Source organism: Topomyia yanbarensis, chromosome 3, assembly GCF_030247195.1.
Source record: "Topomyia yanbarensis strain Yona2022 chromosome 3, ASM3024719v1, whole genome shotgun sequence".
Classification (NCBI taxonomy): domain Eukaryota; kingdom Metazoa; phylum Arthropoda; class Insecta; order Diptera; family Culicidae; genus Topomyia; species Topomyia yanbarensis.
In genome coordinates, this window is record NC_080672.1 from 325039828 (window position 1) to 325328185 (window position 288358).

At 38.0% G+C, this 288358-nt stretch overlaps 7 protein-coding genes across 36 annotated transcripts in view; 4 read left to right on the forward strand and 3 right to left on the reverse strand.

Moving 5' to 3' along the window:
• Positions 1–2850: 2850 nt before the first annotated feature.
• LOC131693578 (collectin-10) lies at positions 2851–228457 on the forward strand. Of its 13 annotated transcripts, XM_058981504.1 has the most exons (7): positions 2867–2980; positions 23827–24442; positions 76584–77033; positions 100811–100825; positions 215955–216055; positions 216189–216297; positions 223521–228457. In XM_058981504.1, exons 2-7 carry the CDS (start codon positions 24361–24363, stop codon positions 223760–223762), a joined length of 999 nt encoding a protein of 332 aa, XP_058837487.1. In that variant the 5' UTR covers positions 2867–2980; positions 23827–24360; the 3' UTR covers positions 223763–228457. The 13 variants fall into 13 exon arrangements, 1 of the variants encoding a protein (XP_058837487.1); XR_009306279.1 differs by lacking the exons at positions 215955–216055; positions 216189–216297; positions 223521–228457 and adding exons at positions 141673–143384; positions 143444–143633 and having other exon boundaries at positions 2851–2980; positions 24192–24442; XR_009306276.1 differs by lacking the exons at positions 215955–216055; positions 216189–216297; positions 223521–228457 and adding exons at positions 141673–143384; positions 143444–143633 and having other exon boundaries at positions 2861–2980; positions 24189–24442.
• On the forward strand, positions 181709–186846 carry LOC131693577 (uncharacterized). Of its 5 annotated transcripts, none has more exons than XR_009306272.1 (3): positions 181709–186574; positions 186648–186729; positions 186783–186846. XR_009306272.1 is itself a non-coding variant. In XM_058981502.1 (3 exons), the coding sequence occupies exon 3, from the start codon at positions 182196–182198 to the stop codon at positions 186420–186422; it is 4227 nt and encodes a 1408-aa protein (XP_058837485.1). In that variant the 5' UTR covers positions 181709–181882; positions 181956–182037; positions 182091–182195; the 3' UTR covers positions 186423–186838. The 5 variants fall into 5 exon arrangements, 2 of the variants coding, with proteins under 2 accessions (XP_058837485.1, XP_058837484.1); XM_058981502.1 differs by having other exon boundaries at positions 181709–181882; positions 181956–182037; positions 182091–186838; XR_009306270.1 differs by having other exon boundaries at positions 181709–186729.
• Positions 228458–228482: 25 nt separating the features above from the next.
• On the reverse strand, positions 228483–239378 carry LOC131693579 (chymotrypsinogen A-like). The gene is made up of 3 exons (XM_058981505.1): positions 238686–239378; positions 228836–229228; positions 228483–228772 (listed from the first exon to the last, which is right to left on the reverse strand). Exons 1-3 carry the CDS (start codon positions 239365–239367, stop codon positions 228519–228521), a joined length of 1329 nt encoding a protein of 442 aa, XP_058837488.1. The 5' UTR covers positions 239368–239378; the 3' UTR covers positions 228483–228518.
• Positions 239379–252598: 13220 nt separating this feature from the next.
• LOC131691959 (clotting factor G beta subunit-like) lies at positions 252599–254522 on the forward strand. Its single transcript, XM_058978750.1, has 2 exons — positions 252599–253479; positions 254017–254522. Exons 1-2 carry the CDS (start codon positions 252636–252638, stop codon positions 254457–254459), a joined length of 1287 nt encoding a protein of 428 aa, XP_058834733.1. The 5' UTR covers positions 252599–252635; the 3' UTR covers positions 254460–254522.
• On the reverse strand, positions 254474–255163 carry LOC131691960 (C-type lectin 37Db-like). Its single transcript, XM_058978751.1, has 3 exons — positions 255057–255163; positions 254917–254999; positions 254474–254849 (listed from the first exon to the last, which is right to left on the reverse strand). Exons 1-3 carry the CDS (start codon positions 255154–255156, stop codon positions 254496–254498), a joined length of 537 nt encoding a protein of 178 aa, XP_058834734.1. The 5' UTR covers positions 255157–255163; the 3' UTR covers positions 254474–254495.
• A 17006-nt stretch (positions 255164–272169) lies between these two features.
• LOC131691167 (clotting factor G beta subunit-like) lies at positions 272170–273949 on the reverse strand. Its single transcript, XM_058977370.1, has 2 exons — positions 273101–273949; positions 272170–272699 (listed from the first exon to the last, which is right to left on the reverse strand). The coding sequence occupies exons 1-2, from the start codon at positions 273942–273944 to the stop codon at positions 272260–272262; spliced, it is 1284 nt and encodes a 427-aa protein (XP_058833353.1). The 5' UTR covers positions 273945–273949; the 3' UTR covers positions 272170–272259.
• Positions 273950–281328: 7379 nt separating this feature from the next.
• Positions 281329–288358, forward strand: part of LOC131693637 (uncharacterized) — a 168966-nt gene continuing 161936 nt past the window's right edge. For 2 of the 14 annotated variants that reach the window (XM_058981620.1, XM_058981606.1), the window contains exon 1: positions 281333–281472. The gene's annotated coding sequence lies outside the window, so the exon portion shown is untranslated. Of the gene's footprint in view, positions 281551–281621; positions 281962–282006; positions 282190–282222; positions 282399–288358 lie in introns of those variants that run through there. The other 12 variants (XM_058981609.1, XM_058981612.1, XM_058981610.1 and 9 more) reach the window with 9 other exon arrangements.

Genomic DNA, 288358 nt, shown 5'->3' on the forward strand with positions numbered 1-288358 from the left:
GCATCGAAGTGTGCGCTAAAACAATTGGGAGTTGAGCTTCAACAGCCACGGCAACTACGCCTGCGAAAAGTTGGCGAAGACAACGAACGTGATAGCGAGGATCATACCAAACATCAGCGGTCCGAGAAGCAGAATGAGACGTCTGCTAGCTAGTGTTTCGTCATCGATACTGCGATATGGGGTTACTTACTGCCTTGGGTGCGGCGCTGAAAACCAAGCGGAATCGCGTAAAACTGAACAACACATTTCAGCTAATGGCTGTACGAGCCGAATGCAGAACAATATTGTCGGAGGTAGTCCCCATCTGCACCAGAAATGTGAGGATGATGGTGTGAATTGATTCGAAGGAACCACCACGCACAATAATGGGACAATACGGCCAAAAGAAGGTGAATCTGCCGGCACATCCCCAACTTGTCGACGTGGGTCAATAGAAAGCACGGAAAAGTTAACTTTCATCTGACATAGGCTGCTTCAGAAAATATCTTTAGTCCGTTTGGGCACGCAACGTCATCGTTGTGCACGAACTGTAAGAACATCGAGGAGACACGGGAGTATGTGGTCCTCGAATACCCGAGGCTCGATGTGACACGCAGGGAGATGCTTGAAATGGATGGACCAAACATTAATCCGGATGTCGTCCATAAGGTGATAAGCGATGTCAATAAGTGCAACGTGGTCAACAGACGGGTGACGCAGATGATTACCGCCTCACAGCGGAAATGCCTTAGTGAACAGCTAGCAATTCAATACTTTACGGTGACGTCACAAATGAAATGAGTCTTAATTTTTGACAGTTCGCTTGTACTGTTTACATGGACTTAGAAAAATTCTTTACGATTTGCTTCGAGCGAATCTAGTCGTCCACAAATTTTTCTATGTCCATGTAAACAGTACAAACGAACTGTCAAGAAAAGTGAGGTTAACTGTTTCAGTAAAGAACCTAAATATTATAAAATATTTTGCTGAAACTTTTCAACAAAACTGGAATTTTTAAGAGTTCAGCTATGTAATTTTTGTTTCGCTGATTTTTAGTAAAGCCTATTATTTTGCCGAAAATCAATAAATCTATAGAATTTGATTGCTGAAGCGATCAGCGAAAGAATGGCAATTTTGCTGAGTTGCAGCAAATCAAACTGACTGTTCAGCAAATTTTGACAGTTTTGAATTGCTGTAATTTCAGCGAAATATTTTTTGCTGGAAGTATTTCTGACATTTCAGCAAGGAAAAATTCAGTAAAATTTTACTGATATTCGGCTATCAAAATTTAGTGTGTACAGCTAGTTTTCAGACTGTCATACAGCACTGGCCTACTTTGTGTGGATGATCGAAAAATGGTGCTATGCCGAGGAGTGATGGTTTACATCTGTTGAAGGGATAAACAATCTTTCTCCGAAGCAGAGATGCCAGATTTGCAGACAAGGCTGCAAATTCGCAGACTTTTAATTTAAGCTGCAGATTTTTTCGATGACGCAGATATTTGCAGATTTTCTAGTTTGGTTGCAGATATTTGCAGATTTTTTATTAGATATAATTAGATTTCGTGATGAATTAGATAAAATTAGATTTCGTGATGAATTGAATGTATAACTGGTTGCCAAGACGGGGCCATTTACAGTTGAGGGGCAATAATGCCTAAACAGGGTAATATTTTTCAACACAAAATAATAATACTAAACATTTGCATAACAAAACATGTTAATTTTTCTTTCATGCAAACCTGGGTAACCTGCCTTTTCCTCAGTCTAAACGAGCTATTTCAAACGCCGCTTCCCATCGATTCCGCAAAATCAATTACAGTAAATACATCCCATCCCACCAGATTACCAAATGCAGTGCAGAAGAAACTCCTATTCGCCACAATGAATGGATGCTGCAATGCGAACACCGACAAGTGATGCACTTGGCGAAAAAACTAAGCCACTGCAGTCAGTGGCGGCGTCGTGCGTGCCCGATGATGTGCTGTCTCGAAGATCACCCAGGCATCATCATCATCACCAACAGCATCATCACCAACAGCATCACGATCAGCAGCAGGCCTTTGTTGTTGTTGCGGTTATAACATTAGCATTGCTTCGTTCACTTCGGAACGGAGTTGATACCGGTTTTTGGTTTTACCCAAGTCAGGCGGCATCTTACGCACACGGCACTAGCTGTAGCAGCCGATATGCATCGCATCACTTCTAGCAAAAGTCAGATCACCTATGGTTTCGCACAGGTTTTGGCTAAAATGTATACAAGTGTCTCGATTCGGTAGGGTTTGGGTGAAGATTTATAGATTCGTTAGAAGAAGATTTGAAAATATGCAGTTAGGCAGGGCTGCCAGATTTTTAACCATCATTTATCTATTATTTTTCAATGATTTTTTGATAGGCTAAAAGAATGCCGGAATACCAGAAAGAAGAGTGATACACTGATACACTGTGTGAAGTTTTTATCTTCCAGTTTCATTCCATCCGAACAAACAACCTCCCAAATCCTAAGTGTTCCATTTTTGACATGTGCCGTCAATCTCTTCGCATACACTTCGAAGTCTACCATTTGGAATATTGGACCAATTCCCACGCTCAGTTGGCAACACTGCTTTGAACATGTGTGAACTTATTTCGCATATACGTCTCAGCTGCGCCAGTGCTCAATTTTAAGCTTGTGGCTTGCGCTTACAACTGACGGAAAACAACATCTCCTCATCGAGACGCACAGAGGCTTTCAATCTGAAAACTCTCATGGTATTGCTCAGCGCCGCGCGTGATCCACTCCGGTCGGGTTTGAGATGCAAAAAAATGGAAACCAGAGCTCAGCCTCCGTCTTTTATTCGAAATCGAAAGTGAATTGATTTCTGCTACTCCAGTCTTATTCCGACCTTCTTTAGCATAGCATCTCGCGATTCGACCGTGCCGGACCGGACCGACAGTGACTGTTGAAGTTGGAGTGACAAAAACCGTTCCCCTCGCGTGACCCCAACGGTTTCCAATTGTAGGTTCGTTTCTGTCGTATAGCCTAGTGCGGTGTGTAGTGTCGCTACAAAAGGGGGTTCGCGTCGTACCGCGGCGGTGCTGTCGTTTGGTGTCGCCTTCGATTCGACTCTCGATCGGTCCGCACCAACGACGTACATACATATATTGTGCAACGTGACGACGCACAGTGGCTGGAGGCTGGCCAAAACCTCAAAAATTTATTTTTGAAATATTAATATTTTATATTTTTCTTAAATTTCTCATGTATTGAATGATGTATATTCAAAATTTTATGATCATTGGATAAGAACACGATTTTTAACATGAGTTTAAACGTAGCAAAGTCCGGACTTTTTAATGATATTCATTTCCGAAACCACCATTGCTCTGTTCACTTCAAATGTATGTTGCTCTTTTGATTTTGGTCCGATTTTAGCACAACTAGTTTCATTGTGTAGAGGAACGAAAGAACTTGGTTAGTGAATAAAAAACATTTGGTAAATTTGCTTGGAACTATGAATTTTTTGTTTAAATATGTCTGAGGTGGTCAGATCAAAAATACTTTTTTCACTAATGTATTCTGTACAAATTTCGGAATCATTTCGGAACGGTCACATAGTATACATTCTGTGGGAAATAATCTCTATTTTTCGAATATCATGGTCTCGTTCTGCGCCTAGGTGCGCAAAAAGTTTTAAGGAGATTTTGAAGCTTTGTTGCTGATATGGAGGCGCATGGTGTTTTGTTTAAAATAGTTAGACAATCTACAGTAAACCAATATGTTATACAATGGATTTAAAGTAGTATTTTTCTTTTTTTATGATATTGCTGACATTGGTGAACAGTAACGGAAAATCTATCATGAAAACGGGATCATAGTTATAAGAAAGGTTCAATGACACTGTATGGAAAAATGCATTTAATATTTTACGACTTTTAACATCAAAAATGAGCTCAGCACCTCAAAATTAGCTTAAATTGTGATTTTCAGCCAAATTAAGTAACATTTGAGGTTTTGTCCGACTTTTGTTTGAAGACCCGCCACTGTGCGACGTCGGTCGGCTGCAGATCGACAGCCCTCTGCATATTACGCTCTCTCGTTCACGCTGAAGCGCACGGACGGTCGCTGGATGTTGGATTTAGTTCGTACATTCCACTGACTATTGGCCGGTTGGTCACTGTTTATGGCCACTAGTGCTGGGCTCTTAGTGTTCGAATGCCGGGGCAACAGTGATGGTAGGAAGTGTTTTGGATATGCTTTTGGGTTCCAGAGTGACAGGCAGATGATATCTTAAAGTTTTATTTGATAGCTTGCGAGCATTACTCAAATTTAACGAAAAATGTTTTAAATAATCTTTAATTTAAGTCCAATACATACATATAAACAATATAGATTTTTTGTTATAAATCTCAATTGCAAGAAACTTACAATAAGCTTATAATAACTATAGCTTGCAATAAGCTTATAATAACTATAACTATAATATTTTATACAAGCGAACGATTTATAACACGGAGTAACAAAAACAAAAGGTGAATGAACTTTTCATGTTATCTAGTATGGAATGATCTAGCTAAACACAACACGAAACGATTTTTTAACAGTTTATTATGTTGCGAAAACCCGTTTTTCTCAGCTCCTTGGTGAATTTTGCGCCGATAAAACGGAGACAATGACAAAATCGGGATATATATTTTCCTTTCTTTTTAATAAACCGCTAATAACTAAAATAATAAAGCTCTTAAAATGTTCTTCTTTAGACCCTAGATATAGCATCATAACCGTTTTTTATTATATAGTTAAAATTTCCCTTAAGGGGTCTGACAGAGCAAAATCTCGAAAAAAATTCAATTTTTTGTTTTTTGCATATTTCGGATCTCTAAGATAAGGAAAATATGCGCAAGGGAGATTTACTTGAATTTGGTCATTAAATGAGAAAAAAAATCTTTTTTTATTACATACAACGATAAAAATTTCGTGATTACAACAATGTTTTTTCCAACTCAGGAAACGTGAAAATAAAATAATATAAAGAAATATGTTGACAGTCTTGATTTGACACTATCAGAAGCATTTGACATATCGAATTTCACGAAAAATGATGCCCTGTCAGAAAAAATGAATACATGTTTTCCCGGTTTTCCCGCAGGGTTATTTTGATTTGACATAAACACCATGCAATGCATATAGTTTTTTTTTTTCATTTTAGGTGTTGTCTTGATAGGCCAGACGTGAACAACCGCAGTTTTCCTATGTATGGTTGTCTATGTTTACCTAAGATTTATTTAAAAAAAAGTTTTTACGTATCACAATGAATTTTTTTTTAAATAATGTTATATTACGTATATTGGATCTAAAATGTATCGAATGGAACGTAAAACTATGTATAGCTTAACGACCCAACTCAATTTGGGTCGTCTGCTAGAGCCCATCAAACTACCAACTATCAATTTTCATATGAGGCTGACAAAACGGGTCAAAAGCTAATAAAATCGGGGCTGATGAAATCGGGTCTTAACTGTATCATCAAAATCTTAATTTATTGTGAAATATCCATTTTCAAGGACCTTCGACATAAAGCAAAAAATAAATGAAATATCCATTTTCAAGGACCTTCGAGCAAGATTGCCTATGTTATTATTTTGCAGCCGATTTTCGATTTTTTAACAGTTTTGTAAAGAACAAAAATAGACCTTACATAGTAGTATGTTATATTATGCTGCTTTATAAGAAATATTGGGCGATTTTAAGACAACATTAAAATTTTCATTTTTTGCGAAGTTTGGTTTGACATTTTGCCAGAGACACTTCCCTGTTCTAATAATAAATCGAAAGAATATTGAATTCTATGCCCAACGACATTTTAATCATAAAAATCGGTTGAAAGTGGCAAAATTTATTCAATTTTTCCTAAATTAGGCATTGTCTCGCATCCTAAGTAACAATTTAAGTTTTATAGCACGCTACAAGTGCAATCTAAGTATTATGAGTGGCTACAAAACTATCATAAAACCTAAATTGTTACCAGGGATGACTTTTAAGGTTTTATTACATAAATTGTTTATTTAATGTTTTGTTTAGTGTCTAATTTACATGATATATGGTAAGTTATCAGCATTTTAGCTGTTTTTCTTTCTTTCTCTTTGTTATTATAATAGTTGCTGTTTGGTTGTTTTTGTGGCTTGTTCCTAGTTTTATTCTTAACCCTTTCATGCCCAACTTTTTTTTTAGTGCATGTAGGGTTTCAAAACTATTTTTTCTTGAAAACGGTGGGGTCAAGAAACACGAAAAGCCTATTTTCATTAAGATAGGTGCTTCCATGGCAGTGCTAGAAGCTGGTCAATTTTTACCTTCTAATGCTCCATACAATTCTCCTAGAATAATTACAATAGTCCAATTACGTGGAAAACGTAGCCAACTACAATCTAAATTGGTAAGTTTTATAATTTTTCAATAATATTGCACCATAACGAAGATATACGAAAAAATCATTTCCCGTCGTCAACGCAAACTGTTCCTGGCAGCACTGCTCCTTCGGAATCCAGTCAGACTAATTGCAATAACTTCAGTACTAGAGCTGATCCTTGTAACTGTTAATACTCAAATTAAAGGCAATAATCACATTAATGAGCCTTACTTGTTTTTGTGCGCAAATATCGCCTCAATCAAAAGTTATAGCTGTTAAAAAACGTTGTTGTCCACAAACAACATGGGCATGAATGGGTTAAAGCATGGTAGTAATTTAATTATTTTACAAAGTCCTACCTATCTTACCTTAAAACTTACTTCAAACAAACATATTCAAATTTTGAATTATTGCTATCGCTAACATGAGAACCTCTCTCCAAATCTTGCACAAAATTGTGGGAATTAGTCTTCTGGGGGCCGTTCATAATCCACGTAGACTCATGGGGGGACGGGCGAGGCTAGAAAAAGTCTACGTTTGTTTTTGAAAAGGGAATAATCGTATAATTATCAAAAGAGATATTTAATATTAAAGCCGGGCGAAAGATTTTTATCATTTTCCATATCTTGAAATATTACCAAAAAATGCAATCTATTCTTAACGCCAAAACGGCTTATTTTAGGTCATTAGTATCTTTGGAGCATTTGATGGGTGCTCTTTCTTTTTATATCGTATTTTTGTAGATATTTTTTATAATTTTCTGTTAAGCGATAGCATTGAGATGATGTCTTCTTCAGTAATTTTTTTACTCTTACTTTGGCGAACAACTTTACTGAAGATACTAAATACCTATCCTGAATACTTTAAAAGTTATAGCATGTTGTTAGTGGATTACCCTTTGTCACATTTTTCACATATGTGGTAATGATTCGTTTAAATAAGTTCCTCGATGCCAAAGTGGTTAACGCACCCAACTAGAGACTGGGAGATCGCAAGTTCTATTCCTGCTTGAGGACATATTTTTTCTCAGTGTTTTCAATAAAAAGGTGAATCTTTGCCGTTTCTTCATTTTTACCGTTCTGGTCATTCTTTCTCAGTCTGTTTTCCAGTGGACATGTTCCTAAAAATCCTCGAAAAAGAAAAAAAACAAGACTTATGTCAGAATAAGGAATATATATATTTCGTCTCGATGTACAGGTGCGCCTCGAACATCGCACCCAAGCGAACGATTAACAAACTCTAGTTTAAACATCCGTGTACGTACACCGGGTGCTCACACGAGAACAATTCGCACAAGGCAAATAGAGTCAACACTAGTGATGTTAAGAGTGAGAAAGGAAAAACTGGTGACACGAACCTATGTGTACGCACATCGTGAACATACATGGGGTTTGCTTGTGAAGGAACATGTGCAACTGTTTCCACAAGAGGATATGAAGAAGAAAAGTATAAACAAATGACGTAGTGGGCGTTTCTGTTGTCATAAGTTTTGCTTCGGTTCGGTTATAATTATGTTTTATCAGTAGTTTCGAGATAAAAAGTGTCCCTAAGTGTTCGAATCGAAAGAACCGAGTTGCAGCTCAGCATTTTCACTCTTTTCATCTTGCTCCAAAGAATCAGGATGCTCGTTGTGGGATGTTTATGTTTACTTCAAGGGCCCCGCAAGCCATGTTTAATTTTACAAGTGTAAAACTAATACACTCAAAAGTATCAAATCAGTGGCGGATCCAAGAGGAGGGTCCTGGGAGTCCGGACCCTCTCCGAAATGTTTTACTTGTTGAGAAATTTCAAATTAATTTCAAGTTTATATTACTTTCAAACTCAAAATCATCCCAAACCAAATTTCACTAACAAAACTTATATTCATTAAACAAGCTAATCACGTATTGCGAATTGTACAATGTTCATTTTTAAACCGAAATTTCTTACCCCCCCCCCCCAAATTTTTTTTCTGGATCCGCTCCTGCTTCAAATGTTCCTACCTTTCTCATCATTTTGATACGAAATAGCGTGTTCGAGTTCGTACACGAAGTGTGGTTTTAATATTAGTTCAGAACCTGAGCGAACATTGTGTACGATGGAGGGAGGGTCACCACTCCGATAAGTATTTCATTTGTTGGAAACGCAAGTGGTTATTGAAAGTTTTACTATTCATAAAAACTGCTTTTGATGGTTACATTGGTAATGAAAAGGATACCTTCGGGTTCATTACAGTAATATGTATGGCAAACATGTAGTCAGATCAAACGTGTACTGAATTATCCAACGCCTCTCTACTAATTGTGACTGCCATTGAAAAATCAATTGAATTGTACTCAAAAATGGACAACGATAAGTTAGAAGAAACATAGTACTTGGATCCTCCATCGAGAATGAGGTCTTTGGGAGTCTTCTTTTCCCGGATCTAATTCGTGGATATTTTTGGGTTTTGATCCGTTATTCTTCATAATAGTTCATACCAATACAATGAATATGTATTTTCAATAATATCATCACAAAAATGGTGTCCTTACCTTTCACATGACATATTTGAGCATGTTTCATTCAATAGAGTAGAACGCGGAATGCCCCTTTTCTACATTATCATCTTCAACTATCCATATTACCTAGTTTAGTTCAATATTTTTCTAGAAAGCTATGAATTTCCTTAATTATAGTTTACATAAAAGCTCTAAATTGAACATAATTAAATCGGAGTTGATGTAGTTTTCGATTTTTGTCGCCTACCTACTCAATGTTCAACGTTTCGAAGAGATACTCCTTTCATCTTGAGGGGGTGAACATTTCAAAATAGTTATAGTTTTCTCGTAATACAAATATTTTGCAAATTTGCTCAGGACTACAAATATTTTATTTACCAAGTAGAATGTAATGTTAAACTTGTTTTCACGAGTGGCTTTCTTCTACACTAAAATGCAAAAAAAACTATTTACAGGGTAACGGCAGTCGAAACATAGTTTTGTCTTCTCAAACCTCTACAATTACATCACACACATGAATGGACATTAATTAAAATTTTAGATTAGCAGAAGATCTTAACACAAACCTAGAAATGGATAGAGAAATATATGTGAGTCGTGACAGTTACCATGAACACGAAGGAAGAAAGACAAAGAGAGAGAGAAAGAAAGTGAAAGAGAGTGAACGTGGGGGGGGGGGACGTGTGAGAAATGGTAGATGATGGTTAGTGGCGTGAGCTTATATTTACAGGTATATTATGCGATATATTTATTTCTTTACACCCTTATTATAAGTACTAGTAATTACGCAACTAGTAATTTTTGCGCATGACCTGTATAACCTAAATCTTGGAAAAGAAGTCAAATTTTCGCTATAGTCGCTCTAGGTTATGCTACGAGTATAATTGCATGAGAAATCTTTTATCTCACTACTAGGATTACTTGATGATCTGTGAATTAATATACCCTGCAACATCCATCTCACAGTTGAACGCACCGCCTAATCCAAGGGATAAATACATGACCTCTAGAAAAAATTCACTATGATGTCAACTCACACATTATTTTATCTTTGAATTTAACTTACATATTAATTTTCGAGAAATAGTTTAGGAAAATGAGGAAATTCACAAAATGTTTCCAAATCACGTAGATGTTTTTTTCATGCACCGATATTCAAAATCGGTTTAGTAAAGCAATACTCAGTACGTAGCGATCTCATTTTTAGTTAGTGAAAATTGGTAAGCGAGGAATAAAAATACAAAATGTTTTTCGTTTAAAACACGTTCTGTTTGACAAGATCATCCATATCTCAGAAAGTAAACAACATATCGAAATACAAAAATAATAGTGTCAAACTGTCACGTTAGGCCTTTCATTTGAAACTAGTTTCATTGAAATCGGTTCAGCCATTAATGAGATAATTACATCCCGAGCAGCACCGCTTGTTGATTAGTAGTTTCTACAACAAAACTTGTTGAAAAGAAGCGTACATAAACCATTATTCAACTAATTTAACAACTGAAAAAGCGCACTAGCAAAAGTATATGGTTATGCAACAAACCGCGGCCATTACATGTTGCAAGTGTTGCTTGGGATGACATTATTCTACATACATACGTACTCACATACACACACACATACAGACATTGTCCCAATTTGTCGAGCTGAGTCGATTGGAATATGAGACTCGGCTCTCTGGGCCTCGGAAAAAGATTTCAAAATTTGAGCGAATCCTATACATTTTTTTTGTAAGAAATGTAAAACCGTATTTAAAAACTTTCAAATAGGATTTTTTTGAATTGGCCTAAGATAAAGCTGTCGAATTACACAAAAAGTGTTTTGTTTGGCAAGCGATCTGTAGATATGTCAAAATAAACCAGTTTTTTTTATTAATTATGGAGCCGTCTACCGACAAATCTACATTGACGAATACCTCCAAAAAAAAATTTCTTGAGGTCTCATGAAGGTGTGACACCAGCTTTTTACTACTTTGCTTTCCTGAATAGTGGTAAACATTTGAACTCTCCCGAACTTCACTCTGTCAGAAAATGTAAGGCCATTGGAAGCTAAAACTAAAAATCGTAAAATCGCACTCCTGGTCCTTTCGTCAAAATCATCCAGTGCAGTAGTCTGGGTCACTTTTTCGAGTTTGAACCGCTCATATGGTAGTCGGTCTTTGCTTGTATTGCTCTTCTCCCATCCATTCTTCTTCTTGGGCCCCCGCTGCTCTGAAAATCTAGCGAAATCATTTTTTTTTTTTTTTTTATTTATTTATTTATTTCGTCAATCGATGTAGACTACAGATTTCCTTAATTACTAATGTGTATATTTCGTGAATTTAGTATAAATGAAGCAATTTCGGCTTTTACTGAATCATCCTCTTACGCGTTAGAATTTCTTTTGTGTATAAAATATTGCTTTAGTTTCAGTTTAGACATTGTAAAATCAATTGAGTCGCAATAGTGATTATAAATAGACATCATTCGATTTATGGGGCTATATTTTGCATAGTTTGTGCGAAAAGGAGTTATTGAAAATATACTTCGATTTCGTAGCTGTCGTGAAGGTGCATAAAAGTTCAATTTGGATAAAATTTCAGCTGAATCGATACGATGCGAAACGATATTATTAATGAATGAGAGCATTGCAAACTCGCGACGCTCCTTTAATGTTTGAATATTGATAAGCAAGCAGCGTGCTTCATAAGATGGCAGAGGGAATGCTGTCCATCCTAATTTACGAAGGGCAAATAATAAAAACTGTTTTTGTACCGATTCTATTCGTTCTTCATGTCTGCTTGAAAAAGGGCACCAAATAATACTGCAATATTCCAATATCGACCTAACATATGCAATATATAATATTTTTATTGTATAAGGATCTTCAAAATGATAGCTAAAGCGTTTTATAAAACTGAGCATGTTGTTAGCTTTGTGTATAATTGTGTTATAATGATCAATAAAATTTAACTTTGAATCTAATATAACACCTAAATCCCTAATTCTTTCACATTTTACTACAGTCTGATTTCCTAAGGTAATCTCAACATTCGGTGTTTGTCGTTTTCTACTAAAGGTTATTGAATTACACTTTTTCACGTTCAGTTGTAAGAGGCTTTTTTGACACCATATGTGGAAAATTTGTATTTCGTTTTGAAATGTATTAATATCCTCGGCATTTCTTATCTCCAAATAAAGTTTCATATCGTCCGCAAAAATTAGTATTTTCAGTTTTTTGAGAATGAAGGAGATATCGTTCACGTATAAAATAAACAATAGAGGGCCTAAATGAGAGCCTTGTGGAACTCCTGAGGTGACTTTAATTGGATTAGATTGCTTTCCTTTAAATTTAATTATTTGCTGACGTTCGGAGAGATATGATTCTAACCATGTAAGTAGCCCAGGCTCAATGCCGATCTTTGTCAATTTATAAAGTAACATTGGGATGTCAATGCGATCAAATGCTTTACTAAAGTCTGTATAAAGTGCCTCCACGTAGTTTCCATTATCCATTGCAATCAGTGTATAATTAATAAATTCTAGTAAGTTTGTTGAGGTCGAACGACCTTTGAAGAAGCCATGCTGGAGGTTGGAAATTCTGTTTTTTATTTGAAGAAATATTTTTTCGTTAATGATTGATTCGAAAAGTTTCGGAATACAGGAGATTATGGCTATACCACGATAATTACGTACGTCAGATTTTTTGCCAGATTTATATATAGGCACTAAAAAAGATTTTTTCCATATTTTAGGGAACTGTCCAGATTGCAAAGACATATTAAACAGCCAGAACAATGGGGCAGTTAACTCGGTTGCTAGGTTTTTCATAAATAATGGTGGGATTCCATCAGGGCCAGAACCTTTTGATACATCTAAATGTTTTAGAGAATTGAAAATGTCTTCCACTATGACATGATTGACACTAATATCCAAAGGAAAATCGGGAAGAAAAGCGAAGTAATCGCGATCACGGTCTTGTTCAGAAAAAGTCGTATATATTTCTTGGAAGAATGTTGCAAATAGGTTGCAGATTTCTTCCGAGTTATCACGTACGTTGTCATCCAAGTGCATTGTTGATGGGAAATTGTCTGATTTTAATTTAGTTTTGACGTAATTGAAAAAATTCTTTGGACAAGATTTGATCTGCTGTTCCGTTTTTGAATTATAATCCGCAAGTGCAGAATCTATGGCCATATTTAGTTTATCGCAAATGTCGAAATATTTTTCCAAGTCCTCATTATTTTGGTTTTTCTTATATAGCTTATGGGCTTTTTGCTTCCTATTTTTCAAACTCTTAATTTGTCTATTATACCAAACGGGATGCTTCGAGTTGCCGTGTCGTCTTTTTTTCTTAATAGGCACCTCTTCATAAATTATTTTGAAAATAATTTTGTAAAATACGTCCACTGCGGTTACAATATTTTCTTCATTTCTAAGGCTATTTTGCCAGTCGACACTACTTAGCTTCCGCCTGATATTGTCATAATTGGCTTTATGGTATTCAAAGACTTCTTCAAAGTCACAATCGCTGGGTTTTTGAATTTCATGGATGAATAAGGAAAATTCAATAGCAGTATGAAATGCTTCATTTTTCCACAAAGGAGTTAGAGATTCAGATACACAGAAGTCTTCCTGAATGTTTGTCAATAAAAGATCGAGATAGCAATTCTGTCGATTTTTTACGTGATTTATTTGATTTAGTCCTATGCTAGCAGTTTTGTCGAAAATATACTGCAATGTTTCGTTTTCTCCCACGACTGGGATTAAAATATGTTCGTTTTCAGAGTCCGGAATAAAATCTGCGTTGCGTTGGTTAAAGTCTCCGTAAATGTGAACTTTAACCTCGGCTGGGAGTTCAGATAAAATTTGTTCAGCAATTTGGAAAAAAGCTTCGTACGATGTTATATTAGCATGCTCTGGTGGGAAATATACAGAGGCAAAAACATGCATTTCGCCGGCAATGTTTGATTTAACCCACACATGTTCAAATTCCTTAAACTTCAATGTGACTAGAATTTCTGAATTAAATTGAGCCGAAATACCCACAAGGACTCCCCCGCCAGACTTCTTTTGAGATTCGTGAAGATTTCGATCGTCTCTGAATACGTTAAAACCACTGCCGAAAATTTCTTCACTTTTTACGCTATCGTCCCAGCTAGTTTCAGTTCCTAATATAACCAAAAATGACGAACCTAATATACGTTTATGAATTTCTGCCATTTTGGCTGGACTTTTCATCCTATTAAAATTTTGACAATACATTAATAATTCTGTCGCAGTCTTTTTTGTATTGGAAAGTCTACCATCATTATCTAATTCTTGGAAAACACTGTGCTCAACAGCAAACTCGTCTTTTTCTTCTTCTAAGGAAAGTGTCGAAACTACCGAAAACACGAATGTTGAAAGCGGCATGCCTCACACGGTGATGATGATGGCGAACATTCCGTATTTACTGCATTTAATTGTTGCGATGATCTTGATGTATCACGTGCTGGGTAGGGATTCAAAATCTCGCCTCGTGTAAATTGAATCGATGGAATATAATTTGTAGGTAGGCCGGAAAAACGATCCTTGGCTGCTGCAAGAAGCACTCTATCCGGTGGTAGAAAATTCGTGTTGCAGCTATGATTGGGATGACGGTTTTGGTTATGACTGGAGCTACTGGCACGATTAAAAAAGTTGCGATTGAGAAAATTGGCCGGCGGGCCATAATAACGATCGTTTATTGTTGCAGGGGGTCTCCGATCAGGTGGAAAAATATTGTTGTTGTTTTTTTTTTTTTTATTCATTTCGTTTATTTGATAGGCACAAATGCGTTAGCTTGGCGGTGCCAAATGCTTTTGTTTTTACATTTTGATATCTTAAAACTAGGAGGTTACAATGTTGAAATATTTTTTTTTACAAAGGAAAAGAAAGTTTACAGCTATCTTAAGACTAGAAATAAGATTCAATATACAAAAGACGGCCAAAAGATTTTTTTATGAAAAAATTTAAAACAAGGGATTCACTTTGATATACAAGAGGGGGAGTGATAGTATTTTACGAAATATTTTACGGTTATCTTAAAACTAACAATATAGTTTAGTACACAAAAGGGGGAACAAATATTTATGAGAAATTTCACAGAAATCTTAAAACTAGGGATTCAATTCTATTTACAAGATGGAGGACAAGAGTTTCAATAAAGAGTAAAAATTATAGCTATCTTAAAACTAGGAATACAGAATACTAATTTGAATTTTTTAACTAAAACTTATGCTTGGTCAAGATATTCAGAGGGTGGCTTATTTCCGCATCAGTGTAGCAGCAGTTGTATCAAGGACAGGGGAGAGACAGGGAAAGAAGAGCAAAACTTGCAACTTTCGCTCGAACGGCGGGGGGGGGGGGGGGGGAGGGGGATCAGCGAATCAAATTTGCGCCTCAGTATAGTAAGTCGTCGAGTACCGGATTGGCGGATGGTATTCTTCGGACCCGCGGGGAATCCTTCAAAAGTCATCGGACCTCGAGTCGCTCTCGCTTCAGTTTCCTTCTATGCAGGCGTAGTGGTAAGGGCGATGGCGGTTACATAGTGGCACTCTGGAGCTGATCGGTTCCACAAGGCAGGAGGAAACTCTAAAAACGAGAAATAAAAGAGAGGGGCTAAATTGGGATATTTATCGTTTTTATGAAGGTATAAATAAGGGACATATAGGGGAAATCACGAGTTGCCAGCATATCTCGGACTGGTACATTGGGTGGTCTACCTCGGGCCCGAAGGGATTCCTTTAACTGAGACCTGGCGTCACGATACCCGGCGCACACCCAGACAACGTGTTCGATGTCGTGATAGCCCTCGTCACAAGCGCACAGACTACTCTCCGCAAGCCCAATACGCCGCAAATGCGCATCCATGGTGTAGTGATTGGACATAAGTCGGGACATTACACGAATAAAATCCCGACCCACATCCATCCCCCCGAACCAAGGCTTCGTTGATACCTTTGGGATAATCGAATGTAGCCATCGTCCAAGTTCCCCATTGCTCCACGAGGTTTGCCAACTGTTGAGCGTCCTCTGACGACAAATACTAAAAAATTCGTTGAAGCAGATTGGTCTTTCGTATGTGTCACCATTTAATGCGCCCACCTTTGCTAATGAGTCGGCCTTTTCATTGCCCGGGATAGAACAATGAGAGGGGACCCAAACAAAGGTAATCTGATAAGATTTTTCAGATAACGTATACAAGGACTCCTGTATCTTCCCCAGAAAATACGGTAATTGCTTTTTAGGCTTCACCGCACGAAGAGCATCGATAGAGCTGAGGCTGTCCGAAACGATGAAGTAGTGATCTGTGGGCAGAGTGTCGATGATCCCAAGGGTGTACTGAATTGCAGCTAACTCTGCGACGTAAACTGAAGCGGGATCATTGAGCTTGAATGAAGCGGTGATAGTATTGTTGAAGATACCGAAGCCAGTGGACCCATCGATATTTGATCCGTCAGTGTAAAACATTTTGTCGCAGTCGACTTCTCGGAATTTGTTATAAAATATATTGGGGATCACCTGCGGGCGTATATGGTTCGGGATTCCACGAATCTCTTCCTTCATGGATGTGTCGAAGAATACAGTAGAATCAGAAGTATCTAGGAAACGGACACGGTTGGGATTGTACGAAGAAGGATTGATGCTCTGTGCCATGTAGTCGAAGTACAAGGACATAAAACGGGTTTGAGAATTAAGCTCGACGAGCCTCTCGAAGTTTTCAATTACCAACGGGTTCAGAATGTCGCATCGGATGAGCAATCGATATGAGAGTTCCCAAAATCGATTTTTTAGCGGAAGAACGCCCGCCAGCACTTCGAGACTCATCGTATGGGTCGAGTGCATGCAACCCAAGGCAATGCGCAAGCAACGATACTGGATTCTCTCCAGTTTGATGAAGTGTATGTTCGCAGCGGAGCGGAAACAGAAACATCCGTACTCCATCACCGACAATATCGTTGTTTGGTACAACCTGATCAGGTCTCCTGGGTGAGCACCCCACCATGTTCCAGTTATTGTTCGGAGAAAATTGATCCTTTGTTGGCATTTCTGTTTCAGATACCTAATGTGACATCCCCAGGTACCTTTAGAGTCGAACCAGACCCCGAGATATTTAAATGTGAAAACCTGGTTGATCGTTGCACCCATTAATAAAAGCTGGAGTTGCGCCGGCTCACGCTTCCTAGAAAAAACAACCAACTCAGTTTTCTCCGTGGAGAACTCAATACCCAGCTGAAGAGCCCAAGCAGACAAATTGTCCAAGGTATTTTGTAATGGTCCTTGCAAGTCGGCAGCTTTGGGCCCTGTAACAGAGACCACCCCGTCGTCTGCAAGTTGCCTTAGCGTGCATGAATTGGCAAGACAATCGTCAATGTCATTCACGTAAAAATTGTAGAGCAGGGGACTTAGACATGAGCCCTGGGGAAGACCCATGTAGCTAAATCGCGATGTTGTTAAATCGCCATGCGAAAAGTGCATGTGCTTTTCAGACAACAGGTTTAGCAAAAAGTTATTTAAAATTGGTGAAAGACCATGCTGGTGCAGCTTCTCTGACAGAATGTTGATAGAAACTGAGTCAAAAGCCCCCTTAATATCCAAGAAGACTGATGCCATCTGCTCTCTGTTAGCATAGGCCATTTGGATTTCTGTAGAAAGCAACGCAAGGCAATCGTTCGTCCCTTTGCCTTTGCGGAAGCCAAATTGTGTATCTGACAGTAAGCCATTTGCTTCAACCCAATTGTCGAGGCGAAACATGATCATTTTCTCGAACAACTTCCGAATACAGGACAGCATTGCAATCGGCCGATACGAGTTGTGGTCGGAGGCTGGTTTTCCTGGTTTTTGGATGGCGATGACCTTCACTTGTCTCCATTCATAAGGGACAATGTTACCCTCAATAAACTTGTTAAATAAATTCAACAGGCGCCTTTTTGCAGTGTCAGGCAGATTCTTCAGCAAGTTGAATTTGATTCTGTCTAACCCTGGGGCGTTATTGTTGCACGATAAGAGAGCAAGTGAGAACTCCACCATCGAAAACGGTGTTTCATTCGCGGTATCGTGAGAAGACGCGGCGCGGTACGTTTTCTGTACCGGGACAGAGTCCGGACAGATCTTCTTGGCGAAAGCGAATATCCAACGGTTTGAATATTCCACGTTCTCGTTGGTACTATTATGATTACGCATACGTCGAGCCGTACCCCAAAGAGTGCTCATCGCTGTTTCTCTCGTTAACCCGTCGACGAACCGGCGCCAATAACTGCGTTTTTTGGCTTTCATTAGACTCTTCATTCGCCTTTCTAACGACGCGTACTCTTGATAGCTAGCGGGTAACCCGTCTTCCCGGAAGGCCTTATATGCAGTGGACTTTTCCGCGTACAGCTCTGAGCACTCTTTATCCCACCACAGGGTGGGAGACCGTCCATGGGTATTCGCGCTGGGTACTGGTTTAGTCTGAGCTTGATTCGCACTGTCGAGAATCAAGCCAGCCAAAAACCTGTACTCTTCCTCCGGAGGAAGTTCTTGAGTGGATTCGATTTTAACGGATATCGCGGTCGCGTAACTCTTCCAATCAATGTTCCGTGTGAGGTCATACGAGACATTGATTGTTTCCGATGGTCTTGAACCGTTAGCAATTGAAATCACGATAGGCAAATGATCGCTACCGTGGGGATCAGGGATCACCTTCCACATGCAATCTAACTGTAGCGATGTCGAGCAAAGCGATAAATCCAACGCGCTTGCGCGTGCTGGTGGTGTAGGAATCCGCGTCATTTCTCCCGTGTTTAAGATGGTCATGTTGAAATTATCGCAAAGATCTTGGATTAATGTTGATCTATTATCATCATGAAGACAGCCCCATACCGTACCGTGCGAGTTAAAGTCTCCCAGAACTAGCCGCGGTGCCGGTAAGGATTCCGTGATATTACAAAGCGTTCGGTGCCCTACCGAGGCTCTAGGAGGAATGTAGATGGAAGCAATGCAAAGGTCTTTACCTTTGATTAAAACTTGACAAGCGACAATTTCAATGCCTGGTGTCGAAGGGAGGTTAATTCGGTTGAAAGAATAGCACTTTTTGATCCCCAAAAGTACTCCTCCATAGGGGTTTTCTCGATCCAGACGAATTAGATTAAAGTCGTGGAAGTTGAGATTTATATCGGAAGTTAACCAAGTTTCACATAATGCGAAAGCATCACATTTTAAACTATTTAGTAAAAATTTAAAGGAATCGATTTTCGGGAGGATACTTCTGCTGTTCCACTGTAGAACAGTGATCGAATCGGTGACCTCGTTCGATGACTTAGCCATCGAAGGATATGATCGCTGCAAGGAGGGGCCATTTAGTAGTCAATTGCTTCAAAAATGTTTGCACTATAGGGAGAAAACGTATCAGAAGGCTTTTAAGAGGATCAGTAACATTGAAAGCTGTGAAAATTAAGTCCACTATGTCAGAAAATTTCATTAGTCCGCTACTGGACTGAGTATCTGTTTGAAAAAAGGGGACACTTGGGGTTTTTGGTGTCCCTGGGAGTGGTGGGTACTCCTTGTTAGAATTAATATTTCCAAGTCCTGGAGCAAATTGCTTCGGCTTTTGTGCATCACTTCCGTTGGATTTATTGGTTGTAGATGGCGCACTCTGAGTGGACGACACCTTGGCACCCTTACGGGGCAATGTAGGGGAGGCTGGATTTCTCCTCTTCCTGGATTCCCCTGGGTTAACCAAAGATGTTCCCTCTCGTGGGTCGTCAGATTCTTGCTCAACGTTAGCCAAACCAGCATAGGGATTTTCGGACAGGACAGATGGCGAAGCATTCTTTAGCATTTCTGCATAAGAACGCCTTGAGCGTTCCTTAAGGGAGCGCTTAATTTTATCCCCGCGCTGCTTGTACGCAGGGCATGATTTAAGAGCATGTGAAGGGCCCCCGCAGCAAATACACTTTTCAGTTTCTTTGTCGCAAGAGTCATCCTCATGCTCTCCTTCGCATTTGCCGCATCGTTTCTTATTTCCACAATATGTGGCTGTGTGGCCCAACTGCTTGCAATTGCTGCAGCTCATGACCCGCGGTACAAACAGGCGAACTGGTAGGCGAACCCTGTCAAGGAGGATGTAGTTGGGAAGAGAGGACCCGGCGAATGTCACCCGAAGCGAGCCTGATAGAGAGTAGGTAGTCTTACCTCCCTCGGTGTTTGCGGTATACAATTGTTTGCATTCTAAGATCTTAATCTGTTCAAGAGAGGGGTCCTTAAAGCAGCCAACCCCGTGCTCCAACAGTTCTTCGCATTTCAGGCCCGGTTCGGACACTACCCCATCGATTTCACAGGCCACACAAGGCACGTACGCTTTAAATTCCCGCGTAAAGCGCTCACAGCAAGCAATCGCGTTTGCCTGGCCGAGATCATTCACTAGAACACGTATCTTGTTTGCCCGAACACGTGTTATCTGAGTTACGGCCGGGTAATTAGCAGTCAGATCTCGAGAAAGTTTCAAAATATTAACCGGTTTCTCTCCGGTCCGAAAATATACCACCCATGGCCCAGAGGAACCTTCTGGGTACTGCTTTATACGGGGAGCAATGCGAGTATTAGGGGGATCAGGGACTTCCATGATTACATCAGATGGTATTTCGCCCTCGGCCATTTAAGCACGAGGGCAGAGCGTTATATAAACGGGAATGTGTCTTATTATTTGATTACAAGGTAGAGTAAAAGTAGGGAAAAGGAAAGAAAGCAAACGAGGGAAAAAAAATAAAGCAAAACTTATCTGCAAACAACGTCGATTGTTCCGCACCAGCGAAAACAATGTGCTGGATTTACTTTCGGCACCAGCAGAACGGCAGCTAACGAACAAACAAAGGATGACCTTGACTCACTAAAATTTACAAACCGAACACCACTGTGAAATATAACGATCCGTTCCGTTCAAAGGTTGGGAGACGTATGGTTGTTGTTGTTGTTGTTTTTAATATTAGTATTCCGGTTTCTAAATATTTGTTTCTTTTTACGCCTTCTAGCCTTATCCGCCTGTTTTTGTTGATTCAATCGATTTATTTCTCGCGCATCGTACTCACTCCAGTCAGCTTTCCATACTTTTTTTGTGCCCAAGAAACGCCATCCTGAGTTAATAGCGTTATTTAATTCAATTTCCAAACTGGGGCGTGAGTCATTCGGCGATAGCAATTGCGCGGTCTTATTATTCGCATATACATATGCTGACATCGCTTTAACCTCGTTGAGAATTTCTGGCAGCAACGTTGATTCATGTGACGACCGTAGTTGCCTGGTGCTTTTGTTTTCATTGAGGGCAACTGAGACCGACTTCAACTCGTCGAGAATCTCGTATCCTAGGGTGGAATTTGGAGGATTACTGTTGGCTGTGTCTAATGACAGCTGACTAAGCTGACTTATTTCCGCGTTCATGTCACGCAAATCAGCGGATAATTCCGAAGTAACTGTTTTTAACGATTCGTATATACTATCTGATGTTGACTTAATTGCTGTGTCAAGCAGAGAGGTAACGTGGTTTTTTATTGCAATAACACTGCCGGCTAGACTACTATTTTTGTTGATTGCAATCAATTCCTGTTTAACAGTAGTGAGAAGTATTTCTAGGCCTTCGAGTGCCTCATGTACTAGGTCCGGCTTGTTTTGCTGAAATGTTAGTTGATGAATCACTTCAGTATTCTCCCGTATTTGTTTTTCCAGAAGTTTTTGCTGCTCGGCGAGTCCGTTGAAAGCAATTTTCCCATGTAGTAGTTCCTGACACGAGTCGCAGCATGGCAGTATGTACGAGTTGACATCAACCAATCTCCTGTCCTTTCTCCTTAGTGATCCCCGCTGCACGGTCACGCCAATGCAAGCTGCATGATACTTCCTTGGGCATCCAACACACGTCCACAGAATCGAATCCGCAGAGGCGTCCAAGGCACAAATTTCGCAGTTCATTTTATTATCGTTCGCACTTTTTTTAAAATCGGTCACTTAAAACAAAACAAACTTTAGCACGCGGCGCGCGGTCAAATTGAAACAAAACAAACTTTAGCACGAGGCGCTTGGTGAAATTAAAATTAAACAAACTTTAGCGCGCGATACCGGGAGCGAATGCAAAACACGTCCACACTTATTGACGACTAAATAACGATACTTATTTTAGGGCACTAGTGGCTACTCGTTCAGTGGGCGATAAGCGCGACTTCCGGAGGGTTAACCCAATCATAGAAACGCACCTGATAGGGAGAGTGGAGATGCCAACTTGTCATTAACATTTCGTAGTGAATTTTCATATTCATTTGGGATATCTTTTATACTTTTTGTACGCTTGCTGCACTGTACTGCAAACTTTGGAAATAATCATTGAAGTGCTAATAAGAAGTAATACCGCAATGGCCGGCTATTCGGAGTTCAAATTGCTCGTTTCGAATTATCGGAAATTGATCGCGAGCGACTTTCGTACATATTGATAAGATCATATCATTACCTCTATTATATTCCACGCGGCTTTATCCTGTTATGAATAGCCCCGCGGAATAATAGTTCTTAAAATGCCTATTAGGCATTCATATTTCTACAGGAGGTCGCTCTCCTGAAAACTTTGATCTAAAATGAACAAAACGCGTGAATACTTAGCTAAATCACAATATCTACCAAGATATATCCTGATTCATTGCTCTACCTCTACACCAATCCTATCCTGCGACACTTGTCGATGATGCAGAGAATTCCTCGGTCATAATGTTCACAAATGTTGACCTAACATTCCTTCCCATCCCAAAATTGACCTGCATGGGCGTGGCCATCTACGTTATTGATTATACTGTAATCTAACTCTTTAGGTTGCACGTTGAGTATGATGTACTACTGCCAAGTATCATACAATTGGTTATTAATTTTATAGCTGGTTTAATATCACTTAATTTTTCATTTTAATCATTGAATTCATTTTATTATTTAATTTTTTCTTCTTTTTATTCATTTTGTTTTGTTTATTTTATTCATTTTATCAATTTTGTTCCCTTTATTCATTTATGTTTTATTATTTTATTTATTTTATTTATTTCCTTTATTTTTCTTATTTTATTAGTTTTACTCATTTTATTCATTTTTTTCCTTTTTTTAAATTTCATTCACTTTATTCATATTATTTATTTTTATCATTTTATTCACTTATTTTATTTTGTTTATTCTATTTATTTTATCAATTCAATTAATTTTTTTATCCATTTTATCGATTCCGTTCAGTCATTCATTTTATTGATTTCTTCCAATTTGTTAGTTTTAATCAATACAATCAATAAAAAATTCATATTTTTTTTGTTCTCTGACTTTTCATCTAATGAACTGAACTAATTTGATTTATTTATTTTATTAACTTGATTTATATTAATCATTCTACTCATTTATGAATTTGATAATTTTTATTCATTTTTTATCAATAATTTTTTAAATTTAATTTGTTTTATCGATTTTCTTCAATTTATTCAAGGTATTATTCGTGAAGAACTCGAAACTGTGTTCATCCCACCAATAGTTAGGAGCACACCTCGCGTGAGTTCTGCAAATTAATGAATAATCCGACAGTGATAAATGCATGAAATGTCTCATCTCACTGCTAGATGGATTGAGTCGGTTTTTTCAATAATTTTTTTCTTCTAATTATCACACAGCGAAATTATAGTAAGCAAGCAATACTTTGTAACGAATTAATTATTGAACTGTAAAAAGTACTATAAGAAAACTATTCTGCTATATCCAGACACATCCAATCGTCACTGTCGCCGGTGGCCAGCCGCAAGCCCGACCTGCAGATGGCTTTGCGAAAACAGCACGAGATATGTAGAAGAAAAAAACAAGAGCTTAAAATGTTAATTATCATAGTAGTCGTAGCGGTCGCATATTGGACACACCAGAGCCCCAAGATCTCTTTCTCTCGCTCCATGTAGCTATAGCTCTGTCTCTTTACCGATCAAGTATTTTCTTCTAAACTCAGCAGTCTAGGCGGCAAAACGAGAAGAAATCTACTCGGGAGCGTGCGCGCAATTTCGCATCGGCCATTCAATTTGACTATTGAGCTTGCGCACTGAAGAGCGTATCGGTAATATCCGTAACCTCGAGACAATCCTTGCAAAATCCGCAACGCGCGGAAAAAGTTACACGGAACAGGTGCGGAATCGTGGCTACATCTCTGGAATCGTTTTCGCGTTAATATGACGAAATAATTTGTGACTCAAGCCTAAATGTGTTAATTTGATTACGACCGTTACTGTTCAACCCCCGGAAATGTGTGATGAACGTGTACCGATAATATAACAGCCGTTGTGATCTGGTGGCTGATAAGATTTTTTTTTTCAGTAGAAAGCGAAAGGTTCGAATTGGTCGCAAATTAGGTGTGAAGAGTTGTGCTATTTTCAGCAGATTAAAGTGAAGTGACCAGTGTGATTTTAGTCAAATTACGGAAAAGGCACTTTTCAAAAATCAACATTGCCTCACGTAGACACACACACATTAATAACCGACACGCAAAATGGTCCGTCTACTAGTGCTACTGTTGTGCATTTCCCTGTCAACTACCCAGAAGCCTGCCAACTTTAACTTGAAAGAGAAAGGTGAGTACTACTATTATTCGTTACAGAATAAGCCAAAACCCGACCAGCTCACAAACAGCTGTGGTCACAGATTACATAACCTATGCAGGCCCTGTCTCACAAATACTACAGCCACCTAGACTATTGAGAATCAGTGTGATAATGTCCTAGTGATCGTCACCTGCTGACTAACACTACGGGATTTGCCCACGATAATGTTGAACTGGTTGTCCTTCAAAGTCAGTGGGAAAGCAATTTGTACTAGCGTGGCATTTAAGCCGGCGCGGCGGCCCCCTGAGCTTCGAAGTAACCGTCAGGACCTCCTACTATATAGCGAAACCCTTGCATATTGTTGCACATTCGCGACGTCGCGCCGACGACTTGTGGATGGTGGCAAAACTGTGACTATAAAATCTTCGAATTCCAGGTCAAGCTGATTATGTGTTTACATAATCTACGCTCAATCGCGTTCCGCTCGTCTCGACAGTGGTCAAGCAAGTTTTTGGAACCGTCAATATGCTCAGCAAAGACGAGGGTCAAAACGATGTGTGACGTTTCTGGCGACGTCACTTATTTGAAAGATGCATCCGGTGCCCTACAAGGTCGCTCGAAAGCTTTTAGTGAAATGAAAGCTATTCGAGGATGTCTGCATCTGTTATTTAGTTTATCCGGTCTTTGGATGAAAAATTTTGATGATGACAGTTCGATTTTGTTGTGCAATATAGTTATTAACTTTAGTGTACGGTTTTGATGACAATCACAGTTGGCCGGCCAGTTCCGGAAACATCAGCGAGGGACAAAAGCGTAGAATTATCTTTTTTGTTTTGTTTTGAATATAGAGGTTTTAATCTTAGGGTCTTTCGCCTTTTATCGGGTTAGAAATATTTCTTTTGAAAAATCTCTAGCCCTATGTGTGGGGTTGGGAATCGAACCCAGGTACGCCATGCCCGCCCGTTTATTATTGTTATTGAGATAAAAACGATTCGATTTTTTTTAGCATGAAAAACCCAATACCTAGAACTAATTAAGTTATGAATTGCGTTTCGACTTACTCTTACAGTATCTGGCAGTGACTTAAGGAACAATATTCAATAACGTGACAAAACGTGACACAACTCCGATTTGTTGATAAAATCTAGTGAAGCTAGACTATCGAGACAATGAAATGTGTCGGTGTCGACAGGATTTTTCTAGAAAATTAGTCGTGACATTAATATTGGATTACCACGTTTTAAAATATCAGTCAGATGATTTTCACGCGGAGTATTATGATAATTCTTGTAATCATATTACAGTGAAGACCTGATTTCATCAGCTTTCGATTTTATCAGCCCCCGATTTTATCTACCCCTGATTTAATAGCTTTTTGATCCCATTTTGTCAGCTTAATATGAAAATTGATAGTTGGTAGTTTGATGGGCTCTAGCAGGCGAACCAAGTTGAATTCGAGTAAATCCTTTCTTGAGCATATTTTTTTATCTTAGAGATCTGAAAAATGCAAAAATGTAAATTAATTTGTTTTTTTTTAATTTTGCACTGTCAGAACCCGTTAAGGAAAATTTAAACTAAACAATAAGAAAGAATTATGAGACTATCTAGGCACTAAAGAAGAATATTTAAGAGCTTCGGATTATTTAAATGAAGAAAAATATATGCCCCTATTATTTCAATGCCCCCGGTTTGATAGCCTAAAACTCACCTAATTGATAAAAACGGGTCTTCACTGTATTTATATTAATTTAAGTTGTTTACGAATTCACGAAATATAACCGTTTAATTTTACATAAAAAATGTACTTTACATACGCATTCAACGTCATGCAAAATTAAAATCAATCGTCAGGGTCATGAGACGTAAATTTACACGATTTTTTTCCAGGTGTATACATATGAGTGACGAAGAAGCAAGGAGACATTTCATAGACATAGGCAATTCCGGCGAGCGACTAAAATTTTGCGACTGGTTGCACGTTGTGGTCAAAGTTTTGTTTTAACTTTTTAAAGACATTCAATTAGCTAGAGATTACTGAGTGGGGAAAGTTATGAAAATTTAGAACCATAGTACCACAGATAATAGACATTTAGGCTAGAACAAAAAATTTTCAAAAACCTGTGTAAACTTTCAAATTGATAAACGTTGGAAATCCGTGTTTCACTATTGCCATCTGCACAACTGTTTACTATACGTGTTTGACAGCTGCACTCTAACTGCATTGTATCGATCACTGCGCCATCTACAAACGTTGGCCAAACGTGTTTCAGACGTCTAATTTATTCGGAATCTCAGTAGCGGGTATTTACACACCATTCAAATCGAGCCTAAACGTCTGTTATCTGTGATAGTACTAAGTAGTAAGTGAAAGCAAGGATGTGAAGTATACAGATCGGAAAACTAGAAGTAGCGGAGTCATTAGAAACAGGCTCAAAATCTTACGGACTAATATTTTATCTTCTGCTGGCAGGAATCAAGCTTAGGCAGCATTACTACGAATCGCTCAAGTCTACCAACATGTCTCACGGCAAAGACAGACTTATCCCTCTTTATCGGATGGGTAATTAGACTTCCCCTGGCTAATGGGCCTAGATTATAGCGCCTTTATTCGCTCTCTGAAATAACGAAAAAGAACAGTTTCAAGAAAATGAAACCACGAGACCTCGGGGGTCATCGATGATAGACAATGTGTGCCACCACGGATTAAATCCAACTTTGAACCAAATTAGAGTTCATGTTTTCAGTAAGATTTATATCACACATCTAAGGTCTAACGTTGTATAAAGCGTAACTGAAAATTTTTGCCAAACATTAATGGCCTCCAGTAACGTAGACAAGATTTTTCTTTAGTATTTCATATAGGCCAGAAAATCCAGTGAATCTAAATGCTTCAGGAAATGAATGTTTTTACTACCTCCCACGGCACGAAAGCAGAAATTCAGTAAATCAATACTTGGTTCCATCCTCCTGATACCACATGACATCTAAGGTAACTGTGTCCGGAGAAAGACAACTGTTAACAGGGGTGGGTGTAGCGTAGTTGGTAAATCGATTGCCTTGTACGCAGCGCACCTGGGTTCGAGTCCCGACCCCGCACATAGGGTTAGAAATTTTTCATAAGAAATTTTTCTAACCCGAAGAGGCGAATGACCTTAAGGTTAAAACCTCTATAATCAAAATAAAAAAAACAACTGTTAACAACATACTAGTGAAGTTTTCAATGATATTAATATTAAAAATTACTTGGAAAACAATCTCAAATTAAGAAAGATAGAAAATTTAATCAGAACGAGCTCATCGATAACATTAATAAATTTTCGGCTTTTTGCTGTACTTCTTTCCATTACGGTGAAACCTATCCGTTCAGGTAGCGGAACGTCTGACCTATTTTACTCCTCGTTTTTTCAGTTCTTCCCTAAAGTTATTTCCATTTTTTCTAGAAGTCACTTGAATATTCCCAATATTTACATTTGTAACGAGTACGTTAATTGTAAATAATTAAATGTATATAGATTTGTAAATATTAGTACCTAAATTGTTATTTTTCTAAACTCCTTATTATGCTTGGTATCCGTATCATTAATTTAACCCATGGAGAAATGTTCGAAAAATCGAGTTACTACGGTAGCGCGAGAGAGACTTCATCAAGAGACTTGCTATAATACGAACTTGATGAGTTCCCGCAGTTCTTCGCAATTGCCCATTACTAATTTGCTGGCCTAGCGATGCCGCCGGTGAGGGGAGGGATTGGGCTGCCGAAAGAGGCCATCGACCCTTGATCAATTTCACGAATATTTGCACTGTTGGGAGAGCGTTTTGTTTCACTCTAATGTTTGGACAGGCAGCAGCCGTGCATGATAGACGCCGTCCACAGAAATGAGATGCGGTCATGAAACTGGGGAAGTTCGGGATGATCAATATGATATTAGAAATGTCTCTATTGTCCACTTCGTGGAAATTGCGACAGATCCGCTGATGAAGATCTCCAAATCGCGGTTATTCTGAGGATTCCCAGAGCCCAATAAACCACTTTGATCGTTTCAGTGGAAGAGGCAAGAGTGGTTCAATTTTGTTCGCGCCGTGATGTGTTTAGTGTGGTAAATTGACTCGACTTTAATTGTTTCACCAAATTGCTAATAAGTTTCCCTCCCCAATAGAAAAGCATTGCAAAGTATAGCAATAAGTAGCTTGGCGATTCTAGTGTGTGCGCTGTTAGAAAAGTATAAGGTAAACCCGTAATTTATGGTTACCACCAAAATGTGCGCGTGCTGATTTGTCCTCGTGCGACGGCAATTTATTTCACAGGTTCGTGGCAGCCGTCGAAAGTCCGACACATCGCACCTCTTCGTTAGTGACCGCTCTTGACCCCACGATTCGGCTCAAAGTTGGTCCCGGCGGTACACGTGGCCGGAAGAAGGCAGCGTCCGACAAATCGCGCCTTGGCAGGACCACTCGAAGACAGCAGATTCAACATCAACAGCAATCTACACCTTCCGGTGACGACCGAAAGTTTCGACGGAAGTACCCCGTCTGCGTAAGTTCCACGAATCGGCGGTGGAGACCATCGTCGTCAGTCCAGTCCGATCAAGGGTGATCGCACGTGGTGTCAGCAGTAGCAACAGCAGCAGAAGGAATAGCCGTCTCCCGCCATCATGTCCACGTAAATCCTAGGTCGTGAGTAGAGTGAAATATATGTTGTGATTGTCCATGCGCATGGGGTCACATTAGACGGCCTTACCCTACCGTCAGATTTTGCCAGCCGTGGCTCGAAGTAACATTGCAAACTAAATAGCACCGCACGGTATCAAACAATACACACGCCGAGAGCACGCAAAATGTGCTCTGTATATCGCCACACTAGAGGATAGGGATAGAGAGGAAAATGCGTTTAGCTAGGCTTGAATAAAGAACACCGAAGAATGGGAATAAATCGCAAATTGTAAATAGGAATAAATGTTTTGATGAAGTGAAAAGTTCTGTTCTGTGTTAAATGAGGTTTCCCGTACGGTAGATGTAGTAATTGTGATTTGGTGAAGTCTTTGGGGTCTAGTTTATTTCGGTCGGTATTCTTTTCTCGTCTTTTTTTTTGTCTTTTGCTGGGGAGGTTGGCCCCGATACCAACCGGAACCACTCTCGAATCGAACGCTGGTTCGTCAATTGGTCGGATTGGACTCTGCCAGTGATGAAAAACCCCCGCGAACAGAATCTTTGCTTCGGAACTAGTTTGTATTGATCATTTCTGATATTTCTCGGGTTTATTATACGCGCGGCTCGGACGGTTGTGATCAGCTAGCTTGCTTCCTTCCTACATTGAGGAAAACCAGAACCTTCTCCTGAAGGGTCTCACAAGGCCGGGCAGCTCTAAACCAGGTGGGTGGTCTCTCAACTGAGAGTGGCGCATAAACCAACCACTTACTTACCTCGGAAGCTCGTTAGGCTGGCCAGTTACACATTTTCACTACTGACGCCAGCAAAAACATCACACCTGACCCGCATGGTTGCTTCGATCCGAATCAATAACGAGGCCGCTTTTACGGTTGCTGCTCTTAGCATATTATGGTAAACGAAATCAGATTCTTTCGGTATGCACTGAAACAATACTGGAATATTCTGTGATGACGCCATAATAATCGACAGAAAAAGTATACACAGACTCTCATTTGCACTTACACCATTTTCATATGTTGGTCCAGATTTTCGCGATTGTTACTTTGTTGCGGATATGATAAATGGGCTTTAAGGGAAATGTCGTGTATTCAGTTGTCATGCAGTCCATTTTCTTCACCTTAATAACTTTCGACAGAAGTTTGTTTCGTTTGGAATTCTCGTTCCAGGGTTACAGATTTTTGAGTCTTATATAAAACATTACCATGAAAACGTAATGGTTCAAACTGTCAGAATAAGTATTGCAATAGTTGATAATGCATGAAAAATCTTGAAATGGCAAATCATCCCTTTTGAAAAAAAAAAACATGTATTTGGTCACGATGATCATGTAAAAGGCACTTTGGGGATCTCATTATAACCCATTGCCATTTGTTGCTATACGGTAACTTTTATGACAAAATATAATCAGATCAACAATCTTTGCAATGCATACACCCAAAACGAGTCTTCGAGAGCGTAAATGCATCTGTTTTTACACTCTCGAACTGTGAGCGAAAAGCTTCTAAATAATTCGTTAGTGTTCAACCAAAGACATGCTTGTGCGATACATGATCAAACCCCATATTTACATGTTGTTGACTACCAATGCATTTTGTCCCACAATGACATGAGAAGTTTATATATCTTATTCGAACGGCTACTAATAATGTATGGGGCCGTTCAAATACCACGTGGACAAAATAAAACCTTTGTTTCTGACCCCTTCTCCCCCTCTCCTTTCGTGGACAAGCGTGGATAATTCCTAAACCCCCACCCTACGAGTTCCACGTGGACTTTCAAATAGTTTCATAAAAATCGGATTTAGAAAATTTTCCAATGTGGAAGACTACTATGAAGCACAAGGACTTTCTGAAAATCGTTCAAATCTAAACCACAGAATGTCAAGATATGCTAGATATTATTTATTTTATACACATCTTTAATCGTTTGTAAAATATTCATGAAAATATCTCATTTCTCAACGACTTATGATCTTTTATATTTATGGTTTAAAGATTTATCATTTAAAGTAAATTTGAATTCTTGAATTTGTTCGTAATTTCAACCTCAAGCTATGAAATCCTAAATAATTAGACCAAGTTACAGATGATTGCATCAAGTGATTCAGATAAAAAAAAATCTCTTATTCTTTTTCGTGCGAGTTCTTATGATTTTTTTGATGATAATTGTCATAGATGTTTTCAATTTTCACACATGATGCACACGCACATACTATGCTGTTATAAGCACTTGGACTATTCCAAATTATTGATAAAAATTTAAGATAACCGCTCACACCAATGATAATACAAGTTTGTTTCATTTTTTTATAAAAGACAAAAATATAATGAAAAGTCCACGTGGACATTACCCATACCCCCATCCTCCTCTCCATGGACAAGCGTGGAGTTTCTCGTGACCCCTACCCTCCCCTAAGTTGTCCACGTCGTATATAGATGGTTCCTGGCTTTATGGCCTAGGGTGTAAATAGGCGTTTTAACGAGTAGATGGTTGTCGGTTTTAGTCCTGATGCAACCCGTTAGTATTTTTTCTAGTAATCCTTATCCCAACACATACATACAAACGGAATATTAATAACAAATGGGGTTGCGCGTATAGAAACGAATATCTAACCGTCTAACGTGGAGCACCGTTCAGCTAGCTGAAGTTTGACATGCAGTAGACTACAGAATTTACGTTAATGCGACTGAGGCTAAATACGGATTTCCTAGAACCTGAAAAAAGTAGAGAACATCGAGCAGGCCCCGTACTATGGCTGTGTGCAATTGAGGAACTGACGTAATCAAGGACACGTTCAATGTATAGTTTCCAAGTTTTGTATTATAAGGTATACAGTTAACTCTCTCTATGTCGATATTGAAGGGACCATCGACATAAGGAGAGATCGACATATAGAACACAATGATTTTCTTTGAGACAACTTTTTCTTCAGGACATCACAATGCATACCGGGAAATGAAGATTGATGCTCGTATTGGGGGGAGTAGGGTAGTAGACGACGAGGTAAAGTGCACACGCACTGCAAAACATCAAGTTTGCTGTTTGAGAAGGCATCTCTTATTTGCAGTTTATCATTCTGCCCCCTATGTAGGGGAACATGGAGAGACTTGACCAGGTTTTCAGCTAAACCTGCATAAATCTCTAAAAGTTTTCAATCCTTCCAAAGTCATTAAGATATAATGTAAAAAGGTATCATTCGTGTTCATAATTTTTTGCGGAATTTTTAATTTACTTTTTCAAAAGTTATAAAAGTTTGTCTGAGATCGTTTTTTTTATCAAGTCTTCCCACTGCGGAGAGGCTTGACCAAGGTCTGGGGAGACTTGACCAAGAGAATTTTGAAAAATCAGAACAAAAAATTATGACAATACTGTAATCCTTTTGTCCAAATTGTCGAAGTCATTAGGTAGCAGTAAAAATATAAAAGGGTTGCATTTCATAAATTTCGACTGTGTTTAATGGATTAACTGTACTGCTTACATTTCATATTAACACGTCACGAAATCAGCCATATTACTACTAACTTTGTTTACTAGTACAACAAGATATAGACTGATGTTTGATGTGGGATTTTTTGTGACGTGATTAACACTAACAGTAGGTATGACAGCACAGTAAATATCAGAAAAATATCTTTCTTTGGCTTATTCCCACTTGGTCATGTTTCCCCATAAAATCTGGGTCAAGTCTCCTCAACATTAGTTATTGCGTTCAATCTCGTGCAAATTTTAGTAATAACTATTTCAATGTTCCGATTTATGTAAAATCATTTCACTAGTTCATAAAGTATAAAAGAATGTATGAGTACTTTAGAAGTAACTATTAGGCGAGTAGATATGTCCATACAAAGTTTGATAAAAAATTACATCATTTAACGCAAATTTATTATATACGGAATCTTTTCTATAAAGAAAGATTTTTTCATTCCAAACTTTTAAAATTACCTTAACGGACAGAAACTAGTATAAAAATATTCTTGAAATTTTTTTAATAACCTAATAGAACACCTCATAGCCAATAATAGAATTCTGCACTTGGTCAAGTCTCCCCATGTTCCCCTAATTGAAATTGTTTTGACCACGAAAGTATGTTTTCCGTGCTACAGATGGCTGCATTTTAAATATTTTTGTAGCACGTAAAATTCAAAATTTTGAACCCAAAAATGCATAATTTCTAGAAAATCTCAATATATGCAGATTAAGATGAATTAGTTTTACAGTCTCGTAGGAAAACATTGAATATCCACTTTATCCCAAATCATGTCTTTACTGCCCCTACATGCAGAATATTGATATAGGACTTAGCGCCCTGATCGCCAATTTTCATTTCATTATATACACTCAGGTTTTTTTTTACGCGGGGGATACGAGCCGCGTAAATGAAAACCGCGTAAATGAAAACCGCGTAAATTTCAAAATCCGCGTAAATGAAAACCGCGTAAATTTCAAAATCCGCGTAAATGAAAACCGCGTAAATTTCAAAATCCGCGTAAATGAAAACCGCGTAAATTTCAAAATCCGCGTAAATGAAAACCGCGTAAATTTCAAAATCCGCGTAAATGAAGACCACTTAAATTTAAGAATCCGCGATAAAGGGAACCTCATTGATGGATACCGCGTAAATTCCAAAATCCGCGTAAATGAAAACCGCGTAAATTTCAAAAACCGCGTAAATGAAAACCGCGTAAATTTCAAAATCCGCGTAAATGAAAACCGCGTAAATTTCAAAATCCGCGTAAATGAAAACCGCGTAAATTTCAAAATCCGCGTAAAAAAAAACCGCGTAAAAAAATACCGCGCAAAAAAAAACCGCGTAAAAAAAAACTTGAGTGTATATGCTTTGTGATGTCCTGAGAGAAAAAAAACCACATCGACATAGAGAGAGAATAATACAGGCAAATATAAAGCTAGGTACATCGAGATAGGGAGATATCGAGATAGCGAAAATATCCACATAGAGGAGTTTTTATACGTGCGATCGGAAGGGACCCACGAAATAATCGAGATAGAGAAAAATATCGACATAGAGAATATCGACATAGAGAGAGTTAACTGTAATAATCCCTTTCCCCCAATCTTTCTTTGTGACTACAACTACGATACGTCGCATTTAAGATTATGGCGCCACTGATATATACGCAAGTTTACGGGGGATAGACCACTAGTGAAAAATTGTTCCTGAGCTTGAGGGATAACCCTTTCGCAAATGTGTGGTTGGAACCGTGTATGAACGGTGGAACTAGTGTTATACTAAAATTGGCGGATCGATATTTTTTTAAAGTATTTACTCATAGTGTTATGTCTGTTAGTCTTTGGTGATACGTCCATATCGAATGGATACATCAAACGGAATGCATTCATACTTTTAATTACTCTGTTCCTACGAATTATTCGATGACGTGAAACTTCTCGGGAAATGAAAAGAATGGCCTAAATTAAAGTGAGCTGCACACCCCCTCGGGTATGCAACGCAAAGATCCGTTGGAACGAACGAGCCGACGCACAGAGGAGTAAGTGGGGTCGAATCCAGGCCAAAATTATTTACTGCTGTTATTGCTGTTAGTATGCCTTAAGATGAACTAAAAATAGACAATAACTAGTTTTTGGAAAAATTTGGCATCTATCCACCTACCAGGGTAGAGGTCGATTTCCTATATGCTTTAGAATACTAGTAATTTCGACGTGATCTGTGTGAATACATTTGATTTTTCAGTTGCATAGACAGATGCTCAGTGGAAAAGAGAAAAGGGAAGGGCCGCGTGTGGACATATTCAGCATTTCGATGTGCCTCAATTTGGCAAAAATCGGAATATTTTCAAATCGCTTGGAATTCGTGGGTCGGACAAGGACGGATGAGTTTGAATATTTTTTTGGATAGCTGAAATCTGGTCTTATAATACACTCAGGTTTTTTTTTACGCGGGGGATACGAGCCGCGTAAATGAAAACCGCGTAAATTTCAAAATCCGCGTAAATGAAAACCGCGTAAATGAAAACCGCGTAAATTTCAAAATCCGCGTAAATGAAAACCGCGTAAATTTCAAAATCCGCGTAAATGAAAACCGCGTAAATTTCAAAATCCGCGTAAATGAAGACCACTTAAATTTAAGAATCCGCGATAAAGGGGACCTCATTGATGTATACCGCGTAAATTCCAAAATCCGCGTAAATGAAAACCGCGTAAATTTCAAAAACCGCGTAAATGAAAACCGCGTAAATTTCAAAATCCGCGTAAATGAAAACCGCGTAAATTTCAAAATCCGCGTAAATGAAAACCGCGTAAATTTCAAAATCAGCGTAAATGAAAACCGCGTAAAAAAATACCGCGTAAAAAAAAACTTGAGTGTACTGCTTCAGCAATAACTAAATAAAGAATCGAAAAACTTTTTTTTATATTGGGCAGTAATTTGTTCTAGTTACTCTTCTGTGCGACGTGTGCTCTTCGTTGGTTACACGTACCTACAACACCAGAACCAAAACAACACATTGCCGTAAGATGAGCAGATCACTGGAGGCAATTATTTTGAAACGTCACTACAACACAAACAACAGTTGTACCGTCAGAAGTAACGGTATGCTTTTGTACGACGGGCGGCGACCGTTGTAATTGGATCCATTGAAATCCAATCTTGAGTGGAAGCTAGTGCTTATATTATGATTGTTAACCGCAAACAGTTTCAAAGGGAAAAAAATCAACACAATCGATTGTGTTTGTTGTACGATCCAAACGCCAATCCTTTCTCGTTTCGGTGGCTAATTAGCACGAAAGCTTATTTTCCGCCGAATTAGCCAATCAAGATAAAATTAAATATTTTCTTAGTTGACATATTCGGGCTACTAAAAAACAGTAAAAACAATCGCGGGATTAGTGATCCATGAGACACGAACCGCCGCCGCCTGTTAGTTTGTGGTTACGCAACACGACGCCATACAATTGCGGGGAAACTAATTCGAAAATAAAGCTTTTGCGGTAACTACATGGTTGTTTGTTTGGTCATAGACAATCCATCTACCTACGTCTCTACATGAGAGGACCGTGAAAACCAAAGTGGAAACTGGTTTTCGCGGGCTCTATTTTTAGACTATAACGAAAAGTGGCATGGAAGGCATCACGATTAAAATGTTGAGTTTTAGTATGAACCAAGTGATTAATTTAACTAGTAACAAAATGTTTGAAAACCGAGAAATGCGTTGAAAATCGGAGATTCAAACCATCAGCAATGCACGATAAATTATACAACATGAGTACTGCTAGCCGATTCCTATGATAACGAGAGACAATTCGACATAGATCTTTCATTAGGGCTTAAATCGCAAATGTAAATAAACTGCGTTTTCGCTATTATGACATTATGCGACAAAAATACTACAAGATTGAGGTGAAAATTAGTTAAAATGGTTTTTAGTTCGATTTATAATTAAGGAAAACAAAACGGCGAAACATGCATTTTCTTCGAGATTTCGACTTAGGCCCTTCTTCTCATATGGAATATAAAGGCTAAACTTACATTTTTAGACAGAACCGAGCGTACATAATAACCGTATACAAAATTATTCTTTAAACGGCAGTTCTATTTAATAAATGATAAGCAATATCTACTATGATCATGTCTACTCGATAGTTGTTGCACATAAACATTCGAATATTTCGATATTTTCATGTAATTCGAAGAAAAGATACACGCGCCCTTTCATTTACATTGGGTTTCTATGCGCCCATTTGCTGAGCCCTATTAAAAAGTATACTGTCAAGCTCGCTCATTTACCCAGCCCTACACAGCAAGACAGAGTCAGTTTAGCCCATTTACCGCGCCCTTCTGAAAATTATGTACACGGTTTAGCCCTTTCGCAAATGGTGGAGAATTGAAGCCTCTCGGTGTCGAGAGATGTACTGCATCACCACAAAGTTTCCGTTGCCCAAGTATTGCACTAAGTTGAAGCTCTGGTTGAAATGTCACATTAGAGTCTCGGCGTTTCTATATGAGCTGGAAACTCCATGTTTAATGTCGAATTTCTAAGACCAAGAGAAGTTTGTTTCTGCTTTGTGTCAGTTCTGCCTTATCTCCCTACAGTTTTTAGGATCAACAATAGATCTCCCTACATGAGGGTCGGACTTTTTCTGAATCAATGGAGCTCTATTTCGTATTTCCGCAAATGAGTACTCAGAGCGTCTTCCAGTACAATTGCCATTCAGAATCGTTGCTCACTGGAGTAAGCGGTGCATGAAGCAGCCAACGCCGTGCTAGACCTACGAAAGACAAATCGATGACCACACCGTCGATCTCAACTTTATGAGCGGCCATGTAGACGCAGTAGTCTACAGCAACTTCTACTAGTAACTTCTACCGACTTTTACACACCGAACAATCAGCTAACAAAGTTTTTAGATCTCAGTGTAAGTGACGTTTGTTTTGCTGTATGTTGGTTATAATTCTGTTCTAAATTGTTTGTAATTTGATCGATTTTCATTTTTAAAAGATTTTTCGGTATCAACTCAAGCCTTGAACTTGAAAATTTAAAGCAAAATTGCTGAAAATTTTTCCAACAAAATAGCAAAGAAATTCCTATAATACATATAATGCCTTTAGAAATGCAATCGCACTAATTTTGCGAAAGTCTAGCAATAATTAAGAAGTTAGCAGCACCAACTAGCAGGTTACAGGAGGATGCCTGTGAAGGGACACAAGTCGGTTTAAAAAAAAATATTAAAACATTCATTACATTGATATGATAATTTTGACGAAAAAATGGAATCGTTCAAGGACACGACACTTAAATTACGAACAATTCAAAAAAAATTGAGATCAGTTGAAAACTTTTTCGGCAATCGTAGTCACCGCAAAGACGTTTTTGGACAAATCATGATTTCTAGATAATCGCGTTTAAAGTATCAAATGTAGGAGGGCTAGTAAGACAGTGGAGGTTCGGACTCCTTCGATTTCTCAAAAAATTGTAACACTTTGTGACTGTCAAAATGATGGTAAAACCATGATTAAAGCAACAAATAAAAATGTTAAACAAAATAAAAGGTCAGTGTTTTGGAAAGCTTGAGGCTCCTATTTAATAGAATGATTTTTGTTTGGGTGAGAACACAGATATTTTCAAGACGCTCACCACTTTTGTGTGAAATGACGGACCCCCTATTCCAACAATCACCGTTCAGTGGCTTGCGGTAGCTCACCCGATTGCACACGCCACAGGGAAGAAAATACATGTTGCACCAGTCGACATCTGTGACTAACCAGACTCATTTTTTGTAACGCGAATTAAAAAAACAGGCTGTCAAGTCAGAACTGCCCCGCAGGGAGATCCAAATTACCCCTACATTGTAAAAGGATGGAAAAACGTAGAGTTTTGCAAATCGTCGCCCAACGCTGCCATGAAGTAGTGCAAATGAACTTTTATGGCACCAAAATGTAGCTGAGGTGTTAAACTAACTATTAGGATCTTTGGCCGGAATTTTTGTTTCCATCTATCCACCTAAAAGGACGATTTGCTTAGGTGGGTCTGAATAGTCCCGAGTTTCCCTATAACCAGGCTCTCACAAGAGAGCAGGATGCAAAACGCTATAACATTGTTTCTACTGCTTGGATCTTTATAATAATTTGGGAAAACATTCTTAAGAACGCACACTTTAAAATAAAAGAACATTTATTTTTTTTTCGACTGACTAAAATATATATATATATATATATATATATATATATATATATATATATATATATATATATATATATATATATATATATATATATATATATATATATATATATATATATATATATATATATATATATATATATATATATATATATATATATATATATATATATATATATATATATATATATATATATATATATATATATATATATACACATATATATGTATATATATATATATATATATATATATATATATATATATATATATATATATATATATATATATATATATATATATATATATATATATATATATATATATAACCTCCCAACCCATTCCCGCCTATGATGTCTGTAGAGCACCATAAGCTATAAGGATTCGTTCACAAAAACAATAAAGCTTGAATAATATATCTTAATCAATTTTTTTGTGTTTCATGACCGAGACAGTTATAAGGAAAATTAGTTTTGGAATATACGGTAAACACTAGACTGGTTCAATTTTTGACTTTAAGCTCCACCAGGTTCTACTGATTCCTTTTATGGCCCTTAGTAATTGTGCAAATTTTGGTGCCGATCGGTTGTGTCTACGGACCCTCCAAAAATTTCAAAGCTTATATGTACATTAGTATGGAAAATCGGTTAAAATTGAAAATAAATTCTTAAAAAATCACCTCATCAATCAATTCATGAGAAAACTATATATTTCTAAAGGTATTCTACTGAACACATTCGTGGAACATCGTAAGTTTGTGAAAATTCGCTGAGAAAAGTTATTAACTAAAGAAGTAGCATGACTTCAAAACAAGTAGATTTTATTATTAATCATAGCAACCCTGTTTGAACAACTCCATCGTTATACAAGTGTAAACTAGACTTGCCACCCACCGCTCGCGTATGGCAGATGTAGCTATTCAAACAGGGTTGCTATGATTAATAATAAAATCCACTTGTTTTGAAGCCATGCTGCTTTTTTAGTTAAAAACTTTACTCAGCGAATTTTTTAAGAATTTATTTTTAATTTTAACCGATTTTCCATACTAATTTCCATATAAACTTTGAAATTTTTAGAGGCTTCGTAGACACAACAGATCGGCACCAAAATTTGCATAATTACTAAGGGCCATAAAAGGAATCAGTAGAGCCTGGTGGACCTAAAAGTCAAAAATTGAACCAGTCTAGTATACACGGTAGAAAAAAGTTGATCAAAAAACGATTATACTAACGCTTTGAGCCGTGTCAAACGAACGATCTGAGAAAGATTAGGATATCTTAACTGTTAACTGTTAAATATTTATTTCTGTGATATACTAATCAAAAAAAAATCTCTTCTGTAGACTCAAATCGTTTGCAGGAACATTGTTCATGTTCACGAGCCAAAAATATGGTGGCTTGCCAATATTATAGGTATTGCGCCATTCATAGATTCAAAGATGTTTTCGTCGCTGGGAGTAATATATTATTTTGAGTCCGTAGCTGCAAATTCCTTGTCAGCTCACCAGTTTCTGGACGAAATTATCGGCGAAAATAATTTTGAATTTACGGTAGGCATCATCCTATCTTTTTTTAACTACTGATCCAAGCGCCTGAGTCTCCTTTAATCGACCTCTAAACCTTTTTTTAATTTAACTGCCAAAGTTCAGAACGAGGTTTGCTTGGAACCATCCGTACCACACTCTTGCGATCACGGAACCACTTGAGAATTTCTTCCGCGGCAGAAACGGCAGTTTTCAACTTTTTCGTGATATTTAGAATTAACCACGTGTTATATTACTGGCTAGTTGGGCCACGTGTGCCTTTTTAATAGTTTTCAGTCAATGAAAGGCAACAGTTACGGATAGTTCATACGTAATGTTTATGGTGGCGGTATATCCGAGTGAAGTATCGGTTTCCAGAAGCATAAAAGGCATAGTCAATTGAAAATCGGTTGGCATTTAGTGCACCTTGCTGCCTTTCTCTCAAATAAAAGTTTCATAACTGCAGACCAAACTCAACACATTGAGATAGTGTTTTTACATTAAACCTATACAATCGAAAATAATTTTATTACTACAGGAACTAGACAATCACCGATGGATATTAATTCATTCATGGTTGAAATTAATTACTTTCACAGACCCGAACATCCCAACTTGTTGCAATTATTGTGCCAGTAGAATGCACTGAATGGAACCCTTCAAGCGCATTTAACTAATGTGCTAAGTAGCAAATATCTACTTCTACTTCCGCATCTGCTACTCGTGTAAACACCACGGGCGGGAAATTCAATTCGAAATGTAGCCCGAAGGAGAAGGTGAAAGTTAGTAAGCTTTCGCAGCACAATAAATAAATGTCAGACCTCAGCTGCGCGGCCTTGTAAGACCAATCCGGACACTGCTAAATGGCCCTGCAGGCGATCGTGGAGGAATGCTTCACTTTCATAGCGCATATCGATTGCAATCCAGGGCCGGGATCGTTGCATTTCCTTTCGCACCTCACCCACGTAGACAGGTTCCCCATAGCTAGGTCGGAACGGTGCAATTACCCGAAGCCGAACTATTTCGCATATCGGTGCGATGAGGGTGCTGATGCTGTAGGGGAAAGTGCACCGTTATAAACACAGTTGGAAAAAATATTTTTTTTACATATTTTTATACTTGCACAATATAATAAATAAGTAACACAAATGCCTGATGAATGTTTTGGATTAATGTATATTATTTTAGATATTTTTCTAAAAGATTCCGAATGTTTATGAGACATACATACCTCTATTAAAAATATGAAGAATGTTTGCAAACCAACACTATTTTTTTCCTTGAAAGCATGATGTTCTGAAAAGAAACAATATCAATATGTTTCACAACTAAATTTTGACTTCATCATTTCAAGCCTATTTTCACAATAATCGAAAGCCTATTTTTGTTCAGTGTTCTCAGTACAAGTAACAATACTGATAAAATAGGACCTCAAAGCAGAATCTGTAGTTCAAGAAGTCCAGCTTTACCTTCATCCCCCTAACATTTTTGACACTCGGTGAAAGTTGATTTTAGCATCATGGATCCGATTTGTCGCTGGATGTCACTGGTTATTTCACCAGCCCCATGATTTGCGAGAAGAAAAAAAAATCTCCGCGATGATCGTCGTCACATGAGCTCGCCAAAATCAACATTCTTTATTGTAGACGACCTTCGGCGATCCTGTTTCGGGGTTGGTGAATTTTATTTTTAGTACAATGCAGTTCGTCTAGATCTTCTGTCTTTGAGAGTGCTTTCAAACGTGTATCAGACGTGTTGTTTATTTTCCGGTGCGACTGTTTTGGGACGATTATTAATCACTTGCTGCGCTCGCTCGAGGACACTTTTTGTTTGTTGCTATTTCCGACGGTAGCGGCTTGCATCTGCAATATTTCAACATTGCCCATCCTTTAAAATAATGATATACGAAATCGCCGTCCGTCGTCGCATAGCAACTAAGGCATTAGTTGTATATCTTGACCTGATTAGTGGTTTTGCAAAACTATGTTTTTGACAGTATAAATAGTGAGTAATAGTCAATATTATATGTAAGTTTATTATACTTGTGTTAATATTTAAAAGAATGCTTGTTAAAGCACCAGATATATAGATATGTCGGCCATTTTTGACATTTCTATGCTGTCAATTTGGCCAAACTCAGTGCCGTACTTGGTGATGATATCCAAATTACCTTTGAATGACTCGTTAATTTTTACTCAACTTTAACGTTAGAGATGGTAGTCTGTTCTCTGTGACGATTATATATTTCGTTTGGTTTCATTCTTACGGTGACTTTCGGAGCGATAAGTCGATCTTTCCAGTGCAGTGTTAAACTAAAAACTACAAGGGGCAGCCCTATGGGGTTGCACGAACTGTAGACGTAGGACTATACTAGTTAATGTAAAATATTTATTTTCTTAGTACTTAGTGTGTGAGAAAAACACCCGGACCGGTGAAGAAAAATCAAATTTTAGACAATATAATCACATCTCATGTATAGAACAAGCTTTCTAGTTGCTCTCAAACAGATCCTAACACCCATGGATAACCCCAAGTTTGTAGATGTGTTTCGATGCCACAGGATTGTAAAATGGTTAATATTACGTCATGAAAATTCAATTCTTCCGTGACAATTTTTTTTGCCTGCAAAATGCCCTGTGTATATGCAAATCTCATGATTTGTTGGGATATTAGCATTGATCGGAAAATGCTTTCCAACGCTGCGCATTGCATACATACAGGACATTTTGCAGGTCACCAGAATCTGTTCATTTTACCCACTCGCTGTAAACATGTCTCATTTTTGGACATGTTTAGAAATCATGGATCATGTTTGAAAAAATGTGTTTATGGCGAAGTATTTTTACCAGATATGTAAAAAACATGTCTAACAAGAAACATAAGGTGATTGTAATATCTCAGTCACTTATTAGTTAGAAAATAATGACTTTGCTGTTCATTTTACCGCCAGTTCCCCTACCTACCAACACATTCGCCCCAAACATTGAACCCAAGCGTACAATGCAAAATGAGTCAACGCTGATGATGATGGGTAGAGCGAAAGAGACAACTAGTACCACCACGACACTATTAGCGCGTTTTACCAAAATTTCACGCGGCCTTTCCCGATCGAAAGTAACGGCCGCGCTTAGCCCATCTGTCATAATATCGTGATTTTGCATAGCGAAGGGCTGAATGATTTTGTTCCAAAAAACAGCCCTGCGTTATGCAACACTTTGTGCAGGTTGATTATACCAGTTGCAAGTGGGGCCAAATTCACCAAGTTCCGTAAAATTCCTTTTAAATTACAGAATTGATAAAATTGCTTAGATGAGCTAAACTAATTAATCAAATCCTGTTTTAAAAACTGTCCTTGCGTTTAAACCAAAATGGGAAGCTTATTACTACCACTACATTACTGAATTTCAAGCGCAAATAGCAAATACATGTGCTAGTTAAACCAAAAATTTACTGGCAACATTACAGCGGCATTTAGGAAGCAGTTGGAGCGGTCGCCTGTTGGACGACACAGGGTAGCGTCCCTCCACAGCCAGTGTAACGGACTTCTAGCTCAGCTACACTGGCTGTAAAAAACACAGCGCAGTGATCTGCTTCGCCAGCCGTTCAACAGGGAACTGAGCGTGTCTGGCCAAGTCCGTTCTTTAAATAGTCGATGATGACGTCATCCATAGAAGCGTTGCGCGCTAGGTACGCCAATCTGTCGTACAGGGCTTGGGAAGCGCTATCTTCTGTGTGTTGATGCGCGATATTTTGACAAGGTTGTATATTATTTAATTTTTTAATGCTATGATATCAAAAATCCTTCGGTTTATCTATTGGAATCTATTCTTAGAAGTATTTCGGGGCGATTTGTGCAAAAAAATTGAAAATTTATCGTGAGATGGCTGAAATATATGCGTTTAAAATTGGACTACTTTTCGTTACATACCATTTTTGTAGAATTTGCAGAGTGCACCCCCATATCGAAAACAAAGACGTAGTCCTACGTCAAAAGTGTTAATCCGCTTTCAAGGTTATCTTGCGCGTTCTTCGCCTTTTAGAGGTTTGACATTTCTTTTCCTCTTTTGCGTGTTAACCGTTATTCGACCGACGGAACAGTAGCAGTGTTTCGTTTTTTTATGACTTGTCTGGATACCTTTATCCAAGATAAGTATCGATATTATGTTACATTTCCCATTCTTATCTTTCTATTCTTTTCCACCAGGCCTTTCGTGAACTTCTTCCGGGCCAAAAATTGCATGAATCTATTGCAGATTTCGTGAGTTCTGGCAGAGCGATATTCGGTCATGACAGAGATATCGAAAATTCACCCTGATAAACTTCGGGTGGTGGTAAATAGTTTGAATGATATTGCTGGCAATATGTAGGTCTCTTTCGAAGAAGTACATAGTATATGTACCAGCAGACCAGGGGTTGTCACAAATTCGAGCTTGGATTGCGCAGATCCGCTGACATACGGGGTTGGCTGTTTCAAAGAACCCATGCAGATACTGAAATGCAACATAAGTCGCAGCTGACGGAAAGAGGACATATCGTCGCTGTTGTGCTATCTTATGACAAGCGCCATTTAGCACATTTCGAGAAAAGCGATTTTTAAAGTTTGAGATTGAATATCTTGGAACTTATAAATGGTAAAAACAATTCAAAGAAGACAATTAATGCTTCAATCTATTCTGTATTAAACTCTCAAATATCATGAAGTTCGGTTGACTATGTTGCGAGTTTTCACTATAAATGTAAACAAAAGTCGCACTCACACGTGTCGTAGGTGTGTATTGATGGCAAAATTTGTATGGCGTGTCATAATTGTGCATGGAAAATTTTCCATAGAAAAAAAGCATCAATTATTAACTTTTATTAATATCTTCGGCTTTATTCGGCCTAGAAACAATCGATGAGATGCATTTTGAAGGAAATTGAGCAAGCAATGTAGAAAAAATAGTAATTTTTTATTACAGTGTTGCCAAACATGAAATATTGCCAATTTAAAAGTAAAACTGCATATTTCTCTCAATACATGTATTTTTATTTTAAAAATTAATATGCCATTGTGTTCCTCAGACATTTTTACATATAAATCATCTAAAACTTCTGCATTACTTAAGCGAATCCCAAGATACAGTGATTTAAAGCAAAAAACTGACAATTTCTCATCACTTTTTTCGCTATAAGTCAGTAACCAAGCAAAATTTCAAAATTCTGAAAACGCCATTTTGTAGAGAATTTTCAGATTAGTAATGTTGCATATCTAACTCAGTTTACCCCAAAATGGCGTTTGTCATAAGATAGCACAACAGCGACGATATACGAATTCAGATTCCAATCGGGTGACCTTCGCCGGGTTTGCTCTAAATATCTCCTCTTTGACAAAGTTCGTCTACCTGTTCGCCTTTTTGTGCCGCGGTTCATGAACTGCACCAATTGCAAACAATTGGGATATACAGCCACCCATTATAGCGATAAGGCTCCGTTGTGTCCTTCAAAAATAACAGCTGCAGGAAGCACTGGTATAAATCCGAAGCAACTTTCTACTGGTCTCAGAAACCTGAACTCAAGAAAGCAGTTTCCAGAACTTCCTGGGACATCAAAAATTCCAAGTGTTTCAATTCCTCATCCAGAGAAAGAAACCAGTGCTGGTTTAATAAATTTCACTGATATTGTAGACCGTATTTTACAGATTTAAATATTTTTGACGCTCTTAAAAGCATCTTGACAAGCTTTCTCCCCACAGTAAAAACATTCTCGGTGCAGCTGACTGCAAAATTACCACTCTGTTCAGCTAGTGTATCCTCCGATGGTTAACCCATCGAACGAGGTCACGGATTTGATCACTGTTCTACAGTGGAATTGTAGAAGGATTATCTCGAAAAAGGATTCTTTCAAAATTTTAATAAACTAATAACTTAAATGCGATACATTTGTATCATGCACGGCAGACGGTCTCTCAATCCGTGGTAGGACAAAGAACACTCAGACGTATACGCAGAACACGTCGCCACGTACAAGACCTTCCGGGACGACGGGTTACCTGCTACCTATCGACAGAAAGCGACGTTAGAAATGCAAATGAAGAGTTTAATGAAATCCAAGAAACGTAGTTACTGGTACTGGTTCGTTGACGAATTAACGAGAAAAACATCTATGGACACTCTTTCGGGCACGACCCGACGAATGCGAAACCGAAACGACTGTGGTCCACTAGGAGATAAAAGTCTATTATCTCTCTCCGGACAAAAACCGTTTGGCATTCGGCGGGTTGAAATATCTCAGCCAAGAATTGATCCGCTGGGTTTCTACTTCCGTGCCGTAAGAGGACTCCTCAAGTCAAGGTGTATCTCCGTGCAAAGGATTGAATGGCTGGCAGGACTGAAACAGTAGATGTTTATTTCTTCACAAATCATGGAATTCAAATGATGGTCATGTCCCTAATACCCATTTCAGGGTTTGCTGTAGGCGTTTGAGGTATCTTCTAATGGGTCTGTACAATAAGTGCTGATGATGACTTGTATAGTGCTGTGATCGAGTACGGTTAGAGTAGCACAAATTAATCTTCAACATAAGCGTACAGTCACTATGAATCTATACTGCCTTGTGCAGGAAGAAAATGCATCCATGGCTTTGGTTCAAGAACCATGGAGGAAACTTCTATGTTGGAAAGCTGCTCAACTCCGCCTTCGTAGCTATCAACAAAAATCCACTTGAAATGCCTCGTGCATGTATACTTGTGAATAGTACTATGGACGCATGTCCGACCTCACAACTCGCGATATTTGTGCTGTCACGGTCAATATGACTGTTGATAACAGGAACAGGAAAAACGTCTATTGTTCGGCATATTTGTCGCATTATTGTCCTTCACCGTCTGATGATTTCTAAAGGGTTGTAGCATACTATCGCAAAAATGGGTTTCGTCTTATTTTTTCGGCAGTCACGCAAATGGTTTCGTCATATTTTATCGGCAGTGATGCGAGTTTATGGAATACTTAAATAGTATCTGCATATAATTAATGTAGGAAATCGCCCAACATTTGCACGAGCTGGCAGAGAAGAGGTGTTAGATGGAACACTCTGCTCTGACGGTATTACGCAATGAGTTGGCAAACTGGCTCGTACCTACCGATCCCGAACCGTCATTATCTGATCATAAGTACATTGTCTTCGACCTTTTAACACTCCCACAACCATGCCTCAAAAGAAGTCGGTACGGTATTTTCAAATCGCTATATCTCAGCAGTCGCTTGACCAATTTGGACAATTTTGGTATCAATGGATTTTTTGGACTCTTTAGATTACTTTGAATTAAATTTAAATTTGACCACAATTGATCTTTTTACGACAAAAAAATCGGAGCAAGTACTACAAAAAATTGGAAATTTCCAATATTTGTGAAGAACATAAAATATAGCGCGATGACCTACGCATATTATTATGTTAAATTCTTTGGATTGATGTAGGCAATCAATTTCAAGCAGATTGTTCATAATTTTTTATGAAAGGAACTACAATATCTTCACAAAATTGCATACAATACAGAAAATGACAATTTTCGGAAATAATTCAAATTTCATAGCGATGACATGCATATATTATATTGTCAAAATGTTCGTATATATGCGAGTGACAATTTTCAAGAGCATTGCTCATAGTTTTTAATTCAATGAACTTCAAAATCTTCACAAAATCACGTATTTTACACAACATTTCTTTATTTTCCATTGTGACTTGAAATTTTGACAATAAATATCGCATTTTATAATGCTAAAATATTCTCATGTATTCAGTAGACAAGTTTCGAGAACATTGTTTATAGTTTTTAATTCAATGAACTACAATATCTTCACAAAATCACGTATTTTACAGAACATTTCTTTATTTTCCATTGTAGCTTGAAATTTTCACAATGAATATCGCATTTTATGATGCTAAAATATTCTCATTTATGAAATAGACAAGTTTTCAAAACATTGTTTTTAGTTTTAAATTCAATGAACTACAATATCTTCACAAAATCACGTATTTTACGGAACAATTCTTTATTTTCCATTGTAACCTGAAATTTTCACAATAATTATCTCATTTTATGATGCTAAAATAATCTTATTTACGAAACAGATAAGTTTCCAAAACATTGTTCTTAGTTTTAAAACCAATGAACTACAATATCTTCACAAAATCACGTATTTTACGGAACATTTCTTTATTTTCCATTGCAACTTGTAATTTTTATAATAATTATCTCATTTTATGATGCTAAAATATTCGCATTTACGAAATAGACGAGTTACGAGAAGATTGTTCATAGGTTTTAATTCAATGAACTACAATATCTTCACAAAATCACGTATTTTACAGAACATTTCTTTATTTTCCATTGTAACTTGAAACTTTCACAATGAATATCGCATTTTATAATGCTAAAATATTCTCATGTATTCAGTAGATATGTTTCGAGAACATTGTTTATAGTTTTTAATTCAATGAACCACACAACCTTCACAAAATCACGTATTTTACAGAACATTTACTTATTTTCCATTGTAACTTGAAATTTTTACAATTTTATGATGCTAAAATATTCGCATTTATGAAGTAGATAAGTTTCTAGAACATTGATAATAGTTTTTATTTCAATGAACTACATTATCTTCAGAAAATCGAGTATTTCACAGAACATTTCTTTATTTTTCATTGCAACTTGAAATTTACGCCATATATATATGATATCAAAATGTTCGAATTTATGTGATGGACAAGTTCCTGGAATATTATTCAGTTCTTTATTCAATTAACTACAATATCTTCACAGATTTGCGTATTATACAGAATTTTCCTTTATTTTTCATTATAACTTTAAATTTTCACAGAGAATATTGCAAACTCTAATACAAAATGTTCACATTCACGTGTCCTAGAGAACATTTCTTTATTTTCTATTGTAACTTAAAATTTTTATAATGAATATCGCATTTTTATGCTAAAATATTCTTATTTACGAAACAGACAAGTGTTTTTAGTTTTGAGTTCAATGAACTACACAATCCTCACAAAATCACGTATTTTACAGAACTTTTTTTTTCTCCATTGTAACTTGAAATTTATTTAATGAATATCGCAATATTTTTATATCTAAATGTTCGAATTTATGTGTTACTCAAGTTTGTGGAACATTGTCCCTATATTTGAATTCAATGAAATATACAATCTGCACAACATCACGTATTTTACAGAACATTTTTTTCATGGGTAGCTTGAAATTTTTACAATGAATAATGCTACCGCACCAAAATGTTTGTATATATATGGTAGCCAAGTTTGTAGAACATTGTTGATTGAATGTAATTTAATTTGAACTACAATGTTTTCAAAATAATGAAGTGTTCTGTAAAATACGTGATTTTGTGAAGATATTGTAGTTCATTGAATTAAAACCTATGAACAATCTTCTCGTAACTTGTCTATTTCGTAAATGCGAATATTTTAGCATCATAAAAAGAGATAATTATTGTGAAAATTTAAAGTTGCAATGGAAAATAAAGAAATGTTCCGTAAAATATATGAATTTGTGAAGATATTGTAGTTCATTGAATTTAAAACTAAAAACAATGTTTTGGAAACTTGTCTGTTTCGTAAATAAGAATATTTTAGCATCATAAAATGCGACATTCATTGTGAAATTTTCAAGCTACAATGGAAAATAAAGAAATGTTCTATGGAATACGTGATTTTGTGAAGATATTGTAGTTCAGTGATTTTAAAACTATAATTAATGTTCTGAAAACACGTCTAACAAATAAATGCGAACATTTTGATATAATGAAATGCGATATTCATTGTAAAAATTTCAAGTTACAATGAAAAATAAAGAAATATTCCGTAAAATACGTGATTTTGTGAAGATATTGTAGTTCATTGAATTAAAAACTATAAACAATGTTCTCGAAACATGTCTACTGAATACATGAGAATATTTTAGCATTATAAAATGCGCTATTCATTGTGAAAATTTCAAGTTACAATGAAAAATAAAGAAATGTTCTGTAAAATATGTGTTTTTGTGAAGATATTGTAGTTCATTGAATTAAAAACTATAAACAATGTTCACGAAACTTATCTACTGAATACATGAGAATATTTTAGCATTATAAAATGCGATATTCATTGTGAAAACTTCTTACTTCTTGGTCAGACGGACTTCGACAATGCCCCTAGTCCCTGGTCAAGCCACGGGGACCGTCTGGGGTGGGCTCTCAACGGCCTCTTTTGCACAGGCAAGCTCGAGCGTGAGAGACGGGACTCTCAAGGTCGGCTATAGGGACGCCAATCAGAACCACAAAAACGCGACTCGAATCAATTCAACTTAAATTTTATTACCTACAATGTGTGTGTGTGTATTTGCGGCCGGCCGACGATGACTGGATCTGCTGCTGGTGACGATTTCCCCACCTTCGGGGGTTTGGTGAATGAAGATCACGTCGGTATCGTCGGTGTTCGACCTGTTGGCTGGATGGGTGGTCGACTATTTGAGCATACGGGGCGCTTCGGCGAATGAACACGCGCTCGATGCTGCTGGATACTCGACGGATGAACTCGGTAGCGACCGTATGAAGCGTTCCTTGAGCTGGTCGTTTGGATGGGTGGGTTTGGTTTTCCACGTGCGGCGATTACCTTTCCCACAAGGGTAGCGGTTGTCTGGACCCGCGTGGTCGTTATGAAAGGTTCTGATCTCGTATTGTTTCCTGGGCTTTTAAGGCACGGGATTTCCACTCGTGCGGCACTTCTCGAAGGTTCCGTAAAAGAAACCGAATGGGTCCTGGTTAGAGGGAAATTGGCGGATAGTGTAAAGTTAGGCTACTACTTTAATGAGATTATGCTACTGGGTACATGAGTGTAGTCTGTTTTTGACATACCTGATTCTTGTATAATTTTAAATGCTTTCACGAATATTGCCTTACTGTTTTACTCACTAACTTTTTCAGTTAAACTTTCTATCTGATCACTGGGCTGTTCGGTCGTAAAGTGAACCTAATGAAATTCTTAATCCAGTAGCCACCTATCCTTAACCAATTCCCTCTCTTTTCTTTTCTTTTTCCACAACTTCTCGCATTTTCCTCCTTTTCCGGCAGATCAGTCAGTGAATGTATGTGTTTTGTACTGTTTAACAAATTTTGTTCTAGGATTTTTAAATTGACCGTTAGTCGCATATATTATAGTGGAGTATTTTATCTTTTTCTTATAATTTACAAAAATTAACATTAACCTAACTACAAAAGTAATAATTTTCGAAATACATTTATTTAATTATTTATTCTCAACATCATATGTGTATATATGTAACTAATTATAACCGGTTACTAGTGTTTTTATGGCAGATAAGCATTCATCGATCTGCGCTCATTTGTAGTGAACAGCAGTATGACCTGTGCCTCTCTCACGCTCTTACTACTCACTTCCCATAGCTGCATAGGGTAAAGTACCCAAACGGTAACAAACTTCAAGTTACAATAGAAAATAAAGAAATGTTCTGTAAAATATGTGATTTTGTGAAGATATTGTAGTTCATTGAATTAAAACCTATGCAAAATGTTCTCGAAATTTTTCTGCTTAATACATGAGACTATTTTGGCATTATAAAATGCACTATTCATTGTGAAAATTTAAAGTAACAATGGAAAATAAACAAGTGTTCTGTAAAATAGGTGATTTTGTGAAGATATTGTAGGTCATTGAATTAAAAACTATAAACAATGTTCTCGAAACTCGTCTGCTGAATACATGAGAATATTTTAGCAATATAAAATGTGATATTTATTTGAAAATTTCAAGTTGCAATGAAAAATAAAGAAATGTTCTGTAAAATATGTGATTTTGTGAAGATATTGTAGTTCATTGAATTAAAAACTATAAACAATGTTCTCGAAACTTGTCTATTTCGTAAATGCGAATATTTAAGCGTTATAATATGCGATATTCATTGTAAAAATTTCATGTTACAAAGGAAAATATAAAAGGTCCCTTTAAATACGTGATTTTCTGAAGATTTTGTAGTTCATTGAATTAAAAACTATAAACAACGTTCTAGAAACTTGTCTATTTCGTAAACGCGAATATTTAAGCATCATAAAATGAGATAATTATTGTGAAAATTTCAAGTTACAATAGAAAATAAAGAAATGTTCTGTAAAATAGGTAATTTTGTGAAGATATTGTTGTTCATTGAATTTAAAACTATAAACAATGTTCCAAAAACTTGTCTATTTCTTAAATGAAAATATTTTAACATCATAAAATGCGATATTTATTGTGAAAATTTCAAGTTACAATGGAAAATAAAGAAATGTTCTATGGAATACGTGATTTTGTGAAGATATTGTAGTTCAGTGAATTAAAAACTATAAACAATGTTCTGAAAACACGTCTAACACATAAATGCGAACATTTTGATATAATGAATTGCGATATTCATTGTGAAAATTTAAAGTTACAATGGAAAATAAAGAAATGTTCTGTAAAATACGTGATTTTGTGAAGATTTTGTAGTTCATTGAATTAAAAACTATAAACAATGCTCTTGAAAATTGTCACTCGCATATATACGAACATTTTGACAATATAATATATGCGTGTCATCGCTATGAAATTTGAATTATTGCCGAAAATTGTCATTTTCTGTATTGTATGCAATTTTGTGAAGAGATTGTAGTTCCTTTCATAAGAAATTATGAACAATCTACTAGAAATTGGTTGCCTACATCAATCCAAAGAATTTAACATAATAATATGAGTAGGCCATCGCGCTAGATTTTATGTTCTTCACAAATATTGGAAATTTTGTAGTACTTGCTACGACTTTTTTTGTCGTAAAAAGATCAATTGTGGTCAAATTTAAATTTAAAGTCCAAAAAATCCATTGATACCAAAATTGTCCAAATTGGTCAAGCGACTGCTGAGATACAGCGATTTGAAAATACCGTACCGACTTTTTTTGAGGCATGGTGGTTGTTCGTGTAAATAAAACTGGCACGGTTGGAGGAGTGTTAAACGTCTCACTAAATATAGTCACATTGTAATCCAAAATCTACGAACGAGAATCGCTGCAAAGAGGGATCGGTGACTAGGTTTCATGGGTATCTTCCAACAATTGAATCACCAAAAGATTTAAATAAGGCCGTGAATAAAACAAATAGAATCAGCATGCTAATGGGCTTGTCCGCTTCGAGTTATGCGTGCATCTAGAGAAACCCCTTGGTAGAATATCGATCTTCTTCGACTGAAAAATGTACATAGAAGAGCATGGAATATCAGATACATGGACGAATCCAAGGCATTTAAGTTGGCTCGCAAAGCATACAGAAATGCCCTTCGATCCTCTGAGCGAAGTGGTTGGAAAAGCCTCTGCACGAATGTCTCAAGTCTCAACAAGACAAGTAGATTAAATAACTTACTTTTGAAATCGAAAGTCTTTCATGTCAGTTCGATTAGACCTGCTAATAGCGATTACTCGTCTGACGAAAATGTAGTACATCATATTTCATTAGCGTGGCAGAAAATAAATGTAAAATTCATTCCCAATGGTGGCTGCGTTACTTATGAGGAGGCAAAGAGTTTTAGACCAATCAGTCTGACCTCCTTCCTTCTCAAATCAGTGGAACGTTTAATCGACCACTGCATTCGGGATGTTAGTTTGGGCGAGCACCCGCTGCATGCAATGCAACATGCAAATCAGCGGGGGAAGTCTACTACTACCCTGTTACACAATGTTGTCTACAACATTGAAAAACCCTTTTCTCGATAATGAAGGTGCATTCGACAACGTGTCTTGCGAATCCATTTTGGAAGCAGCACGACGTCATGGAGTACCTTCATGAACTGGATTCGCGCAATCCTTAGCAACCGACACCTGTGCTCGTCGTTAAGACAAGTAGAGATAAGGAAACTGAGTGTGTGCGGATGTCCTCAATGTGGTGTGCTGTCACCACTTTCATGGAACATTATCGCCGATAGGTAGTAGAATAAACTTAATGAGCTTGGGTTTCCATATATGGTTTCGCCAATGATTATCACATAATGATCACTGGTTTTTGCATTAACTTACTTTTTCATTTGATGCAACAAGCATGACGTATTGTTGAGCAATGGTGTCTTCATGTTGAACTATCAGTTAACCCAAATAAAACATAAATGGTGCTTTTCACGCAACGAAGGACTATAACCGGAGCTCGTTCATTGCAATTCTTTAACTCTGGAATTATTGTCGCAGATTAAGTTAAGTACGTTGGGGTATTTCTTAGCTCAAAACTTAATTGACAAACAGGTCACATCGATTTCAGAACCAAGAAAGCTTACATGGCCTTCGGCCAATTTAGACTGACTTTCGGTAAATCTTGGGGACTCAAACCCAAGTACATTCAGTGGATCTATACAATAATTGTTAGACCAATACTGGCATACGGGTGTCTTGTTTGGTAGTAGATGGAAGAGGTTAGGACAATCCAATAAAAGTTAAACCATCTTCAGAGGATGGTCTTGATGGCGATGACTGGTGCATTCTCGACAACACCTACTGCTACTCTAGAGGCACTCTAAAACATAAAAGCACTATATGTATTTCTGAAACAAGAAGCACTTCCTTGTGCATACCGTCATAAGGTTACGAAGCTCTGGAACGGTAAACCAATAGATCGTGCAACTAGCCCTACAAGATTACGTTTCCAAATAGTTACTTGGGATGAGTATACACTTGCTCCCAGTGAACTTACACTCACGTGTGCTGAATGGCTGTCTGACTGGATGGAGCTACAACTTGAAGACTACGGTGCCGGTTCTCTGTTGGAGGGCTGAACCGGTGCTGGAGTCTATTCTTGTGAACTGAGATTAAACCAATCTATTCGCTTGGTAGAAACTGTACCGCATTTCAAGCAGAAATCTTCACAGATATTATGTAACTTATAATCGGAACTTCAACAAGGAATTTGCGGTAAAGGAATACATCTTTGCGCAGACAGTCAGGCTGCCCTGCAAGCACTTAGTTCGGTAGATTCGAGATTAGCAATCGCATGTCGAAGTCAAATCGAAATACAAAGCATGCTAAATGCTATCTACTTTCTATGAGTACCCGGTTCTTCCGGTATTACTGGAAATGAATGGACGGACGAATTGAGTAGAACATGCGCTGCGACTGTCTTCGTTGATCCAGAACCTACTCTACCGCTATCCATTAGTTGGATAGTGCATAAGATTCGCTGTTGAGCTGCATCCGAGCATGCCAACTATTGGCGTAGCCTCCAAACATGCGTTCAAACAAAAACATATCTGTTGGGTGGAAGTCAGAACATTTCCGAGAATTTGTTGCATTTTTCCAAGCACAATTGCAGAATTCTAGTTACGGCACTGACTAGACATTGCAAACTCAATTATCACATCGCTTTTCTTCAGCGTGATGAGTATTATTCCTGTGATCGTTGTGAATCCGATTACAGAACCTCATATCATTTGATATGTAACTACACTACAATAATGCAATTGCGTATCCGGAGTTTTCGTTCTCCATAAATAGATGATCTTATGTACAGGGGTTAAAACGATATGTTATTGTTCCTAATTGAATGCAGTAAAGAGTTATAGGTTTTTTCAGTATAGTTCATTTCCTTCGGGAGTGAAGAATCCAACGCAGTCCTATTAATGTTAAATAGATGTTGCATTTTGAAACGATACACTAAACACTGTTGCTATGGTAAAGTGACTTCTCAAACATACACCACCTCGAGTACATGTGAGGAAATATTGCATGATCGTCTCAGCAACTGTTTTATCACCATAAGTCAGGAATGTACGACTGGACGATCGACACTTCTACTTCCCACCCAGCTCACCCAGACTTGTTCAAGCTAAGTAGCACCACAGTCCAGACAGACCGATATCATTTTTCACGTAAATTAGCTGTCCACCGCAGCAATGGCAATCGCTCAGAGACTGTACCGGTTTTTAGATGTCCTGCAATCGGCCGAATCCAGCCAACCACACGGATGATGTTTCTGCTGGCTACTGTGAGTGAGTATGTAGTGGAAACGCGAGAATTTGTTTTTGAACTTTGGCAACCGGCGATCGTGATTAATGAATCGTCGGGAGCTTTGTAAAGGTCACTATGTATAACTTAACCCGTTTGGTGTGTTGTTTCCCGTACGACTAGTAACATTTCAATTAACTCGCAATTCGTATATACTGAATGTACGGAGGATGATGCAACACTAATTTATCGATTCGAATTTTGATGATATCCAGTTTCAGAATGTTGCCTTCACTTTACTTTGGAATACACATGGCTTCCTATCATAATTTTTACTTTGTTGCTTTGCAACATAGGTAGAGAAGACATAATGAATGAAGAGGGGCTAGTATATAGATATAGAAGTGATGTCAACTTAGGAAATACAAAAAAGAACAAACATTCCGGAGAAGCCTTCATATAATTTTATTAAATTTCCAAGAATACACTTTATGATAAAAGAAACTCAAACTATGCCAAAAAGAATTCGACAATTTCTTTTCCTATCGTTTTTTACAAACAATAAACAAAGCTTGGTAGATGGACAGCGGTTATTGTTGCTAGCAAAATATTTACTGCAATTTAAAACCGTACATATCGTTACAATGTTGCACTGGAGTAGGCACTTTTCTATCGAGATCCGTAACAGACCCTTTGATTTTCAGTAGACAACTTCCAAAATCGATCATATACTGCTGTTGCAATCGAAAAGCTTAAGCTTATGTGGAATGTATGGCACGGGGTCCCAAAAGAAGAATTATACCTGAAGCTGCTGTTCAGTGTCCATACCAGTCTTGCATAGTTTAATTTTAATTAATGTGATCTTGCTTTGCTATATTTAGCTTCAAAACGCGTGTTTAATTGTGGCAGGTGAGTAGAAGAACTTGTTTTCTATTTGTCCCTTTTTTGAAACACTGACTCAGCTGGTGGTTTGGTTGAGAGACAAGCTGGTCGTTGACTGAGATACAATGTTTGTTTGAATAAAATATCAACACTTCATAGCACTGTACAAACTTATAAAAGAACCTCAAACAGGAAACAAGAATGCTTGCCATGAACAACTAAACTATTGTTAACGTTCTTTAGGTGTTTACTTTTTGTAACGAAAAAGGTGTTAGCAGGTCATATTGGCTTGGATTTCGAACTCAGTTTTATGACACATTTTCTGCCAAATCTTCATGAACTTGTACCCAAATTGTTCATTAGAGTTTCAATTTTCAGTTTCTGGTAAATATTACCGTTTTTGACCTGGTTGGCCAGTGGAAATCGGTGCCGAATGGGGTCATGTTTGGCATATGTAGATGTGTGCAAAACCGTCATCATTAACCAAATGTTTATTGACAGAATACTAACAATAACCACAAACAAAACAAAAATGAGAATGTATATATCAAATTTGTACATAATACGACCGATCTTGGATGTTCCGGGATTACTATTCTGATGCCGATTCCGGCGCTATAATAGTATTTCTCTTATCCTTGTCCTAGAGCTCTAAGATATTTTCGAAACCATGTAAATGTATATCATTCGCATAAATTCGTACTTGTAACTTGACCTTTCGGACGATCCGGTGTAGAATTGGCCAGTTCACAAATAAGGTTTTTGTTCCATCCCAAATACGATTTCTTGTCATAATAATTCTGAAAAAACTCAAGAAATCCACAGACTTTCAGAACCAGTTCCGGATCTTTCGCAAAGTCACTACGTTACCAATAGGGAACCTATCTTAGTCACAAGTACGAATTTAAGCGAATGATATTCCTAAAAACATTTTCGGAAAGAACTCAAAGCTCTAGGACAAGGTTCACGAGTTGGCCAGTTCCACGGATGTTCCAGATCTTCCGGAAGCTCATTATGCAGCCAAAAACATGTGTAGGTCATAAGTACGAACTCATTCAAATGAGAATCCAAGAAACACGAAGAACACTTAGTTGCAAAACCAATTTTATTGATTGATCAGTTCAGTGAATGTTCTGGATTTTCCAGATGATCATTAGTGATCAATATGGTCAATTTTTCACTCGGAACTAAGAAATTATGCCAATGCAACATGAACAAATGCTTTCGATAAAACTTAAGAATTCAGGAACTAGAATCATGAATTAACCAGTTTTACGAATGTTTCGGATTTTCCGGGTGCGGGATGATTTCCACGTAGAATTCAGGGTCAGTAGAGGAATATGAGGAGACTTGACCAGGTTTTCAGCTAAAATTGCATAAATCTCTAAAAATGCCTTCAATCCTTCAAAAGTCATTGAGATATAATGTGCAAAATTATTGTGCGTTTTCATAATTTCTGCAGAATTTTTAATTTAATTTTTTAAAAGTTACAAAAGTTTTTCTGTGATTGTTTTTTTAGTCAAGTCTCCCCGCAGTGGCGTGGGGTGACTTGACTAAGAGAATTTTGAAAAATCATAACAAAAAATAATGACATAAAACATGCTGTAATTTTTTTTTTTCATATAGCCGGGATGCTTAGGTAGCAGTAAAAAATATAAAAGGGTTGCATTTGATAAATTTCGATTTTTTTAATGCATTTCTTTTTAAGGGTTAACTGTACTGCTTGCATTGCATGTTCACACGTCACGAAATCAGTCCTACTATTGCTAACTTTGTTTACTAATACTAAAATACAAAGACTTTGTACTTTGTTTGAGGTGAGATTTTTTTATGGCGAGATTAACATTAACAGTAGATACCAATCCATAATAAGCATCAGGAATTTTGTATCTTTCTTCAGCTAATTGCCACTTAGTCAAGTCTCCCTATAATATCTTGGTTAAGTCTCCCCAACATTAGTTATTGAGTTCAATTTCATGCAAATTCTAGTAATAACTATTCCAATGTTCCGATTTATGTAAAATCATTTAACTGCTTCACAAGGATTAAGATGGAATATTGGTACATTAATAGTAATTAGTAGTCGAGTAGATATGTCCATACAAAGTTTGATAAATCATCATTTAATGCAAATTTATTAATCACGTAATATTTTCTGTAAGGAAAGGATTTTTCATTCCAAGCATTTAAAATTACCTTGGGATCGAAACAAACATAAAAACATTTTTGAAAAAAATTTAAGAATCGAATAGAAGACGTCATAGCCAAAAATAGAATTTTGCGCTTGATCAAGTCTCTCCATGTTCCCCTATTTGAATCAGAGTATCGATATCGTTTCAGGTGGAATTTTATATAAGCTTTAAAGAATATTACAAAACATTGGATTTGGTATTGGGTTTTATTGTCCACATTGTCGCTTGTTAAGTATTATGAGAAATACTGTTGTAGCGCCGGAATGGGCATCGGAATCGTATTGCGGAACATCCAAGATCGGCCGTATCATGTACAAAATATGTACATTTCATTTTTGTTTTGTTTGTATAAATCAACCTGTGAATTATGATGACGGCTCTGCATACATTTATGTACGCTGAATTTAACCCAATCCGGCACCCCCGGAGGGATGCTGAACGATCTGCAGGTGCTACAACAGCAGGAATTCATCTTTCGACCCCAGGTGGGATTTAGAATTTAATTGAGCAGTCCGCTATATATCAACACTCCCCGAGGGGATATTGAGATGACAGAATGACAACATCCCGAAAAGAGATTGTCTTACAAATACGGCTTAAACTATAGCTCTTTACCACACTGAGTTAGAAACAATAGCATATCCTTCAGTTCAGCTCTCTGTCATTTATGTATGGACAACCAAAAATCCGGATACGTAATTGCAATACTACATAGCAAATGATATGATGATCCGTAAACGGATTCACAAAGATCACATGAATAATACTCAGCGCGCTGAATAGCAGCCATGTGATAATTGAGTTTGAAATATCCAGTCAGTGCTCTGACTAGAATACTGCTCTAGAGCAGCAGTAGGTATTGTCGAGAATGCACCAGTCATCAAGAGCAGCTTCTGAAGATGGTTTAACTTTGATTGGATTGTCATGACTTCTCCCTTCTGCCACCAAACAAGGCACCCGTATGCCAGTATTGGTCTAACAATTGTTGTTTAGATCCACTAAAATCGATGTGAGCTGTCCAATTAAGTGTTGAGTCAAGAATTACCCCAATTTACTTAACTTGATCTACGACAATAAATTAGAGGCAAAAACTGCAATGGACGAGCTCCGGCTGAAATCCTTCGTTGCGTGAAAAGCATCATTAATGTTTTATTTGGATTAACTGATAGTCCAACATGAAGACACCATTGCTTAACAACACATAAGGCTTGTTACATCAAATTAAAAAGCGTGTTAATGCAAATACCGGTGATCATTATATGATAATCATCGGCGAAACCATACGTCGGAAACCCAAGCTCATTAAGTTTCCTCAACATGCCATCGGCGACAAGGTGCCATAAAAGTGGTGACAGCACACCACCTAGAAGACATCCGCAGACACTCAGTTTCCTTATCTCTACATGACTTAACGATGAACACAGATGTCGACTGCTAAGCATTGCGTGTATCCAGTTCGTGATATATGAAGGTACTCCATGACTTCGTGCTGCTTCCAAAATGGATTCGAAAGACACGTTGTCAAAAGCACCTTCAATATCGAGAAAAACTCCTAAATTTGATTGCTTCTGTGAAAAAGCTTTTTCAATGTTGTAGACAACATTGTGTAACAGGGTGGTAGTAGACTTCTCTCGCTGATATGCATATTGCATTGCATGCAGCGGGTGCTCGCCCAAGCTAACATCCCGAACGTAGTGGTCGATTAAACGTTCCACTGATTTGAGAATGAAGGAGGCCAGACTGATTGGTCTAAAACTCTTTCCCTCCTCATAAGTAACGCAGCCACTTTTGGGAATCAATTTGACAGTTATTTCCCGCCACGCAAATGGAATGTATCCTGTTGCAAGACTATCTAGTAATCCTTTTTGTAGTAGAACTGGAATGATTCCATTCTTTCCCGGAGATTTACACGGAGCAAAACTTTCAATCGTCCATTTGATCGATTCGGTTGTCACAATTCTCCGAGCAAGTGCCCAAGAATCAGAACTACCTAAAAAGAACTCAGAGGCAGTCGTTAGTGATGGCTCAGTACAGCCTGGAAAGTATGCGTCAAAAAGACAGTTGAGTACTACATCTTCGTCAGACGAGTATTCACCATTAGCAGTTCTAATCGAACTGAGATGAAAGTCTTTCGATTTCGAAAGTAACTTATTTAATCTACTAGTCTCGTTGAAACTTGAGACATTCGTGCAGAAGCTTTTCCAACCACTTCGCTCAGACGATCGAAGGGCATTTCTGTATACTTTGCGAGCCAACTTAAATGCCTTCGACCCGTCCCTGCGTCTGCGATTCCAAGCTCTTCTACATAACATTTAGAGTCGAACAAGGTCGGTATTCCACCAATGTGTTCCTCTAGAAGCACGCATATCTCGAAGTGGACAAGCCTCTTGGTATGCTGCTACTATGAGTGAGCTTGTTTTATCCACGACCTCATCCAAGCCACTTGGAGATTCAATCGTCGGATACCCATGAAACCTAGTTGCCAAGCCCTCTTCGTAGAGGTCCCAGTTCGCAGATTTGGGATTACGATATGTAACGATATGTAGTGAGACGTTTAAATGATCAAAGACGATGTACTTATGATCAGATAAACGATGGTTCGAGCTCGTTTTGTACGAGCCAGTTTGCCAACTCATGCTTAATACCGTCAGAGCAGAGAGTTACATCTAACACCTCTTCTCTACCAGCTCGTACAAATGTTGGGCGGTTTCTTGCATTAATTATGTGTAGATTTGTATAACTTAAGTATTTCATTAATTCGGTGCCTCTGATTATGTGAGCGGAAACCCATCTCTGCCACAGTATGATACAACCCTTTTGAAATCATCAGAAGGTGATGGTTCATTATGCGGCAAGTATGCCGAACAAGAGACGTGTTTTTTGTTTATATTGTCAATAGTCATATTTACCGCGACAGCACGAATATCGCGAGTTGTGAGGTCAGATATAAGACATGCGTCAATAGCACTATTCGCAAGTATACCTGCATGAGACATTTCTCGTGGATTTGTCATGTCATTTTTGTTGAAAGCTACGAAGACGGGGTTAAGTAGCTTTCCAACATAGAAGTATGGTTCAAAGCTATGGCAGCTCTAATACAATACGAATTAGTGCTTCTTAAGCCATGGGAAACGCGTGAGTCCGTTGTCTCTATTAGTCTCTGGTTGACTCATAGTGCCACATCCACAGATATATTGTATTGTATTGTCTTCGATTTAAAAATTTACATCGCACAGACTTAGACTAAACACTAACTTCATCCTATTTTTAATTTAAACGATTCTCTACTAATATTAAAATCAAACAAATGATAGACACTATTGAACAGTTGACAGCAAACATCCAAAGGATTATTCTGGCCGTGCTGCGTGCGATGTGTTGAGCGTCGGAAAAAATCAATTCTCCGGAAAGATCTTCCCGGAACGTTGAGGTCGAGTTTTGCTAGAAGCGCAGGGGAGTCTATGTTGTCCGTCAGAAGGTCGAAAATGAAAAGTCGGTGCAGAAAGATCCGTCTGTTTCGCAGTGTAGGGAGATTGATGAGGATACAGCGATCTTCATATGGAGGAAGCCGGAAACGGTTTTGCCAGGGTAACCGACGAAGTGCAAACCTGATAAAGTTCTACTGTACCCGTTCTATACGATCAATGTGTATGGTGTGATACGGAGCCCAAATAGTAACGCCATATTCTAGAATACTGCGTACCAGTGTAATGTATAGTGTTTTTAGACAATACACATCATTGAAATCACGAGTGTTGCGTTTGATGAGTCCAAGTACAGCGTAGGCTTTAGCTGTAACGGAAGAGTAATGTGCGGTAAAGCGTAGCTTACAGTCGAGAATGACACCAAGGTCCTTGACGGATACAACTCGTTCTACGGGAGCAGAGCACATTGAGTATTCGAACTTAATTGGAGTATGTACTCGTGTAAAAGTGATTGTACTGCATTTTTCAATATTCACATTCTGTTTCTGTTGCTCCAGTCAATGATCCTATCGACGTCCATTTGCAATGCACAACAGTCTACCATAGTTGTTATGACACGGTAAATTTTCAGATCATCAGCATACCTGACTTTAGAAGACGATAATTCACTGCAGAGGTCGTTCACAAAGAGTACAAATAGAAGAAGTCCGAGATGACTCCCTTGAGAAATGCCCGATGAAATGTGGAAAGGATCCGAGAGTGTAGTTCCAAGTCGCACCGAAGCGCCACGGTTCGCAAGATACGAGGAGATCCAATTAGTCAGCCAGTCCGGCAGTCCAGTCCGTCTTAGCTTTTCCACAGCAAGCTGATGAGGAACACTGTCGAAAGCTTTCGATAAGTCGATGTACACCGCATCGATCTGCTGTCGTTTTTCCAATTTACCAATTAGCGACGACACGTAGCTCATCAGATTTGTAGTTGTCGAGCGCTTTTTTACAAAACCACGTTGGTCCAAAGTGATGATGTGTTTTAACGCGGGGTAGATAACATCTAACAACTCCTTAACCCTCCGGCTATCGCACGAAAGCTTGGAAATCTCATTGGAAGGCCTATAGTTGTGGTAGTGAAAGTTAATTATAGCGAAAATATACTGCCCATGATCGCATATTTGTCCCATTTTTTGTGGGATTTTCACCGTTTATTACCCTTGCGGTAATGTGCAAACATAGATGACTTCAGCGAAAATAACGGATTTGCGAAAATATAGCGGGAGGTGCTAGAATCCGTCATATTTTGCTACTATACCCCACTGTATATTCTTGGTAAAACGCTAATTCCGTTATAATTACATTGAAATCCGCTAAAATTCACCATATTTCGACTAAAAAATTCAAAAATTTTAGGGGTAACATACTAAAATATGCCTCCCTCTGTTTTTGCTGTAATGACGCAGTTTTGGAGTAAAGCAAAAACTTTATTAGTGTTCAGATTTGTTCTGAAGTTTTGTCAAACGTTTTTTTTTTTGCATTACATTATAAGTACTGCATATTGACAATATTATTGATCGTGTAAGGGTCGCTTTTAGATTTCAATTATCAGCCCTAAGTGCAGTTACGACAATCCACCTTTTGTCACGCGGTTTTCATCGTTATCGCACAATTCCGGGTACCTATGCTTGTTTTTATTCAAACCGGGCTTCCAAAAATGCATCGTAGTAACCGATGCTCTTCAACTAATCAACGCGATCTAGCCGACGAAATGTCTGAGAAAAAAATATCTTCCGAGCAAACCCAGTACTGGGACAGAATCGATTTCGACGAAAAACCGAACCACTTGGAGCTCATTGAAAAACGGCTGAACGAATCCCAGCACACAGACATTCAAATCCGTATCGGTGAGACTTTATTCGACTGTCACGCGTTGCTGCTGCAGTGTTTTTCGGAAGTTTTCGATGATCTGGGTAACGTACCGGACGTGGAGCTGCCGGAGGAGAAGGTAACTCCGGAAGCGTTTCAGCTGATCTACGAATGGCTGTTGTCACAGAAAGCGGCTGTGCGGCGGGAACATTTCGTTGAGGTGTTTGTAGCGGCGGAGTACCTACGTATTCCTGCCCTGATCAACCAGTGCTGGACGTGTGTGGACGATACGGAAGCATTGATGGAAGATCGTGCTTTTCGGTTGTACGCTGAAGCAATTCCTTTCCAGCACACCGTTCTACAGAACATGATGCTGAGAAGAATTTGCAAATTTTTCCTTACTCTTGTCACTTCCGAAGAGTTTCTTCGATTGCCGATAGAAGACTTAACAATCCTGTTGAAATCAAACTACATCGGAGTGTTCTCCGAGGCGGATGTTCTGTATGCCGCGGCCGTTTGGCTTCTGGGTGAATGGGAAAGCCGCAGCGAATATGTCGGCGATGTAATGAAACTGGTTCGTTTCCCATTAATGAGTCAATCTCTGCTATCCAGCTTGATCAAATGCGAAGAAGACGAACGTATTCACGGTATCTTGCAGCATGATGCTACGAAAAATCTTGCCATTCAAGCGTTGACAGATTTGTGGTAATATTTTTATTTCACCAGTCAAAACGTACAATATTCAACGTGTTGCTTCAATTTCTAGTCGACTATCATCGGAACCAAGGTCTGGTTCCTCAAGCTTCCGTTTGCATGCAGTGAGCAAATCTTTTCAACGGATCTGGCTGAAGGATCCAACTGTATTGGTGCAGGGAGATGGACCAATTGGAAATAGGTTCCAGCGACAAGAGTGTACTTTCGGTGAATTTATGAAACGATCGGATCATTTGGTTTCCAACCCTGACTGCTGGCTCAGTTGGCAGATATTGGAGCTCGATGATGACGCCAAGGTGCCCTCATTGAACGCAGCTATTCATGAAGAAATTTCAGATACGGAATAGTGTCCATTTTGGTTGAAAATTAAGGATCGTTGGTAGTGGCGTGGAATTTATGGCATATACTTATATCGGTAGCTAGTGTTTCATGCAGTTTCCCATCAATTACTGAGGTTGTATTATTCCTGCGCGAAAGAATAGTTCATTTATTTCTCGCTCAAGTTCACGAAACTAAATATAATAATTCTAGTATAGAGAGAACTCCAACAAAATAAAATCTGTGGTAAATGAAAAGTATTTTTCCGATAGCAGATTCTTGTTAATTATTTGAAGAAAAATATTCTATTGCACAGCACTCATTGGAACTTCAACTCTAAAAATTACGTTCAACTAGATCAGTTTGAAATCCTAGCAAGATAAATCTTGTTTTCCTCAACCCATTTATGAATTTCACAACGTTTGGTATAACAAGATATCACAAATCCAAACGTCGATTAATAGATCATTCAGACACTTTTTTGCTATCTATCTCTAGACTTAGAAACAAAACACTTTGCGAAATGATCAAGTTTTGGCAACCCATTTGTTTTTTGCCTAGCCAATGTTTAGCTTCGTTTCAGGTTTCATGAGCAATCAATTCCACCGATGAGTAGCAATCTGTTGTGAGCACTCTAAAAATAGTTTTTCTACTTCTGTCCAATTGATTTAGGCTACTAAGCACTTTGGTAGGTATGTATCTTGAAATTTATGCAAGTGCATCTTGACTGCTATTGTAGTGTATGTTGCTTTCTTGTGAACCATATACATTTTTCATGTAAATTGATGGAACCGTGCATTTATTCGATGTTGACTCACTGACCCACTATAGTTGACCTATTCAATCATTAATCTGATATGTGATGATTGTTGTTTTGTTTATAACCGAAGTTTCAATATGTTGCATAACTGGAAGACTCGCCACGGAGAGTGTCATTTATATTTAAATGTTTTACAAACCACATTGATGTAAGGCACTTGCGGAAAGAGCACACAACAGTTCAAATTCCAATTCCATCGGATCAAAATATTCAAAATTATCGGCAATACATAGTCCATTAAAATGAAATTCAAATTATCATTTCTATAGCATGCGTTTTACCTATTAATTGGTCATTTGTGTAAACGATATCATATATTTGCTACCATCGGCAAAAAAGCTGGGTATAGTCAGTAGTGATTTTTATCCGCACTAATTTGCCTAGGAATTGGTCCTCGGCACGAGCTCATTCAAGGGTGCTCAGAAGTCAACGATCAAAACAAAATACGTAACGCTAACGGAATTTGAATTGGTTACACGCGAAGGAACCCAAACAGGACCGGACCGATAAGGCGAGACAGTTAGCCAAAAGTATAGTTGGCCAAGGAGAAATGATTTGCTACGAAAGGCAAAGGCGATGTTAGGGTAACCGAGATATTTTGGCTACTCAAAACATTTTGGTTCGATTGGACAGTTTTTCGGGTCCGTCATGTACTGATGAGACGAAGTCGAAACGCAAATCCTTGGCTTAGTAAAGTTTTGTGTTGATTACCGAACGCGGTCGAACACTTTGTACGGTGTTTTTCCACGCTCGCCGATGCATCGCATCGCTTTTATTATGACAGAATTACGCGTTCCACTCACATTCTTTATAGTGACAGTTCGGACGCATTCGCAGAGCCTACCGCATCACTTTCCGCATAAGCATGTCATGTTTAAACTTTAGCCTAATATTCGCTATATTTGAGCATATCCTTCTTTTACGTTTCACCAAATATTATAAATAACAATATAGTCCACTCTTGCAAATCTCATACGAATCATAGAAGACACAAAACGCACGCAATCTCGCGACGAAAAAGCATTCTAATCCACCATTTTTAGCTCACTTGCATTTAGCGTGTACTGTGAAATAACCTGTCAAAACGAAATCGATATGCAGGAATGCCAGGTGGACAGATTCTGTGCTACACAGATTTTTAATGTGCTGCACTGATTTTTAAAATTGCACGGAATCCACAGTTCTCGACAAACATATGATTACGACGTAAAAGCCAACTGTCAAAATTCTCTTTGAAGGGAAATTCCGCACAAATCGTTAGTGCTTGGACACAGCTGATAGTATTTATTAGCGCATTTCCCCAAAATTCCACGCGGCCTTTCCCGATTGAAAGGAACGGCCGCGGTCCATGAAATGCTGCGCTTAGCCCATCTGTCGTAATATCGTGATTTTGCATAGCGAAGGGCTGAATGATAACAAATGTTGTTCCAGAAAAAAAAGCCCTGCGTTATGTAACACTTTGTGCAGGTTGATTATACCAGTTGCAAGTGGTGCCAAATTCACCACGTTCAGTATAATTCAAAAATTCTTTTTACGTTACAGAATTGATAAAATTGGTTAAATAATTTAAACTAATTAATCAAATCCTGTTTTAAAAACTGTCCTTGCGTTTAAACCAAAATGGGAGGCTTATTACTACCACTACATTACTTAATTTCAAGGGCAAATAGCAAATACATGTGCTAGTTAAACCAAAAATTTACTGGCAACCTTACAGCGGCATTTAGGAAGCAGTTGGTGCGGCCACAGTGGTCCCAAATTGAAAAAAGACGGCCATAACTATTTTCTGGCTCCCAGTTACGTTTTTGTGCTTCGGTGTTTTCAAAAAAGTTTCATAAAATTTGTTTGCGCATATTTTGAGATAGGCACCTTAATTATCATTAAGGTGGTATAACAAGTTTTGAGTATCTTTTTTTTTTATTAAATAATCAAAAAAAACATTTCTTCTTTTAACTTATATAATAATTCATTTGGAGTAACTTTGCTGAAGAAATTATTTATCGATATATTTTTCAAGGCAAGGTGTAATTAAAATTGTACTCTAAAATCAAGTTTTTTTAAGTTTCCTTCACAGGATCAGATTTAATCACTTAGGTATGTTCTAGAAAGTTTTAGATATCATCAAAACACATAACTTTTGTGAACACACCAATGCTCTTCGGCGTAAAACTTAGAATATAAAAGCATATTTCAGTTAAAAAATAGGGTTTTTCTGCATCATTTTGTGTTTGAACCGGCAACTTCCGGCAGCCGATTTTTGGATATGTTTTACAATATAGTACAACCTTGCATTTGAAAAAAAAAACTGGAGTCCTATCTTGAAAGATTTGCTTATGAGCTCAATCAACATACGCACGAAAAACGCATTGTCTTCTATCTCGCCATCTTGGATTAATCCCTGAAACAGAGAAAACGCGTACACTAAGTCGATAGCATGCAAATCAATGCATACCCCCAGCAGCATGTCGACAGTTAGCTTAAATTTCAATGGTTTTTTCTTTTGATTATGTGTTCCTTTTAAAAATTGGAAAAAAATACACGAATGTTTGAAAGTTTCATAAGGAACATTATATTATTAGTATCGCAAATTATTCTACACAGCAGAAATAATAAGTCAATTACTCTCATAATCGTCACTGCACTCCACTTCATCTATCGATAAGTTTGGTTCATTACTGATCTCCAGCGCAGTTTCTTTCAATAACTCCTTTGCTTCAGCAGGTAACGCTTTAATTTTTTTTAAGACGCTTTACGCATGCTAGAAATAAGGGGGTCGGACGAAACTAGCAATCTAAAAAAACGGCATCCATTGTTTTGGACCTGCTACATTTTTGGCTAAAATCTCGACAGAACTTCTTGATATATTTGTTGCAAGCTTCCTGGGCCTCTTCAGACATTTCTCCTATCGGCAACAAGGAAGACTCTATGATTTGGGCTCCATGTATCAAGATTTTGTGTACACTGGTGAGCATGTAGTACCATGGATAAAGTTCGACAAATCTTGCAGTTTCCAGAGCATACGCCTCAAACTTCACAATATGTACATATATCCAAACCACATGCAATTACCCGCAGAATCACATGAAACCTGTCGATCAAATTCTGGTCTATTCCCGTGATGGCTGCAGAAACTTGCGCGTTTTCGAAAAATCGGCGCGCTGTGTTACCGTCATTTGTACTTCCATACCCCTGCTTTGGTATATCTACTAGAAGTCCTGATTCCTGCTTAAAATGAAATTGAATTTCCTTTTTGCGTTTCTCCATTCTAGCTTTTTCGTCCTTGCAGCGACATTGCCATTTCTTGACTTCTAGTCTATAAGAAAAATGCAATAAGCACCCAAAGAACCGAATCCAGGCATGTAACGACGAAATTCCAAATTCTAAGTTTTCGGAGACTACTGGCTTTTTCAACATTTGATCAATTCGATTGAACTGACTAGAAGTTGAACCGCAGAGAAAACAACGTTGAGAAGAATTTGTGTTAGTCAATGAATTACAAACCTTGCCGTCTATTGTTAATGAAATTTTAAATGAAACGTTAATTCGTTTGCCATTTACAATCGTTTGAAAAGCATCAATTTTTTCTCTTGATCTTTTATATAATCGACTTCTGTTCTTGTTGCTTCAGCTGTTTCGTGTAAAAATTGTAATCTTATCGGCCTGCAGAATCGAGGAGATGCAGGGCTAGTATTTTCCCACAGTACTGTGTTCTTGCTAACAGATTTATCTGCGAAAATGAGCTGCAAAGGCACCAAGCTAGTGACAAACATATTGGCATCAGTTTTAGATCCGTCATCGTCAAATTTTTTTTGTTTAAATGTACTTTGTCCAGAAGTACCATCACAACCCCATTTGCAGAGTAATTCAAGATTATTTACGCTATCTGATTGGAGACATTCGATAACATTTACTCGCACTAATAACAAGCGCTCAACTGTATGATCTAATAATGGTTGTAATTTAACTTCGGCACTCGACTCATTGACAATAATTCCCGAAGGTGAAGGATAACATTTTTTTTAACTTCTAGGACTTGTTTATAAGGTGGATACAAAACACAATTTTTTCCAAGACTGACAGATCGTATGCTATTGTACTGGTTTTTGGAAAAATTATTGTCAATCATGAGGGCAACCGCTTCGCTACCAGAAAGAGTTGATTCAGGCTTCTGTTTGAGGTATTCTTTGTACTTAAGGGCTTTTGATGGGCTCCCGGTCGGCTCCTAGACTCATCTGCGCGGCATAACATTCCACTATCATTCCACTTCTATTTAAGATCAGAAATTAAAATTCGTAGATTTTTTTTACACTCTGCGAATAATGTGTATGGAATGCCGCCGAGCTGTTCGGAAAGCGAACGCTCGGTAACCACGAAACAGCTATCAGTACCTTTACCGATACATTTTTTAATGAGCTGGAAAAATTCTTTCCGAGTGAAAAGATCTCGTTGTCTGGTACCATGCTTAGTATCTGAAAATAAAGTTACCGGTATCTATCTTGTCGAGAAAAACTGATGTATATTAAACAAAGCAAAAAATTCAAAACATAATTCTTATAATAACAATCACTGTACCATGAGCATTTTGTGTAATGTGTTTACACATTACAAACAAAAATATCTCTCATTTTCCAATTGGCGGCAATTGGTGGCTAATTTTCAGATATGTTTTACATATTATAATTTTGTATCAGAAACCGAAAACCGGGCTAATGCATCAATTCATGTCTATACCCATTCAACACAAACTTTTTTTTTTTTTTTTTTTTTTTTTTTATTTCAATTATAGAGGTTTTAACCTTAAGGTCATTCGCCTCTTCGGGTTAGAAAAATCTCTTAGGAAAAATTTCTAACCCTATGTGCGGGGTCGGGACCCGAACCCAGGTGCGCTGCGTACAAGGCAATCGATTTACCAATACGCTACGCCCACTCCCGAACACAAACTTAATATGATTCGACAATTTAAAAAAAACTGTTGATTGTCAATCAATATAATATGATATACGTTTCGTATTTCATTCATACAATATATGAAATTCGCTGGAATAATCCATATTCTTTCCGGTAGAAAAAAAAACAAAATCCTTTCGCTAAACTTTTTCTATTTTTCGCAACGCGCTCACGTTTCGACCTGTTCGACGTTTGTGACTCTGGCAGGGTTGCGGGATGGCATGCACATATGTCATATTTATATTATACTGAAAAATAAAAATATGCAGAGTTAGCGTTCCTTTTATTCCCGTCTCTTTTATTCTGCTGTGATTTTTATGCATTTTCTAGATTATACTTTTAGTATGCATTCAATAAGAGGATTGACCGAATATGCACAATGCTTAAAATTTACAGCATAAGAAACAAATAGCAAATAGAAAAGTATGCTATCGTTGAATGAAAAAGTTCTGCGTGTAAGTTAGCATGCTGGTGCCAGTTTCCTACATGCTAGCAGCACCGTGTAAACCCTTTCCAAATACTAAAAAAATATTGAGTAGCCGAATTTTTTGTTGACAATAAGTGGTGGCTGATAAATCCAAGATGGCGAGATAGAAGACAATGCGTTTTTCGTGTGAATGTTGATTGAGCTCAGAAGCAAATCTTTCAAGATAGGACTCCAGTTTTTTTTTCAAATGCAAGGTTGTACTATATTGTAAAACATATCCAAAAATTGGCTGCCGGAAGTTGCCGGTTCAAACATAAAATGATGCAGAAAAACCCTATTTTTAACTGAAATATGTTTTTATATCCTAAATTTTACACCAAAGAGCATTGGTGTGTTCACAATGTTGTTGAGCTGGTGTTTGTTACTGCCCAGTCTGCAGTCGTTGGTTTACCAACCGGTTGTGGTTTAGCATACGACGACTGTATACCGACTTTGGTCGTCGCAGGGGGAATTTCCTTAGCAGTCTCTGCGCAAGGTTTTCCGTGGTGTAGTGGCCCTGGGTACGTGACTTGTGTTCGTTGAGAATGTACAATACTTTTAGGGCATCTGCCTGAGATAGACAAGTAGGAGGGAATAGGTTTTGTCGGCCGCATTCTCACTGCACGAACGCCGTTGCCAAGTCCTGGGAAGAAATTCCTCCAAGAATCTTCTTTAACACTATTCACCTCTCCGTATTTTGACATGAGTTTTTCGATAGCGGCGGAACTAGTACGTGGTGCCAGGTCATGTAGCTTTATTTAAATACTGTCATTATCAATATACGTTGGGATGTTGTATAAAGTATCATTACATTCGACGGCGTATTTCAAGTTGTTCTGCGAAGCGAATGATTCTGCTTGGCTAATGTTATTGAACGTAATCAGTACCGCATGACGTAAATGATGGAATTGCACGCCGATAATTTATGCTATGTTGAGCTTCATCTTCACCTTCAACAATTGCTCCGCTTCACGAATCGATGGTCTTGCCGGACATTTCGAGAAGTCAAGAGCAACACAGTTTATCTGCAACGGGACATACTCTTCCTTTGCATTATCACTCATTGTTTGTTCACGTTTCACACACTAGGTAGAAGGAATCAATTTTTGCTTTTGCAAATAGACAAAGCGGCAGCGCGCGGGTAAATTTGATCACTTGGCCTGCTATTGCAGCGGAGCGATTTATAGCTTCTGAACTGAGCAAGATGAGAAACCGAACTGAACTGTAATAATGTAATGTAATGTAATAATATTGAATTTGTGTTACGAGAATAAACTAAAAACCTTGTTTAGAGATTACTTACGTTAGAGTAGCTACAGATTGAATCCTAGCAATATGTTGGATCAATATTTTAAAATTTATCGCAGTTTTTAAATTCGTTTTACAGCTCATTTCCGCACATTGGATGAAAAGGGACCATCCATAAATGACGTAGCATTTTTTGAGTGATTTTAACAACCCCTTCCCCCTTCGTAGCATTTCATCACAAATCTCTAAATACCCCTGGTAATTACGTAGCTTTACGGTAACTCTCCCCCCTTTGTCCCCGTATTTTTTTTAAATAAAAAACGATGTTAATAACTAACCCTTTAAAAATGCTACGTAGCGTGGCATGACCCCCTACCCCCTGTCGTCACACACCAGCACAAAATACAAAACTCCCTCCTCCCCCATATAATGCTACGTCATTTATGGATGGTCCCAAATAATGAAACTTGATATTGTTAAATCAAATGTAAGGTGAACATAGTATTAAGCACAGATTTTTACATATGCTGCGCACAGATTTCCAAAAATGTTTCTGGAGATTTCTTTCTGTTTCTGGATTTCAATGCACTAATTTGTTTTTTTCCGCATTTTCTGTTTAAGGTCGCGATTCTGCTCTTCGACTAGGATTAACCTCACTTCCATTTCATATGCAACGCGTCTTCGAAACAGATGCTATTCTCATCTTCCATAAGATGAATATCATTGGTTACACATTTGGATGCAGAAAATGTTTCTGGAACACCGGGAAATTCAATATGAATTAACGCTTACCCTTGTCTCTGAATTCCGGAAATGCAGGGAGCAAATAATGCTATTGTTGCTTAGAGAAAGTTTGGTTCTCTATGATCAATGGTTTTCTACTTTAAATTACCTATTTACAGCATCTATCTGGAAGAATGACAAAGATGACGGGGCCTTTCTGGAGCTGGAACAACCAGATACCGCACATTTCGGTTTACCCATCACTTTTCTTAAACTTTGTGCAAAAAATGAATTCAACCAACTTTCAATATTTTGCATTAATGACCGCTCCAGTAACCATAGCTACCAGTCAAGACCATAACATGAAGGTGCTCGCGATCAGATGTTCTTTCCTGATTATTACCCTTACGGGTGACCAGTGAAAATCCGTCGTCATTGTTTTTATCTTCTTCGCCGACATTGCTTACTGTGGTTTTTGGGGTGCTGGATGCTGCTTTTGGAGTTGTCAATATGGACTGAACAGCTGCCAAAAAATTTGCAATCGTTTGAAGTTCAGCTATTGGTATTGAAAACTCTTTTGGGTTGGTTTTCCGTGGATTCGTTGGCAATCAGTATAGATGCATTCTCCTCTGTATCGTCCGCGCAAGGTTGTCCGTGGAGTGCTGTCTGATTACAATACTTGCACGTAGGAGTTTGCCCCTCATGGGTGCATAACGTAGTTTGATTAATAGTAGCTTCGTGAGTTTTAAGTTTTATAGTCAAGTGGGAGGGGATATGTTTTTCGATCCGCATCCTCACCAAAAGAACACCGTTGAGTGTACCCGGGAAGAAATTTCTCCACGTATCAGGTGTAACGGATTCTACTTTTTCGTATTGCGACATGTATTTTGCAACTAGATCAGTAGGGGTACGTGGTGATAGGCAGTGGTGGATCCAGGGGGAGTCTTGGGGGTCAGGACCCCCTCCGAAATTTTTGAACTTGTTAAGAAGTTTCAAATTTCAGACGTTCAGTTTTGGCTAACGTTTTGAATGATATCAGTACTACATTGCGAAGATGATGATACTGAAGATACGTAAATTCCTTGAGCCTAAGCTGCATTTTCACCTCCAGCAGATATTCCACTTCACTAAAACTCAATCGTATTGAACAGCATTTAAAGTCAACGACCGCTGACCATCATTGGTTACACATTCGGATGCATTATGCCTTTTGAGGATCTGGCTACAAAATTCCGTGAATGACAATCTCACGGACCATCCACATCAAACTGAGCAGCGGCCGTCGTTGAAGAATTGTGTTAAACGTATAATGAAATTAGCACTCCTTTATTGCTTCTCGCGCCGCACAGTGGCACTTCTCCATACAAAGTTGCGACAAAATTATAAAAATGTATTTATGTGGCTAAAAATTTGGGTTTTAACCATTTTTGGTTCGCTGAATCCATTTCTGCTGTCAGTTTTAAAATTCCATGCTTTTTTCGACTATTTTCATGTAAACCCATTTGAAGGCGTTGGTCAATTAAGGGTTAATTCGTTAATTATAGTAGCCAATCACACTAATTTTTCAGCAATACTATCTTGTTTAAGCAACAAATTTTCAAGAAGATTTGTGAACTACAGGCCGTCTCCATATGGGTATTTTCAAAAACATACACACTCAATTCAGTTCGGTAATTTCCGCACAGCTGAATATTCAGTAAAATTTTTCAACTGATAGCTTAGCAAAGTGGTTTCAATTTATTGATCTTCTGCGTTATATTTTCCGAGTTTCAGCAAAAAAAAACGTCGCTTCTACTGATATCTCGGTAAAAGCTGAGTGCTCAACTTTATAAAACTCGGTGATAATCACGAAAAAAGCTGAGATTCGGTTGACGAAAATTAAGCGCGTAGATATAAAAACTTCGGCGCAAAAATGCACAATGTGAGGCTTATATATCTTGAAACTACACTATATTTTAAGTCAGATTCATGATAAGTGACCATCTCAAAAATTATAAGACGTATAATAATAAATTACTGTTATGACATTCTATTCATCAAATGCTAAACGTAAATGATTTCTGCACAAAAAGTTCATATTTATGGCTTAGCACATTCGTTCTTCTTTCTGAAGAATGCAAAACTGCTCCAATCGGCCGTGCAGTTCTTGAAAGATCGCCATATGAAGTTGGAAAGTCCGAACAATTCTTATGAATTGAACCGAACTCGACATCATTTGCTTCAACGACATGTTAAAAATTCATTTTTCATCCGATTATCGTAAACTTGTGTGATAATTTTATTCAAACTGTGAGAAAAATAAAATAAATATTTCCAAAAGAATTACAAGGCAACAATTTTTGGGGTTTTGTCACTCGTCGTGCCACTGTGCGCAGATTCTCCACACAGCCAATCCACCCAAGCGTCTGTTCCGATCGAGACAATTGCTTAAAATGTTACGAAATCATCACACCATCACCACAAGTTTATTTCATGCACCACACCCCCAAGCGCTTCAACGATCAGCACTTCACACTCCTAGGGGTCACATCGGTTCGCAAAGGTCACCAACACTGATCGCACTTATTGCCTATTAGCGCATTTCATAACCGCCCTAACCCCCATCAGCTTCAAGTGACTGTGAAATACAAACCTGCTACATGATTTTTCTTCTCTTTCTTCCTCTCTATCTCCCGCTTCTCCCCCCGTTTCCTGTCATTGATCGAATGAACACGCAACGGATCTCCGGTAGTAGACGTGGACCCACAAGTGCTCGAGATTCACCGCCAGAATCTGATCACGCAGAAAATCCTGCAGCGCTACCTCGAGCGACGACTGCACCCGGAGCGAAAACCCCAGATCCGAGTACCGTCGGTGGACGAGATTCTGGCGCGATCGCTGGCGTCCAGTTCGGTCCGGGGCACGCGACAGCAGAACCAAAACGCGACCAGCTTGTACAAGAGCACCTCCGGCAGTCGGTACAATTTATTCGGCGAGTACAGCAGTAAACTGTACGACGAGGAGCAGGGGGATAGAAACCAGGGACAGAATGACGAGGACTACGAGGGCGAGCGTGAACTGGACCCGTACGACGATCTGGGGAGCTCGCTGGATAATGATCACATCGACGTTGAATCGTTGCAGTCGGGCGAATCGGAACATGTAGATTCGTTCTATCGAGACAAGTCCTACCGGCAGAGAGGTAACTATACGGCGTGTGCGCTTTAATTGGATCTTTGCATGTTTGTTGCGGTTTCTGTGTTTACTATTTCCAGTCACTTGGAGATCGGTTTATTTGGTACTAACCCGGGGGTGGCAGGCATTGGTCGAGGAATTTTAATACGTAAAGTAGAGGTGGGGAATTTATTATTATTATTATTATTAGTGAAACCACATTTTCAGATGCCTGTTCCGTGATGATGGTTGTTATGCTGTATGGTTTTTTCTTCTCCGCAATTCGCGCCCTTGGGATGAAGTCGTAGACATATTGAGTAGATATATTCATAACATATTTTTTTAGATTGGGTCTGTATCAATGCACTGCATTCGCAGAGCAAATGCTCTAATATTTTACTTTAAAATTCGCAGACGCGACATTTATCGTTCGTAAGTTTACCAATCTTCATGAGATGAAATTTACTCGAACATTGACTGAAATGTTAGCTCTGTCATAAACTTTTTTTCATATAGTTTATATAGACACTCGATGAGATTCGACAGAATTACTCTAGGTCAATAAAATCCGTTCCAATGATTTTATAAGTAGTTCCAAAGTTTGGCATCGACTGCAGTCTGGAATTTATGGAAAAAAATTTCGACACCCCAATATATCCTGTTAAATCTCCGAATAATAATTATTTCTGACGACATATTTTCAATACGCCTTTCATCAGCCTCTAATTAAATGACCTGATGATGCGAAAGAAGATGAAATATTACATCTAATGCAATCGATGTTGTACTTCGCAAGGATCCGATTATCGCTCCACATGCAAAATTTTGAAGATTACCTACACAGAAAAAAATATTTTGTAATTTTAAGTTTATTATCATGCACATATTTGGAGCATGAATATAAATGTAAAATTATGTTCCACCACAAATATACACGAATTGTCGTACTTTCTTCAATTAATTTCCTTATAATTTTACACGTGGATTGAAAATTACAGTTTCTTTAAACGGAAAACCAATGCACATCAATGTATTTTACTTGAATGCTGCTGTAAAATGAATGACATGTAATATTACACGAATGAAAGTGTAAAATTGTATACTGTTTGATGCTCCAATGGATTTCACCGTAATTTTCAGTCAAATTTTTGATTCAATCGTTGTATGTTTACATTCGTATTGATTTACATGTCGTTTAAATTTCATTATTTTTTGGTGTGTAGCTGGTTGGTTGTCTTTTCTGTTTTAGGGCACCTAACAAGCAAGGCATAGGTAATTCTAGGCTTGACAATTTTAGGGTACAATCAATGAACCATGCTTGATTAGAAATATCTAGCGACTGTGAAAACCAATTTAAATAGTATAATTACTTCTGTTATCGGGATACAGGTTGTATATTCCAAAAAATTACAATTTTAAAGTTTCAGCGTGCTTTTGGTGAGCTGGTTTGTGGTGGCCGTGGTACTAGCACAATCTCTCAAAAAACGCTTTGTCGAAAAAAAAAATTCGATTTAAATTCTTGTCATCCAAATATTCACTATATGGGGTGATGAGCCTATTTTCACCATACTAAGCAAGGTGCCGCATTAATTCGGTAATTTCTTGCCTTACAATTAATGGAATGCGTAAAAATTGACATCAACCGCTTTGCTTCGTTGTTAAGAACCAATATAATAACACAAATGCGTTGAAAACAGTAAAATTCTCGTGTTTGAGCACAATGAAAACTCGAATCGAGTGCCCCTATTGTTGCGCTACCATTTGACTCAATGCGTTGAACAAAGATGGCAGACACTGCTCTAACCAACGGCTTCAAATGGGTAGGGTGATAATAGAAACATGGCGCAAATAGGCTCATCACCCTGTCTAATCATTGTTGCACTCCTTTTACTTATTCCTAAAGTAAGGATACGCTGGGATTATTAAAAAAAACGAGACCGCGGATCACTTGACGTCGTTTTAATCCCTTTATCTACTGAACCACATCCATCGACGTTTTTATGACCTTTAAAGCATTGCATCCACTTCTAGACAAAGGCTATCGACTTTTTTATGTACTTTACAGTGTCTGTAAATGCCATTTTTGGCCCCTTCGCGTGTGTGTACAAAAGCATTGTCTAGAGGCGATTAATGTACGAGGCACTCGTTGCGGTTTTAGTGCTTGCACATCAATTACGATATTTTTTCAGTGATGTACCAAACACAAATGTTTCCTTCATCTAAAAATATTAGGTTATTATAATTTACCAAACACAAAAAAAACTGTGGGTTGAATAATATCCGGGACATAAGTGTGGTATTGATGAAGGACTCTTCGTTGGCGTATCATATTACTAAAATTCTGCTTATATCTCTTTCCAACGGATACATTTACACATAAAGTTTGATTCAACGCACGGAAAAACTTCAGTTCATAAATTCATGAACAAAAGGTCAAGATTTCGTGAACTAAACAATTTATGAAAACCGTGACCAAGTTCCTGAAATTATGAATGATAAACCTCGTATTCATGAAACTATTTGTGTTTTCTAAAAACCAGTTCGTCCGAATATATACATGGCGGTACATTAGAATGTTTGGTTGGGTTACCGTTGTTGTTCCCTGGACATGTTTAGTTTTTATTGTGATTCTTGTTCATGATTTAGGAATACACAGTCGACGGTCAAACGTTGTTCATAATTTCAATAGCTTATTCGCGATTCTTGTGAATTCTCCAGACATTAGCGGGATTAAAGTTCATGATTTCAAGATCTTAGTCGCGATGTTCGTAATTTCCATTCACGTTATCGTTATATTTAGTCATGAGTAGAGTGATCCATGATCATGGTTTCAGGATCTTTGTCACGATTTTAAATATTTTTGTCATGATTTCTGTGATTTGTGTTCATGATTTCAAGATCTTAGTCGCGATTTTTGTAGCTTTTGTTCATATTATCGTGATATTTTAGTCATGAATAGAGCAATTCATGTTCATGTTTTCAGGATCCTAGTCACAATTTTAGATATTTTCGTCATTAGTTGTGTGATTTTGTGTTCATGATTACAGGATCTTAGTCACGATTTTCGTAATTTCTCTTCATGTTATCATGATATTTTATTTTAGAGCTTACTTTCAAAGAGTGAAGTAACTAATGTTCATGATATCAGCAGTTTTATCATGGTACTCGTAAACTCTTTGCCTTATCGTGATCTATTATTTTTTAGTTACTAACGGTTAAAACTCGTAATAACGTGACAATATGAACTGGATATTCGGATATTTAACTCATTCGCAATATCTGGTTTTGTGAACTATATCACGCACACTATTTGGGGCTCTCAGCGCAGTTTCGTTTTACGTGATTGTTCCAGAATTCATGGCACTTTATTCACGATTTTGGGAACAATTTTTTTCCGTTCGGACTCAAAATTTGCGCTTATATGCAATTTATAGGTTCTACAATTTATGTCGATTCGCATTAAATGTACTTTTTGAACTATTTAAACAAGTTCAACATCGCAAACAAGGTATCGATAGCAAGCGTGGAACGTTTACTTTGCAATTTGGGAAACAAAATTTCAATTCGTTTAGTAGGAAGAAAGTTATTAATGCTCAATGTGTACGTAACGGTTTGGAAAATATTGAAATAACACCCAGTATAGTGAAGAAAGACGTAAGTCCTACTTCAAAAATCTGTGGTCTTGTCTTTCTCTGGAAGGGAATTAAAGCTATTGGTCCCAGTCCATGTTTTGATGGACCGATATCGTGAGTTCAGATGGAAGCATCACCTGTCTGGCGTCGGTGATTGGCATGTGCGGACAGATACCGTAGGAAAAAAAAATGAATAAATACCGTATTTGTACAACAAATCTCTTTTGAGTATGAGCTAAAGGAAGGGTTTAACGAGATTCAATTAGCTACAGATTAATAAGCACGGACTGTTATGAAAATTTTGAGCCATAGTACTCAAGAGAAAATAAGGATGTGAAATATACAGATAGGAAAACGAGAAGTGGCAGGGTCATTGGAAACAGGCTTAAAACCTTATCTTTTGTCTTCTGTTGGTAGTGGTCGAGCTCGGGCAGAGTTACTACTAGTCGCTCTTAGCTACTAACATGGCAAAGACAGACTTGTCCTTCTTTACCATGAGAACCGATAAAAGAGAGGTCACGTAAGAACACCATTCGAAACCCACAGCATCAATGAATAGTGCTATAGTTTATCTCTGTTTGCCTTTCAAATACCTTTTTTTACCTTAGTGACAAAAGAGAGCAAAATGCGTTGTTTGATTATGCCATCGCGATTCCTCTGCCTCATCAATTTAATATTTCGTTTTAAACAAGCTACGGTCACAATGGCTATATGCACATTACTCTCTAGAAGTTGAAAAATTCGTCTTCACCCGTTTTTAATGAACGATATTTTCAATTTAAGCAACTTAATTGATTATTTAAAGTTATTATTAAACTTCATACCGATTACAATTTTGCTAGCTAATTCCCACCCAGTTTGAAAAGCTTCAAAACATGGAGGTAGAATTTAGCATTACAGTCATGAATTGAAACATTGATTGCTGCAAAAAAATCAATTTTTCTTCCGTAATGCTACCATGCTCGATTGAAGCAAAAGAAGCGTTGTGTGAAAACGCAAGTTGGAGCATAAGATAACGCAACATTGTATGGTGCTGGTGTGATGGAGATAGAAGAATATAGAGGTAAGGCTACATGACCTGTCACAACGTACTCGCCGTAATCCATTTGCAAAATACACATGCCAATTCGGAGAAGATAAACCCAATACACCTGATGCTTGGATAAACGGCTGTTCTTAACGCTGTCCTTGTGGTGAAGATGCGGGTTTAAAGACCTCAACTCACTCTTGACTATACTTATCAATTATACCAGAGCTAAAATCAAACAATGCACCCATTAACGGGCAGATCCCAATGTACAAGAACTGTAATCAGACATTACACAATGGAAAGCATTGTGTGGAAGATAATGTAGAGAACCATCACAACCGAGTCCACTCATCTACGGCAAACCAAACAGCATCCTGCATCTCAAAATCAATTGCTAGCGCCATTGCACAGCCGTGGTCCGATTCCACAATTGAGGAAGACAAAAATGTTTGTACCTTATATTTTAGAGCTACGATGTATTCAGAACAAATAATCATTATCGAAAAGACCACATCCAGATGTAGGTGGTATTAGGGTGGCTCTTATTGTTAGGGTGTTTTAAAAATTATTTTCTGAATGTGAGGAGATAGAATATTGCAGTCTTCAGCAACATTGTAGAGGAACTTATACCATCTAACTCTGCCGAAGTCGTCACAGATCTTTCTCCAAAGATTATTATTTTATAGCTATTTTAATTGAGCTACTTTGGGTGTTCCTAATAAAAACTGTTTTTTGCTGCATTTTTTTTTTATTTTTTACTCATCGTAAATGGTGTCTTCAGACAACTTTTAAAGCTCATCGAGACAATGGAAGATCCAATGTTTTAGTAGTATGTGGCAAACCAAATCCAGATGGGACTGCGAATTTTTTCTGACGATAATATCACAGACTAAAAGAGGAGTCAGTTAGGTCGCCTGTAGTAACTTTTTAAAAATAAACTGGCTAAAAACTTAAAATGCCAATATTATCACAGACTAACAGACACAACACTCGGAAACATTTCTTCGCCCGCTATAACGGTCACTATTAATATATTTTTAGTTGGGACTGTGGCTGCATTTGAGATTATGGCGCCACTGATCTATGCGCAAGTATACGGGGAATAGACCACTAGTGATAAATTTTTCCCGAGCTTGAGGGATAACCCTTTTGCAAATGAGTGGTTGGGTCCATATATAGTAGGTGGAGCTAGTGTTCTAGTAAAATTGGTAGATCGATATTTTTTTAAGGAATTTCCCATAGTCTGTTGATCTGTGATATTAAGGTAAAAAACAAATTTTCGCAGTGCTGGTTTAGATTTGGTTTTGCAATGCCACACACTACCAAAAAAATAGATCTTCCATCGAAATTGTGATATCCCCTATTTTGCGTGTAATATTGACTCTAAATGAGGCATTTGTCAGTAGTAAAATCACAATTTTCAAACTCGATTTAAATTTTTCTCAGAAATATCCTCATTGCATTTTTTTTTTCTAAACATGCTTGAACGTATTCTCTTTGAAATGCAAGAAAAAGAAACTATTTTTGTTTGCCCTAAACGATGATAGCATTGACGTGAGCGACAAGTGACAAGTAAACGACCCTCAAGATGCAGTAGACGAGCAGACAAATGTTTCCCCGCCACGAAAGAAGGCCTCCACGCGTAATAGCGAGTTGCGTGCATGAGATCCGAAATACGCTAAATATCATTTATTTATGTTTACCTGTATTAAATATATAAAGGACTCACGACTCCGTTATGTTACCGCGAATAACAAAAACAGAGTTTGAAGAAACTGATTTCGTAACATATGTGCCTGTGGGAAACTAACTCATTCATTACTCGTTCAAAATTTAGGTAATTCCTTCGATTTAAAACCGATTAGTAGGTTCCAACAGCAACCGCTGCCAGTTCATCATTTTGACGGTAGTTTCGCCTCAAGCAAATGCCCCATTAGTTATGAATTTGCCGCAAATAATCAACAAAATTAATATAGTAGAATTTTTCACCAATTAAATACATAGCATAACCAATATATGTAGGTTTTTGATAATCAGAGATTAGACAGATATCGATTAACAGCTACATGTTTTAATAGAAAAATCAAACATAAATCAGTTTTCAATGCCAACTACTACTTGATTTATGGTAATCAACTCATCCGCTCAAAACATTAATCCCATATTCCCTTGAGGTCCGATTCCGGTCCTACTAACAAAAATCAAGCTAACTTCTTATTAAATAGCTCTATCAAGCCTGTATATGAAAGAGCTATTTCCTGTCACAACCTCCAATATAACCGCAACTAATTTCTAACCGATACCAATCATCCACTCGGCACTACGCTTGTTCACATTGACTTTGACCTCAAAAACATAACACCATGGGAGTAAAGCTGTGTTGTATTTATGGGAAAGTGACGGTTCGTGCTTTTGGTCGAAGTGGCTTGCGCAGTACCACCGGGCAGCCAGTGCAGTGGTACAAACAGACAGATAGACCGCCAGAGCCCATATGCAAATGTAGCCCGCTGTGTGGTCAACATTTCAGTAGACCGTATGGAAAGAATTCATTCTGTTCATCAAGCGACACTCGATTTGATTGAAATTATTTACATACATCGCGCAGCATACAGTCGTGTTACTGGCTGCGGTCTGCTGATCAGCCGTTTGCGATGTGCTCTAGGGTGACAGCGAACTTGAATTGTTGTTAATTTGCTTGAAATTGCTTAGTTTTGGTTGGTTCATAATTCAGTGAGGTAATCTTTTTGCTCCATTATCTCGGTACACAAGCTAACACGCATGATGTTTTTGGTAATATTCAATCTTTTTGGCGAGAGATTAAGATCGAGTTGAGCCACCCTAATCTCTAAGCAGCCAGTCGTGTATGCATACAATAATAAGAATATCCCGTAGCAAATCTATCTCATAAGGTGCCTACCACAAAACACAATTGGTAGTTGTTTAGATGGACTGTTAAAATGTAGTGATCGTTTGATCACCAATCCTGACACATCAACTGCTAGCTTGATTTTTTTACCATTTTCTAACTCAAGGTTGCACCTAGGCTTAATCGTAAGGCAAGTTCGAGCAAATTGCAAATTTAATATATATGACAGGTCGGGTGATGCTATGAGTTTCCATTTTCGAATCTGTTAACAGCATATAGTAGTAACTAATATAGAAATACATATATTTAAATTGGGCAACTATGATTAACCTGTGGTAACAAGAATAGCAATTTAGTGGGATCCGATTCCCATTCACAATTTAATAGCATCGATTTTTTGGCTAAGAGAAACGAACGATAGGAATATTGAAAGCCGGATAAGTATTCTAGAGCGAATCAGTTACAAACTTAGAACGAAAAACTAGAGCTAGACAGTCTCACATTGGCATGATCGAAAGAAAATGTTAAGAATCTTTTGCCTTCTACTGATAGAAATCCGTAGTGTTCCACACACGTATATGGCACCCCTATCCCATTTATATTGAACTGACGTAAGTCAACATCTCAGAGGGCACATAAATTATGGGCCCCACTGACAGTTCAAATTGTTCTGCTCGTTTTGCTCGAAGCTCGATTTTCACTAGTCAAACACCGTACGGCCTGATTCAATTTTTGAACATATGTTAAAAAGCGAAAATATTGGAAAGCTAATTGAAGAAATGTGTTGTTTTGGACATGTAATAAAAACTTTACACTACGGTGCACCAATAAATTAAACGAACTCGACTATCACAAAATTGTGTCGAATTAAATTGATTGTGTTTATTGTGGATCGACCCTAACGCGACGTTTTAGATGTTGGCTTGAAAATCATGGCGGCGTAGCAGATACCTGGTTCCACATGACTCTACTAGCATGGTCAGTGAGAGAGCATAACTAATCATCATGTTTTGCCACCTGCACCGGCACATATCCGACTTTCAATTTTCATATCTTTCGTTTCTCTTAGTCCTAATTTTTTCGAAAATAGCCAACAAAATCGTTACAGTAGACTTTGCGGCAATTAACACATAGTACCAATCACAATTTTAGTGACGGCCACAATCGTTACTCACCTACATTTCTATCGCCTGATGTCATAAGCAACGACCTGACGGAAAGAAACACAACCTCATGCTAGCTCCGGAAATAAATAAATCAAATTCCAAAGAGCATAGGACGGTCGGCAATGTTACTCAGATTACATTGCACTACGGAAAGCTTCCACATGTAAAACCACTTTACCGGGTTGTGTGGTATAGTGTCGGATGCGGTTACAGAAACTGCCTAACCGCGATTTCGGCTGTTCATCATGTCATGAGGTATTGGTTTTTTTTTCACTACACCACTTGGCTTACAAGGGTTGTTGGTGCATGGTGCATGTTGTGTGGGCGATCCGGGCAAAAGTGGTTAACCACAAAGCACGTGTGGGCTCAGTACCGACTTCGGGTTCCACACTTTTATTAGTTTAGTTTACAATCTCACGCAAAGCACAATAAAAGTGAAAGTAATCATCTTGTAAATAATAACATATTTAAGCTCGGCGGACATGAATTGGCAATGGTCGCTGGGGATCTGTTGGGTAATAATCATAATTGGACGCAGTGCCGTGTTGGATAGGTCTACTTACACGGATAACGTAGGTGTACTTGTTTGCTGAGGGCTTAGCTTAGCAAAGCTTCGGTGGTTGGCACTAGTTAGGATAAATAAAAATTGCGTCAAAAATGATCGTCAATTTATACCTGGGAATTTTATGGCAATCATTTGGAATATTTAGTAAAACATACAAATTATATTTACTGAATACTAGGTTAATTATTGTATATATTGGTATCTATCTATAACCTAGATGCCAATACTGCCTAGTTTAATCGGGTAATCATAGTTCGATTTTTTATAGTGTATGTACTATTGCCTTGATCAAAACATCATCATCCTAAGCGACACCATTAGGATACACATTAGACATTGGCAACAATTTTGGAACACTGCTAATTCAACTGGTAGCTGGATCCACAAATCTTATGCAATCTATAAGTTTGTTCGAATAGCTTTAGTTCACTCACAGGAGTATACCAAAGGAAAACTAAAATAAAAACGCATACTTCAAAACATATGGTCGCGCAGCTTATTTTATTACGAACAGCTTTGTTGAAAGATTCGTATTGATTGGTTCACCGAGAATCAGGAATGAGAATATATTGGCTCAAATGGCACATTCTCCGTATGTGAACTTGTGCTTTGCCATGTCTTCTCATTATTTCCTGTGCGGAAGGAAAGGAAGGAAGGAAGTAGAATTGGAATAGTGGAAAAAATAATAGCACAAAAACAAAAAGCAAGTAAATAAACTCACAAATAGTTCATATCGCCTGCGAGTATGCCTAAAGCTATTTACCACAATGGATAAGAAACTTTAGTATGTCTCTGAGTTTCATTCGTCCAACAAGGTGCCCTTTATATAAGGAAAGCCGAAAACTTGAAATCGCAATCTCGCTACTGCTGAGAAGTTGCATATCAGGTGATATGAGGTTCCGTTGTCAGATTCACAAAGATCATATGAAAGTGACCCAGCGCGCTGAAAAGTTGCTATATAATAATTAAGTATGCAGCGGCCGGTTAAAGTCTTGTTCTGCATGCCGCATTGGAGTTTCGAAAAAAGCAACAGTTTTCTAAATCACTGGACACGGTTGTTCTAGAAACGCATTTGTTTGGCGACACCTTTTGTAGATTTCCGGTGCTCGAACGAAGCACAGCACAGTACAGAACCTAGCGAGTGAGATTGTTCCAAGCTCATTTCACGACAGTAGACACCAGCACGTCCCTCCATCAGAGAACCGTCAATGTAACAGGCCACTTTGGTTTGTTGTTGTCTCTCAATATTGCCAGACAACGAATCCTATCGAGAGGGAACCTTCACATGGAATGTCCTGTAAGGAAGACTAGATGAGCGCTATTCTTCGCAGATGGTTTAGCTTCAATTGAACCGTCATCACATCTCCCCTGTGTCACCACACAAGGCATGCATATGACAGTATTGGACGTACAATTGTTGTGTAAATCCAATAGATGTAAGATTTGAGACCCTAATCTTTTTTTCTAATTTTATTTAACCTGCTAACCAGACTAGAGAAATTAGTGCGTAGGTTTTGCCAGCCAGCCCGCTCTGCAGATCTAAGACATTTCTTATATGCACTATAAGCTGATCTGATCTTTCTTCATTCTTTCAAGCTCCCTCTCAACTAAGGGGATCTCCTAGTCGATTTAACAGTACGAAGTGAACAAGCTTCTTCGAAGGATGCTGCTGTACATGAGTTTGTCATATCCACGACGTCATTCAAGTCGTCTAATTGACGAATTGTTGGATAATATCCGTGAAATTTAGTCGCCAAGTTTTCTAAAAAGAGGTGCCAGTTTGTGGATTTAGGATTACGATATGTTACCACATTGAAGGTGACATCAAGATGATCGAAAAATATATATTTATGATCGGATAGAGACGGTTCAGTTGCATTTGGAACCTGCCAATTTCCCAAATCATGAGAAACTATTTCAGAGGAAAGCGATATGTCTAACACCTGCTTTCTCCCAGACCTCACAAAAGTTGGCCGGTTTCCCACATTCAGAATATGAAGATTTGTGCACCGTGTCATAACGTCTGAGGTCATAACGTCCGAAGCATGGTGCGAAATAACGTTCGGAACATTATGGCGCACCAGCCTGTGTCATAACATCCGAAACCAGATGTATGTCATAATGACGTACCCCTTGTTTCGACATCGTGGACACTGTGACGCACTTATAGTTTTGGATATCGTGACGCGTAATCACTACGTCATGTGTCCCAATTCTGTATGACCTGGGACGTTATGACGCAGTTCCTGTGCGTCAAAATATCCGATACAGTGAGTGCGTCATATTATCGCAGACTTTTTGACGCAATATCCCTGCGTCACAACATTTCAATATCAGTGTGCGTCATAAGATCCCGGACAAAATGACGCAGCACTACCTTCTGACCTTGTAACACAAGAATGCTTTGGAATGTTATGACGCATTCTTTTTTTGGATCTTATGACACACTCTTGTACGTTATAATATACCGGACGTTATGACCCTCATTATTTTGGGACGATATAACCTGGGATGCTATGACGCAGTGCCTGTGCGTCATAACTTCCGATACTATCCAAAAACTACAGTTCGTCATAATATCCGAGACATTATGACGCACAACGTGACTCATAACATCCGAAAACGGATGTGCGATGTACCAGAACATTCGTTCGGTGACTCTCGGACCGATAGGTCGATCTTTTCAGTCCGTGCAGCGAAACGATAAAAATAAAGAGTTCTAATTCGCTGCCAAGGTTATCTTGCGCATTCGTCTCGTCGAGGTTTCAGTATTTTCCCCCTTCTTTTGTGTTTCTGCGCGTTTACCGTTATCTGGCCAGTGAGCAGTGAAGCAGTGTTTTTTCTAGTAAGTCGTTTAGATACAGACATATAGAAGTGAAGTACCGCAATAATATTCTGCTTCCTATTCTTGCTTATAATACCAGCTTGTACTGGGAAATACGCCCGTGCAAAAATGACTTCCCCTGATAATGATTCGCCTCAACCGAGATAAATGTAGAAATAAATTCGCCTCCCCGATTGAAAATGTACCCACCCTCCGCAGCCGGGCCATTTAGGATCGTCGACGGAGCGATATCAAGTCGTGACAGGAATATCGAAAATTCGCCCTGATAAGCTACGAGTGGTGGTAAATAGTGTGATGCAGACAAATGACACTGCTGGCTAGGGGCCTTTTACGAAGGAGTACAGAGTATATGTACCATCAAATAGGGTTGAATGTAACGGAGTCGTTTTCTATTCGAGATTGAATTACGCGGATCTGCTGACACATGGAGTTGGCTGTTTTAAAGTCACTATGCTCCAGCCAATGAAAATACTGGAGTGTAAACGATTGCATTCAGCATCAGTCGCAGCTGACGAGACGAGGACATACGTCAACTCAGACTCTTACCGGGTGACCTTCGCCGGTTCTGCCCAAAATAACTATTTTCTCTTTAACAAAGCCCGTCTACCTGTTCACCTTTTATACCAAGGGACATGAACTACACAAATTATAAACAACTGGGACACACAGCCTCCCATTGTAACAATTAGGTTCGTTATGGGAAATGCAATGGGAATCATGTGGATGTGAAAATCACCTGCTGTCTAGGTTGATTTGGGCCGCGGAAAACCCCCTCCCGCACCCCGTCAGGGTGTGGCAGCGGGCCCACAGTTGAGTTGTTTCGGCAGTGGTGTCCCGGAAGATGGTGCCTTGTAGGAGGTTGGTTTGTAGATAGATGGTAGGATGTGCCGCGAGAAGCCTCCCAACATTTCCGGGGAGTGTGGCGGAGGGTTTCCGTTATCCATGTTATTATTTAAATGCGGTCGTATAGGCCGGCGTCCTTTGGGAACCGGGTCGTTGTAAAGAGTGTCCCGTGTCGGACCCGTCAGGCCATACTGACGCCGTAGGTCCTCCAGTTCTCGGCAGTTGCACAGCAGGTGTTCGACAGTGCGCCGGGTGTTGCAGGAGGCACTCAGGGAAGGTCTCGCTGGACACGGTGTGTGGGTGGGTTACTCGTGTGTGCACCACGCGGAGTCGGGAGAGTATTTTTAGTTCCCTCTGGCTGTCTCGGTCGGTCCAGGTATCGGCTGAGCCTTTGATTTTTTGGGTGTGATTTCGAGATCTCCGCCAATGGTTGATGAAACCGTTCTGTAAGCTGGTGTTGAATTCCCTGATGATTTCAATGGTCGGAGTCTCATTAGGGAGCCGGGTCCGGGCCCGTCTGCCGATGAGGGCAATCGGTCGGCATCTGTATTACCCTTGATGCCGCTGTGACCCGGAACCCAGCAGATGGTAACCAATGGATCTCGAAGTGTCTCGATGGCCTGAACGAAGGGATGTTTGGTGGTCCCTCTAGCGACGTCGCTCAGGACCGAGAGCGAGTCTGTAAAGATGACCGTCGGTGTATCGGTGGGTCTTTTGATCATACCCACACAAATGGCGGCCGCTTCCGCCGAGAAAACTGAGCAGGAGGGAGGTAGACCGCTAATCCCCGCTTCTACACCGTCGTTCGCTTTGGAACCGTCGGTAAAGATTTGAGTGTGATGTGAGTATCTTCATTTAACTAGCTGTCTATATTTAACCAATATGCTGCTGGGGTGGTCGCAAACTTTTATAGTGCGAGCAAGGCTGTCGTCGGTGTTGGGTCCGGGGTCGTACCAGGCTCGCGGTCTCACCCGGTGTAGATGAGCAATGAGTGGGAGGTCTTTGCTGGTGAACTCCTGTTGCAGGTTGGAGGCGGTGGTGAGGAGGGGGCATTCGTCGCCCGAAGTTTTCTCCAGGAAGCATAGTGCTCTTCTTAAGGCCACCCTGACTGTTTCCCAGCGGCAGGGTAGTACTCCTGCCTCTACACAGGCAGCTTCGGCCGGGGTACTCGGTAGTAAACCGGAGGCTAGCCGCACCGCTCCGTGCTATAGGGGCCCGAGGATGTCGCAGAGTCGGTCTAGGTTCCGGCAAGTCATCTCGATCCCGTAGAAGATTCTACTGTGGATCGTCCGACGTTCAGCGCTGCTCGGCGGTTGTTTTTGGGGTGGTGGGCGCAAATGGTCCGGACTAACCGCTTTCTGCTCTGGCAGTCTTATTTCAGTCGCCGGAAGTGTGGTATCATTGTAAGTTTCCGGTCGAGGAATACCCTCGAGGACGACCGGTTCCTTTCGGAACGGAATTACTGTACCGTTGAGGCGGATTGGACGAGCATTGGCTGGGTGATATGTGCTGCAGCAGTGTGCAATGGCGCACTTGGTGGTGGCGATGTTGAATCCAGTGGCGAGTGCCCATCGACCGACTGCGTTGACGACGGCTTGCAGAGATATTCTTGTGCACGGGATCGTCTTCCCGAGGGCCACCAATATGATGTGGTCAGCGTACACGAAGACATAGACGCCCCCGAGTAGCGCGGTGAAAAGCGAATTCATCCTCACTAAGAAGAGGGTCACGGCCAGTATCGATCCTTACGGCACTCCGTTGGCCTCGCGGAAGTCGTCGGAGAGTATGCCGCCGATGCCTACCCGAAAGCGGCGGTTGGTTAGGAAGTTTTGGATGAAGACGCCTAGGTTCCCCTGTATGCCCCATCGTTGGAGTTGTTGAAGGATGTCTTCGCGCCAGACTGTGTTGTAAGCTTTAGCTACGTCGAGTATGGCAATATCGGCGTGGATGGCTTTAGACCTAGCTCTGTCTAATATCTCGCCGAGGGAGCCCAGGTGGACTCCAGTACCGAAACCCTTCCGGAAAGCGAATTGGCGTAGTTTCTCGACTTCCAGCCACGTGGTCAGTCGCCGGTTTACCATCCTCTCCAGTGTCTTAGCGGTGCATGACAGCAGGCTGATTGGCCTGAAGTCGCTTGGGGCATGGGTACCCTGGCATTTTTTAGGAATGGGGACTACGTGACCCGCGTTCCCAGATAGTGTTAAAAGAGTCTAGGAGGGCTCTTTTGCCTCCGAGCGGAAGATGCCTAAGCATCGGGTAACCTATTCTGTCAGGGCCGTCGGACTTTCCTCGTGCGTTAGTGAGAGCGACGGCAAGTTCAGCTCCGGTAAAGGGTCTGTTGTAGGTGGCTGCGGAGTCTGGCGTGAAGGTCGTAGGGGATGGATGCTTCGAGTCTGCTTTTTTGCTGAGCGAATGCGGCTGGCAGGGCTTTGTCGGCGGATAACGTTTTGAAGTGGCAGCCTATCTTGTTCGCGATTTCCTCGGGATCAGTAATGGTGGTGTTGTTGACCGCTGAAGAGTAGCCATTTTGTCGACGTTTGCCACTGAGCGCATTGACCCGTCTCCACAGCTTCGTGGTTAAGGAGTCCGTGTGGATACCGTCCACGAAGTTCCTCCAGCTGATTTCTTTGGCCGCTTGGATTGTTTTCCTCGCAGCGCTTCGGAGCGTTCTAAAGTTGTCCGCTCTTTGGTCCTGAAAGGGGTGATTGGATTTCCGGCGAGCTTTGACGGCAGCGGCCACTTCCGGAAGTACGATTTACAGAAGCGTTCTAGTACACGCAGATGAACGTCCCTCTTTGGCAGCTCATGTAAAATGACTACATGTGAAATATGTAGCTCTTTTATCAACTTTGCGATGTAGATGGAAGCCCCACATTTTGAATAATTAAAAAAAATTCATCATCCTTTTTGGTACGGCTTTCGCTTAGTGACAAGGTTACCACATTCACTGATTTTCTTGAAGGTTTTGCAAAACCCTTCGGGTTTGTAGATTGTAGAATATTTGCTTATATTATGATTGTTAAAAGGAATTTTCTAATTTCATTCTTTTTCCATAATGTATTCTTCCTAATAAGGGCGGAAAATCGGTTTGTAGATAACTATGTTTGGAGGATAACGAGGATATAAAAATTCAACGTCAAACTTCTAATCCATGGAAATTGGATGTCGCTGAGAGCCTAGAAATATTTAAACAACCTCCTTCGTCTTTACTCAATCGAGATCAAGGTAACGGATATACATGGCTTTTCCAAACATTAGCCGTACGCAAATGATCCACTTCACACACCTAAGTTACCTAATTTCTACCTGCCTTTTTGGTACATAAAGCGGTACAGAGGTTATTTTCTTCATTCTGATACAATATATTGAAGAAGGCTGCAAGCAGAGTTAAAAATATTCAAATTCATTGAATGAAAATTGATCATATTCAGCCGCATTCATTTTCAATATTCAGTGATGCAGCTGAAAACGTCAAACGAACAAACCGCCCATTCATCCATGCAGATTTTCATTCGGCTCCGATTATTACACGATGCGACCGTGCAGCAACGAATCAAACGCATCAAAGTAGGCCCTGGCACAATGTAAGCGATGATGATTGTTGTTTCATATGCATTATCGGTATTTGAAAACATTTTCCTAGATAATTAGTGCAATGAATATATTGTACGGTATTCAACTGAATGAATAAGATGGATAGTTGAATGAATATTTTTTCTATTCACCGCGAGTCGCAACAGGTTCATTTTCAGCCGTCAAAAAAGAGCTTCGATTATTTTTAACTCTGGCTGCAAGTCGTAGCCGAAATACGTATCTGTAACAGAAAAGTGCAATTTTGCATTTTGTTCATCATAGTGGAATTAAAACGGAAGACAACGGTAAAAGCTATTATAGAGGTTTTAACCTTAAAGTCATTCGCCACTTCGGGTAGAAATAATCTCTTATGAAATTTTTTTAACCCAATGTGCGGGGTCGGGACTCGAACCCAGGTGCGCTGCGTACAAGACAATCGATTTACCAACTACACTACGCCCACCCCTAGGGCATTGCAAAAAATTTTTTTTTTGAATTCTCAAAGGCCCCCCCTCTTATATTGTGACAAATGTCAAAGTAAGCTCAGATGCCAAATTTCATATCATTTGGACAATTTTAGACCCCCGCCCACTTCGCTTGAATTTTTTTTGAAATTGGTACTATGGGAAAATATGGAGGAAAAATACATTAAATGGTATAACTTTTGAAGTAGCAATCAGAAAATTACAATTTATACCTCTTTTGAAAAGAAATAATCTTAGTATTTGGATGGAGATATTTTTGTTTCTAGGAAAATACGGGAAAGTGGGGTACTGGGTCATTTTGGCTCCAAAATCCCATATTTTTAATGATTTTTCTGCTCCGTGATGCAAATCATACATATTTTGTAGTTTTTCTAATGTGAAAAAATCTCAGAAATCGAACAGAACCCTTTTGACCTTAGTCCGAATACGAAAAGTTGGGGTTATAGGGCTTTTTGTCATTCATATTAAATTTTATCATTTTCTCATGCATATAACTCTATTATTATTTAACCAATTTTCATAAAATTTAACTTGTTGAACGTGTAAAATTCTGAGGAATATAACAAAAATAAAAACGTTAAAGGTAAAGTTCAGAAACATCAAACTTTTTGATATTTACTCTACAAATCTCATTTTTTTTTTTTCATTATTTGTCCTAATACCTCAACTTCCCCTATTTTTCCAGGAATGAAACTTTTCTCATGTGATCCCTTAGCATATTTTATACTAAAAGTAGTAAATTAAATAAGAATTTTGTTGTTAAATGGAGTTAATATGTGCGATTTTATGATAAAAATGTGAAATCGACACTATATGTCAGATAATTTGATGTTCCTGAATTTTACCGGTAACGAATCTATTTTTGTTATAATCCTAAGGATTTTTCACGTCCAACAAGGTATAGTTTATGAAAATTGAATGAAGAATAATAGAGATATATTCACGAGAAAATGATGAAGTTTAATATAAATGACAAAAGGCCATTTAACCCCAACTTCTCGTATTCGGACAAAGGTCAAAAAGGCTCCGATCGATTTTTGAGATTTTTTCACATTAGAAAAACTACAAAATATGTATGATTTGCATCACGGAGCAGAAAAATCTTTAAAAATAGGGGATTTTGGGGCCAAAATGACCCAGTACCCCACTTTCCCGTATTTTCCTAGAAACAAAAATATATCCATTCAAATACTAAGATTATTTTATTTTAAAAGAGGTATAAATTGTAATTTTCTGATTGCTACTTCAAAAGTTATAGCATTTAATGTATTTTTCCGCCATATTTTCCCATAGTAACAATTTCAAAAAATTTCAAGCGAAGAGGGCGGGGGTCTAAAATTGTCCAAATGATGTTAAATTTGGCATCTGAGCTTACTTTGACATTTGTCACAATATAAGAATTCAAAAAAAAATTTTTTTTGCAATGCCCTACCCTACCTACTATTAAGTATGTTATTAGGTACAACGGAAGTATTTTTAAATACTTTCATTAATTACTCTAATTACAGTTAAAATGCGTTAGAATCAAATGAGTACTTTGTGACACAAGGTGATCCGTTTAATTAACTTTTTGGTGCAGATGGCAGACCAAATCGACAAATTAAACTATTTTCATCTTGGTTCATCTTTTTAGTGTGGCTTTTGCTTAGTGGCAGGGTTGCCACATTCACTTATTTTATTAAAGGGTTTGTCAAAATCATCGGCTGGGTAGATTGTCATTTTGAAGAAAATTTGTTTATATTATGATTCACTGGTAAAGGTACAGAATTAATAAGTGTAAACTTAATACAAGATAACAAAAGAAATTTTTTTATTGAATTCTTTTTCCGTTATTTATTCGTGTGATACAGGACGAGAATCCTTTGTAACGATTTGAGTCTTGCCTGCATGACTCATGCGCACGGTATAAACATGAAATCCGCCATCTCGCTGCTGTTCCGCCATCGTCGTTTGGAACTGCGAACAAAATCCTTCCAGCACACACAGACAAACGTTTCGCTTCCGTAGCTCGTGTCAAACTAAAGATGTAACATCTATCCTACACAGCGTTGCCAATGTTCCAGATTTTTCTCTACTAAACAGACATTTGTTCACCAGACATTTTGCCAGATTTTTCCAGATATTATGAATTCTACGGTACACTCCTGTAGGGTTACTATTATGCCAGATTTATCTGGAACAGTAGTTTTTTTCAAGCTCTCAGAAAAAAGTCAATTCTCTTATTCCATCAGATTTACAAATTGGAGAATTTGTTACACACACAAATCTGGGTCATCTTCGATTAATACGCATTCTATGAAGACCAACAGGTAAGCCAAATTTCAATAACCTTAAGGTCGCTGTCAAGTGACAGATTTTGCCATACATTTTTAGTTGAACTGCCAAGCGATGAAATGTGTAGGACGCTTATGAATGTCACAATGAGGACCGTGTAAGGGAAAGTCTTGCGTAAATGTGTGAAAATTGCATATGTTTTCGCTATTTTTTGCAGATTTGCGGATTTTTCAATAGTGTGCTAATAAAATAAGATAAATTTAATAACAATTTTTTACTGGAAATTTTCTGAATTGATTGGTATTCGAATCAGGAAAATTCATCAACAATTAACAAAACGTAAGCGAAAATTTCTGTCTGTTTTCTTATATTTTCCCAATGTTTACACAATAATACGGATTGTTCAATAAAGTACAGTTACAGTACCAATTTATAGTTGCAATCAATTTTTAAGTTGGACTTTTTTTTAATTCGTTTATTTGACACGGCTCAATGCGTTAGCTTAGAGGAGCCATGGGTCTTTTATATATTTACAAGATGTAAAAAATAAAAATTACAATACATTTTATTTTGAGCCTGTAAGATCCCGTGCGAGCAACTTGCTATTGCGAGCGGAGATCTTTTTTCGCGTGGGGAAGATGTTCCTTCTCTCACCAATTTCGGAGTTATCCATGTCTCTCTCGTTGTCGTTTACGCCCGTATCAGCATCTTGATTACCGCCGTGATACTCGCGATCAGATGCTCTTCCTGGCTTTTTGCCCTTGCGGGTCACGAGTGTGAACACTCCATCCTTGGTGGTAGTTTCTTCACTGGTGGTATTAGTTGTTAAGTTTGAAATACTTGACGCAGCTTTTACAGTTGTCATTATTGCCTGAACAGCAGCCACAAATTTGGCAACCGTTTGCGGTTCAGGTAAAGATATTGGAGCTTGGGTGTTGGCATTTCTTTCTGCAGGTGAGCTTTCCTCAGCGGTTTCTGGGCAGGGTTGTCCGTAGTGTGCCGTTTGTTCACAGAACTGGCACGTATTCGTTTGTCCTTGATATGTATAAAGAGTTAGCTGTGTGCACCCCCTTCTGTTTTGTACTGCAGGGTAAGGTAGGAGGGACTGGGTTGGTCTACCCGCATTCTCACCACAAAGACACCATTTGAAATACCTGGGAAGTAGTTTCTCCACGTGTTCTCTGTAATAGATTCAACTACTCCGAAATTCGATATGAATTTTTCAATTGCCACTTTGCAAGTAAGTGGAGATAAATCGTGTAATTTAACTTCAATATTTCCATTATCCATGTATATAGAGATCTTGATTTTAACGTTGTCACAAATAATCACGTGTTTCAACTTGTTCTGCGAAATAAATCTTTTCGCCTAGGCGAATTTGTTAAAGGTTATGGAGGTGACTTCCGAAAACCGAAGCTGCATTTTCACCTTCAGCAGATGTTCCACATCACGTATACTTCAAGAGTACTTATTCAAAAGGTCCTAAGTGCCATTGAGCTCAAACTGAGAAAAACGAGGCTGAAGTTTCATGGACCTAAAAAAATCCATATTAGAGAACAAATATCTGTTTTGATGGAACAATTATGCCAATTAGACCATTCTAAGGTAAATAATACTAAAACATGAAATGTTTAGTGCTAATGTAGTTTTTAAGCGCTTTAGAATGATGCGTCCTTTTGAAAATTATAGGACCTCTCACATAGGTCTTTTTTCGGGCCTAAGAATCATACGACGCTGCACATAAGGCTTTTTCAGCAAAGGTAGCTCTTACGACGAATTGAATTTCTTCAAAGTTTTCGACAAAATGAGCACCGGAATACGAATGTTCTTCATTACTATGGTAAATAGTTGCACTGGATTTAACAGAAGTCTTGCAGAAAAAAATTGTGGGAAACTTTAGTTTATATTAACAAACCATTGGCTGGAAGTGGTTAAAACCAACGAATGGCATGTTATTTTAGAATAACTAAGCTTTCCAATTATCATTTAATTTATTATACTTTCCAAATTCAACTTCGAAAATAAGTCGCATGAACAGAAGAAAATAATTTCTTTTATTTTGATGCTTAGGACGTTTTTACTAGGTACCTATGTGCAGTGGGAAAAACATAGAATTAAATGAATCTTGCGTCGTTTTGCATGGCGCCTATGAACAGTTACAGAGGTTTTGAAATGTTTCACGCATAGGTCCTTTCAATTTAAAAGGTCTCAAGTGCAAAATTTCAAAATATGATCATGCAAACTTTGCAACTTTTTATATGGTCGGTGTTAAGTCGGACCGGACTAAGTGACAAAATATTGATTTCGAGAAAAACGAGTTTAAAGTTTGAATCGCAGCATCCTTTACATTATAATAGGAAAATTATTTTTGCCATAATTCCTGTTTATTGTTACATATTTAAAATCTGGCAAAAGTTCAATGTAGCTAACGATATTCTTGATCCAGTGCTATCATTATCTCATTTTTCGATGTTTTGCGACTTAGTCCGGTCTGACTTAACACCGACTATATAATGCTTGTTATTTTGATAAACACTGGGTATAATGAATCCTGGTTTTCGGTATTCGTTAGCTATGTTGTAATCGCCACTGTGTTAGGCCGAATAATCACGTTTTGTTGATGAGACTCAGTCATATTGAAAAATCATCCAAGAATACAAATAACGGTATCCTTTGTTCTTCAAACAATGCACACAAGTAAATGTTTTTTTCGTTCGCTTTGCTCTGGCTCGAACAGAAGCAGGAGAACACTGAGTATCGTGACCGCTGTCTTTAATGGTTCAAAATAGACTGACGTTGGACTTCTTTGAATCGATTAGTACGACGGAAATCCATCAACAATTAACAGCGCTAGAGTCGTTTAAAATTATGCCACATTTTCGTGACGCAGTTCGGAATCAGATTCCAGTTTTACAGCTAGCCCCAGCCCCATATAGTAGAGTAAAGCATTTTCAATTCTAAAATAAAGCTATCTTCAACATTGTCGTTTGCAAGTGATCGAATTTGATCAACAATGATTGGGATATACAACATCTAGATAGTCTGTCACAAATTTATCTCTTAATTCAAAGCTATAACTATCTCCGGAATATATTAAACGAACGGCGTGTACTTTGTGTTGAAATTTTCCGTGAGCTCCGCTAACAATTAAGTTGTTTGACTCATTATTTCAAAATATGTACATCTTAATGCTTATACATAGTTTCAGTACACTAGAAAATGTTTTCAATAAAATAAAAAATCAACAGAGGTGGATCCAGGGGGGGGGGGGGGGGGAACATCGAAATGAGTATTGGTGAATTTCGGGCCAATGTTTATTTTGTTGTCAGACTAGAGAACTTTTTCTAAATTATTTCAAATGGTTACGCAGCCTTTGGGTAAAAGGCAATTATTAAAAAATAATCAAGCAAGCTCTAAAATCACTGCGCAAAAAATAGAGAGTTTTGCCACCCATAAAATAGCCTAATACCAACTAATTACGTGAGCACATTAACCTACTCTCGACTAGAGATAATCGACCTAAATTGAATACCTAGGCTACGCAATACGTAACATTTTTATTGTGTATGGATGTGACCATATCGATAAATAAGTTTATTTTTTACCTTAGAGTGATAAGCCTACATTTACCATGTTGATATTGTAACCAATGTATTGGTTATCTTAATCCTACACATTGACTTCTCCATTGAGAATTAGAGTCGCCGATACTTCGATTATGGACCAAAATCGCATCTAGCTTCATAGGTTCTAAATAGGTATATCACCCTACATCTTTTCCATCACAAGACAGCGATTGATTGATGAAAACTCTGACATCGACTAACGATGGCGCAGAAAATGTATTGAGACATTTTTTTTTCGATTCGAACACGGCAATTGCTGGGCCGTATCGCAGATCCATCGCTTTGATTGGCATCGTTCGGAGCTGATGCTCGGTAGTTCTTTCACTCGATTCGTGTAGGAGATATAGCGGGCTGGAAAACTTTAGCGGAAAATAAAAAAGAAAATTACAGTGACTGTGCGACCTTTAGTTGAAATACTCCCGAGCGGTAGATGATGGAGTGCGGTGCAGACACTTTTAAATTTATTGAATTAATGTTATCGAAACTCCATGGCGTCCAACATCCAGCATCCTCCTAACCGGACAGCAGCGTGCTCTAAGCAATTACGATATTATCAATTTCTCAACTACTCTGGCAAGGGTATCATTTCCCAACTTGTAAGACGAGTATGGTTCACTAACCCGAGGTCAGTACCTTAAGCGAACTTTTACAAACAGCCATAGCTTTAACCATTGCAGATAAGGTGGCCGTTCTTATGTAACGTTTAAAGCATCCAACGATTGAGCCAACACTAGCGGAGGTTTCCCCATCCTGCTTTCCACTGAATGTGAATCAAAATTTATTACATCGCGTACTCGGCTTTTAATCGCAACGCAATACTAGCGGCAGCTTTTCCAGCACCTCTAATTAAATCTGATTCTAAAATTTCATCACCGTTTTTCTTCTCTTCTCTTCCCACAGCATCACAGCTATCAGGTATGTACCCTAGCCCTGTATAAAGCCAACCTAGCCATATTGCCAGCCTCCGTAGTAGTGAAGCGCGAATCGAAACGGCCGCTGTCGTCTTCGTCAAGAAGCGAGTCAACATCGAATATCAGAGCACTTGCCCTTCACCCCCAAACCCTTCTCTTCGTTCGCCACGTGTCGTGCGTTCATTACAACCGCCACCACCAACCCGCTCCCAGAACACTACACCATCTCGTCAATCGACCGCCGACTGACTCCACGTATACTTATTACAGATATTTATACATTTATAGACTGTGGATCTTCGCTACCCTAAAGAGCACAATTTCCATACATTTAGCGTAATTTATTCACAAAAATGTTAGCACAGAAGGTTTGTTGATGCGGCCTGGTGGCGAGAAGAGGGAAAATATGAACTTATTTATGCGCACATGTAGATATTAATGTAGATTGAAGGTGCACTCGCAACTATGTGTCCAGGTCCACGAGGGCTGCTGTCAATAAATCAGCTTATTGCGCGATTTTCGAGTTCAGCCCACCACATCGTCACCCGCTGGAAGTGGCGCTGGAATATTGCAATTAGTTATGCTCAATTTATTCCTAGCTGGAAGCGTGGGAAATCTATTCGGAGGGACGAGAAATTTTGGCACACGATGCTGTACGTTGGGTGGTAGGTGGTTGTAGTAATCCGATACGAGTTTGATTATTTACCCGCCTATTGATTTGGTTGTAAGTTGTAAAATGTCATTTTCAACACCATTGGTCTAACGGAAGCACAAACAGAATGTTGACATTGTAATAACGCGTTGACGGCGTGACCGTCACTCACTCCAGTTGGTCTGGGGTCGATCGCAGTCGAGGCCGTTGACATTTTTCAGAGGTGAAAAAAATCTGAGGTCACGCCTTCCTTCGGAAGGGAAGTAAAGCCGTTGGTCCCCGGTCCATGAGTTGATGGGTCGATATCTAGTCCAGATAGTGGGAGTCGTCACCTCTCTGGCGCCTGTGTTTGGCCTCGTAGCGGAAATAGGCCGACGGAAAATAGCCAGAACTAAAAGAAGAAGAAGAATAACGCGTGTAACTATGTCAACTATACTATTTGGTGTTATGTAGGGATCCGAAAAACGTGAAATAAGTGTCTGAATAAGTACTAATGTGGGATAAATAGACATTTATCACATACACATGAAAGTAACTTATCATTGGTTACAGCAGTTGCATTAAAGGGTAAAGTGCCTATTTTCACCATACTAAGCAGAGTGTCTCACTAATTCATTAATTTCTTGGCCTACAATCAATGGAATGCGTAAAAATTGACATCAACAGCTTTGTTTCGTTGTTAAGAACCAAGATAAGTACACAAATGCGCTGAAAACAGTGAAATACTCGTGTTTGAGCGCAATGAAAACTCAAATGGAGTGCCCCTATTGTTGCGCTACCATTTTACTCAATGCGTTAAACAAAGATTGCAGATTCTGCTCAAACCAACGGCTTCAAATGGGTAGCGTGATAATAGAAACATGGCGAAAATGGGCTCGTCACCCTAAATAAACCTTTCCCCAATGCATAAAACAATGTTGGCAAACATATAACAATCTACTCTCGCTGAACGATCAGTTCTTGAACACACCTCTTTGCTACAATAGCGTACCGAGATGGTTTCATCTCGGATAAAGTGCGTATAAAATCGTAGTATGCTATGAAGTTCATTGCAAAACCACGATGCCAGCAGCCGTTTAAACCATACAAGAACTAGACGGGAAAAGAAATAAACACTACACTGAATTAATAAGCTCATGTAAAACGCTGCAGCTCGCTGATGACATTGCGCACTGGCATTGTTCGTTGAAAGTTAACTGCAGGTAAAAGAAGCAAAAAAAATGCAACGAACTGTATTGGTTGATTTTCGCAATGGAAAAGTGGGTAGGTATAGGCACCAGGGTTTGTGGTAAAACTATAATTATCGTGGGTTTTTATTTCTTCTTACAGTCAGCCCAAAAGGTCAGGTGTAATTTTAACGGATCTATGATGCGTGAAAAATGCGATCTTTTTTGTGATCGATGCAGTTTTAATGGGCTGCTGTTCGCGGCTTGAAATGACCTTGATGGATAATTTATTAAATTGAAGGCATCACGAGGAAATGTCAGTCAACACAATTTATAATGTTGTTTATTTTCTCGTATCAACAGTGTGCCGTCAAGTAGGTAGTTTAACACAAATTTATTTAACAAAACAGATTATGACCGCATAGTAATGCCACATTCGCATGAAACCTAATTACATATTCCATGTAATTTATGTGTTTGAGCTTACCCGGGTTGGCATTTCTGCAACAAAATAAGAGATGACTACGCTGGACAGTTATTATATCCGACTTCGTATTTTACATAAATTTACAGATCATTTCTTCTCAAAACTAATGATTACAGAGGACAAGAAATGTGCCTAAGGCGGACATATTAAGACTTGTAACTTTTTTCTTTGTGTTTTAAGGGGTTTTATACTTTTGAAATAACTATTATTGTAAGAAAGAGTCCCTAAAAATCAGATCATATGGTTTTTATTTATACAAGCATATTTTTCGAAATGATTGCATCGCAAGTACGCATTTTGTTGCTGCGTGTTGAGATCATTTTTTGTGCGGTGAAATATTTCCAGCTTGATTTGTTTATTTTAATAAATGTTTGTGTATATTATGAACGATTTCGGTGGCCACACGAATTTTTTTCGTTTATCTTAGAAAAGTTTTCGTATTTATTAGCCTTTTATTATTTCATTCGATTTTTTAGGATTGATGTTTGACAGCACCGATTTTTTTTTAATTTAAGAAATCCGACATGGAAAAATCGGTTTTATTGTGGTGTGAAGTAATGGCCGCTTTATGATCGAAAGCTTTCATAAATTTTACTTATTTAGTGTACATTGCACGAATTTTATCGTTGATAACGACTTTATTTTTCGTGAATCAAACGAAATGTTTCGTTTATTTTAATAAACTTTTGTGTATATTACGAACAACTTTGTTGGTCGCACGAATTCATTTCGTTCATCTAAGAAAATTTTCGTATTTAATAGCATATTATTTTGACATTGCTCCGGCAGAGAAAAATTCAAACTTTTTCTTATAAAACCAACGAGCAGTCCGCGACGGCTCAACTGCTTCGGAATCTGGATCAACTAAAAGCGAAAGAGGTTCAGGTAAATCTACCTGAAACCGGCGGACACGAATACTGTTACTAAATAGTCAGACCGAGGCCGTCGTGATGATTAACAATTATATGACGTATAGTAACAAGGACTCCATATTATATCTCCATTGAAGCTCTTTCGACGTTGACGATTTGACGAATGGTGATCGCAAATATCATGAAGACTTTCGTATAATTCGTTTGTCTAATGAAGCCGTTTCGTAATGAGCCAACGAGAGTCGTTTCGTGGTTTTCACTAACAACTCGTAACAAAAAATAAAAGTGTTTCAATAGAACTACGAATGATTCACCATATGTACGAAAAATTCGTATATTTTATGAAAATTGTCTGTACGAAACTAAATCGTAGCGATTTACGGATATATTCTATCAGTGTATTTTGACAAAAAAAATCAGTATCGCTACACGGTGTTCCTAAAACCGTTATTAACAAAAAATGGCCATAAATTTGTCATAAGGCATTCTAAAGATACAGTATCCAAGCATCTTCTCAGTGAATGATTAAAATGAAAAAATAATTAGAATCGGTCAACAAACCATTCAGATATGGCCTTTTGAAGTGAACATTCCAACTTTTATCCATTTTTTTAATTTACACATTATATTTAACGTTTGGTAGACAACCCTATTTTCATATTTTTTAGTGCACAATATAAATAAAACCTTTTGTACATTATATTTATGTAATTAAATGGTAAGGCATTCCTTTAAAAACCGCGACACGTATAAATGATTTAAATAGTCAATGGACAAACATGAATTCACGCTTGAAGTCTGGTAGAAACCCCATCTATGACCGCATACCACATCCAAATCGTTATAAATTTCGATTCCGTCAATGAAATATTTTCAAACTTGCAGCGGATATACTTGATTACTATATCTTTCGAATGCTATGTACTGAACAAGTAGACAAATATTTTTTGTTTAGGGGAGACTGAGGAGACTTGATCCCCGGGGAGACTTGATCCCATCATTGTAACTCAAAGGCGGATCAGAATACATTAATCGAATATACTATAAAGTTGCGTAGTTTTATCTAAACATAAATTTCATTAACACAGAAAAAAGAAATTGGACTTTTGTGTAATCGAATTTTTACCGATTTAAAAAAAAGTCTTAGAAGAACTGAAGAAGATTTATTTTTCAAATTTTCAAACTTTTATAAAATTGATAAAATCACACACTATATACTCTACTTTTGCATACAGAATTACAGGAGAATGTCAATTATATGAATACGTTATGATTGAGCTGATTCTTTTGTTCAACTATATTTTTACTAAAGTTTGCTGAAATATATGCTATGGGTTCACTTGATCCCTTCAAATTCGTGGAGATTTGATCCCCTTCGCCATACTTCATACACACCACTGAAAATAACCAAATTCAAGAATTCAATTGAAGTCATTGTTCACATAAAAAATGTCAAAAATGAACGCTTCATCGTAAAGAAACATAACTGTAATTGTTTACTACAGTATACGTAGCAATCATTCATCCCATATTTGACGTTCCTCAACCATAATAAAGACAGCTCAAATAATTGCACGGAGATTTGGGGAATTCGTAAAAATATCAGGTCAGTCTGTGTTGAACCGTCGTTTCGGTAAGACCTCTTTTAGAAGTCGTCGTGCAAAATAGTTTTCACCCCGTCTCGTGAGATTAGGTGATCAAATCTATTGTGCTTCAGATTACTCTCAATTCTCGGACGTTGAGCTAACAATATAACGTGAATTATTCTCCCAAACCTACGTTATTCTACTAGAACGTGTCGACTTTGTTTCATCGTATATAGATTAGCGTATTCTCGATATCGTGGTCAAGGCCATTGTATTAAAATAGTGATAGTGCCAAGTATTAATCCCCTTTGCCCAGAAAGCGCGTAATCTGAGTTGTAGTGAGTAGTTGTGATATATTCACCCCCGTCGCCATGGCGACTGGTGGGTTCCGAAAAACAGATGAGTTCCCTTTACTTGGATCCATTCCTCAAAGCGGAAGAGGTGAAATAAAATTCGTCACAATTGAGCGAGATGGAGAAAACACATCGCTTGTCGGTGTATCACCATTCGTCATTTTTCGATCCGTTACGAGTGCCATTGGTGAAGTTGAGGATTCCAGGGTCGAACAAGGTGGAGCACGCCTTGTACTAAAAGTGAAAGGCATTCGTAAGTACGAAAAGGCACTCAAAATTTCAACACTGCTTGACGGCACCAAGGTTAGGATAACAGAACATAATTCTTTGAATTCATGCAAGGTAGTTATTAATGCCCCTGAAGTCATCGACATGACAGAGGAAGATATTCTTCACGAACTCGGTGACCAACACGTAAGTAAGGTAGAAAGAATAAAAAAGAAGGTTAGCGAAAAATTAATCAACACCTCCACACTAATTCTTACCATATCTAAGCCCACCCAACCTCAACTCATCCACATAGGCTTCACCAAAAAAACTACGCGCCCCTACTATCCCCGACCACTACGCTGCTTTAAATGCCTAAAATACGGCCATCTTGGTCTCAACTGCAAGAAAGAAAAATTGTGTCGAAACTGTGGTGATGAATGGCACGACGAGACATGTGACCGACAAGCTAAATGTGTGAACTGCTCAGGACCACACGCAGCTACTTCCAGCGAATGTCCAATATTTAGGAAGGAATTCGAAATTACTAAAATTAAAACAGACAATGACATCCCTTACCCCGTTGCCCGACGCCTGTTTGACGAGCGCAATGGCTTCAAATCTTATTCCGAAGCCATTAACTCCTCCACCTCTTTGAGATGTGGCTGTAAATGCCAATGTAATACAAATACCGCCGCAACTACCGTATCCGTCAACACGCGTATCGACAACATCCGAAACTCCGCTCCCAACGAAAACACTACGGTAAATCGCCCGTCACCCACAGATACTAAGACACCCAATGGCCCTACTCTCATAAACTCAAAACCAACCATTAAAAAATCAACTACACCTGTGCCCAGTGGAGTGAGCGGAACTGTAAGTAGTAGTAAGGTAAACGTTGACGCAAAATCTAAAAATTTACCGGAAGGAACTGAAAATATACAAAAACCAAAAGACAAAAAATTACACCAAAATCCCCCCTTAAACAACCCATCAAAACGACAGTCAAAAAAACAACGAATCGCATCAAAATCTTCCGACGAAAGCTCCCCAGAACTCTCAGTAGGTACCAAAAATCTTCACAAAACTTCTTACTTAATTTCTGACTCTGATTTCCCCTCTGATATGGATCAAGATTGATCTGACTAAACCTCAGTACTGGTGAAATAAATAACTAACACATTCAAAATCATACAATGGAACATTAACAGCTTAGGGAAACAGAAAAATGAGTTACAACAACTTATCTCACGAAAACAACCTCACATTATCGCTCTACAAGAAACGCACCACAAAGCCACGATCAATTTGAAAGACTTCACTTGCTACGACAAAAGAGGCCCAGGTTACAACAGTTCCTGGGGCGGCGTTGCCCTAGCCGTAAAAAATGGCTACCCACACGACGAATTCCATTTAAATACCCCTTTACAAGCCGTTGCCATTAATCTTATACACCCTATCAAAATTACCATTGTTTCCCTCTATCTCCGTGCCAACCACTGGAGCCGAACCGACCTTGTTAATTTAATTGATAGTCTACCAATCCAGTTTCTAATTTTAGGAGACTTTAACGCTGTGCACCCGTTGTGGAGTGATCAGTCAGCAAACTCGCAGGGTACCATTATCTCTAACATAATAGACGACTACAATCTATTCCTTTTAAATGATGGAACAGGAACTCACTTCTGTTCCAATTCCGGGAATACAACTGCAATTGATCTATCTTTGGGCAAGGGATCCAAAGCTGCAGATTTTCACTGGGAAGTCTTACACGATTTGTACGGTTGCGACCATCACCCAATACAAATATCTCTTCAAACCAAAACTGCATATTCAGAAAATAAGAGAAGAGTGGGTTGGTGCACTAGAGCAGCAAATTGGGAATTATTTGAGAACATTATTGATAACGAGCTTCCTGCGGGGACCGTAGCAAACATTACTTTCATATCGACAGCCATATTGAAGGCCGCTGATGCTTCCATTCCGAAAACTTCCGACTCTTTGAAAAATAAAAATGTTCCGTGGTGGTCTGAAGAGGTTCACAACCGTATTAAAAAAAGGCGTAAAACACTTAGAGCATTGAAAAAAATTGATAAAAACGATCCTGGTCACTCGTCACTTCTCAGTGCTTTCCAAACTGCTAGAAGTGAGGCTAGAAAAACGATTTGGCAAGCCCAAAAAAAATCTTGGAATGATTTCACCCAATCATTCAACTCAGAAACTCCAATTAGCGTAATGTGGGGTAGACTTAGGGCCCTTCGTGGCACCCACAGTTTGTCCAAAACGCGCGTGGTAAATACCCCAAACGGTACTTCCGATGATCCCTTTATTGTGTCTGAATCTATAGCCGATCACTTTGCAAAAGTGTCAGCTAATTCAGCTTATGATCCAGTGTTCTTAAGCCACAAAAACCGAAAAGAAAAGAAAAAGATTCCGGTACAACCCTGCTCAACCGAGGAATACAACACCGTTTTCACCATGCACGAACTTATAAAAGCCATCGATCTAGGAAAAGGCGAAAGCTGCGGACCAGACAACATCAATTATCACATGATCAGACACCTCCCATACCACGCAAAACGTACACTTTTGGCCGAATATAATCGGCTCTGGACAACAGGAGAGTACCCAGAAATTTGGCGTGAGGCTATAGTCGTACCTATTCCAAAGCCTGGTAGAAAATCAACAAATCCTGATGACAACCGCCCTATTTCTTTAAACTGCTGTCCAGCCAAAACTATGGAAAGAATAGTATCTAGCAGACTGGCTGCTGTTTTAAAAAATAGAAACCTCCTTGACCCGCGCCAGGTTGCTTTCCAAAAAGGGAGATCCATGGACGAACATCTCTCAATGTTCATAGGAGATATTAAGCAAGGTTTTGAAAAGAAACAAATTACTGACGCAGTCTTCCTTGACATTTCGAAAGCCTTCGATACCACCTGGAGATACAATATTGTCAAACAACTACACAGCTGGGGCATACGTGGAAATATGCTCCTATTCATCAAAAACTTTCTAGAACACAGATCATTCAAAGTCGTCGTCAACGGTACCTTTTCTTCGAGTAAGCGCCTTGAAAATGGAGTACCTCAGGGATCAGTGCTCAGTGTTTACCTTTTTCTAATAGCCATGAATACTATCTTCAAGAAACTCCCAACTAACATAAAAATTCTTATTTTCGCTGATGATATTCTTCTCTACACCACCTCACGGTCAACCAAGCGTAACAGAAAATCTTTACAAAATGCATTGAAAAAAATAGAAAAGTGGTCACATGAAACAGGCTTCCAGCTTTCTCCCAGCAAATCGGTGTCGATATGCTTTACCAATAAAAGATCTCCTGTAGCTTCTGACCCCTTACGGCTGAATAATGTTGTACTTAAAGAGGAAGAACATGTGAAATGGCTTGGGGTTATATTCACTCCAAAACTTAACTTTACGCCATTTATTAAAGAAACCCTATCAATTTGCGAGAAACGTTACAATATTCTGAGAGCGATTAGTAACATCAACACCGGGGGAAACTCTAAAACAATGATGAATATTGCAAAAAGCATCATATTTAGTAGACTTTCCTTTGGATTGCCTGCACTAGCAAACGCTAACAAGACAGCAGTTAAAAAGCTTGAAGTGATGTATAACAAAGCCATCCGTTGTTCTATCGGGGCCTTTCGCACTAGTCCTATAATAAGCATTATGGCGGAAGCCGGAGTTCCACCTTTTGAATTTTCCTTCAACACAAATCTTGCCAAATGCGTTTGCCGGTTAAGAGTCTTCAATCCCACAATAACTCAACATTCAACTTGCTTCGCTGGAGTAATTAACCATATCGAGTCATGTATAGATTGGTCACTGCCCATGCCCGAACCATTCATCCCTTATCCCATCGAGTGGAACCTTCCTCAACCCATCATAAATTGGGACCTTCTACCTAAAGAAGGAAAGCACTGTAACCCCCATATATTGCGAAACTCTTTTGGCTCTTTGGTACGCGAAAACTTTGCCATTCACACAAAAATTTTTACTGATGGCTCAAAATCCCAAGATACAAAAACTGCAGCGGCTGGTATCTATAAACAAGACGAAGATCAAAAAATATCGATTGGACTCCCCGGACACCTTACTATTTTTTCTGCGGAAGCTTTCGCTATTCTCTATACGCTTCGCCAGTTGACTAGCGCCTCTTTCCTAAATCCCACCGTTATTTTCTCTGACTCAGCTAGCGTTTTGCTAGCTGTAGAATCATGTGACTCTCGACACCCCTGGATCCAACAAATAAAGGCATTTGTTTCACAAAATCCTCACATTGAACTATGTTGGGTACCCAGCCACAAGGGTATTGCCGGTAATGACAAAGCAGATAATGCAGCTAAAACTGGCCTATCGCTTGAACCAGTAAATATACAAACGCCCTTAAACGATGCACAAAGACAAATCCAAATAAGGTTCCTACAGGCCTGGAACGAAACGTGGATAAATACCACGGACAATAAATTAAGGGAGATAAAAAACACTACCTCTTCTTGGCCCTATACATCCCGATCACGCCGTGATGAAGTTAACTTACGACGCCTAAGAATAGGGCATACTTGGCTAACGCACCATTATCTAATTGACAAAACTAATCCGTCTTGTTCTGCTTGTAATTCACAGATTTCTTCCGTAAAACATCTGCTTCTAGATTGCCCAGCATTCGAAACGGCCCGAGAAGAATGCGGTCTTAGTAACACCATCGGCGATGTATTAGCTTACGACCAGACCACTGAGGACAAAGTCCTGAATTTCCTAAACATTACTGGCCTGATGACGAAGCTCTAACTAAACATGAATTTAAAATCCACTATGTGAAAGTCTCACTGTTGATATGCATTGTAAATAGTTTTAGTTATCATTATATTATAAGTTTACAGACTCGAATGAACGCACGGCGTTTAAAGAGTCTTTAATAAAAATAAAAAAAAAAAAAAAAAATATCAGGTGAGAGATGCGTAATATGTAGTAACAAAAATAACAATATCCAATCATAACAATTTTATCAATACTACAATCCATTTCTCGACAAACATATGATTACGGCTTTAAAACCAACTGTCAAAATTCACTTTGAACGAAAATTCCGGACAAACGGTCACACGCCAGTCACAGACGTTGGTAGTAAACAAAAGAGAAAAGCTTTCTCTAGCATTTAGTACTGTGAACTGTGTTTGGACAGTAACGGTTTGTCCGGAATTTCCCTTTGAAGATAATTTTGACAGTTGGCTTTTAAGCCGTAATCATATGTTTGTCGCGATTTATAACATTGAATGGGGTAATGTACCCGTTTTTGCCCTATTAAGAAGGGTACCACATTATTATTACAATAATTTTATTATTTCAGCTTCTTTGATTTGTTATTAAGATCCATTTTTTATTTCGATTATAGAGGTTTTAACGTTAAGGTCATTCGCCTCTTATTAAGAGCCAATATAATACCAAAATTGTCTTGAGAATGGTAAAAATCTTCTGTTTGAGCGTAGCAAAATCTCTAATCGAGTACCCCCATTATCGCAATACCATTTGAGTCAATGCGTTGAGCAAAGATAGCAGACGCTGCTCTAACCAAAGGCTTCAGATGGGTAGGATGATAGTAGAAACAGGGCAAAAATAGGCTTATTACCCTACATGCTATTTTAAACACGTTTTCATAAAAGAATCAAGTGTCCCCAAATTAGGGATCAAGTCTCCACTAATCTAAGAATTTTCCATTTTTTTGTTGTTTTCCAGAAATGCTCATAGCTCATGTCCAGTATAATACTTCCATGTAATTTTTGTATGATTATTAGTCATCCCTAGAAACAATATAAAACTACAAAAAAATACATTGTTTTTTTTATTATTCCACGGAGTTGGACTGAAAAATAAAAAAGGGGATCAAGTCTCCTCAGTCTCCCCTATAGAGATAGGACCAAACCCGTGGGTGACTCTATGTTTTCTGGTAGCCTTATGAAACGTGTCATAAAACTTCAAATCGCAATTTCTCTCGAATCTCAATTAATAGTTCTCAGAAGATATCTCGCTTTTAGGGAGTGAATTTTTAGCATACATCATCAGAATGAAGGGCTTTTGTATTCAATCTGTTTATTTGATAAGGCACGGTACTATTACAGCAAAAAGGTGCTAATTTTTGCATTTTACATTTTAAATTTCTCAAAACTAGAATATTACCATGTCTTTTTTAAAACTACATTTAAAAAGTAAGGAAAAATTTTCATACTATCTTAATGGTAAGGACAATTTCTGGACTAACGTATGCGGAACGAAATTTGGGCAACGCTTCCAGCATTAAAACAAAAATGCAACCCTGCGTAAGACGCCACACTAAACGTCATACTCTAGGCACATTTATTTTAAACATCCGGTGTTGATTTCGACTCGCTAGGAGACATCATGTGAACAAAATGGCAGCGAACGCCCAATCTGGTACCTAGCTATTATGCAACAAAAAAAAAGATGGGTGGGTAATGTCAGAGACATAACCGGAGTGAAGTAGAATACACTTTAGACCGGTAAATTCTGCTCTGGAATAAGCAATTTCTATGCGATTTTGTCGACTTTAGCACATTCATAGTTTATTTGGAGTATTTTTGGAATTATCAAGTTGACAATTTGCAACATTCTTTGAAAATATTGTTGAACTTTTATGAATGAAGGCACGCAAACGAGCGTTTGACCGTCGTCCTACTACCAGCATCAGAGAAGTAGCAGATCAGCATTTTTCGTTACATGGCCTGTACCAAACAAACCGCTCGTAAGTCCACCGGAGGAAAGGCTCCCCGCAAGCAGTTGGCAACAACCCCCTGGCAACCCTATACCATCATATGGAGTTTGACAGCGACCGACATATATGGGGCGTTATAGCTATAAAGCCCCAAACAAAGAATTATGTTCGGCACTAGGTTCGATATTCAAGCATTCCACACGACGTTTTGCATCTTGTGGGATGATTTAATAATTTAATTTAATCGACATTTTGTAACTAAATACAGCTTCTAATCATTCGGTTCAAAATCAATGTTTTGCCTTTCATGGCAGTGATGCTGGCTGTACAGAGACGTCGTCCTTGACAGGGGGCTGGTTGGCAACGAAGGTCGTGTAAAAGTGCCCCAGTCACGGTTGGCGTTAAGAGCCTCATCGCTACCGAACAGAAACAGTCGCCCTGCGAAAAATTCACAGCTATCAGAAATCGAGCGGGCCTAAATTGTGACCCAAAATAAACCACAAACCAACAAGTTGTTTTCAGAACCAGCCAATTATAAAGTATTATTATTATAAATGAAATTTTCCATTGCCTTACAACCTCCCTCTCCCTTTCCTCCCGGCTTGAATAACTATCAATCTTGATGATGCTGTGCGGCGGGGGCACTAGTTTTTATTATGGTGGAAAATTTAGGTTTGCGCGTTTTTCCCAAAAGTTTTTAGCTGTGTTGTTTTCAAAGAAGTTGTAGTTGAATTCAAAATAAAATAGTTTATTTTTATTGTCAGAGATGCACCTTCCAACGAAAACTAGTCTGGCTCGCTTGGAATCGAATTGTATGGACCAACCACTGCTTTCACAAAAACTGTTATTTTCAGTAATTGAACATTCTACATTTTTGTAAATTGAATCATTACACTAACCTGTCTACAAATCACACAAATAACTTTTTTATTTTGTGCCATTCGACTTGAAAGCGACGATATTGTTCACAAGTGGCTCACTTACCATCCAACGCTCTTGGCAAGCCACTTTTTGATGCTTGTAATAAAATTTCAATTCGATTCTTTGTCGATAAATTGATGGCCCTGAAAAGGGCCTTTTCTTTGGGCAGTGTTCGAAATTTACTTGGTGCCATCGAAGACGGCGTGCTTGGCCAACTCTTCTGACAGCAGCAAACGGACTGCGGTTTGAATTTTGCGGGAGATGCTGCAAACAAACTGCTGCATGCTGATGCTGCAAACGAACTGATCGTGAACAGCAGCATGCTGAGTTTTTATACCTGACTACAGCACAATGTAAGCTCGTCCTTTTTTGTGTTGTCCTCAATATGTGTTCTTCGTAGCTCCACCCCTTTGTTGGTCGACCACATATTTTTGATAAAGAACAAAATTGAAATTGTGTTTCCAATACGGAGGTTATCGAACACTCAGGGTAAAAAGAGTAATGTAATACGGCACTTTGGTAAAATGTTTGAGAATTGAAACCGTTTTTGAATGCGCCTAGTAAACACGAAACTGTAAACAAACACACAAATGATAACTTTTTATTTTGTGTCATTCTACGTGAAATCTACTATATTGTTCACAAGTAGCTCACTTGCCATCGAACGCTCTTGGCAAGCTACTTTCGGATGCTTGTAATAACAAAATGTCAATTCGATTCTTTGTTGATAAATGGCCCGTACCAAACATACCGCTCGTAAGTCCACCGGAGGAAAGCCTCCCCGCAAGCAGTAAGCAACGAAGGCCGTGAAAAAGTGCCCCAGTCACGGTTGGCGTTAGGAAGCCTCATCACTACTGAACAGAAACTGTCGCCCTGCGAGAAATTCACAGCTATCAGCAATCGAGCAGGCCTAAATTGTGACCCAATATAAACCACAAACCAACAAGTTCTTTTCAGGACCAGCCAATTATATTCCAGTAAGATATAAATGAAATTTTCGTTTTCCATTGCCTTACAACCTCTTTCCTCCCGGCTTGAATTACTATCAATCTTGATGATGCAGTGCGGCTGGGCACAGGCAGTTTCCATTATAGTGGAAAATTTAGGTTTGCGCGTTTTTCCCAAAAGTTTTTTAGCTGTGCTGTTTTCAAGGAAGTTGTAGTTGAATTCAAAATAAAATAGTTTACTTCTATTGTCAGAGGTGGACCTTCCAACGAAAACTAGTCTGGCTCGCTTGGAATCGAATTGTACGGACCAACCACTGCTTTCACAAAATCCGTTATTTCAGTAATTGTACATTCTACAGAATTAGTCACAACTATTTCCAATCAGCGCAAAAATCGAAGGTTTTCATTCAATACAACAGCAGATTTTCACGTTTGAAAAAACAGGCAGCATTCTGGCCGAAAATTTTGAAACGGAGCACCTATATCGAAACGTTAGAAAACGTTCGATTTTTGTAAATTGAATCATTACACTAAAATGTCTATAAATCACAAATAACTTTTGATTTTGTGCCATTCTCGTGAAAGCGACGGTATTGTTCACAAGTGGCTCACTTACCATCCAACGCTCTTGACAAGCTGATGCTTGTAATAACAAAACTTCAATTTCATTCTTTGTCGATAAATTGATGGCCCTGAAAAGGGCCTTTTCTTTGGGCAGTGTTCGAAATTTACTTGGTGCTGGTGTATATGGTAACAGTTTTGGTGCCATCGAAGACGGCGTGCTTGGCCAACTCTTCTGACAGCAGCAAACGGACGGCGGTTTGAATTTTGCGGGAGATGCTGCAAACGAACTGCTGCATGCTGATGCTGGAAACGAACTGAGCGTGAGCAACAGCATGCTGAGTTTTTATACCTGACTACAGCACAATGTAAGCTCGTCCTTTTTTGTGTTGTCCTCAATATGTGTTCTTCGTAGCTCCACCCCTTCGTTGGTCGACCACATATTTTTGATAAAGAACAAAATTGAAATTGTGTTTCCACTACGGAGATTATCGAACACTCAGGGTAAAGAGAGTAATGTAATACGGCACCTTGGTAAAATGTTTGAGAATTGGAACCTTTTTTGAATGCGCCTAGTAAAAATGTTTTCCACTTCACTCCAGTTTGTTTCTGACCATATTTGCAATTTACGTACTGAAATAAATCATAATTTAGGGTTTAACCCAAATTGCTCTCCAGGGAGAAACAGTCCATGAAACAGAAAATGCAAACTTATTCTTTGAAATGGTTTTGGTGGCCCTGAAAAGGGCCTTTTTTATAATGATACAAGTGAGTTCTACCTTTTCAACTTCCAAATCCATACAAAGTGCGTCCCTGCCGCTTCAGAGTATAGACGACATTCATTGCGGTTTTGCGCTTGGCGTGTTCAGTGTAGGTCACGGCATCTCGGATGACATTTTTCTGCACACCATCAGCATTCGTAGATTAAATTGGAGATGCATTTTACACCACCACGACGAGCCAGACGCCGAATTTGGTGATTCCCTGGATTTTATCACGAAGAACCTTGCGATGACGCTTGGTACGGGAACGCAAACATGATACCGCTCATTGTACTGTCCGGACGAGCATGTTGCTCGTGTGGTAAGCGAGCACCCACTGATACAAAACAAGCTCGTGTGACCTGTATATATAACATTCCCGTATGTAATGAAACGCTTACATGCTCCTTTTTGACGGCTCTGCGTGGGATATGCTGGCAAATTGCGCATTTTCCTCGCTGTTTCCGAAGGATTTTCTGAAAATCCTTGTTTTGGTTTATTTATAGTAGTCGCAGTAATTCCGAAATTTAATACGAAACACGTGCACAAATTTCCGATCAGATAGTGCAAAAATATTGCGATTTCGTCCAGTAGAACGGAAGATACTCGCATTTCAAACCTGGGAAAATTTCTCAACTGAAATTTTTGAAATGGGACCCCATATTGAAACGTTAGAAGTATTCTACTTCAAAAGTTTTGGCGAAATGAAGGATTGTGGTTGATAACCCTCCAAATGTACGACAACTGCGTCCAATTGAGGATTTCTGGGATAATTTTAAGCGGTGAGTATATGCCAAAAATTTTCAACCTATAACTAACAAACATGATAATCCAAATTAAGAAAGAAATCAAGAAAAAACCAACACATCAATTTTTTGACTCCTTTGCAAAAAGTTACGGCAAACTGTCGTAAAGCTTCTCTAATAGGCTCAAATTTTGAAGTAGAATACTCCTAATCAGGGATGCCAGGTGATATTTTGAAAAACCTGTGCGCGGCCCATTAAAAATATATGCCAGTCTCTGTTAAGGAAAACGTACAAATTTTTCTCAAAACAAGATGTGGCGACCTTTTTTTAGTTTTTACGCAAGGCAAAAATTAAGCGCAAGGTCGACAATTGAGAAATCTGTGCTAATCTGTCCATTGTATAACAAAACTGTGGATATCTGTGCAGTTTTTGAAATCTGTACAGCATGTTGAAAATCTGTGAAACAGATTGATCTGTGCACCTGGCATCGCTGCTTCTAACGTTTCAACATACCCGATCGGAAACACATAACAGAATTATTTCAAAACTATATCTCGCATTGTTACTAGCTATAAATTTCTGTTATTTTAACTACTAACGAGACCTAATTTATAACACAATATGTTACAAAAATTGTGTTTATTATAATCTTGTTATTTCATTCTGATCGGGTAGGGGCCCCGTTTCAACATTTTCTACCGGAATTTTAATTTTATTTTTTTTTTTTTGGATGTGAATATCTGGCGTTGTACTGAATGAAAAATTAAAATTATTCCGCTATCTAATTGGAAATATGTACAACAATTTTGTATTCAATTCCGTAGGATGTACAATAGACCTCTCCACATTTTGAAAAAGTTTTGAAATATACATGGGTCAGCTCAAATTTTCGTTCTAGGTGTGAATTGAAGAACTTTCGCCAAAAATGGATTAATTTGGATATGATTTAGAGGTGTCTCCAATCAAAAATCGTGTTTTTGCTATGTTTCCATAGGAAGATCACTTACACTCTGTTTTGATAGGTCCTACATGCCCACATATCTTCAAAGGTTGTTCCTTACACATATCTTAACATGTTTTAACAGGTGAACATAGCTCTAATCGCAATAGAAAATTTGTTAACTGGATTTTTAAATAGAAAAGAATACCAAAACCAAGAAAAAATACTGCTGATTTTCCTTGGTTTTGATATACTTTTCTATATGAAAATCCGGTTAACAAATTTTCTATTGCGATTAGAGCTATGTTCACCTATTAAAACATGTTAAGATATGTGTAAGGAACAACCTTTGATGATATGTGGGCATGTAGGACCTATCAAATCAGAGTGTAAGTGATCTTCCTATGGAAACATAGCAAAAACACGATTTTTGATTGGAGACACCTCTAAATCATATCCAAATTAAGCCATTTTTGGCGAAAGTTCTTAAATTCACACCTAGAACAAAAATTTGAGCTGACCCATGTATATTTCAAAACTTTTTTAAAATGCGGAGAGGTCTAATGTACAATTACTAAAAATAAGGAAAATAATAGATTTTATGAAAGCAGTAATTTTCTGATTCATGATTGGTCGGTACAATTCGATCAAACAGCGAGCGTTGTTGGGCCCATTGTCATCAAGTGAACAGCAACAAGTATAAAAAGGAACATAAGAAAAAAAAAACGTTAGTTTGTGTGTGGAAAACAACACGTTCTGGGCTTAAGGTGACGGTGGGGGTATAAAAATGCGAGATGTCAGTGTGCGTATTTTAAAAGTCAGATATCTCAATGTACATTGAAGTGTTAATTTGGCGTGTGCTTTTTGGTTCGTTTTCCTCTGGCAATCAGTAGTGCGGGTGGATTGACGATTAGATAAGCACTAGTTGTTTCGTTGTGTAAAGGAAATGGTGTTGGCTTAATGGATTCTGATATTATGATTTTCGGATGATGATTTGATACTATGAGTTACTTCTTAAAGCTTATGTATGACTTTATAGGGTTTTTGTGCACTACCCGGCAGAAATTTAAAATAATCGGTTCTCGGAGCAAACTGGGAAAAAGTTTTACGTATCATCAATGTTCAACCCATTACATCCTAGCGTATGAAATTTCATACGCAGAAGTATCCATCGTCTAACATGTATTTACTGTCGAATTTCGACATCTATCTGCTTTATTACTGCACTAATGGAAACATTACACCTCATATTTATTTGTGAAACAAGACAGTTGCAAATTTTGTCATTTTCATTTATATTTTTGCACCCTCTATGGTTTGGGGCAAATGACGGCTGAAAAGTAAGCATTACATTTAATTTAATTTTATTGTTAAAATTAGTGCTAATAATTCCGACATGTGACAAAACGTTGCCACAGGTGTAAAATAACTGCCTATCTTACTATGATAACTATGTTATCTATTAGTAAATCTAAAGAAATATGTGAGAAAACTTAAAATTTGTTGTTATTTAAGCGTGCGAAACTTTTTGCATGAGATATTTTCATATTCAAAACCATTTTAAGCGGTGATTTTGTATTTCCAATAATCTTTGATACATTTTTTGATGGAATTGAATATATCACTGCATTTGGCTCACTTTTCTAAAGTGGTTTATAATGGGTTAAACACAGTTAAATAACGATCCAAAAAAACAGATTAATTGTATAGCAGGTTGATGCATGACTGTATTTTTACATCCACATTAAGACTGGCTTAGTTTATGTGAGGCTAGATGACGCCAATGTGCATTTTACTTATTTTGTTTGCGAATATCGTGGCACGACAAGTGAAAAGCTCCATTAAATGAAAAGTCTTGCATTGCATTTGTTGGCGATTATCATACGTGACAAATGCAGGGTTATTGCGAAAATTACACTCTAAGAAACCTGCTTGGTTAAGGTTTGATGTATTATTATTTAGGAAAAGATGGGGTAAAATGCGCCCCTAAGGAAATATGATCGTAGCTTAGCTATAGAACATTAATTGAGAGAATTTAAAAAATATCATTCAATCAACATTTTCCCCTGTAATCGCAATCATAACGCTTTGCAAAAACATGTAAAATATGCAAAGTTTCAAAATCATTATAAATTACAATTTGAAAAATTACAAAACGCACTTGTGCGGGGGTCGAGGTGGAATAGGATCATTTTCTCGAACAACTGCCGGATGCAGGAAAGCATTACAATCGGTCGATATGAGTTGTGATTGGAGGCTAATTTTCCTGGTTTTATCTAGTTTTCATCTATTTTTTTGAAGTAGAATACTTCTAACGTTTCAATATAGGGGCCCCGTTTCAAAATTTTCTGCCAGAATTTTACCCGATTTTTTAAACGTGAATATCTGCCTTTGTACTAAATGAAAAAATAAGATTATTACGCTATCTGATTGGAAATATGTATAACAATTTTGTATCGAATTCGGTAGTATGTACAATTACTAAAAATAGCGGAAATAATGGATTTTATGAAAGTAGTAATTATCTGATCCATGATTGGTTGGTACAATTCGCTCAAAAAGCAAGCGTTGCTGGGACTGCCTCTTTTTCATCGAATGAAATACGATGCGTATAAAAAGAGAACACGAGAAAAATTCGTTAGTTTGTGTTCTGACGTTGTAAGCGTAGCAGCTGCTGCGTTTCATGTCAGCTCATTTTTATATTTCAAAATCACACTATTGAACAACAAGCAAAAATGAACAGATCTCGAAAACGTGAAAACTTCCATACATCAGTCAATCTATCCCCGGCAGAGCCGTCGATAGGGAGCAGGTTAGTGATTCAAACGAACACGAAAAGTTATAAATAAATGTGCCGCGTGCATGTTTGAATCAGTTGTTGCTCTTTTGTCAGACAAGTAACATCGTATCTATAGTGTCTCGTATGACAGATTTGAGCACCCAGCACACTACGCTTCTATGAATGACGTCATCCTCGACTATTTAAAGAATATCATTCCTTGAGCGACTTCATTCTCCCTTCGAACGTCGGGCCGTAAAGAACAGCAGTAGCAATCATGCATGTTGACAATGCGCTGCGATGAGTGCTGCATTTGATCATTGCTACCGCTGGGGGTGATCCGATGTAAATAGCGCGCGGCTGGAAGAGTTAGCAAACCTCAGTTGAAGCTGACTAATTGTTCCATTGTGCATGTTATTATTATTAAATTAAAAGCCCTTTCAAGGGCTATAACAAACAATGAAGAACAAATTTGAATATTTCTAATCATTGACAGCGATAATCCAATTACGCAGTTTATATTCGTTATTTGTTGCTTGCACGTATACTGACAATCTGAAATTTGCAACAATCTGTTTTTTTTTTTAAATTTATCCTTCCAAATTAATACAAAAATGTACGTTCTACTTAAAGTACATTTCCAGGCTGAAATTGGCGAAAATCTGTGATTTATTAAAAATAATCTTTCGGTAACATAATCCAAAATTCTGCAATGTTTCAGAAAATTGAAGGATTTGGCAACACTGACAACTAGCGAAAGCCGTACCAAAAAGAATCCGCAAATATTTTCGTTATTCTGCATGAAGGCAGTCCTTCCATTAACAATGCGAAAGTGATAAAAGCCGATGTCACGTTTCAAACTATGGCTATCAGTATTTCATATTAGGGTGATGAGCCTATTTTCACCATACTAATCAAGGTGCCTCACTAATTCGGTAATTTCTTGCCTTACAATCAATGGAATGCGTAAAAATTGACATCAACCGCTTTGCTTCGTTGTTAAGAACCAATATATAATCACAAATGTGTTGAAAACAGTAAAATTCTCGTGTTTGAGCACAATGAAAACTCGAATCGAGTGCCCCAATTGTTGCGCTACCATTTGACTCAATGCGGTGAACAAAGATGGCAGAAACTGCTCCAACCAACGGCTTCAAATGGGTAGGGTGATAATAGAAACATGGCGCAAATAGGCACATCACCCTATCTGTTGAAGGGGAAGGTTGTTGTTTCTTTCCAATTTTAATTATTTATCCTATGTAAGAGGCGCGCAGCTGGAAGAGACGGCAAACCCTAGTTGCGGCTGATTTATTGTTCCATTTCGCATTTTAGTAAATTAAATGCCCTTTTAAGAGCATTATGTTCATTGTTGGTTATAAATGAAGAACAATTTTGAAAAATTCCTGACAATGATAGCGATAACCTAATTCCGCCGTTTATATTCGTTACTTGTTGCTTGCGCGTACATTGACAATCTGAAATTTACAACAATCTGTGATTTGTTTAAAATTATCCTTCCGAAACAATACAAAAATGTACAGCTATTTAAAAGTATTTTTTGCAGCTGACTAATTGTTCCATGTTATTTTTGTTAAACCAAAAGCCCTTTGTTAGTTTAGTACTTTTCATTCCATAGCATGCGTGTTTGTGTATCCCACAAATAGTCCTTTTCAGGATTCCACCAATGGTCCTTTTCAGGACCCCACATCCAAAAGAGTTAATTTGAATAATTCCCTTAAAACGGTTCTTTTTAGGACCCCAAATATAGAACATTTCAGAATTAATGTTAATTAAACCACCGAATATATAAAGATACATATGTTAATCTTACTTCGTTTACGAATAATTTGATTTATGACCAGTTATTTTTCTATCGTGCTTGCAAACATTTAATTTGATAGCAAGTATTTAAAGATTGATGTAAGGTTTTGTTTGTGAGCATCATTAATTTATGTTCCCATTTCGGGGATTTCAATATAACTTTTTTAAAACTTTAATTTGTCACACTACAGGTTATCGATTTTAATTCAAAAATTCAAAAATCATCTCTAGTGAAGAATAGCATGCCTGTGTGTAGTTCTGAAACAGTCGATGGCATTAACGGGTTTTAATTTAGCCACGGATAATATTGCTTGCTCATAAAACTGGCTGCATGTTTAATGTCATCGTGGTCGTGTCTTGTACACAACCCTTAATTTTTTTTCAGAGCTGAATAAATGGATTTGCGATGGGGTGGTTTTGTAAGAGAACCGCGCTCTCCTATTCTTTAAATTATCTGTGGCGTCAGGTGCTTGTACAGATAAATTCACCACAGAGCGCGTTCCAGTGTGCACCGTGGTGACTTTATCTGTGTGTTTGTTTCCTCTGGCAAGCCGTAATGCGTACTGGTTGTTTCGTTGTGTAAAGGAGATGGTGTTGGCTTATTGGATACTGAAAATATGATTTTCAGTTGAAGATTTGATACGAGTTACCTCGGAAAGTTTATTTACGAGTTTATAGAGCACTTTTACACTACCAGGAAAAAATTAAAATACTCGGTCCTCGGAGCAAACTGAGAAAAAGTTTTACGTATCATCATGTTATAAACTCAGTTAAATTACGGTCCGTAAAACAGATTAATTGTATCCACATTAAGCCCGGCTTATTTTGTGTGCGGCTAAATGACGCAATGTGCTTTTTATTTATTTTGTTTGCGAATATCGCGGCTTTTGAAAAGCTCCATTATTGTGAAAACTCCACTCTAAGATGTCTGCTTGGTTGAGGTTCGAGTATATCATTATTTATGAAAACATGGGGTAAACGGGCCTCCTAAGGAAATATGATCATAGTTTAGCTATAGAACATTAATTGGGAGAATTTAATTTGAATGATATTTATTCAACCAACATTTCCCCCTGTAATCGCAATCATAACGCTTTGAAAAATGCTCAAAATTTTAGTGACTCACAACAACAACGGGACAGAAAACTCGTTGGACTAACACGTAATTTTGTTTTCTGTTGAGGTTACACAAAAGTGTAGCTTTAAATCGTATTAGGTTATGCAATTATTAGGTTTTCAAAACAATTGTTCTGTTTTAGATTAGAAAGATGGGTAGGTAATGTCAACGACATTACCGAAACGAAGTAGCATACATTTTAAGTTGTTAATACGAATGCTGCAATTTTTACAAATTTTTGAAATGTTTTATTAAAATAAGTTTTTTCGGCAATTCTAATGGAAATAGCGAAATAACGGTACAAGTGTATTCTCTGCTGTTGCCAAATGAATTGATTCACTCTCATTTAATGCTCTTTTCAGAGTTACCATATGAGGATAAATATGTTGGAATATTTTAGGTTTCGATGTACGTGTACCGATATTTCGGTATTTCCATTAGAAATAACGAAATGGCTGGTTTTAATATAACCTTTCAGAATATAGTCAAAATTGTAGCATTCGCATTAACAGCCTAAAGTGTATTCTACTTCACTCTGGTTATGTCTCTGACATTACCCACCCATCTTTTTTTTTGCACAAGATAATACAATTGTCCAACGAATGTTTTACACTGATTTACTTTGATATCGGCTGCAAACGGGACGCCGCATAGCACAAATACATATGAGTAAAACACTTTTTATTGTGGTATTTTTAGTCGCTAATTACACAAGCCTGAAAAACATATGTTGCAACATTTGTCAATAGAAAAAGTTTCGCCATAACAATAGAAACATTTGACAGTAGTTTCTAAAGTTTTATCATTTAAAGCTTAACGTGTATGGACAGTGTTCACAACTCCTCATGGTTCACAACTGCCCACATTATAACGATTGATCTATACATTTTGTGGATTTTCTTTTCATTGGCATGAACTGTTCTCTCTTTACCTTCCTTCAATAAGATATGTCAACAAAAAGTTTTAATCGAAAGAAGTATTGATGGAAAGCATGTATGCATTTTGAATAGGAAATTTTGAATAGGTTTTAATGCACTTTATTAGTTAGAAGCTCGTCACTTGAAACCATCTTTGCCTTTCTCATATAGAATATTGCCATACACATTCATTACGCAAGTTCTTTATAAGCAGGTCTGATTGCATCCGGTTTGTGTTGGCTCATAAGGCTGTGAAGGAGTTCAACCTTATATGAATGAATTTTAACAATAATTACGCAACAAATTATTCAAAAATTGTCCAAAACGCGGCGGCTGAAATTTTTGCGTATGTAATCTTATTCAATCCATTATTTGTCAGTGATGTATTTCTAGTACTTTCTAATATAGCATATTGTTTCCTTCTTAGAATGTCGAAATAGAAGTTATGAAAATAAGCTTTGGTTTTTCGATGATTGCTGTCCTGTTACAGGACTCCTGTACAATTGGTAGACTATTGTGCAACAAGAAATCTGCCATTTTATCAGAATAATCAGAACGATCGTCATCTAGGCTGTCTGATATAATTAGACACCATTTTGAATCCCCCGATCCCACACGATTCATAAGCATATAAACTAAAAATTGGCATTCGATGAAATCAAATGGTATTCGGGAAGATTACCCTTTCGGTCTAATTGCTTACTGCCAAATAACCCTTTTATCCATACAACCATATAGCAGTGCCATTTGGTTGCATCACATGAAGTTAACCTAAAACAATTTGGCAGAAGTCATTCATACAACAAGACTGCAAGCACCCTACCATTTGACGCCTACTCGCCTATAACACGAACGAAGTAAGGTTTGTATGACGAGGACACGGTGAGCACCTTGCTAAAGCGGCCGCCGCCGTCGTCGGCTGCGTTGTCGGCAAACGAAAGCAATCAAACACGCTATGTACACAAACTCATCGCATCCTATTGAGCACTGGCAAGTTAAAGCAAGGCGAAGGTTCTTGCAAGCCGATAGTCATAAAATAATAAATTGAGAATTTTATGCACCATTTAATATGCTAAATCAAGTAATGGCGCCCTTGATATTTCAGGCATGAGCTAAGTAAATACTAATTAACCTGGCATATGGGCTGTCATGTAAAAAGGGAAACCGATGGCAGAAGAGTTAGAAAGCGGTGCATTCGGTGGAAAATGTCATAAGGCCTAGTCAGGAGCGATTTTGGATTGGGACGGTTAACTAATTAAAAACCAATTACAGCTACCTTACATTTTTCATTTTTCCAATATCAGTTTCCGCATTCTGTGGATAAAAACTAATCTTTTCAAATTGACACGGTTTAAAAATTTAAAATTTATTTCAAAGTATTGGGAAATTAATGACTTCCGCCAATATTTCGTCATAAAGCACGAGCTAAGTAGCCTAATATCTCATCATTCGCATCAGCCTCCGGAGCTAAGAAACACCGTTTATGAACTAGTTTCAGCTCCGGTATGATAATATGGTAAAGTACGCACAAATCGTTGCCGATTGCAACTATTTATATAGTAGACCAGAAGGGAAACCTGTTTCGCAAAGAGGTCCGTCCGTGTATACTCAGTTGCTGTAGGCAGGAGATAAGGCGGGCAATTTGCAACGACATTCCGAGGAAGTCAGTATTGTGGTGACCCGTGCGTCTTAGGTTGATCGGTTTATCTTTCGGCCGGCGCTCGTGAGAATGGCAATGGTTAGTGCTGATGGCGAGAAGGACAACCAGGAAGAAAGATACTTACGACAGGCTTGTTCGAGACAAGTTCGCGATGAAGTTCAAGGTCGATAAAGAGGCTGAGGAAACTGGACCGGTTTGCAGTCAACCGGTGCGGCGTTGGTGTTTTGCGTGAACCAATGACGATAAGGAATTTCACACTGGGGTGTGGCACATATTGAATTAGTAAATGAGTTGTCTGTAGCGCATTAATAGTGTAAAATAAATTCAATAAATTCATAAACATAAACAAAAATGAAAGTATTTCTACGTTGTTTGCTTTAGAAATTTTTTGCAATATGTACAGTTAGTTTCAGTTTTTTTATGAATATGTTTTCATATACATATACGGTTATTTTTGTGCTCCTGCGAATATAAGTATATTTCTTATATAAGAAATGAATAAAATTCGACAACAGACGCAAACCATGTATTCTGATATCATTTGACATCAAAAGCAATTTGCTTTTGATGTCAAATTGTTGATGTTGATTCCCGAAAAAGTCCTAGGAATGACACTTTTTTCCGGTTTTTGTTTTCTTTAAATGAAATGTTGACGTTTCAAACTATTTTTTAGAAATTTTCCTTCGAAACGAAATTTTCGATTCTTAACATTTATTATTTTATACAAATAGGTGATAAGGAGCGTTGATAAAACATAATAATATCAACAGTAGTAGTGTTTACAAATATTCTCAAAAACCAAAATAAAATTTTGGTAAATAATTTTTTTTTTCAATTCGTTTATTTGATAAGGCAGGTTTGCGTTAGCTTAAAGGTGCCAATTTTGTTTTGTTTTACATTTTAAATTACTTAAAACTAGGGGCTTACATATTGATTTTTGAAATTAAACTAAGGCTAATTTATAGCTATACATATACACAAGGGGGTAGTATAATTTTCGTAAGATTAGAGGGGTCATTTAGTTTTTATGGCAATACGGTTTGACATTTTTAGCAATGAGATTATTGGAGCAAATAATGTTTAACTAAGGGGGAAAATTTTTACGACTATCTTAAAAGTAGAAATAATTAGAGGGCGTGATTAAATTTTGTAAAGATTCGGAGACATTAATTAGAGTTATTTTATGTGGTAGTAGAGTTGGGCATTTTCAACGAGATCATATAATATAATAGTTAAAACTAGAAAAGGCAAGAAGAGCTAAATGCTTCATGAAGATATTTGGGGGGGGGGGGGGGGGTAAGGGGTGTTACTTCTGTGTATAAGAGTCAGGGGAAGTAGGGTGGACAAACATGGCAGGGGGAGAACATTATTTCAGTTTCAGACTTCGGGAGATCAACGGATGGATTACAGAATCAGGGTGGTCTTCATCAGGAAGAATCATGTACTGGGACGCCGGGTGGTCGTTCTCGAGATGGCAGGGGTTTCTCCAGACGATTTCGTAGTGCGGCTCAGATGTTGATCGGCTACATTTCGAGTTGTGCGTGTGATGTTCGTGCTTTAGGTCCCGTGTTTGTTGGCTCATTCGACAGGGATGTTTTGTGTCGCCTTGGAGTCGCATCAAACCATCGTGGGTGTATGGTACAGGTGGAAGAGAGCGCTTCTGAGAATGATAAGGAAAAAGGGGCAGTTAAAGTTGGATATTGATGGTTTTTATGAAGGTGTATATAAGGGACATATAGAGGACATCGCGGCTTGCCAACACATCTCGAACCGGGACGTTGGGTGGTCTTCCTCGGGCCCGGAGGGTGTCCATAAGCCGAGACCTGGCGGAACTGTACTCGGTGCACGCCCAGACTATGTGCACTATATCGTGATAACCGTCGCCACAAGCGCAGATACCACTATCCACGAGCCCAATACGTCGGAGATGTGCATCCAGCGTGTAATGGTTCGCCATGAGTCGGGACATCACACGAATGAAGTCACGACCCACATCCATCCCCTTGAACCAAGGTTTCGTCGATACCTTAGGGACTATCGAATGTAGCCACCTTCCTAGCTCCCCATTGCTCCACGAGGTTTGCCAACTTTCTAAGGGTTCTCTGATGAGTAATACTGAAAAATTCGTGGAAGCAAATTGGTCTTTCAAAAACGTCACCTTCAATGGCACCCACCTTAGCTAAGGAGTCCGCCTTCTCATTGCCCGGAATGGAGCAATGAGAAGGGACCCACACCAAGGTAATCTGGAAAGATTTGTCAGATAAAGCACTCAGTAGCTCCCGTATTTTCCCCAAAAAATACGAGGAATGCTTTCCATGTTTCATCGAGCGAATAGCGTCAATAGAACTCAGACTATCCGAGACGATGAAGTAATGGTCTGCGGGTAATGTGTCAATGACTCCAAGGGTATACTGAATAGCAGCTAGTTCTGCGGCGTGAACTGAAGCAGGGTCACTGAGTTTGTAGGAGGCGGTGAACTTTTGATTGAAAATACCGAAGCCAGTGGACCCTTCGAGGTTTGATCCGTCAGTATAAAACATCTTAGAACAGTCGACTTCTCGGAATTTATTATAAAAAATATTTGGAACCACTTGTGGGCGTATATGGTCCGGAATTCCAATAATCTCATCTTTCATGGATGTGTCGAAGAAAACAGTAGATTCAGAAGTATTTATGAAATGCACACGGTTGGGATTGTAAGAAGAAGGATTAATATTTTGCGCCATGTAGTCAAAGTACAGGGACATAAAACGGGTCTGAGAATTGAGCTCAACAAGCCTTTCGAAATTTTCAATCACCAACGGGTTCAAGATATCGCATCGAATGAGCAATCGATATGAGAGTTCCCAAAATCGATTTTTCAGCGGGAGAACGCCCGACAGGACTTCGAGGCTCATCGTATCGGTCGACTGCATGCACCCTAAGGCGATACGCAAACAACGATACTGAATTCTTTCGAGTTTGATGAAATGTATGTTCGCGGCGGATCGAAAGCAGAAGCATTCGTATTCCAGTACCGACAGTATCGTTGTTTGATACAACCTAATTAGGTCTCCTGGGTGGGCACCCCACCATGTTCCGGTTATTGTACGAAGAAAGTTGATCCTTTGCTGGCATTTCTGTTTCAGATACAGAATATGGCATCCCCAAGTACCTTTCGAGTCGAACCAGACCCCTAGATATTTTACTGTGAAGACCTGAGCTATAGTTTGACCCATTAATAGAAGCTGTAGTTGTGCTGGTTCACGCTTCCTAGAAAATACAACTAGCTCAGTTTTCTCCGTGAAGAATTCGATACCCAGCTTAATAGCCCATGCAGACAAATTGTCCAAGGTATTCTGTAATGGTCCTTGTAGATCGACAGCTTTGGGTCCCGTAACAGACACCACGCCATCGTCTGCAAGTTGTCTTAACGTGCAGGAATTGTCAAGACATTCATCAATGTCGTTGACGTAGAAATTGTATAACAGGGGGCTTAGACATGAGCCCTGGGGAAGGCCCATGTAGCTAAATCGTGATGTCGATAAGTCACCATGCGAAAAATGCATGTGCTTTTCCGACAACAAGTTTAGTAAAAAGTTGTTTAAAGTCGCTGAAAGACCATGCTGGTGCAGCTTCTCTGAAAGAATGTTGATAGAAACTGAATCAAAAGCCCCCTTTATATCTAGGAACACTGATGCCATCTGCTCTTTACTAGCATAGGCCATTTGAATTTCGGTTGAGAGCAACGCAAGACAATCATTCGTCCCTTTGCCTTTGCGAAAGCCAAATTGTGTATCTGACAGTAAGCCATTTGCTTCGACCCAATTGTCGAGGCGGGATAGGATCATTTTCTCGAACAACTTCCGGATACAAGATAGCATTGCGATCGGTCGATACGAATTGTGGTCGGAGGCTGGTTTTCCTGGTTTTTGGATGGCGATGACCTTCACTTGCCTCCAATCGTGTGGGACAATGTTAGCCTCAAGAAACTTATTAAATAAGTTCAACAAGCGTCTCTTGGCAGAGTCTGGCAGATTCTTCAACAAGTTGAATTTGATTCTGTCTGGCCCTGGAGCTTTATTGTTACACGACAAGAGAGCAAGTGAGAACTCCACCATCGAAAAAGGTGTTTCGTTCGCGTTATCGTGACGGGACGCGGCGCGGTAGATCTTCTGTGCCGGGGCGGAATCCGGACAAACCTTCTTGGCGAAATCGAATATCCAACGGTTTGAATATTCTGCACTCTCGTTAGTACTGTTACGGTTTCGCATACGTCGGGCTGTTCCCCAAAGAGTGCTCATCGATGTTTCTCTCGTTAATCCGTCGACGAACCGGCGCCAATATCCGCGTTTTTTGGCTTTCATCAAACTCTTCATTCGCTTGTCTAACGTCGCGTACTGTCGAAAACTAGCGGGTAACCCGTCGTTCCGGAAGGTCTTAAACGCGGCGGCCTTCTCTGCGTACACGTCTGAGCACTCTTTATCCCACCAGGGATTGGGAGAACGTTTTTGTATGTTCGCGCCGGGTACTGGCTTAGTCTGAGCTTGATTCGCGCTGTCGAGAATCAAGCCAGCCAAAAAGCTGTACTCTTCCTCCGGAGGAAGTTCTTGAGTAGATTCGATGTTGTCGGATATCGCGGCAGCATAGCTCTTCCAATCGATATTTCGTGTGAGGTCATACGAAATATTGATTGTTTCCAATGGCCTTGAGCCGTTATTGATTGAGACTATGATCGGCAGATGGTCGCTACCGTGGGGATCAGGGATTACCTTCCACGCGCATTCTAACTTTAGCGAGGTCGAGCAAAGGGATAAATCTAATGCGCTTGGGCGCGCTGGTGGGGGAGGAATCCGTGTCATTTCACCCGTGTTTAGAATTGTCATGTTGAAGTTGTCGCAAATATTGTGAATTAAAGAGGAACGGTTATCATCATAAAGGCAACCCCATTCCGTACCGTGAGAGTTAAAGTCGCCTAAAACTAGTCGCGGTGCAGGCAGGGATTCTATGATGTCATGTAGCCGGCGATGCCCAATCGCGGTGTTGGGGGGAATATATATGGAAGCTATGCAAAGATCTTTGCCTTTGGTTGTTACTTGACAAGCGACAACTTCAATACCTGTTATCGAGGGAAGGTTAATTCTGTAGAAGGAATAGCGCTTTTTGATCCCCAAAAGCACTCCTCCATAGGGGGTGTCTCGATCCAGGCAAATAATATTAAAGTCGTGGAAGTTGAGATCTATGTCGGAAGTTAACCAAGTTTCACATAATGCAAATGCATCGCAACTCAAATTATTTATTAAAATTTTGAAGGAATCGATTTTCGGGATGATACTTCTGCAATTCCACTGTAGAACAGTGATCAAATCCGTGACCTCGTTCGATGAGTTAGCCATCGAGGGATACAATCGCTGAAAGGAGGGGCCATTTAGCAGTCAACTGCTTCAAAAATGTTCTTACTGTAGGGAGAAAAGCTAACATAAGACTTTTAATAGGATCAGTTATATTGAAAGTTTTTATTATCCAGTCCACAATGTCCGAAAGTTTGATAATTCCAGTGCCGCGATTATTCTCGAACTGAAACAGAGGAACACTTGGGATTTTTGATGTTCCGGGAAGTGCTGGGAACTCCTTCTCTGAGTTTAATCCTCCGAGACCAGGAGCTAATTGCTTCGGTTTGGTTGCAACACTTCCAATAGATGTGACTTTCTGAGTCCCGTCAAGGGATACCTTCTGGCCTTTACAACGAACTTTAGGAGAGGAAATGTTCCTCCTCTTCCTATAACTTCTAGGCGCCCTAGTAGATGTTCCCTCTTGTGAGTCATCGGCCTCGCCCTCGTTAGGCGGCAAGTGAGCATAGATGTTTGTTGAGGTTGGTGGTGTAGCTTTCTTTAGCATTTCTGCAAAAGAACGTTCGGATCGTCCAGCAAGGGAACGTTTTAGTTTATCCCCGCGTAGTTTGTACGCGGGACATGCCGAGATATCATGCAGATTCTCTGCACAGTAAGGACACTTCTCAGCATTCTTACTGCACGAATCATCTAGATGATTCTCCCCGCATTTTCCACAGCGGGCCTTATTGCTACAATGGGTGGCTGTGTGACCTAATTGTTTACACTTTGTGCAATTCATGACCCGCGGCACAAACAGACGCACAGGCAGACGAACCTTGTGCAAGAGGACGTAATTTGGCAAAGCGGTACCAGCGAAGGTCAACCGATAAGAGTTTGATTGGGGGTACGTTTTTGAACCATCCCCCGCAACTACTACTGAGTGCAAACGCTTGCACTCGAGTATTTTCACTGGCTGAAGTAAGCGGTCTCTGAAACGGCCAACCCCGTACTGCAGCAGATCCTCGCATGTCAAACTGTCATCGGTGACAACGCCTTCAGACTGTACTTTCACAGCTGGAATATACACGTGATAGTCCTTCGTAAAGTGCTCGCAGCAAGCAATATCGTTTGCCTGCTTTGAGTTAGTCAGCACGACCCTCAGCCTGTCTGAGCGGACCTTTTTTATTTCGATCACAGCCGAGAACCGTTCCGTTAGGTCTTTTGAAATTTGTAATAGATTCAGCGATTTTGTTTTGGGCCGAAAGAAGACCACAAAGGGACCGGTCGAGAGCTCTGGATATTGTTTGGGTCGGGGGAGAGCCTTAGGAGTCGACTCGATCTCCATTTGGCCATCCGGGGAGGAAGCCATCGACACCGTCAACGCACGGGGTCAGCACCCGCGCAGACGGGAAAAAGCCGTAAATGTATCAAAAAGGTAGATTTCACTTATCTGTATACTCGTTTCCCACGACGCACCAGTCCAGCTTAAATAGCTGGTTATTGTTCAATCCTCGCTTTACGAACAAAAGGTTGAGGAATGTGGCCTAACGGTTAACACACGCACAAAAGAAAATAAAAGTCCAAACCGAAGAGACAGAGAATGGCAAAATAACCTTGAACGCGGATTACTGCACTGTTCTTTTTCCAACAGACCGAAAACAAAACACTTCTATCTCGATCGAGCGATGCGTAGAGACTGTTTGGTAATTGATGAATCTAATAGTTTTATGAAAAATTAACATTTATATGTGAGTTGCTTTATACAATACAAGATTTACTTTGTGTTTTTCATGGGTATAGATTCGAAACACCTTCATTAAGGAATTTTAAGTATATGGGTCGGAATACTAGAAATAATAGGGACTTTAAGAACAGGCTTGACCTCTAACGGACCAATCTTTCATCTTCTGCTGGTAGGAGTTGGGCTCAGGCAGAATTTCTGCGAATCAATGTTAGGGTTGTGCAGCATTTTTTCTGCTGGCGAGTTTTTTTAGAAAGGGTCCTCGGCTGAAAAAGTATCTCTCGTGTTTTTTTATCTAGAGCTGAAAACAACAGTTCTTTTCATTCTTTGAAACAATAGCTAGCGACGTAGGTAGAATTTTTTAGATGTTTTGATTTATTTTCCACGCGATTTAATAGAAAAGTGCTGAAAAAGTCATTTACTTGTTACTAAATTAGATATTAAAAAACCTGTTGTAATTCGCCTAGTGATGTAATTGAGCCTTTCTCATTTATCCAAACTATGATTCCATGGATTATTATTTTCAATATAAATTTGATAATATCTTACTTTGTTATTCCACTTCGCATCTACCGTAAGCGTGAAATGGTTCGTGCGTGCGCCACATTTGTAATTTCTTACTACTATTATACTAGCGACGTAGGTAGAATTTTTTAGATGTTTTGATTTATTTTCCTCGCGATTTAATAGAAAAGTGCTGAAAAAGTCATTTACTTGTTACTAAATTAGATATTAAAAAACCTGTTGTAATTCGCCTAGTGATGTAATTGAACCTTTCTCATTTATCCAAACTGTGATTCCATGGATTATTATTTTCAATATAAATTTGATAATATCTTACTTTGTTATTCCACTTCGCATCTACCGTAAGCGTGAAATGGTTCGTGCGTGCGCCACATTTGTAATTTCTTACTACTATTATACTAGTCTTATTGAAAGAATTACTTTCTTCCATCAGCCGTCATAACTTTAGAATGAATAAAACAGCAATTCAACTTTATCTATTTTATTTTATTTTTTTTTTTATTTTGGAGCAGGGAAAAGCCTGCTGGAGCTGAATTTTGTTTGATCTCGCTCTCCAGCAGCCATAAAACGTCCTCATATTTTATATCAACGGGTAACAAACATCCAAATGATACATTTCGGCACTTATTACTACAATCAAAACTATCAACATAATCGTAACAACTTTTAACTTGCACTGGACTACATCTATCAAAATAATGAGCTCAGAAATGATTTCTTGACAACGTTGCGGACAGATGAAAGTCGAAGACATTGGAATAGCGATTGAAAACACAACACATTCTGACAAAATTGCAGGTATGCTGTATACTGGAGAAAAATACTTCATGCAAAAAAGCCTAAATACGGACAAGAGCGAATTTAAGAGTTTAATCTGACTAAGTGAATAATATACCACGTATTGGAGGTTTAAACTAGTCCAATAGATTACACAACTACAGTGCCGAGCGTTGCATTCTGATAAACCTCTATAAAAAGCCGTAATTCCGAAAGCAGCACCAACGAAGCGGATATGTACCGCTTCTGCTAAGATCCTAAGATTTTAGTAATCAAAGATTTTAATAACTAAACACGCTAACCCAACCGGCGCATCAGGATCGACGCCTGTAACATCATGATTACGGAATATTGGTCATGGCGAACGTCAACAGACAGGATTACGAATTGAACGGTGACTTAGGGCTGACGGGTGTGCTGTTCTTCTCCCTGAGCAAGGAAGGATGACACCGACTTGAAATGGCGAGTGGGCTAGCAGTATGGCTGCCTCCATCCCGTCAAAACCTTAGCAGGTCTCTGAGTACGTTAAAAGCTCGGCACCATTAGTTGATAGTGCTAGGTTTGGAATAACCATTCCCAATTTTACGACGATGCGACTCTGAACAGTACTACCCATGAAGAATAGTGTCAACCCTAGTAGGACCTCTCTGCTTGAATAGATAACCATGGGTTTACAAGAGGCGACTACGTACGAGCGGCTCGGAATTGAGACTCAACAAAATGGAGAAATAGTGAGAAACCTACACATATGGAGTAGCCGCGGCGAATCTGATCGCCTGAAAAGGTTTGGTGGGGTCAGGTATCTGCTACGCCGCCATGTTTTTCAAACCAAGATCTAAAACGTCGTTTTAAGGTCGATCCACAATCGACAGAATCAATTCCATACTTGCGATGCGATGCGACTTGGCGATGTTCGAAATCGTTTTATTATTGATGAATCATGATGTAAATTACTTATCAGTCATCAACATGTCGAAAACAACACATTTCTTCAATTTATTGTCCAATATTTTAGCTCGATTACAAATAGCTAATGATCGCGTCACGCCGTATCGTTTCTACCTAGTGCGGATCGAGCCTGCAGCAAAACGAGCAGAACAATCCGAACTGTCAGTGGGGCCCATAATTTGTGTGCCCGCAGAGATATTGACTTACGTCAGTTCAATACAAACGGTATAGGGGTGCCATATACGTGGGTGGGGTCACAGCCACCTCCAGCAGCTGAAGTTATTCAGCAAATGCAAGAGAAGAGAAAGCAGCAGCAATAGCAGTAAAACAGTAGTACCAGCCAGAGCAGAGCAATTCCACACGGAAGGCAAAAAGAGTGACAGCGAAGTGCTTGGTAGTGGAGCTCCACAAGTTTGTGGACACGAGAAACAATGTCCATAAGCACGTTGAGGAGACGGTTCTCAGAGTTCGGCAGGCTCTAGTGTATCCACCTCAGAGTTCGGCAGGCTCTAGTGTATCCGCCACTGGCAACTTGTCGAGTAGACCGCAACAGAGCTCCGGGTATGGGTCGTCGGGCGCCACGCTCCACGCGAAATCGCCGGACCGCCCGACGTCACCGTAAGCTAGATTCGTCGCTGGGGACTAGACCGAGTAGAGACACCACCAATCGCGCGTTGTTATAGGCACCAGCGAACCGGAGACCGTTCTCTACCGGAATCGCCGGACCAACCAAAGCACCTGACTAGGTGGCTCGGCTTCGCGAGAACCTCTACCGCAATTTTTCAAAAGGGTGTAAAGATTTCTACGTGCATTAATTTCAATTTTTTTTTGTTCGGTACTATATTTTATACAGCAAAACTTTCTGAAAACGAGTTTCAGAGAATGAATATTTATGTACAAAAAAATATACACTGAAAAAAATGTTGCGTCATTTTTCACAAAAACAAAAATTTATGTTAAAATATTAAATTGCAAAAAAAAACATTTTTTCTATTTTTTTGTTTTAGATACAAAAACCTATAGAGAAAAGAAATATTTTGAATGTGATTGTATGATGGAGAACTCATCGGTAAAAAAGTGTTTCTAACAATAACTTTATACATGTTTTTAAATTTCATACTAATTGACATACAAAACTGTAATTTTATTACAGAATACAATTCTTAGTCTTATTTTAAATCAAAATGTATTTAACAAAAATCTTCCTAAATGCGATAGTTTTCGAAATATTTGGAATTTTGTTCCAAAAAAACAGCTAATTCGTGTGATTATGCCCTTTTTAAAAATTATTCGCGTTACCCAATAATAAACTGTCAAAAATCTAATGTTTATCGTTTTAAAGCCGTAAAAGAAACTTTTTAAGTGTATTTCGATCATGGAGAAGCTTTCAATAAAAAAGTTTTTCTAACAACAACTTTTGTCATAATTTTATAATTCATAATATTTGCAGTCAAAAATACAATTTTCTTTTTAAATATGATTCTAAAGGCTATTTTAAATCAAAATGCGAATAACAAAAATTTTCTGAAATGTAGTAGTTCTCGAGATATTTCAAAATTCGTTTTATAACACAATTCTTTTGTGTTACTATGCTTTAATTGCCATATGGACATGATCGAAAGCAAAAATGTGAAGAAATCTTTGCCTTCTGCTGACTAGGAGTTGGACGTTGCACCCAAGTCTACCGCATGGTCTATGGTAGAACATAACTCATCATCATGTTTTACCGCCGACGCCGGCCATTTCCTTTCGATCATGAGCCTGCTTAGTCCTAGTTTTCCGTTCTAAGTTTATAACTGATTCGCTCTAGAATACCTATCCGTCTTTCAATTTCATTGCTTTCGTTTCTCTTAGTCTCAAATTTGCCGAAAATAGCCAACAAAATCGATACAGCACAATTCTTTTGGTTTCTTACGACCTTTTCAGAAGTTATTCCCGTTTCTAAATCAACAATAATAAGTTTTTCAAAAGGCCCATAACATTTCCTGTAACTTTCTTTTCGACATCAAGGTGATGTTGTAAACCATTTGAAAGCTATTCGAAAACAACCAAAACATGATCGAACTATTCAGTTTAATGATAAGACCCTAGTATTTTGTTTGTTTTCGTATAGCTTTCAAATGGTATATAATATCACCCTGATGTCAAAGAGAAAGTTACAGGAAATGTTATGGGCCTTTTGAAAAACTTATTATTATTGATGGAGAAATGCGAATAATTTCTGAAAAGGTCGTAAGAAGACAAAAGGATTATGTTGTTAAAACAAAATTTGAAATATCTCGCGAACTACTACATTTTAGAAAATTTTTGTTATTAGCATTTTGATTTAAAATAGAGTTTAGAATCATATTCAAAAAGATTTATTTTTGACTGCAAATATTATGAATTATAAAAATATGTCAAAAGTTGTTGTTAGGAAAACTTTTTATTGAATGCTTCTCCATGATCCAGATACACTGAAAAAGTTTCTTTTGCATTTTTAAAACTATAAACATTAGATTTTTGACATCTTATTATTGGGTAACGCGAATAACTTTTAAAAAGGGCATAATCACACGAATTAACTGTTTTTGTTGGAACAAAATTCCAAATATATCGAAATTTATCGCATTTTGGAAGATTTTTGTTAAATACATTTTGATTCAAAACGAGCCTTAAAATTATATTCTGTAATAAAATTACAGTTTAGTATGACAATTAGTATGAAATTTAAAAACATGTATAAAGTTATTGTTAGAAAAACTTTTTTACCAATAAGTTCTCCATCATACAATCACATTCAAAACATTTATTTTATCTATAGGTTTTTAATGACAAAATATAAAAAAAATAGAAAAAATAGGTTTTTCACAATTTAAATTTTTAACGCAAATTTTTGTTTTTGTAAAAAATGACACAACCTTTTTTTCAGTGTATATTTTTTCGTACATAAATATTTATTTTCTGAAACTCATTCTCAGAAACTTTTGCTGTATAAAATACAGTAATCGAACAGAAAAATTTTGAAATTAATGCACGTTTGCGCCCTTTTAAAAAACCGCTCTTGATCAAAATAATCTTACTGATTGTGGAAAATATTTAGTCTTCCATTCCGATGAAATGTGTAAAAAAATTCTAGATGCCGAAAATGTATGTTCGGCACAATATTTAAATCCAATATGACGGACCTATAAATTGGCCTTTCCAAAGCGATGTGTATTAAGAAATCAAGCAATTTATTATTTTTTGGCGGAGAATATCTCTAGAGCTCAACAACAGTTGTTTGCAACTATTTCACTAATTGTCATCCAAAAAACCGCAGTGTTTAGTAAACTTAATTCGCCAAAAGTTCTTTTCACTGCTTTGAAGGTATTTCTATCATACGTACAACTTTAAGTGGTTTCGAATATTGGATGTAGATTACTACATTCAGTTAATGAGTGTAATACAAAAAATCCTATTTTTGCGTAAAGTCACCCCATATTATGATATTACTCGTGCTTTAAACAATCATCAATGTGTGTATTGTCATTATATATCTACAAATGAATAATTTTTTTTTTAAATTTAAACTTTATACTTTTACATTAAATAAAAACATCATAAAACATCATAAAAATTTGATTAATAAAATCAATTTTTTTATGCATTGATTTCTCGGGAACAGTAAAATTTAATGTGAATTTACTGCATTATTTTTTCGCTGAACAGTAAAATTAATTATACATGAAGTTTTCATGCAAATCTACTGAGAGAACACTGCATGGAACAATGATAAAACAGTAATAACCATAGTACATACACTGCTGGCCAATAAAATAGGTGTGTGATAGATTATTTAGTTTTTCTCTCAATTACGCATACCAAGTTACAGCAGTCTCAATCACACCTACCGCACACAGAAGCCTTGGGATCTGTCAAGTTACTAGTGGGTTGTTGGCGCAGATTATATTTGCAATCTTTATCAAGATGCAAAACAAGACTACCGCAGGCTTTTTCGTGTGGTCAATATAATAGGTGTGTGAAATATATTAACGTGTTATTATTTTACATGATTCCATTATACGTTTTATTTGGTGAAGTTTGAATTCTGCGTGTTAATAAATGTATTCAAATGTTGAATAAGTCAAAGATTTGTTATAGAATGGGTCGAGCATCTCACTGTACTCAAGTGGAACGAAGTACAGTGCTAAGAAATTTTGTTCAAGAAGATAAGACGTATAAATAAATCGCGAATACACTGCGGCGTTCCGAAAACTTCGTTACAAATGCCTTAAAACCTTTGAAAAAAGGAAACACGCAAAAAACCCAAGAAAACATCTACAGCAGCTGACCATCGTATTGCAATTTTAGCGAAATCTGATCCATTCGCGTCATCCAAAACCAATCCAGCACAAATTAGAAAAGTGGCAGGTCCGAGAACAGTTCGCTGTAGGCCATAAAATTCCAATCTTCCAGAAAGAATTGCTAAGAAGGTTCCACTATTTCGAAGCCAAAGCCTTTGAAGAAAAATGCAATTTGCTTTTCAACAGCGTTAATAGGCCTGGTTCAAAAGGAATCAAAAAATGGCGACATATCTTTCGGAGGGACGAATCAAAGGTAAACCTGTTTTCCTCCGATGCACAACGAAACGTTAAACGTCCAAAGTGCAAACAGTTTGATCTACGACACACGCAAAATATGGTAAAGCACGGAGGCGAGAACAATGAGGTTTGGAGCTTGCTTCTCGTAGAATTGCGCAGGTCCTATTCTTCGCAACGCCACTATAATGGCAAGATTCGAATGCAAGGCTAAAGAATGGACATCCTAAAGGATGTCATGCAATCCTATGCCAAAGATAACGTGCCTTTACATGACAGTTTCTGCAAGATATTGACCAAAAACACACATCGAAGTATGTAAAGGAGTGATTTCGGGATAGTGAAGTGACTATAATTTCGGACCATGCCAATCTCCTGTCATCAATCCCGTAGAAAATTTACGGAATGTGCTTAAAAAGAAGTTATACGATCGAAATTTCACAAATAAGGATCGTTTGTGGGAAGCAGCTTAAAAGGAATGCTACCCTATACCAACGGAAACTTATCAGCGTTTGAATGACTCAATGTCAAGACAAATGGATAAAATTTGGTTGAATAAGGGAGCTTACACAGGTTACTAGTTGTTAAAAATGTTGAAGTCTTAAAATCATTGGATTTGAAAAATTTTACGCAATTTTACAATACACCTATTTCATTGACCAGGTACTTTTTTGGATTTCATAGAGAAGAAAGAGTTACGATAAAGCATAACATTTAATTTACAAATAAAAGTCTTCTTTTTCATATTTACGACTGTGCCTAACTATAAAATATTTGAATATAGAAATATTTTTAGAGAAAACTCAAAATTTCATGTATTTTTATTTCACACCTATTTTATTGACCAGCAGTGTATTGTTATATGGTTGCTTGCAGAGTAAATGCTATTGTAAATTTCTATCTGGGACCGCAACACAACCGGGGTTGGTTTCGTATTTTTCGTGTTTCGTTCTATACTCTATCACCGGTAAACGACAACCAAAACCAAACCGGGGTGCAGTGCTAACGAAATATCGGTTAGGTTTTCTTGCCTCGGTTGAACACAACCAAGAGCAAAAGTGCACACGGTACAGCAAATGGAAACATGTGTGAAGATTTCGTTTACCGTACTGGTACTCAACCGGTTTTCCCCACCTCTTCTTCTTCGAATTGGAGTCCGGTCCCTTTTTTCATGATTATCACATGTATACTTTCTTTTTCTATCAAAAACTTTTAGAAAATATGCTTTAACCTTCTCTTCTTTCGATTGTTTTTTTCATGAATGTCACAATTTCTAAAATTTATTTCATGTTTTTTTTGCTTTAGTCCTAGAATTCGATATTCATTTTGTTCGACAGACTGAGCTCTCTTGAATACCTTTCTTCGTTCCCCAAACATTCTTATAGAAAATGTTTTTTAGTGTGTAGCATTATTTCTCTCGACCTACAAAATTTCAGTCAATTTCCATAATAACCCTGTTTGATTATATATTTGTGCATACTGTATATAAAATCTACCCCACACTTAACACACTACCATACTGAACAACCCCTAACACTTGACACAGATTTGCATGAACGCTCGATCAGATCACCATCCCTGGTAGTACTGTAACTAAACTTACCATTCAACCATCACCCACCCACTGACCAACCGACACAGTTTATCGCCCCTACCCAACTGCATCCCTTTCAGGTGATCACCTCCAGCCTAATGCTATTCTTTTTCTCTGCCCATTCTTTCCTTCTTTCTTCCAGCGGAGTATGAACCATTGCTCGGCTGGTCGGCTCTCGATGATGATTTCGTTGACCCAGAGGTGAGCATCTTGAGCGAGATAACTAACGAGCTTCGGTTGCGGGAAGAAGCAAACCAGAGAAAAGGCGTTACCAACTCAATGGCGAATGTGATTCAACCCAGTAAAGTTAGAGATAAACGGCAAGCCATTAATAGCCGTACCAACCGCAGGAGCAGAACGACCCCACAGCGCGAGCAGGCAATTACAAATCGTATAGATTCTAGGTATTATATTTCTGACGATTACATCGATTACACCACAACTCCGAAGACGGGCAGAAACTTGCGAGATAATTGGTCCGAATATAGGATCTTGTCCAAGAGTAAGGCGACGGCGAATGAAATTAAAACGAGTCGACCCAGAACCGTCGCAGCTCAAAGCACTTTGACTAGAAACACTGCAAGGTCTAGAAATCGTAACACCCTCAAGTCGTTGGCTTACAAACCAAGTTACAACACTCGGAGGCCATCCTTTACGTTGTCGGCTTACGGAGGAAACAAAGTCCAGACACGTGGGAACCCCAGACGCGGAGGAAGCCACAGAACATATAAAGATGAGGAACAACGTGGCAATCGTTATGGTCATACAGCAACAAATTCGGATTGGCGCAAGAAGACCGTTAGCTTGGGTAGCACTAGTTTACAGCCCAGCACTCCGGCTCTGACTGTCACATTCTATCTTTCAACCGATGCCACTGTATCTTTGGTCACCAATTCCCGAACAGAAATTAGTGTGATCAAAACCACTACTACCAGCATCGAGGAAATTTGTACTACATGTTTCTCTTTGACACAGGGTCCGAATGGGCTACCGATCAACGTTTTAAACAAAGAAATTACTTCGTTCATTAACGACGGACTTTTCGAAATAACCAAATTCATTTTGAGTTCTACCCCAACAACGACCGTATCGATTTCATCGAACACCTTCCGTGGTCGGCAAACTGCTTATTCCGCTACCATTTCAACAACAATCTATGAAGCAAGCCCTTTCGTTCAAACCAAGGGCAATAACCCTAACAGTGCAGTCCTATCTAATGCCCCACTTGCTAACATTCTCCTATCCCAGCTATTGTTGGGAAACCTCGGTGTTGGAGAGCCAAACTTTGCCCCTCGCCCAACCGAGTTCATCCCAGACCCGAATCGCTACCAGTTGGTTGTCACTACAAACACCGAGTATAAAACCCACGTGAAGGAAGTGGTCAGCACTGTAACCCAAACTAAGTCTATTGTTCTGCCGATAACCTTCCAAGGTCGCGAAATTCTCACAACTATTTACGACAGCGAGGTAACACCGACCGTAATCACTTCCTTTGTCACCGAAACCTTAACGATTCCAACAATCTCCACTGTCCGTATCCAACCTACGACGGATGATCTTTCCAATAAACTGAGCCTCCTGATTCCTCTGTTGGAAGAACGCGAACGAAGGAATCAGCTTCTGTCGGCCGCCGCAGTTGAACCGGTGCTACCGATTGTTTCTACGCCTCCACCCACAATGAGCCAGCTGTCGAGTGCATCGATTTCGAAGGTCTACGTTTCCGGTCAGCATCCGGGCGAATTCAGCGTGTCATTCACCACGATTCTCAATACGTAGGATATACGTATGGATAGCTGTATGTACGTAGCTTCAGCTTAGCTGTTTGGACACAGTAGATGCGAGTCAATTTTTAGGGTTGTACTGTAGTAGAAGATGGCGATTGATTTACTAATGATGCTTTTTACATATTCCAGATAGGATCAATTAGGATACATTCTTCCAAAATTGCCAATTATCATTAGTCAACGGGAGAGACGATAGAGACCTGCTGATATTAGAATACTCGACACGAAGGATGCTAGCTTTCCTACAGCCCTGCACTTGAACTATCGTCGCTGCTATAGTTTAGTGATGTTTTGTAATACTCTTTTGTAGGAAATGTTTATAAAAATAAATAAACTACTTGTTATGCTATTGCTATTTATCGAAAGATGTGAAATTCCTTGTCTCTCACAATCTTTGGTAATACGTGATCGTTCCAAAAAGGTCTGGTAAGTACTGTATGTTTTGTAAATATCATTCGATACGGTGAATGAATTTTATTTCTTTAGACAACCTATTCGAAATTTACTAATAATCACGACATATTCACTACTAAACATCTTAAAATGGATAAAAATTTTGTAAGATATTTCACTGGATTATATTTCTCCTCTACTAACAAAATTATTTACAAGGTACATGAAAAAATCCTGTCATGATGGAACATTTTTAGAACCAAAATTACGCCAATCAAAAATCCTGTTTGAGTTACTGGTTGTCAGTTTTACATTAGTATAGAAAAATTGAGAGTCTGGTGGGTTACAATAGTGGATAGTCAAAAAATGATAGAAAACTAGTTTTTTGAAAATTTTATCGCAATTTAAACAAAATAAATTAATTCGTGGCTCTTATCTAAATAATAACCATTGAAATGTCTTTCTAAAAGCATGTTTGAATATCACTACATGTCGAAAGACGGGTTTTGGAATTGTTCGAAAAGTGTCCGAGTGAACTAGGTTCTCGGGAAGAACCCGGAGTGTGGGTACTGATATAATGTTGGAAAACAGGGTGCAGGAACGGTCAAAAAGTTTTATCTATTTTTATTTAGGTTCTATGGATATACTTATCTAGGTTATATTTATCTAGGTTCTATGGATGGTGTGTTCATTTCGGTGAAATACTCTCAAAATATTCTCCCACTTGCTTTGTAAAATTATGACGACTTTTTTTAAACTGTTCGAAATGTGTTCACTTTTCCGATGGAAGCAGGTTCCCGCAATACCTGAAATGCTAAAATGTCCTGAAGCTCGACTTCAGAGCAGATCAAAACGTGTGCTCTTCTTGGAAAATATGTTCCCGAAATACTCCAGCGCCAATTCGACCAAAAACCCTGAGCATGTCGAGAAAATCCTCAGATTTTTTTTCCAATGCGCTTAAATATTTTTCAAAATCATTTCTTTAAATTGTCTCGGAAGTCTGTGATTTATTGTTACGGGCCATATGGCAATTTTACCTCGGACTGGCTAGTCACGGCCTCCGGGAATCTGCTCGGGAATGTCCGTTCCGTGGTCAAACCACCAAATGGTTCCAAAACCACGAGATACAGCCTACTGATGCAATTTTGAGAATTTTGATACCCATATTGCCAGTATTTCATTGAGATTCACAAATAGTATCCCAGTACCGGAACATGCTTAGTACCCCGATTCACTTTTATCAAGTCTAAAAGTGGATAAATCCTGAACCCAAAACAACCAAAGTATCGATATCGGTTTGAAATTGCCTTAGTTATTAGTATTTAAATGTTGTGGGTACCTGGGTACCCTCGTTGGCCCGCTACGCGGTAAAAAAAAATCAGGAGCCCCTCCTCAATCCCCCTTGCTATATCAACAATACTATTAACCTAAAAGATGAAGTTAGCGAAGTTCTAACATGCCACAAAGTTTCAATTCCAGCTATGGATAAAACTATGGAATTTCATTAATTGAACTCTGACTGTAAGACGTCAGCCCCTAAACGAAATTTAGGATACTTTTCATAAAACCGCTTAAAATTTCGTTGAAAACTACTGAAAATCATTGTTTTGAAATTTTGCATTTTTATGAACCCATTTACATTAGTTCTGGACGCAACAATCAAGAACCAGTTCATGAAACCTTATCTGACAACTGTCCAGTATTTCCCCCTCAGAAGAAAAAAATAGGTAAAACCAAAATTTCTCCCCAGGGTTAAATTTTTTGGTGAAACCACTATATGTACGTAAAGGGCACAAAACCTAACTTAACAAAGTCGTGGATGCGTTTCGACTTCGTCTCATCAGAAACCGACACTAACTTATTGTCGTAAATTATTGGTGCCGGCTTGATGCTAAATCCCTAAAACGGAAAAGTACTTTGTGTTTCAGTCGAACGACTGATCAAACGTGATGTAAGTTAATGTCGGTTTCTGATGAGAAGAAATCGAAACGCACCCATGACTTTGTCAAGTTAGGATATGTGCCCTTTACGTACAAATAGTGGTTTCACCAAATTTTTTCACCCTGGGGAGAAATTTGTCCAAAAATGATCTAGTCTGTCTTTCGAAAAGGGTCAATCTTTTTCTACCATTTTTTTTCAAATGGTTATAGTCTAAAATTACAAAACCGACAAAAAAATGTTGTAGGAGTGATTTTTACAAAATTAGTCAAATTTTTGAATAAAAATATTGAAAAAATCTTCATCGACTCCTACAAAAAAAATTTACAAAAAAACCCATCTTTGATTTCAATAAAATTTTGTTCCAAGATAGCTAATTATGTTCCCTACATACCGTCAACAGTTCAAGTTGGGCACTTTCAAGGAAAAAAATTTTTTGAAAAAACTTTTCTTTGTCCAAATTGAATTTTTTTAGTGTATTTTTATCGAAAACTAAACCAATGAAAGTCATACTCATCTCAGAATCCAATTTCCCAATTTGCTCGTTGCCTGATACACGCATAAAATATTAGCAACAAATTTGGTATATATTCATAACAAATTTGAATGAAGACTTGAAGAGCCAGTCTTGCTCGCGACTTTGAAAGTACCATAACAACTCCCCGAGAATTATATAACTGGGCAGTTGAACAAGCTAATAGAAATATCACAAAATAAAATTTCTGCTACATATCCACTGAACAGTACAACAAAATGTCAGAAGAACTCGAAGAACTGTATAATAACGTCAAAACAATATCTGGCACTCGGAAATTCCACAGCTTTGTACCTAGGGAGTGGGCGTAGCGTATTGGTAAATCGATTGCCTTGTACGTAGCGCACCTGGGTTCGAGTCCCGACCCCGCACATAGGGTTAGAAATTTTTCCTAAGAGATTTTTCTAACCCGAAGAGGCGAATGACCTTAAGGTTAAAACCTCTATAATTGAAATAAAAAAAAAAAAAAGCTTTGTACCTATTCCTGGTGGCAAAGTAGAGGCAAAAAGGTAATCCAATTTAGTAGATGAACCAAAAATATTTTCCTTGCATAGAAATAATACAAAATAACATGCATCATGTTTTAAGACAAATGTTTTTATATAAATGAATAAATAATTATATAAAATTCAATACATTATGTTGTGGTGGCTATTTCTTTCCCTGATCATTCCTACAAGAAAAAACCGATTTAATCCACCTAGCAGTGAGATGACACATTTCTTACACATTTCACTATTGGATTCGTTTGCAGAACTCACGAGAAGTAGGCACCCAACTTCTCGTGAGTTCTGCAATCAAATGAATCAAATGAATCAAATGAATCAAATAAATCAAATGAATCAAATGAATCAAATGAATCAAATGAATCAAATGAACCAAATGAATCAAATGAATCAAATGAATCAAATGAATCAAATTGATTTAATCCGTCCAGTGAATACAATGAATCAAATTAATGAAATGGATCAAATGAATAAAAAGAATGGATGAACAAAATGAATAAAGTAAAAAATAAATGAAATGCATAAATAAAACAAACGAATCAAATAAACAAAATGAGCTGAAGTGATAAAATGAATAAAAAGAAGAAAATTAGCAGAATTAAACGCATTGATTAAAATGAAAAATTAAACATTGGTAACAGGTTATGAATTAATATAAAGAAATAAATTGAATCAAATAAATTATTTGGATGAAATGATTAAGACTGAAAAAGTAGTCAGATTATTAAAATGAAGAAACTGAACAAAATGAATAAACTGGAAAAAAAATAAAGTGCATACAATGAAAAAAATGAATAAAATAAGTTAAATGAATGATATGAGTAAAATGCACAAAAAGAATAAACTGATCAGTGTGAATCCAAAGAATGAAACGAATAAAATAAGTAAAATGAACGCAGATGAACAAAACGAATAAAAATATGCGGAATGAAATAATTAATTAAAATTAAATGGTCATATATTTGAAGCTAAAAACATTTTTGAATAAAGAAAATGAATAAACCGGATTATACGAATTTGAGAACCATTGCACCAGAAAGTTTTGAAATGTTTTTGAAAATCCCATCTTCTGAGAAAAGGCTAATAAATATCCAATGGACTTTCTAGGGCTTCCATCTTTTTTGGTTTTATTCTTTTTGTTTTCATGCTTCTTTACTTGATGGCGTCGTTTTAAGATTATCTGGTTATCTACTTTATTGTTGGACCTTAATTGGTTATCAGGAACCTGGAACGTTCAATTTGCTTTGGAATTCGAAGTTTACTTTTTGGTCACATATTCCCGAAAAAAAGATTTATGTACAGAATAGAATTTACTGGTCCAGTATTTTAACACGCAATTGAATAAAGTAAAGTGAGACAAGGTCACATGTGCTTTCGAGCCCCTTGAACAGAAAACGACAGAGAATGCGATTCGTGAATGAGACAGGTAGATATTTCAAAGTTTTTATTTGAATTGAAGTAAATAGTGTGCAATGTCTAGGCTATATGTCGATAGCATAAAAGCCGTGCATTTAGTTGATTGCAATGCAGTCTATTTCCATTCATCCTTATAGCTTTCATATTGTTTCGTTCGGAATTCTCGTGCATTAAATATGGATAAATAAGTCCTATACAGACCAATACTGTGAAAAAGAAATGGTTCAAACTTTTCCTGGATCTAATTTGTGGATATTTTTGGTCTTTGATCCGTTATTTTTCATGAAAGTTCGTACCAATACAACGAATGTGCAGCTGATACAACTCATGGTTCATTCGCCTGCGCCACGTTCCGTCTTCCATCTGCACGCCACCATAGATGGTACGCAACACCTTTCGTTCGAAAACTCCAACGGCGCGTTGGTCCTCCACGAGCATAGTCCAGGTCTCGTGGCCGTAGAGGACCACCGATCTAATCAGCGTCTTGAAAATAATCAACTTCGTGCGGCGGCGAATTTTGTTCGACCGGAGCGTCCTCTGGAGTCCAAAGTAGGCACGATTTCCCGCTAAGATCGTCTCTGAATTTCTCTGCTGTTATCATTGTCGTCGGTTACCAGTGAACCCAAATACATGAATTCGTCGACCATCTCGATTCCGTCACCATCAATCCGAACTCGGGTGGGAGGTTCACATTGTCGTCTCTAGAACCTCTTCCTCTCATGTATTTTGTCTTTGAAACGTTGATGGCAAGTCCAATCCTGCTGGCTTCAGCTTTCAGTCTTTGAGCATATATTTCATTCAAAATTGAATAGAGATACGAATAATTTAAATATCGCAGGTGGAATGTCTCTTTTGAAAATTTTCATCGTCAAACTTTCATATTACCTAGTTAAGCCAAATAGAGAGAGAGAGAGAGAGAGAGAGAGAGAGAGAGAGAGAGAGAGAGAGATGGGGGGGGGGGAGGGGCGTGTGAGGAATGGCAAATGATGATTAATGCAGTGACATTATTTTTATAGGTATATTATTATGATATATTGATTCTTACATTCTTATGATAAATAATGTAAGTAGTAATTTTTGCGCCATAACCAGTATAACCTAAATCCTGCAAAACAGCCAAATTTTCGCTAGATTTTTGGACATCAAACATACAATTGCTTTCGGCGACGCCACGAGTATAATAGTATATGAGAAATCTTTTATCTTACTACTAGGTGAATTACTTGTTGATCTGTGTATTTATATGCCATCCAACATTTACCTCATAATTGAACGCAATGCCTAATCCAAGGGATTAATACTAGAACTCACTGTTTCTTTATCAACACATTATTTTGCCTTTGAAGTGAACTTGTATATTGATTTTTGAGAAATAGTCCATTTATTATAAAGGTAATTCACAAAATGTTCTCAACATCAAATTCCTTGAATCACGTAGATGTGTTTTCATACCCCAATATTCAAAATTGGTTTAGTTTTGTCACTAAAACACCTGTAAAGCAATACTCTGTATGAAACAATCCCATTTTTAATTTGTGGAAATTGGTAAGAGAGGGCTAAAAATACAAAATGTTTAATATCTCCGCCGCTCGTGCACGGATTTAAACAATCTATAGCTTGTTAGAAAGGTATTTTGACAAGCATGCAGTTGTGGGACAATATTGTATTGTTCGAAAGTTATTTGCAAAAAACCTGTTGTGTTTTGACAAAATCGCCTATATCTCAGAAAGTAAACAACATATCGAAAATCAAAAATAATAGTGTCAAATGGCAACGTTAGGCCTTTCATTTGAAGTTAATTTCATTAAGATCGGTTCAGTCATTGCTGAGATATTTACATGACATTTTGTACATACATACATACACACATACACACATACACACACACATACAGACATTGTCTCAATTTGTCGAGCTGAGTCGATTGGTATATGAGACTCGGCCCTCCGGGCTTCGGAAAAAGTTTTCAAAGTTTGAGCGAATCCTATACATTTCTTTTGTAAGAAATGTGAAAAACAAGAAAATAAAGAAGTAATAATGGAATATTTGTTTAAGTTTGAGCTTGAGCTTGTGCGACCACCCCTGGCTGATACTCCGTTATCGATCGGGACTACTAGTTGAAGTTGCACAGGGAATCAGTATATAATTATGGGAGTAGCAAAACATCTTTCAATGTGCAACTCCTGGTAATTCTAAAGTGATTTTGATCAATACCGGCGCCGACCAGGTCCGAACGTAGATCGCGAAAGGAAAGGGAAAGAATGGTTAGTCCGATACTTGCTTTTGCTAGAGGACGTATATACTACTGCGCACTCTACAAGTATCACGGGAGGAGGATATTTTTTTAGTAAGAGTATAGAAGTTGGATCTACTTCTTCTTTACCGACGTCAGAGAGGTGATTCCACTACCTGTACTAGATATCGATCCACCAATTTCATGGACCGGGGACCAACTTCCCTTTACTTACCTTCTGAAGGAAGACGTGACCACAGATTTTTTCGCCTCAGAAAAATCTCAACGACCTCGGCTGGAATTGAACCCAGGCTAACTGGAATGAGTGGCGGTCACGCTTACTATTCAACCACCAGCGCCGTCAGAAGAAATAATGGAATATTTGTTTAATGACATAAACTCTTTTCAATGGGATTCTTGGTTAATAAAAATATACCTAGTAGCTAAATAAAACAACATCTTCTCACAAACTGAGTTTTAGTTTTCGATAAAAATCCACTGAAAAAAAAACCAGTTTGAACAAGGAAAAGTTTTTTTTTCAAACTTTTAACTTTTTTTCATTGAAACTGCCTAACTTGAATTTTTGACGGTAAGTAGGGAACATAATTTCCTATTTTGGAACAAAATTTCAACCAAATTAAAAATGGGTTTTTTTGTAAATCGGCTTTAAATTTTTAAAATCGATTTTTACAGTGTAGGAGTTTCAATTTCCAGCTATGTATAAAACATTGGAATTTCATTAATTTAAGTTACCGCGTCGGACACTTAACTGATAACTCCAGAATTCAATATATCTGAAACTACGGAACTCCCAATATAAGACGTCAGCCCCCAAAACTAGACGAAATTTGGGATACTTTTTACGTTCATTTATCACTGGACCTAAAAATAGATAACGAGAGAGATTTGGCCCGATCGGTGAGAGGGAGAGGTGACGATCTGCTTATAGGAGACATTGGGGGTCGATGGGTCAATTAGGAGGTATTGGAGACTGCAGCGGTGATCACAAAAATTGTTGGGAACATGTGATGGTATCATCACAGTTCCTCGATGGTGCAGTGGCTATCGCACCCAACTAGAGACTGGGAGATCGCAGGTTCGATTCCTGCTTGAGGACATATCTTTTCTCAGTGTTTCCAATAAAGGTGAGTTTTCACCGTTTCTTCATTCTCACTGTTCCGGTCATTCTTTCTCAGTCTGTTTTCCAGTGGACATTTTTTCAAAAAAGTCTTCACTAATCTGAAAGTTTTTACTTTATCTTGATAAAAATCACAAATAAGAGCTGCCAGACTCCTAACAAGTTGATTAAATTACTTATCACTTCATATTCCTTCGAAACGGAAAGGTGGCAATATAGTTGCCACCGCTTTATAAAGGTAAGGTAGTTTCAAACTCAAAATCGTCTCAAATATTCATTAAAGTGAAGTGGTATTTTCACATTAGAAACCTCTATAAAACTGTAAGCTATGCAAAAGAGTTTTTGGTCTAATTCGTACTTGTTGTAAACATATGGACGAGAGCAATTTATTAAATTATCAGGAAATATAAACAAAAGTTTAATTATTTTGAAAAAAAGGCGCTTTATAATCGATCAACATAATTGAATTCTGCAGCTCATTAACTCTGACTAGATCCGATTTGGACTAGATGGCATAAAGATAGTACAATTAGCCACAATCAGATTCGAGTTCTACATCTGTAGCTACTTTTATTCATTCGCTCGTTTCAGTCAATTTTTGTGTTGGTATTTTATCCCTTAAGACTACCAAAAATCTTTGCAACAGGTGGCACGAAAATCCAAAGAAAGGAAACGAATTAGGTGGCATATAATAGAAATAACAAAACTTCGAAAGGTCACCCTTAGATGAGTTATATTTTTTAAATCGAGAATATAGTATCGTTGATTAAAAGCTGAAGTAGTATGTAGAAACCGAAAGAGCGAATCCGTCTCATCATCATTTTTGGTTTTGCTGGGAAGATTTTTCTACGACGAACAAAGGCAGTCAGCGATCATCGTAGAGGTTCAACAATCCTCTGCGACATTTATAACTGGTTCGAAGAATGCGTTTTTTTTCGTGTAAAGCTCATTTCATTTTCATTTTTGTAGCATCCTAGCTTTGCACGATCAAAAAGATTTGTATTTCATTATCATCAGTCTGGATGTTGGATTAATAATGTCTAGTAGAAGAACAAGTTCCACTGACTAAAGACGACATCAAATTAAACACTGTTCCGAAAAAAAAGAAATTGAGTTTGCATCTACCACAAATTTTTTTCGGAAAGAAAGGGGAAAATGATGAAAAATTTCGTTTCCGTTTGTTTTAGTACGTCAGGATCGGTTTTCATGAGCGTTTGAATAATTCCGGAGCATCAATTTTGAAAATAGTCACCCGGTGGAATTGAAAATTTCAAGCTCAATGAAAAAACGAATAAAGATGCTATTTGATATTAATATTTGAAAGTGGAATAGAATGGCTTTGATTAGATTTTAAACTAGGTCACGTTCTCCGGTTATGCACTTTTGACACTTAGTCAAATTGAAATAAATGTGTGAAAAGTTGTTTTACAGTCAATATCCCATAATTTCGACTCCGTCAAGAGTGGAGGTTTAGTATCTTTAAAACAAAATATAACATATTACGAGGATTCGAGTGTGTATCTTCGTCGCGAGCGGTTGACTCTTGTAGAGCTCCCTTCGAAGAAAAAAATTCAATCCGAAAAGTGAAAAAAGATACGGCAATAAGAAAAATTAGCATATTCAAATAATTGGCGTTTCACCAGCGACTAGCGACTACCAGGTGTCGCCCCAAAATTCTTCGCCCGAAAAATAGGTGGCAAACCAGCCACTCCAGCTCAGCTAATTTCGTCCGCGTCCCTTGTCACCTATGTTTTATTGGGTGTTTCATAGGCGGTGCTATCTTTAGAAATGAGCCGCCTTGGATATTCAACTGTTTTTTTTTTACTTTCTTATTTTATTGCGTATGAGGAGAGGTTTTGATTCTTTAATATTCGGGAACACGTATCTGCCGGTCGGCAAATTTTTCTTTGGACTGAGCAAACTAATTTCTATGTTTCTTTAGGGTTTGTTTTACCAACGGGGGAACTGATCCAAAGAGCATTCAATGTGCTTAGGGAAAACACATGGCCTTATTTGAGTGTAATGATGACTTCAATCATGTATAAGGTTTGAGAATTGACAATTCGCGAGAGGAATCGGGGATCGGTAAGCAATTACCTTCAGTTATGTCAGCACGAAGAATAAGTGTTTTGCTGTCATGTTCATTCAGCTTTCAATTCTATCTCATGCCTCCAGTCTAAGTTTGTTAATGGCATTTGGTCCTTTGACCGGCGACGACTGGGTGCTATCAGCCTTTTGCCAATAGTAGCAGAATGAGAGGGTGCGAACAGATCTAACGGAGAAAACAATACCGTCCAAATGAATAGTTGTTGGGAAATCAGCTCCAATAAGACTTTAATTTGACTAGTATCGATGATCGCGGGTCAATACGTACTGAAAATTCGCCGCGTCTGTTTTAATGAATCTAATTTCAAGTTCCGTTATTGGTGGCAAGCCCGTGCATCAGGTTAACGAGCCTCTGTATTTCCCTTTAATGTTCGATATAATCGTTCGTATACGTGTATTCCGCAAACAATCCGATATTAGAAATAGGAAATACTTTCGTTGATTTATAACATCTCGAGCTATCATAACTCTTTGTGTGTATAACGTGTTATCACTCGGTAGTTTGCAACCCAAAAAATATATTGTGGAGAAGGTATAGCGAAATTAGTCTAAATAATGTCGCAATAAATAGTGATCCGGCCTATTATGCAGATAAGATTAGCTTTTCTAGGCAATACTCCCACGATCGGCTATGTGGAGTTGAAATTGCTTTTGTTTAGAAAACATAGGATACTCTCGGTAGCCGGCTAGCCAGTGTTTAAAAAGAACCAAAAACAAAACAAGATCTTCTTTTTCGAGCGATCTTGTTCTCGAAAACTTACTAAACTACTACCTAATGAACTAGATCAATTATTACATGATAACGCTACTGGCACACTTACTAACAACTCTCCCATTCCCGTGATACATGTGGAGATGCAGAGGATTCCTCGGTCTCTAGTAGCAACATGTATCGGACTAACATTCCTTCCTTTCCCAGAAGATCTGCATTCGGACGTGGCCGGCGTCGGTATTGATCAGCATGCAGGGATCAGAATAGATTGTACAATGTGGCTCATCATGTTATTCCCAAGCATGTTGTTCCAATGAACATTTTGCAACCGAATTTGGTTCTGGTCAATAACGAAGTAGCAACTACGAGCGATCTCTTATGCTTATGCTTATGCTTATGCTTTAAAACAAAATATAACATATTACAACGCATCTTTTGAAGAATTAATTTTGGGGATTAGTTTCCCTAGAAGTAATTATAGAGAAACAACTGTTCAAAAATATTATTTAGAGACTTTGTGTTGACAGTCTTTAGTTGATGGGAATAATATTAGGAACAACTTTATTGAAGACATAAATGCTCCATGTATTCAAAATATCGTGATATATTAGATTATTTGCAAAAAAGCGTTTAAAACATAATGTTCTAATATTAATGTTTAAAACAAATTTGATCTTAGTTTGACTTACTTAAAATACGTTTAAAGCAATGTAATACAAATTTTCACCAAAGATATGAGTCTTTAAAAGTTAGAATAAAAAAGTTATATTTATGAAAATAAGTGTGAATAAAATTTCATATACATGTTCTATATTTCGATATGCTGCATACACGAGAACTTCAAATTTAAAATATGTACAAAAGTTATTTTTTCGGTAAAAATTGGTGTTTGCCTATCGGTTGCCAATATTCAAATCTACAGCAATAACTCAAATTAGAATCCCTTTGGACCGGATGGCAATCGGCCGGAGTCGGTTTCGAGTTATTTTTTTGAAGCGATATTCATTCGCTCGTTTCACTCATTAATTTTTGGGCCTTTTATCCCATAAGACGCTTAAAAATAGTTGCCATCGATACCATAATCCAAAAAAAAAGAATCAGGTATGTATATGAAAAATGTTGTTGTGGCATGCAATAAAACCAACAGAACTTTGAAAGCTCGCCTTTAGATAACTTGGAATCGAAAAAAATGTATCGTTAATTAAGCATTTAGCAGATGAAAACCGAAACGAGCGGATCATGTGTCTCGTCATTATCTAAAACAGATATCAAATTAAATGTTGTTATGGTACCTTTAGGCCATTTTAATGCTACACGGCCCATGATCGCATATTCGTCCTATTTTCTATGGTATTTCCTATCTTTATGGGACTGACTTGCAATCATAGGCAGTAGAAAGATTTTCCGGTAATTTAAGTGTAATCAATCCACAAAGAACAGAAAAAATCACCCTGAGTCAAAATTTTTCTAACGGGTGAAATGAAAATTTCGTTGAAAAATCCAATTTTTCGGTAGTATTTGACATTGACAATCAATTTCAGATGAGTTTTTCGTAAAACAAAAAGTTTTTTGGTGCGGTTTGACATTTTAGGTTTTTAACCTGTTTAAAAAAAATACTACGGGCTAATTAACCAATTTTAACGAAGCAAACACCAAATAAATGACAAATGTTGTTTGTGATATCTTTCGGTTCGAAAAGTTTTTTTATATTTTTAAACTTGATTTATGATTGGAAAAAATTACAAAGAAAACAATAAATTGAATTGAAATAGGAGGCAATATATTTGCCACCAACCGCTAAAAAATGTCAGTTTTCCTAATGTGTGATGTACTTCAAACTAGACCAGTACGAGTATAGAAACAAGTAGATTTGAATCAGAAATTCAAGGAGAAATTAAGGTGGCTTACTTCTTATTGTTTGATTAGCAGTAAATCATTCCGGGATTCTGACGATAAGTTGAAAAATGAGACCACATATTTAAGACGTACAGTTCATCGTAGTTTAGTAGACAAATAAGACAGGCACAATTGCACCACTAGGTGCTTTAAAACAGGTTGTTCGATTTCCGACTACTGTGCGGTCCCAGATGTGAGAACGAACTGAATATTTGCCAGATCCACGTTGCATTGGCGCACAGAGGAGTAATTGGGGTCGAATCCGGGCCAAAATTATTTGCTGTTGCAATTGTTTTTTTTTTTTTTGTTTTATTCAAATCGTTTATTTGATAAGGCACGTTGCGTTAGCTTAAAGGAGCCAATTTTGTTTTGTTTTACATTTTAAATTGCTTAAAACTAGGGGATTACATATTGATTTTTTAAAAATGAAACTAATGCGATTTTATAGCTATCTTATACATCTACACAAGGGGATAATATTGTTTTCGTAAGATTAGGGGGGTCATTTAGTTTTTGTGGCAATATGGTTTGACATTTTTATCAGTGAGATTATTGGAGCAAATAATGTTTAATTAAGGGGGACAATTTTTTACGACTAACTTAAAACTAGGAATAACTAGAGGGCATGATTGAATTTTGTAAAGATTCGTAATTATAGTTATTTTTGTGGGTAGTAGAGTTGGGCAATTTCAACGAGATTATATAATATAATAGTTAAAACTAGAAGAGACAAGAAGAGCTAAATGCTTCGTGATGATGGGGGGGGGGGGGGGTAGGGGTGTTACTTCTGGGTATAAGAGTCAGGGGAGGGAGGGTAGACAAAGATGGCAGGGAGAGAAAATTATTTCAGTTTCAGGCATCGTGAGATCAACGGATGGATTACAAACTCGGGTGGCCTTCATCAGGGGAATCATGTACTGGGACGCCGGGTGGTCCTCCTCAAGATGGCAGGGGTTTTTCCAGACGATTTCGTAGTACGGCTCAGATGTGGATCGGCTACATTTCGAGTTAAGCGTGTTATGTTCGTGCCGTAGGTCCCGTGTTTGTTGGCTCATTCGATACAGATGGTTTGATACAGGTGGAAGAGCGTTCTGAGAATGATAAGGAGATAACAAGGGGCAGTTAGACTTGTATATTGATGGTTTTCACAAAGGTGTATATAAGGGACATATAGAGAACATCGCGGCTTGCCAGCACATCTCGAACCGGGACGTTGGTTGGTCTTCCTCGGGCCCGCAGGGTATCCATTAGCCGAGACCTAGCGGAACTGTACTCGGTGCACGCCCAGACAATGTGCTCGATGTCGTGATAGCCGTCGCCACAAGCGCAGATACCACTATCCACGAGCCCAATACGCCGGAGATGTGCATCCAGCGTGTAATGGTTTGCCATGAGTCGGGACATCACACGAATGAAGTCTCGACCCACATCCATCCCCTTGAACCAAGGTTTCGTCGATACCTTAGGGATTATCGAATGTAGCCACCTTCCCAGCTCTCCACTGCTCCACGAAGTTTGCCAACTTTCGAGGGTTCTCTGATGAGTAATACTGAAAAATTCGCTGAAGCAAATTGGTCTTTCGTAAACGTCTCCTTCTAAGGCACCCACCTTAGCTAAGGAGTCTGCCTTCTCATTGCCCGGAATGGAGCAATGAGAAGGGACCCATACCAAGGTAATCTGGAAAGAGTTGTCAGATAAAGCACTCAGTAGCTCCCGTATTTTCCCCAAAAAATACGAGGAGTGCTTGCCTTGTTTCATCGAGCGAATAGCGTCAATGGAACTGAGGCTATCCGATACGATGAAGTAATGGTCTGCGGGTAATGTTTCAATGACTCCAAGGGTATACTGAATGGCAGCTAGTTCTGCGGCGTAAACTGAAGCAGGGTCACTGAGTTTGTAGGAGGCGGTGAACTTTTGATTGAAAATACCGAAGCCAGTGGATCCTTCGAGGTTTGATCCGTCAGTATAAAACATCTTAGAACAGTCGACTTCTCGGAATTTATTATAAAAAATGTTTGGAACCACTTGTGGGCGTATGTGGTCCGGAATTCCACTAATCTCGTCTTTCATGGATGTGTCGAAGAAAACAGTAGATTCAGAAGTATTTATGAAATGCACACGGTTGGGATTGTAAGAAGAAGGGTTAATATTCTGCGCCATGTAGTCAAAGTACAGGGACATGAAACGGGTCTGAGAATTGAGCTCAACAAGCCTTTCGAAATTTTCAATCACGACCGGGTTCAAGATATCGCATCGAATGAGCAATCGATATGAGAGTTCCCAAAATCGATTTTTCAACGGGAGAACGCCCAACAGCACTTCGAGACTCATCGTATGGGTCGACTGCATGCACCCTAAGGCGATACGCAAACAACGATACTGAATTCTTTCGAGTTTGATGAAATGTATGTTCGCGGCGGAGCGAAAGCAGAAGCATCCGTATTCCATTACCGACAGTATCGTTGTTTGATACAACCTAATTAGGTCTCCTGGGTGGGCACCCCACCATGTTCCGGTTATTGTACGAAGAAAGTTGATCCTTTGTTGGCATTTCTGTTTCAGATACCGAATATGGCATCCCCAAGTACCTTTCGAGTCGAACCAGACCCCTAGATATTTTACTGTGAAGACCTGAGCGATAGTTTGACCCATTAATAGAAGCTGTAGTTGTGCTGGTTCACGCTTCCTTGAAAATACAACTAGCTCAGTTTTCTCCGTAGAGAATTCGATACCCAGCTTAATAGCCCAAGCAGACAAATTGTCCAAGGTATTCTGTAATGGTCCTTGTAGATCGACAGCTTTGGGTCCCTGTTGCAATTGTTGTTATTATGCCTTAATATGAACTAAAAATAGACAATTACTAGTTTTTGGAACAATTTGGCATCTACCCACCAACCAGTGCAGAGGCCAATTTTCTATACCCTTTCGAATACTAGTAATTTCTAGGTGATCTTTGTGAATACATTTGTTTTCCAGTTGCATAAACATTTGATCAGTGGGAAAGGGAGAAGAAAAGGGACGCCTGTGCATATTTTCATAGAGATACATTTTGGCAAACATAATATTTGGCCCTACCGCATTTCGGTGTACCTCAAATTAGTAAAAATTTCAATATTTTCAAATCGCTTGGGATTGGTGGATCGGACAAGATCGGAAGAGTTCGAATATTTTTTGTATAGCTGAAATCTTGTTTTGTAATACTGCTTCAGCAACTTTGCCGGATCTAACCGTATAATGTAACTTTTTTATCATTCAAATTTGGAATAAAATGTTTAAAAAAGGTATTTGTTAAAGTTGGTGCAATGCACAGCAAGTCTACTTTTTTTAGTTAGTTTTAAGCTGAAGTTAAACAAACGGTTGTGTTGAACTAGGTTTGTAACAATATAGTCTTATTTAATACAGTCATCATCACTAGAAAGCAGTTTTACTGAATATATAACGAAAACGATTAAAATATCCCTTAAAATATCACCATTGGGCATACATGCAAAAATTCTTTAACAATTTATGATATACTCCTTATTTTGCCACGTTATACAGTAGGTTCTTAGGTATGTAAAAAAATATAACGAAGCAAAAAAATCGAAAAAAAATATTTTGGTTTTTAGCCAAGAATTTGTTCTAGTTACTCCTCTGTGTGACGCTTGAATTGGTTCAATACTATCGGTCAGGCCTCGTTTCCTACCGCTATTATCACTCCGTTTTGGCTGTCTGATGCTCTTTTAGCATCTTGATCACATAGGATGCGGTTCAATATGCGACTTCAAATACCGATCCGTTGTTATCCACACGATAAAAAACGAAAATGAGCGCGACATTTTTTTTTTGAATTTGGCCTTTAGAATCATTTTACATTCTATCCTTGGCATTGATCCAGTGTTCCCATGCGTGAAGACGGTTCTTCCCGTTTTGAATGGAACAAACTGCATTAAATTGGAATCAATTGTTTTATTACAAGGGCAAAATAACTGTTTTATTACAAGGGCTCATTGAATGTAATTGGCTTGCATTAAGGGCCAAAAGGGAGAGAGGTATCCGCAACGTACTTCGCTTACCCAGACGTAATCACTTCCACGGGAATATTTGAGGATCTCCTATCAATGATTAGAAAGGTAAAGATATCCTCCTTTTCAAATCATCTCAATCGGGTGGCTCCGATAGTCCCTACACCATAATATGGTTTGAACATTTTCAAAATAATTATACCTACTCAGGTGAACTTCGATTACAGTAATACCTAAAACTTAACGCGAATCCATATATTCTGCAATTAATGTTTAACGAAAGAAAAATCGAAAAAGACTAGCAAAAGTAACCGATCGGCACCGTATAATCATCATCGCCGTCGTCTCTTTCAGTCGTAATCTGGTAGTGTCTCACGAAGTATGTAGGTTCCCTGATACCGCCCACTCGTGAATAGGTGGAGATTCTAAGCCGTTTCGAAAAAGCCATTGGAGACGTTGAAGGAGTTCTACTGGTACGGATACTATGGTATCCGTAACGAAAAGGAAACTTTATACCGCATTACAGACGAACTCCCTATGCTAATCATCCGCCGAGGATGAGACGCTAATTATGTGACCAGAAAAAAAACACGTTAGACAACCTTAATTGATTTTGAATGATCATCGGTGCTGGAACTAGCTACATCATGAGAAAAACGCCAGCTAAATCTAAAGCTAAAAATAAAAAGCATGAAAATTGTTGCACAGTATAATACGACATACCCTTGAACTTCGTGCCGTCAACAAAACTATCGATTCGCTTAATCGCTACACTCATTCTATCGGTCACCAAAAAACCTAATGGAACTGCAGGTGCAATGAAACATGTTTTCTATATTAAAATGTCAATTCCAATGGATCTTGACCTGCTTTTTTGATTGTGTTTGTAGTAATCATATTTATCACCTAGAAATTATACTCACTGTAGGATTTTTTATTCAGTGTGCTAACTCAACAAGATTCCCAAGATTCTAATAGGTCAAGTAACGCATTTGAAATGTTGATGAACTAAACTAATAATTTAAACTGTACAACCCAAAGATTCCTTCCATATTGGCACGTATCTTCGCAGATGAGTTAAAAAACTAGTTTCGCTGTATGTATTTGCACCTCCAACCTGCATCACCGGTTCTGGCTTTTTTGTCATCATCTCGCCTCCCGTAACGAACCCCCGCGAGGTCTGAGCCAACGAAATCGAAAGCATGAAAATAAAATAACAAGCCCGATCTCCTTTTCTGTGGATGCACGGATTTTACGTCACCCCATCACCGACCGACAGCTCGCGTTCCTCAAAACAAGCTTTCCGCGATGAACCAGATTGCGCGCAGTCGCGATCGGCTATAGAGATGCTGCACGACCTGGTCCCGTACACATAGGCTGGTCAGCGGCTGCCTGGCACCTTTACTATACTACTGCACTGTTGCGTAAGTATGTGTACCTGTACAGGTCATAGGCGCAAATGATATGCACGCTGCATTTTTAGCACCCTCATCTTTGGCGGCAAATTTTCACCCATCTTCCTTCTACACATTCGCCATCAAGTTGTGTTGGTAGATTAACATCGATTTTGCACATTCCACTTGTGGTGGCTGATGGAACATTGTAGGTGGCATCTCCCCGATCAAGTTCGTAATCAATACCGGTGGCTTCAAAGTACATTCGTAAGTATGACTCCAAACATGATAAGTATATAGTCATATTTACGTTCAACCTTCAAATTTAAAGATAGTGAAAAGATTTTCTAAAATTAAAATAATGAACAAAAGCTGGAGCAATATCGAAGATCTTATATTCATCCAGTCGCTCTTTGCAACCAGTAAATCTTAGGTTTCCACTTCCTTGAAACTGAGCAAGTCTTAAATAGAAGTATGTACCAGTAAACCAGTATTCGAGTGCACTGGGTCTTTTGAACCAAATTATACACAAAGCAGCCACACGACTCAAGGCCTCAATGAATGCACAGCTTCAGAAGCTACGACGAATGAATTAACATAATGGGGATTGTTACACTTCTTACACTCCGTCTTCAGTGTCCGTGTCGGTATCATTCATCTGCAGCGGCGGTGTTACTAACTACAGTTTGCTACTTGTGCTGTCTCGCAAAAAAAATAGCTTCAGGTGCCCCAAACATGATTTACCGTCTAAAAGTATGCTGTGTTTACTGTTTAAAACAATTTTTCACTATGCAACAAAACTCACAGCATATTAGGGTGATGAGCCTGTTTTCGCCATGTTCCTTCTATCACCCTACCCATTTGAATCCGTTGATTAGAGCAGCGCCCGTTATCTTTGTTCAACGCCTTAAGTCAAATGGTAGCGCAATAATAGGGGCACTCGATTCGAAGTTTCGTTGCGCTCAAACATGAGAATTTCACCGTTTTCGTCATATTTGTGTCATTTTCTTAGTTCTTAACAACAAAGCAAACCTGTTGATATCAATTTGTACGCATTGCATTGATTGTAGGCCGAGTAATTAATAAATTAGTGAGGCACCCTCCTTAGTATGGTGAAAATAGGTACTTTACCCTATATGGTACAAACTATGCCGGCTGAACTGCGACACAGTTGAAATCGGGACAACTCGTTCGTTTTACTAATGTGCCCCACATGATCGGTTCGGTGAAGTTATGACATCAGTTTGTTTTAAAGTTGCTTCTCTTTCAGTCGGGGAACTTTCATCGAGTAACCCTAAGGTGACGGTAGCTACGGCCGAAAACCCCCCATATTTAATTGCGGTTTAAATATTTCATATTCAGCTATCCAGGCAGGGATAAAAATTATTGATATATTACGCGGATTTACAATCAAACCTGGTTTTTACGCGGGTTTTCACATTATTAAGGTTTTTAGCAGGCACGTATCCCCCGCGCAAAGAAACCTGAGTTTACCTGGGAATAAAAGTCTCTAAGCTTCAAATTTAACAGATTTCACTACTTCGTATTCCGCTGCAATGAACATATTGCTAGCATCCGAGGATGGATCGCGTAGACGCACATCAATCTCATCGTCGTCCACATAAAAGGGGTATTTTGTTTCTAACATTGTCATGCACAACGACGTGTCTAATGTTGTTATTCTCCACAAAACTTTCCGCCATGGCTAAGGTTTGGAACGCTATCAGTACAGGGGTGACATTGCGCATCTCGAAACGAAAGGTTTATTGTATGAAAGCTTGTATGAAAATGTCTATTCGAAATGGTTCCATAATAACGACGAAATCTAAGCTGCATTTGAATTTTTCATAAATGTTCCACTTTATAAACGCTAAGACAGATTGGGCAAGATTTAAAACATACACTCTATTGTACCGATGATTGTTCATATTTTGCTGATGAACAGCATATATGCAGTAGCAATATTTATACAGAAATTTAATAGTCGCCTTCAAATAATCAGTAAAAATCGTTCAAAATGTGAACTTATTTCTGATTTTATTTCTACATTCTCAACTGTTTTGGATAAAATTTGTCAATATAAATTTGTAATCTTCCTAAAATAAAATAAGAAAAATTGTTTTTTTTTTCAACGCTGATAACACGGTGCTCCAATTTAAAAATATTGAATGTACTTTTAAAGTGGTCTGTTAACGGTAAAAGGTCTGGTCAAATAGAACACAAAACCATGTTTGATCAATTTGATATATCCTCAAAATCTTGATTTATAGCAAAAAAAAACTATTCTTCGGGACTTTCGGCGCTATAAAATTTTCTTCGCTGTCATTTTTTAACCAATTTTTAATTTTTTGAGAATTTTATAAAGAAAAAAAAATTACCTTTCCAACGGTACGCTTTGTCATGTTGAAAGTGCGGTTTTGGGACAACAATATGAAAATAACCATTATTTCATGATTTTTTCATTAAAAATTTGAAAAATTCTCAACATTTTTATTGGAAAACGTCTTTGTTTAAATATAAATTAATGGAGTATTCTCCTATCTATTTTTCGAAAATTTTATATGAGACCGTCCCCTTATAAGTCCATGCGAGCAAGTTTTTAATTTGGAAAAGTAATAATAACTCTGGCATTTTTCAACCGATCTTGATCATAAATAGGTCCGTGGATGGCAGAGTTATTAATACTTTTCCAAATTAGAAATTTGCTCGCATGGACTTTTAAGGGGACGGTCTCATATAAAAGTTTCAAAAAATAGATTTTTTAGCTCGATTACGTATACATTCAAAAGTATGTATGTGAACTTTGAACTTGAAATTGGAAATAATGACAGAAGATATGATTGTCGAATCCTATAGTGCGAGACAATACCTTACTAACCCCCTAAGAGTTCAGCGAGCAAGTTTATAATTTGAAAAAAAAATTGATACCTCTGCCATTTTTTAACCGATTTTGATCATAAATAAGCCGTTGAATGCAAAATTCAATGTTCTCTCTAAACAAAAACGTTTTTTAGAAGAATGTTAAGCAATTTTCATAAATTTCATGGAAAAATCGCAAAAATGTGGTAGTTTTCATATTGTTGCTTTAAAACCGCAAAGTATTTTTGATAAAAGAACAAAACATAACATATAGTTGGAAAGAGTAATTTTTTCTTTTTTTCCGGAACACTCAAAATGTTTAAAATAGTTTTAAAAATGACCGCGTAGAATTATTTTTAGCGCCAGAAGTCATGAAAAATAGTTTTCATAAAACAAAACATAAAACATAAAACATAAAACATAAAACATAAAACATAAAACATAAAACATAAAACATAAAACATAAAACATAAAACATAAAACATAAAACATAAAACATAAAACATAAAACATAAAACATAAAACATAAAACATAAAACATAAAACATAAAACATAAAACATAAAACATAAAACATAAAACATAAAACATAAAACATAAAACATAAAACATAAAACATAAAACATAAAACATAAAACATAAAACATAAAACATAAAACATAAAACATAAAACATAAAACATAAAACATAAAACATAAAACATAAAACATAAAACATAAAACATAAAACATAAAACATAAAACATAAAACATAAAACATAAAACATAAAACATAAAACATAAAACATAAAACATAAAACATAAAACATAAAACATAAAACATAAAACATAAAACATAAAACATAAAACATAAAACATAAAACATAAAACATAAAACATAAAACATAAAACATAAAACATAAAACATAAAACATAAAACATAAAACATAAAACATAAAACATAAAACATAAAACATAAAACATAAAACATAAAACATAAAACATAAAACATAAAACATAAAACATAAAACATAAAACATAAAACATAAAACATAAAACATAAAACATAAAACATAAAACATAAAACATAAAACATAAAACATAAAACATAAAACATAAAACATAAAACATAAAACATAAAACATAAAACATAAAACATAAAACATAAAACATAAAACATAAAACATAAAACATAAAACATAAAACATAAAACATAAAACATAAAACATAAAACATAAAACATAAAACATAAAACATAAAACATAAAACATAAAACATAAAACATAAAACATAAAACATAAAACATAAAACATAAAACATAAAACATAAAACATAAAACATAAAACATAAAACATAAAACATAAAACATAAAACATAAAACATAAAACATAAAACATAAAACATAAAACATAAAACATAAAACATAAAACATAAAACATAAAACATAAAACATAAAACATAAAACATAAAACATAAAACATAAAACATAAAACATAAAACATAAAACATAAAACATAAAACATAAAACATAAAACATAAAACATAAAACATAAAACATAAAACATAAAACATAAAACATAAAACATAAAACATAAAACATAAAACATAAAACATAAAACATAAAACATAAAACATAAAACATAAAACATAAAACATAAAACATAAAACATAAAACATAAAACATAAAACATAAAACATAAAACATAAAACATAAAACATAAAACATAAAACATAAAACATAAAACATAAAACATAAAACATAAAACATAAAACATAAAACATAAAACATAAAACATAAAACATAAAACATAAAACATAAAACATAAAACATAAAACATAAAACATAAAACATAAAACATAAAACATAAAACATAAAACATAAAACATAAAACATAAAACATAAAACATAAAACATAAAACATAAAACATAAAACATAAAACATAAAACATAAAACATAAAACATAAAACATAAAACATAAAACATAAAACATAAAACATAAAACATAAAACATAAAACATAAAACATAAAACATAAAACATAAAACATAAAACATAAAACATAAAACATAAAACATAAAACATAAAACATAAAACATAAAACATAAAACATAAAACATAAAACATAAAACATAAAACATAAAACATAAAACATAAAACATAAAACATAAAACATAAAACATAAAACATAAAACATAAAACATAAAACATAAAACATAAAACATAAAACATAAAACATAAAACATAAAACATAAAACATAAAACATAAAACATAAAACATAAAACATAAAACATAAAACATAAAACATAAAACATAAAACATAAAACATAAAACATAAAACATAAAACATAAAACATAAAACATAAAACATAAAACATAAAACATAAAACATAAAACATAAAACATAAAACATAAAACATAAAACATAAAACATAAAACATAAAACATAAAACATAAAACATAAAACATAAAACATAAAACATAAAACATAAAACATAAAACATAAAACATAAAACATAAAACATAAAACATAAAACATAAAACATAAAACATAAAACATAAAACATAAAACATAAAACATAAAACATAAAACATAAAACATAAAACATAAAACATAAAACATAAAACATAAAACATAAAACATAAAACATAAAACATAAAACATAAAACATAAAACATAAAACATAAAACATAAAACATAAAACATAAAACATAAAACATAAAACATAAAACATAAAACATAAAACATAAAACATAAAACATAAAACATAAAACATAAAACATAAAACATAAAACATAAAACATAAAACATAAAACATAAAACATAAAACATAAAACATAAAACATAAAACATAAAACATAAAACATAAAACATAAAACATAAAACATAAAACATAAAACATAAAACATAAAACATAAAACATAAAACATAAAACATAAAACATAAAACATAAAACATAAAACATAAAACATAAAACATAAAACATAAAACATAAAACATAAAACATAAAACATAAAACATAAAACATAAAACATAAAACATAAAACATAAAACATAAAACATAAAACATAAAACATAAAACATAAAACATAAAACATAAAACATAAAACATAAAACATAAAACATAAAACATAAAACATAAAACATAAAACATAAAACATAAAACATAAAACATAAAACATAAAACATAAAACATAAAACATAAAACATAAAACATAAAACATAAAACATAAAACATAAAACATAAAACATAAAACATAAAACATAAAACATAAAACATAAAACATAAAACATAAAACATAAAACATAAAACATAAAACATAAAACATAAAACATAAAACATAAAACATAAAACATAAAACATAAAACATAAAACATAAAACATAAAACATAAAACATAAAACATAAAACATAAAACATAAAACATAAAACATAAAACATAAAACATAAAACATAAAACATAAAACATAAAACATAAAACATAAAACATAAAACATAAAACATAAAACATAAAACATAAAACATAAAACATAAAACATAAAACATAAAACATAAAACATAAAACATAAAACATAAAACATAAAACATAAAACATAAAACATAAAACATAAAACATAAAACATAAAACATAAAACATAAAACATAAAACATAAAACATAAAACATAAAACATAAAACATAAAACATAAAACATAAAACATAAAACATAAAACATAAAACATAAAACATAAAACATAAAACATAAAACATAAAACATAAAACATAAAACATAAAACATAAAACATAAAACATAAAACATAAAACATAAAACATAAAACATAAAACATAAAACATAAAACATAAAACATAAAACATAAAACATAAAACATAAAACATAAAACATAAAACATAAAACATAAAACATAAAACATAAAACATAAAACATAAAACATAAAACATAAAACATAAAACATAAAACATAAAACATAAAACATAAAACATAAAACATAAAACATAAAACATAAAACATAAAACATAAAACATAAAACATAAAACATAAAACATAAAACATAAAACATAAAACATAAAACATAAAACATAAAACATAAAACATAAAACATAAAACATAAAACATAAAACATAAAACATAAAACATAAAACATAAAACATAAAACATAAAACATAAAACATAAAACATAAAACATAAAACATAAAACATAAAACATAAAACATAAAACATAAAACATAAAACATAAAACATAAAACATAAAACATAAAACATAAAACATAAAACATAAAACATAAAACATAAAACATAAAACATAAAACATAAAACATAAAACATAAAACATAAAACATAAAACATAAAACATAAAACATAAAACATAAAACATAAAACATAAAACATAAAACATAAAACATAAAACATAAAACATAAAACATAAAACATAAAACATAAAACATAAAACATAAAACATAAAACATAAAACATAAAACATAAAACATAAAACATAAAACATAAAACATAAAACATAAAACATAAAACATAAAACATAAAACATAAAACATAAAACATAAAACATAAAACATAAAACATAAAACATAAAACATAAAACATAAAACATAAAACATAAAACATAAAACATAAAACATAAAACATAAAACATAAAACATAAAACATAAAACATAAAACATAAAACATAAAACATAAAACATAAAACATAAAACATAAAACATAAAACATAAAACATAAAACATAAAACATAAAACATAAAACATAAAACATAAAACATAAAACATAAAACATAAAACATAAAACATAAAACATAAAACATAAAACATAAAACATAAAACATAAAACATAAAACATAAAACATAAAACATAAAACATAAAACATAAAACATAAAACATAAAACATAAAACATAAAACATAAAACATAAAACATAAAACATAAAACATAAAACATAAAACATAAAACATAAAACATAAAACATAAAACATAAAACATAAAACATAAAACATAAAACATAAAACATAAAACATAAAACATAAAACATAAAACATAAAACATAAAACATAAAACATAAAACATAAAACATAAAACATAAAACATAAAACATAAAACATAAAACATAAAACATAAAACATAAAACATAAAACATAAAACATAAAACATAAAACATAAAACATAAAACATAAAACATAAAACATAAAACATAAAACATAAAACATAAAACATAAAACATAAAACATAAAACATAAAACATAAAACATAAAACATAAAACATAAAACATAAAACATAAAACATAAAACATAAAACATAAAACATAAAACATAAAACATAAAACATAAAACATAAAACATAAAACATAAAACATAAAACATAAAACATAAAACATAAAACATAAAACATAAAACATAAAACATAAAACATAAAACATAAAACATAAAACATAAAACATAAAACATAAAACATAAAACATAAAACATAAAACATAAAACATAAAACATAAAACATAAAACATAAAACATAAAACATAAAACATAAAACATAAAACATAAAACATAAAACATAAAACATAAAACATAAAACATAAAACATAAAACATAAAACATAAAACATAAAACATAAAACATAAAACATAAAACATAAAACATAAAACATAAAACATAAAACATAAAACATAAAACATAAAACATAAAACATAAAACATAAAACATAAAACATAAAACATAAAACATAAAACATAAAACATAAAACATAAAACATAAAACATAAAACATAAAACATAAAACATAAAACATAAAACATAAAACATAAAACATAAAACATAAAACATAAAACATAAAACATAAAACATAAAACATAAAACATAAAACATAAAACATAAAACATAAAACATAAAACATAAAACATAAAACATTACCATGTAGACCGATTCAAATTTTCGGACAATAAAATACACAGATTTTTTTACGCGGGGGATACAGGCCGTGTAAATTTCAAATTTAGCGTAAATGAACACCGCGTAAATTTCAATTTCCGCGGGAATGAAAACCGCGTAAATTTCAAAATCCACGTTGATTGAAACCTCGTTAAAGGATACCGCGTAAATTCAGAAATCCGCTTAAAAATCCTACGTGTATAACCCATTAGCAAAGGAACGGCGCAATCCGTTACTTTCACGAGCAGATCGCTGCCAAATCATGTATTTATTGACAAACTTTGAATGTTTCTGCTTCGTTACTTCCTCCGGAACAACAAAATTGTGCTGGGCGTTAAAGATCAGAAGTACCGGAAGCTAGCGGAGGTCCGACTTTACCTTCATAATGAGATAATTAGGCTTCGACAGCATCTGGGTGAGAAATTTTCGGGCCCATCACTATGCCCAATGTTATACATTTTCAGAATTTTCATTTTCACAATTTTCCTCTATTATTAGAAAAAAAATAAATAACAGTTGGTTTCATCAACAATTTAGAGACAATATATATCAAAAATGTTTTTGTTGACATCATCAGTGATGATTCATCACATTTCAACCTATATTCCAAAACAAGTGGAGTACTCAAAAAAAAATTTGTTTAATAGTCTTGAAAACACAAACCAACAATTCGCAGAAAAAAAACTATGGTAGGAAAAGTTTTACTCCCAAGACAACAGCCTAGCTAATGATTATGGTTGATCTGAATAGGAATTACGTATGTCATTAGCGAAATCTTTTGGCTTACTATAAGGTTTTTTTGCTTTAAGAAGGCTGACAAGCTAGGATTGTTGTCTGTTTTTTTGTTGTCACAATATAGCACAAGTCGATCACCCGAGAAACTGGCGCTTGTCATAAACATGTTTCGCTATATCTTATTAACCCATCAGAATTTAAAAATTCTGAAAACGCCACTTTGTAGAAATTTTAAAATTCAGTAACATGGCATATCTAACTTGGTTTGCCCCAAAATGGCGTTTGCCATAAGATCGCATAACAGCGATGATATGTGGAGAGGTGTCGATTGATTAACCCTTTCATGCCCAACATTTTTCTAGTACATGTAGGGTTTCAAAACTATTTTTTCTTGAAAACGGTGGGATCAAGAAACACGAAAAGGCTATTTTCATAAAGATAGATGCTTCCATGGCAGTGCTAGAAGCTGGTCAATTTTACCTTCTAATTCTCAATGCAATTCTCCTAGAATAATTACAATAGTCCAATTACGTGGAAAACGTAGCCAACGACAGTCTATATTGATAAAATTTATCAGTTTTCAATAATATTGCACCATAACGAAGATATACGAAAAAATCATTATCCGTCGTCAACGTAAACTGTCCCTGGCAGCACTGCTCCATTGGGATCAAATCAGACTAATTGCAATAACTTCAGTTCTAGAGCTGATCCTTGTAACTGTTAAAACTCAAATTAAAGGCAATAATCACATTAAAGAGCCTTACTTGTTTTTGTGAGCAAATCTCGTCACAATCAAAAGTTATAGCTGTTTAAAAACGTTGTTGTCCACAAACAACATGGGCATGAATGGGTTAAGATGAACACTCTTGAAAGAAAAAGAAAAGCAAGCTACTTTCATAACCAAAATTATTAAATCTGAAATTTGCATTCATTCACTGTTAATCAAACTTTATGCCGATAATATCTAGACGTAATTGTACACTCTTGGTACAGAACTAACCATGGTCTGAACCTATGACGGAGATGATCAGTAATTTTATTTGCTGAATATTCGTTAGGAACACTCGCAATTACAGCTATAAACTGCGATTGTTGACGATATCAATAGGGGTATATCATAAAAGCTCTCATTGCTACATGTGGAATGATGTGAAGAAGAAATTCCAAAACGATTGGTTCAGTAGAAATATTGCGAGCAATTTTGAAAAAATAGTTATTTATAATGAATATTTTTTCACATATATTCATTTCTATTGCTAGACACAATTTTGTGGAAAATTTTCAATAGGACCGAAGAATCATTGAGAGCCTCTCTTTGTTTACTTTTTTTTTTAAATTTTTGCGGCGTGCACCAATTTATTACAGATCGAAAGATGACTATGTTGGCTAGTGTATTAAGCAATGAATTAAGGGATAAAGCTTAAAGGAACCGAGTTATGAACAGAAGAGAAAGTAAATAAAGAAAATCTCCTATCGTTACTTAGACCATATTGAAAATTTACCCCAGAGTTGATTTTTTATAGGTACAGTGAAGACCCGTTTTTATCAGCCCCTTGGTGAATTTTAGGCTGATAAAACTGGGACATTGATAAATTCGGGACATATATTTTTGTTTCTTTTTAAGAAACCGAAGCTCTCAAAATATTCTTCTTTAGTCCCTAGACATAGCCTCAAAACCTTTCCTGATTATTTAGATTAAACTTCCCTTAACGGGGTCTGACAGCGCAAAATAAAAAAAAAAAAATAAAAAAATGTTGTTCGCATATTTCGGATCTCTAAGATAAGAAAAATATCCTCAAGGAAGGATGTACTCGAATTCAATTCGGTTCGTCTGCTAGAGCCCATCAAACTACCAACTATCAATTTTCATATGAAGCTGATAAAATCGGGCGGAGATAAAATCGGGGCTGATAAAATCAAGTGCTGATAAAATAAGGTCTTCACTGTATTCTAAATCTAAGAAGTCAAATCCAAACCCAAACCAAAAACAAAAACCAATAAGAAACCCACCAACAACCACAGCTCTGCCAACTGACCCCCTCGTATTGAATGCATAACACAGCTCACCACAGTACCTACTACCCTGACTCGGACTCACCTCACGCGTGCCGATGAGCGCGGGTCACGCGGTAAACAAGCCGCAAAGCACCAGCTGAGATGCATCCAAAGTTGCGCGAGAAAAGTTCCCATGCTAATGGCATATGAACAGGATGCGGCAGCAAGCAGACTCAAAGAGGTTTACTTTGAGCCGCGGTAGGACAACAACAGAAAAGAAAAAACTGGTCAGCGAGAGCCCCGGAGAGCCTGGGAGAGCACTCAAAAAGCTACCGCAAAGCCCGCTCGCGGCAAGGCTCGCGATCGCAGCACGTCGTAGTTAGTAGAGCTTTGACAGTCCATCTTTAACGATCTCCCGAAAGCATGCGTGATCGGTTCGGCGTTTAACATATCGGACGGAAAAAGCAGCTGTTTATTTGATTTTCCCGCGAGTGTCGCTAATACAAGAGTGCAAGTTTGAATTCGCCGATTGAAGATAGCATTTCCCAAGATGAACAAATCGTGGCCGTACAAGTTTTTCAGTATATTCTTGATCCTGCAGCTGTTTCGAATATTCCCACTGACCGGCAGTGCGACACCGAAGGCCCTCAGTACAGGCAGTAACCATGGTGAATATCCTTCGCAACCTCCTTTTTGATCGAATTCACCCGTCGATGCTCCAATTTTTCGCGATTGTCACCCTCGCGACAACCAACGGCGGTGTGTAACCCGCTGTGTCCTCAAGCATATTGTTTAGTGTGCGACATTGACGAGGACGCAAACCATTCAGCATCTGATCAAACCAGTCCGCGCGTTGCTCTCCCCTGCGATGAGGTCGCTCCGGAGATCGCAGTTATTGGTATCGTTATGTAAAGGTGTTCAAAACCTGTCGGGGTGAGATAATCGGTTGTGTGAATAGGAAATATTCGACTAGTCTGGCCGAGCTGATATTGGATTAAAAATTCGGAGCACTCGAACGCGATTCACGGTGGATGCTGATGGCAGCATAAGTTTGTTGTAATTTATGATGATTCTACATTTAAGTGACTTTCTACGAACGTTTCTGGTTGGTAGCTACCGATCGGTTTCGTCACTTAGACAGCGGGAGTAATAAATTTGTAGTAATATATGCCTTAGCCAATTCTAGTTCCAGCGTCATAGTACGGGTACTGCTAGTGCTGGGAAAGGAAATCAAAGAAGTTCATTTGTTTGGAAAATTCCAACTAAAAAAATATGTCTGGTTAATCGGCTAATTATTGATCGTGGAGACATTTCATTATTTGCGCAGCATTCGAATTGTTTAAAAAAAGAAAACAAGTACTGCATCATTAAATAATAGAGTAGCCCTAATAGTAAGAGTTGTTGATCTTGTTTTGTTTTGTTCATGACTTAATGAATTATAGAAATACTTTTAGCATATAAACATAACATTCACTATGAAAAGATTGCAATTAAATCACACTAACACATTAATATTGATTTCTTAAAGTATCGTTTTATGCAAGGGATGTAGATAAAACTTGCGGTTAGTTATGTTATGAACAAAACTGCCGCCCGACGTGATTGCTGCGATTAAATTTATTTTATGACTGGATATTTGATAGCTATAATCGATACTTGGTTGCACACAAGAGTGGCAGTAATTTTTGCGATGTTGGTGGTGCTTTGTCAATCGCCGGTCATAAAATCAATCTTGGTGCACAAAAATTTGAGCGTGCCCCAAAGCGATTACAGTTTTATATAAGAAATGGATGTTTTTCCATAATTTTATAAGTAATTTAAAACCTTTTTTCAAAATTCTTGAAGCATGTGGAAACTTGATACAGTTCGAGTATATAACGCGAAGTTTCAAAACGTATTTTTAAGATATAAAAAATTAAAAAAAAGGTTTTTACCTTTCTCAATAGAAAGGTATTGTAATTGCTCTGAAAACCGACTGCTTAACGGAGGCCCGGAGGGCCGAGTGACATATACCATTCGATTCAGTTCGTCGGGCTCGGCAAATGTCTGTGTGTATGTATGTGTGTGTGTGTATGTGAGTGAAAATATTACTCATTTTTCTCAGAGATGGCTGAACCGATTTTGACAAACTTAGTCTAAAATGAAAGGTACAACGTTCCCATAGGCTGTTATTGAATTTCTAATGGATCTGACTTCCGGTTCCGGAATTGCAGGGTGATAAGTACTACCACGCAGAAAATGTCGATTCTAATAAATTCTGCAATGAATGTATAAAGATGTTTTTTTTTCCAAAATGTGACCACAACTGCTTCGATTTGTAGTACTAGGTCACTAACAGCCATTCAAAGACTCTTTGGCCTCTTTGGCCACCATCATCAGTTCCGGAAGCCCCGACGGAAGTATCCAAATTCAGAATAACAGTCACATCGGTTTCTCATAGATGGCTTGACCGATTCAACCAATCTTAGTTTCAAATGAAAGTTGTTGCGTATCCCCGTAAATGGCTATTAAATTTCATCCCGATACAACTTCCGGTTCCGGAGTTACGGGTTGTGGCGTGCAATCACATAGCAAATTTCAATTTTAACCGATACTTCGATGAAAGCAAAAGAGGTAAAAATTTCGCTAAAATGTCTCTCAAACAACTTTTTTTTATTTCGATTATAGAGGTTTTAACTTTTAGGTCATTCGCCTCTTCGGGTTCGAAAAATCTCTTATGAAAAATTTCTAACCCTATGTGCGGGATCGGGACTCGAACCCAGGTGCGCTGCGTACAAGGCAATCAATTTATCAACTACGCTACGCCCACCCCACAAACAACTTCTTTTTGCAGTTATAGGTCATCGACGGCCAACCAAACTTTCGTTGGCTACATTGACCACCATAGACAATTCCGGAAGTGCCCGGTAAAAGTGACCATCTTTCAAAATTACCAAACTTTCATCAGTTTTTCGGATGAGTGTCCCAGATGATAGCTATTATATCCCCACAGATGTCTGTAAAATTTCGTCCAGATCGTTTATATGGTTCCGGAAATATAGACTAAACCGTCATGTCACATATGAAATTCCCATATTAGCTGGAACTCAATTTTTTTTTTCAACGGGGGGATCCCATGAAATTTCAGAAATCAAATTCGTATTTTTGATGCCAAACATCTTTAAAATGCATAAAAAGTCGAGATTTTATGTTATCTTGATTTTTTTTTATAAGGATCGCCTTTTTGGGACTTTGCAGATTTTGTACCTTTTTGCCTTTCTCATATAAAGAAAGGCTATGCAATCACTCCAAAAATCGATTTTCCAACCGAGACCCGGAGAACCGAGTGTCATATTCCATTCGATTCAGTACGTCGAGATCGCAAAATATCTGTGTGTGTGTATGTTAACGGTATAACGCTCCCATAAGACGCTATTGAATGTTTAGTTGATCGGACTTCCGGTTCCGGAGTTACGGATTGAAGAGTGTGGTCACACAGCAAATTCCCATGTAAACTGGTAACCCTATGATGTCCGAATGCTGTTTTACATACTCAAATACGTTCAACATTACTTGTATTTATGGAACTAGATCACTAATGACTAATTAAAGTAGTTTTGACCACATTGGTCACCTACGACGGATTTTGATGCCCTCTGGGAACTCGCCAAGTTCCCGAGCTAATGTCACACCTATTTTCCAGGAAACTCTTAACCGATTTCTACAAACTTGATTTGAAATGAAAGATATAATACTCCCATTGAATGCTATAGAATTTCATTCAGTTCTAACTTTTGATTTCGGAGTTACAGGTTGGTTATTGCGGTCATATAGGAATGTCTCATATAAACCGGTAAAATCGGGATACCTCATAGGTTTAAAATCTATTGAAATGAACATCAAAATTCGATTTGCATGCCTAGATCACTGATGGCGAATCAAAAATTGGAATACATTGTCCACTATTGATAATTCCGGAAGTCCCGGCATTCCGGGAAAATTTTAGATCTAAACCCACTTCGATGATGACTGAACCAAATTTCACTCATCTAGTCTCAAATGGAAGGTATAATATGAAGTTCGGTGTTGAATCCTCCATCTACCCCTCCATCTACCCCTCCACCTCCTATCTCTCAACCCCCCTCCCTCCCTCTCTCACCACCACCCTCTCAGACCAACCTCCCACATGCATACCCTTCATCCTACCCGTATACTAAAATAAGTTAGATGATTCCCGATCCATCGTCCCTCTCCCACTAATTATATCCCTTCCCTTCTCCACCATGAAGTTAACATGAGAACAACAATGAACTCACGCTGATTAAGCTATATAAATATTAAATATTTGTTTGTTTCCAGTGCGTCAGTATCGACATGTTGCTTATCAAGTTCGTGACAGTCGTGCACTTATATATGCTCATTAAGTATAATAAGAATGTAATAGACATTTCCACAATGTTATATTAAACATAACCAGTCATTAAATCATAGTTTGGATAAATGAGAAAGGCACAATTGCACCACTAGGTGGATTAAAACAGGTTTTCAATTTAATATTACCGTGGCTGTTTTTTCTTTTACAAAATTTTTGAACACATTCGATACGATATCTTGAACCCGTTCGTAATTGCAAATTGGCGAGTGGCTTGTCGAGCTCAACTCCCATACCCGATTTATGTCCTTGAACTTCGATTTCATGGCCCAAAACATCAATTCTTCTTCATATTATCCCAATTGTGTCAATCTCTCGCATGCTTCTGATTCAATTGCATTCTTCACCCATCCGTGAGATTCGGGGAATCCCGGATCACATACGTCCGCAAGTGATCCCAAGCATCTTTCGTAGTAAATTTCTAGAAATCGACTGCTAAAAGATGTTTTACACCGACGGATCAAGTCTCGAATGCTCCACTGGTTTCAATTTATTCAATCAAAGCTTCTCCACCTCTTTCAAACCCACAAAACTCGCTGCTATTCAGTGTACCCTTGAGATTATTGATACTTTAACTTTGCTCACCGATCATTACTTTATTTTGTCGGATAGCCTCGGCTCAATAGAAGCTTTCGATAAAACCTAGAAAGCACATTTCGTACGTACTTTGTCTGTAAAATCGTAGATTACCATAGTTTGGGTTACCTCACATTCCCCCATCCCAGGTAATGAAGAAACAGACTCTTTAGCAAAGGCAGGCACTTTAAAAGGTGACATCTGGGAAAGACCAATCTGCTACAATGAATTTTTCAATATCTCTCGCCAAAGGACGCTAGTAAGTTGGTAGATATCGTGGAGAAATGAAGAGTAATGAAGAGTTGAACCTTGGTTTAGATTAATAGGAATGGGGCGGGATTCCATTCGGCTCGTGTCCAATCATTACAAATTAGACGCTCATCGATGTATTGGGCTTGCGAATAGTGGCATATGCACCTTTGATTTCGATTATTCGCACTATACATTTAAACACAAATAAATAAATCACACTATACATATAAACATTACCCTGAAGGTAATTAAAAAAATATTAAACATACCGAAGAACTACCAGGGCCGTCGAGAGCCGCATCGGGCCCCAAGAAGTTAAATATTGCTAATTTCTGCACTATTTGGTCAAAATGAAATTTCAACTATCTTCTACTAAATTTCAAAGTATTCGCAGCTAGCAATTTTTTTATTTGTTTTATTAATGACATTCTGATTGGTTCCAATTATTCACTGGCTGGCGCGTAATAAGGCTGTGGCCCAAGTCATGTGTGTGTTTGGTTTGCGCGTAAATCTTTATTTATAAAAGAACGAACATTAATTTAGTAGCTTACAATTTTCGAGTTGGCGAACTGCTTCGAATGGAGCGAATCGTAATTTTTGGTAATCGGACAAGTCAGCAAAACTCCATAGTTTACAGGAAATTAGGAGCCTTGGTCTACATAAAAGTTGAAGCCAATTTACTGCAGCGATAATGCCGAGAGGAAATGCGACCAACGTACACGGATTCACATGCTCGCTTCGATTTACTGTTGATAATAGGGTTTCTTACATTCACCGACTGCTGAAGTCGACGAAATTCGCACCGCCTTGCAGTTATTGAATTCAAAGTAACCTAGATCTCGAAATAAAAATACCTTCTGCTGCAATGAGACATCAGTTTGAGCATTCAATTTCACTTTGAGGCGTTTCTCGAATCATTTGAAAAAATATTCGAATTCCGCAGTACCGGTTCTTGTCAAAATGCGTCGGTATTGCGAACCCTAACACTGCACCACGGAAAAACTTTTGAGGTTTTTCATTGAACTCACGAGACGTGTTTCATTCCCACTTCTCCTAGAAAGTGCAAAACCAGTGCAATCCACTGCGCCGGTGCTTTTCAATGAAAAACAACATTTGTACAAAAGCACCAAAGAGAAGCCCACCTACTATAACCGTAAAAAGCACACCGTTATCTTATGCTAAACCACAAACGGCTACAAATCCAATATCTACGGATCTGACGAGAACAAATATTCGCTCAACAACAATCGCGCACAGGGTCACCAAGCCATCAAAGAAGCGCACGTAGAAGAGGACAGATGCGTTTGTCCGTGTGCTCGCATTTCTGTTTGACGCTCTATTGCTTTCTTCGAAAATACGTCAGTATTTCTCAGTATTTTATAGTTTATTCCGTCGATTCAAGCAACTCGCTTTTTTAACTGGTACACAAAGTAGAGAACTCCCTTAAGAATGTTTGTTTTAACAAATGACAACTATCAAGTAAAGTTTTAATTATTTGCGCTTTCATCATATAACAATTTAACCTTCTTTAGGAGTTGGGGTCAATATGACTCCAAATGAACTTTCAAAATGCGATAACTTGTTAAGTTTCCCACCTAGAAGATTAGAATTTCTTCACTTTTCCTCTTTCATGAAGAGCAACGATTTTCAATAGAGTTCAAAATTTTAGCTCATTCCTGAAGGGCTGTTGAAAAAAAGTTACGAATAAGGTGTTAGCGGGTCATATTGACCCCGATTTCTAACTCAGTTTTAAGACATTTTTAACCTATTCTATATGAACTGATATTTAAATTGTTTGATAGACTTTAAATTTTTAGTTTCTAGTGAATATTACTGTTTTTGACCGGGTTGGTCTGTGAGAATCGGTGCCGAATGAGACGTGTTTGGCATCCATAGATGTATGCAGAACCATCATAATAAATCACAGGTTTATTGACAAAATACTAATTATAAACACAAGCAAAAGTAAAATGAGAATGTATATATTAAATTTGAACATGATACGATCAATCTTGGATGACCCTACCCAATCACATAACCTAAAAATATTGCAACAATTCAAATATCTCACAAGGTATGGAAACATTACTGCTTACACTGTCCTTCAAGGATGTAGAGGCGCTGAAAGTTTCTATCAAAAATCCTTATTCGAGCAAGGCGCGATAAAATCCAATCCCGTTTTTATTTGTGTAGCTGATGTTTATGCAAAATGAACTGTTGCAGTATTGTGTTCAAGTACCCTACCAAGATTGCTATTTTCGTGTGCGTTTAGGTTAATCAACAAACTCACGAACACCGAATTTGCTTGATTTCATAATAAATTCATCTAACATAGCTGCTTTCAATTCTCAATTTCGTACTCTATTTGCCTCACTATCGATTCCAATATCCGTGTACCACGCACGATTTAATCACACCCCGGTCCCTCAATGGAATGTGGCAAGCAACAAAACTGCACGCCTGGAAAAATTTGTTTTCAAACAAACCTATTTAGTCTAGCAGCAGCATGCCGGTTCCGCATAAAGTACCACCAGCATGCTGATATCGTCGATCGCACCGACGAGATGAAGGAAAACATGCTATGCTGTGTCAGACATGCCAGGCGATATCTCCGATCCGCGCCGGGTGGGAAATCTACACCCACAATACAGCATGCATAGATAATGTTTCATAATGTACTTACTGGCTCACGCCTTCATATGTGCGTGTGTATGAATAATTGAATTTATGTTTGTGTTGTTGTGATTTTCCTTCGTGGTACCGGTTTTCTTTCACGCGTTTCGAGGTAAGGTTCGTACCGCATATCACAGAGCAGAGCGACTTGTGGACCGCATTCCGTGCCTTAGCGCACCGACCGACCGAGAGAGTTTGGTGCTCTATTGGTAATGCAACAACAATGACCTTAATTAGCTAACTAACATGTCCGCGCCAAAATCACGCAGGTACCTAAATGGTGTGACTGACTTCAAGGGTGTTGCAAAACCTAAACAAAAAACGCTTTTTCATGCAAATGTTCGAATCAAGCGTGAAATCAAGGACATCTGATGGCATATCTACTTGAGCTATCGAGTAAACACTTTCAAAAATTTAGAATCAAAATATCTATTACTTGATACCAGGGTCAACTTATGCGGCAATGTTATGCTAAACAGTCGATTTGTGAATCAACAATAAAATAGTAATAAGGGCTTCGTTTACTTGGCTATCACGAGTTCAGTCCAAAACGATCAAATTGGAATGGGTTTGCGCCGCAGGCAAATAATTGGTCAATCGAATCATGTAAACTGCACAAATGCATAAGTTCATCTCACTGGTTGACCCGGCCGCAAATTTAAAGTCTAATTATTATGCAGTGCGACCGCTGTTACCACGACTGAACCTGCAAGCGGAGCATCCCTCGGGCGATGGTGACGTTTGGTTTTCGCAACTAGCTCCCGCCCGTTGTGTCTGTGTGTGACCTGTCAAAAACCGAAAAAGTTCACATGTGGTTTGTTCTATAGAGTATCCAGAAGCTGCCATAGGAAATATTTCGGAATAACTTGAATACTTACCGTATACTTACCGTGAGTAACCTGGAAAAAGAAGTTAAATTATAATCTATAAATACTTACCTTAAAATTGATAATACTTACCTAGGAAAGCAGAAGTAGAAAGGAGAAAAGGAAGATAGTTGGAAAGCTGGTCGGAAGAGTAGTTAGCGAGGGAGGAAAATTTGAAAGTAAGAGAGTAAAATTATATGCGAAAGATCAAATTTAATAAAAATTTATATAGTTTTAGCCTGCATAAAAAAGGTGCTTGCTCATTATTTCTTTCCGTTCGGGGACGACCGAACAAACTAAAATTTCAAAGTTTGGATCGCACCTCACCCACGGCACGATGAGCGACCAGGAATTAGACTACACTACCACACCGTGCGGCAAGTGCGGATTAGCTCCAAAGGAACTAGGTGGAATGGTTGCATGCGACCACTGCAACAATTGGTATGATTACGCTTGCGCGGGTGTAACCGATACCGTTAAGAGGAAGAAAAAATGGTTCTGCGATAATGCAGTTTGTGTGGCGGCAGCCAAAAAGCGCACGAAGAAGGACGCAAATCCTCAATCGACGGCAGATGAATCGGATGCCGGAAGTGTCAAATCGTCCACAGTGCCGTCCGCAGATGAACAAATAAAGGCCATGGAAGAAGAACAGCGGCGGCTCGAGGCGGACTGGGACAAACAGATGCTGGTGAAAGAGAAGCAGCTAGAGTTTCAGGCCGCAATGAAAAAGAAGAAGTTCCTGCAGGAACAAGCACTGCGCCGAAAGCAAATGCAGCTAGAGGAAGAGTGGCGCTGTTTCGAGCTAGCAGAACTAGAGCGCGAAAACCAGCTGCAGCTGCAGGTAAAACACGAGCACCTGAAGCGAGTTCAGAAACTGGAAAAAGATTTTCGGGAGCAGATGTCAACTGTGGATAATCAGTTGGACACAATGAAAATGGAACGGCCACAGAAACATTCCCAACCGATTACCGTTAAGAGTCAAAGTACACCGCTACTAGCTCCGGCGGGAAAGACGGGTATTTGTGTTGAGTCGGAAATGGATGATACGGAGGAGAGTTCCAGTTCGGAGGAAGAAACTGATAAGGAACCGGACGAGAAGGTTAAGCAGGGTTCCAGACCAACAAAGGGCCAACTTGCTGCCAGGCACGGGATCGGTAAACACCTTCCTCTATTTTCGGGAAAGCCGGATGATTGGCCACTGTTTTATGCGGCGTATAACTCTTCTACAAAGGCGTGCGGGTTTAGCGATGTCGACAATTTAGCACGTCTGCAACAATGCCTAAGGGGCGACGCACTGGAGCTTGTACGAGGACAACTGCTTCTTCCGAAATCGGTCCCTCGTGTTATTGAGAAGCTTCGCCAACACTTTGGTCGTCCCGAGCAATTACTAGATCGTCTGTTGGAACGCGTTAAAGAATTGCCGGCACCGAAGAATCTGAAAGGGTTCATTCCGTTCGCCAACGTAGTAGAGCAGCTTTGCGATCACGTGGAAGCAGCGGACCTTAAGGAGCATCTGAAGAACCCGTTGCTTATACAGGGCCTGATAAAAAAGCTTCCGGATGCGGAGAAAAGACAGTGGGCTGATATCAAACGAGCTCGAGAGGGAAGAAAGATTTCTCTTCGTACAGTTACGGACTTTCTCCTACGAATTGCGGATGACGCGCGGGAAGCAGAAGTGGACATCGAGCGTACCACGGAGACGAGATTCTCAGGCGAACATTCCGGTCGAAAGCGAAAAGAGAAAGGAGCAGTATTCAGTCACGCCGAGGAAGGAAATTCGAATACAGTCGTCAGCCACCGATTAGGGTTGAAACCATGCAAAGTGTGCCAGCGTACCGACCACCGATTGCGGTTTTGTCACGATTTCAAGAACTGGTCACACGCCGAGCGCGTAGCAATGGTGACCCGCGATAAGCTATGCAAGCTATGCCTCGGAGAACACGGAGGACAATGCCGGTTCAAGTTTCGTTGCAACGTTGGCTCCTGTAAGGAGGCACACAATCCGCTCATTCACCCGGTCAGTACGGTGGGTATTAGTGCACACATTCACTCGTGCAACCCCCTGCTGTTTCGGATAATTCCCATACAACTACATGGTAGGGATCGGACGCTGACGGTTTTGGCATTTTTGGACGAAGGTGCTTCCGTCACATTGATCGAAGGTAAGCTAGCCGATAGATTGGGTATTGTCGGGGCCGAAGAAAAGCTTACAATCAAATGGACTGCCGACTATTCACGTACTGAGAAGAACTCAAGAAAAATGAATGTGTGGGCTTCAGCAGTTGGTGTTGGAGAAAAAATGTTGCTCAGAACGGTTCGCACTGTGGGCAAGTTAATGCTGCCTCATCAGAAATTGGATGCTGCAGTACTTTCAGCCCGCTATCAATACATGAGCGATCTGCCGATCGCATCGTATGAAGGCCAGCCAGAGCTTCTTATCGGTCTCAACAATGTTCATGCTTTCGCGCCCATGGAAGTGAAGATAGGTACCGTCGCTGACCCGATTGCCGTCCGTTGCAAACTCGGATGGACAGTATATGGTCCGAATCAAGCGAGCCATACTACAGAGAGAGGGTACGTATGCTTGCATCATGATGTAACCAACGAAGACATACATGGTTTACTGAAAAGCCACTATGCATTAGAGGAATCTGTAGTAGCAACGGCCCAAGAATCGGCAGAGGACAAAAAAGCGATGGAGATTATGGAGCGGACCACGAAACGCATCGGAGAACGGTTCCAGACCGGTTTGCTCTGGAAGGAGAACAATCAGCGATTTCCGGAGAGTATTCAGATGGCGCTGAGGAGAAATTTGCAGCTGGAGCGGAAATTAATGAAAAATCCGGAATTATACACGAAAGTGCGAATGCAAACCGATGAAGATGCCAGAAGAGTTGTTCTGTTTCACGAATTCATAAAGATGGAGGCGATTTCGAGATGGAACAGGCTGCTGAGAGTGACCGCCACAGTGTTGCGTTTTATCGGAAATTGCAAGCGCAAACAGAAAGGGTTGCCGATACTCACAGCAAAGGCAACGATGAATCAACAATTAATGCTGAAGACTGCACACCCCGCAGTACAAACACCGTTGCAGAAAAACGAATTACTGGAGGCGGAGAAAGTTTTGTGGAAACAAGCACAATGGAACAGTTTCCCCGATGAGATGAGCGTGCTGACGAGCAACCTACAATTAGCCCTTGGCCAGAAAGCAGAACGAATCCCGAAAAGAAGTGGCCTATACAAATATGCGCCGACGCTCGACGAAGATGGCGTGCTACGAGTAGATGGTCGACTGGTGAATGCGGAAGCAATGTCCTTCAATCAGAGGTATCCTGTTATCTTGAGCCGTTTTCATACCGTAACGAAGAAAATCATCCAGTATTATCACGAGCAGTTTGGACATGCGAATAGAGAGACAGTGTTCAACGAGATACGGAAGAAGTTTGAAATCCCGAACCTTCGTGCAGCAGTCTCTAGAGTAGCCGGTGAATGCGTATGGTGCAAAGTGCATCGGTGCGTTCCACATACTCCGCGCATGGCACCACTGCCGGTTCAGCGTGTTACGCCTGGAAAACGCCCCTTCAACTCTGTCGGCGTGGATTACTTGGGCCCTGTGGAGGTGACAGTTGGACGCCGAAAGGAAAAAAGGTGGGTCGCCGTTTTCACTTGCTTAGCGGTGCGCGCAGTGCACCTAGAAGTGGTGCATTCACTTTCAACGCAGTCGTGTCTCATGGCACTAAGCAGATTTGCCAGTAGGTATGGGAAGCCAGAAGAGATATTCTCCGACAATGCGACTTGTTTTCGAGGAGCGTGGAACGAAATGGTAAAGGCCAAACTACAAATCAACAGAAAGTGCGCCGAGGAATTCATCAGTTCAACTACTGCCTGGTATTTCAATCCCCCCGGCACCCCGCACATGGGCGGTGTTTGGGAACGGATGGTGCGGTCTGTAAAGGAATCGATGAAAGCGCTGGATGACGGAAGGAAACTCACTGATGAAATCCTGAAAACAACAGTAGCAGAAGCAGCTGATATGATTAACACGCGTCCACTCACGTACAAGCCTCAGGAACCCGCAGGCGAGGAAGCACTAACGCCAAACCATTTCCTGCGAGGTGCAGTGACCAGTGCGGATCTCCAGGTGGAGCCAGTGAGTGCAGCGGAGGCTCTACGAAACGTTTACAAACGTGCCCAGTACCTAAGCGACCGTATGTGGGAGCGGTGGATCACCGAGTATCTACCTACGATCAACAAACGCAGCAAATGGTTTGACGATAAGCGACAGTTGAATGTTGGGGATTTAGTTTTTCTGGTGGATGGGAAAATTCGGAAGAATTGGAGGCGTGGGAAGATAGTAGAAGTGTTTCCGGGAACAGACGGGACCATTAGACAAGTCAGCGTGAGGACAACAGACGGGAAGCTACATCGCCGGGGAGCGGTTAACATTGCGGTAATGGAGATAGGTGAAGGTAAATCCGGAACAAGAAGCAACGCCGGATGTTACGGGCCGGGGTCTGTTACCACGACTGAACCTGCAAGCGGAGCATCCCTCGGGCGATGGTGACGTTTGGTTTTCGCAACTAGCTCCCGCCCGTTGTGTCTGTGTGTGACCTGTCAAAAACCGAAAAAGTTCACATGTGGTTTGTTCTATAGAGTATCCAGAAGCTGCCATAGGAAATATTTCGGAATAACTTGAATACTTACCGTATACTTACCGTGAGTAACCTGGAAAAAGAAGTTAAATTATAATCTATAAATACTTACCTTAAAATTGATAATACTTACCTAGGAAAGCAGAAGTAGAAAGGAGAAAAGGAAGATAGTTGGAAAGCTGGTCGGAAGAGTAGTTAGCGAGGGAGGAAAATTTGAAAGTAAGAGAGTAAAATTATATGCGAAAGATCAAATTTAATAAAAATTTATATAGTTTTAGCCTGCATAAAAAAGGTGCTTGCTCATTATTTCTTTCCGTTCGGGGACGACCGAACAACCGCGAAGAAAATACGGACAGCAATTAGTTTAATCGGCACCTGTGTCACGATTAAACCACAGAAAATTTGCGTATCGATTTATTCGTTGGTATAGGAAATTTGCATGCCGATAATCATTAGGTAGTTTCACGCACTAATCGAACTTAAATACTTTGTTTGACGCGCTGCGTTCGATGCTTGGGCCGCTGTTAACTTAATTGCCATTGTCAGGCGATACGTTCCATTTCTGCTCGATCAAACATTGTTGCTAGCTTGTCAAATGTACCACCAAGTGTCGTTCGTGTCGGAAGGCACACCTTGAAGCAGCTTTTTTGGCATATCTTTTCAGCTCATGTTTCAGCTGGTTGAAGGTTTCAATCATAAATCGTTATTCGAACAAGGAGGGATAAAACCCAATCATGTCTCTATTTGCGTTGTTGGTGTGGTATGCAATTGGAACTGTTACAGTAAGAAATCGGGGGATGCTGGATGATTCTAAAGCAGAAATCATAACGAAGTGGCTTTAGGGACCATTCATTAATTACGTAACGCAAAAATTGCCCAAAATTGACTCCCCCCTCCGCCCATGTAACAAATTGTCACAAATTTCTTTATCCCCCCCCCCTCCCCTATTACGTCACAAATTCCTAGAAAAAAAAATTTTTCTTCCCCCCTCCCCCTATGTCACAATATGTAACAACTTGTCGAACCCCCTCCCCCTCTAAAAGCGTTACGTAATTTATGAATGGTCCCTTACGCCTAATTTCATATCATACACGTACATTAGGGTGGGATAAAAATTAGATTCCAGCTCCGAGCAACTTTTTAGGTACCATTTTGGTCCTAGAATAACTGTGCAAATTCTTAGCTCGATCGGTGAAACTATATTTTTGCGCCCACTGTTTGAAGTTTACATGGGATTTTGTATGGGAAAATTAACTTTTACAAAATAATTCCTCCAGGAGTCACCCATTACTTCCTAAAAATAAATCGTTATGTGGCTTTTATAGGAAATTTAACAAGGAAACAAAGTCTCGAAAACCACGAAGCGATTTGACGCTTGAGAAAAAAGTTATTAAGCAGAAACCGATTGATGCTCTGACGATTGTTAAAATATTCATTTTTTCTAGCACCACTGCTGTTGGTTGTCTAATTATACGAAATTTTGTTTTTATCCTCTCTTAATGCGTCTAAATCGTTAATCTATACTGTTTGCCCACTTCGCAAGGTTTTGAGGGATAAACTGAGGCTTCTTTTGTACATAATACGAGAAAGTTAAAAATGTTGTATATAATTAGACCGTCAGAAGCAGTGATGCTATGAAAAGTGAAATTTTCATCAATCTTCAGGGCATCAATCGGTTTTTGCTTAATAACTTTTTCCATAGGCGTCAGATCGTTTTGCAGTCTTCTAGTCTTTATTTCCTTGACAAATTTCCTATAAAAATCAGACATCTATTTATTTTTAGGAGATAACGGGCGACTCTTGGAAGAATTAATTTACAAAAGACAATTTTCCCATACGAAATCCCATGTAAACTTTATACCGTGGGCGCAAAAATATAGTTTCACCGATCGAGCTAAAAATTTGCAGAGTTGTTCTGGGAGCTAAATGGGACCCAAAAAGTTACTCGGAGCCAAATTTTATTTTTTTCATATAACCATGTCCCACTCTAACGTACATAGACCGTTACACCATTATTATCTTCGCAGCACCAAGGGAAAATTTGATTAGAAGATTCTTCAAAAGATAATAAGATTCTTTCGTGCGAGGGAAATATCTAATAATAACCTTCTATGCAGTGGCGGCTCTAAGAGGGGGCGAAGGGGGCAGCCGCCCCGAGCGGCAAAATTTGGGGGCGGCATATACTGGTCAACCTATTTAAAATATTTATTAGTGATTATCAAGTTTCATTAATCGCGATGAACATTAAGCGCTTGTGAAACGTTTGAGTTCATATTGCTTTGGTGCCTGAAGAAAATTAACCCTTTCATGCCCAACTTTTTTCTAGTGCATGTAGGGTTTCAAAACTATTTTTCCTTGAAAACGGTGGGGTCAAGAAACATGAAAAGCCTATTTTCATAAAGATAGGTGCTTCCATGGCAGAGCTAGAAGCTGGTCAGTTTTTACCTTCTAATGCTCAATACAATTGTCCTAGAATAATTACAATAGTCTAATTACGTGGAAAACGTAGCCAACGACAGTCTAAATTAATAAGTTTTATCAGTTTTCAATAATATTGCACCATATCAAAGATATGTGAAAAAATCTTTTTCCGTCGTCAACGTAAACTGTCCCTGGCAGCACTGCTCCATCGGAAACCAATCAGACTAATTGCAATAACTTCAGTTCTAGATCTGATCCTTGCAACTGTTAATACTCAAATTAAAGGCAATAATCACATTAATGAGCCTTACATGTTTTTGTGAGCAATTCTCGCCACAATCAAAAGTTATAGCTGTTTAAAAACGTTGTTGTCCACAAACAACATGGGCATGAATGGGTTAAGAGTAATAAAGATCAAAACGACAGATGCGCTGAAGCAAAACAATATATATTTGAACCTGAATCTCAAACGTAACGATTTTAGCAAATGGAAACAAAATTTGTTTAAAGAAATCTAAAGTGCATCTTTGTTTATTGATAAATTAATTATTTTTCAGAAAAAGTTCTGTAATGGCCTCTTTACTAAAGGTAACAAGAGAAAGAAAAACTTTGTTCAACCGAAAAACCGAGCTCAAATTACCTGCCAGAATACATCTCTGAATTTCTCTGCTGGTGTGTTCATCGATGTTCACCAGTAATCCCAAGTATACGAGCTCATCGACCACCTGTGTTCATTGATGTTCACCAGTGATCCCAAGTATACGAGCTCATCCACCACCTCGATATCGCTGCCATCAATCGACATTCTCGGTGAGGCGCGTTATGTTTTTTCCTTCGATCCTCTTGCCCTCATGTACTTTGTTTTTGACGCATTTATTACCAGCCCAATTCATTTTGCTTAAACCTTGAGTCGGACGTATGTCTCCACCGTCGTCTTAAAGCTACGTGCCACAATATCAACGCGATCAAAGATAAGAAAAGAAGAAAGATACCTACTCCAGTGAAATTTTGGAGACAGCGTTTTCTGCGTGTACTAGTTGGATTTTTGCTAACCACAGAACATAAACCAAAGCACTCGATGGTATGATATTTAGTTATTCATTATTCATTTCTTTTTTAATTCTACTAATATTTAGTCTTTTTTTCGTTCTTACTTTTTAACGACATTCAATTATCTAGAGATTACTGAATAGGGAAAGTTATGAAAATTTAGAGACATAGTACTCTAAGTACGAGCAAGGATGTGAAATTTTCATATCGGAAAACTAGAAGTGAAATTATTAGAAAAAGGCCTAAAATCTTAGGGACTAATATTTTGTCTTCTGCTGGCAGGAGTCGAACTTAGGCAGCATTACAACGAATCGTTCAAGTCTACCAACATGTCTCACGGCAAAGACAGACTTGTCCCTCTTTACCAAAGTTTAGTCACGTCAGATCATTTATTTATTTATTTATTTAGTTATTTATTTATTTATTTTTTCATTTATTTATTTATTTATCACATTTCCCAAAGCATGTTGAACAACAGACAAGAAAGCGTCTCACCTTGCCGCAATCTCTTCCAAGATTTGAAAGTACTCGAAAAAGCCCGTGGTTCTCCGACGAAGCACATCACTCGATCTATTTTCGCTTTGACCAATCGTGTCATTGATATTCGTGACTCTTCTGTTATGCTTACACCAGTGAAATTCGTTTAGGATTGCTCTAAGAACTACCTTGCTACGTGAGATAGGCAGTGACAAATAATTGCTCCCCTAACCTTGCAGGCAGTGTTCAGCAATGTGATTGCTCGGTAGTTGCTGCAATCCGGTTTGCATCCTTTTTGTAATTGGTGCTAATTATTCTAACTATGCTCACTATACAATTCTGCGGTCTCTTCCTCTTAAATCTTCTAAATCACCCATAGTGGCAGTTGATCTTTAGTATTCTTCAACCATACGACCTCCTTCTGAACCTTAACTAAATCCGGTGTTGGGAATCTGTCGTCGACTGCGTGTGTCCACGGCTTGATTCGCGCACTACTTTCACCGTCTACTGACTCGCCATTTAGATGTTCGTCGTTTCAAACATATCGGCTTGTGGCACGTAGCCTTTGCGAGAACGATTCGCCGTAGAACTTCTGTGTCTTATTATCGTTGTACAGCTCCATTGCCTCGTATTCAGGATTTTCGTCCGAATATCGTGTTTAGTTCTGCTCCACGCTTGTCTGTATCGTTTCTCGTTCACCCTTGTACGGGGCTGCAACATTCTCGCCTATGCCGTATTCTTCTCTTCAACTAGTGCTTCCTTGTGGTGCTTCATGAGTTGCTCCAGCCATCCTCAACAGTAGCCACGCCGACCTACTCTGCCGTTGGTAGTACTGCCTCCAGCTGTTGCGCGTATTTCCGCATCATAATCGTAGCTGCTAGATGTTGCGCCTCGGCATCCATGTTCGACGAGTGGTGTACTAATTTATCGGGAGGCTGTGAAGATCACGCATTGTTGGCCGTTGGCGTTCGTAACGGGGTGTAGACTGTCCGGTTCCATCATCAGTTTGTACATTGCCAGCTTACCTATCTGGGCGTTCATGTCGCCGTAAATCAGCGTAACATTCCACCGTGAGCAGCTGTCATATAAATACTCTAGATCCGCCTAAAATGCATCATTCTTGTTCGCTGGTCTTGCTTTGTGTGGACAGTAAACGTTGATGATACGGTAGTTGAAGAAACGGGCTTTTGCTTCTCACTACACACATTTTCTCACTGTTGCTTGATCCAGCGTGGACGAATCTTTTCTAGCACTATAAAGCCCATCTCGTTAATTGGGCTGCCGCTCTGGTTGAATGTGGCTGCTCGAAGCCCGCTTATTCAAATTTTCTGCCCCGCAAATGTAAAGTTTCTGCAATGCAACGACCCCGAAGTTGTGAGTTTGCTGCTCGTCGTGCAGAATTTGGTTGATCCCCTACAACTTACATCTCCTTAATTGATCCGATCCGATCTGTGTTTCCGGGCGATTTGTAAACCTGCTTAAACCTCCTATCTAGTCGGAGGCTTCTCATTTCGCTACAGTAGGCGACGATAGCCCACAGATTAACCATTGCGTGTCCAACAAAAAGAAAACAAGCCGATAGCGCACCCGAAAATTAAAAAGTCCATTACTTTGGAAACTTTTAACCGATTTAGAACACTCTTGGATGTTTTGAAAACGGGAAATCATCCACTTTTAGAATCTATGAAATTGAATCCGATGGATGCATCTGGTTCTCACTAATCCGGATTTCCTAGAGGGATATTGCAGTATTGAGAAACAATTTGAAAATATTAATAAAAATCTATTGGTTTCCGGGGTACCCAGCCGAACTGTTACGGGGTAAAAGTAAGCCAAATTCCCTTCCTCAAACCTCCGATTACTGTATCATTAGTTTTATTCCCACAAAATCTATGCTTGGTGATATTCTAAGATGTCACTATGTAGCAATTTCCAGTTTGGGAAAGAGTACTGGGCCAGGCATTGCATTTAACGCTCATATGAGTAAATGCGTCCGGATAATTTGCTACTGCGACAAAAAAACTAACATTTTCACACGAAGGGTTATTGGGACTCACACAACTTCTCCGGATAAATACAACGCGTTACTTCTCCGGATAAATAAAACCGCCGGAGAATGAGCGAGTGAGTTTATCACGGTATCCTTTTTGCGCTGCCTTGCTGTCACAATTCCAAAACGCGAAAAAACAAGTCTATCATACTTCTTTGCCGATTTTCTTTGAAATTAAGTATACATTTTGACCCTTTCATTGATTTCCATGCAATTAAAATATTATCACCTTCTCCGGTGAGAAGGAAAAAAAAACAAATAAATTTTATCCGGGAAATTATTCTCATGCTATTTGTGGAGACGGAGAATTTTGCGACTCATCTTATCTCGGAAAAGTTGGACATCGGATAAAGTTCTTCTCACGTGAGTGAGAGAGAATTACAATGCTTGGTACTGGCATATCAAAGATTAAAATCTGCAAAGGACTACGCTGTCGGAAACATAACGCTCGGTTAAATTCGGTCTTGTGGACAGAGTCGTAGCCTCACTTCGCGCACTGTGTATGTAACGCTGCTACAAGGCTACTTGGTCAAGTTTTAATGTATTTTATTCTGTTGATTCCAAATTGTTAAAAAATGATCAAGGAAATTCAGTCCTTTTGATCCGTGTTTTTGTCCTATATATTCATTCCTTCATTAAAAGTTCAATAAAAAAAACCCAATAAATCATTTTAGGCGCAATATATATTTTATTGAGAAAATTGCTAAAAAAAACTTCTTTCCGCGAAATTATAAATTTTTTATGAAAAATCTACAATTTTCCACCAGGTGACATTATACAGTAAGCGAGTCTATCACGCGACAGATTTCCAAAAGCAAAATCCCGGGCGCTTTAAGGTAGAGTTACTAGCGATTAAGCTTTGCGGTACTAACATAGTTTTTGGCATTATCATTTATCCTTTAATCGGCTCTAACTCGGTCAAATTTCAACCGATTTTGGTGTATGGTTTCATTGGATCGAGAATTTATTGTAGTTTTAGTGGCCAAAATGTAGTCCGGATAGTTTTACCATTTCCGGAATTATTCCGGATTCCGTTGGGGTAACAGATTATTTTGGAACTAAGTAAAATAAATATTTTGTATAATATTTTGTCTTCTGCTGGCAGGAGTCGAACTTAGGTATCATTACAAAGAATCGTTCAAGTCTACCAACATGTCTCACAGCAAAGACAGACTTGTCCCTCTTTACCAAAGTTTATTTATTTATTTATTTATTTATTTATTTATTTATTTATTTATTTATTTATTTATTTATTTATTTATTTATTTATTTATTTATTTATTTATTTATTTATTTATTTATTTATTTATTTATTTATTTAATTCGTAATTCAATTATTTAAGGCAGCCCTAAGTTTGTGCCACTAAAACAACAAAAATGATCCATAAAAAAGTGTGAATGATCCATAAAAACGTTTTTAATCCACCTAACAGTGTGATGAGACATTTCTTATATCTCTTATCACTCTCTTCGGATATTATATCGTTTGAGAACATTTAGAACTTGATGCTTCGCGATGTTTTCGATAACACATACTACATGGGATAGTGGCAGGACTCAGAGAATCGCTCAAATCAGCATAGGACAACATCAGTGCTAGAAATATCAAACCAAATCAATGGGAAAGCGAAAAAATCGACTTTTTCTAAAAGTGACTTCCCAGTAGTATCCTTGATTTGAATTATTATCGCTAATCCTAATGCCAAAGAACAAATAAAAACCTCACGAAAACGAACCGTTTGGGAAAATCATCATCATTACTGGAATTTTCATTTTCACGAAACTTTTCGATAACCTTCCGTCACTTGCGTTAATGCAATGGGTGCACAGTGCTCTGAAAATCTAGCGAAATCGTCTTAGGGCACCAGCGGGTCTGTAAAGAATACTAAAAATTAATTTCTATTCCATAATTTTCAGTTCAGCAATTCGAGAGATCGTGTTCACCGCAAGCCATGAAAAATAGACTACGTTGTGAAGCGATGGTCACTATTTATTAAAAAACCACGGTTTAATAAAAAATAAAACTATTAAAAACTTTCAAATAGTTTATAATTTTCACAAACTTATTAGGAAAATTTTTTTAATAAGCTTTCGTAATATTGTGTAGGAAAAAAGCTGAAAATTTCAGTATTTTCTCTATCTGCAACATATAAACCCTTAAGTATACCAATTAATTGGTATACGAATTGGAATAGGTTCGCCAAATTTTGGAAGAAGTCTATAAAATAACCGCTTGAAAGCTACCTAAAAATTGTTGTAGTTCGATGCAATAAAAAATCCCCAAAAATGAAATTACCTATTAATGTGAAACACAGCGAATAATACATACAATAAAGACCCATTTTTATCAGTCTCATGGTGTATTTTAGGCTGACAAAATGGGGACATTGACTAAATCGGGCAATTTTTTTTTCTTTATAATAAACTGAAGCTGTTAAAATATTCTTCCCGTCCCTTGATATGGTCTGATAACTATTTCTGATTATGATGAACTTTTTATTTTGCATATTTCTATCTTCATGATAAGGAAACATGCTCAAGAAAGGATTTACTCGAATTCAGTCTTGTTCGTCTGCTAGAGCCCATCAAACATATGTTCATATTTGGCTGATAAAATCGGGGTTTCAATGTGTTATATTAGATATTCAGCATTCGAAGAAGTTTCTTGTGAACGAGTGTAGAACGACTTTGTTTCTACTTACTTGAAATCAACGGCGTAGCCAGAAATTCGGTTTGGTGAAAATCGTTCATACTGCCCAAATGGCATAATTCCGAAACCGTAATTTTTGAGGTTTTAAAATTATGCAGAATTAATTTTTCAGAAAATAGTAACAGAGTTCGTGTCTTTAGCGAATTTGTTGAGACTTTATTGTAGTCATGAATATTAACCTGAGAAAATTCACCATAAATACTTCTTGGACGATATACCGTCAAAATTATTTTATCAAATGATGCGCTGTTTAACGTTTGTAAAACTCATCGAAGATACTAAACCTCCGAAATTGGCGGTTTCAAAATGATGCTATCTTGACCTTAAATTACTGTTTTTGAACATTTGACCTATACATATAATTGGTCATATAACAAAAATCAAATACATACTCATCAAAATCGATCAGAACCTGCTAGAGTCGAATGGAATGCGTCATTTTTCATAAATTTCTCTCTACATTCGGAAAGTGTTATCCTCGTTATTAATCATATTACGTTTTCGTCTCAACTCGACGCATTCCCAAAATAAAAACCTGTTTTAATCCACCTAGTGGTGCAATTGTGCTTGTCTCATTTGTCCAGACTACGATTCCATGGCTGGTTATGTTCAATACAATGGTGGAAATGAATATTACATGTTCAGTACGATTTGCATATACATACAATGAATCGAACAGCCACGATCTTGAGATGCTATGTGATACTGAAACATCGCTTGAAACCAGCGGCGGAACATAGAGAAAGATCCGGGAGGTCCAGGTCCTGTCGAAAATTTTCAACTTGTTAAGGAATTTTAAACTAGTTTTAATTTTAAAGTAGCAACCCCTCTCTGCATACTCCCTCCAGGCCGGTATGATTGACGATTTTTAGAGTGATTGCATAACCTTTCTCTATGAGAAAGGCAAAAATGTACCAAAGTCCAAAGAAGTCAATTTTTGTCAAACATCTCAATGTTTCATGCATTTTAAAGTCATTTGGCATCAAAAATACAAATTTGATTTTGAAAATTTTTATTTCAGTTAATATGGGAATTTTTTGTGTGATTGCACTCTTCAACTCGTAACTCCGGAACCGGAAGTCCAATCAATAAAAAAATCAATAGTAGCCGATGGGAAGCTTGTACCTTTCATTTGAGACTAACTTTGTGCCATCTCTGAGAAACAGAGGTCACATTTTTTTCTACATACACACATACATACACACACAGACATTTTTCGATCTCGACGAACTCAGCCGATTGGCATATGACACTCGGCCCTCCGGGTCGGGATTAGATTGACGAATTTTAGAGTGAATGAGAAAGGCAAAAACATTTTTAGCAAATGTTGTAAGTTATGCATTTTTCTTGGTGAGCAGTTCTATGTTTCATAGACATTAAATCAATTTTAACTTCGCTTCCTATTAAATAAAGACCCTTATTACAGTACATCTCTACAAAAGCGAGCTTAATTTGAAAAGAAATCTGAGGATTATGATTGATTACAGAACTCTGGAATTTTCTATTGGAATGTTTTCAGGCAGGAATTTGATATTGATGCAATTAGACAACTGTGAAATCAAGACCAGTTACATATCAGGACCCCTTTCCGACAATTTATCAAAATTTCTCATGATGTTTACAACAACAGGTTATCAATCTACGGATCAGATAATTGTTATTGTAATATTGAATTAAATCAGTCAGCATCAATAAATTTTCAACTTCAATTAAATTTTTTTTTTGGGTTGTATGGTGTTATACCCTAAAACCTTCTCTTGGCTACGCCGTTGCTTGGAGTTATTTATTTCGCTTTTCATTTTCCGATATGTTTCAGATCGAACCGATGGTTATAAATTAGAAAAATTGCAGTCAGAAGGTTCGCACAAATGAACATTTTTGTACTGATAAGTTATCAAGTTCCTTCCAGACAACTTGGAAGTGTTCGGTGTTTATTTCTAGCGGTTGTAGATAGTAAAATGAAATACAAAATTCGTTTTATCGAAATAATGTTTAGCTTATTTCAATGGATTATTACTATATTGAACAATAAATAGGCGACAAAGAGTAATCAACAAACAACAAGCCATAACTTTTAAAGTATTCAAAATAGATATTTGAAGTCTTCAGTAAAGTTATTCGCAAAAGTAAGAGCTACAAATTTGCTGAAGATATCATTTCGATATAATCACTTCCAAGAAAATTTGTGAAAATATCTCACTCATAGGGGGATTAATCAGCAAAAGCACAATACCAAAAGAAAGGGCATATTACCTCCATTAAATTCTCCGAAAATACTATTGACCTAAAATAAGCCGTTTTGGAGTTAATAATAGATTACATGTTTTTGGTCATATTTCTGGCAATGGAAAATGATAAAAATCTTTCGTCCGCATTTAATGTTAAATATCTCTTTTGATAATAGTCCGATTTCAACAATCTATAGCTTGTTCGAAAGGTATTCGTTAAAGCTGTCTAAAACATATAAATTGTTAATCTATGTTGTCAATTTTGGCAGATAATTTAAAAAAAAAACTGCAAAATACGCCATTTTTACACATTCAAACATTCATATCTTGGAAACTAAACATAAGAATCAAAAACAAATTAATAGCGTTCATACTGTTTTTTAGTTCTTTCATTTAAAATTGGTTTGGATAAGATCGGTTCAGCCATTGCTGAGAAACACGAATGAGAATTTGTCCGTTAAATACACACACACAGACACACACACACAGACATTGTCCCAAATCGTCGAGCTGAGTCGATTGGTATATAAGGCTCGGCCCTCCGGGCCTCGGAAAAATTCTTGAAAGTTTGAGCGAATTCTATACATTTCTTTTATAAGAAATGTAAAAAGCAATAAAAAATATTGAATATCTCAAACACGTCTTCAATGCACCTAGCTGATCATAGGAAAGACCGATGATAATAGGTACTGAAAACTGGTACTGGTGATTTGGAAAGCTTTTGTTTGGTTAAAACCTTAAAATCTACCAACAAAATCTAATATCCAGACGAGTATGAACGGTTCGAATTTTAATTCGGTTACCGAGTTTCCTTGCAAACGTACCACAGCTCATTCATGTGCTACATACATACAAACGCCTCTTTCTCTTTTCAATTTCCATGTACGAAAAGCAAGTTGAAAAGAAAAACAACGAGGCACCATTGAGGGATCAAAAACCTGTTTTAATCCACCTAGTGGAGCAATTGCGCTTTTCTCATTTGTCCAAAATACGATTCCATGGCTGGTTATGTTCAATACAATGGTGGAAATGTATATTACATATTCAGTACAATTTACACATACATATAATGGATTGACATCCACCATCTTGAGATACCATGTGTCGACACTGAAACATCGCTTGAAACCAGCGGTGGATCAAGAAGGAAGACCGGGGGGTACGGACTCTTCCGAAAATTTTCATCTTGTTAAAAAATTTTAAACTAGTTATATTCTTAAAGTATCAACCCCACACTGCATACTCTTACCTAAGCCTATATACGTCAAATTAGGTTGACGATTTTTAGAATGATTGCATACACTTTCTATATGAGAAAGGCAAAAATGTTCCAACGCCCAAAAAAGTCAATTTTCGTCAAAAAATTGTTTTCAAGGTTGGATCAAATCTCAACGTTTTATGCATTTTGAAGTCACTTGGTATCAAAAATACAAATTCGATTTTAAAATTTTCCCTTACCCCTTTGAATTTTTTTCATTTCAGTTTATATGGGAATTTGCTGTGTGGTCGCACTCTTCAACCCATAACTCCGGAACCAGAAGTCCAATCAATAAAAAATTCCGATGGAAAGGTTGTACCTTTCATTTGAGACTACGGTTGTGCAAATCGGTCCAGCTATCTCTGAGAAACAGAGGTGACATTTTTTCCACATACACACAAGTTTTGTTTGGCGTACTCTGATTGAGGATGAATATACATTGCAATTATGGTTACGATCGGTCGTAACTGCGATCTGAAACGGAGTTAATAAAGCGGACTTAATAAAAAAAACTATATTATTTACCTTACTGGAGAAAAAAACAAAACAAATCAAGCGTTTTTCTCGACTTCCCAGGACACCAGGACAGTCAGTAAAAAACCAGGACAGGTCCTGGGTAACAAGGACGTATGGTCACCCTAATTAGATGGCCATTTGGAAAAAGAGAAAGGGGCTCCACGAAAAAATATAATATTCTCGATTTGGAATTTTGAAAGCATGGGGAGTGGCGAAGAATTTATCAAATCAGACAGTCTTTAATTAATACTTTTAACATCGAGCTAAAGCACTTGAGCCTAAACTCATTTGCTTTCATAGCTGAAGTATTCAACTGGTACTGGGAGATTAGTTACTTTTTTCAGTGTGGAAGTTATCAAAAGTTAACCCGGTGCTGAAAACGGAGATCCATCTGTTTCCAAACGCTATCGACCATAGCTGCTTGTCGAAAAATCAATTCAAGCCATCAATTCACTAGTGTTTCCAACACCATTCAGTAAAACAAGTTTGTGTCCCAGACGACAGCAATGACGGTTTTGGACATCGAAAAAGCGTTCGACAATATGTGGCATGACAGCCTGGTGCTTAAACTGCATGGACACAATTACCCGATGTAGCTAAAGATCATTAAAAATTATCTTTCAGATAGAGCGTTCCAGCTGTCTCTGCAAAACGTTCTTTCAGAACGTTTTCCATCTCTGTAGGGACCCCTAGAAAGTATTATTGGACTGTAGATCCTGTACAACATCTTCATTTCTGACAACCCACCTCTACCGGGCGGTGGAGTGTTGTCCAAGTTCGCTGATGATACAGCAATCATTTACAAAGGTCGTATCATCAACGCTCCGAAGAAAAAATTGCAGAGATGCCTGGATTCTCAAACTGAATATTTTACGAACTGGAAAATAAACGAGGCGAAAATACAGGTTTTCTGCTCTGTACTGCAAATCATTCATATTTTGCAGTTTTTCTAATGTGAAAAAAATTCAGAAATCGTACGGGACCTTTGCGACCTTTGTCTGAATAAGAGAAGTTGGGGTTATTGGGCCGTTTGTCATTCATATTAAATTTTATCATTTTCTCGTGCATATAACTCTATTATTCTTCAATCAATTTTAATAAAATGTACCTTGTTGAACGTGGAAAATTCTTAGAAACAGAATAAAAATAGCTTCGTTATAGGTATAATTCAGAAACATTAACATTTTTGACATTAACTCTACAAACCACATTTTTTTCATTAAATGCCCTAATACCCCAACTTCCCGTATGTTCAAGAAATGAAGCTTTTCTCATGTGATCTCTAAGCGTATTTTTCACTTGAAGCAGTCAATTAAATAATAATTTTATGTTAAATGGAACTGATATGTGCAAATGATAAAAATGTGGAATCGGAACTAATTGTCAAGAAATCTGATGTTTCTGAATTTTGCCGACTCCTAATCTATTTTTATTTTATTCCCAAGGATTTTTCACGTTCAACAAGGTACATTTTATTAAAATTGATTGAAGAATAATAGAGATATATGCACGAGAAAATGATAAAATTTGATATGAATGACAAAGGTCCCTAAAATCACAACTTTTCGTATTTGAACAAAGGTCGTAAAGATTCCGTTAATGTTCTAAAATTTTTATGCATTATAAACCTGCAAAATATGTATGATTTGTAGCACGGAGCAGACAAATTAATTAAAATAGGGGAATGACAAAATTACCCAGTTCCCCACTTTTCCGTATTTCTCGGGAAACGGAAATATCTCCATTCAAATACTAAAATTATTTCCTTTACAAAGAGGTATGAATTGTAATTTTCTGAGTACTATTTCAAATGTTTCTACAATTATATCTTCCGTTATTTTTTCCAATTTCAAATCCAAAGTTCACACACATGCTTTTTAATGTAATCGAGCGAAAAAATCTATTTTTCGACATTGTACGAGACCGTCCTCTTAGAAGTTCATGCGAGCAAGTTTCTAATTAGGAAAGAAATTAATAACTTTGCTATTTTTCAACCAATTTTTATCATAAATAGGTCATTGGATGTGGACTTAAATATTCTCTCTAAATTTCTATTAAAACAAAATCTTTCCCTAATAAAAATATTAGGCAGTTCTCACATTTTTCATAAAAAGATCGCAAAATAATGGGTACTTTCATATTGTTGTCCCAAAATCGCATAGTACTTTTAATAAAAGAACATATAGCAAACCGTTGAAAAGGTCATTTTTTTTCTTACCGAAAAACTTACATAATTGAAAATCGGTTGAAAAATGATTGAAATTTTGTGTGTCGAAGATCCCGAAAAATAGTTTTTTTTCATAAATCAAGATTTGAGGGTACAACAAATTTATAAACATGGTTTTGTGTAGTAGTTGACCAGACCTACAACCATCAACAGATCACTAAAAGTACATTCATTTTTTTAAATCTGTAGTACCGTATAATTGTCTAGCCTTAGCAGCACCTGGAAGCAATTTATTCTTCACTATTCGGCGTATCACGGATTTATCCCACATTTTTCAAAGAATCAAAAACTAAATCCTTTGCAAAATAAGACATCTTAATTAACAGTAAGAAAAGTTAATAAAATAAGACGCATAAATTTCGAAAATGCATAAAATCGCATGTCGATAAAAACGGGTCGGGACTATAATTGGCACCTCATTTCTTTTGTTTGTGTGCAAAAACACCAAGGTGATAAAACTTACCCAAAATTTTGTCTGTATCGCACCATGTTACAACATCGATGTAACCTGACAAAGGCATACGCATTTAATTGCTGCTCACTTAGACCTCCTTGACATTTATACCAACATGCTCAGATGAATCACGTAAAACATGTCCGGCTGCCGTGGTACGGGAGGGAAACCGCAGTCTGATGATGAGTGACCCTCGCAGCATCTTTGTGGATGACCAAAAAGCCATGGCCAGTTACGTTCACACATGCATGCATAGTTATTCGAACGACATACGTGCCAGCTCAGGGATATGGACGACAGCGGTTCAAGTAGGGAGAGGACCCGGATTACCTAACCGTAAGCGCCAGATTTGTACGACCGAAACCTTGCATCCCATGCAACGCAAACATCAGTAATAACCGAAAGTGAAAGAAGTGTCAACTACCTTGTCTGTCAGTACCGAAAAAAATACACAAATACCCCTGTGGTCTCCGGATCCATATGAAGAGTAATGCAAACAAAACTTTTTTTTGCTTCGAGGAACTGTCTTGATCTTTGAGCGCACTGCTGACATTTATGGCTCAGTTGAGTCCAAGATTAACTATGAAATTACGGGAGGGAAATGAGGTTGTTAAAGTGTCATCAAAACGATACGGATCATTACGCGTGTACGCTGTGGATCATTGGTTGACTGCCTACCTGCTGACGGTTAGTATTATTAAAGCCCAATTTGAGGCTTGGGTTGAAGATTAATGTGAATCGAGTCGGCTGTGGTATGTTTTACCTTGAATATACGCGGCGTTATAAGATTTGGTGGATATTATGTGAGTTCATTCACAATATTAAATTTTTTTTACAGGTTTGACTGAAGATAATAAACAAACTTTCAAGCTAAAAGTGCAACTGTTTTATATAGAGTCATAAAAATATAGATATAGATCAACGAAATATTCACGAGATAAAAGAAGAAAGTTTCAATTTCTTTCTGATACCTACTGTGGGTTTGAATTTCACACATAGCAACATATCATAATAAAGCAGCGTGGCGTAGTAAGAAAATTTTTCGGGGGGGGATATGAAATTTTTTTTGTACATATATGAAAAAATGTTCAAAAACATTCTGAGCAGGAAAAAATGTTCAAAAACCAACAACTCAGGGAACAGGTTTGGGTAGTCAAGGTAGGAAAGCTAGCTGTTGGTATAGAATAAATGCTCTTCCCCTACGAGGACAATCTGGGCGGCAAACTTCAGACTGTCTAATTTACTGAGCCCTTCAGTTCCCTTGTGCCATTCAGTAGGGGAGAGAGGGTAACGGTGGATCAGCAGGAACTGTGAAACAATCGCAATAAAATCATAATGCATGAACATAATCGTCTCATTCCCTCATATTTCATGGTTTCTAATTCTTTACACGTGTTACTATATTTTGGAAGATTTCTGATAACTCTATCTCTTTTAATGGATATTTGTTTGTTTTATAACAGTCAGAGTAAATTTGCAATAAAAATCATTATTCCATTTTTATGAGTTACCGTTCACCAGATAAATTTTTTTTCTACTGCTATTTGTAGCAAATTTTATGCTCAACATTTGCCGCGAACAAAGTTTTTTGGTAACTTGTCATGGTTCTGTGTAATTTGACAATCTTCATAAATAGACCCATTGGGTAACTGTGAAACTATGATATATGGGGAACAGTGAAAATTTCTTGTTTTTGTGATCAATATTAAAATGTGAATGGGTTCCGATTTTCCACAATAAATACAACTCATTAAATGGAAAGTTTGTCAATTTGGGCAAGTTTTGTAGAAATTATCGCTTCTTTCTGGCTTGCAACTTATATAAATATATGGTGGTCCGATATTACGCGATGATATAGTGATATCTTGCGTAAACAAACGATTTTCGTCTCAAAATAACTTTAATAGGAAGCTTTAGGATCTGTATTCGTCAAAACAAAAGAATGAAATTAGCAAGTAGAATATTTCACTGTAGACGATGTCGTGTTTCATAGTTCCTACCCATGGGGCTCACTGGTACATTTTACCACCGATTGTTTATTACCCAAAAAAAGATATTTCCCGTGAATTTTACCAGCTGGAAAAAATATATGTATTAGTTAACAACAGAGTGAAATTATGTATCACTTTTAGCTACACAAATAACATGTATTATCATCAAAATTAAATCGTATAAAAAATGTGTTTCATTGTTACCCCCTCTCCCCTACCACTTCCTCGTTGAGCTTCCGACTGGTTCGCGAACTACTCGGTCTAGTCCCCGACGATAGATCTAGCCTACTCCGACGAAAAGTTCCCCGGCGAGAGAAGTTCGAGCCAACCAGCCAGGTGCTACGGTCAGTCCGGCGATTCCGGTAGAGTGGGGCATCCGGTTTGCTGGTGGTGTATCGTAGCGGTCTACGCGGTCTCGTTCCCGGCGGTGAATCTGACTGTAAGCTAAAGGAGAGGTCCCAGACGAAAGAAGTTCTCCCGATACCGATTCTTATTTGGTTTCAGTACTACAACTTCTTGAGCCCTTTGGCTCCGTAACCGGTGCTATTTAGCACCGCAACTCCTTTAAGCCATTTAGTTCTCTTCTTGGGCCATTTAACACTACTTCCTTGATGGTCCATTCAGTCCTCGACTTGTTCGCGAACAATTCGGTCTAGTCCCCGACGATGGACCTGGCCTACTCCAACAAAGAATTCCCCGGCGAGAGAAGTTCTCCCGAGATCAAGCCAATCAGCTAGGTGCCGAGGTCAGTTCGGCGATTCTGGTGCAGCTGGGTATCCGGTGCACTGGTGCGCCGATGACCCGCGACTAGTGGTGTCTCATTGATGTCTAATCCGTCTAGTCCCCAGCGGTGAATCTAACTTACGCTAACGGAAAGTTCCCTGGCGAAAAAAGTTTTCCCAATATCGATTCTGGGGAGCCGTGGTCTGTCCGGCGAATTCGCATGGAGCGTGACGTCCGGTTCGCTGGCGTTTCGACGGCTCATACTCGCTGCTCTGTTGCGGTCTACTCGACTAGTCCTCGGCGGTGGATCTAGCTTATACCTTCGGAGAGTTCCCTGGCGGTGATTGCTCTCCCGAAATCGTTGTTCGATGTCTATTCCGCTGTAAGACGGTCATGCCATCATCAGTTCTCAACCTTTTTCGTACCACGGACCCCTTAGATATCACACTGGGTCCTGCGGACCCCCACAGATAAACATCAATTTTGTATGCTATCAATATGTTATTTTCAATTTGTTAGGAAACAAGATTTGAAATTTCAATATGCACTCGGAAAATATATTTTTCTTCGCGGACTCCCAGCAATGACTTCGCGGCCCCCTGGGGCCCGCGGACCCCAGGTTGAGAATCACTGATCTACATCATATCTCTGTTTACTGCGTTCCACGTCTCTACGTCGATTGTCATTCTGTAGGCTACATTATCCGGGTTGATGTCCGGTTCTCCCATTTTAAGTAGCACGTCACTTCAAACCTCGGACATTCAAAGACTCTCCTCGGACATTCAAATACTTGAAATCCCGGACACTCAAAGACGCTCTAGGCACAGTGTTGACGTTGCGTACCCACACCGATGAAGATACTCCTTAAGCAGCCGTGGCTCGGTAGAAGCTGTTTCAGGTTGAAGGTCATCTCTCCGTGCATTCTATTGACCCACGTCGACAGGTTTGGATGAGCCAGCCTTTCTCCGTATTATCCCATTCCTGCTGCTACGTCATCATCGAATCGATTCTCATCATATTCCTCACGTTTCTGACATTTCATTGATTGTAGCACTTGATATCCTCCGTCAGGGTAATGCAGATGGGGATCATCTCGGCATCACGGCATACTGCCTCCGGTACGCAATCGCAACTTGTACGACCAGTAGTCGAAGCGTCCTGTTCAGCTTTTCGCGGTTTCACTTGGATTTCAGCGCCGCACCCCAAGCAGTATCGATGACTAAACACTAGATAAAGACCCGACATTTCGCATGTGTAACCAACGTGGTTGTTTAAGCTCAATCAGTCGTCGATTATCACTCCCAATTGCTTCAGTGCACGCTTCGATGCAATCACATGCCCTTCGATGGTGATCTGTATCCGCTGAACCCCTTTGAAGTTGCTGTCCAACAACAACGTCTTGTGGTGAGCTATTCGCAGCTTGACCCGTTCATCCAGCTCTCGATCGCATCTATTGTCTCCGTCACCGACACCTCCATTTCTTCAAGTGTCTCACCATTATTGACACATCGTCCACGAAACCAACGATTTTCACTTTCCTGGGCAGCCGCAGTGTAAAGACCCCACACTGATAGAATATATTCGTAAATCTCTAGGAATTAATTTCGTACAAACAACTTCCATAAAATATACGAGATTTTCGTACATATGATGAATCGTTCGTAGTTCTATCGAAACACTTTTGTTTTTTATTACGAGTTTTTCGTGAAAACTACGAAATGACTTTCGTTAGCTTATTACGAAACAGCTTCATTCAGCAAACGAGTCGTTCGCTGTTATATACGAATATCTTTATAATATTTACGAGCACCATTCGTCAAACCGTCCACGTCAAAGGAGCAATATGGAGCCATTGTTGCTGTTCGTCAGATAATTGTTGTTGTCTGACTATTTAGTAGTCGTATCCGTGTCCGCCGGTTGCAGGAAGATTTCCTGAGCCTCTTTCGCTTCCAGTTGATTCAGAATCTGGAGCAGTACAGAATCAGTTGAGCCGTCGCGAACTGCTAGTTGATTTTGTATGAATAATTTTGAGTTTTTCTCTGCCAGAGCGATATCGGTGTTGTCAAACATCGATCCTAAAAGATCGAATGCGACCAACGAATTCGTTTGTATTATACATAAACGTTTATTAAAATAAACGAAACTTTCGTTCATCAAGCGGCCATTTCCTCGAATCACAATAAAATCGAATTGGCCAGATTGATTTTTTTAAATAAAAAAAACATTGATCTTAAAAGATCGACTGAAAACAATAAGAGGCCAATAAATACGAAAACTTTTCTAAAATAAACGAAAAGATTTCGTGCGACGAAATCGTTCGTAATATACACAAACGTTTATTAAAATAAACAAAACATTTCATTTCATTCACGAAAAATAATGTCGTTATCAACGATATCATTCGTGCAGTGTACATTAAATGTGTAAAATTTACGAAAGCTTTCGTTCACCATACGGCCATTCTCGTTCATGAAATGAACGAAAATTACTATTTACAATGCACGAAAATACTTCGTTGCAGAAAACAACGAATGAATTCGTGCATTGCATGATTTATTTTATTCACGAATTTATGTTATCAGTGCATCTTACATCCCATTCCAAAGTGTTTGACAGAGAATGGAGCCCTGAGTAACGCCCGCTGCGACTCGCATTGCCTTCTGCCCTTTTGTTCGTCTGGTACAGCAGTGCTCTACTCTGGAAGTAGCTCTTCAGGATCTGGGTCATTCTTTTATGCCACGCTGCGGCATTGGTCTATTCGAGGCTGGATGGCCCGGTGACTTCCCTGACTTTGGCAGCAACATCAGTTTCTGTACCTTCCTCATTTCGGGGATTACCATCATCTAAAGACTTCAGCAGTAGCATCCTGAACATGTCCGGATACGCCAGGATCGCAGCTTTCAGCGCCGCTGTTGGTATTCCATCCGGACCGGGGGTTTTCTTTGATTCGTCACATCGTCACATCGACGCGTCTTTGAGCTCGTCGTTAGTCACTTGCCACTCGACTGTGTTACCTCCTTCTTCTTCGCCGTACGGCGTCGGTGACCAGGTAGTTGAATCGTGATTCGGGAAGAGACCCTCAACGATTATGTTTAGCTTAACCGGGCATATTTCAGCTGGTGTCGACGGACCCTCGTCTTCGTCATGACGACTCAGTACGCGTCCCCCAGGGACTGGCGTTTATTTCTCAGCACAGCTACTTATGGCAATTGGCTTGCTAAGCTTGATCTCCTGTTTTAAAGAGTCCCTACCTTCTAGATACGTCGCTTGCGCTCCTCTCTCACTCTCCGATCTTGCGCTCTGAGCCCGCCTTCTGGATCTAAGACAAGCAGCGTATAGCATACTGAGTTACTCATTTAACCAGTAAGCTGCACGCCGTCTACTACATGGCCCTAGTTTTCGTGACATTGTAACGTCACAAGCCGTCACAATCCTTCTTGTTAGCCGTCAGCCGTATCAACGTACTTGATTCCGTTGTTCGCCGAAGTAACTCAACAAAGAGGTTTTCGTTAAAGGCTATCGTCTTCCACTTTAGCTTGCCGCCCGTCCTTCTTCGTGCTGCAGCAGGGTTCCATTGGCCGATGCGGTAGCGAATCGCCTGGTGGCCTCTATGGGGATACTTCTCTCACACTCACCAGTCCATGTTCGCCGTCAGTCAAGGAGTACAGAATGTGGCGAAATTTTTCTCGGTACCGATATCCGTTTCGTGAACCATTAAGCTCCCAGCTCCTCGCTTCGCCGCGATCTACTCGTTATAGTCCTCGGCGGTTGAGCTAGCCTCCACAACGTGCCGACAGGTAGGTGTCGAGTCTGCAATCAATTTCCACTACAAGAAAAAATTTTTACAAGATAACTTTTGCAAATGAAACTTTGAGAATTTCATTTAAAATATTAGGCATATTTTTGTTTAACATATTCAATTTTTTCAAATTTCTCCAAAATATTTCGGGGGGGGTTTCGTCCCCATATCCCCCCCCCCCCCCGCTACTACGCCACTGAAGCAGCCATTACAAATATATGCTTAACTATTACATTTAAGCAGCCATTAACCTAATCAAATTTTAATTTGATTGGTTATGATAATTTACAAACCGATCCGCCTGTAAATTGCTCATTTTAAATTGATCACTTTTCTCGCTACCGCTTCGGTTCAGCATGTCTGTGGTGCGTATCTCAGCGAATCACAAAAATACGACGTAAGGTGGAAATGATGTCAGTAGTAATCATAGGCATCAAATTAACGACGTTATCAAATCTCACCATTGCGTTGCAGTACAAGACTAGAGGTGAGTGAAGCGAAAATCGAAGCTAGTGCCAACGCTGAAGCGAACGTTTATCAACACGTAGTTGACCTTTGCTAGTCGATTCTAACTAAGACTCATAGGAGTACCACGTTAAATGTATACGAACCCGCTCCTCAATTAGTCAAAGGTAGTAAATGAACAGGTTGACAGCACAATCTCTATTTTTCACGGTAAGAACCAATGCCCTTATCACAACCATTGCCCAAAGCCATTAATCGTTTTCTGTTCTGTCTGTAAGTCCTAATGTGTATTTTTTTATTCGCCGATTTCTACGCCTTCAGTCCCAGCATGGCAAAAACGCGTATTAAGGTGAAGGTCGACTAGACCATCACCAAGACTACCCCTCACACTCATGGTTGTGAGCAAGGTTAGGATGCCACTGAAGTGCCTGCCAGACAAAGGCATCTTGGATAGTTATTTTTTTTATTCGTACGTAGGCCGACGTGGTCTTCGTAATCGTTTCCGAAGGTGCAGATAGCATTAAGCGACAATATCCGCACATTTGTCCTGTCATGACTTTTTCGTGGAAAAATTGAAGTGATTCGTGCGACAGTAATGAAAAAAATTATGCTGTTTTGGTGCATTTACCATATTACATATGTATTTAAAGTATTGTATTGTACGTGTAAGGTTGTATTTATGCAAACTTTGTTCTGTAACTCTGATTTATCACTTAGGCTACGGATTTGTCAAACCACACATATCATGTGTTGTGTTTTAAATTCCAAGCAATAAATCGATACAGTTGATGGTTTTAAATTAAAATACTTCCAACATTTCAAAATCTTCGACCCGAGTTTTTAAGGGGTGAACAATTGGCGCTCATAACTCGATTTTCGCTTTCAGGAATATCCCCAAAAAACTTGTAATTACACGGAAAACAATTGTTCTAAAAGTTGTGAATAAAGTGTCATGATTTCTGGAACGAACACGTTTTTACGATACGCAAAAAACAAGATCATGAACAAAAATCGTGAGATTTCTAATTATGTTCAATTCCCGTTCAGTAACGCCCGCATAACGGTTTTATTTATTGGAAATATTTATTTTTGTTTTGTGAACTTTAGTCACGCTTACCGCCATGTCATTACCAAATCGAGTTCGATAATGTTATTCATGCACACCAAAAAAATATGAATTTTGTCATAGACGTAATTGCAAACATGACACAATTTAACATTCACGTAATTCACGAAATGACGAAACGTTACCGTGTTCCATTTACTTTTGCATGAAACATATACTTAACATGCGCAATGACATAAAATTACACTTACTGCCATTCAGAACAAACGCCACATGTGGAGTAAAATTACATGATTTACGAAATTCAAGGTCATGTAAAAATAAAATCAAACGTAAAACTAAGCCATTTTTGATGCTCGTATATTTCAAGGATAGGAGACGTAAATTTACACGATTTTTTCTAGTTGTATAGATTTAGGAACATTAGTTCACAAAATCAAACAAGTTTGGATACTCTCTTGTGAACTATTTCAAGAATCTCAGAATTGTATTCATGAATCACTTTAATCCTCATGAACTAATTTATGATTCCTAATATATTAGTCGTGATCCAATATCCGTGCTCGAGAACTAATGCTCATATATTGCTCATGTATTTGTAAACCGGTTCATGATTTCTAGTACAATAGTCACGATTGACCACTCGTGTTTGCGAAGTAGTTCACAAAACCATGAAATATTACTCATGGATTCGTGAACTAGTTCATGATTCCTTGTACATGACTTACGATCTATCTTGCAGGCTTGTGATATTTAGAAAATATTTCTAATCATTTTCAATTTCATGCAACATGTTCGCGTGAATTATTTCACAAAATCTGGAGTATTATTCGCAGAATCATTTTCGTAGATATTAGAAAAGCAGTAGATATAAGAAAACTATTGAGACTTAGAGCACTATTGATAAAGTTCACTGTGATATCTGCACAGAAAAAGATAACTGCGCCAAGCACAAAAAATCCATTAGACAGCCAAAAATCGTTTTCGTGATATAGTTCGCAGAACAAGGTACCACGAATCAGTCATACTTTTATGATCCTGTTCACATTGTCACGTTAACCTGAGTAAAAAACGATAATAACCATATATAACAGATCTCGATATATCAAAAATCGCGACTAAGATCCTGAAATCATGAACATAAATCTCTCTACTCTTGTCTAAAATACAACGATCACATGAATAGTAATTATGCAAATCGTGACTAAGATAATGAAATCATGTATATAAATCACATTACTCGAGTTTAAAATATCAAAAATCGTGACAAAGATTCTAAAACATCAATAAAATAAAAAAATGACTCCACTAATGACACAAAAAATCACTGCAAAACTGCAACAAAGATTCTGCTATCATGAACATAAATCACGCTTCTCTGACAGAGAAAAACCGATAGTAAACTCATGAATAAAATAACACGGTAACGTGATGACAAATCATAAAAATCGCGAATAAGCTCCTGCAATCCTGAACATCGTTTAACTGCGGGCTGTGTATTCCCGAATTATGAACAAGGACCATAATAAAAACTAAACAACAGTAACCCAACCAAGCATTCGAATGTAACGCCATGTAGTATATATTTGGGGCGAACTAATTTTTGGAAACAAAGATAGTCTCTTGAATACGAGGTTTGTTATTTATAATTTCAGGGACTTGGTCACGGTTTTCGTAAATGGTTCAGTTTACGAAATCGTGATCTTTTTCACGAATTTATGAACGGATTTTTTTGCCTTTCTCATATAGAAAGTTTATGCAATCACTCTAAAAATCGTCAACCTAATCCCGGCCCGAGAGGCCGGGAGTCATTTACCATTCGACTCAGCTCGTCGAGATCGGAAAATGTCTGTGTGTGTATGTGGAAAAAAATGTCACCTCTGTTTCTCAGAGATGGCTGAACCGATTTGCACAAACTTAGTCTCAAATGAAAGGTACAACCTTTCTATCGTCAGCTATTGAATTTTTTGTAATTTGGACTTCTGGTTCCGTAATTACAGGTTGAAGAGTGCAACCACACAGCAAATTCCCATATAAACTGAAATGAAAAATTCTCAAAAGGGTAAGTAAGGGAAAATTTGAAAATCGAATTTGTATTTTGGATGCCAAATGACTTTAAAATGCATGAAACGTTGAGATTTGATGTAATCTCGAAACAAATTTTTTTTGATGACTTTTTTGGACCGAAAGTGCTTTTTTCATATAAAAAGGTTATGCAATGACTCTAAAAATCGTCAACCTAATCCCGGCAGGTTTTTTTTACTTATTTAGGTGCAGGTAGGAGTATTCAGTGAGGGGTTTCTACTTTAAAATTATAACTAGTTTAAAATTTCTTAACAAGCTGAAAATTTTTGGATCTTCCTCCTTGATTCGCCGCTGGCTTCAAGCGATGTCTCAGTATCTCAAAATCGTGGCTGTCGATCCATTGTATGTATGTGCAAATCGTACTGAATATGTAATATACATTTCCACCATTGTATTGAATAAATATTGAATCATAATTAGCCACAGAATCGTAGTTTGAACAAAAGAAAAAGGCACAATTTCACCCCTAGGTGTATTAAAACAGGTTTTTTCCTAAAAAAAATTGCTGTTTTAAGCTCTAACAATTGTTTTAAAAAATTCTCATCTACAAAACAAAAATTTACGCAAAAAAAGGAATCGTTAAGGTACGAGAAAAATAAATTACGATCAATTAAAAATAAATGAAGGAAGTCGGTTGAGTGGTTTTACGGCAATTGTGATCAAAGGAAATCATTTTTTGGAAAACGACATTTCGAGAAAATTGAGTTTAAAATTACAAGTTTCCACTACACTTGGTAGACGAAGTTCGCTTGGAATCGCCGAATGGAAATTAGGCCGAATGTACATTAAGCCGAATGGACATTAGGCCGAATGGGCATTAGGCCGAATGGGCATTAGGCCGAATGGGCATTAGGCCGAATGGGCATTAGGCCGAATGGGCATTAGGCCGAATGGGCATTAGGCCGAATGGGCATTAGGCCGAATGGGCATTAGGCCGAATGGACATTAGGCCGAATGGACATTAGCCCGAATGGACATTAGCCCGAATGGACATTAGCCCGAATGGACATTAGCCCGAATGGACATTAGCCCGAATGGACATTAGCCCGAATGGACATTAGCCCGAATGGACATTAGCCCGAATGGACATTAGCCCGAATGGACATTAGCCCGAATGGACATTAGCCCGAATGGACATTAGCCCGAATGGACATTAGCCCGAATGGACATTAGCCCGAATGGACATTAGCCCGAATGGACATTAGCCCGAATGGACATTAGCCCGAATGGACATTAGCCCGAATGGACATTAGCCCGAATGGACATTAGCCCGAATGGACATTAGCCCGAATGGACATTAGCCCGAATGGACATTAGCCCGAATGGACATTAGCCCGAATGGACATTAGCCCGAATGGACATTAGCCCGAATGGACATTAGCCCGAATGGACATTAGCCCGAATGGACATTAGCCCGAATGGACATTAGCCCGAATGGACATTAGCCCGAATGGACATTAGCCCGAATGGACATTAGCCCGAATGGACATTAGCCCGAATGGACATTAGCCCGAATGGACATTAGCCCGAATGGACATTAGCCCGAATGGACATTAGCCCGAATGGACATTAGCCCGAATGGACATTAGCCCGAATGGACATTAGCCCGAATGGACATTAGCCCGAATGGACATTAGCCCGAATGGACATTAGCCCGAATGGACATTAGCCCGAATGGACATTAGCCCGAATGGACATTAGCCCGAATGGACATTAGCCCGAATGGACATTAGCCCGAATGGACATTAGCCCGAATGGACATTAGCCCGAATGGACATTAGCCCGAATGGACATTAGCCCGAATGGACATTAGCCCGAATGGACATTAGCCCGAATGGACATTAGCCCGAATGGACATTAGCCCGAATGGACATTAGCCCGAATGGACATTAGCCCGAATGGACATTAGCCCGAATGGACATTAGCCCGAATGGACATTAGCCCGAATGGACATTAGCCCGAATGGACATTAGCCCGAATGGACATTAGCCCGAATGGACATTAGCCCGAATGGACATTAGCCCGAATGGACATTAGCCCGAATGGACATTAGCCCGAATGGACATTAGCCCGAATGGACATTAGCCCGAATGGACATTAGCCCGAATGGACATTAGCCCGAATGGACATTAGGCCGAATGGACATTAGGCCGAATGGACATTAGGCCGAATGGACATTAGGCCGGATGGACATTAGACCAAATGGACATTAGACCAAATGGACATTACGCCAAATGAACATTAGGCCGAATGGACATTGAACAGTAACGATAAAGATTTCAGCGTAAAAAAAAACTTTTTTGCAAATTTATTTTAGAGCTTTGCGGGAAGCGAATTAATTGAAACTTTTGTAAATTACAGTGTATCGTTTCAATAACATTCTGTAATTTTTCTATGCAAAAATATCATCAAACGACTCGGTGGCGAAGTTTTTTGTAGAACGGTTCTGGCAAAATAAGATTTGTGGAGCCATTCAAAAACTACTTAACCGATTTTTTTCAAACTTTGCCTACACATTCTATGTGAAAATAGCCTCTACGTTGAATTTTTGAGATAAATTTCAAATTAAGAAGGTTTTTGATTCATTTGAAATCAAAAATGCTGTTTTCATGAAAAATTCCGCCTTCTATGAGTAAAACCCACCTTAACTGAAAGGTTATCTCGACAACTCAACGTAGGGGATAGGTATTTTTTGCATAGAATATGAGAGTATGCAAAGTTTGAAAGATATCGTTTAAGTAGTTTTTGAATGGCAGTTACCATCGCAAATTGTGGTTTTTCCAGAGACGTTCTATAAAAAAGTTTCGTCACCGAGTCGTTTGTGGATATTTTTGCATAGAAAAATTACAGAATGCTATTGAAATGATAAATTATAATGTACAAAAATTTTGATCAATTCGCTTCACGCTAAGTTCTAAAAAAATTCACAAAAAAATTTTTTCTCGCGCTGATACCCTTATCTCCCACCAATTAATCGTGTATGTTTTGGTAGTTTTAGTTTCTTGTTTCAATATTCGTAGTTAAAATATTTTTTCGAAGATATTAAATTTTGTTAGGCATTGAAGTCCAATTATTAGATCGTGTCTTTTCTATATCGATTACCTTGAGTCTCTACCTACATTCAGCTTGAAAAAAAACATCTTCAACAGCTAGCCCAGGACCACTAATAGAATTGCGCTCAATGGCAATCAGCTGTCCACGATCAACTGTGACAGCCTTCCTACCAGTTGAACGTTGCGGATCAGGTTTCGACGTATTTATAATCAAAAGACTATGCCGAGAGACGGAATTCCTACCTATTCAACGCATTATAACTTGAAAAGAGGTTTCATTGAAAACGCGGTTTAGCCGTAGTTGTCCGAGACAATTCATAAGATCGATAACTATCTAACATTTGACATAGAAGAACTCTTATTGACACTTGATTTTCTAAGGCTGAAGATAACAATTTTTCTTTGTCTGGTGCACAACGTGAAGATTTAGGGTTAAACGTGAACGTGCTACTTCAAAACCAAATTGCGGGGTCGAATTGATTGGCAAATTGATCTTTCACTTAAACGATCAACACCTTCGCGAGTCATGAATCGGACAAATATCAATGGTTCAACAACAATCTTTCAGCTCGAGCCAGTGATAAATTTGAATACAATCGATCATTCGGTGAGCCAATCTCGCCCAGCATATGCTGAAACTGATGTACCTATTGTTACAAATGAATAAAAAATTATCGAATCTTTGCTATTGTACGACTTTGTCTGGGGTGGCATTCGTTGGCAGTTCAATTCAAACCTTCGCCTTTGGAGATGGCAGGTTGATACGTCTTTCTTCGGCATAACCTCGTTTAATCGGGTTGTGTAACCAAATGTAATGCATCTTGCAATAATCCTGTTCCTTAATTTTTCATTTTTTTTCTCTTCATTTTAGATTGTCCCAACTGTGTCGAAGATTCCAGCGTTCCCATGAGATGGACGATGCCACTGCTAAAACTTGGCGAGAAGCGGTATTATCTCAGCATTTTCTTCAAGGTAAGCTTTGATTCCAAAATTGAACGGGAAATCATCTCCGCACGGTGTAATATTTTTTACCGGTGAAAGGATTTAATGCGGTTCCATTTGAGGGAGCAAATTGATTGATTTATTTCTTCTTCACCCTACCTAGGCTAACTGGTTCAAGGCGCTGCAGTACTGCCGATACCATGGAATGCAGCTCGCCAGCATACAGTCCCAGGAGGAGAACGATCGCCTGGAGAAATACGTGAAGGATTATGGTAATGTACTAAATAGCAATGGCACGGCACGGCACGTGTACCTGCTAGAAGAATGTAATGGGCAAATATTTATAGCTCGACAGTAATTTGTGGACATTTGCAATTTGCTAATCGTCAATGACTGCAAATAGTTGTTGCGTAATATTGTTTTAGTATCTGCATGTATAATGGATTAACAGCTTCTTGTTTTCTCCAACGGATTACTTTATATTACGTTGTATACTTCAGAACTAGATCGGTTTGGTGCAATAAAATATACTCATTTTAGAGTTGTCGATGTGATCCTTTACCACCTTTTACAGAGGCTAACAAAATGTGTAATTCAAGTTATACGATTTATTTTTATACAGAGACAAAGCGCTGTGCAGGATGATTCGAACTGAGTATGCAATATGGTTCTGATAAAGTGAACATTAAAATCGGCTAACTAAAATTTTTATAACTTTTTGGTTTATTGTTTTACCATTCCATGCTTTCTTGAAGACCAAATTATAAAAATGTTTATTTCGGTCTTAGTTTAAATATATTCGTTCAACTGAGGAATATAAACGCGCAAAGTCGACATGTATTTTCAGCTGGCGTACCAGATTGCAAGAAAACGGCAGTCTTTCTATAGACTACTAACATTTTATACTCAATCTTTTTTTTCAAGATTCACTCGTTTTCAAGAATAATTCAGCGTATATAAATATATATTTCATCCAACATGTTTGTGTACTTCCAGAAAGTCCGTGTGCCAAATATTAAAAAGAAACGGAAATGGGTAACTTCTCCACCCGAAAATCCAATTGGTTGGGACAACTCATACGATGTTCTATCCGAATGTGAAGCAGAAAAAAATTGTAATTTTCCTAGCATTTTGCGTAATGCCAATTAGAATAACTCTCAATCTGCTCCGCCGTTAACAATGATGATCTCCGATTTCAGAGCCTTTCGAACTGAGCTTTCAAAGTGCCTTCCGCATGTAAAAATCTCTTTGCAGATTGGTCGAAGAGGAGAATTTCGAGTTACAGAGGATGAATTAATAGGCCTGAATTTTCTTCTTCTGTATCTCACGAAGAAGTTATATAAATTTTATTCAAATGATTTCATGACAGATTGACTTATAAAAATTTGAAAATATTGGAAAGGCAAGCGTTCTGTTCTCCTTACGTGTATAGTGTGAATATTATTGACGACATATAGGCAGAATTCAAAACTTTTAGCAACAATCAATGTTTCAATTGATGAGTACAATGCTAAATTCTACCTCGACGTTAGATGGTTTTCAAACTGGGTGGAAATTTGCGAACAAAATTGTATTGAATCTAAAGTTTGTTAATGATTTGAAATAATCATTTAAATTTATTAAATTGGAATACTCATTCACCAAAAACGTACGAATACAATTTTTTTAACTTTTTGAAAGTATCATATGCATATCGCCGTTGTGATCGACACTTTTTAAAGCCAAATATTAAATTGAAGAACAACGCGTAAATTAGGTTCAGGCGGTGGAATCGCAATAGTGGTTATATACAGAACCATCAAATTTTGCCTGCTGACACCAAGGTGGGTATTGAAGATATTTATTGTTGCAGCTTATTTGCCTTTTCAATACACTGGCAAGCTAATTAATTTCTTGAAAGGAGACTTACAAAAACTTACAAGAAATCGGCCGAAATTCATTATAATTATATTATGATTATAACGCTAAACACCGATACTGGAATAATGCTTAAAGGAATTCCAACGGTAAATCACTTTTTATTGACTGATCTGCTGGTCAAATTTGTTTCTAAATTTGGTATTTGTCTCAAAAGAATCCATCAATAATTCAATTGAGTTCAACAGATTAAACTCACATTTGTGGCGGATTGATACACATTTGATTCTGATCACTTTCCTTTTTTGCTTTCTCAAAAAGCAGGTTCCAATCTTGTTAGCTTAGTGTTTAACCTGTTCAGTAACAGGTAATATTTTTTCTGAAAATTTTATGATAATTTAGCTCTCATTTAGTCAAATTTTGGCCGATTTAGATGAAACCGGCTTAAAAAGATCAGGAATTCAGTACAAGTTTCTGTGCACCTAGTTGCGTTTAAATCCGTAGACCGGCTTCGGAGCTAAGCCGAATTCCCGTGGGGTATATCCGGCTTCCCAGTGGATGACGGGTGAGTCTTTAAAAAACGTCTCATAAATTTAAGGGGATGGTAAGGGTTTCAGCGTGAAAAAAATCACTTTTTTGTGAGTTTTTTAGAAATTTGGGTGAAGCAAATTGATCAAAACTTTTCTACATTATAATGTATCATTTCAATAACATTCTGTAATCTTTCAATTCAAAAATATCGGCAAGCTACTCGATGACGAAGCTTTCTGTAGAGCGACTCTGGAAAACACGATTTGCAGTGTTAACAGCCATTCAATAACTACTTAACCATTTTATTTCAAATTTTGCATACACATTTTATGTATAAAATATCTAACGCCTACATTGAGTTTTCGAGATAATCAAATGGAGACACTTGGTGCCATTTTCAAAACCAAGAGAGCCACTTTCGGTTACCACAAAGCAATTTATCATCAATATGGGTGTCAGTTGAAATGGGATGGTCAGCAAAAGCCGGAAATTGATGCTTGATGCCATTTTAAAAATCAAGAAAGCAGTTGCCGGTTACCACAAAACAGTGAAAACTCTCATCAATATGGGTGTTATGTGAAAGGAGTCATAAGAAGACAGAAATTGATTTTGATGCCATTTTGAAAACCAAGATAGCGGCTTTTGGTTACCACGAAATAGTAACGGTAACGAAACCATCAATAATGGTGTCATTGTAAAGGGGATGGACAACAAAAGCCAGAAATTGATTATTGTCCCCCTTTGGAAATCCATGATGGCGATTTCCGATTGCCACAAAACAATGAAAACCAGTCTTCCCAAATGAACATCGAACACCATATTCGCTCTAGTTCTGTACTTATCTTATACCCTCATTTCGTGTGCACACTCGCACATGCCAATGCGTACAAAAACACGTACACGTGTTCGCATGCACAACCGAACCCAATGTACGTAAGCGGTGTTCGTACAGGTTTCCGACACTAGTTTTCTCTCTCTCATTCACCGTCACTAGCGTTGATTCGTTTTGTTTTGTGTGTATCTTTCGAGTATACGTACACGCAATTTAAACCTAAGTTTTCACATCGTTCGCTTGGGTTCGATATTCGAGGCAAACTTGTACACAATGGCAAAGTATGTTTGAGATTGAACGCGTGCACGAAGTTTTGTACACAAGTGCAAACTTGTCGAGGTCCATGGGAAGTCTGGTGAAAACTATCATTTATATGGGAAGCAGCAGAAACGAATATTGATGATTGACGCCATTTTGAAAAGCAAGATAGCGTTACCACAAAACAGTCAAAATTATCATCGACATAAGTTTTATTTAGAAATGAACGCAGCCATGTTTATTTTAGCAGCTATTTCATAACCAGCAAGCCATAATAAATATTTGCTGTTGAGCAGACATGTAGGAGAAGATGGGGTAAAACGCACCCCCGAGGCAAAATGCACCCCTTGATTATATCGAAAACAGCTGAAAATTTCTAGAAAACGGTAACCCCGAGCAAACGAAAAGCCCATAATACCCCCATGGTCATGGGGTTTGACATGGGTGTTTGAAATGGGTTCAAACTATGAAAATACCATCACCATGGTCCGGTAGATCCCATATAAAATACCATATGTTGGTGTATTTATGGGTTATTGAGACCATTTTATGGTATCTTGATGATTGTGAATTTTGTCACGGACCATATTTAAGGTCTTTTCAAGGGGCTGTGTGGTGTTTGAACCCATGAATATTTGCTCGGGACACCAGTCGGAAGTCCGTCATAGTAAACATACACTGTCAAAGTTTGATAACCGTACATCAATAGCAGCTCGAGAAATAAACAAAAAACAAAAACGTGCTCTGCTCATGTAGTTATTGTTGCTCGTGCAACAAGGATTTTCCGCTCTTAGAAATACTGTTTTACTATTATATTAGAGCATTGCAGTTCTATTTATACCGTTGTTCATTATTCTGTCGCACTACATGTGGAAAATCTACCAAATAATTCATTTTTTGCTAAATTTATATCTCTGCTCTATCGGGGGCAAAATGCCCTTTTCTCTGATTTTGCTGGTTTTGAATCGAAAACAGAAAAATCGTTCTGAAAACATACCAATTGCATAACCTAAGGCTATTTAATGGCACACTTTTGTGAAATCTCGTTAGAAAACAAAATTACTTGCTTGTTCGCCGAGCATTATGCCCCGTTGTTGTGGTGCATCTTGCCCCCGCACAGGTGCGTTTTGCCCCGCTTATTTTTCAAAAGGTGATTTTTAATGATTTTGAAAAATTGAATTATTTTCATGTTTTTGAATATTTTGCAAAGCGTTATGGTTTTGATTACAGAGGAAAATGTTGGCTACACGATATCATTAATTAAATTCTCCCAATTGATGTTCTATAGCTTAGTTATGATCATATTTCCTTAGGGGGTGCGTTTTACCCCATCTTCCCCTAACTGTCTTCGAGTGCAGTTTTACACCGATTTTCTATATAGTTATGATCGAGCGAAATATCAAAAGCTGTTCCCATTCCATATGGGCATAAAAATGCGCGAATAACCGAATGAAATTTTATTGTTGTCAAGCGGAATAGTCCTACACTTTTTACCAGAGACACCGTGCGCTTATATAATCTTGTTATTGGAAGGAGATTCTCGAACACTTCCGCGGTACATGTAAGCGAAGCTGCTTGCCGACCACCCAATTCCTTGTTGGCCCAGTAATACGATGAGTATGGTCAGGGAGTAATGCTTGAACACATTGTCGTATTAGGACTGCTCAGTCCTGTGCAAGGTGTACCTGCTACGATAGGTGATAGTACTACCACCACCAATAACACTCATACTTATTATGGGTTTCATAGTTTTTATGTTAACCGGAAGTCGCCATATTGATGATGATTTGCACTGTTTTGTGGAAACCGGAAGCCACCACCTTGATTTTCAAAATGGCGTCAAACCTTACTTTCTGACTTCTACTGACAACTTCCTTCCATATGATACCTATATTATATTGATGATGGTTTTCACTGTTTTGTAGTAACCGGAAACCGCCATCTTGGTTTCTAAAATTGCATCAAATATATTTTCCAGTCTTCTGCTCATTAATCTGGATTAGGTTGATGATTTTCAGAGTGATTGCATAACCTTTCTTAATGAGAAAGGCAAAAATGTGCCAAAACCCGAAAAAGTGAATTTTGCAACCAATCTCGACGTTTCATGCATTTTAAAGACATTGTGCATCAAAAATAAAAAAATCTTTTTTTTTGAATTTTCCTATAGTTTATATGGCAAATTTTTGTGTGGCCGAACTCTTAAACCCGTAACTCCGATACCGGAATTCCATTTGACACAAAATTCAATTGCAGTCGATGGGCAGGTTGTACCTTTCATTTGAGGGATATTTTGGGGAAATAGGTCCAGCCATCTCTAAAAAAAATGTGTGACATTTTTGACACATACATACATACACACATAGACACACACACAATAGACACCCACACATACATACTTTTTCCGATCTCGACGAATTGAGTCGAATGGGACATGACACTCGGCCCTCCGGGCCGGGATTAGGTTAACGATTTTCAGAGTGATTGCATAACCTTTTTATATGCGAAAGGCAAAAAAAGAAATCACCCCACCTCCGTTCAAAATTATTCCTTGATGCGGCTTGTTTGATCAAATTTAGCACGAAGAAAGGTGTGTTACGAATATGAATCGCAATATATCACTATTTGTAAAGAAAGTTATTATGTAAAAATATGTGAGGACCCGTAAATAGATGTTGAAAGTACAGAGCATATTTTACATGCCTCATTTATTTCTATTACATTGTTGAAGAATCACGTGAAACTAGAACTGAGGTCCTTCGGCATAGAAAAATTGACCAGGATGAATTTCTAGTGTAAAAACCGGTTTAAGAAAAATTATTCTTCCATAGAAATCCATACAAAACAACTTTTACATTGTAATATTATTTTCTAACGCCCATATGTATTATCGCTCAAATTTGACGTTTATGCAGATTTGTTATGGCAACACTTGTGTTGTAGTAGATCTCAACCCAATAAAAAGTATTACTATCGATTATTGTTGACAATCTTCATTAAAAGTACCCCGATGATAAATCCCTAGATTTTCGTAGAAAAAATAGAATTCCCGAAGATTTCATCTACGAATCCATAGATCCGCATAAAACCTTCTAATCCGTAGATCTACGGAGATTCCCGTAGATTTAACATCGCTGAGGATACAAAATGAACACACGAGAGTCATATAAAAACCTTTCCGTATTTGATGGCATTCTTAGATGCTCCCTTTTGATGGCTCTGCCTGAAATAGGCTTGCAAATATTTCATTTTGCTTGTTGTTTTCGAAAGATTTTCTGAAAATTCGTTTTTGCTTTATTTATAGCACCCCCAGTAATAACTTCACGGCCCCTAGGGTCCACGGACCCCAGGTTTAGAATTACTCTTTTTTACGTATATTTTGCGAAATTGAGTTCAAAAATACGTGCACATATTTCCGATCAGATAGTGCATAAATATTGTGATTTCATTCTGTACAACGGAAGTTATTCGCATTTAAAAACTGGGAAAATATCGCAGCTGAAATTTATGAAACGGAACCCCAGCATTGAAACGTTAAAAGTATTCTATTCAAAAAAAATTTGCAAATTTTTTTACGAAAGTTGTTCAAAATCTCAAACGCAGCCACTGCTGAGATTTAAATGAAAATTCTGAAAATTAAACTAGATTTCAATATATTCCTTGTTTGGACGTGAGGCTTTGTTTTTTCCTTTTTCAAGGATTTTTATGCACGTGTCCACTGGAAAACAGACAGAGAAAGAATGACCGGCACGGTGAGAATGAAAAACGGATTTCAATAATAATTATGAAAATCAAACGGAATTTATTTAAATTTGGTTCAACGAAAATTGGAGCAATTGAAAAGTTTGACGAAACTTAGCGGTTATGCAGCCAAACTATGAAGCACAACTTGACAAGGAAAGGCCTCTCAAAAATTATTATTGCTGTCAACTTATGAATACATAATCTAATAAAAACAAATAATAATTTCCATTAAAAATATAAAATGCAAGATTATAAATCAATTACATATATTCCCAGGTCTAGCGGCCGAGCACTTCTGGACGTCCGGTACGGATCTGGCGGAGGAAGGTAGCTTCTTCTGGATCTCCAACGGGCGTCCGCTATCCTTCACGAATTGGAACGCCGGAGAGCCGAACAACTTCCGCTACGAAAACGGCGAGGAAGAACACTGCCTGGAGCTGTGGAATCGGGACGGGAAAGGATTGAAATGGAACGACACGCCCTGCAGCTTCGAGACGTACTTTATCTGCGAGGTTTGAGGTCATACAGCTCGTATCATCACATTCCTTCCCGGACGGAAGGGGGCACCCAACCCCGGAGTCTGTGTCTTACCATAAATACATGCCAGCGGATACCACATTACTGTCGTTAATCTATGAGATTTTAAATCTAGCTGTACTCTCGTACGATTAATTCGTTTGTTTTTTTCTATAATTGTAAGTGTTCAAAACCTGAGCCAATTTCAAAGAAACAAGTCTGTTCAAATCTTTAGAGTGTAAGTACTATTCGATTTTAGCGATTATCTTTTAAAGTTCGACCTTGAACAGTCAAATATAGTGTCGTATTGTGTCGAGAATAGTTTACTCGGTCGTAAAATTAATGTTAAACATATGAAAATGTAATTAAAAGAGCAGAATTATTTATCTAGTGACAAGTTGAAGCTCAAGTAAATATTGTTTCTCGAAAGCATTGTATAAGTATTAAGAAAAATATTGACATGAGATATTTTGTTTTGGGTTTTCTATCACGAAATACCAGCTGACAATTGAGTCCATTTTTGAATCCAAAATATATTTAAATCAGCCTCATGTCATAGAAGGCGTTCCTGTACAGCCAGCATCACTGCCATGAAAATCAAAACAACAAAGAGAATTTGGATAGAATCATTAAATACTGAATTTGATCACGAAGTGTCATATCGTATGCTATCTAATCAGGCTGGATGTTGTTGGCTCGAATCAAAACTTGTCGAAAGTAAACACCATTTCACCGGGTACCATTTCGATGCGGCTTAGCCGCATAACCGAGGCCTAGGAACTGAAGCGGCGCAAAGCCGCTGAGGATCCGCCGGGCGAGGTGGCCGTCGGAAGCAAGCGAACCTGTGATCCACTCGTTTGCCCGGCTTACTCAAACATAGGGGCTATCTCTAGTTTAAGTCCGACTGAGCGGTAGCGAAGTCGGACAGCACGCGCAAAAGCGATGTGGCGTAGCCACATTGAATGCTGGACACAAAATAAAATTGGCAACGCTAGCAAAATGTAAACACAAATGAACACTCCGGATGAACCTATCGTCAATTGACATTTCGACGAGTTTTGATTCGAGCCAATAATATGGGCCCATCTAATCATTCCGCAAGATGCAAAATGCCCTTTGGAATGCTAAAATATAGTGCTAGAATTATAGCTATAATTACAGACACTTTATACACAGACTAGCGAAGTGTCAAAAATTGCAGCCAAACGGACTGCCAAAAAGCGCAGCCAAACGAGCATGATGGTTTTGAGAGGGGAAGTATAAGAGGAAGTCCATCCCGGTCAGCGTGGCAAGCAGAAAGTTAGCAAAAGTTGAGTAAAGCGAAATTGATGCTGGCAGCGTTTCTGCGAGCATTTTGCGCGATTTTTGCGAGAATTCTGGCAACGAATTCGCACAAATGCTACAACCGTTTCTGACAGAAGCGGTTAAACCAACCGATGCTGCTCACTTTTATCCAGAATCGAGCCAGAAATGTACGGCCAAGATCTCTGCATGCTTCCTGCCACGAATCGAGCAAAACATCATGTCAGATGTTTTGCTCGATTCGTGCTAAATTCTACCAGGTAGGAATTGCCAGGATCTTTGCACAGTTTTTGTCCGAGTTATGCCAGGTTTTAGCTCGGCTCCTGTCAAAATTTGCCAGAAAACGCGTGCGAAACCGAGTTCGCCCTAGCTCAACTAACCCGACAGGATACGCGCAGAATTCTGACAGGGCTGCTAAAGCAAGACTTACAGAAATCTAGCAGAGCGGTCTCTGCCAGAAAATTTGCTCACTGGGATGCAAAGCTTATGGGAACTTCCGTGATGCCAGTTTACACTCATGGTTGCTAGTTTTACTGTTTTTCTTTCCGCAAGTCTGTTATATAAAGTGTCTGTAGCTATAACGCCACATATATGTAGTGCGCTGTCAAACTCCATATGTTGGTATAAGGTTGCCAGGAGGATGGTTGAAATCTGCACACATGGGCACAGTGACACATGACGAGCAAAGCCTCTAGCGCTATGGGCTTTGTCTTTTTCGCTATCAGAGATCGGTTCTATCTTTTGACAGAGACATCCTAGCGAAAAACTTTCTTCTGCACGTTGACGTTTGCGGCCATACGCAAAACGTCTTCTGCAAAGTAGTTTATTGTGACGTCCATACCATACGTCCTGGTTTCCTAGAACATATCCCGGTTTTTAAATAATTGTCCTGGGATGCCTGGTTTTTATCCTATAACCCTATTTTTTATTGAGTATACGCTTTTTTCACTCTTTTCCAGGTCGCAGTTACAGTCTCGACCGCAACCATATTTGCAACGTAGGCTTATTTTTAAATAGAGTACGACAAAAATGCCTAATACACTCCAATACATAATTTGCACCATCCAATATCTATTTTTATCTCTCAACAGTGGGTCGTTATTTCTCTTTTCAATTTTATTTTTTTACATGGAAATTGCAAAGAGAAACAACGTGTTTCATAATAATGTGATCGAGGTTCTTGCTACACTACAATCAGCGAATATTTCAAGTTGTTTTGGAGAAATCTACAATTCTCAATTGAGCAGAAGAAATGAAATATTTTGAAATCGTCTGCGGAGGACTGGTGAGAAGCTCTTAGCACAAATACACGTCATTGAAGCATTGAAGTAAAGCAGAAATATCAACGGTCTTAAGTAGTTTCCCTGAGCTATTCATGGCGAAAAGAAGAAAGGTGACTCCATGCAAATCAGCCTGTCGGACCTCTGACAGCGCCAGATACTCTTCCAAGCGGACTGCAGTTTATTCGTAAGACACGTACATTAACATTCTTCCACTATTTGATTCGCCGTTACTCGACATTAGGCAGATATACCGCGAAAATGTTGATTGCCCTACCCATTTCTCTGGATAATGGCTGTTTCTAATCTCTGCGTAGAATTATATGAATGTAGTCCGCTTGGACAAAAATTTGGAGCTGTCATAATTCTGCCAAGTCTGGCGAGCAGATTCGCCGCACCCTTTCACCTTTATTTCTATTTCTTTGAATTTCGTCATGAATAGCTCAGGAAAGCATTTTAATACCGTTGATGTTTCAGTTTTACTTCAATTTACTTCAATAACGTGTATTTGTGCTGAAGACTCGTCACTAGTCCTTCGCAGACGATTTCAAAATTTTTCATCTAATCTGCTCAATTGAGAATTGCAGGCTCTCCAACAACAGCTGGATGGTGTAGCAAGAACTGCGATCGAATCTCTGCTAGACGCTTTATGACTGCACACTTAGAAAAAAATGAAAATTACATTTGACGTAAACAATATTGCGACGTGTTTTGATGGCTAATAATGGAATTTTACATATTTTGACATGTGAAATAAAATATTGTGTCTCTTTTGCAGTAGAACTGAATTGAGATGGAGAATTGCGCATTTTTACATGTAAATTGAATGGAAATTCAAACTCTTTGTATATGCATCTTGCGAGATGTAAATATTTTTAAGTGTGTGCCGAAAACCTGGGGAAAATTTTGTCAGGCAGAGCGAGAGCTAACGGGCTGGGTGGAGCTCCACGTTTGACTGTGCTGGGTTTTTACTGGACTGATATGGTCACCGTATGCATATATAACCCATAGCCTATGAACAGTATTGGATGATGATCTCGAACTCGATCTCGAAATCAAGTAAAATCGAGTATTACAAATACTTGTTGCGTAGAATATTTGCTGTTCTTTACGAATTAGATTTGGATGTTGGATTTAAAATCTAGACATCGGAGGATGCTTTTAGCGCTCTGTATACGTGTCCTGGGGGTTTGGTATTTTGAAGGGTGTTACGATCAAAAATTGGCCCAACAACAATGTGTGTCAATCGGTCCAACTTATTATTGAACAATCAAATCCTGTTTCGCGTTGCTCCTCTTGCTTCAAGGCCATTTTCACAACTCTAGACAAACGCGTGAAAGGGGCATAAGTCCAAATGACGACCTCTCTGCGTTTACTTTCTCTTTCGATTATTATGGTATCATTAAAAAAAACTTTTCAACTGTGTTTCAGTGCATATCGAAAGACACTAATTTCATCTACCTTATTATGCTAAAAGTTAAGAAGCAACCGCAAAAGCGGCCGAGTTATTGGCGGAAGAAAAAGTAAACAAAGAGAGACTCTCATTTGAGTTTAGGCCTTTTCACATGTTTATCTAGAACTGAAGAGTAAGTGTCATCTTTAAAATGAGGGGTGTACTGGTTTTCAACAAACAAAACAAAAAATTAATCAAGTTAAAGTTGACCAATTTTTGATCGTATCACCCTCTAGGACTAATTGAGACTTTGACGAATTTGGTTTTGATCAGCATAAGGTAATAATTATCAATACCAAAACTGGATTCATTCCGTTTGATAGTTATGAATCACCAGAAAGCGAAATAATCCCAAATTGTTTAACCACCGTTGAGTAACTGTTTCTACAAAAATTTACAATGTACTTAATTTTGAACTCAATTCTGCGTATCAAATAAAAAAACAAAAATCATTGGTAGAAAAAAGGATCTGAAGGTATTCAGATAACAATGCAGTCAGAACGTTTTATTTTGTTGTTGTAAGAACAATTCATTCATTACCAATGTGACTCAACTGCGGTTTACTCGTGCATAGGAACCCTACAAAAAAGTTACGTTTAATAATTAAGAAAATAAATCGATTGTAAATAATTCTTACTCCCCCCCCCCCTTTACATTGCCGGCCAGAGTGTAATAAAATTGATTTATTCAACTAAGATCCAAACAGTCACAAGCGTCCTTTCATTACTTCCACACCTCGCAGATAACTTGTCTTCTGCCCTTGCAGTTGACATCCACCCAGAAGGCATGTTTGTTACCCAAAATTGTCACACAATGTTCATTATTATTCCTATTGTTAGGTTCGTCATGTCTCCAATTAGTGAAGCTAAGCGACCGGCCACTAAATTGCCATCGGAACACACCATTCACCCCCAAATCGTTTGCACCAATCCAGAACTGCTTCCAGTGGGCCACTCCATTGGCATCAATTTCCATACCTGCAAGTTACGCATAATTTTAAAACAGTTACTTTTTGGACATCCCTCAAACCAGCTACCTACCTGCTTTGGAAATAACTTCCTTAACCTTGGTATTTTCCTGCTCGGACCTAATCTCCGCAAGATGCTGCCCCATGGATCGGCAGTGATCGCCAGCCTGGAACCAATTTACCTTGGAATCTATCGCAAAGTCCGAAATGTAGTAATGCTTTTTCTTCGCGGCCTCATTGGACGGTCGCTTCGTAGTTCCGGCGGTAGTAGCCTGCAGTCCACAGGTGCTCACGATGAAATCCTCGAATGCGGAAACTTTCGTAAATCCCGTGTAATCTTTGGTACTGCACAGATTGGTGTCCACTTCACGGGCGGATGTGAATGACACTATTCCGATCAGATGCCACACGTTGTTATGGTTGAAGTACATTCCTCCGCCGCTGTCACCGTTGCACACGTTGGTTCCTAGTAGATAAGTGAGATGGTAGTTATTTGGTTGGCTCTAGCTCAATAGTAACTATATCGTTTCAGTTGGAAATCTTGGAGAGATTGGAACCGTTATTGAGAATGAAAGGCCAAAAGGTTTCATTAATATCCAAGAATACTGAAGCCATGTGCTCTTTACTAGCATAGGCCATATGAATTTCGATTGAGAGCAACGCAAGACAATCGTCCCTTTGCCGTTGCGGAAGCCAAATTGTATATTTAACAGTAAACCATTTGCTTCGATCCAATTGTCAAAGCGAAACAAGATCATTTATCGAACAACTTCCAGATACAGGACAGCATTGCAATCGGTCGATGCGAGTTGTGATCGGAGGCTGGTGTTCCTGGTTTTTGGATGGCGATGACACTCACTTGTCTCCAATCATGTAGCCTCAAGAAACTTATGAAATAAATTCAAAAAGCATCTTTTTGCAGATTGTGGCAGATTCTTCAACAAGTTGAATTTGATTCTGTCTGGCCCTGGGGCTTTATTGTTACAGTCGTGACTCGCTGGTTGGTCACTTTCTAACTGGACCATTTTTTAGCTAGTGCTAGTTGCACTATTATCCTACTTAAAAACATCTGAATGTCACCCCTACTAACGTTTCCTTTGGAGTGTTTCTGACATCTGTTAGTCGGTCCAACTAGCGAATCAAAATCGTTAGTTGAACAGAGGCTGTGATCCAACCAGCAAAACACGACTGTACATGCTGAGAGATCAAGTAAGAACTCCACCATCGTAAAAGGTGTTTCGTTCACGGTACCGATATGCAGTATGCCGGAGAGGAATCCGGACAGACCTTCTTGGCGAAATCAAATATCCAACGGTTTATATATTCAACGCTCTCGTTGGTATTATGTTGGTTTCGCATACGCCGGGACCGTGCTACTAAGACTGCTCATTGATGTTTCTTTCGTTAGTCCATCAACATATAGAGGTTTTAACCTTAAGGTCATTCGCCTCTTCGGGTTAGAAAAATCTCTTATGAAAAGTTTTTAACCCTATGTGAGAGGTCGGGACTCGAACCCAGGTGCGCTGCATACAAGCCAATCGATTTACCAATACGCTACGCCCCTTCATTCTCATTTCTAACGTCGCGTACTATCGATAGCTAGTAGGTAACCCGTCGCATTAGTTCAAAACCCCATTTTTAGACACATTATCCAATTTTTATAATTTTGTCACGACTTTGTATGGAGAGGCGTCACTGTGCGTCGTCCCGAGAGGCTTTATACGCGGTGGTCTTCTCCGCGTATAAATCTGAGCGATCTTCGTCCCACCACGGGTTAAGAGACTGTCCGCGAGAGTTCACGTCTGGTACGCGTTTAGCCAGCCAAGAACCCGTACTCTTTGTCCGGAAGAAGTCCTTATGTAGACTCGATTAAGCCGAACATCGCGCACGCTTTTCCAATCAATATATTGCGTGAAGTCATACGAAACACTTCTTGTATTCAGTAGCCGTGAACCGTTAGTAGATGGTCGCTGCTGTAGGGATCAGGTATTACCTGCCACATGCAATCTAACCACAGCGATGTCGAACAAAAGGACAAGTGTAAGGTGCTCAGGCGCGCTAGAGGAGCAGGAATCCGTGTCATTTCAACCATATTCAAAGTTGTCATATTGAAGTGTCACAAAGCTCGTGGAGTGAGGTAGATGGGTTGTCATCGTGAAGGCGACCTCATGTCGTGCCAAGGAAATTAAAATCACCTAAACAAGCCTCGGTGCGGGTAGGAGTTCGGCAATATCGCAAAGCCGTCGGTGACCAACTAAGGCTCTAGGGGGAATATAGGTGGAAGCGATGCAGAAGCTTTTGCCTTCGATTCTAGTTTAGCAAGCGACAACTTTAATGGTTGGTGTCGAGGGGAAGTCGACTCGATTTAAAGAATAGTACTTTTTGTTCTCCTTCCTTCGCTATTCAGAATAGTATGGAAATCGTGAAAGTTGAAATGTATTTTTGAAGTAAGCAATATTTTGCATAATACAAATGCATCGTATTTCAAGTTGTTTATTAAAATTTTAAAAGAATCGATTTTCGAAATAATGCTTCTTCAAGTCCACTGCCCACTGTCCACGAACAGTGATCGAATTCGTGACCTCGTTCGATGAATTAGCCATCGAAGGATACCGTCGCTGTTGTGCTATCTTATGACAAGCGCCATTTAGCACATTTCGAGAAAAACGATTTTTAAAGTTTGAGATTGAATATCTTAAATATTATAAATGTTATAAGCAATTCAAAGAAGACAATTCATGCTTCTATCTATGCTGTATTAATATCTCAAATATTGGGAAGATCGGTTGACTATGTTGCGAGTTTTTACTATAAATGTAAACAAAAGTCGCGCTCACACGTGTCATAGGTGTGTATTGATGATAAAATTTGTATGGCGTGTCATAATCGTGCATGGAAAATTTTCCATAGAAAAAAACCTCAATTATTAAATTTTATTCATATCTTTGGCTTCATTTGGTCTAGAAACAATCTGTGAGATGCATTTTGAAGGAAATGAGTCAGGGAATCTATAAAAAATAGTTATATTTGGTTACAGTGCTGCCAAATATACTATATTTCCAGTTTTAAACTTAAATTGCATTTTTCACACAATTCGTGAATTTTTGTTTGGAAAAAGATTATGCCATTGCGTTTCCCAGATAGTTTTACACATAAAAACATGTTATACATCAAGATAACTTGAGCCAATTCCCAGACACAGTCATTTGAAGCAAAATAGTAAAAATTTCTCATCATGTTTCTCGCTATATTTCAATAACCAAGCGTAATGTCAAAATTCTGAAAACGCCATTTTGTAGAGAATTTTTAGTTTAGTAATGTTGCATATCTAATTCAGTTTACCCCAAAATGGCGTTTGTCATAAGATAGCACAACAGCGACGATACCATAGTGTACTGCACCAATAATGTTCTACTGCGGGGAGATAGCTTATTAAGATGCTTTTAAAATGGTCAGAAATATTTAACCATACAAACCATACCATATATATTTTGAAGTTTTTCTAATGTAAAAAAATCTCAGGAATCGAATGGAACCTTTTGGACCTTTGTCCGAATACGAGAAGTTGGGGTTACATGAACTTTTGTCATTTATATTAAATTTTATCATTTTCTCGTGCATATATCTCTATTATTCTTCATACAATTTTATTAAATTGTGCCTTGTTGAACGTGGAAAATTCTTAGAAATACAACAAAAATAGATCCGTTTGTTTTAATATTCAAAAACATCAAAAATTTTGACATTAACTCTACAAACCACATTTTTTTCATTAAATGTCCTAATACCTCAACATCACCTATTTTTCCAGATATGAAACTTTTCTCATATGATTCCTAAGCGCATTTTTCACTATAAGTAGTAAATAAGAATTTTGTTGTTAAATGGAGTTAATATGTGCGATTTTATGATAAAAATGTGAAATCGAGACTATATGTCAGATAATTTGATGTTTCTGAATTTTACCGATAACGAATCTATTGTTATTTTGTTTAGGATTTTCCACGTTCAACAAGGTACAATTTATGAAAATTGAATTAAGAGTAATAGAGATATATGTACGAGAAAATGATAAAATTTAATATGAATGAAGTAAAGCCCAACAACCCCAACTTCTCGTATTTGGACAAAGGTCAAAAAGGTTTCGTTCGATTTCTGAAATTTTTTCACATTGGCAAAACTGCTAAATATGTATGGTTTACACCACGGAGCAGTAAAATTTAAAAAATTGGGGATTTTGGGGTCAAAATAACCCCGTACCCCACTTTCACGTATTTTTATAGAAACAGGAATATCTCCATTCCAATACTAAGGTTATTTCCTTTAAAAAGAGGTATAAATTGTAATTTTCTGATTGCTACTTCAATAGTTATAGCATTTAATATATTTTTCCTCCATATTTTTTCATAGCACATATTTCAAAAATTTCAAGAGAGGTCGGCGGGAATTTAGAATTGTCCAAATGATGTGAAATTTGGCACCTGAGCTTACTTTGACATTTGCAACAATATGAGAGGGAGGCCTTTGAGAATTAAAAAAAAAATTTGCAATGCCCTAATGACGAAACCAGTTAACAAAACCCGTTTTAATCCACCTAGTGGTGCCTTTCTTATTTATCCAAAATACGATTCCATGGCTAGTTATGTATAATATAATGGTGGAAATGTCTATTACATATTCAGTCCGATTTACTCATACATACAATGAATCGACAGCTACGAACTTGAGTTGCTATGTGTCGACGCTGAATCACTTGAAACCATCGGCGGTTTTAAAAGGAGGGTTCGGGGGTTTGGACCCTGCCAAAAAATTTCAACCTGTTAATAAATTTTAATTTAGTTTCTTAACTCAAAATCATTTCAAATCAAATTTTTACTGGCTTTTCAGACCCATTAGCAAAATTCATTCTGAAGGAACTAGAAATTTTTTTTCGGGTATGGGGGCTACATGATGAGGGAAAAGCGGTTTAGGGAAAGGAGGTGAGTGATGTGGGATCCCCCTAATTATGCCCCTGTTAAAATACAGAAATCTTATAAAAGTAAAAAAAAGGATTAAGTTGACGATGTTCAGAGTGATTGCATAACCTTTCTATAGGAGAAAAGCAAAAAGAGTCGCATGCGCCAGCGCATGTTTTGTTGAATTAGTTGTAGAATTTGCATTTCGACTTCGCCCCATCAGAACCCTACACTAACTTATTGATTAGAGTGAGCCACCGCAGAATTCACGCCAGCTCCAAAAACACGAAAACAATATTTGTGTTTCTGAGCAAACCCCTAGGCCTGCGTGATGTCCCGCAAGGACGACTGATACTGAATGCAATCGTATCTTCTCTATCGAAGCATGGGGTCTATAAAACAGGCAACCCTGCCCTTCAGCATAACCGCACAATTCAAACTCGTATCTGAAACGAGCCCGTCTACTTCAACCTGGTTCGGTGGTACTTAACTCTTTGCGTTCTCGTAAAAGGCCCGTAGCCTTCAATATCATTGGCCTGCTTTAAACTATTTACCGCTATCCTAAGCTTACAGGGCGAATTTCAGATATTTCTATCACGGTCTTATGTCGTTCCACCAGAACTCGAAAAATCTAGTAATCGTAGTCCGAGCTGTAATCACTTCCACCGTCCACGGTGCACTCAAACTTGTATAGATACTGATAATGCGATGGAAAATTTGAGAAATCCTCATGAATATAATAAAAGAAAATTTGTTAACGGTAAAATTTCAAAAGTTGAACTTTTTAACCTTTAGTCTCGATACGATATTTTTTCTAGAGATGGTCGGGTTTCACTTTTTTCGAACCCGAACCCGAGAGCATGAAAATTTAAAAACCCGAACCCGACACGAGCCCGAAATTATTAAATTTGAAAAACTCGAACCCGACCCGAGCCCGAACATTTTAAAACTTAAAAACCTGAACCCGACCCGTACCCGAGAATAAAAATTTTGTAAAATCCGAACCCGACCCGACCCTAGAATTTTAAAATTTGAAAACTCGAACCCGAAAATTTAAAATTTGGGAAGCACGATCCGAATCCAACTTGCTAATACGGAGAATCAACCAAAGATCTCGAAGATTTTTAATTCTAGGCACCCGAGCTGAACCCTAGGCTCATCTAAGAATAGTAGAATCACTCGAATCTGAAGTAGAACCATACGCATTGAGTTATATCTGCATATGGCAAAACAAATCACTGCCGAGTAGAATCCGCATTTATATTTACTATTATTGAACGTCGAATTTGTAATCTTCTGAGAAACTTATAAATCGTCGATATTTTAACCGGAAATTAAGTTAAATCGGCGGCTAACTCATGGGGAAACAGAAAGCTTAATGGTCACAATATCCAACAACCTTGTCCATCGTACTAAACCAAAATTTCTATTTTTATCAGAAACCATTTCTGCAAGACAGTTTCGTATAATTTATTACATGTATTAAATTAAGCTATGGCAATTGGTAATTCGTGTTCGACAGTTTACATGACGTCACCCACGTTATTGGTTGGTACGGTCAAACCTGTATCGAAGGGTATCAATCAAGATTTTCTGACGTGTTCGTGATGTCCCATCATTAGCGTTAAGACGATCTGTAATGGGGTATCTAAGTTATGTTATGCTTCAGATTATATGGTAAGCGCGCCAGTAGAGATGCTTCGACATCTCCAATGAAGCTCTCGGAACGACTCCAAACTTTTAAAAATCCGTCAATGGCTTCAACAGAACACACAAAATTTCTGCGATCAATTCCTTAAGTTCGTGGAAATTCATGTATTTGTATGAAGGAATCCGGATCATGCAACAGCTCAGCCCGGGAACAATCAGACAGAAAATGCTCGTTTCATATATGTACAACTGATTTGATAGTGGTGCTATTATACCATCATCATACGAGTGTCATGAACAAAGAAACCTGGCGGAAGTGAAGCTAGGTTTAGGTCTGATGGAACAAAGACAGTCTCTAGAAAATAAATTCGGCCATAAACTATCTGTTTTTAAAAAGTAATGTTCCCCTTTTTAAATTTGAGCCGCCATAATGACACTAAAGTACCACCAAATTTGTGAGTTAAAATCCTTATTTTCCCGTTACAGCTCATTTTAATTGCAAGCAATCTTTATCATAAACCAATTTGATTATTAAACTTCCGATAAAGCAGATACAACCTATTTGTTTCATTTGACCAACTCAACAGTGCTCGATTAAAGTTTGTTTGGGGTACAAATGTACCCCACAAAACCGTTTGCGTTAGTGTTTTGTCATGTGTACATAATTCAAAAAAATTATTATATCTTTTTTTAAAAGCAAAATATCGATACATAGTAAGCGAGAAACTTGTGTGAAATTGTATAAGTTCCAACTCTGCAGAATAATAGTATCTGTTATTTGATATAACAAAGCACTATAGCAAAGTAACTAGAAAATGCGCTTGGATCGGTATCGTAATTTTTGCTTTTGCGGTTGAAAGAGGCAAAACACATTCGTGAATATGATTTGCATATAGTATGCAAGACGCATCATCCTTTATCTACACGTACAATGCACCGGCTCTACCTGTTCCTTCGGCGCCTTCCTGTTTCATCTCCGCTACTGCATATTGCTGTATTTTTATCGTTTGCATTGGCGTTTGGTTTTCAAAACAGCATCGGAATAAATACACTTTTTGACCGGTTTTTGAAAAAAAATGTTTAAAAGGAAATTTAATAATCTTTACAACGTCGTATAAATGGTGAAAATCGATTTGAAACTACCGGAGTTATAGCAATATGAAGAAAAAAGGGAATTTTGACGTATTTTAAAGACTTGTTCTAAACAAAATGAAATATTACATAAATAAATAGTCAAAACACGAATATATTTAAACAGGTTACTTTACGAATGATTTTAGAATAAAACTATCCAATTTAATTATAAATTTAATAAAAATTAGACATATTAGAGCGATATTAGTTCTGGGGTACGAATGTACCCCACAAAACCGTTTACTTAGAGAAAAAGTCGCCGCGGCCTAAGTATCGGTTTTAAAGTACCTTTCGAAATTTATATTCCATTATAGAAAGTTGAACCAATATTTTCCGATAAATTCCTGTTGACTTGGTTTATTACTAATGATCGTGAAAAATAAATCGCAAAGAGATTTTAGATGTGAAACACGCATTGTTGAATGCTCTCTCATGAATGTTCTTTTAAAAAATTAAATAATTCAGGCAGTTTACGAATCCGAAGAGACGGAATTTTATGCAAGAATGAAAAATACAATATTTGAGCACTATAAAATACGACGAATTCTAGCGATTCAGAGGCAGAGTTGCACAAAATCATGACTATATTTTTTCTTCAAAATGTGCGCAAAGCTTCGGTCACAAATCAAAATGATTGTCGTTTTCAGTTGAGAGAACTTGAGCAACTTAAACTGAGCATAATGAGTACCAACAACAGTGACGAGGGAGAGTGAGTATAAAAAATTGACGGGACGCAGACAGCCGAGTCAAGTGACAACACAATAATAATTTCTCTTTCTTTTTTGTCTACCATGCAAATTCAACAAGCGTAATTTTTATTCACTAAATAATCACCATATACGATTAAATCACTAGCCAGTGTTTATTGACCCTTCGCACTTGCCTTAAATTCGATCGAAATCAGTAACATACTGATAGTTAAACTTGAAAGATACTTATAGCTTATATGCTCCTGAATTGATAGTAATGCATGTTGATTTTTTGACCTGGTTTACTGCAAGAATATTTATCAACAGACAGAGCATATTTTTAACGAACCGAACGCATCAACATGAGCAAAACACAACATATATTTCTTTTGATTTCCTTGAATTTTAACCTTGCCTACTGTTATTGGGTGCTCTAAACAATGAATAAACAGAAGTTAGTTTTATGTTATTAGGGAATCCCATAGAATACAGAATGAATATTATATTATTAAATATGACATTACATGGGCAATTTACGTGGTTTGCAACTCTTATCAAAACGGTGACGGAAAATGAAAGACAATATTTCTCAAACAATTTTCGGCTAGCAACCAAACCAATTGTTTAATAGGTAATGTATTTGAACTGTAATATTGAATTCAAGACTTGCATCGTGCAGAATTTAAAATTTCCTTTGCTAGGCTTAATGACAATAATTTTGAAAATCGGTTCAGCCATCTCTGAGAAAAGTGAGTGAGATTTTTGATCACATACACACACAGACATTTGACGAACTGAATCGAATGGTATATGTCACTCGGGCCTCCGCTAAAAAGTCGGTTTTCAGAGCAATTGCAATACCTTTCTATTGAGAAAGGCAAAAGATGTTATACCAAGAATCCTTAATGAAAACAAATTTGGATCCAAAGTCATAATAACATCGCTTTTACTGTGTATCATTCTGAGTGTAATGGTTTCTCTAAAATAATTTCATCCAACTGCTAGTTTTACAAATCTAAGATGTTTCTCGACTAAAGCCAAGTTTTGTCTCTTAACCAATTTTTTATATAGGCAGAAGCATAGCACAATCATTTTTGGTAACAATTTTCAATTTTTAGAACGTTTATCAAACAATCTTCGCACAAAGAAATTTCAATATTTGCTTAAGCTAATTTAAGATTGATGGAAATAAAATCAAGCAATTTGCATATCTCTATTGCAAAATCTCAATTTTACAAAAAAAAAAAGAGAGACTTAATGAGTTTAGTGGCAGTGCTGAATCAAGCAGTATCGTCCACATTAAACCCCATTATTTACGGCTATCAAAATGCTCAAGACTGCTCTAAAACTACCCCAAGCTAATCCAGAAAACTTTCAGTCCAGAAAAAATCCTAAAAAGATCTAGAAAATCAAGTGGATAATCACAAAATCTAGCCTACGTCGTCCAGGATCTACTACGTGTTTCCGAAATGATACTAAAGCAAAACGCACTCACCATTCCTGTGTCCGGCGCAAAACATTCCATCATAAATCGTTCGATCAAACAGATCAGGGTTACTCTCCAAACACTTGGTGTGTCCGACCAGTGGCATTGTGGTCCCTCGCAGGGCATCCGATAGTGTATCGAACTCGGTATAGCCCCACCCAACCGACACCCCACGGTTGGATCCGTCGTTGTAGTTGACCACCGGTTGAGGAAACACACAGATCGGCTGCACGTAATCGGTGTACTTCGCCTGAGTGGCCAATTTCAATATCGCAATGTCATATTTGCTGGTGGCCAGCTGAAAATCATTATGAACGACGACCTGTTGCACGGCATGCTCCTGCACAGTATCCGAGAGCAAATTTAATTTGAACTTTCCCAACTGTACATACAGGGTTGCGGGAGATACCACCAATCCAGTGGCAGAATCCGTCACACAATGAGCTGCCGTAACTATGCTTAACTCGTTGACCAACGAACCACCACAAATGTAGGACTTTTTGAATCCAGCTGCCATAAAGAGAGCGGCATGCCACGGGAATTCACCCGGGTAAGTGGTGTAACCGTGAGTCACTAGCTGCTGCAACTTTATTTTCCGTCGTCCACAATCAGCTGAATCTGCACAATGAAGCAATAGTACAACAAGAACTATTTGTAAAAATAATAATTTGGATCCCGACGTAACTTCCATCGTACATCCTGGTAATACTACGACTGTGAATCACTTGTCATAAACAGAAACATGAGCAAAAGAATACAACCAGATTAAACTAAAAACCGGTTTGATCTATCTGCGTGTGATTTTTCTGTTCTGTTAGAGCGATTAAGATAAGCCATGTGCAGAGATGCTGAAGAGAACAGTTCGATGGTTGGCCTCGTTATCACTGGTCAGCAGATAAGCAACTTTAGTCGGCAATGGAAGCTAGATCCATGGTCTATATGGAGTTTAAATTGCCTTCAGGTAGGCATCCCGCGTAAGACAGCTTTTTCGGGCGCCCTGCTGGAATTGAATGTTATATGTATATTTTGCTGATCGTAAAGCATAAAATTGTTGAAAAACTAGTACTACTATCAAAAACAGCCCAAACAATTACACGGTGCTGCAGTGATTTTGTACCTTTCAAGTGCCCTATTATAAGTTAAAGATCCATTCAAATACAACATAAAACAAAGTTTGAAAAATATAGGAAAGTTGGTAAAGACGGACACTGTGGTACACACCAAAAAATAATGAAATTTAAACGACATGTAAATCAATACGAATGTAAACATACAACGATTGAATCCAAAATTTGATTGAAAATTTCGTTAAAATCAATTGGAGCATCAAACAGCATACAATTTTACACTTTCATTCGTGTAATATTATATGTCATTCATTTTACAGCAGTATTCGAGTAAAAAACATTGAAGTGCATTAGTTTTCCGTTTAAAGAAACTGTAATATTCAATCCACGTGTAAAATTATAATAAAATTCGTCGAAGAAAACACGAAAATTCGTGTGTATTTGTGGTGGAACTTAATTTTACATTTATATTCATGCTCCAAATATGTGCATGAAAATAAACTTAGAATTACAAAATATTTTTTCTGTGTAAGATGGACTCGTATGCGAGTTATTAATTTCCTTTTAGTTAAACAGAAAAAATATGGATTTTGGGAACTGAAGCTTCCTTCACAGTTCTCTTTTATTTTCAAACTGAATTACAATATTGACTTTCCAAATAACAAATTTAGTTTTTTGAAGACATCTTCAAAATTAGCATCATAAAACCGAACATAAAACCAATTACTCTACAACACTGCTTCAAGACAACCATAAACCCCTCTTAAGACGAAGAAGGTTCTCAGGAGTATTTTCCAAGGTTTTCTCAAAACTTTTAGGTCTTATCAATACATTCTTATGGTGGCGTTCAAGAGCTGCTTAAAACTAATATAAGACTACCATAAGTCTTGATAGTTTTATGAATTTCTTCAAGAACACTTCTAGTGCGCTATGAAACTGCTTTGTTAGATAGAGGCTTTGGTGTATAGTCGAAAAGAATCTGCACGCGAAAAAATCTATCCATCATATGATATTCTTTTACTAAAATGGATGCGAATAAAAATCGATAATTTAAGTCGCCAGTTTTTTAAGCTCCTAATTGAGAAAATTTGCACGAGATTGCCAGTTTTCCGATAATATGCAATATAAAAGTGCGAAAAATTTATCGCGCCGTGAAACAATTTCTAAAACATTGATTTTTATAGGAAATATGAAATCGTTTCGAAAATTCAATAATATATGTAAAGGTTTTTAATTGTCATATGTTGGATTGAACGCGAATGAAAATGAAAATTCTTATGCTAATGGTTACCATTTCGAAGTGGTCAAAATTTTCCCCGACGCCATTACTTGTCATTGGATTTAACTGAAACCTCCATAAGATCTTATTACAACTAATTATTCTTGCTCAAGAGTAATATGAGTTTTTAAAGATTGTAATAAATTCATTTTTATTTATAATACACTGGCAAAATATCTGTTGGACTTGAATAAAACTAATACGAATTTTTCGAGATAGAAAGGTTAGATGGAAGATCACCATAAATCCAGTCTTTTTAACTTCGAAACTGTCGATGTTGAGATGAAAATGCCTATGAGTAATTAATATGGTAAGGGATCGTTCATAAACCACGTAGACCGAAATTTGAGAATTTTTAACCCTCCCTCCCCCCTAGTAGACCTTAGTAGACTTTTGCCAGACCCCCCCCCCGTACCCCCTATGAGTCTACGTGGTTTATGAACGGCCCCTAATCACAATTCCATCTAAAAGTTGATGATTTATTTCAACAACGCATGTTAAATAGAGCTATACGAACAACTAACGATATCTCGCTATATGTACAGCAGATTTGCAAAGTTCAATAATGTAATTGTAATCGTCGAGCTTGCTGTTTATACATGATTGAGGTACATTTCACGTATTCCCCTTTGAAATACGTCGCAAATCCTGTCAGTGGTTACAGGTTGTTTGTTTATTATAGAGCGCTCTTATGCAAGATTGTTTTTACTTCGTCTAAAGCTTTAAGAAGGTTTTATGGTAACATTCTTAAGATACATTTAGCTTCAACAAGAATGCCATAAAACTATCTTTTGGTTTTATGTAGGTTGGAAAGCGATATCTTAAGAATGTGCTCATGAGTCTCTTAAAACTGCTCGTAAGACTAATTACTCTTATGAAAAATGTAGTTTTATGGATATTTCTTCAAGAGTTCTTGAAGCACTCTTAAACGCCCTCAAGCATATAAAACTAAATACTCTTTTCATAGGCAATGTTAAAACCAGATTCACTATGTAATGTCTTGATAAAACTACCATAAAACTAAAATAAAATTAGAATTTGGATTGTTACTTGGGTTAAGGCTATTTATAATTTATAAGATATAACAGATTGTTGCTTCAATGACTATCTTACGGCTATGACTGTTTGGTCTGACTGTGACTGACCGAGATCGATTATGTTGGTAAATCTATTCTGCTAATTCTGCTATCGTGGGATAGTTAATGTTAACGCCTGTATCTTGGGTGGTCTGTTCCAGGATGAACATGCTGACTGCTGATCAACTTGGGTGGCCGTACCAGGAAATGTATTAACTTGCGTTTCTCATGAACTGCAAAATTCAATAAAAACGTAATGATAGATAACATTTCTGAAAGATTTCAAATGCTTCTAAAAGATATTGCAATTATCAAATATGCGAAACATCAAATATTTGAATAAAACAATATGTTTTTTTACGAGAGCATGGTAGTGGATATAATTTTTTGAAATTAGAAAGTAACGAATAAAACCTGAAAATTGCCGATCTCGGAAAATATTTCTAAGTTGGCATGAGGTACTGGTTATTTAAAACTTGATTGGCGAATGAAAAAGAAAACTTTACCTAATGAATATGTAGATCCATTTTTTAAAAGAATGATCCATTTTTTAAAAATAGTATCATATTAGGTATGACGGACACAGTAGAGCAGGGAAAGATGGACTTATTTCTTAAGCGAATACAAAGCAGAATGCCTGTGATCCACTAGGAGGCTGATAATTAGAGTGACATGAAAAAATGACCCCTATCGGCCCACCCTTGAGTCGATTCCTAGTCCCACCAGGAGTACTTACACCAAATTTGAAGAAAATCGGACAAGTCTAGCTACTGGACCAACGTGGTTGAAGTTTGTATGGGATTTTTCAACAATTTACATGGAGAAAACCCAATAGCTCGCATTTTTGCCGCTAGGTGGCACTGTATGCATCGTATTATAACTGTAAGTGAAAATAAGAAAGATAATTTAATGGTCTATAATTTTTCTGTAGACTGCTAGTCAATCCGGCTTTGATAAAAGAAGTTATTAAACTTTTAACGAAGTGAGTCTGAGAGTTTTGCACGGGGCCTAACAGTGCATGGTTGTGTATCAGTATCGATTCACACAAACTAAACATTTTTGTGAAATAATCGTTAGGTTTAGCTCAATGCTGTGTTCAGAAGAATTATAGTAAATAATGCGAGTCATGTTTTGATTAGAAAATTTTAGTTCCACGTGTTACCGCATAGAGGGCGCCAATACTAACTTTTCAACTGAGAGAGATAGAAATTTGGTGTCTTCTACAAAGTTATAGAACAGAAATTTTCCAGTATTTCTTCCGAACATCTTGATACTCTATCTATCTATCTATCTCTCTTCTATGTAAAGTTAGTGTTGGCGCCCTCTATGCGGTCACAGATGCAACTAAAATGTTCCAACCAAAACAGAGCTCGTATTATTTACTACAATTCTTGTAAACATACTATTCAGCTAAATCTAACGATTATTTCACAAAAGTGTATAGTTCGCGGGAATCGAGTACTGATACACAACCTTGCACTGCTAGGCCCCGTGCAAAACTGGCTCAGACATCACTTCGTTAAAAGTTTAATAACTTCTTTTACCAAAGCCGGATTGACTAGCAGTCTACGGCAAAGTTGTAGACAATTAAATTATCTTTCTTGTTGTCACTTACAGTGATAATACGATGCGTACAGTGCCTCCTAGGGGTGAAAGTACAAACTGGTGGGTTTTCTCCATGTAAATTGTTGAAAAATCCCATACAAACTTCAGACACGTTGGTCCGGTAGTTAGACTTGTCCGATTTGTTTCAAATTTAGTGCAAGTACTCCTGATGGGACTAGGAATCGACTCAGAGGGGGCCGATCGAGTTCTCAAAAATTCATCATTTTTCTGGGCAGTCTACTGATAATTCTATTATTTTTCTCTGAAAAAATAGCCTATAGACCGTCTCGTCGCTGTTGTGCTATCTTATGACAAACGCCATTTTGGGGTAAACTGAGTTAGATATGCAACATTACTAATCTGAAAATTCTCTACAAAATGGCGTTTTCAGAATTTTGAAATTTTGCTTGGTTACTGAGTTATAGCAAAAAAAGTGATGAGAAATTGTCAGTTTTTTGCTTTAAATCACTGTATCTTGGGATTCGCTTAAGTAATGTAGAAGTTTTAGATGTTTTTATATGTAAAAATGTCTGAGGAACACAATGGCATAATAATTTTTATAATAAAAATACATGTATTGCGATAAATATGCAGTTTTACTTTTAAATTGGCAATATTTCATGTTTGGCAACACTGTAATTAAAAATTACTATTTTTTCTAGATTGCTTGCTCAATTTCCTTCAAAATGCATCTCATCGATTGTTTCTAGGCCAAATAAAGCCGAAGATATTAATAAAAGTTAATAATTGATGCTTTTTTTCTATGGAAAATTTTCCATGCACGATTATGACACGCCATACAAATTTTGCCATCAATACACACCTACGACACGTGTGAGTGCGACTTTTGTTTACATTTATAGTGAAAACTCGCAACATAGTCAACCGAACTTCATGATATTTGAGAGTTTAATACAGAATAGATTGAAGCATTAATTGTCTTCTTTGAATTGTTTTTACCATTTATAAGTTTCAAGATATTCAATCTCAAACTTTAAAAATCGTTTTTCTCGAAATGTGCTAAATGGCGCTTGTCATAAGATAGCACAACAGCGACGGTCTGGCATCCGGCGGGTTGAAATATCTCAACCAAGAATGGATCCACTGGGTTCTTGCTCCCAGGTCGTAAAAGGCGACTGAAAGCAGGAATCCTTAAGTCAAGATGTATCTCCATGTCGAGGACTGAATGGTTGGCGGCGATAAAATATGCCAGTCGCGAACGGAGCATCATGAACATGGCCCTTACTGTGTTAAGCGAATCTCAGACACAGTGGACGTTTTGCTTCTTCGCAAATCGTGAGATGCGGCACTAAAAAATGTTTCCAGGCGAATCAGCATCATGCGAAAGAAGCAACTGGAATACTTTGTCGCAGATTCACAAAAGAAAATATAGACGTGGCTTTAATCGAAGAACCATGGTCTTTGAAAAAACAATATTCTAGGAATATCTAAACAAACGTTTTAGAGCTATGCTGTCTTGGGAAAAGTTGTTGCATGGCATCTAGCGCTTTCTTTGATCATTTCATATTAGTTCGGAATTCTGTGGCTAGGGCGGCGCTGTTATCAACTTTTTGTGCACGACAAAGTTGTATGTCATGTAACTGTAAGTATATGTTCTTTGTAGGTCCTACCAATTTTAAAATATGTCGCATGTTCACGCACTTTGCTACTCTTCTCACTTTTGGATCTTTCCGAAACACTTTTGCTGCTTTTTCACCTGCTGGATCAGCACTTTCTTCCTACTGTGTACACTGCACTTCCACTTCGAGACCGCGAACGACTTCATCGAGTTACGGGACATAGGATATCGCGAAATAAAGAACTTGTAGAATTTGTATGACCGACACCAACGTCAAACGGCTGTTTGACAGCTATTTTATGGTTTGCAGAATCCATTTCTGCTTAGGGTTTACACAGTGGGCGGACTGTGCGAATCATATGGTAAGTATTTTACAATGCATTTTTGTTTATAAAATTCTATAATTAGTTCACTTCTTCTTAGGGCTAGGTAAGTATTTACAGGTATGTATAATGCATAAAATTTCATTTCGTTTTAGGTTCATGTTGTGGATTAAAGGTGAGTATTGAACAATGTTGCATTTTCGGAGTAAATTTTTCGACCAAAACATGCTCCATCTTGAAACATACAGGACCTACAAAGTTTGCATCGATTGGTTACTTTTTGATCGTGACGGATCGTTATGCTGCCGGTTTCCCACAGGGTTTTCTTAATGCATATAGCTTGCAGCGAAACAGAGTCAGATCTCACTATGAACACGAACAATTCGAGGGACACTAATTTCACGATACACGGATGGAACTAATTGGTTTTGGAGTCGCGATGTTTCGGAACGTATAAACAAACACAATTTTTGTAATTCTTAAAAATACTAGCGGGTCTCGCAGTCGCGGTCTTTCGCTTCATTCACTGCCTCTTTTATCGTACCAAACAATCCATCTAGCTCTCCCCATCAATATGTGTGTGTTCGATTATTATTTCAAGTACAGTGTAGATACTTAAATTCTAGAGATTTGGGCTCATAAATTAAAAAATGTGAAATAAATACTGCAATTGGGCGCCAACACTTTTTCTTAAAACCTCGGAAAACGAATGAAAAAACATATATTTCCGTAAAACATAATGTGGAGTTAGCCCCTTTTGGACGCCAGCTAGTATTGTGGTTTCCTCCATGGTCAACTATGACTGTTAATAACAAAAAATCTAAAAATAATTTTCATATTTTTGCAAATAACAGTCCGCATGGATTACCTAGAACTATTAAAAAATGCAAATATTTCAATTTTAGAAAAAAAAATGTAAGTTAGCCCCTTTTGGATGCCAGCCATTAATACGTTATCCAACAATATCGATATATGTAATATAAAGTGCTAGATCTCAATCGTTTTCGAGCTCTCGATCGAGATAAAAATGATTTTTTCTAGTCCGTGCTGTGTATCACGACAAAGAATAGTGCTACTCTGCGTTCAAAGTTATCTTGCCAGTTCGGTTCGGTCCTCAGTCTTTTGTTCGCGTGTGACGATTAAACAATAGCCAGCTGTATAAGCTGGACCGGTTCGTCGTTGGACATCAGTTTAAAGCTAAGTGGTTTTTGTCTTTTGTAACACATTTGACGAATTTCGCGCTAATTCTAACAAATGTTGGCAGCAGCCTCTCCGATTTTAATGAAACTTTCTGTACATGAGAACTTTGTCACAAAAAGCCACTTTGCATGCTTTGTTTTTCCAAAAATGATCTGGACTGTCTTCTGAAAAGGGTCAAACTGTTTTACCATTTTTTTTCAAATGGCTATAGTCTAAAAATGACAAATCCTACAAAAAATGTTGTAGGAGTGATTTTTACAAAATTAGTCAAACTTTTGAATAAAAATAGTAAAAAAAATTCTTCATCGACTCCTACACTGAAAAAAATCGATTTTAAAAATTTAAAGTCGATATACAAAAAAAAACCATCTTTGGCTTGGATGAAATTTCGTTCCGAGATAGATAATTATGTTCCCTACCTACCGTCAAAAATTCAAGATTGGCACTTTTAAGGAAAAAATGCTATTTGAAAAAAAAAACTTTTCCTTATTCAAACTGAATTTTTTTTCGGTGTGTTTTTATCGAAAATTGAACCAATGAAAGTCATAATCATCCCAGAATCCAATTTCCCATACATGCAAAAAGTATCATTAACGAATTTGGTATAGCATCTCAGACTGCACTGAAACGAGGCCGAAGGGATTCGTTTAACAGAGATCTGGTACTAGAATACTTAGCGCGTGACCAGACAACATGTTTAATATCGCGATAACCGCCACCACAAGCACAGAAACCGCTCTCCACGACCTCAATACGCCGGAGATGGGCCTTTCCATCATCCATTCTCTTGGACCAAGGTTTGTTGATACCTTTGAGATTCCGTCCTCTGAGGAGAAATATTTAAAAACTTCTAATGCCTAAATGTCCACCTTCACATTATCATTCTAATCCAAATGTCCGCTTTTTCATTACCCGGAATGGAGCACTACGACAAAAATCAAACTAAGGTAATCTGCTATGATTTTTCAGATAAAGTACTCAAAAACACCTATGTTTTCCCCAGGAAATACATAGAGTGCTTTCCATGCTCCATCAAACGGAGAGCTTACTGTAACTGTAACGATGTGGGCATGGTCATTGATAGGTAAATACAAAACCATCTATTTTGTGGGGAGAATCTTGGCAGCACAGCCTCTTTTACGAATGCACTCACCACTACTGTCATAATTTGCATAAAAGCGATGCATAGCTGTCATCATATGACGAACGTTCCGTGTATTCCAATCACAGGATAAATCGAATACACAACGTAGGCCCTGGTCACCACACGAAACATTGTTTCTCTGATGATCCGTCCGTTAATCCGTCGACGGACCGGTGCCAATAATCGAGTTTTTCAGCTTTCATCAAGTTTTTCAATTTGTAGCGTCGCGTATATTAAGAAAAAATCGGGTAATCCGACGTTCAAAAGTCCCTTTCGCGTATAATTCTAAGCAATCTCTGCCCACCACGAGGTAAGAAACTGTTCACGTTTGTTCGCGTCGTGTACTCGTTTCGTCTTTTAATCGTCTTTTAAGCGTAATGCAAATGCATTGTGTAAAACCTGGGGGAAAATGTAGGGACTGAAATATAAGGTCACTTAAGGTTTTTGATGTACCATGTGGAAATTCTTGCTAGTTTCTAAGATTACCGAGACCAGGAACCACTTACTTCGGTTTTGTAACAGCACCCTTCAAGAGACACTCTCAGGCCTTTACAAGGAAGCTTAGGAGAGAAAACTGTTTTTCCTCTTTCGGAAATTTTTAGGCACATTAGAAGATGTTCCCACAATGAGATAGTCAGACTCTCGCACTTTAGTGTACAACGAAACGTGGAAGATAGTCGTTGTCGGCGGCATAGTGCTTTTTTGCATTATCGGAGTGCTCCTTAAAAGAATGCTTCATTTTGTCCCCACATAATTTATATGAATTTTCCACAGCGTGCCTTGTTTTAACAATATGTTCATGCCTCAAAAGGGCGAACAGGTAGACTAGCCCCGCCCAAAAGGTCATAGTTTGGAAGAGCAGATTCGGCGAAAGGTTTGACATGAGGCTGATGGAAAATAAGTTGTTTTTAAATACTACCTGATTTTTTCCTGAACGCAATTGCTTGCGAACCAGAATTTTCACTGGCTGAAACAAATGGTTCTTGAAGGAGCGAACCCCATACTTCGCAATTAAGGCCTCCGTTGGAGACTACATCATCAATCTCTACTTCCCAGGCGGGTACATAGACAAGATAATTTTTCGTACACGGCCAAGTGGTATTTAGTTAAATCTCGCATATATCGATGATGTAAAATGTTTCATTTTTGCCCTCATTCAAGTTTATTATGAATTTATACCAAGTTCGTTACTGATACTTTTTGCTTGTACCAGGCAACTATCAGTTGAGAAATCGGATTCTGAGATGATTATGGCTTTCATTGGATTAAATTTCGATAAAAATACACTGAAAAAATAAATTTAGTTTGGACAAGGAAAAGTTTTTTTTTCAAATAGCATTTTTTTCCTTAAAAGTGCTAAACTTGAGTTTTTGACGGTAGGTAGGGAACATAATTACCTATCTTGGAACAAAATTTCGTTCAAATCAAAGATTTTGATTTTGTAAATCGACTTTAAATTTTTAAAATCGATTTTTTTTTTCAGTGTAGAAGTCGATGGAGACTTTTTTCAAAAATTTTATTACAAGATCTGACTAATTTTGTGAAAATCACTCCTACAACATTTTTTTGTAGGTTTTGGCATTTTTGGACTCTACCCATTTGAAAAAATAGGTAAAAAGTTTGACCCTTTTCAAAAGACAATCTAGATCATTTTTGAAAAAACAAAGTATGCAAAGTGGCTTTTTGTGACAAAGTTCTCATGTACAGAAAGTTTCACTAAAATCTGAGAGGGTGCTGCCAACTCTGAATACGATTTAGCGCGAAATTCGTCATGTATATTCCAGCTGTAAAGGTACAATCGGAAGGCGTCGTCACCGATGAGAGTTTGACGTGCGAGGATCTGCTGCAGTACGGGGTTGGCCGTTTTAGAGACCGCTTACTTCAGCCAGTGAGAATACTTGAGTGCAAGCGTTTGCACTCAATGGTAGTTGCGGGGGATGGTTCAAAAACGTACCCCAATCAAACGAGTGACTCACAACAAGCTCAAAGAAGCGTCGATGCGACTAAAATCAAAGAAAGTCCCCGGTCCAGATAGAATACCAAACGTGGCGCTGAAAGCTGCGATTCTGGAATATCCGGACATGTTCAGGATGCTACTGCAGAAGTGTTTATATAATGGAAATTTCCCCGAAATGTGGAAGGTACAGAAGCTAGTGTTGCTGCCAGGGAAGTCACCGGGCCATCCAGCCTCGTATAGGCCAATACCGTAGCGCTGCACAGAAGAATGAGCCAGATCCTGAAGAGCTACTTCTGTACGAGACGAACGAAGTCAATGCGAGTCGCAGCGGACGTTTCTCAGGGCTCCATTCTCGGTCCAACTCTTTGAAATGGGATGTACGATGGGGTCTTAACACAGCGGCTGCCCAGGAAAGTTAAAATCGTGGGTTTCGCGGACGACGTGTCACTAACAGTGATGAGTGAGACACTTGAAGAAATGGAGGTGTTGGCGACGGAGACAATAGACGCGATCGAGAGCTGGACGAACGGGGTCAAGCTGCAAATAGTTCACCACTAGACGGATGTGTTGTTGGTCAGCAACTGCAAAGCGGTTTAGCGGATACAGATCACCGTCGAAGGGCACGTGATTGCATGAATTGTGCACTAACGCAATTGGGAGTGATAATCGACGACCGGTTGAGCTTTAACAACCACGTTGATTACACCTGCGAAAAGTCGGTCTGTTATCTAGTGTTTCGTCATCGATACTGCGATATGGGGTTCCAACCTGGGGTGCGGCGCGGAAAACCAAGCGGAACCTTGAAAAGCTGAATAGGACGTTCCAGTTGGTACGATTGCGTACAGAATAATATCTTCGGAGGCAGTATGCGTTATCGTCGAGATGATCCCCATCTGCATCACCCTGGCGGAGGATGTCAAGAGCTACAATCAATGAAACGTGAGGAAGACTATGAGAATCGATTCGATGGTGACGTGGCAGCAGGACTAGATCAAAACGGAGAAAGGAAAGTGGACCTACCGGCTCTTCCCAAAGACGGAGAAGTGACCTTCCACCTGAAACAGCTCCTGTCGGGCTACGGCTGCTTCAGCAATTATCTTCATCGGTTAGACCAACCACGGCAACCCACCGGTTATTCCTAAAGAAATATAGTGAAAACCAAAGATGAATCGGTATTGGGAGAACGTCTTTCGTCAGGGAACTGTCCGTCACCGTAAGCTAGATTAACCTCAGGGGACTAGACTGAGTAGACCGCGACGGGACACCACCAGTCACGGGTCATCGGGGCACCAGCAAACCGGACGCCCTGCTTCATCGGAATCGCCGAACTGACCTCGGCACCTAGCCGATTGGCTCGGTTTCGGGAGAACTTCTCTTGCCGGGAATCTCTCCGTCGGAGTAGGTCAGCTCCATCGTCGGGAATTGGACCGAGAACTTCGCGAAGCTGAATGGCTGATCAAGGAAGAAGTTCTAAAAGACACAAAAAGGGAACTAAAGTGCTTAAAGAAGTTGCGGTGCTAAATGGACACAAAGTCAAAGGACTCAAGAAGTTTTGGTACTGATACCAAAGAAGAATCGGTATCGGGAGAACCTTATTCACCGGGGAACTCTCCGTAAGCGTACAATCAGATTCAACGCCGGGAACAAGACTGAGTAGATCGTGACGACACACCACCAGTCGCACCGGGGCTCCAGTAAACCGGACGCCATACTCCACCAGAATCGCCGAATTGACCTCGGCACCTGGCTGGTTGGCTCACTTTCCTCGCCGGGGAACTCTTCGTCGGAGTAGGCTAGATCCATCGTCAGGAACTACACCGAGTAGTTCGCGAACAATTCGGAAGCTCAACGAGGAAGTGGTACTAAATGACACAAGGGAACCGAAGGGTCAGTAAATTAGACAGTTTGAAGTTTTACCGCCAGATTGTTCTCGTAGGGGAAAAGGACTAATTCTCGACCCAAACTAGCTTGCCTAATTGGTTGTTTTTGAACATTTTTTGCTGCTCTCTAAAATCTCATGACATTCAACGGAATCATTAGATTTGAAATAACATGTTTGAATTGGAAATTTTCAAATATGGTGATTCGGAAAAAAAACGTTTGAAGTTTGTGCTGAATTCACAGAGCGTTGGTTGTTGCTGACTTCTGTCAGCATGACATGTTTAGTGTAGGTATAGGTCGGCCACCGATTATAATTTTACCATGTGTTGTGTAACCAATCGACCCAAAATAATACTTGATGCCCGGAAAAAACCAGAAAAGCGTTGTTTGTGAAACATAAACATGTTGCACTACCCTTATATAAATACCAATGAAAATTGTCATCAATTTTTTTTTCAAATCAACCATATACAAATATTTTCACCGGCATACACAGTATGTGGACTAAAGGCAGATAGACTCTAAAGAATGTGACAATTGGGCACCTCTCAAGCCCTCAACCAAATGCAGCTCAGCTACCTCTCACATCAGTGAGCATTGGTATCTGAAACTCAGCTCGTGTGGGCTCCGAGTAACCTCTGAAAGATGTAACGGAGTTTATACTTTTCATACATAAGAAAGAGAAAAAAGTTGTATTTGCAAGAAATGCAAAATAATTTTTATTTTGATTGGTCATCTCTAGCTGTCCTATCATCATTGATCAAGAAAACCACCGCATATTAAAGCAAAGCATCTCTTTGCCTCCCAGTGGTTTCAAGATCAGTTCAAAAGCACACGTTCGACAAACGATGAAGTGTAAAATATTTCTCGCGTTCGTTACGATCTCTTTCTGCAGTCATGCTCGGTGCTTCCAGTCGTGTGGTGAGAGACAAGTAAAAACTCGCAACCTGATAACAAATTCGTTCGATGTTCAACCCGGGGATTACCCTTGGCATGCGGCCATCTTTCAGCGCTTCCCAATAAAGCAATACATTTGCGGAGGTACCCTGGTTGGCCAAAGTGTTATAATTACTTCGGCGCATTGCGTTAGTGTTCCTGGACGTAGACAGGCAAAGCCCATCGATGACTTTGTGGTTCAAGTGGGAAAACATCTGCTCAACGCCCCGGCAAGTGACTCAGAGCGCGAGTATTCGCTGAGCTCCGTAATTGTGCACCAGGCTTCAAGTGCAGAGCAATCCGATCACGATATCGCGCTACTAATCACGGAGAAACCGGTTCAGTACGGCAAATATGTCCAACCGGCTTGTCTTCCGACGTTTTCCTTGGTCCGTGATAATCTGGTTGGTACGATAGTTGGCTGGGATTACACCGAAAACAATACCGTTTCTGATGTCCTGAAGGCAGCGAATGTACCGATCGTTACAAAGGATGTTTGCATACGGAGTAATCTGGAAGCATTCGCACGCAGTGTGACGGATGAAATGTTTTGTGCTGGCTATCGTAATGGCACCAATGCTTGTAACGGAGACAGTGGTGGTGGTCTGTTTCGGAATGTTCAGGGAAGGTGGTACCTACTGGGAATCATATCATTCACCGCAGCAAAAAAGCAGAATGAGAATCTGTGTAGCTCAACTGACTATACAGCCTTCGTGAACGTAGCCAAATATAGAGAATGGATAAAAGAGAACTCAGGTAAGGAATCTGCGTGTATAGTGGCGTAGCTAGAGAATGTGTTTCGTGAGATAGGGATAAATAAATATATATCTTTCCTGCGGCAGACTGCAACTGTGATAAATTTAATAAATTTCAAACTTATAACAATTTGCTTAACTGTACAAATATGTTCTAAAAACAAATATGTTCTAAAAACAAATATGTTCGGCATTAGCTTGTAAATTAATTCCATTGCATTCAGATAAGGTATAACCAAGCAACATTTGCTGCGCATCCCTGTCTACACCAAACTTTTTACTACTTACTGTGACGGGGATCCCCATTCAACGACTTCAAACGTGTATAAAGTGGTGTTTCAGCAGAAGCTGTACGAGACAGTCAAACGGTGCCCGCTGATCTATAAACGGCAAAAATGTTTACGTGCAATTTCTTTCTTGTTATCTCTTGTCTTTCAATAATAGTACTGAGCTCGCCTATAGTCGATGAGGTCGATTGTTAGTACCTCTAGTGAAAAAAAATGCAACCAATTTAAATGAAATTTTCATATTTTTTCAGATTCTAATTTCGGACTTTTGTGCTCGGCAAACTCAGCTTTTCAGCTAAAACCGAAAAAACAATACTACGTTAACAACAACAGGGAGGTTACGTTTCTGGAAGCCTGGAGACTCTGTCAGAGCATAGGACAACAGCTGGCTACGATTACATCCGAAGAGGACAGCCAACTGATAGAACAAGCAATAGCCAAATCTAGCAACACGAAAGGTCCCTGGTTTATAGGTGGAACCGATTTGGGCAATGAAGGACACTTCGTATGGATTTCCACTAACAAACCGGTTGGATATCAGACTGGATACCTAAATTACTCGCCGGGACAACCGGATAATGCTGGAGGCAATGAAAACTGTCTAGAAATCGGCCGTTGGGGTGGAGTTGTTTGGAACGATGTCCCGTGCGAGTGGAAGCAGCGCTACATTTGTGAATACGTTAGTTGGAACTAGGAATTTTCTATCGATTAAAAGAAAATAAATTTTATTCTACTGGACAAACCGTTCACAAATAAATTTAAGTTTTTTCGAGCACACAGCATCATTCCATTTCATCGTATCCGTCACCAGTTGAACACAGTGTTCAATTTCTCCACGAATGTTTGCACCGTTCGGTTCACCTGTAGCCCACTCCTCAAACTTCACCTGTTTATTGGTTAAACCCCAGCGATGAATTCCGGCCCTTGCTAGATCATTAGCACCGATCCAAAAACTTTCACCCTGTTCGTATTCCTGCCCGTTGAGCCAATCCTGAAGTTCTTTACTATCGTGCTTGTTCCGGATCTGCACTATCGACATACCCATCTCATTGCAATAGGAAATGGCTTCGAACCAGGTACCTTCCTGTGTTGAGGTAATTCATTAATAGGGCTATCTCGAAACAATGCGCTTTTCACAAAGAACAACTTACACTGAAGGGTATGAGGAAACTTTTCCAACTGTCTAACGTTGAAGGTCCACAGGGACATAAACATCTGTTTTTGATTAAAATATCTAAAACGGAAAGATCAAGCTTCTACTCCAGATGAAAAAAATATATTCAGAACCAACCTCTCACTGTTTGATTTCCAAAAATTTCAGCATTTGAACTGTTGATCGTACCAGTCAGAATGAATGTTGCGAAAGCTAGCAGAAACGTGTGCAAGTCCATTTCTTTGCTGGAGCTAGCGTAGACTAAAGCGAAGAGCTGAGCGTTGCAGAGATAAGGTTCAGCGTCCAGTTTTAGGGATTCCCCATACACTGTCAACACAAGTTAACATACTGGGTGTTTGCTTCATGTTTAAGAACCTTTCAAGGGGTGATAAAGGATCATACTTGGCGAAAATCGTTTTAACCTTCCGGCAGTCGCGCTAATGCACTGCTATGAAAATCTAGCGAAATTCTCTTTGGGCACCAGAGGGTGCTCGTTCAGTGAGCCGGAGGGTTAATCACATCAAATCCATTGCTTTTGTGGTGACACCATGTGATATTTACTGTTAAATTACAGCAAAATAAAAAATATAAAGTGTTAAAGAACAAGTTTTACAGCAAAATAAAAAATATAAAGTGGCAATAAAATGAACAAACGTTATAATAAATTTTGTTGATTAATGATATGAAAAATTACAAAATTCTTCGAGCAACACTAATTTTGAAAAACTTTACTAGTAAAAAGTACGATCATCTTGCGAGTCTTCGCTAACGCTACCCTAGTGCTCACAAAGTTGTTGAAATGTTTCCACGTTATACGGTAGGTAGAAATAAAACTGATAAGAAATGGTATAAAGCGTTCGCGTTTCGGGAACAGTGACGTGACTTTCTCGAACATAAACATTTGGCTGTGAACTTATTCAAGAAAATTTATGCAGAAGCATGCTCATCCCATTATACAGAAAATCTTATTCTGGTTGTTATTACCGGGAGCCCAATTTGACAATTTCACAAGTGTATAAAGTGTAGTTTCAACAAAATCTTTAAGAGTCAGTCAGCGGCTGCTGGTCTAGAATCGGTAAATATGATTTCAAGCATTTTATTTGGCGTCATCTATTGTTGGTTAACAATTACACTGCGCTCAACTACAGTCGAGGCGGACTGTGAGTACCCAAGATACGAAATAATAACCAACATGCGAAATATTATAACTAGGTAAATCCAATTTTAACTATTAGACTAATAGTCTAATAGTTAATAACTAACTGGAACATTACTCCGGAAAATTCGGATTACAAAGAACCAGATCTATTCATGCAGCTCAATTTTACAGAATCGAAAAGTGGACGAGTTCCTGAATTCTAAACATCTAAATGTGTACAAATCTGTTGAAGGAAGCCATAGTTATGAGCATTTCAATTTGTGGGTACCCGGGTACCCTCGTTCGCCTGTTAAAGGGGTTTTTGTTGAACACATTAAAGACAATTTAGCTGGATTTTCAGAACGACGTGTACTCAGTGCTCTAGCGCGAGTGCCGGAGGGTTGATATTTAAAATTACCTTAGATAGCCAGGGCCGGCGGAATACGTGGGCAGTATGGGAAGTACTACCTACTCGAAAATTACCGAGGGGGGGGGAATTACCCACTCGAAGGTTTGGAACAAACCAAAACCAGAGATTAACCACGTATGTGTTTTGCGCACAAACTTCTTGCGCTCTTACGTCCTCGATGTAAAACAATTGCATATTTTTATTCAGATACAAATTTATTCGCTTTACAATTTAAATTTCTTGAGAATAATTAGGATTTGTTTGAAATTTGGAATTATTTATTATATTCATACTCATGGGAACACATTTTGATACATCTACATCTTAAAACAAGGAGTTCAGATCGATAGACAAATTTTTTTTAATACAATTTTATTCAGACTATGGGATGCAGTTTAAAATATTTTTAAGGACAATATAAACAATTTGTAATCTTTTAACATGAATAATAATTTGATTTAAAATTGAAGCAAGTAGAAACAATCACCAGACAATCAGTAGACTTTTTATAAGGAAGGCAAAATATTGTTGATCTCAACATCAGTAGCAGAGACCGTATCAGAGAACAATCAGAGAAAAATGACAGGAAAAAAATAAATTAAACTTATAACTTTTTGGCAAACGGAAGATCACTATCAGGACATTATGGACCGGATCACCGACTGGCCTCCTCGGATCCGCTGGGAACTGTTGGGATCACATTTGCAGGTAGCTATTAGTAAGTCAAGCAAAAGAGTAGACTAACTCTAAATTTTAACTCAACTAAACGAGTAGACTAATTCTAATTTAACTAACTTTGAAGAATGGCCAGCATATCTCGGACTATAACCAGGCCGAAGGGATTCGTTTAACGCAGATTTATGGCACTGCGCTTGGAAAGTACATCTTTCATGTAAAATTAAACTGAACACAGTTATATTTTGTCATTTCGTCAATTACGGTTTGTTAGATTGTGGCAAGTTTCGATATACCTCAACGGTAAAATTCAGTTTTTTTTGTGTGTAGAACACTAGGTGCACGACCAGACAACATGTTTAATGTCTAGCGATAGCCGTCACCACAAGCACAGATAACGCTCTCCACGACCCCAATACGCCGGAGATGCGCATTTAACGTATAGTGATTGGACATGACCCGAGATGCCACCCAAAGGAAGTCACGACGTAGATCCTTCCTTTTTAGCCATGGTTGGTTGATGCCTTTGGGATTCCTAAACTTCCACTATCCCACAAAATTTGCCAATTTTCAAGCGTCCTCGGACCAGAAATACTGGAAGATTCGTTAAAGCTGCGCGATCTTTCACAAATATTACCTTTTAATGCCTAAGTGTCCGCCTTCTCATTACCATTCTAATCTAAGTGTTACTTTTCTTATTACCCGGAATAGAACAATGCGAAAGAACTCAAACTAATATTTGTATCAGGCAATCAGGAACGATTTAAATATAACGAATCTAGGAACACCCATATTTTCTCTAGAAAAATTAGGAGTGCTTTCCATCCTCCATCGATCGAAGTACCTACTTGGAACTGTAACGATGTGGACATGGTCGTAGGTAAATATAAAACCATAAGTTTTGCGTGGAAAATGCTTAGCGCGAGTATCTTTGCTATCAGATAAATTTGTGTGTTTGAAGAATAATTATTACGTTTATATACATTGTTATAATTTCATCGCGAAACGTCTATCATTTGAATGTAAATCTACGTCGAATGCTGTCGTTGCCGATAAAGGATTCTTAGTTCCGTGTATTCCGATCAAACGTCGAATCGAGTACACAACGTAGAGTACAGCTGCTAGACGAAATATTGTTTCTCTCGTTAATCCGTTGACGAACCGGTGCCAATAACTGCGTTTTTTCCAGTTTCCATCAAGTTTTTTGTTTGCGTTGCTAACGTCGCGTATATTTGGAAAAAATGGGCTATCGAACGTTGAAAAAATCCTCATAGGACCTTTTCGCATACAATTCTGAGCACTCTCTGCCCACAACGGAGTTCGAAACCGTCCACGATTGTTCGCGCCGGGTATTTGTTTCGTCTGACCTTTAATCTCAGTGTAGAGCAACAAGCCAGTCAAAGCGTTATACACTACCACCGGAGTAATTTCTTATTTTGAGTCGATTGTTTCGGATATAGTGGACGCATAGCTCTTGCAATCAATGGGCACACTAATGAGATAGAGTACAACGATAAATCTAGCGCGCTTGGACGCGCTGGTAGGCTTTCGTGTCATTTTCACTGTTTTCAAGATGGTCATACTGAAATTGTCGCGAATATCATGCAGTTAGATAGATCGGTTACCAGAATGAAGACAATCCCATGACATACCGTGGGAGTTGAAATCTTCTCGAACCAGTTGAGGTGCGATGTATATGGAAAGAATATCAATAAACCTTTGCGTTTGATTCGGATTTAACAAGCGACAACTTCAATATCTGGTACCGAGCTAAGGCTAATCCGATTGAAATAATAGCACTTTTTGATCCCCAAAACGCTCCTCAATATTTTTTTCTCGGCCATGGCGAATAATGCTAAAATTGAGGAAGGTCTACGTCGGAAATAAACCAAGTTTTGCACAATGCAAATTAATTGTGTAAAACCTAGAAAAAATATATGACTGAAATATAGAGACACTTGGAGTTTTGGATGTCCCATGTGGACTTCCCGAGACCAGGAGCCACTTACTTCGGTTTTGTAACAGCACCCATCAAGGTAAACTTTCAGGCCTTTACGAGAAAATCTTGCGGAAATGTTTCATAAACGGGATTGTCATAATCTCGCTCTTTAGCGAACAAGAAATCGTAGAAATTAATCGTGGCCGGTGCTTTCTTTAACATTTCTTACCACCGTTTCTCAAAAGAATGCATCAGTTTTTCTCCGTATAATTTATATGTGGGATATGTCGACAGTTCATTCAAAGTCTCTCCACAGAATAAATAGTCTTCTTGATCCTCTCCGCATTTTCCACACCGTGTCTTATTTCTACAATGGGCCCATTGTTTGCAACGACGTCAGTTCATGCCCCAACGGTACAAAAAGGTGAACAAGTAGACGAGCCCCGTTCAAAAGAACAAATTATGGAAGAACAAATACAATGTATAAGGCTCTAGCCTCGGGAATATGCAATGTCCCAGATGGGGACTCGCCAAAGCTCCGACTCCTGGTATGGGAGTCCTGGAGTGGGCACTCAAGGCCTCTTTTATTCCTCGAGTCCCAGGGCGTTGTGGATGCGGGGAAAATTTCGGATGTGTGGCTGACCTAAACTTGAAAATGCAAGAATAAATACCTTATTTTAATTTATTGAATGCGGTGGGCTGAAGTTGACAATGCTGGTGGCGGCGGCGGTGATCACAATGGCGATGGCTACGACGGAGCGACGCCGGGTACGGTTGGTATGTTGGACCGTGACGTGGTCAGAGGAGGTTTCAGGTGCGGGCCCAATACGGATCCAAAACGTCGTTCTGTCGATTCCGAGAACACGGTCGATGACGGTCGTCTTGGCGTGCAAATACGTGCGGGCTCACGATCGGTAGTGAAGAAGCTATGAGGGTTGCGGCAAAATGCGTTCGTACACCCCAAGAATGGTGCACGACACGTGGCTTCGGGGTTTAACCTTGAGATTTACCCAGACGGCCTGTGGAATCCCGACCCGGTAATGGATTTCCAAACGAGGTGGTTGACGGGTAGCACGAGTCGGTCTTCAGTTGCTTCGACGCTCGTCGATCGGGATCTTCACCTAACTTTCACACCTTTTATGGTCTTTAGATTTAGGAACTTTTGCTCACACAACTCATCCGTGTTCTTCGAAGGTCGAGATCGTTCTCTTTAGTTTCCTCCGGCCCACTCACGATTAGACCTAAATTGCTCTCATTTCTGTTATCGCCTTTCTCAGCTTTTCCGCCACGCTTCAGTTCAGTGGAGGGCCTTCCAATCGCCACCCACTACGCAGCCTAATTTGTCAGCCACTTTTCAAATTGAACGTTACTCTACCTGAACATCAATCTCCCTACGCTTCCAACACATAATTATAATTATCTGGTTACCCAAAACGGTAACAAACAAAAGGCTCGAAATGAGGCTAATGGAAAATAAGTATTCTAATACTTCTTGATTTTTGCTGAACACAATTACTTGCATACCAAAATTTTCACTGACTGAAGCACAGGGATCTGGAAGGTGCCACCCCCTATATCGCAATTGAGGCCCCTTCTCGAAGACTACACCATCAATCTCTACTTCCCAGGCGGGTACGTAGACAAAATACTTTTTCGTACATGGTCGAGTGTTGTTTAGTTAGATCACGCGATATATCGATGGCGTTAAGTGGCTTATCTTTGGTCCGGAAATAGACCATCCAGGGGCCGGTTGTATTAGATATAATTAGCATCGAAAACTTATCGGCATTATTTTTGCCATCGCAGAAATATTCAAATCGACCTCCACTAAGCTTGGAAGGATGTCGGTCGCCGGAGATACCTTCCCATTAGTCAACACTATTATGTGGGATTCAGTACTCGTGAAAGTAAAATTTTATAGCAAGGAACAGAAAATTAATGCAATGAAATTCAAAAGAATAGAGTAATTGATGCTTAGCTGTGGAATATTTGTAGTATCTGTACACCCAAAATTCAACCGTAATACCTTCACGGTAATAAGAAAAAAAATGCTCTAACAGCAAGTCGTTTATTACTAAAATGTCCCAACAAAAAATCCCCAAACGGCACTACCAACACATTCAAATCTTCTCTGCATCGAACTGATATTTATCAATTCTTATACAATAAATATCAACGTGTCGGATTGTCTGGAAGTGTGTAGAACTTCACTTGTCATTGTATTGTGCATCAAGCAAAACGAACACAATGTGGACAAAGACCAGTTATGATTTTCTCTACGCGACACATTCTGTATTCAAAGATCAGCTCACACTCGGCTAGCTTCAAAGCACAGTCCGTAAAAAACCGACTTGGAATAGTGGTGGGGTATTTCGGTCGGATTTAAACTGATTTTTTTTCTATCACGGACGTCAACAGCAAGGTAGCGACTGCACAAAATATTAACAGTCCTTCCCGTCATGTACGGAAAGCAAGACCTATACTTTGGATCCACTTATCCGAACCGAGGTTTAGGTGAGCATGGTTTAAGTTCGGACCTGGTACAGGGAAAAGGGGATGGGCTAGATCCAGGGACTAGTCCATTTCCGGGTACTGGTCCAGATTCGGGAACTGGTCCGCATTTGGAACTGGTCCAGATCGGAAGACTAATCCAGATCCGGGAGGTCCAAATTTGGGAACTGGTCCGGATCGAAAGCTGTTTTGGATCCTGGAAACTGGAAAAAAAATTTATTGCAGTATCCATCTTACCCTGTAAAAAATCTCTCATTCCGCCAATTTTGCCAATATTTGTGTAAATTCGAGTCTGAATTCGGGCAGAAATCCACCAGAATTCCGACTGATTTGACTCGATACTAATACTATTGTAGAAATCGACCAAGTTATCCTACATACGAACAGAACCGAATTTGACAGATACTGAAAAAGTGTTTGGTTGTGTGATGCACATTCATGAACAGCAACCGAAATTCGTCATTCCGCCATTTACTACCTTTGCGGGAATCTGAGTTTAATACGTGGCCTGTTACCAAAAAAGTAATAGAATCTAGAACCCAAAAGTAATAGAAACATGCCCGTCACATTTTCAAAGACTTAACAAAGAGTGTTTCCAAATAGCCAACAGACATTATCAGGAAATTTTCATTTACACGCCATATCTGAACTTTCGTCAGTACGAGAAGAAATCACTTCGAATCTTACTACCCACTCGGGAAAAAGGCGTTCCGCCGGCCCTGTAGATAGTATAACAACGCGCGCGAATATTTATAGGGTAAACAGGTCTAATACGCCCCCTTAAGAAAAAATAGCTATATTTCACCATTCGACGCTATGATCTTCTCACTAACTACTCTAATTTATTATTATATTAGTTTGAAATTAGTATCCGTTTCATTTTTTATTAAAAACATCCTGATACAAGTACTATTAAACATTTTTCAAAGATGCCTAAATTCTAGTTTTTTTCTTTCACCCAGGGCAAAATGCCCCCGGTGAAAGTGGAATATGCCCCACAACAAGAGGATGGTATACCCCACAGCAATCGGTGAGTATGCCCCACAACAATGGGTGGGGCATTTTGGCCGGTGATGAGCTATTGTGAGTACATGAATAATTCTACACACACGTAGTTTTAAGCCAAGCTAAAAACTAAGATAGTAACTATAATATTCTAGTAAGCTACTTGAAATAGTTGTATCGAATCCGACTGTTTCTAATTGTAATAATATTGGAAAAAGTGGAAGCTTACATAAAAGTAGCTCTTTTGAAACTTTTGTGTATATTGTTGTTTTGCAACATATTAAAAATACCAAACTACCTTAGTACGTTGATTTCATGAAACGATACTGTTATCAGTCATTTTTACTTTTTAGATAATTAGGAATAGGAATCCTGGGAATCGAAGAGGGGCGTGGGGGGGCGTAATATACCCTTTTACCCTAACATCAGAATCAATCGTCCGAGCAGAAATAAGCCGCCAATACACAGAGCTTTCACCATTCATTCAAATTCAATCCGAACAAACCACAATACACTCAGGTTTGATTTTACGCGGGGGATACAGGCCGCGTAAATGAAATCCGCGTAAATGAAAACCGCGTAAATTTCAAAATCCGTGTAAATGAAAACCGCGTAAATTTCAAAATCCGCGTAAATGAAGACCGTGTAAATTTAAAAATCCGCGTTAATGGGAACCTCGTTAATGGATACCGAGTAAATTAAAAAATCCGCGTAAATGAAAACCCCGTAAATTTCAAAAAAAAACCGCGTGAAAAAAACCTGAGTGTACAGTTCTGTATAACGCTAGCCTTTGCCCCAACCGAATGAATCGCCGCTATTGACACCGAAGCAACAACACGAGGAAACAGAAACAGGAACGAATGTGTTCGTACACACTTGCATGTGTATATATTCTTATAACGTTGAACAGTGTTGTGAGCACCTTTGAGAGAGAGAGAGAGAGAGAGAGAGAGAGAGAGTGTATCAATATTCCCTACGCTCTTGAACGGTGGTTCGTTATTGCCTAAATGGTTTTGTATTAGATGTAGTTCACGAGTCTAAATGCTGTTTAATCATTCAGATTCATCACGTACTACTGAATCTGAGTATAAAATACTTTCCGCTGGACAAATTAGCGGTTTGCAGCGTTTAGTTACGTCAGTTAAAGTAAGAGATTGTAGGGCAGACTTTAGGATTCAGGCATCGCCGATTGTATCCTGTAGAGGTTTGAGGAGAGAAATTTTGATTTGTTCGGCATGCTGTTGAATATGTAACAATCAAGAAATCACTAAGTCTAAAGTTAAGCGAAAATGATAAATTTAAACACGCCTTTTAATTTATTTAAGAAAATTAATGTTATTTGCTGATATGTACCAAGTTTTGTCAATAACAGTTAATTCGGAATATATTCCAAGTGAATCTTGATAGTGCATTTCAATACCTTTCTTATTAGACAGCCGATATTTTTATGTAATCACACAATCTGAGAATGTTTTCGGGTTGCTTCAAATCACGTTAAACGGAAAAACGATGAGTGAAAAATTTTCTAGATTAAAATTGAATATATATATATATATATATATATATATATATATATATATATATATATATATATATATATATATATATATATATATATATATATATATATATATATATATATATATATATATATATATATATATATATATATATATATATATATATATATATATATATATATATATATATATATATATATATATATATATATATATATATATATATATATATATATATATATATATATATATAGTTTGCCCTCTGCGAGACGTGAAAATTGTCATCGGCGACATGAACGCACAGGTAGGAAGGGAGGCAATGTACAGACCGGTGATCGGGCCTAACAGCCTGCATTCCGTATCAAATGACAACGGCCAACGATGTGTGAACTTCGCAGCCTCCCGTGGAATGGTAATCCAAAGCACCTTCTTCCCTCGCAAAGATATCCACAAAGTCACCTGGAGATCACCGGACCAAGTAACAAAAAATCAAATCGATCACGTTCTAATCGACGGTAGATTCTTCTCGGACATCACAAACGTCCGCACTTATCGCAGTGCGAATATAGATTCGGACCACCACCTGGTTGCAGTATGCTTGCGCTCAAAACTTTCGACAGTGCATAGCTCTCGTCGAAGCCGAGAGCCGCGGCTAAACATCGAGCGGCTACAAGATGGCAGAGTGGCTCAAGAATACGCGCAGCAGTTGAAAGTGGCACTACCAACGGAAGAGCAGCTAGGCGCAGTTGCCCTTGAAGATGGCTGGAGAGATATCCGATCCGCCATAGGTAGCACCGCAGCCACTGCACTAGGTACGGTGGGCCCGGACCGAAGAAGCGACTGGTACGACGCACAGTGGCGGGTCTTCAAACAAAAGTCGGACTAAACCTCAAATGTTACCTAATTTGGCTGAAAATCACAATTTAAGCTAATTTTGAGGTGCTGAGCTCATTTTTAAAGTCAAAAGTCGTGAAATATTAAATGCATTTTTCCATACAGTGTCATTGGACCTTTCTTATAACTATGATCCCGTTTTCATGATAGATTTTCCGTTACTGTTCACCAATGTCAGCAATATCATAAAAAATGAAGAACACTACTTTAAATCCATTGTATAACGTGTTGGTTTACTGTAGATTGTCTAACTATTTTACACAAAACACCATGCGCCTCCATATCAGCAACAAAGCATCAAAATCTCCTTGAAAATTTTGCGCACCTAGGCGCAGAACGAGACCATGATATTCGAAAAGTTGAGGTTATTTCGCATAGAATGTATACTATGTGACCGTTCCGAAATGATTCCGAAATTTGTACAGATTACATTAGTGAAAAAAGTATTTTTGATCTGACCACCTCAAACATATTTAAACTAAAAAGTTATAGTTCCCAGCAAATTTACCAAATGTATTTTATTCACTAACCAAGTTCTTTCGTTCCCCTACACAATGAAACTAGTTGTGCTAAAATCGGACCAAAATCAAAAGAACAACATGCATTTGAAGTGAACAGAGCAACAGTGGTTTCGGATATGAAAATCATTAAAAAATCCGGACTTTGCTACGTTTAAACTGATGTTAAAAATCGTGTTCTTATCCAATGATCATAAAATTTTGAATATACATCATTCAATACATGAGAAATTTGGTAAAAATATAAAATATTAATATTTCAAAAATAAATTTATGAGGTTTTGGCCAGCCTTCAGCCACTGTGCGACGGCGAATGCGAGCAGTTAGTCGAAGAGAAGAATGCAGCATGGGCGAGAATGCTGCAACACCGCACGAGGGCGAACGAGGCGCGATATAAACAGGCACGGAACAGGCAGAACTCGGTTTTCCGGACCAAAAAGCGCCAGCAGGAAGACCGAGATCGCGAAGCGATGGAGCAGCTGTACCGCGCTAAAGACACACGGAAATTCTACGAGAAGTTGAACCGCTCGCGCAGGGGCCACGTACCACAGACCGACATGTGCAGAGATACAAACGGGAATCTTCTCACGGACCAGTGTGAGGTGATCCAGAGGTGACGGCAGCACTACGAAGAACACCTGAACGGCGAGGCAGCAGACGACAAGGATGGCATGGTAACGCACCTGGGTGCACGCGCGGAAGACATTACGCTACCGGCTCCGGATCTCCAAGAAATCCAGGAGGAGATTAGCCGGCTGGTATTTGGTCAGCCGCTGGGGTTGACCAAATACCAAGCGAGCTACTAAAACACGGTGGCGAGCCACTGGCTAAAGCGCTGCACTGGGTGATTACCAAGATTTGGGAGGAGGAGATTTTACCGGAGGAGTGGATGGAAGGTGTCGTGTGTCCTATCTACAAAAAGGGCGACAAGCAGGATTGCTGTAATTACCGAGCAATCACCCTGCTGAACGCCGCCTACAAGGTACTCTCCCAAATACTATGCCGTCGACTATCACCAATTGCAAGAGAGTTCGTGGGGCAGTACCAGGCGGGTTTCATGAGCGAACGATCTACCACGGACCAGGTGTTCGCTCTTCGTCAAGTACTGCAGAAATGCCGCGAGTACAAAGTACAATGCCGAGCTACGAAAACCGTTGTCAGTTAATACAGCTCGATACTCTAAGCATCCGGAGGGACTGCTCTCGAGCCCTGTTCGTCTCGGACTTACTGTCTGCCAGGGAGGATTGCCCTACAATCCTCGGACGCCTCGATCTTCAAGCTCGCGTTCGAGCTCTGCGCAATAACTCTCTTCTGCGAGTCCCATTCAGGAGAACTAACTATGGGCGCCAGGGCGCTGTTACCGGACTCCAGCGTGTGTTTAACAGTGTGGCGACGGCGTTTGACTTCAACCTGACAAGGAATTCGATAAAAACTAAAATAATTCGTATTCTGAAATGTAATTAGTTTAAGTAACCACCATTGGGGCCAAGGGGTCTGTTGGTGACGGTACAACAAATAAACAAATAAACAATAAACAATGTGCCCACACATCATTTGTTCATCGACTTCAAAGCCGCATACGACACTATCGATCGAGATCAGCTATGGCAGATTATGCACGAGTACGGATTTTCGGACAAACTGACGCGATTAGTGAAAGCGACGATGGATCGGGTGATGTGCGTAGTACGTGTCTCAGGGACGCTCTCGAGTCCCTTCGAATCACGCAGAGGGTTACGGCAAGGTGATGGTCTCTCGTGTCTGTTATTCAATATCGCGTTGGAAGGTGTAATAAGAAGAGCAGGGATCGACACGAGTGGTACGATTTTCACAAAGTCCGTTCAGCTACTTGGCTTCGCCGATGACGTTGATATTATTGCACGAAACTTTGAGAAGATGGAGGAAGCCTACATCAGACTGAAAAGAGAAGCCAAGCGCGTCGAACTTGCCATCAACACGTCGAAGACAAAGTACACGATACCCAAGTAGCACTTGTAACATGTTCTAGAAAAACAACAAAAGTTATTTGTTGCATTACAATGACAACAAAATTGCAAAAAACACTACTGTTGCATATATGAAACACAGCGGTTGCACGTTACATCTTAGTTATTTAATTGTATTTCTAATGTTTTCTAAAACAATCAACTTTGACACATATTATGGATGTTTTTGCAACGTGTTTGTGACTCTACGGCACAGCTAAAACAATTTTGTTGCAAGCATCATCACGAAAACTGGAGATGACATTATTATTCAACTTGTCAGCAAACTTTATTCTGGATACACTTATAAAACTTTTACCCAACTTGAGTTTGTAGCATAGTAGAAATAAAAACAACCGCCATATTTATTGATAGAATGAATTATTTCTCTAAAAAATTTGCTGACGAAAAGTTAATATGTTTAGATCTTTGGATGAGAATCCCAAATTTTCATCATTAATATGCTTCAAATTGTTGATTACTCTCGAAAAAAGCATATTTGAACACTGTACCTTTCGTACGATAAATAATTCACAAAATAACTATAAAATTTATTGAGTTTATATCAACGTTGTTTGAAGGCCCTTTAAAAATATCAAAGTATTTTCAAAAATTACTCGATTCATTTTTATTGGTTATACATTTTCACCCATATTAATAATATTGTCATATTTGACTGTGGACGTAATATTTATGCTTTGTTTGCATAACAATTTCATGAAACACATTAAGTTTAATTTCATTTCGACAAAGTTGTTTTCAAAGCAATCGCTAGCATTATTGCAACAATCTTTGTTGTTATTATGATTCTTGGTACATCATTCGGAACAAATGAACATGTTGCCTATAAGCTCCACCTCCTGCGCTTTTTTAATTGCATAACAGTTGAATAACGCTTGCTGCACGCATATTTTCACAATTTAATGTTTGATATTGGTGTTGTAAAAACTGCTTATCAATACACCGTGTTGCTTGGGTAGGAAGAGGTTCACGAGAAGAGAATGAGAACCGCCCGCTTCGAGTTTGCATCGGTGGTGACGAAATCGAGGTGGTTGAAGAGTTCGTGTACTTGGGCTCACTGGTGACCGCCGACAATGATACCAGCAGAGAGATTCGTAGACGCATCGTGGCAGGAAATCGTGCTTACTTTGGCCTCCGCAAGACACTTCGGTCGAACAGAGTTCGCCGTCGTACGAAGTTGACCATCTACAAGACGCTGATTAGACCGGTAGTTCTCTACGGGCACGAGACCTGGACCATGCTCGTGGAGGACCAACGCGCACTTGGTGTCTTCGAACGGAAAGTGCTGCGTACCATCTACGGTGGAGTGCAGATGGAAGACGGCACATGGAGACGGCGAATGAACCATGAGTTGCATCAGCTGTTGGGGGAGCCGCCCATCTGTCATACCGCGAAAATCGGACGACTACGGTGGGCCGGGCACGTAGCCAGAATGTCGGACAATAGCCCGGTGAAAACGGTTCTCAATTGCAATCCGACCGGTACAAGAAGACGTGGCGCGCAGCGAGCACGATGGATCGACCAGGTGGAAGACGATTTGCGGACCCTTCGCAGACTGCGTGGCTGGCGACGCGCGGCCATGGACCGAGTGGAATGGAGGAATCTTTTGTATACGGCACAGGCCACTTCGGACTTAATCTGTTAATAAATATATATATATATATATATATATATATATATATATATATATATATATATATATATATATATATATATATATATATATATATATATATATATATATATATATATATATATATATATATATATATATATATATATATATATATATATATATATATATATATATATATATATATATATTGTCTTCGAATTAATAAATTTTCGTACAGACTGAAATACTATACTAACTTAAACTTATTTTCAATTTGAACATTTCTCTACTTAAGTTGAAGTCAAAATGATAAAAAACGCTATTGAAGAGCTGACAGCAAACATCTACCGGGTTATTTTGGCCGTACTGCGTGCGATGAGTAGAGGACGAAGCTCTTTTGCACCCGTTCTATGCGATTAATGTGTACGGTGTGAACCAAACGATAACTCCATACTCTAGAATGCTGCGTACCAGACTGATGTACAGTGCCTTCAGGCAGTAGACGTCGTTGAAATCTCGGGTGTTTCGTTTAATGAGCCCTAGTACAGCCTATGCAGTACTGCATTGAAGTGTTCGATGAAACGTAGCTTACGGTCAAGTATAACACCAAGGTCCTTGATTGATGAAACTCGTTTTACTGTGGGCAGCGCTGCACAACAATCTACCAGAGTTATTATGATGCGATAAATTTTCAGATCATCTGCGTACATCACCTTACACGATGTCAATTCGCTGCAAATGTCATTCACAAAGAGCACGAAGAGAAGAGGTCCAAGGTGACTCCCTTGAGGTACACCCGATGTGATGTCGAATGGATCTGAAAGTACAGTTCCAAGTCGCACCGATGCACTGCTGTTTGTAAGGTACGAGAAGACCAAATTGGTCAGCCAGTCCGGAAATCCGATTCGCCTCAACTTTTCAACAGCTAGCTGATGAGGAAGGCGATCGAAGGCTTTGGAGAAATCTACATACACTGCATCAATTTGTTGTCGTTTCTCTAATTTATCAATCAGCGTTGACACATAGCTCATTAAGTTCGTCTTTGTTGAGCGCTTTCTAACAAACCCATGCTGATCTGTAGTGATGATGTGTTTTACTGCAGGGTAGAGAATATCTAACAGCATACTTTCAAAAACTTTTGGGAGGCAGTTCAGGATTGAAATTCCCCTGTAATTTATGACGTCATGGACGTTACCGGCTTTATGAATTGGTGTTATTAAAGCCTCCTTCCACTTGGCGGGAAAAATACTTTCACCGAGAGAGCGATTGAAAAGCATGGATATCAGTACAGCTAACGATGAAGAGCATTCCTTGACGAAACATGGTTGTATTCCGTCCGATCCTGGTCCTTTTGAACCGTCAACACCACGTAGATTGGTGTACACTTCACGTTCGGTGAAAGATGTTACAGGCAAATTCAAGGAGAATGTCGGCAGACTACTCAGGTACGATTCAGACAAAGGTGGTGGGTTATTACTTAGCACACTTTGAAAGAAAGACGAGAATAGATTTGCTGACTCCGCAGGTGTCGTTGAGGTCTTGTCAGGGTAGTTCACGTTTTCAGGAAAACCACGGGTGGATGTTTTGTTCCGCAAATAAGCCCAAAATTACTTCGGCTCGTCCTTCATGTTACTCTCAAGTCGTGAAACGTATGATCGAAAGCAAGATGCATTCAATGACTGAAATTGTCGCTCTAAATCTCGCACAAACGATTTATCATCTTCACCTCTTTTCCGGAAAAATCGTTTACGAGCCTTCCTTAACCGATTTCGCAGGTTGCGTAGCTCATCGTTCCACCAGCATTATTGTTCTTCCATTAATTTTTTTTTTCGGCTCGTTGATAATAAGTGCAACACTAATAGGCCTTTCTAATTCGAACACAAGACAAGATATTGAATGGCCACGGCAGCCGTCGTCTTTGGTTTGTTTCATAATTAAATAAACATGCAGCATGAACTTCTAGTATTATAGTGTAAATCATCGCCAAACACTCAAATACTAACCAGTTTTTTTCCACGCCGTGTGTTACATATTCATGAAAATCAATCAGCCTATGTGTATGTGTTGAACAAAAACTGCTTTTTTTAGTTTTCGACCTTTGCCCCATGCTTCGTATGTTTACATTCGTATTGATTTACATGTCGTTTAAATTTCATTATTTTTTGATGTGTTGTACCCTGGCGTCCAGCGCGGTTCTCCATAGCCCTGATCAGTACTAGCGATTGTACGAGGTGATCTTAAACGGCACTGAAATTCGCAAAGAAATTGAACACTCTACCGAATCAATAATAGTTACGCAATGCAATGAAACTGTGTACTACGCACCAGAAAATAATTTTATACACACCTAGAAAAAATAGTGTAAATTTACGTCTCCTGACCCTGACATATACGAGCATCAAAAATGACTTAGTTTTACGTTTGATTTTAATTTTACATGACGTTTAATTTCGCAAATCATGTAATTTTATTCCACATACAGCGTTTGTTCTGAATGGTAGGAAGTGTAATTTTATGTCATTGCGCGTGTAAAGCATATGTTTCATGTAAAATTAAACGGAACACAGTAATGTTCCGTCATTTCGTAAATTACGGTTTGTTGAATTGAGTCATGTTTGCAATTACGTCAACGATAAAATTCAGATTTTTTTGGTGTGTACGACATGTAAATCAATACGAATGTAAACATACAAAGCTTGAAACAAAAATCCTATCCTATTGAAAATTAAATTAAAATCAATGCACTCAATTAGAGCATCAAAAAGCATATGATTTTATACTTTCATTCGTGTAATATAATGTCATTTATTTTACAGCAATATTGAAATAAAAATACATAGAAGTGCGTTGGTTTTCCGTTCAATGAAGCTGTAATTTTCAAACAACGTGTAAAATTATAATAAAATTCGTTGACGAAAGTACGACAAGTCGTGTGTATTTGTGGTGGAACTTGATTTTACATTTATATTCATGCTCCAAATATGTGCATGAAAATAAATTTAAAATTACAAAATATTTTTTTCTGTGTAGGATAAACTTAAGTTTATTTTTACAAGATTCGTTCAGAAGAATAAAATGTATTTTCCTGTAATGATTATAAGACTTCTAATTTCAAATAACGCTCTCGCAAATGTATCTTTGCTTCCAATCACACGGTATATCATTCCATTCAACTCCTCCCCAACGGCCGATTTCGAGACAGTCTTCGTTTCCCCATGCATCATTCGGCTGATCGGGTCTGAAATTCAAATATCCAGTCTGATATCCAACCGGCTTGTTGGTGGAAATCCAAACGAATTGTCCCTCATTGCCCAAATCGGTTCCAGCTGTATACCAAGGACCTTTCTTATTTCCAGATTTACTTATCGCGTGTGCAATCAGTTGGCTGTCCTCCTCGGATGTGATCGTAGCCAGTTGATGTCCTGTGTTTTGACAGAGTCTCCAGGCTTCTAAAAATGTAACCTCCTTATTGTTATGAACGAAATATTGTTTCTTCGTTGTAGTACTGGCAGCTGATTTTGTTTCCGGACACGAAAGGTCCAAATTTGAATCTGAAAATAGAAGCAATGTGCGATTAATTGGTCAAAAGTTTTAGCGTTCTAGCCACTAACAATCATTATCGTCTGCTATAGGCGAGCTTAGTGTAACTGTCAAAAGACAAAAGATAACGACAATATAAACGAACATTTTACCGTTTCTTGCACAGAGCGCACTGTTCGACTGGTTCTAAGATCTTCATGTGAAATACCCCTTTATACATGTTTAAGTGGTAGAAAGGGGTTCCCCGTTGCGATAAGTGGAATATACTTATGCGTGGATAGATATCGAGTATGACCCCTTAAATGAATTTTTGTGTATCTCAGATATAGACAGGAATAGTTATTATTGTTATACTATGAAAAGAAACCGTCGGCCACTAAACTATATTCAGACAAATAATGCATTTCCTTACCTGAGTTCTCCTTTATCCAACCTTTATATTTGGCTACGTTCACTAAGGCAGTATAATCGGTTGAGCTACACAGATTTTCATTCATTTGCTTAGTCACGGAAAATGAAATGATTCCCACCAAATACCATCTTCCCTGCACATTCCGGAATAAACCTCCACCACTATCTCCGTTGCAAGCATTGGTACCATTCCGATAGCCAGCGCAAAACATTTCATCGGTCACACTGCGTGCAAATGCTTCCAGATTACTCCGTATACAAACATCCTTTGTAACGATCGGTACATTCGCTGCCCTTAGGACGTTGGAGATGGAGTCATGTTCCGTAAAACCCCAGCCGACTATCGTACCAACTAAGTTGTCTCGAATCAACGAAAACGTCGGAAGACAAGCCGGTTGGACGAACTTCCCGTACCGCACCGGTTCCTCCGTGATCATCAGTGCAATATCGTGATCGGTTTGCTCCTCATTGGAAGCCTGGTGCACAATGATGGAGCTCAGTGAATACTCAGGCTCTGATGCACTTGCCGGTGCGTTGAGCAGATGTTTCCCCACTTGCACCACCAGATCTTCGATGGGCTTTGCCTGTCTGTGGCCAGGAATGCTAACACAGTGTGCCGACGTAATTATGATGCTTTGCCCAACCAGGGTACCGCCACAAATGTACTGTTTTACCGGGACGCGCTGTAGGATGGCCACATGCCAAGGGAAATCCCCGGGTTGAGCATCGAGTGAATTTGTTATCAGGTTTCGAGTTTTTATTTGTCGCTTGCCACACGACTGAACACACTGTGCATAACTATAGAAAGTGATCGCAATGAACGCGTGAAATATTAAATGTTTCATCTTCGGCTGTACGTGAGCTTTTGAACTGGTCTTGAAACCACTAGAAGACGCAAAGTTATGTTGATGATTCATTTTAATGTGCGGTGGTTTCTTGGTTAAATGTTGATTACGAACATAGAGGTGACCAATTTCTATTGAAAACGATTACTTTATTTGCTTTCATACAATACTAGGGGACTTCCCGTTGCGACTAATAGCAGTAACAACAGAAGGGGAACTAGGGGGAAGTCCAACATAACAGACCCAATATTTTTTCTAAAGTACCTTAGAGCTACTAAAGTTATATTTGCAATTCAAAACATTTGATTATTGGATGTATAATGGATAAACATGACGTTTTCAAACACTGAAGGCAACATTGACATCCCTTTTTGATTTATATCTCCCCAGATTTGTTACTGAAAATGTGATATGTGTGTCTGATATTGTGGAACTATGTTTCTACACGGGAAATTTTTTTTTCCCAAAGTCGTGAATAAAGTGCCATGAGTTCTGAAGCAATCACGTTTTTACGTTACAAAAACAGGATCATGAACAAAATTCAACAAAATGAACTTAAGTCACGGTTTCTGAAATGGCATTACCAAATCGATTTTCTGTACGTGAAATACATTGAGCATGAACATGATGACCGAACAATCGTTGCTGCGACTCCGTGATTGACCAATACAAGTGACATTGCACATAGAATCCACAAATAGGGCCTGGGTGTAGCTACCAAATTTTCAATATGCACATTCCGAGAGTTCTATACTTTGAAATGCGAATAACGGCGCCGGCCTCAATCTCACAGTCACGAGAAAAGGAAAAGAATGTTAGTGAAACAAACGTTGTTATGAAGACTGTGTATACCTCCGCATCTCCACTGTTTCTACGGGAAGGAATTTTTGTTAGTTGGATGGGGTAAAGAGCTACACAAATTTAAATTCGCCTTGATAAGTGATCCGATCTATGCAACTCTCAGAGGTGAAATTATGTGTTTATTCCTCTAAGCAGCCGGCTGCCGAGAATTTATGACAGATTTATCGTTTGTTGAAGAAATTTGGAAATGCTCGGTTTGTAAAAAAAAGCAACTTAACATAAGCAATAAGCTCCAGACAGCCGATAGTCGGGAGTGTTATCTATGCTTAATTGAATCAAGCGGCATGTGAACGATTTTATTATTCCTTGTTTCTTTATTCCGTAGAAAAATAAAATGTAATGAAAAGCGAACTGTCTCGAAACATGTATCGAAATAGACATGCTAATGGCTATGTAATTAAAGATTTCGTAATACAATTACGTATTATTTATCGTGTATTATCTTAAATATTATAATTATAAGAAATGGAATGACAATTAGATATTGATTTGTTTCTCCGCGAAAGTTTAAACAAGGTGTCGATTCTTTTATTATCATTATTCGCGCGCGTTGTTATGCTAACTGAAGCTCATTTTAACCGGTATTAAATATGCACTGCTGAAATACATGAAACAACCAACTTTGTAAGTTGAATATACAACCGATGACAAGCATGCGGTTTTTTTATACTAATTACTAGAACAAGATTAATTTAATTTAAAACATCAATGTACCCATAAAATGGTACAAATGCAAGAAATAAAGAAGGGATTCCTGGTGTTGTCCACTTTAAGATCAATAATCAAGCTATAATATTTTTATACTCATTAAGAAATATGTTTAACGTGACAAACAATAAAATAATGCATGTACTACTCCAAACTATATGAAAGTACCCAATACACTGAGAACAATTCGATGGGCCTAAATAACAAATGTACACAAACGGAGATTTGATTAATATCTTAAAGAGGAGTAAAAATACTTCATAATAAATATAAAAACTCATTTATAAATTTTTCACACTTCATCATCATAAAAATCAATAAAAAACAAAACGGCGGATCCGGCTTTCAACTGTAAACAAACCCCTAGGCGAGTTACGCCTCTGCATTTTTAAGGTAGTGTATACGGGCGAAATTGACAGCATCATTGTTTACAAGGCCCGTAAACAGAAACGCCCAAAACAAAAACCAAATGCTTGATACGGCCTGGGGGAATAACAAATTTTCCCCTCCGTCGAGCATGGCGAAAGCCATATTTGATTTTTGTTTTCTGGCGACACTGCAGGGCGAAATTGACAGTCGTCAAAACAAGAGGGCGACTCGAAAATTGCCCAAACAAAAATTCATAACAACACACGGCCAAATTTTTTTCAATTTTATCAACGAAAACGTTGCTATATATGACATTTTAGTTGTGCTTCCGAAAACTAGTATTGTTTTAAAGTGTTTCAATACATTTGAAAGCGTAGTGTGCAAACACTGATAAAATTCGATTTAATTTTCTGAAGCGAATTTTCAAAGCTATTTTTCTCGATTCGATATCATTGCGACTTCGGCCCTTTATTATATTATAATTATTATAATTGATTGATGATTTAATGAACTAAAATAAACAAATAAATATGACAATATTACATTTGTCCTTCATACTGATATGACTGCCGCGAATTGGTAACTGATTTTCGATTCTTCTCGCGAATTGCCAATTCTCAATCCTCATACATGATTAAACAAGACCTTGTGTGTTCCCTACGCACACTAAATACCCAGTGGATTAGTTCCATAGTTGGTCAAATAAACACTAAACAAACCGAGGAATTAGTTTGCTCAGTCAGCCAGCTCCAATGGCATCACCTGGTGGATATGTGTTCCCTTACACTGCCATCAAATCAAAGAACATTTAAAATTACATGCGACAAAATAAGTGCAATTCTTAATATAATAAAATGAAGATTGGTTGGTTGTTTACAATAAAATAAGATTGAAAAAAAACTTTGTTGCGTAACCAAGATAGTTCATTTTCAAAACTAGCACTGTTTATGAATCGCCCAATAAAAATAGGTCTTAAGGAACGCGAACGAAAATAGCTGACCACCGCCATAAATCACAACTACATATACATAATTCGTAAACCAAAAACGATATTTTATTCATAGATGAATTAGTTAACAACATCAAAACATTTTCTCGTGCTCTATTTCACGAAACTCGGAATAATGCTCATCAATCCTTTCATTCATTGTGAACTACTTCAAGATTCCTAATATATTAGTCACGATTCAATATCCATGCTGGTGAAAAAGTTCACAAAATCATAAAATATTCTTGTATACGAGAATCATGAATCAGGATTCCTAGCGAATAAGTGACGACTCACCATGTATGTGTTGGTGAAATAGTTCACAAAATTACTAAAGGTTGAATTCGTGAACTGGTTCATGATTCCAAGTATATTAGTTACAACTCACCATTCGTGCTCTATAAAAAGTGCATAAAATAATTAAATAATGTTCATATATTCGTGAATTAGTTCATGATTCCTTGGATGATAGTCACGACTAACCTTTGCTGCTCGTGAAATAGTTCACACAATAAAGAAATCTTATTCCTAGAAGCGTGAACTGATTCATGAGTGCATGCGATATTTAGAAGGTATCCCTAAGTATTTTCAATAATTTCATACAAACCTACACATGGTCATGAAATATTCACGTGAAATATTTAACAAAGTTTGTTTGTTTTTATGAAATATAAAGTTACGTCCAGCTGCACAATATTTACTCATAGGATTTTCCTGTGCTCTGTTACTTCTGGAGTAATAGTAGTTACTGTAGCTACGTACTACATATAGTAGAGTTGCGTATTATTGAAATTTTTGGCTGGGTTCGACTATCTATGAGCCCTAAAAGGAACACTACTTATGGATGCAGTCAAGTCAACCTCACCATACTGATGAGACAAAGGTGAAACATACTAAAAGTTATACGTAATATAAATTTCAAGTAATTTTTCTCTTAAGTGAGAAACATAGGAAAGTACAACACATTCGTTTGCTAACCGAACCATGATTTCATAATAAAATCAGAACTCTTGCACTAACGGACTTATGTAACCCTTGAGTATTAGGTAGTCGTTTATATACGAACATAAGCAGTGTTCTTTTTGCCTATCTCCTATAGAAAGGCTATGCAACCACTCTGAAACTTGACTTTTAGCCGAGGTCCGAAAGGCTAAGTCTTTTATACCATTCGACTCATGTATGTGTGTGTATGTGTATATGTTTCCAAAAATATGCACATCGGTTACTCAGAGATGGCCGAACCGATTTTCTCAAACTTAGTCTCAAATGGAAGTTACAACGTTCCCACAAGCTGCTATTGAATTTCATTCAATTCCGATTTCCAGTTCCGGAGTTACGAGTGGAAGTGTACGATCACGCATGAAATTTCCATATAAATTGGTATCAGCATGTTATCTAAAAGATGCAAAAACTCATAAAATATGTTCTAAATTGCTTGAATTTATAGTTTCAGCTCACTGGATCCCAATTAAACCCACGTTGACCACTTTGGACACCTTCGGCGGAACTGTAAGCTTCGAGAAAGTGGCTAAGTTCTTGAAGTGAATTCACATCTGCTTCTTTGAAATGTTTGACTCTATTTTCTCAAAGTTATACTCAAATGAATGCCATCCCTATTGACTGCTATTAAATTTCATTGAAATCGGAGTTCTGGTTCCCGTGTTACGGGTTGAAGTATGCGGTCATATGTGAAATTCCCTTACAAACCGGTACAATCATTATATCTACATGATGTAAAACTAATTGAAATGGGTTCTACATTGCTTCAAATTATTGATCCTCCAGATCACTAATTGCAAATCAAAGTCTCCTTGACTACATTGAGAACTGTTGCAGATCCCAGAAAATCGAGGAAATGGCCAAGTTCCAAACAGATTCACACCTGTTTCAATTCTCATAATCTTAGTACTTACATGAAGGGTATAGTATTCACATTGATTGCTATCGAATATCGTTTGAACGAAGTATTGGTTCCAGAGTTGAGTTAAAGAATCCGATCACACGTGAATTTCCCATATAAAACATTTTACCTTTCTCATATAGAAAGATTATGCAATCACACTGAAAATCGACTGATAACCAGAAAACCGAAGGGCCGAAACTCATACCTTTCGACTCAATTCATTGAGTTCGGAAAATGTGTGTGTGCTTATGAGTGTGCATGTGTGTATGTATGTTACCAACAATCGCATATCGGTTGCTTAAAGATAATCGAACCGATGTTCTAAAACTTAGTCTTAAATGAAAGGCATAGGTTGCTATTGAATTTATTATTGATACGACATCCAATTCCGGAGTTAATGGATTGCGTTAATAAAGTAAATCCCCATATAAACTGGAACCACCATGATACCTAGATGATACAAAACTTATTAAAATTGGTGTTAAATTACATAGATCTACAGGCCAGAAGACGCTTTGATCGCATAGTATAGACGTAGGACGGTCTTCGCCCCCGGAGAACTTGCCAATGTTCAGAGTTGACTTCACTCCTATTCCTCATAAAACTCTTCACCGATGTCCACCATCTTCCAAATTTTATCGGCCGGAGATGGGTACCTTTCAGTTCCCAGAAACATGCCAAGGAATATGATTTTCAGCAAATCCTTTCTGTGGCGTATTCTAAGATACATATAGATTGAAATTAAACAAAGAAAAAAATAGATTTTTTGAAACCATGAGAATAGAAGACCCCCTTAATTGCCAATTTTCCAATTTACATAACAAAGATAGCTAAAAACTCACCAACCTTACCTTAGAGACCATCCATAAATGACGTAGCATTATATGGGGGAGGAGGGGGGGGGGGGTTGTATTTGCTTTTCTAAAGGGGAATAGGGGTTGACTTGATATCACGACAACCTTACCCATTTCATCTAACATCGCTTTTTTATTTTTTTACGGGGCCAAGGGGGCGGGGGAGAGTTAGCGTCAAGCTACGATACTCAGAGTTTTGTGACGAAATGCTACGATGGGGAAGGGGGTGTTAAAATCACTCAAAAAATGCTACGTTATTTATGGATGACCCCTTAAAAGTATTTTATCAGAATTGTAAATCTAATAAGCTACCCTTTAAAACAGGCGTCCCTCAAGGATCAAGCGTCACACCGATCTTATATAATATTTTGCATCTGAGCTCCGAAATCTACCTGCAGGCTATAATATGTCATTTTTCTGTGATGATACTAGCATCTCTGCCACAGGTAGAAGTCTTCAAATTATCTGCAGTCGAACGAACTGCAACGAAGCTTTAATATTTTCAATAATTGCTTGCAAAAATGGAAAATTTCCACTAATGTGGCTTTTAAACAAATTAATAACGATATTATTAAATTGATTTGAATTTAGCGTATCAAAATTTCTCACTAGGGCGCAAGCCGGCCCTAATCTATTCCGACAAAAAGTTAGTGTAGGTTTCTGATGAGGCGAAGCCGAAACGCACCCGTGTAACAAGTAAGGATTTCTGCCCTTCAAGGCTGGTTTTACCAAAAAAAAATTTCGTCCTGGTGAAATATAGCATAGTGTAAATTGTTGTGCTACTAGGAAGGAAACGCTTCAAAGGATTCACAACAAAATTCTGAAAATGATTTTGAAGTGTCCTCCCTGGTTTAGCACAAACGAGTTGCACAGACTCGCAAACATTAGAAATTATGACGAACAGTATTATAAGCAATTTCCGACAAAAATTGTTGCAATCACCAGTTGCAATGATTAGCTCTCTTTATAGATTAAAAATTAGTTTATAAGATTTGTTTAGCTTTTTATTCACGTAGGTTTGAAACTTCCAACTGCAAAAATTCCTCGCGATAACATATTATTTCTTAACAATAATTAACCAAATCTTGTAAACAATAGGGATTAAAAGTCACCAATTGTGGCTAAACACCCAACATTTCGAATTAGAAATGTAATGCAAACTAAACAATATAATCAAATACAAAATAAAAGGAAAAAAAGAAACAGCAGCAAAGCGTACTACTTGGGAAGTTACTTTGAGCATCATACCGAATGAAATCTCTTTACTGTGTTCTTCTGGGTTTGGTACATAATCCTTAACATTTGATCTTTTTCCATCACAAGCGATTATTAAGCCATAAAATTTCCCAGTGTCTCAACTGCCGTGCTTTCAGTTTGGTGCTAAACTCAAATTGACACCGCACCGCTGACTCCAACATGCGCTGTGTCCCACGTCAGCGTAACTTTTAGTACCCATTACAACCATCTGATTGTCAGATTTTCCCGCCCAACGTGTTTTCCCTCACAAATACAAGCACCCGACTACGCTACGAAATCATGAATGAACGGAGAGAGCGCTGAAAGATACCGACTCCTCTCGGTTGGAGTGGACTTTTCACGTATTCCTCTCTCTCTTGTCACTCTCTGCCACCGGGAAAACTCCTAACAGGACCAGCAGAATGACTGGACTTGCAATACACCACCAGTCGCAGAAGTCGAACAGTCTTTCGCGAGGATAGAGGATACGGAATTTCGTTGCCGACTCGCGCCGTGAAGGTCCCTGCTGCTCGGGAACGGGAAGCTCGGTTGGGGGGATCTTCCACCCCGTATAGTGAACTTCCTCCCTTGCCGAAGGGTTTGTACGGGGTGAGTTGAGGCCCATTCAGTTTTCTTGTCGTTCGGTGTGCGAGCTGAACGAAAAATCGCCTTAAAAAAATAAAACGGGTGACTGCGTGAACGACAAATTCAACATTTTCCAGTTTTGGGTGGAGATTTTCAGTGCTTTTCCGTTGTTTTCGTTGGAATAAATTTTAGTGCTAGTCAGTGATGTCAGCATAACAACGAATGTCAGTGAAAATTTTCTAGGAAAAACTAGAAAAATCCTCAGTGCTGATGGAATATGAAATGAGTGGGCGCAGTCCTAGCTACCGGAGGGTACGATGGGCCTGACTTGAAATTCGATGCACTAACGGAATGGAGAACGGATAATAAATTATCCAAAAATGTTTAGGATGTAAGCTAATCCGTCTCAATATGAGTGAAAACGATTAATAATGTACTCGTGTTGGGCGGAAGTAGTCCGACAAATTGGGTGGTGAAAAGCATGGAAAAGTTGTCTTCGTTATGGGCGGAGAAGTGTGTAATTAATTGGTTTGCAGCAATCCTATAGGTTAACTAATGAGTGTTCCGTAGGGGAACACCTTTCGAAGAGTTATCTCCAGGAAGATTGAATGAAACGTTTTTGTGTGATACGAAGTCAAAGCAAAGCAATGCTAGCTGAAACAACTGCGAAGGGAATCATGAACTCGCCCAGAAATTTTCCAAGATGCCACTCAGAAAAAGGATATCGTTGGAGTGAGAAATGTAAAATGCCAACACCGAAGGCAGCAGTTCCCAGTGCAGTACAGTGTGTGATGTGCGTTCACTGATGGATTTCATCATTTTGTCGGAGGATCCCAGATCCCAAACTGTCATCGTAGAGGAGAATATGCACAAAACAGAATTGTTCAAAAATGTTAAAGATTTGTGTTGCTAAAGAAAATCACAAAACAAACGAAGTGTACAAACAAATAGTACGGAAATTCCATATCATCTTTTGAATAGGGTTAATAAGATTTGTAAACAAACTTTTGTTTGGCTGATTTCTTTTGATTTGTTATAGTTTCAACACAGAAGACATTTGAAATTAATTCTACCAAGGACAAAGATATTGATTCATGTGTATCTTTCATGAAATTCAGCTCGACATAATGAGCGAAATAAATTTGTTTACAAAAACCTCATTAGCCCTTTTTAAGAGTTGATATTGAATTATTATGTTATGGAAATTATTCCTTTACCGATCCGTTACCATTAAAAATTAGTGTTCTGCTGATGCAGTAAAAAGGGCAACTAAACGAGCTAACCACATCCGGTCCCCATCCATTTTACCGATATTTCAAATAGAATGGGGAATATGGACGTGACATCTAGTAAATATTAGTTATCAATTAATTAACTTTTAGCCCCCAAAAAATTTATCTATAGCATAATTCCAAATCTGATGTAATTTACCAATTTATATCACATTCTATCACATAAAAATATTTTAGAAATTCAATATTTCTATTTTTAAAGTGTAAAGAGACGTAAAATCTGAGAACATCCAAAAAATTAAATTGAGAGTTAAATTTCTCGTCTTGTAAAAATAAAATCTAACGTATATCTATGTCATTTTTGACGATTTGATGTCATTTCAGTACACAAGTGTAGTTGGTGCCACACTCTAAACGACTTTTAATAATTTGGGTGAAATTAGTCCATCTATTTATTTGCGCTAGATCGATTTAACACAGCGTAAAAATGAAAACGCTATAAATGTGTATGTATGTATCTTAATAGAGACTCAACGATTGGATTGCAAATACAGTTAATTCAGTTACCATTGTCAATTATAAATAATTCGTAGACATTTGGTAAGATATGCCTTTTTTCAAATTCTCCAGTTTTCCCTCAGACCGTTCTGTACCAGTCCCGACTGTAGCGTCTCCCAGTCGAGCCAGTCTGTGAGAGCTTTAGCCGAGAGAAGCATGGGAAAGTGATAGAACGGAAAATGGTGCATTCACACACTGCTAGCGAATCCTGTTGTATGTGTAACGGCAACTAGAGGACGAGTTGTTTTCCATATCGAGCACCATTCGTGAAAAACAAACGAGTCAGAACGATGGAAAATGCCATGCGGTGTAACGCAACGGGTCAAGCGCCTCTACTGATAGGCGATAATTAAATCAAGACATTTTTCGCTGATATTGGCCTTATTCCAATAGCACGTATGAAATGGGTAGTACCCACTGGGTATTCTAGAATGGGTACTATAGCCTTTTTAAAGACTGTATTTTAGTATGGCAAAAAAACCATTAGCCAATTGCAATTTTGCCAAATTTTGCTGTAATTGTATTATTTTGTGCTCAAATTTAACATTGTAACACGCCCCAATTCAAATTTCTCGTATTGACTTTATTCTAACCCATTTCTTTTCCCCAATGCTGGACTTAGCTTACTCAACGAGACAACTAGTAGGTGCTGAGGTTGGCCTGACGATTCCGGATGTATCGTAGCTTCCGATTAGCTAGCACCGCGAACACTCAATGCGCTAGCACTTCGATGCTAGTGATAGATCTAGTTACCCGGGCCCATGGGCACTACGGAGCTAAGAGGCCCTCATAATTGAAAAAGTATGAACTGCTGTAGAGCAGGATGATAAAAAATGACCCCCTCCCATCATCAAAGGTCATTCCTACTCCATGCAAGCCTCAGATTTTTTTTTTCCAAATTTGAGCCGAATCAGTTAACCATGTTGAAATTATTAAAAAAAAATAGTGTGGAAACTAAAATAGCGTAGACGTTTCCTAATTCATCTGAGCCTCTCTATTCATCTCATATCCTGATTACTAAACTTCGAACAAAAATACAACACGGCTTTACACAATCAACCATTTCAATAGCAAAAAAAATCTCTGAAGTTGAATTAATATTTAGCATTTATCACTTACTTAAAATAGGCGCAATAATCTTATAATTGGAAATATTATTTTTTTCCGATTTCTTTCCTGCCTGAGACAAATTTCTTCATCACTAGTAGCTCAAGCTTCGCAATACACACCGACATATTTCACCTAATTTCACAACAACTCCAACTTTAAGCATTTATACTGTCCCACAGAACGATCCTTCACTAAATTTTAAACATATCACTCACTTCACAAATTTAAAATAGTTTCTTTACATTGAGAATATGATTAGATGATTTTTTTCTAAATTTTTATTCGATTTTTCCTAAATTTATCTCAAAAAACTGATTACACTCAGAAGTACGCATAGTATTGCCAAAGCGACATATGCGATTGTTGATTTTTTACAAATATTTCAAACAATATGTCGATAAATTACATAGTAATATGCATCCCAATGTGAAATAATCATAACGACTTATTTCAAAATATTGATGGAGAACCTTAACTTATTCAATCAAATTTATTAAATCTAGATAAACATGTGAAAAGGGCATAACGCAAATGAGAGTCTCTCTTCGTTTAGTTTCTCTTCCGTCAATAACTAGGCCGCATTTACGTTTGCTCCTTTACTCTTAGCTTATATGCTAGATGACATCGGAGTCTTTCGATATTTATTAAAACAATGTTGGAAAGTTATGTGATGACACCATAATAATCGAAAGAGACATTCATTTGTGTTATGCCCTTTTCACATGTTTATCGAGAAATGTTGTATGAAATGAAAATCTATCACAATGTTGAACATTCTCCATATTGGTTTGTCTGGCCGCACTGATTTCGGCTTGTTTACGTTTTCACTCTATGAACGGTCTGTTTTAATGCAGTCTGATGAAGGTCTTCCGTTGGTGGGTTGATGAACGTACATGGAAATATATGTTTGGTGCTACTTTGAAAATCGGCAACTTCCGTATAAGGAAAATGGTCTGTAACCATGAAATGGGTCGACTAGTAGACGACGAAAACGTCAACGTCTTCTGGCCGACAGAAATTCTAGATAGAGTCCGAAAAAAATTTGGTATTTTCGGACTGATGATTACGAGTAGATGACAAACTGATGTTTTAGTATTGAGAATGGCGATTTCTGATTCAATCAAATCATGTATAGCCATGCCAGGAGAGGGCGGGGTAAGACAGAGCAATTGCCCCAGGGTCCATGTACTATTTGGGGGCACGTATTTTTATTTAAAAGTTAAACTGTATGGACGGTAGATAGGCGAAAAATTCCGGTTTCCTAGTAGTGCAGGAAAATAGTAACTGTAATTTTGCCTTAACCTTTTTCGATATTTGACGTTTGTTAAAATAAGAAAGCAATAAAGCGTCAAACAGGAATACAAGCGCATGGATGAACGTATCCGTCCTCTTTTACGATCGCTTCTTTACTGTTGGTACCGGTTGTTGTCTTGGAGACACTGGGTGCGAGTGTTGTTGAGTGATTTGTGGATTTTGGCTTCAAAGCCGTTTGTGGGTTGGCATAAAATAATGGTGTGCTGTTTTTTTGTTATTTATGTACTAGGTGGACCTTTCTAAGCTGCTTCTGCACAAGGTTTTCCGTGGTGTAGTGTCTTTTTACAAAATTTTCACATATGTATCTGCCCAGGGTGCATGAGCAGTGTTGTCCGATTAAATGTTCCATTTCCAGCTGATTTGCTTAAAATGATTACGTATGAAGGAATTTCTTTGTTCGGAAGCATCCTTATCAAACGAAAAATGTTAGGAACACCCTAATGCTAATTTTACATCCATGATGGTATTTTCCGGTTGATAAAAATGATGTACAATCGTCACAAACGAGTATTTACGATGCAAAAAGACTATGTAAATTAATGCATGATCCTTTTCAAAATTTAAGGTGTGGAGTTCTATTTGAGCACACTAATAAAAAAAAAATCTTTTGCATAAAAAACTTTATGCTAAATACTGAGAAATGATAATGATGCTAGGGCTAGAGCAAAACTTATAATGTCGGTTTCAATTTATTTCAAATAGAGAAAAACCATGATTAAACGAATTAAATTATTAATGATTAAAACGAAGTCGCAATCTTGAATTTCAAAATGGCGCCAGGCATCGATTTCTGTCGTCCACTCATGGACCCCATTCCGCATAATGTCCATATTGATAGAATTCTAGAGCATTTAGCGTCACTATTTCCAATACCTGTTTATAACAGCCGCTTTATTTAGGCTGTCGAAATGGGGATATTGACAAATTCGGGACACATTTCTTACTTTCTTTCTAAACAACCGAAGCTGTTAAATTTTTCTGCTATAGTCCGAGATGTAGCCCCCATAACCCGTTCTGATTATTTGGTATAAATTTTCCTTAATGGGATAATCCAGCGCAAAATCGAAAAAAATTTTTTTGCATATATAGCAGCAAATAAGGAAGTAAGAAAAGTAAGATCCAGAAAGGGTTTACTCGAATTTAACCTGGTTCGTCTGCTAGTGCTCATAAAATCTTTTTTGGCATATGAGACTGACAATCGGGTCAGAAAGCTGATAGAATTGTGGGTAGAAAAAGTCGGGGGCTGATAAAATCGGGCCTTCACTGTATCTTGAATTTCAAAATAAATCCGAATCTTGATTTTTATCGTCTCTCCATCAAGCCCATTCCGAAAGTACTCATATGATAATGTAAGGGAGGATTTTGTTTAACCAGATGTCGTCACCTTGATTTTCAAAATGGTACCAAATATCGATTTCCGTAGTTTAACCATCAACCCCATTTCGAAAATACCGATCCATCACTATGGACGATTTTGCTTAACCGAAAGTTGCCATCTTGAATTTCAAAATGGTACCAAATATCGATTTGCGGCGTGTGCTTGTCAAGCTCAGTCCGAAAACATCGCTATTTTGAATTTCAAAACAGCACCAAACATCTATTTCCAGGGGGGTGAAGTCCATCAGTAGGTGAGCTTCATTTTTAGTGATGAGGAAAAAACCGATAATTGCCACCCATCCTCTCCACTGTTATCTATTTTGTCGTATCTCAACATAGTTATCTATTTATGTAAAATCGGAAATGGTCCATCCGAAACTAGTACCACCAACTTCGACAATGAGCCTTGAACTAGGCCTGACTAGGCTTTACCGGGATGGAGGTAGCTCGCCATTTCAGGAAGATGTCCCTTTCCTATTTAAACAAACGATTAATACAACTGTAAATGCTGCAATATTGAGTTCTTAACCTTTAGTTTTTTAGTGTTTCAGATTCATCACGCTATTAAACTTCAGTCACTTGCGACCTCCGGAAGGTCAACTAACACCAACTAAATGCTAGTTATATAAGTCTAAACCAGCATCAAATTGGCACCAGATATTACAATCCAAAAAGTCACATGACTTGCGTGAACGCTTAAACAACTGGCTGGTACCGAGTAATGTTTAGAATTAAGTCAGTGTTAGTTACTGATGAGGAGGATGTTTTGTATTGAGTCCTCATACAAAAACAAACATTTGTTCTTGCCCAAAAAAAATCCGCTTTGGGAAGTTTCGCTGAGTTCGTACATTGTTTCACGTCCGTTGTGCAGCTTTGTGACCAGAATTGCATAATAAGGATCTCTTAATATGCCGATTGACACTTAATTGTTGAACTAATGCACCCCAAGCGGCTCACACTCGTTTGTATGGGGCAAACATAGACTAGAGAGGATTGTTCCGTTTTACAGATCTTGGTCACTAAGGGTTAATCAAATTCTTTTTGACCACGATAAAATCGCACACCAATTCGCCATAAAAGTTCCAAGTTCAAATTATAAAATTTCTACTGAGTTGGAACGGTTATCATAAGCTTAGTTCTAAATGAAAGATGTGATGATCTCATAGGAATCAGGAATCAGTATGTATAAATATTGACTCAAACGGCACGTTCACTGTATGTAGGCAGGGATTTGTGCCTTGCCGTTTCCTCTCATCCTTTTCCTGATCGAAAGGAATGGAAAATTGAAAAGGTGAGAAAAATAATAGCACAAAAATAAA

Excerpts from the sequence above, each read along its gene's own strand:
- LOC131693578 (XM_058981504.1), top strand. The coding sequence starts at position 24,361 with ATGGTCCGTCTACTAGTGCTACTGTTGTGCATTTCCCTGTCAACTACC. Across the intron at positions 24,443-76,583 it reads CTTTAACTTGAAAGAGAAAG|TAGACGTGGACCCACAAGTG; the intron begins GTGAGTACTACT and ends GATCTCCGGTAG. Across the intron at positions 216,298-223,520 it reads GAAATACGTGAAGGATTATG|GTCTAGCGGCCGAGCACTTC; the intron begins GTAATGTACTAA and ends ATATATTCCCAG.
- LOC131693577 (XM_058981501.1), top strand. The coding sequence starts at position 182,196 with ATGAGCGACCAGGAATTAGACTACACTACCACACCGTGCGGCAAGTGC.
- LOC131693579 (XM_058981505.1), bottom strand. The coding sequence starts at position 239,367 with ATGGAAGTTACGTCGGGATCCAAATTATTATTTTTACAAATAGTTCTT. Across the intron at positions 229,229-238,685 it reads TTGCGCCGGACACAGGAATG|GAACCAACGTGTGCAACGGT; the intron begins GTGAGTGCGTTT and ends CTTATCTACTAG. Across the intron at positions 228,773-228,835 it reads GGAAGTTATTTCCAAAGCAG|GTATGGAAATTGATGCCAAT; the intron begins GTAGGTAGCTGG and ends CGTAACTTGCAG.
- LOC131691959 (XM_058978750.1), top strand. The coding sequence starts at position 252,636 with ATGAAGTGTAAAATATTTCTCGCGTTCGTTACGATCTCTTTCTGCAGT. Across the intron at positions 253,480-254,016 it reads ATGGATAAAAGAGAACTCAG|ATTCTAATTTCGGACTTTTG; the intron begins GTAAGGAATCTG and ends ATATTTTTTCAG.
- LOC131691960 (XM_058978751.1), bottom strand. The coding sequence starts at position 255,156 with ATGGACTTGCACACGTTTCTGCTAGCTTTCGCAACATTCATTCTGACT. Across the intron at positions 255,000-255,056 it reads TGGAAATCAAACAGTGAGAG|ATATTTTAATCAAAAACAGA; the intron begins GTTGGTTCTGAA and ends TTTCCGTTTTAG. Across the intron at positions 254,850-254,916 it reads GTTTCCTCATACCCTTCAGT|GAAGGTACCTGGTTCGAAGC; the intron begins GTAAGTTGTTCT and ends ACCTCAACACAG.
- LOC131691167 (XM_058977370.1), bottom strand. The coding sequence starts at position 273,944 with ATGAAACATTTAATATTTCACGCGTTCATTGCGATCACTTTCTATAGT. Across the intron at positions 272,700-273,100 it reads TTGGATAAAGGAGAACTCAG|ATTCAAATTTGGACCTTTCG; the intron begins GTAAGGAAATGC and ends TTCTATTTTCAG.